Raw genomic sequence first — 288,358 nt, forward strand, 5'->3', positions numbered from 1 at the left:
GTTGGCGATATACAGTACAACGATCCGCGATCACCCAAAAAAATCCACTTCATGGATGTTAGGGTGAAAGAAGCCTATGCCCACCTATGCATTCTATGGCATAGGCAGCTCCCGGCAGGATCCACCGGGAGAATCTAGACACAGCTGTGCGACATGAGACTAATTAATTTGAGCGACAGAGAGAGAGGAGTGTGTGTGTGTATATGTGTGCGTCAATTTAACAAAGGTGCAGACAATCAGAAATCAGCAGAGAGTGATCGACGTTTGAGCTACTCTACTAGTTTCCGAGGCTAGGGTGAAAGTGGTTAACAAAGAGTTTTTAATTATTTTTTAAGGATATTGCTAATTAAAATAGGACCACAATGGAGCCTTTTAGCCTCAATGTTTGACTGTACCTCGTGCAGTTTTACATTTCTGTCGAATAAAGTATTTAATCGATCAATCACAATTAATCTGGCCACAATAATGGCGTCATGAAGTCAGACCTTGTGCGGTGAGGTGGTGCAGGTTGTCATTCCCCACCCAGAACTCTGAACGGCTGTCCCCGAAACCAGACCTATAGTCAGCCCAAGACCTGGACGGGAAGACATAAGAACGGAAGAGATAAAGAGAGAAAGAGGGAGGGAGAGAGAGAGAGAGAGAGAGAGAGAGAGAGAGACATTTATACAATTAGATTTTCTGTAGTAATGTTGTTTTCTGTAACTGAGGATACGTCCCAGGTGCATCCATGCAATGTTTTTTCTAATTTCTCATTTCTCGTACAATTTCTCATTTCTCGCACAATTTCTCATCTCTCGCACAATTTAAATAAAATATTTCGTATTATTTTTTTCTTATTTTTTTTCTTATTTTTTTAAATATTTCTTTTTATTTCTTTTCTTATTTCTTTTCCTATTTTTTTTTTTTTCTTAATTCTTTTTTCTTATTTCTTATTATGTCTCATTTCTTATTATTTCTCATTTCTCATTATTTCTCATTTCTCATTTATTATTTCTCATTTATTTCTAATTTCTCAATTCTTATTCTTATTTCTTATTATTTTTCATATTATTTTTCCTATTTTTTCCTATTTTTTTCTTTTTTTCCCCTATTTTTTTCTTATTCTTTCTCGCGATTGCGCGACTAAAACTCGCGCTCTCGCTTGCGCGACAAAAACTCGCGCTCTCTCGATTATGTGACAATCGATATTTTTCTAATTTTTTTCCTTATTTTTTTCATATATTGACACTTTTGGTTGTTGAAAAACAGCTTCTAACCATTATTTGACACTTTTGGCTGTCGAGAAACAGCTCCTAAAACATTATTTGACACTTTTGGTTGTTGAAAAAAAGCTTCTAACCATTATTTGACACTTTTGGTTGTTGAGAAACAGCTCCTAAAACATTATTTGACACTTTTGGCTGTTGAAAAACAGCTTCTAACCATTATTTGACACTTTTGGTTGTTGAGAAACAGCTCCTAAAACATTATTTGACACTTTTGGCTGTTGAAAAACAGCTTCTAAACATTATTTGACACTTTTGGTTGTTGAAAAACAGCTTCTAACCATTATTTGACACTTTGGTTGTTGAGAAACAGCTCCTAAAACATTATTTTACACTTTTGGTTGTTGAGAAACAGCTCCTAAAACATTATTTGACAATTTTGGTTGTTGAAAAACAGCTTCTAACCATTATTTGACACTTTGGTTGTTGAGAAACAGCTCCTAAAACATTATTTTACACTTTTGGTTGTTGAGAAACAGCTCCTAAAACATTATTTTACACTTTTGGTTGTTGAGAAACAGCTCCTAAAACATTTTTGACACTTTTGGTTGTTGAAAAACAGCTTCTAACCATTATTTGACACTTTGGTTGTTGAGAAACAGCTCCTAAAATATTATTTTACACTTTTGGTTACTGAGAAACAGCTCCTAAAACATTATTTGACACTTTTGGCTGTTGAAAAACAGCTTCTAACCATTATTTGACACTTTTGGTTGTTGAGAAACAGCTCCTAAAACATTATTTGACACTTTTGGCTGTTGAAAAACAGCTTCTAAACATTATTTGACACTTTTGGTTGTTGAAAAACAGCTTCTAACCATTATTTGACACTTTGGTTGTTGAGAAACAGCTCCTAAAACATTATTTTACACTTTTGGTTGTTGAGAAACAGCTCCTAAAACATTATTTGACACTTTTGGTTGTTGAAAAACAGCTTCTAACCATTATTTGACACTTTGGTTGTTGAGAAACAGCTCATAAAACATTATTTTACACTTTTGGTTGTTGAGAAACAGCTCCTAAAACATTTTTGACACTTTTGGTTGTTGAAAAACAGCTTCTAACCATTATTTGACACTTTGGTTGTTGAGAAACAGCTCCTAAAATATTATTTTACACTTTTGGTTACTGAGAAACAGCTCCTAAAACATTCTTTGACACTTTTGGCTGTTGAAAAACAGCTTCTAACCATTATTTGACACTTTTGGTTGTTGAGAAACAGCTCCTAAAACATTATTTGACACTTTTGGCTGTTGAAAAACAGCTTCTAAACATTATTTGACACTTTTGGTTGTTGAAAAACAGCTTCTAACCATTATTTGACACTTTGGTTGTTGAGAAACAGCTCCTAAAACATTATTTTACACTTTTGGTTGTTGAGAAACAGCTCCTAAAACATTATTTGACACTTTTGGTTGTTGAAAAACAGCTTCTAACCATTATTTGACACTTTGGTTGTTGAGAAACAGCTCATAAAACATTATTTTACACTTTTGGTTGTTGAGAAACAGCTCCTAAAACATTATTTGACACTTTTGGTTGTTGAAAAACCGCTTCTAACCATTATTTGACACTTTGGTTGTTGAGAAACAGCTCCTAAAACATTATTTGACACTTTTGGTTGTTGAAAAACAGCTTCTAAACATTATTTGACACTTTTGGTTGTTGAAAAACAGCTTCTAACCATTATTTGACACTTTGGTTGTTGAGAAACAGCTCCTAAAACATTATTTTACACTTTTGGTTGTTGAGAAACAGCTCCTAAAACATTATTTGACACTTTTGGTTGTTGAAAAACAGCTTCTAACCATTATTTGACACTTTGGTTGTTGAGAAACAGCTCATAAAACATTATTTTACACTTTTGGTTGTTGAGAAACAGCTCCTAAAACATTATTTGACACTTTTGGTTGTTGAAAAACCGCTTCTAACCATTATTTGACACTTTGGTTGTTGAGAAACAGCTCCTAAAACATTATTTGACACTTTTGGTTGTTGAAAAACAGCTTCTAACCATTATTTGACACTTTGGTTGTTGAGAAACAGCTCCTAAAACATTATTTTACACTTTGGGAGGCAAATTATTTTGGGAGGCAAATTATTTTGGCAAATTATTTTGGGAGGCAAATTATTTTGGCAAATTATTTTGGGAGGCAAATTATTTTGGCAAATGATTTTGGGAGGCAAATTATTTTGGGAGGCAAATTATTTTGGGAGGCAAATTATTTTGGGAGGCAAATTATTTTGGGAGTCAAATTATTTTGGCAAATTATTTTGGGAGGCAAATTATTTTTGCAAATTATTTTGGGAGGCAAATAATTTTGGCAAATAGTTTTGGGAGGCAAATTATTTTGGGAGGCAAATTATTTTGGGAGGCAATTTATTTTGGGAGGCAATTTATTTTGGGAGGTAATTTATTTTGGCAAATTATTTTGGGAGGCAAATTATTTTGGGAGGCAAATTATTTTGGCAAATTATTTTTGGAGGCAAATTATTTTGGCAAATTATTTTGGGAGGCAAATTATTTTGGGAGGCAAATTATTTTGGCAGGCAAATTATTTTGGGAGGCAAATTATTTTGGCAAATTATTTTGGGAGGCAAATTATTTTGGCAAATTATTTTGGGAGGCAAATTATTTTGGCAAATTATTTTGGGAGGCAAATTATTTTGGGAGTCAAATTATTTTGGGAGTCAAATTATTTTGGGAGTCAAATTATTTTGGGAGGCAAATTATTTTGGGAGGCAAATAATTTTGGCAAATAATTTTGGGAGGCAAATTATTTTGGGAGGCAAATTATTTTGGCAAATTATTTTGGGAGGCAAATTATTTTGGCAAATTATTTTGGGAGGCAAATTATTTTGGCAAATTATTTTGGGAGGCAAATTATTTTGGCAAATTATTTTGGGAGGCAAATTATTTTGGCAAATTATTTTGGCAAATTATTTTGGGAGGCAAATTATTTTTGCAAATTATTTTGGGAGGCAAATTATTTTTGCAAATTATTTTGGGAGGCAAATTATTTTGTGAGGCAAATTATTTTGGGAGGCAAATTATTTTGGGAGGCAAATTATTTTGGGAGGCAAATTATTTTGGGAGGCAAATTATTTTGGGAGGCAAATTATTTTGGCAAATTATTTTGGGAGGCAAATTATTTTGGGAGGCAAATTATTTTGGCAAATTATTTTGGGAGGCAAATTATTTTGGGAGGCAAATTATTTTGGGAGGAAAATTATTTTGGCAAATTATTTTGGGAGGCAAATTATCTTGGGAGGCAAATTATTTTGGCAAATTATTTTGGGAGGCAAATTATTTTGGGTGGCAAATTATTTTGGCAAATTATTTTGGGAGGCAAATTATTTTGGGAGGCAAATTATTTTGGGAGGCAAATTATTTTGGCAGGCAAATTATTTTGGGAGGCAAATTATTTTGGGAGGCAAATTATTTTGGGAGGCAAATTATTTTGGCAAATTATTTTGGGAGGCAAATTATTTTGGCAAATTATTTTGGGAGTAAAAATATTTTGGGAGGCAAATTATTTTGGGAGTCAAATTATTTTGGGAGGCAAATTATTTTGGGAGGCAAATTATTTTGGGAGGCAAATTATTTTGGGAGGCAAATTATTTTGGCAGGCAAATTATTTTGGGAGGCAAATTATTTTGGTAAATTATTTTGGGAGGCAAATTATTTTGGAAAATTATTTTGGGAGGCAAATTATTTTGGCAAATTATTTTGGGAGGCAAATTATTTTGGCAAATTATTTTGGGATTATTATTAATTTGCCAAAATAATTTGCCAAAATAATTTGCCTCCCAAAATAATTTGCCAAAAAAATTTGCCAAAATAATTTGCCTCCCAAAATAATTTGCTAAAATAATTTGCCTCCCAAAATAATTTGCCAAAATAATTTGCCTCCCAAAATAATTTGCCAAAGAAACAGCTCCTAAAACATTATTTGACACTTTTGGTTGTTGAAAAACAGCTTCTAACCATTATTTGACACTTTGGTTGTTGAGAAACAGCTCCTAAAACATTATTTTACACTTTTGGTTGTTGAGAAACAGCTCCTAAAACATTATTTGACACTTTTGGTTGTTGAAAAACAGCTTCTAACCATTATTTGACACTTTGGTTGTTGAGAAACAGCTATTAGAGGCAAATTATTTTGGGAGGCAAATTATTTTGGCAAATTATTTTGGGAGGCAAATTATTTTGGCAAATTATTTTGGGAGGCAAATTATTTTGGCAAATGATTTTGGGAGGCAAATTATTTTTGCAAATTATTTTGGGAGGCAAATTATTTTGGCAAATTATTTTGGGAGGCAAATTATTTTGGGAGTCAAATTATTTTGGGAGTCAAATTATTTTGGCAAATTATTTTGGGAGGCAAATTATTTTTGCAAATTATTTTGGGAGGCAAATAATTTTGGCAAATAATTTTGGGAGGCAAATAATTTTGGGAGGCAAATTATTTTGGGAGGCAAATTATTTTGGCAAATTATTTTGGGAGGCAAATTATTTTGGCAAATTATTTTGGCAAATTATTTTGGGAGGCAAATTATTTTGGCAAATTATTTTGGGAGGCAAATTATTTTGGCAAATTATTTTGGGAGGCAAATTATTTTGGCAAATTATTTTGGGAGGCAAATTATTTTTGCAAATTATTTTGGGAGGCAAATTATTTTGTGAGGCAAATTATTTTGTGAGGCAAATTATTTTGGGAGGCAAATTATTTTGGGAGGCAAATTATTTTGGCAAATTATTTTGGGAGGCAAATTATTTTGGGAGGCAAATTATTTTGGCAAATTATTTTGGGAGGCAAATTATTTTGGGAGGAAAATTATTTTGGCAAATTATTTTGGGAGGCAAATTATCTTGGGAGGCAAATTATTTTGGCAAATTATTTTGGGAGGCAAATTATTTTGGGTGGCAAATTATTTTGGCAAATTATTTTGGGAGGCAAATTATTTTGGGAGGCAAATTATTTTGGGAGGCAAATTATTTTGGCAGGCAAATTATTTTGGGAGGCAAATTATTTTGGGAGGCAAATTATTTTGGGAGGCAAATTATTTTGGGAGTAAAAATATTTTGGGAGGCAAATTATTTTGGGAGGCAAATTATTTTGGGAGGCAAATTATTTTGGCAAATTATTTTGGGAGGCAAATTATTTTGGCAAATTATTTTGGGAGGCAAATTATTTTGGCAAATTATTTTGGGAGGCAAATTATTTTGGGAGTCAAATTATTTTGGGAGTCAAATTATTTTGGCAAATTATTTTGGGAGGCAAATTATTTTTGCAAATTATTTTGGGAGGCAAATAATTTTGGCAAATAATTTTGGGAGGCAAATAATTTTGGGAGGCAAATTATTTTGGGAGGCAAATTATTTTGGGAGGCAAATTATTTTGGCAAATTATTTTGGCAAATTATTTTGGGAGGCAAATTATTTTGGCAAATTATTTTGGGAGGCAAATTATTTTGGCAAATTATTTTGGGAGGCAAATTATTTTGGCAAATTATTTTGGGAGGCAAATTATTTTTGCAAATTATTTTGGGAGGCAAATTATTTTGTGAGGCAAATTATTTTGTGAGGCAAATTATTTTGGGAGGCAAATTATTTTGGGAGGCAAATTATTTTGGCAAATTATTTTGGGAGGCAAATTATTTTGGGAGGCAAATTATTTTGGCAAATTATTTTGGGAGGCAAATTATTTTGGGAGGAAAATTATTTTGGCAAATTATTTTGGGAGGCAAATTATCTTGGGAGGCAAATTATTTTGGCAAATTATTTTGGGAGGCAAATTATTTTGGGTGGCAAATTATTTTGGCAAATTATTTTGGGAGGCAAATTATTTTGGGAGGCAAATTATTTTGGGAGGCAAATTATTTTGGCAGGCAAATTATTTTGGGAGGCAAATTATTTTGGGAGGCAAATTATTTTGGGAGGCAAATTATTTTGGGAGGCAAATTATTTTGGCAAATTATTTTGGGAGTAAAAATATTTTGGGAGGCAAATTATTTTGGGAGTCAAATTATTTTGGGAGGCAAATTATTTTGGGAGGCAAATTATTTTGGGAGGCAAATTATTTTGGGAGGCAAATTATTTTGGCAGGCAAATTATTTTGGGAGGCAAATTATTTTGGTAAATTATTTTGGGAGGCAAATTATTTTGGAAAATTATTTTGGGAGGCAAATTATTTTGGCAAATTATTTTGGGATTATTATTTATTTGCCAAAATAATTTGCCAAAATAATTTGCCTCCCAAAATAATTTGCCAAAAAAATTTGCCAAAATAATTTGCCTCCCAAAAAAATTTGCTAAAATAATTTGCCTCCCAAAATAATTTGCCAAAATAATTTGCCTCCCAAAATAATTTGCCTCCCAAAATAATTTGCCAAAGAAACAGCTCCTAAAACATTATTTGACACTTTTGGTTGTTGAAAAACAGCTTCTAACCATTATTTGACACTTTGGTTGTTGAGAAACAGCTCCTAAAACATTATTTTACACTTTTGGTTGTTGAGAAACAGCTCCTAAAACATTATTTGACACTTTTGGTTGTTGAAAAACAGCTTCTAACCATTATTTTACACTTTGGTTGTTGAGAAACAGCTATTAGAGGCAAATTATTTTGGCAGGCAAATTATTTTGGGAGGCAAATTATTTTGGGAGGCAAATTATTTTGGCAAATTATTTTGGGAGGCAAATTATTTTGGCAAATTATTTTGGGAGGCAAATTATTTTGGCAAATTATTTTGGGAGGCAAATTATTTTGGGAGTCAAATTATTTTGGGAGTCAAATTATTTTGGGAGTCAAATTATTTTGGCAAATTATTTTGGGAGGCAAATTATTTTTGCAAATTATTTTGGGAGGCAAATAATTTTGGCAAATAATTTTGGGAGGCAAATAATTTTGGGAGGCAAATTATTTTGGGAGGCAAATTATTTTGGCAAATTATTTTGGGAAGCAAATTATTTTGGCAAATTATTTTGGGAGGCAAATTATTTTGGCAAATTATTTTGGCAAATTATTTTGGGAGGCAAATTATTTTGGCAAATTATTTTGGGAGGCAAATTATTTTGGGAGGCAAATTATTTTGGCAAATTATTTTGGGAGGCAAATTATTTTTGGAGGCAAATTATTTTTGCAAATTATTTTGGGAGGCAAATTATTTTGTGAGGCAAATTATTTTGGGAGGCAAATTATTTTGGGAGGCAAATTATTTTGGGAGGCAAATTATTTTGGGAGGCAAATTATTTTGGCAAATTATTTTGGGAGGCAAATTATTTTGGGAGGCAAATTATTTTGGCAAATTATTTTGGGAGGCAAATTATTTTGGGAGGAAAATTATTTTGGCAAATTATTTTGGGAGGCAAATTATCTTGGGAGGCAAATTATTTTGGCAAATTATTTTGGGAGGCAAATTATTTTGGGTGGCAAATTATTTTGGCAAATTATTTTGGGAGGCAAATTATTTTGGGAGGCAAATTATTTTGGGAGGCAAATTATTTTGGCAGGCAAATTATTTTGGGAGGCAAATTATTTTGGGAGGCAAATTATTTTGGGAGGCAAATTATTTTGGGAGGCAAATTATTTTGGCAAATTATTTTGGGAGGCAAATTATTTTGGCAAATTATTTTGGGAGTAAAAATATTTTGGGAGGCAAATTATTTTGGGAGTCAAATTATTTTGGCAAATTATTTTGGGAGGCAAATTATTTTGGGAGGCAAATTATTTTGGCAGGCAAATTATTTTGGGAGGCAAATTATTTTGGTAAATTATTTTGGGAGGCAAATTATTTTGGAAAATTATTTTGGCAAATTATTTTGGGAGGCAAATTATTTTGGCAAATTATTTTGGGAGGCAAATTATTTTGGCAAATTATTTTGGGAGGCAAATTATTTTGGCAAATTATTTTGGGAGGCAAATTATTTTTGCAAATTATTTTGGGAGGCAAATTATTTTGTGAGGCAAATTATTTTGTGAGGCAAATTATTTTGGGAGGCAAATTATTTTGGGAGGCAAATTATTTTGGCAAATTATTTTGGGAGGCAAATTATTTTGGGAGGCAAATTATTTTGGCAAATTATTTTGGGAGGCAAATTATTTTGGGAGGAAAATTATTTTGGCAAATTATTTTGGGAGGCAAATTATCTTGGGAGGCAAATTATTTTGGCAAATTATTTTGGGAGGCAAATTATTTTGGGTGGCAAATTATTTTGGCAAATTATTTTGGGAGGCAAATTATTTTGGGAGGCAAATTATTTTGGGAGGCAAATTATTTTGGCAGGCAAATTATTTTGGGAGGCAAATTATTTTGGGAGGCAAATTATTTTGGGAGGCAAATTATTTTGGGAGGCAAATTATTTTGGGAGTAAAAATATTTTGGGAGGCAAATTATTTTGGGAGGCAAATTATTTTGGGAGGCAAATTATTTTGGCAAATTATTTTGGGAGGCAAATTATTTTGGCAAATTATTTTGGGAGGCAAATTATTTTGGCAAATTATTTTGGGAGGCAAATTATTTTGGGAGTCAAATTATTTTGGGAGTCAAATTATTTTGGCAAATTATTTTGGGAGGCAAATTATTTTTGCAAATTATTTTGGGAGGCAAATAATTTTGGCAAATAATTTTGGGAGGCAAATAATTTTGGGAGGCAAATTATTTTGGGAGGCAAATTATTTTGGGAGGCAAATTATTTTGGCAAATTATTTTGGCAAATTATTTTGGGAGGCAAATTATTTTGGGAGGCAAATTATTTTGGCAAATTATTTTGGGAGGCAAATTATTTTGGCAAATTATTTTGGGAGGCAAATTATTTTTGCAAATTATTTTGGGAGGCAAATTATTTTGTGAGGCAAATTATTTTGTGAGGCAAATTATTTTGGGAGGCAAATTATTTTGGGAGGCAAATTATTTTGGCAAATTATTTTGGGAGGCAAATTATTTTGGCAAATTATTTTGGGAGGCAAATTATTTTGGGAGGAAAATTATTTTGGCAAATTATTTTGGGAGGCAAATTATCTTGGGAGGCAAATTATTTTGGCAAATTATTTTGGGAGGCAAATTATTTTGGGTGGCAAATTATTTTGGCAAATTATTTTGGGAGGCAAATTATTTTGGGAGGCAAATTATTTTGGGAGGCAAATTATTTTGGCAGGCAAATTATTTTGGGAGGCAAATTATTTTGGGAGGCAAATTATTTTGGGAGGCAAATTATTTTGGGAGGCAAATTATTTTGGCAAATTATTTTGGGAGTAAAAATATTTTGGGAGGCAAATTATTTTGGGAGTCAAATTATTTTGGGAGGCAAATTATTTTGGGAGGCAAATTATTTTGGGAGGCAAATTATTTTGGCAGGCAAATTATTTTGGGAGGCAAATTATTTTGGTAAATTATTTTGGGAGGCAAATTATTTTGGAAAATTATTTTGGGAGGCAAATTATTTTGGCAAATTATTTTGGCAAATTATTTTGGGATTATTATTTATTTGCCAAAATAATTTGCCAAAATAATTTGCCTCCCAAAATAATTTGCCAAAAAAATTTGCCAAAATAATTTGCCTCCCAAAAAAATTTGCTAAAATAATTTGCCTCCCAAAATAATTTGCCAAAATAATTTGCCTCCCAAAATAATTTGCCTCCCAAAATAATTTGCCAAAGAAACAGCTCCTAAAACATTATTTGACACTTTTGGTTGTTGAAAAACAGCTTCTAACCATTATTTGACACTTTGGTTGTTGAGAAACAGCTCCTAAAACATTATTTTACACTTTTGGTTGTTGAGAAACAGCTCCTAAAACATTATTTGACACTTTTGGTTGTTGAAAAACAGCTTCTAACCATTATTTTACACTTTGGTTGTTGAGAAACAGCTATTAGAGGCAAATTATTTTGGCAGGCAAATTATTTTGGGAGGCAAATTATTTTGGCAAATTATTTTGGGAGGCAAATTATTTTGGCAAATTATTTTGGGAGGCAAATTATTTTGGCAAATTATTTTGGGAGGCAAATTATTTTGGGAGTCAAATTATTTTGGGAGTCAAATTATTTTGGGAGTCAAATTATTTTGGCAAATTATTTTGGGAGGCAAATTATTTTTGCAAATTATTTTGGGAGGCAAATAATTTTGGCAAATAATTTTGGGAGGCAAATAATTTTGGGAGGCAAATTATTTTGGCAAATTATTTTGGGAAGCAAATTATTTTGGGAGGCAAATTATTTTGGCAAATTATTTTGGCAAATTATTTTGGGAGGCAAATTATTTTGGCAAATTATTTTGGGAGGCAAATTATTTTGGGAGGCAAATTATTTTGGCAAATTATTTTGGGAGGCAAATTATTTTTGGAGGCAAATTATTTTTGCAAATTATTTTGGGAGGCAAATTATTTTGTGAGGCAAATTATTTTGGGAGGCAAATTATTTTGGGAGGCAAATTATTTTGGGAGGCAAATTATTTTGGGAGGCAAATTATTTTGGCAAATTATTTTGGGAGGCAAATTATTTTGGGAGGCAAATTATTTTGGCAAATTATTTTGGGAGGCAAATTATTTTGGGAGGAAAATTATTTTGGCAAATTATTTTGGGAGGCAAATTATCTTGGGAGGCAAATTATTTTGGCAAATTATTTTGGGAGGCAAATTATTTTGGGTGGCAAATTATTTTGGCAAATTATTTTGGGAGGCAAATTATTTTGGGAGGCAAATTATTTTGGGAGGCAAATTATTTTGGCAGGCAAATTATTTTGGGAGGCAAATTATTTTGGGAGGCAAATTATTTTGGGAGGCAAATTATTTTGGGAGGCAAATTATTTTGGGAGGCAAATTATTTTGGCAAATTATTTTGGGAGGCAAATTATTTTGGGAGGCAAATTATTTTGGCAAATTATTTTGGGAGGCAAATTATTTTGGGAGGAAAATTATTTTGGCAAATTATTTTGGGAGGCAAATTATCTTGGGAGGCAAATTATTTTGGCAAATTATTTTGGGAGGCAAATTATTTTGGGTGGCAAATTATTTTGGCAAATTATTTTGGGAGGCAAATTATTTTGGGAGGCAAATTATTTTGGGAGGCAAATTATTTTGGCAGGCAAATTATTTTGGGAGGCAAATTATTTTGGGAGGCAAATTATTTTGGGAGGCAAATTATTTTGGGAGGCAAATTATTTTGGCAAATTATTTTGGCAAATTATTTTGGGAGTAAAAATATTTTGGGAGGCAAATTATTTTGGGAGTCAAATTATTTTGGCAAATTATTTTGGGAGGCAAATTATTTTGGGAGGCAAATTATTTTGGCAGGCAAATTATTTTGGGAGGCAAATTATTTTGGTAAATTATTTTGGGAGGCAAATTATTTTGGAAAATTATTTTGGGAGGCAAATTATTTTGGCAAATTATTTTGGGAGGCAAATTATTTTGGCAAATTATTTTGGGATTATTATTAATTTGCCAAAATAATTTGCCAAAATAATTTGCCTCCCAAAATAATTTGCCAAAAAAATTTGCCAAAATAATTTGCCTCCCAAAATAATTTGCTAAAATAATTTGCCTCCCAAAATAATTTGCCAAAATAATTTGCCTCCCAAAATAATTTGCCTCCCAAAATAATTTGCCAAAGAAACAGCTCCTAAAACATTATTTGACACTTTTGGTTGTTGAAAAACAGCTTCTAACCATTATTTGACACTTTGGTTGTTGAGAAACAGCTCCTAAAACATTATTTTACACTTTTGGTTGTTGAGAAACAGCTCCTAAAACATTATTTGACACTTTTGGTTGTTGAAAAACAGCTTCTAACCATTATTTGACACATTGGTTGTTGAGAAACAGCTCCTAAAACATTATTTTACACTTTTGGTTGTTGAGAAACAGCTCCTAAAACATTATTTGACACTTTTGGTTGTAGAAAAACAGCTTCTAACCATTATTTGACACTTTGGTTGTTGAGAAACAGCTCCTAAAACATTATTTTACACTTTTGGTTGTTGAGAAACAGCTCCTAAAACATTATTTGACACTTTTGGTTGTTGAAAAACAGCTTCTAACCATTATTTGACACTTTGGTTGTTGAGAAACAGCTCCTAAAACATTATTTTACACTTTTGGTTGTTGAGAAACAGCTCCTAAAACATTATTTGACACTTTTGGTTGTTGAAAAACAGCTTCTAACCATTATTTGACACTTTGGTTGTTGAGAAACAGCTCCTAAAACATTATTTTACACTTTTGGTTGTTGAGAAACAGCTCCTAAAACATTATTTGACACTTTTGGTTGTTGAAAAACAGCTTCTAACCATTATTTGACACTTTGGTTGTTGAGAAACAGCTCCTAAAACATTATTTTACACTTTTGGTTGTTGAAAAACAGCTTCTAACCATTATTTGACACTTTGGTTGTTGAGAAACAGCTCCTAAAACATTATTTTACACTTTTGGTTGTTGAGAAACAGCTCCTAAAACATTATTTGACACTTTTGGTTGTTGAAAAACAGCTTCTAACCATTATTTGACACTTTGGTTGTTGAGAAACAGCTCCTAAAACATTATTTTACACTTTTGGTTGTTGAGAAACAGCTCCTAAAACATTATTTGACACTTTTGGTTGTTGAAAAACAGCTTCTAACCATTATTTGACACTTTGGTTGTTGAGAAACAGCTCCTAAAACATTATTTTACACTTTTGGTTGTTGAAAAACAGCTTCTAACCATTATTTGACACTTTGGTTGTTGAGAAACAGCTCATAAAACATTATTTTACACTTTTGGTTGTTGAGAAACAGCTCCTAAAACATTTTTGACACTTTTGGTTGTTGAAAAACAGCTTCTAACCATTATTTGACACTTTGGTTGTTGAGAAACAGCTCCTAAAATATTATTTTACACTTTTGGTTACTGAGAAACAGCTCCTAAAACATTATTTGACACTTTTGGCTGTTGAAAAACAGCTTCTAACCATTATTTGACACTTTTGGTTGTTGAGAAACAGCTCCTAAAACATTATTTGACACTTTTGGCTGTTGAAAAACAGCTTCTAAACATTATTTGACACTTTTGGTTGTTGAAAAACAGCTTCTAACCATTATTTGACACTTTGGTTGTTGAGAAACAGCTCCTAAAACATTATTTTACACTTTTGGTTGTTGAGAAACAGCTCCTAAAACATTATTTGACACTTTTGGTTGTTGAAAAACAGCTTCTAACCATTATTTGACACTTTGGTTGTTGAGAAACAGCTCATAAAACATTATTTTACACTTTTGGTTGTTGAGAAACAGCTCCTAAAACATTATTTGACACTTTTGGTTGTTGAAAAACAGCTTCTAACCATTATTTGACACTTTGGTTGTTGAGAAACAGCTCCTAAAACATTATTTGACACTTTTGGTTGTTGAAAAACAGCTTCTAACCATTATTTGACACTTTGGTTGTTGAGAAACAGCTCCTAAAACATTATTTTACACTTTGGGAGGCAAATTATTTTGGGAGGCAAATTATTTTGGGAGGCAAATTATTTTGGCAAATTATTTTGGGAGGCAAATTATTTTGGCAAATTATTTTGGGAGGCAAATTATTTTGGCAAATTATTTTGGGAGGCAAATTATTTTGGGTGGCAAATTATTTTGGGAGGCAAATTATTTTGGGAGGCAAATTATTTTGGGAGGCAAATTATTTTGGGAGGCAAATTATTTTGGGAGGCAAATTATTTTGGGAGGCAAATTATTTTGGCAAATTATTTTTGCAAATTATTTTGGGAGGCAAATAATTTTGGCAAATAATTTTGGGAGGCAAATTATTTTGGGAGGCAAATTATTTTGGGAGGCAATTTATTTTGGCAAATTATTTTGGGAGGCAAATTATTTTGGCAAATTATTTTGGGAGGCAAATTATTTTGGCAAATTATTTTTGGAGGCAAATTATTTTGGCAAATTATTTTGGGAGGCAAATTATTTTGGGAGGCAAATTATTTTGGCAAATTATTTTGGGAGGCAAATTATTTTGGCAGGCAAATTATTTTGGCAAATTATTTTGGGAGGCAAATTATTTTGGAAAATTATTTTGGGAGTCAAATTATTTTGGGAGGCAAATTATTTTGGGAGTCAAATTATTTTGGCAAATTATTTTGGGAGGCAAATTATTTTTGCAAATAATTTTGGGAGGCAAATAATTTTTGCAAATTATTTTGGGAGGCAAATTATTTTGGGAGGCAAATTATTTTGGAGTCAAATTATTTTGGGAGTCAAATTATTTTGGGAGGCAAATTATTTTGGGAGGCAAATTATTTTGGGAGGCAAATTATTTTGGCAGGCAAATTATTTTGGGAGGCAAATTATTTTGGCAGGCAAATTATTTTGGGAGGCAAATTATTTTGGCAAATTATTTTGGGAGGCAAATTATTTTGGGAGGCAAATTATTTTGGCAAATTATTTTGGGAGTCAAATTATTTTGGGAGGCAAATTATTTTGGGAGTCAAATTATTTTGGGAGGCAAATTATTTTGGGAGGCAAATTATTTTGGCAGGCAAATTATTTTGGGAGGCAAATTATTTTGGTAAATTATTTTGGGAGGCAAATTATTTTGGAAAATTATTTTGGGAGGCAAATTATTTTGGCAAATTATTTTGGGAGGCAAATTATTTTGGCAAATTATTTTGGGAGGCAAATTATTTTGGCAAATTTTTTTGGGATTATTATTAATTTGCCAAAATAATTTGCCTCCCAAAATAATTTGCCAAAAAAATTTGCCAAAATAATTTGCCTCCCAAAATAATTTGCTAAAATAAATTGCCTCCCAAAATAATTTGCCAAAATAATTTGCCTCCCAAAATAATTTGCCAAAGAAACAGCTCCTAAAACATTATTTGACACTTTTGGTTGTTGAAAAACAGCTTCTAACCATTATTTGACACTTTGGTTGTTGAGAAACAGCTCCTAAAACATTATTTTACACTTTTGGTTGTTGAGAAACAGCTCCTAAAACATTATTTGACACTTTTGGTTGTTGAAAAACAGCTTCTAACCATTATTTGACACTTTGGTTGTTGAGAAACAGCTCCTAAAACATTATTTTACACTTTTGGTTGTTGAGAAACAGCTCCTAAAACATTATTTGACACTTTTGGTTGTAGAAAAACAGCTTCTAACCATTATTTGACACTTTGGTTGTTGAGAAACAGCTCCTAAAACATTATTTTACACTTTTGGTTGTTGAGAAACAGCTCCTAAAACATTATTTGACACTTTTGGTTGTTGAAAAACAGCTTCTAACCATTATTTGACACTTTGGTTGTTGAGAAACAGCTCCTAAAACATTATTTTACACTTTTGGTTGTTGAGAAACAGCTCCTAAAACATTATTTGACACTTTTGGTTGTTGAAAAACAGCTTCTAACCATTATTTGACACTTTGGTTGTTGAGAAACAGCTCCTAAAACATTATTTTACACTTTTGGTTGTTGAGAAACAGCTCCTAAAACATTATTTGACACTTTTGGTTGTTGAAAAACAGCTTCTAACCATTATTTGACACTTTGGTTGTTGAGAAACAGCTCCTAAAACATTATTTTACACTTTTGGTTGTAGAAAAACAGCTTCTAACCATTATTTGACACTTTGGTTGTTGAGAAACAGCTCCTAAAACATTATTTTACACTTTTGGTTGTTGAGAAACAGCTCCTAAAACATTATTTGACACTTTTGGTTGTTGAAAAACAGCTTCTAACCATTATTTGACACTTTGGTTGTTGAGAAACAGCTCCTAAAACATTATTTTACACTTTTGGTTGTTGAGAAACAGCTCCTAAAACATTATTTGACACTTTTGGTTGTTGAAAAACAGCTTCTAACCATTATTTGACACTTTGGTTGTTGAGAAACAGCTCCTAAAACATTATTTTACACTTTTGGTTGTTGAGAAACAGCACCTAAAACATTATTTGACACTTTTGGTTGTTGAAAAACAGCTAATAACCATTATTTGACACTTTGGTTGTTGAGAAACAGCTCATAAAACATTATTTTACACTTTTGGTTGTTGAGAAACAGCTCCTAAAACATTATTTGACACGTTTGGTTGTTGAAAAACAGCTTCTAACCATTATTTGACACTTTGGTTGTTGAGAAACAGCTCCTAAAACATTATTTTACACTTTTGGTTGTTGAGAAACAGCTCCTAAAACATTATTTGACACTTTTGGTTGTTGAAAAACAGCTTCTAACCATTATTTGACACTTTGGTTGTTGAGAAACAGCTCATAAAACATTATTTTACACTTTTGGTTGTTGAGAAACAGCTCCTAAAACATTATTTGACACGTTTGGTTGTTGAAAAACAGCTTCTAACCATTATTTGACACTTTGGTTGTTGAGAAACAGCTCCTAAAACATTATTTTACACTTTTGGTTGTTGAGAAACAGCTCCTAAAACATTATTTGACACTTTTGGTTGTTGAAAAACAGCTTCTAACCATTATTTGACACTTTGGTTGTTGAGAAACAGCTCCTAAAACATTATTTGACACTTTTGGTTGTTGAGAAACAGCTCCTAAAACATTATTTGACACTTTTGGTTGTTGAAAAACAGCTTCTAACCATTATTTGACACTTTGGTTGTTGAGAAACAGCTCCTAAAACATTATTTTACACTTTTGGTTATTGAGAAACAGCTCCTAAAACATTATTTGACACTTTTGGTTGTTGAAAAACAGCTTCTAACCATTATTTGACACTTTGGTTGTTGAGAAACAGCTCATAAAACATTATTTTACACTTTTGGTTGTTGAGAAACAGCTCCTAAAACATTATTTGACACTTTTGGTTGTTGAAAAACAGCTTCTAACCATTATTTGACACTTTGGTTGTTGAGAAACAGCTCATAAAACATTATTTTACACTTTTGGTTGTTGAGAAACAGCTTCTTACCATTATTTGACACTTTGGTTGTTGAGAAACAGCTCATAAAACATTATTTTACACTTTTGGTTGTTGAGAAACAGCTCCTAAAACATTATTTGACACTTTTGGTTGTTGAAAAACAGCTTCTAACCATTATTTGACACTTTGGTTGTTGAGAAACAGCTCCTAAAACATTATTTTACACTTTTGGTTGTTGAGAAACAGCTCCTAAAACATTATTTGACACTTTTGGTTGTTGAAAAACAGCTTCTAACCATTATTTGACACTTTGGTTGTTGAGAAACAGCTCCTAAAACATTATTTTACACTTTTGGTTGTTGAGAAACAGCTCCTAAAACATTATTTGACACTTTTGGTTGTTGAAAAACAGCTTCTAACCATTATTTGACACTTTGGTTGTTGAGAAACAGCTCATAAAACATTATTTTACACTTTTGGTTGTTGAGAAACAGCTCCTAAAACATTTTTGACACTTTTGGTTGTTGAAAAACAGCTTCTAACCATTATTTGACACTTTGGTTGTTGAGAAACAGCTCCTAAAATATTATTTTACACTTTTGGTTACTGAGAAACAGCTCCTAAAACATTATTTGACACTTTTGGCTGTTGAAAAACAGCTTCTAACCATTATTTGACACTTTTGGTTGTTGAGAAACAGCTCCTAAAACATTATTTTACACTTTTGGTTGTTGAGAAACAGCACCTAAAACATTATTTGACACTTTTGGTTGTTGAAAAACAGCTAATAACCATTATTTGACACTTTGGTTGTTGAGAAACAGCTCATAAAACATTATTTTACACTTTTGGTTGTTGAGAAACAGCTCCTAAAACATTATTTGACACGTTTGGTTGTTGAAAAACAGCTTCTAACCATTATTTGACACTTTGGTTGTTGAGAAACAGCTCCTAAAACATTATTTTACACTTTTGGTTGTTGAGAAACAGCTCCTAAAACATTATTTGACACTTTTGGTTGTTGAAAAACAGCTTCTAACCATTATTTGACACTTTGGTTGTTGAGAAACAGCTCCTAAAACATTATTTTACACTTTGGGAGGCAAATTATTTTGGGAGGCAAATTATTTTGGCAAATTATTTTGGCAAATTATTTTGGGAGGCAAATTATTTTGGGAGGCAAATTATTTTGGCAAATTATTTTGGCAAATTATTTTGGGAGGCAAATTATTTTGACAAATTATTTTGGGAGGCAAATTATTTTGGGAGGCAAATTATTTTGGGAGGCAAATTATTTTGGGAGGCAAATTATTTTGGGAGGCAAATTATTTTGGGAGTCAAATTATTTTGGCAAATTATTTTGGGAGGCAAATTATTTTTGCAAATTATTTTGGGAGGCAAATAATTTTGGCAAATAGTTTTGGGAGGCAAATTATTTTGGGAGGCAAATTATTTTGGGAGGCAATTTATTTTGGGAGGTAATTTATTTTGGCAAATTATTTTGGGAGGCAAATTATTTTGGGAGGCAAATTATTTTGGCAAATTATTTTTGGAGGCAAATTATTTTGGGAGGCAAATTATTTTGGGAGGCAAATTATTTTGGGAGGCAAATTATTTTGGGAGGCAAATTATTTTGGCAGGCAAATTATTTTGGCAAATTATTTTGGGAGGCAAATTATTTTGGCAAATTATTTTGGGAGGCAAATTATTTTGGGAGTCAAATTATTTTGGGAGTCAAATTATTTTGGGAGTCAAATTATTTTGGCAAATTATTTTGGGAGGCAAATTATTTTTGCAAATTATTTTGGGAGGCAAATAATTTTGGCAAATAATTTTGGGAGTCAAATTATTTTGGGAGGCAAATTATTTTGGGAGGCAAATTATTTTGGCAGGCAAATTATTTTGGGAGGCAAATTATTTTGGTAAATTATTTTGGGAGGCAAATTATTTTGGAAAATTATTTTGGGAGGCAAATTATTTTGGCAAATTATTTTGGGAGGCAAATTATTTTGGCAAATTATTTTGGGAGGCAAATTATTTTGGCAAATTTTTTTGGGATTATTATTAATTTGCCAAAATAATTTGCCTCCCAAAATAATTTGCCAAAAAAAATTGCCAAAAAAATTTGCCTCCCAAAATAATTTGCTAAAATAAATTGCCTCCCAAAATAATTTGCCAAAATAATTTGCCTCCCAAAATAATTTGCCAAAGAAACAGCTCCTAAAACATTATTTGACACTTTTGGTTGTTGAAAAACAGCTTCTAACCATTATTTGACACTTTGGTTGTTGAGAAACAGCTCCTAAAACATTATTTTACACTTTTGGTTGTTGAGAAACAGCTCCTAAAACATTATTTGACACTTTTGGTTGTTGAAAAACAGCTTCTAACCATTATTTGACACTTTGGTTGTTGAGAAACAGCTCCTAAAACATTATTTTACACTTTTGGTTGTTGAGAAACAGCTCCTAAAACATTATTTGACACTTTTGGTTGTAGAAAAACAGCTTCTAACCATTATTTGACACTTTGGTTGTTGAGAAACAGCTCCTAAAACATTATTTTACACTTTTGGTTGTTGAGAAACAGCTCCTAAAACATTATTTGACACTTTTGGTTGTTGAAAAACAGCTTCTAACCATTATTTGACACTTTGGTTGTTGAGAAACAGCTCCTAAAACATTATTTTACACTTTTGGTTGTTGAGAAACAGCTCCTAAAACATTATTTGACACTTTTGGTTGTTGAAAAACAGCTTCTAACCATTATTTGACACTTTGGTTGTTGAGAAACAGCTCCTAAAACATTATTTTACACTTTTGGTTGTTGAGAAACAGCACCTAAAACATTATTTGACACTTTTGGTTGTTGAAAAACAGCTAATAACCATTATTTGACACTTTGGTTGTTGAGAAACAGCTCATAAAACATTATTTTACACTTTTGGTTGTTGAGAAACAGCTCCTAAAACATTATTTGACACGTTTGGTTGTTGAAAAACAGCTTCTAACCATTATTTGACACTTTGGTTGTTGAGAAAAAGCTCCTAAAACATTATTTTACACTTTTGGTTGTTGAGAAACAGCTCCTAAAACATTATTTGACACTTTTGGTTGTAGAAAAACAGCTTCTAACCATTATTTGACACTTTGGTTGTTGAGAAACAGCTCATAAAACATTATTTTACACTTTTGGTTGTTGAGAAACAGCTCCTAAAACATTATTTGACACTTTTGGTTGTTGAAAAACAGCTTCTAACCATTATTTGACACTTTGGTTGTTGAGAAACAGCTCCTAAAACATTATTTGACACTTTTGGTTGTTGAAAAACAGCTTCTAACCATTATTTGACACTTTGGTTGTTGAGAAACAGCTCCTAAAACATTATTTTACACTTTGGGAGGCAAATTATTTTGGGAGGCAAATTATTTTGGCAAATTATTTTGGGAGGCAAATTATTTTGGCAAATTATTTTGGGAGGCAAATTATTTTGGCAAATTATTTTGGGAGGCAAATTATTTTGACAAATTATTTTGGGAGGCAAATTATTTTGGGAGGCAAATTATTTTGGGAGGCAAATTATTTTGAAAGGCAAATTATTTTGGGAGTCAAATTATTTTGGGAGGCAAATTATTTTTGCAAATTATTTTGGGAGGCAAATAATTTTGGCAAATAGTTTTGGGAGGCAAATTATTTTGGCAAATTATTTTGGGAGGCAAATTATTTTGGGAGGCAATTTATTTTGGGAGGCAATTTATTTTGGGAGGTAATTTATTTTGGCAAATTATTTTGGGAGGCAAATTATTTTGGGAGGCAAATTATTTTGGCAAATTATTTTTGGAGGCAAATTATTTTGGGAGGCAAATTATTTTGGGAGGCAAATTATTTTGGCAGGCAAATTATTTTGGGAGGCAAATTATTTTGGGAGGCAAATTATTTTGGGAGGCAAATTATTTTGGGAGGCAAATTATTTTGGGAGGCAAATTATTTTGGGAGGCAAATTATTTTGGGAGTCAAATTATTTTGGGAGTCAAATTATTTTGGCAAATTATTTTGGGAGGCAAATTATTTTTGCAAATTATTTTGGGAGGCAAATAATTTTGGCAAATAATTTTGGGAGGCAAATTATTTTGGGAGGCAAATTATTTTGGCAAATTATTTTGGGAGGCAAATTATTTTTGCAAATTATTTTGGGAGGCAAATTATTTTGGGAGGCAAATTATTTTGGGAGGCAAATTATTTTGGGAGGCAAATTATTTTGTGAGGCAAATTATTTTGTGAGGCAAATTATTTTGGGAGGCAAATTATTTTGGGAGGCAAATTATTTTGGCAAATTATTTTGGGAGGCAAATTATTTTGGGAGGCAAATTATTTTGGCAAATTATTTTGGGAGGCAAATTATTTTGGGAGGAAAATTATTTTGGCAAATTATTTTGGGAGGCAAATTATCTTGGGAGGCAAATTATTTTGGCAAATTATTTTGGGAGGCAAATTATTTTGGGTGGCAAATTATTTTGGGAGGCAAATTATTTTGGGAGGCAAATTATTTTGGGAGGCAAATTATTTTGGCAGGCAAATTATTTTGGGAGGCAAATTATTTTGTGAGGCAAATTATTTTGGGAGGCAAATTATTTTGGCAAATTATTTTGGGAGGCAAATTATTTTGGCAAATTATTTTGGGAGTAAAAATATTTTGGGAGGCAAATTATTTTGGGAGTCAAATTATTTTGGGAGGCAAATTATTTTGGGAGGCAAATTATTTTGGGAGGCAAATTATTTTGGCAGGCAAATTATTTTGGGAGGCAAATTATTTTGGTAAATTATTTTGGGAGGCAAATTATTTTGGAAAATTATTTTGGGAGGCAAATTATTTTGGCAAATTATTTTGGGAGGAAAATTATTTTGGCAAATTATTTTGGGAGGCAAATTATTTTGGCAAATTATTTTGGGATTATTATTAATTTGCCAAAATAATTTGCCTCCCAAAATAATTTGCCAAAAAAATTTGCCAAAATAATTTGCCTCCCAAAATAATTTGCCTCCCAAAATAATTTGCCTCCCAAAATAATTTGCCAAAGAAACAGCTCCTAAAACATTATTTGACACTTTTGGTTGTTGAAAAACAGCTCCTAAAACATTATTTTACACTTTTGGTTGTTGAAAAACAGCTCCTAAAACATTATTTTACACTTTTGGTTGTTGAGAAACAGCTCCTAAAACATTATTTGACACTTTTGGTTGTTGAAAAACAGCTTCTAACCATTATTTGACACTTTGGTTGTTGAGAAACAGCTCCTAAAACATTATTTTACACTTTTGGTTGTTGAGAAACAGCTCCTAAAACATTATTTGACACTTTTGGTTGTAGAAAAACAGCTTCTAACCATTATTTGACACTTTGGTTGTTGAGAAACAGCTCCTAAAACATTATTTTACACTTTTGGTTGTTGAGAAACAGCTCCTAAAACATTATTTGACACTTTTGGTTGTTGAAAAACAGCTTCTAACCATTATTTGACACTTTGGTTGTTGAGAAACAGCTCCTAAAACATTATTTTACACTTTTGGTTGTTGAGAAACAGCTCCTAAAACATTATTTGACACTTTTGGTTGTTGAAAAACAGCTTCTAACCATTATTTGACACTTTGGTTGTTGAGAAACAGCTCCTAAAACATTATTTTACACTTTTGGTTGTTGAGAAACAGCTCCTAAAACATTATTTGACACTTTTGGTTGTTGAAAAACAGCTTCTAACCATTATTTGACACTTTGGTTGTTGAGAAACAGCTCCTAAAACATTATTTTACACTTTTGGTTGTTGAAAAACAGCTTCTAACCATTATTTGACACTTTGGTTGTTGAGAAACAGCTCCTAAAACATTATTTTACACTTTTGGTTGTTGAGAAACAGCTCCTAAAACATTATTTGACACTTTTGGTTGTTGAAAAACAGCTTCTAACCATTATTTGACACTTTGGTTGTTGAGAAACAGCTCCTAAAACATTATTTTACACTTTTGGTTGTTGAGAAACAGCTCCTAAAACATTATTTGACACTTTTGGTTGTAGAAAAACAGCTTCTAACCATTATTTGACACTTTGGTTGTTGAGAAACAGCTCCTAAAACATTATTTTACACTTTTGGTTGTTGAGAAACAGCTCCTAAAACATTATTTGACACTTTTGGTTGTTGAAAAACAGCTTCTAACCATTATTTGACACTTTGGTTGTTGAGAAACAGCTCCTAAAACATTATTTTACACTTTTGGTTGTTGAGAAACAGCTCCTAAAACATTATTTGACACTTTTGGTTGTTGAAAAACAGCTTCTAACCATTATTTGACACTTTGGTTGTTGAGAAACAGCTCCTAAAACATTATTTTACACTTTTGGTTGTTGAGAAACAGCTCCTAAAACATTATTTGACACTTTTGGTTGTTGAAAAACAGCTTCTAACCATTATTTGACACTTTGGTTGTTGAGAAACAGCTCCTAAAACATTATTTTACACTTTTGGTTGTTGAAAAACAGCTTCTAGCCATTATTTGACACTTTGGTTGTTGAGAAACAGCTCATAAAACATTATTTTACACTTTTGGTTTTTGAGAAACAGCTCCTAAAACATTTTTGACACTTTTGGTTGTTGAAAAACAGCTTCTAACCATTATTTGACACTTTGGTTGTTGAGAAACAGCTCCTAAAATATTATTTTACACTTTTGGTTACTGAGAAACAGCTCCTAAAACATTATTTGACACTTTTGGCTGTTGAAAAACAGCTTCTAACCATTATTTGACACTTTTGGTTGTTGAGAAACAGCTCCTAAAACATTATTTGACACTTTTGGCTGTTGAAAAACAGCTTCTAAACATTATTTGACACTTTTGGTTGTTGAAAAACAGCTTCTAACCATTATTTGACACTTTGGTTGTTGAGAAACAGCTCCTAAAACATTATTTTACACTTTTGGTTGTTGAGAAACAGCTCCTAAAACATTATTTGACACTTTTGGTTGTTGAAAAACAGCTTCTAACCATTATTTGACACTTTGGTTGTTGAGAAACAGCTCATAAAACATTATTTTACACTTTTGGTTGTTGAGAAACAGCTCCTAAAACATTATTTGACACTTTTGGTTGTTGAAAAACAGCTTCTAACCATTATTTGACACTTTGGTTGTTGAGAAACAGCTCCTAAAACATTATTTGACACTTTTGGTTGTTGAAAAACAGCTTCTAACCATTATTTGACACTTTGGTTGTTGAGAAACAGCTCCTAAAACATTATTTTACACTTTGGGAGGCAAATTATTTTGGGAGGCAAATTATTTTGGGAGGCAAATTATTTTGGCAAATTATTTTGGGAGGCAAATTATTTTGGCAAATTATTTTGGGAGGCAAATTATTTTGGCAAATTATTTTGGGAGGCAAATTATTTTGGCAAATTATTTTGGGAGGCAAATTATTTTGGGAGGCAAATTATTTTGGGAGGCAAATTATTTTGGGAGGCAAATTATTTTGGCAAATTATTTTGGGAGGCAAATTATTTTGGGAGGCAAATTATTTTGGGAGTCAAATTATTTTGGCAAATTATTTTGGGAGGCAAATTATTTTGGGAGGCAAATTATTTTTGCAAATTATTTTGGGAGGCAAATAATTTTGGCAAATAATTTTGGAAGGCAAATTATTTTGGCAAATTATTTTGGGAGGCAAATTATTTTGGCAAATTATTTTGGGAGGCAAATTATTTTTGCAAATTATTTTGGGAGGCAAATTATTTTGGGAGGCAAATTATTTTCTGAGGCAAATTATTTTGTGAGGCAAATTATTTTGTGAGGCAAATTATTTTGGGAGGCAAATTTTTTTGGGAGGCAAATTATTTTGGCAAATTATTTTGGGAGGCAAATTATTTTGGGAGGCAAATTATTTTGGGAGGCAAATTATTTTGGGAGGCAAATTATCTTGGGAGGCAAATTATTTTGGCAAATTATCTTGGGAGGCAAATTATTTTGGCAAATTATTTTGGGAGGCAAATTATTTTGGGTGGCAAATTATTTTGGGAGGCAAATTATTTTGGGAGGCAAATTATTTTGGGAGGCAAATTATTTTGGGAGGCAAATTATTTTGGCAGGCAAATTATTTTGGGAGGCAAATTATTTTGGCAGGCAAATTATTTTGGGAGGCAAATTATTTTGGCAAATTATTTTGGGAGGCAAATTATTTTGGGAGGCAAATTATTTTGGCAAATTATTTTGGGAGGCAAATTATTTTGGAGTCAAATTATTTTGGGAGTCAAATTATTTTGGGAGGCAAATTATTTTGGGAGGCAAATTATTTTGGCAGGCAAATTATTTTGGCAGGCAAATTATTTTGGCAGGCAAATTATTTTGGGAGGCAAATTATTTTGGCAAATTATTTTGGGAGGCAAATTATTTTGGCAAATTATTTTGGGAGTCAAATTATTTTGGGAGGCAAATTATTTTGGGAGTCAAATTATTTTGGGAGGCAAATTATTTTGGGAGGCAAATTATTTTGGCAGGCAAATTATTTTGGGAGGCAAATTATTTTGGTAAATTATTTTGGGAGGCAAATTATTTTGGAAAATTATTTTGGGAGGCAAATTATTTTGGCAAATTATTTTGGGAGGCAAATTATTTTGGCAAATTATTTTGGGAGGCAAATTATTTTGGCAAATTATTTTGGGATTATTATTAATTTGCCAAAATAATTTGCCTCCCAAAATAATTTGCCAAAAAAATTTGCCAAAATAATTTGCCTCCCAAAATAATTTGCTAAAATAATTTGCCTCCCAAAATAATTTGCCAAAATAATTTGCCTCCCAAAATAATTTGCCTCCCAAAATAATTTGCCAAAGAAACAGCTCCTAAAACATTATTTGACACTTTTGGTTGTTGAAAAACAGCTTCTAACCATTATTTGACACTTTGGTTGTTGAGAAACAGCTCCTAAAACATTATTTTACACTTTTGGTTGTTGAGAAACAGCTCCTAAAACATTATTTGACACTTTTGGTTGTTGAAAAACAGCTTCTAACCATTATTTGACACTTTGGTTGTTGAGAAACAGCTCCTAAAACATTATTTTACACTTTTGGTTGTTGAAAAACAGCTTCTAACCATTATTTGACACTTTGGTTGTTGAGAAACAGCTCCTAAAACATTATTTTACACTTTTGGTTATTGAGAAACAGCTCCTAAAACATTATTTGACACTTTTGGTTGTTGAAAAACAGCTTCTAACCATTATTTGACACTTTGGTTGTTGAGAAACAGCTCCTAAAACATTATTTTACACTTTTGGTTGTTGAGAAACAGCTCCTAAAACATTATTTGACACTTTTGGTTGTTGAAAAACAGCTTCTAACCATTATTTGACACTTTGGTTGTTGAGAAACAGCTCCTAAAACATTATTTGACACTTTTGGTTGTTGAGAAACAGCTCCTAAAACATTATTTGACACTTTTGGTTGTTGAAAAACAGCTTCTAACCATTATTTGACACTTTGGTTGTTGAGAAACAGCTCCTAAAACATTATTTTACACTTTTGGTTATTGAGAAACAGCTCCTAAAACATTATTTGACACTTTTGGTTGTTGAAAAACAGCTTCTAACCATTATTTGACACTTTGGTTGTTGAGAAACAGCTCATAAAACATTATTTTACACTTTTGGTTGTTGAGAAACAGCTCCTAAAACATTATTTGACACTTTTGGTTGTTGAAAAACAGCTTCTAACCATTATTTGACACTTTGGTTGTTGAGAAACAGCTCATAAAACATTATTTTACACTTTTGGTTGTTGAGAAACAGCTTCTTACCATTATTTGACACTTTGGTTGTTGAGAAACAGCTCATAAAACATTATTTTACACTTTTGGTTGTTGAGAAACAGCTTCTTACCATTATTTGACACTTTGGTTGTTGAGAAACAGCTCATAAAACATTATTTTACACTTTTGGTTGTTGAGAAACAGCTCCTAAAACATTATTTTACACTTTTGGTTGTTGAGAAACAGCTCCTAAAACATTATTTGACACTTTTGGTTGTTGAAAAACAGCTTCTAACCATTATTTGACACTTTGGTTGTTGAGAAACAGCTCCTAAAACATTATTTTACACTTTTGGTTGTTGAGAAACAGCTCCTAAAACATTATTTTACACTTTTGGTTGTTGAAAAACAGCTTCTAGCCATTATTTGACACTTTGGTTGTTGAGAAACAGCTCATAAAACATTATTTTACACTTTTGGTTTTTGAGAAACAGCTCCTAAAACATTTTTGACACTTTTGGTTGTTGAAAAACAGCTTCTAACCATTATTTGACACTTTGGTTGTTGAGAAACAGCTCCTAAAATATTATTTTACACTTTTGGTTACTGAGAAACAGCTCCTAAAACATTATTTGACACTTTTGGCTGTTGAAAAACAGCTTCTAACCATTATTTGACACTTTTGGTTGTTGAGAAACAGCTCCTAAAACATTATTTGACACTTTTGGCTGTTGAAAAACAGCTTCTAAACATTATTTGACACTTTTGGTTGTTGAAAAACAGCTTCTAACCATTATTTGACACTTTGGTTGTTGAGAAACAGCTCCTAAAACATTATTTTACACTTTTGGTTGTTGAGAAACAGCTCCTAAAACATTATTTGACACTTTTGGTTGTTGAAAAACAGCTTCTAACCATTATTTGACACTTTGGTTGTTGAGAAACAGCTCATAAAACATTATTTTACACTTTTGGTTGTTGAGAAACAGCTCCTAAAACATTATTTGACACTTTTGGTTGTTGAAAAACAGCTTCTAACCATTATTTGACACTTTGGTTGTTGAGAAACAGCTCCTAAAACATTATTTGACACTTTTGGTTGTTGAAAAACAGCTTCTAACCATTATTTGACACTTTGGTTGTTGAGAAACAGCTCCTAAAACATTATTTTACACTTTGGGAGGCAAATTATTTTGGGAGGCAAATTATTTTGGCAAATTATTTTGGGAGGCAAATTATTTTGGCAAATTATTTTGGGAGGCAAATTATTTTGGCAGGCAAATTATTTTGGCAAATTATTTTGGGAGGCAAATTATTTTGGGAGGCAAATTATTTTGGGAGGCAAATTATTTTGGGAGGCAAATTATTTTGGCAAATTATTTTGGGAGGCAAATTATTTTGGGAGTCAAATTATTTTGGCAAATTATTTTGGGAGGCAAATTATTTTGGGAGGCAAATTATTTTTGCAAATTATTTTGGGAGGCAAATAATTTTGGCAAATAATTTTGGAAGGCAAATTATTTTGGCAAATTATTTTGGGAGGCAAATTATTTTGGCAAATTATTTTGGGAGGCAAATTATTTTTGCAAATTATTTTGGGAGGCAAATTATTTTGGGAGGCAAATTATTTTCTGAGGCAAATTATTTTGTGAGGCAAATTATTTTGTGAGGCAAATTATTTTGGGAGGCAAATTTTTTTGGGAGGCAAATTATTTTGGCAAATTATTTTGGGAGGCAAATTATTTTGGGAGGCAAATTATTTTGGGAGGCAAATTATTTTGGGAGGCAAATTATTTTGGGAGGCAAATTATCTTGGGAGGCAAATTATTTTGGCAAATTATCTTGGGAGGCAAATTATTTTGGCAAATTATTTTGGGAGGCAAATTATTTTGGGTGGCAAATTATTTTGGGAGGCAAATTATTTTGGGAGGCAAATTATTTTGGGAGGCAAATTATTTTGGGAGGCAAATTATTTTGGCAGGCAAATTATTTTGGGAGGCAAATTATTTTGGCAGGCAAATTATTTTGGGAGGCAAATTATTTTGGCAAATTATTTTGGGAGGCAAATTATTTTGGGAGGCAAATTATTTTGGCAAATTATTTTGGGAGGCAAATTATTTTGGAGTCAAATTATTTTGGGAGTCAAATTATTTTGGGAGGCAAATTATTTTGGCAGGCAAATTATTTTGGGAGGCAAATTATTTTGGCAAATTATTTTGGGAGGCAAATTATTTTGGCAAATTATTTTGGGAGTCAAATTATTTTGGGAGGCAAATTATTTTGGGAGTCAAATTATTTTGGGAGGCAAATTATTTTGGGAGGCAAATTATTTTGGCAGGCAAATTATTTTGGGAGGCAAATTATTTTGGTAAATTATTTTGGGAGGCAAATTATTTTGGAAAATTATTTTGGGAGGCAAATTATTTTGGCAAATTATTTTGGGAGGCAAATTATTTTGGCAAATTATTTTGGGAGGCAAATTATTTTGGCAAATTATTTTGGGATTATTATTAATTTGCCAAAATAATTTGCCTCCCAAAATAATTTGCCAAAAAAATTTGCCAAAATAATTTGCCTCCCAAAATAATTTGCTAAAATAATTTGCCTCCCAAAATAATTTGCCAAAATAATTTGCCTCCCAAAATAATTTGCCTCCCAAAATAATTTGCCAAAGAAACAGCTCCTAAAACATTATTTGACACTTTTGGTTGTTGAAAAACAGCTTCTAACCATTATTTGACACTTTGGTTGTTGAGAAACAGCTCCTAAAACATTATTTTACACTTTTGGTTGTTGAGAAACAGCTCCTAAAACATTATTTGACACTTTTGGTTGTTGAAAAACAGCTTCTAACCATTATTTGACACTTTGGTTGTTGAGAAACAGCTCCTAAAACATTATTTTACACTTTTGGTTGTTGAGAAACAGCTCCTAAAACATTATTTGACACTTTTGGTTGTAGAAAAACAGCTTCTAACCATTATTTGACACTTTGGTTGTTGAGAAACAGCTCCTAAAACATTATTTTACACTTTTGGTTGTTGAGAAACAGCTCCTAAAACATTATTTGACACTTTTGGTTGTTGAAAAACAGCTTCTAACCATTATTTGACACTTTGGTTGTTGAGAAACAGCTCCTAAAACATTATTTTACACTTTTGGTTGTTGAGAAACAGCTCCTAAAACATTATTTTACACTTTTGGTTGTTGAAAAACAGCTTCTAACCATTATTTGACACTTTGGTTGTTGAGAAACAGCTCCTAAAACATTATTTTACACTTTTGGTTGTTGAGAAACAGCACCTAAAACATTATTTGACACTTTTGGTTGTTGAAAAACAGCTAATAACCATTATTTGACACTTTGGTTGTTGAGAAACAGCTCATAAAACATTATTTTACACTTTTGGTTGTTGAGAAACAGCTCCTAAAACATTATTTGACACGTTTGGTTGTTGAAAAACAGCTTCTAACCATTATTTGACACTTTGGTTGTTGAGAAACAGCTCCTAAAACATTATTTTACACTTTTGGTTGTTGAGAAACAGCTCCTAAAACATTATTTGACACTTTTGGTTGTTGAAAAACAGCTTCTAACCATTATTTGACACTTTGGTTGTTGAGAAACAGCTCATAAAACATTATTTTACACTTTTGGTTGTTGAGAAACAGCTCCTAAAACATTATTTGACACGTTTGGTTGTTGAAAAACAGCTTCTAACCATTATTTGACACTTTGGTTGTTGAGAAACAGCTCCTAAAACATTATTTTACACTTTTGGTTGTTGAGAAACAGCTCCTAAAACATTATTTGACACTTTTGGTTGTTGAAAAACAGCTTCTAACCATTATTTGACACTTTGGTTGTTGAGAAACAGCTCCTAAAACATTATTTGACACTTTTGGTTGTTGAGAAACAGCTCCTAAAACATTATTTGACACTTTTGGTTGTTGAAAAACAGCTTCTAACCATTATTTGACACTTTGGTTGTTGAGAAACAGCTCCTAAAATATTATTTTACACTTTTGGTTACTGAGAAACAGCTCCTAAAACATTATTTGACACTTTTGGCTGTTGAAAAACAGCTTCTAACCATTATTTGACACTTTTGGTTGTTGAGAAACAGCTCCTAAAACATTATTTGACACTTTTGGCTGTTGAAAAACAGCTTCTAAACATTATTTGACACTTTTGGTTGTTGAAAAACAGCTTCTAACCATTATTTGACACTTTGGTTGTTGAGAAACAGCTCCTAAAACATTATTTTACACTTTTGGTTGTTGAGAAACAGCTCCTAAAACATTATTTGACACTTTTGGTTGTTGAAAAACAGCTTCTAACCATTATTTGACACTTTGGTTGTTGAGAAACAGCTCATAAAACATTATTTTACACTTTTGGTTGTTGAGAAACAGCTCCTAAAACATTATTTGACACTTTTGGTTGTTGAAAAACAGCTTCTAACCATTATTTGACACTTTGGTTGTTGAGAAACAGCTCCTAAAACATTATTTGACACTTTTGGTTGTTGAAAAACAGCTTCTAACCATTATTTGACACTTTGGTTGTTGAGAAACAGCTCCTAAAACATTATTTTACACTTTGGGAGGCAAATTATTTTGGGAGGCAAATTATTTTGGCAAATTATTTTGGGAGGCAAATTATTTTGGCAAATTATTTTGGGAGGCAAATTATTTTGGCAAATTATTTTGGGAGGCAAATTATTTTGGGAGGCAAATTATTTTGGGAGGCAAATTATTTTGGGAGTCAAATTATTTTGGCAATTTATTTTGGGAGGCAAATTATTTTTGCAAATTATTTTGGGAGGCAAATAATTTTGGCAAATAGTATTGGGAGGCAAATTATTTTGGCAAATTATTTTGGGAGGCAAATTATTTTGGGAGGCAATTTATTTTGGGAGGCAATTTATTTTGGGAGGTAATTTATTTTGGCAAATTATTTTGGGAGGCAAATTATTTTGGGAGGCAAATTATTTTGGCAAATTATTTTGGGAGGCAAATTATTTTGGCAAATTATTTTGGGAGGCAAATTATTTTGGCAGGCAAATTATTTTGGGAGGCAAATTATTTTGGCAAATTATTTTGGGAGGCAAATTATTTTGGGAGGCAAATTATTTTGGCAAATTATTTTGGGAGGCAAATTATTTTGGGAGGCAAATTATTTTGGGAGTCAAATTATTTTGGGAGTCAAATTATTTTGGGAGTCAAATTATTTTGGCAAATTATTTTGGGAGGCAAATTATTTTTGCAAATTATTTTGGGAGGCAAATAATTTTGGCAAATAATTTTGGGAGGCAAATTATTTTGGGAGGCAAATTATTTTGGGAGGCAAATTATTTTGGCAAATTATTTTGGGAGTCAAATTATTTTGGGAGGCAAATTATTTTGGCAGGCAAATTATTTTGGCAGGCAAATTATTTTGGGAGGCAAATTATTTTGGCAAATTATTTTGGGAGGCAAATTATTTTGGGAGTCAAATTATTTTGGGAGGCAAATTATTTTGGGAGTCAAATTATTTTGGGAGGCAAATTATTTTGGCAGGCAAATTATTTTGGGAGGCAAATTATTTTGGTAAATTATTTTGGGAGGCAAATTATTTTGGAAAATTATTTTGGGAGGCAAATTATTTTGGCAAATTATTTTGGGAGGCAAATTATTTTGGGAGGCAAATTATTTTGGCAAATTATTTTGGGATTATTATTAATTTGCCAAAATAATTTGCCTCCCAAAATAATTTGCCAAAAAAATTTGCCAAAATAATTTGCCTCCCAAAATAATTTGCTAAAATAATTTGCCTCCCAAAATAATTTGCCAAAATAATTTGCCTCCCAAAATAATTTGCCTCCCAAAATAATTTGCCAAAGAAACAGCTCCTAAAACATTATTTGACACTTTTGGTTGTTGAAAAACAGCTTCTAACCATTATTTGACACTTTGGTTGTTGAGAAACAGCTCCTAAAACATTATTTTACACTTTTGGTTGTTGAGAAACAGCTCCTAAAACATTATTTGACACTTTTGGTTGTTGAAAAACAGCTTCTAACCATTATTTGACACTTTTGGTTGTTGAAAAACAGCTTCTAACCATTATTTGACACTTTGGTTGTTGAGAAACAGCTCCTAAAACATTATTTTACACTTTTGGTTGTTGAGAAACAGCTCCTAAAACATTATTTGACACTTTTGGTTGTTGAAAAACAGCTTCTAACCATTATTTGACACTTTGGTTGTTGAGAAACAGCTCATAAAACATTATTTTACACTTTTGGTTGTTGAGAAACAGCTCCTAAAACATTATTTGACACTTTTGGTTGTTGAAAAACAGCTTCTAACCATTATTTGACACTTTGGTTGTTGAGAAACAGCTCCTAAAACATTATTTGACACTTTTGGTTGTTGAAAAACAGCTTCTAACCATTATTTGACACTTTGGTTGTTGAGAAACAGCTCCTAAAACATTATTTTACACTTTGGGAGGCAAATTATTTTGGGAGGCAAATTATTTTGGCAAATTATTTTGGGAGGCAAATTATTTTGGCAAATTATTTTGGGAGGCAAATTATTTTGGCAAATTATTTTGGGAGGCAAATTATTTTGGGAGGCAAATTATTTTGGGAGGCAAATTATTTTGGGAGGCAAATTATTTTGGGAGGCAAATTATTTTGGGAGTCAAATTATTTTGGCAATTTATTTTGGGAGGCAAATTATTTTGGGAGGCAAATAATTTTGGCAAATAGTTTTGGGAGGCAAATTATTTTGGCAAATTATTTTGGGAGGCAAATTATTTTGGGAGGCAATTTATTTTGGGAGGCAATTTATTTTGGGAGGTAATTTATTTTGGCAAATTATTTTGGGAGGCAAATTATTTTGGGAGGCAAATTATTTTGGCAAATTATTTTGGGAGGCAAATTATTTTGGCAAATTATTTTGGGAGGCAAATTATTTTGGCAGGCAAATTATTTTGGGAGGCAAATTATTTTGGCAAATTATTTTGGGAGGCAAATTATTTTGGGAGGCAAATTATTTTGGCAAATTATTTTGGGAGGCAAATTATTTTGGGAGGCAAATTATTTTGGGAGTCAAATTATTTTGGGAGTCAAATTATTTTGGGAGTCAAATTATTTTGGCAAATTATTTTGGGAGGCAAATTATTTTTGCAAATTATTTTGGGAGGCAAATAATTTTGGCAAATAATTTTGGGAGGCAAATTATTTTGGGAGGCAAATTATTTTGGGAGGCAAATTATTTTGGCAAATTATTTTGGGAGTCAAATTATTTTGGGAGGCAAATTATTTTGGCAGGCAAATTATTTTGGCAGGCAAATTATTTTGGGAGGCAAATTATTTTGGCAAATTATTTTGGGAGGCAAATTATTTTGGCAAATTATTTTGGGAGTCAAATTATTTTGGGAGGCAAATTATTTTGGGAGTCAAATTATTTTGGGAGGCAAATTATTTTGGCAGGCAAATTATTTTGGGAGGCAAATTATTTTGGTAAATTATTTTGGGAGGCAAATTATTTTGGAAAATTATTTTGGGAGGCAAATTATTTTGGCAAATTATTTTGGGAGGCAAATTATTTTGGGAGGCAAATTATTTTGGCAAATTATTTTGGGATTATTATTAATTTGCCAAAATAATTTGCCTCCCAAAATAATTTGCCAAAAAAATTTGCCAAAATAATTTGCCTCCCAAAATAATTTGCTAAAATAATTTGCCTCCCAAAATAATTTGCCAAAATAATTTGCCTCCCAAAATAATTTGCCTCCCAAAATAATTTGCCAAAGAAACAGCTCCTAAAACATTATTTGACACTTTTGGTTGTTGAAAAACAGCTTCTAACCATTATTTGACACTTTGGTTGTTGAGAAACAGCTCCTAAAACATTATTTTACACTTTTGGTTGTTGAGAAACAGCTCCTAAAACATTATTTGACACTTTTGGTTGTTGAAAAACAGCTTCTAACCATTATTTGACACTTTGGTTGTTGAGAAACAGCTCCTAAAACATTATTTTACACTTTTGGTTGTTGAGAAACAGCTCCTAAAACATTATTTGACACTTTTGGTTGTAGAAAAACAGCTTCTAACCATTATTTGACACTTTGGTTGTTGAGAAACAGCTCCTAAAACATTATTTTACACTTTTGGTTGTTGAGAAACAGCTCCTAAAACATTATTTGACACTTTTGGTTGTTGAAAAACAGCTTCTAACCATTATTTGACACTTTGGTTGTTGAGAAACAGCTCCTAAAACATTATTTTACACTTTTGGTTGTTGAGAAACAGCTCCTAAAACATTATTTTACACTTTTGGTTGTTGAAAAACAGCTTCTAACCATTATTTGACACTTTGGTTGTTGAGAAACAGCTCCTAAAACATTATTTTACACTTTTGGTTGTTGAGAAACAGCACCTAAAACATTATTTGACACTTTTGGTTGTTGAAAAACAGCTAATAACCATTATTTGACACTTTGGTTGTTGAGAAACAGCTCCTAAAACATTATTTTACACTTTTGGTTGTTGAGAAACAGCTCCTAAAACATTATTTGACACTTTTGGTTGTTGAAAAACAGCTTCTAACCATTATTTGACACTTTGGTTGTTGAGAAACAGCTCCTAAAACATTATTTTACACTTTTGGTTGTTGAGAAACAGCTCCTAAAACATTATTTGACACTTTTGGTTGTTGAAAAACAGCTTCTAACCATTATTTGACACTTTGGTTGTTGAGAAACAGCTCCTAAAACATTATTTGACACTTTTGGTTGTTGAGAAACAGCTCCTAAAACATTATTTGACACTTTTGGTTGTTGAAAAACAGCTTCTAACCATTATTTGACACTTTGGTTGTTGAGAAACAGCTCCTAAAACATTATTTTACACTTTTGGTTATTGAGAAACAGCTCCTAAAACATTATTTGACACTTTTGGTTGTTGAAAAACAGCTTCTAACCATTATTTGACACTTTGGTTGTTGAGAAACAGCTCATAAAACATTATTTTACACTTTTGGTTGTTGAGAAACAGCTCCTAAAACATTATTTGACACGTTTGGTTGTTGAAAAACAGCTTCTAACCATTATTTGACACTTTGGTTGTTGAGAAACAGCTCCTAAAACATTATTTTACACTTTTGGTTGTTGAGAAACAGCTCCTAAAACATTATTTGACACTTTTGGTTGTTGACAAACAGCTTCTAACCATTATTTGACACTTTGGTTGTTGAGAAACAGCTCCTAAAACATTATTTGACACTTTTGGTTGTTGAGAAACAGCTCCTAAAACATTATTTGACACTTTTGGTTGTTGAAAAACAGCTTCTAACCATTATTTGACACTTTGGTTGTTGAGAAACAGCTCCTAAAACATTATTTTACACTTTTGGTTATTGAGAAACAGCTCCTAAAACATTATTTGACACTTTTGGTTGTTGAAAAACAGCTTCTAACCATTATTTGACACTTTGGTTGTTGAGAAACAGCTCATAAAACATTATTTTACACTTTTGGTTGTTGAGAAACAGCTCCTAAAACATTATTTGACACTTTTGGTTGTTGAAAAACAGCTTCTAACCATTATTTGACACTTTGGTTGTTGAGAAACAGCTCATAAAACATTATTTTACACTTTTGGTTGTTGAGAAACAGCTTCTTACCATTATTTGACACTTTGGTTGTTGAGAAACAGCTCATAAAACATTATTTTACACTTTTGGTTGTTGAGAAACAGCTTCTTACCATTATTTGACACTTTGGTTGTTGAGAAACAGCTCATAAAACATTATTTTACACTTTTGGTTGTTGAGAAACAGCTCCTAAAACATTATTTTACACTTTTGGTTGTTGAGAAACAGCTCCTAAAACATTATTTGACACTTTTGGTTGTTGAAAAACAGCTTCTAACCATTATTTGACACTTTGGTTGTTGAGAAACAGCTCCTAAAACATTATTTTACACTTTTGGTTGTTGAGAAACAGCTCCTAAAACATTATTTGACACTTTTGGTTGTTGAAAAACAGCTTCTAACCATTATTTGACACTTTGGTTGTTGAGAAACAGCTCATAAAACATTATTTTACACTTTTGGTTGTTGAGAAACAGCTCCTAAAACATTTTTGACACTTTTGGTTGTTGAAAAACAGCTTCTAACCATTATTTGACACTTTGGTTGTTGAGAAACAGCTCCTAAAATATTATTTTACACTTTTGGTTACTGAGAAACAGCTCCTAAAACATTATTTGACACTTTTGGCTGTTGAAAAACAGCTTCTAACCATTATTTGACACTTTTGGTTGTTGAGAAACAGCTCCTAAAACATTATTTGACACTTTTGGCTGTTGAAAAACAGCTTCTAAACATTATTTGACACTTTTGGTTGTTGAAAAACAGCTTCTAACCATTATTTGACACTTTGGTTGTTGAGAAACAGCTCCTAAAACATTATTTTACACTTTTGGTTGTTGAGAAACAGCTCCTAAAACATTATTTGACACTTTTGGTTGTTGAAAAACAGCTTCTAACCATTATTTGACACTTTGGTTGTTGAGAAACAGCTCATAAAACATTATTTTACACTTTTGGTTGTTGAGAAACAGCTCCTAAAACATTATTTGACACTTTTGGTTGTTGAAAAACAGCTTCTAACCATTATTTGACACTTTGGTTGTTGAGAAACAGCTCATAAAACATTATTTTACACTTTTGGTTGTTGAGAAACAGCTCCTAAAACATTATTTGACACGTTTGGTTGTTGAAAAACAGCTTCTAACCATTATTTGACACTTTGGTTGTTGAGAAACAGCTCATAAAACATTATTTTACACTTTTGGTTGTTGAGAAACAGCTCCTAAAACATTATTTGACACGTTTGGTTGTTGAAAAACAGCTTCTAACCATTATTTGACACTTTGGTTGTTGAGAAACAGCTCCTAAAACATTATTTTACACTTTTGGTTGTTGAGAAACAGCTCCTAAAACATTATTTGACACTTTTGGTTGTTGAAAAACAGCTTCTAACCATTATTTGACACTTTGGTTGTTGAGAAACAGCTCCTAAAACATTATTTGACACTTTTGGTTGTTGAGAAACAGCTCCTAAAACATTATTTGACACTTTTGGTTGTTGAAAAACAGCTTCTAACCATTATTTGACACTTTGGTTGTTGAGAAACAGCTCCTAAAATATTATTTTACACTTTTGGTTACTGAGAAACAGCTCCTAAAACATTATTTGACACTTTTGGCTGTTGAAAAACAGCTTCTAACCATTATTTGACACTTTTGGTTGTTGAGAAACAGCTCCTAAAACATTATTTGACACTTTTGGCTGTTGAAAAACAGCTTCTAAACATTATTTGACACTTTTGGTTGTTGAAAAACAGCTTCTAACCATTATTTGACACTTTGGTTGTTGAGAAACAGCTCCTAAAACATTATTTTACACTTTTGGTTGTTGAGAAACAGCTCCTAAAACATTATTTGACACTTTTGGTTGTTGAAAAACAGCTTCTAACCATTATTTGACACTTTGGTTGTTGAGAAACAGCTCATAAAACATTATTTTACACTTTTGGTTGTTGAGAAACAGCTCCTAAAACATTATTTGACACTTTTGGTTGTTGAAAAACAGCTTCTAACCATTATTTGACACTTTGGTTGTTGAGAAACAGCTCCTAAAACATTATTTGACACTTTTGGTTGTTGAAAAACAGCTTCTAACCATTATTTGACACTTTGGTTGTTGAGAAACAGCTCCTAAAACATTATTTTACACTTTGGGAGGCAAATTATTTTGGGAGGCAAATTATTTTGGCAAATTATTTTGGGAGGCAAATTATTTTGGCAAATTATTTTGGGAGGCAAATTATTTTGGCAAATTATTTTGGGAGGCAAATTATTTTGGGAGGCAAATTATTTTGGGAGGCAAATTATTTTGGGAGTCAAATTATTTTGGCAATTTATTTTGGGAGGCAAATTATTTTTGCAAATTATTTTGGGAGGCAAATAATTTTGGCAAATAGTATTGGGAGGCAAATTATTTTGGCAAATTATTTTGGGAGGCAAATTATTTTGGGAGGCAATTTATTTTGGGAGGCAATTTATTTTGGGAGGTAATTTATTTTGGCAAATTATTTTGGGAGGCAAATTATTTTGGGAGGCAAATTATTTTGGCAAATTATTTTGGGAGGCAAATTATTTTGGCAAATTATTTTGGGAGGCAAATTATTTTGGCAGGCAAATTATTTTGGGAGGCAAATTATTTTGGCAAATTATTTTGGGAGGCAAATTATTTTGGGAGGCAAATTATTTTGGCAAATTATTTTGGGAGGCAAATTATTTTGGGAGGCAAATTATTTTGGGAGTCAAATTATTTTGGGAGTCAAATTATTTTGGGAGTCAAATTATTTTGGCAAATTATTTTGGGAGGCAAATTATTTTTGCAAATTATTTTGGGAGGCAAATAATTTTGGCAAATAATTTTGGGAGGCAAATTATTTTGGGAGGCAAATTATTTTGGGAGGCAAATTATTTTGGCAAATTATTTTGGGAGTCAAATTATTTTGGGAGGCAAATTATTTTGGCAGGCAAATTATTTTGGCAGGCAAATTATTTTGGGAGGCAAATTATTTTGGCAAATTATTTTGGGAGGCAAATTATTTTGGGAGTCAAATTATTTTGGGAGGCAAATTATTTTGGGAGTCAAATTATTTTGGGAGGCAAATTATTTTGGCAGGCAAATTATTTTGGGAGGCAAATTATTTTGGTAAATTATTTTGGGAGGCAAATTATTTTGGAAAATTATTTTGGGAGGCAAATTATTTTGGCAAATTATTTTGGGAGGCAAATTATTTTGGGAGGCAAATTATTTTGGCAAATTATTTTGGGATTATTATTAATTTGCCAAAATAATTTGCCTCCCAAAATAATTTGCCAAAAAAATTTGCCAAAATAATTTGCCTCCCAAAATAATTTGCTAAAATAATTTGCCTCCCAAAATAATTTGCCAAAATAATTTGCCTCCCAAAATAATTTGCCTCCCAAAATAATTTGCCAAAGAAACAGCTCCTAAAACATTATTTGACACTTTTGGTTGTTGAAAAACAGCTTCTAACCATTATTTGACACTTTGGTTGTTGAGAAACAGCTCCTAAAACATTATTTTACACTTTTGGTTGTTGAGAAACAGCTCCTAAAACATTATTTGACACTTTTGGTTGTTGAAAAACAGCTTCTAACCATTATTTGACACTTTTGGTTGTTGAAAAACAGCTTCTAACCATTATTTGACACTTTGGTTGTTGAGAAACAGCTCCTAAAACATTATTTTACACTTTTGGTTGTTGAGAAACAGCTCCTAAAACATTATTTGACACTTTTGGTTGTTGAAAAACAGCTTCTAACCATTATTTGACACTTTGGTTGTTGAGAAACAGCTCATAAAACATTATTTTACACTTTTGGTTGTTGAGAAACAGCTCCTAAAACATTATTTGACACTTTTGGTTGTTGAAAAACAGCTTCTAACCATTATTTGACACTTTGGTTGTTGAGAAACAGCTCCTAAAACATTATTTGACACTTTTGGTTGTTGAAAAACAGCTTCTAACCATTATTTGACACTTTGGTTGTTGAGAAACAGCTCCTAAAACATTATTTTACACTTTGGGAGGCAAATTATTTTGGGAGGCAAATTATTTTGGCAAATTATTTTGGGAGGCAAATTATTTTGGCAAATTATTTTGGGAGGCAAATTATTTTGGCAAATTATTTTGGGAGGCAAATTATTTTGGGAGGCAAATTATTTTGGGAGGCAAATTATTTTGGGAGGCAAATTATTTTGGGAGGCAAATTATTTTGGGAGTCAAATTATTTTGGCAATTTATTTTGGGAGGCAAATTATTTTGGGAGGCAAATAATTTTGGCAAATAGTTTTGGGAGGCAAATTATTTTGGCAAATTATTTTGGGAGGCAAATTATTTTGGGAGGCAATTTATTTTGGGAGGCAATTTATTTTGGGAGGTAATTTATTTTGGCAAATTATTTTGGGAGGCAAATTATTTTGGGAGGCAAATTATTTTGGCAAATTATTTTGGGAGGCAAATTATTTTGGCAAATTATTTTGGGAGGCAAATTATTTTGGCAGGCAAATTATTTTGGGAGGCAAATTATTTTGGCAAATTATTTTGGGAGGCAAATTATTTTGGGAGGCAAATTATTTTGGCAAATTATTTTGGGAGGCAAATTATTTTGGGAGGCAAATTATTTTGGGAGTCAAATTATTTTGGGAGTCAAATTATTTTGGGAGTCAAATTATTTTGGCAAATTATTTTGGGAGGCAAATTATTTTTGCAAATTATTTTGGGAGGCAAATAATTTTGGCAAATAATTTTGGGAGGCAAATTATTTTGGGAGGCAAATTATTTTGGGAGGCAAATTATTTTGGCAAATTATTTTGGGAGTCAAATTATTTTGGGAGGCAAATTATTTTGGCAGGCAAATTATTTTGGCAGGCAAATTATTTTGGGAGGCAAATTATTTTGGCAAATTATTTTGGGAGGCAAATTATTTTGGCAAATTATTTTGGGAGTCAAATTATTTTGGGAGGCAAATTATTTTGGGAGTCAAATTATTTTGGGAGGCAAATTATTTTGGCAGGCAAATTATTTTGGGAGGCAAATTATTTTGGTAAATTATTTTGGGAGGCAAATTATTTTGGAAAATTATTTTGGGAGGCAAATTATTTTGGCAAATTATTTTGGGAGGCAAATTATTTTGGGAGGCAAATTATTTTGGCAAATTATTTTGGGATTATTATTAATTTGCCAAAATAATTTGCCTCCCAAAATAATTTGCCAAAAAAATTTGCCAAAATAATTTGCCTCCCAAAATAATTTGCTAAAATAATTTGCCTCCCAAAATAATTTGCCAAAATAATTTGCCTCCCAAAATAATTTGCCTCCCAAAATAATTTGCCAAAGAAACAGCTCCTAAAACATTATTTGACACTTTTGGTTGTTGAAAAACAGCTTCTAACCATTATTTGACACTTTGGTTGTTGAGAAACAGCTCCTAAAACATTATTTTACACTTTTGGTTGTTGAGAAACAGCTCCTAAAACATTATTTGACACTTTTGGTTGTTGAAAAACAGCTTCTAACCATTATTTGACACTTTGGTTGTTGAGAAACAGCTCCTAAAACATTATTTTACACTTTTGGTTGTTGAGAAACAGCTCCTAAAACATTATTTGACACTTTTGGTTGTAGAAAAACAGCTTCTAACCATTATTTGACACTTTGGTTGTTGAGAAACAGCTCCTAAAACATTATTTTACACTTTTGGTTGTTGAGAAACAGCTCCTAAAACATTATTTGACACTTTTGGTTGTTGAAAAACAGCTTCTAACCATTATTTGACACTTTGGTTGTTGAGAAACAGCTCCTAAAACATTATTTTACACTTTTGGTTGTTGAGAAACAGCTCCTAAAACATTATTTTACACTTTTGGTTGTTGAAAAACAGCTTCTAACCATTATTTGACACTTTGGTTGTTGAGAAACAGCTCCTAAAACATTATTTTACACTTTTGGTTGTTGAGAAACAGCACCTAAAACATTATTTGACACTTTTGGTTGTTGAAAAACAGCTAATAACCATTATTTGACACTTTGGTTGTTGAGAAACAGCTCCTAAAACATTATTTTACACTTTTGGTTGTTGAGAAACAGCTCCTAAAACATTATTTGACACTTTTGGTTGTTGAAAAACAGCTTCTAACCATTATTTGACACTTTGGTTGTTGAGAAACAGCTCCTAAAACATTATTTTACACTTTTGGTTGTTGAGAAACAGCTCCTAAAACATTATTTGACACTTTTGGTTGTTGAAAAACAGCTTCTAACCATTATTTGACACTTTGGTTGTTGAGAAACAGCTCCTAAAACATTATTTGACACTTTTGGTTGTTGAGAAACAGCTCCTAAAACATTATTTGACACTTTTGGTTGTTGAAAAACAGCTTCTAACCATTATTTGACACTTTGGTTGTTGAGAAACAGCTCCTAAAACATTATTTTACACTTTTGGTTATTGAGAAACAGCTCCTAAAACATTATTTGACACTTTTGGTTGTTGAAAAACAGCTTCTAACCATTATTTGACACTTTGGTTGTTGAGAAACAGCTCATAAAACATTATTTTACACTTTTGGTTGTTGAGAAACAGCTCCTAAAACATTATTTGACACGTTTGGTTGTTGAAAAACAGCTTCTAACCATTATTTGACACTTTGGTTGTTGAGAAACAGCTCCTAAAACATTATTTTACACTTTTGGTTGTTGAGAAACAGCTCCTAAAACATTATTTGACACTTTTGGTTGTTGACAAACAGCTTCTAACCATTATTTGACACTTTGGTTGTTGAGAAACAGCTCCTAAAACATTATTTGACACTTTTGGTTGTTGAGAAACAGCTCCTAAAACATTATTTGACACTTTTGGTTGTTGAAAAACAGCTTCTAACCATTATTTGACACTTTGGTTGTTGAGAAACAGCTCCTAAAACATTATTTTACACTTTTGGTTATTGAGAAACAGCTCCTAAAACATTATTTGACACTTTTGGTTGTTGAAAAACAGCTTCTAACCATTATTTGACACTTTGGTTGTTGAGAAACAGCTCATAAAACATTATTTTACACTTTTGGTTGTTGAGAAACAGCTCCTAAAACATTATTTGACACTTTTGGTTGTTGAAAAACAGCTTCTAACCATTATTTGACACTTTGGTTGTTGAGAAACAGCTCATAAAACATTATTTTACACTTTTGGTTGTTGAGAAACAGCTTCTTACCATTATTTGACACTTTGGTTGTTGAGAAACAGCTCATAAAACATTATTTTACACTTTTGGTTGTTGAGAAACAGCTTCTTACCATTATTTGACACTTTGGTTGTTGAGAAACAGCTCATAAAACATTATTTTACACTTTTGGTTGTTGAGAAACAGCTCCTAAAACATTATTTTACACTTTTGGTTGTTGAGAAACAGCTCCTAAAACATTATTTGACACTTTTGGTTGTTGAAAAACAGCTTCTAACCATTATTTGACACTTTGGTTGTTGAGAAACAGCTCCTAAAACATTATTTTACACTTTTGGTTGTTGAGAAACAGCTCCTAAAACATTATTTGACACTTTTGGTTGTTGAAAAACAGCTTCTAACCATTATTTGACACTTTGGTTGTTGAGAAACAGCTCATAAAACATTATTTTACACTTTTGGTTGTTGAGAAACAGCTCCTAAAACATTTTTGACACTTTTGGTTGTTGAAAAACAGCTTCTAACCATTATTTGACACTTTGGTTGTTGAGAAACAGCTCCTAAAATATTATTTTACACTTTTGGTTACTGAGAAACAGCTCCTAAAACATTATTTGACACTTTTGGCTGTTGAAAAACAGCTTCTAACCATTATTTGACACTTTTGGTTGTTGAGAAACAGCTCCTAAAACATTATTTGACACTTTTGGCTGTTGAAAAACAGCTTCTAAACATTATTTGACACTTTTGGTTGTTGAAAAACAGCTTCTAACCATTATTTGACACTTTGGTTGTTGAGAAACAGCTCCTAAAACATTATTTTACACTTTTGGTTGTTGAGAAACAGCTCCTAAAACATTATTTGACACTTTTGGTTGTTGAAAAACAGCTTCTAACCATTATTTGACACTTTGGTTGTTGAGAAACAGCTCATAAAACATTATTTTACACTTTTGGTTGTTGAGAAACAGCTCCTAAAACATTATTTGACACTTTTGGTTGTTGAAAAACAGCTTCTAACCATTATTTGACACTTTGGTTGTTGAGAAACAGCTCCTAAAACATTATTTGACACTTTTGGTTGTTGAAAAACAGCTTCTAACCATTATTTGACACTTTGGTTGTTGAGAAACAGCTCCTAAAACATTATTTTACACTTTGGGAGGCAAATTATTTTGGGAGGCAAATTATTTTGGCAAATTATTTTGGGAGGCAAATTATTTTGGCAAATTATTTTGGGAGGCAAATTATTTTGGCAAATTATTTTGGGAGGCAAATTATTTTGACAAATTATTTTGGGAGGCAAATTATTTTGGGAGGCAAATTATTTTGGGAGGCAAATTATTTTGGGAGGCAAATTATTTTGGGAGTCAAATTATTTTGGCAATTTATTTTGGGAGGCAAATTATTTTTGCAAATTATTTTGGGAGGCAAATAATTTTGGCAAATAGTTTTGGGAGGCAAATTATTTTGGCAAATTATTTTGGGAGGCAAATTATTTTGGGAGGCAATTTATTTTGGGAGGCAATTTATTTTGGGAGGTAATTTATTTTGGCAAATTATTTTGGGAGGCAAATTATTTTGGGAGGCAAATTATTTTGGCAAATTATTTATGGAGGCAAATTATTTTGGCAAATTATTTTGGGAGGCAAATTATTTTGGCAGGCAAATTATTTTGGGAGGCAAATTATTTTGGCAAATTATTTTGGGAGGCAAATTATTTTGGCAAATTATTTTGGGAGGCAAATTATTTTGGCAAATTATTTTGGGAGGCAAATTATTTTGGGAGGCAAATTATTTTGGGAGTCAAATTATTTTGGGAGTCAAATTATTTTGGGAGTCAAATTATTTTGGCAAATTATTTTGGGAGGCAAATTATTTTTGCAAATTATTTTGGGAGGCAAATAATTTTGGGAGGCAAATTATTTTGGGAGGCAAATTATTTTGGCAAATTATTTTGGGAGGCAAATTATTTTGGCAAATTATTTTGGGAGGCAAATTATTTTGGCAAATTATTTTGGGAGGCAAATTATTTTGGCAAATTATTTTGGGAGGCAAATTATTTTGGCAAATTATTTTGGGAGGCAAATTATTTTGGCAAATTATTTTGGGAGGCAAATTATTTTTGCAAATTATTTTGGGAGGCAAATTATTTTGGGAGGCAAATTATTTTGGGAGGCAAATTATTTTGTGAGGCAAATTATTTTGGGAGGCAAATTAAGGCAAATTATTTTGGGAGGCAAATTATTTTGGCAAATTATTTTGGGAGGCAAATTATTTTGGGAGGCAAATTATTTTGGGAGGAAAATTATTTTGGCAAATTATTTTGGGAGGCAAATTATCTTGGGAGGCAAATTATTTTGGCAAATTATTTTGGGAGGCAAATTATTTTGGGTGGCAAATTATTTTGGCAAATTATTTTGGGAGGCAAATTATTTTGGGAGGCAAATTATTTTGGGAGGCAAATTATTTTGGCAGGCAAATTATTTTGGGAGGCAAATTATTTTGGCAGGCAAATTATTTTGGGAGGCAAATTATTTTGGCAAATTATTTTGGGAGGCAAATTATTTTGGCAAATTATTTTGGGAGTAAAAATATTTTGGGAGGCAAATTATTTTGGGAGTCAAATTATTTTGGGAGGCAAATTATTTTGGGAGGCAAATTATTTTGGGAGGCAAATTATTTTGGCAGGCAAATTATTTTGGGAGGCAAATTATTTTGGTAAATTATTTTGGGAGGCAAATTATTTTGGAAAATTATTTTGGGAGGCAAATTATTTTGGCAAATTATTTTGGGAGGAAAATTATTTTGGCAAATTATTTTGGGAGGCAAATTATTTTGGCAAATTATTTTGGGAGGCAAATTATTTTGGGAGGCAAATTATTTTGGGAGGCAAATTATTTTGGCAAATTATTTTGGGAGGCAAATTATTTTGGGAGGCAAATTATTTTGGGAGTCAAATTATTTTGGCAAATTATTTTGGGAGGCAAATTATTTTTGCAAATTATTTTGGCAGGCAAATTATTTTGGGAGGCAAATTATTTTGGCAAATTATTTTGGGAGGCAAATTATTTTGGCAAATTATTTTGGGAGTAAAAATATTTTGGGAGGCAAATTATTTTGGGAGTCAAATTATTTTGGGAGGCAAATTATTTTGGGAGGCAAATTATTTTGGGAGGCAAATTATTTTGGCAGGCAAATTATTTTGGGAGGCAAATTATTTTGGTAAATTATTTTGGGAGGCAAATTATTTTGGAAAATTATTTTGGGAGGCAAATTATTTTGGCAAATTATTTTGGGAGGAAAATTATTTTGGCAAATTATTTTGGGAGGCAAATTATTTTGGCAAATTATTTTGGGAGGCAAATTATTTTGGGAGGCAAATTATTTTGGGAGGCAAATTATTTTGGCAAATTATTTTGGGAGGCAAATTATTTTGGGAGGCAAATTATTTTGGGAGTCAAATTATTTTGGCAAATTATTTTGGGAGGCAAATTATTTTTGCAAATTATTTTGGGAGGCAAATAATTTTGGCAAATAATTTTGGGAGGCAAATTATTTTGGCAAATTATTTTGGGAGGCAAATTATTTTGGCAAATTATTTTGGGAGGCAAATTATTTTGGCAAATTATTTTTGGAGGCAAATTATTTTGGCAAATTATTTTGGGAGGCAAATTATTTTGGGAGGCAAATTATTTTGGCAAATTATTTTGGGAGGCAAATTATTTTGGCAGGCAAATTATTTTGGGAGGCAAATTATTTTGGAAAATTATTTTGGGAGTCAAATTATTTTGGGAGGCAAATTATTTTGGGAGGCAAATTATTTTGGGAGTCAAATTATTTTGGCAAATTATTTTGGGAGGCAAATTATTTTTGCAAATTATTTTGGGAGGCAAATAATTTTGGCAAATAATTTTGGAAGGCAAATTATTTTGGCAAATTATTTTGGGAGGCAAATTATTTTGGCAAATTATTTTGGGAGGCAAATTATTTTTGCAAATTATTTTGGGAGGCAAATTATTTTGGGAGGCAAATTATTTTGTGAGGCAAATTATTTTGTGAGGCAAATTATTTTGGGAGGCAAATTATTTTGGGAGGCAAATTATTTTGGGAGGCAAATTATTTTGGCAAATTATTTTGGGAGGCAAATTATTTTGGGAGGCAAATTATTTTGGGAGGAAAATTATTTTGGGAGGCAAATTATCTTGGGAGGCAAATTATTTTGGGAGGCAAATTATCTTGGGAGGCAAATTATTTTGGCAAATTATTTTGGGAGGCAAATTATTTTGGGTGGCAAATTATTTTGGGAGGCAAATTATTTTGGGAGGCAAATTATTTTGGGAGGCAAATTATTTTGGGAGGCAAATTATTTTGGCAGGCAAATTATTTTGGCAGGCAAATTATTTTGGGAGGCAAATTATTTTGGCAAATTATTTTGGGAGGCAAATTATTTTGGGAGGCAAATTATTTTGGCAAATTATTTTGGGAGGCAAATTATTTTGGAGTCAAATTATTTTGGGAGTCAAATTATTTTGGGAGGCAAATTATTTTGGGAGGCAAATTATTTTGGGAGGCAAATTATTTTGGCAGGCAAATTATTTTGGGAGGCAAATTATTTTGGCAAATTATTTTGGGAGGCAAATTATTTTGGGAGGCAAATTATTTTGGCAAATTATTTTGGGAGTCAAATTATTTTGGGAGGCAAATTATTTTGGGAGTCAAATTATTTTGGGAGGCAAATTATTTTGGGAGGCAAATTATTTTGGCAGGCAAATTATTTTGGGAGGCAAATTATTTTGGTAAATTATTTTGGGAGGCAAATTATTTTGGAAAATTATTTTGGGAGGCAAATTATTTTGGCAAATTATTTTGGGAGGCAAATTATTTTGGGAGGCAAATTATTTTGGCAAATTATTTTGGGATTATTATTAATTTGCCAAAATAATTTGCCTCCCAAAATAATTTGCCAAAAAAATTTGCCAAAATAATTTGCCTCCCAAAATAATTTGCCAAAATAATTTGCCTCCCAAAATAATTTGCCTCCCAAAATAATTTGCCAAAGAAACAGCTCCTAAAACATTATTTGACACTTTTGGTTGTTGAAAAACAGCTTCTAACCATTATTTGACACTTTGGTTGTTGAGAAACAGCTCCTAAAACATTATTTTACACTTTTGGTTGTTGAGAAACAGCTCCTAAAACATTATTTGACACTTTTGGTTGTTGAAAAACAGCTTCTAACCATTATTTGACACTTTGGTTGTTGAGAAACAGCTCCTAAAACATTATTTTACACTTTTGGTTGTTGAGAAACAGCTCCTAAAACATTATTTGACACTTTTGGTTGTAGAAAAACAGCTTCTAACCATTATTTGACACTTTGGTTGTTGAGAAACAGCTCCTAAAACATTATTTTACACTTTTGGTTGTTGAGAAACAGCTCCTAAAACATTATTTGACACTTTTGGTTGTTGAAAAACAGCTTCTAACCATTATTTGACACTTTGGTTGTTGAGAAACAGCTCCTAAAACATTATTTTACACTTTTGGTTGTTGAGAAACAGCTCCTAAAACATTATTTTACACTTTTGGTTGTTGAAAAACAGCTTCTAACCATTATTTGACACTTTGGTTGTTGAGAAACAGCTCCTAAAACATTATTTTACACTTTTGGTTGTTGAGAAACAGCACCTAAAACATTATTTGACACTTTTGGTTGTTGAAAAACAGCTAATAACCATTATTTGACACTTTGGTTGTTGAGAAACAGCTCATAAAACATTATTTTACACTTTTGGTTGTTGAGAAACAGCTCCTAAAACATTATTTGACACGTTTGGTTGTTGAAAAACAGCTTCTAACCATTATTTGACACTTTGGTTGTTGAGAAACAGCTCCTAAAACATTATTTTACACTTTTGGTTGTTGAGAAACAGCTCCTAAAACATTATTTGACACTTTTGGTTGTTGAAAAACAGCTTCTAACCATTATTTGACACTTTGGTTGTTGAGAAACAGCTCATAAAACATTATTTTACACTTTTGGTTGTTGAGAAACAGCTCCTAAAACATTATTTGACACGTTTGGTTGTTGAAAAACAGCTTCTAACCATTATTTGACACTTTGGTTGTTGAGAAACAGCTCCTAAAACATTATTTTACACTTTTGGTTGTTGAGAAACAGCTCCTAAAACATTATTTGACACTTTTGGTTGTTGAAAAACAGCTTCTAACCATTATTTGACACTTTGGTTGTTGAGAAACAGCTCCTAAAACATTATTTGACACTTTTGGTTGTTGAGAAACAGCTCCTAAAACATTATTTGACACTTTTGGTTGTTGAAAAACAGCTTCTAACCATTATTTGACACTTTGGTTGTTGAGAAACAGCTCCTAAAACATTATTTTACACTTTTGGTTATTGAGAAACAGCTCCTAAAACATTATTTGACACTTTTGGTTGTTGAAAAACAGCTTCTAACCATTATTTGACACTTTGGTTGTTGAGAAACAGCTCATAAAACATTATTTTACACTTTTGGTTGTTGAGAAACAGCTCCTAAAACATTATTTGACACGTTTGGTTGTTGAAAAACAGCTTCTAACCATTATTTGACACTTTGGTTGTTGAGAAACAGCTCCTAAAACATTATTTTACACTTTTGGTTGTTGAGAAACAGCTCCTAAAACATTATTTGACACTTTTGGTTGTTGAAAAACAGCTTCTAACCATTATTTGACACTTTGGTTGTTGAGAAACAGCTCCTAAAACATTATTTGACACTTTTGGTTGTTGAGAAACAGCTCCTAAAACATTATTTGACACTTTTGGTTGTTGAAAAACAGCTTCTAACCATTATTTGACACTTTGGTTGTTGAGAAACAGCTCCTAAAACATTATTTTACACTTTTGGTTATTGAGAAACAGCTCCTAAAACATTATTTGACACTTTTGGTTGTTGAAAAACAGCTTCTAACCATTATTTGACACTTTGGTTGTTGAGAAACAGCTCATAAAACATTATTTTACACTTTTGGTTGTTGAGAAACAGCTCCTAAAACAATATTTGACACTTTTGGTTGTTGAAAAACAGCTTCTAACCATTATTTGACACTTTGGTTGTTGAGAAACAGCTCATAAAACATTATTTTACACTTTTGGTTGTTGAGAAACAGCTTCTTACCATTATTTGACACTTTGGTTGTTGAGAAACAGCTCATAAAACATTATTTTACACTTTTGGTTGTTGAGAAACAGCTCCTAAAACATTATTTGACACTTTTGGTTGTTGAAAAACAGCTTCTAACCATTATTTGACACTTTGGTTGTTGAGAAACAGCTCCTAAAACATTATTTTACACTTTTGGTTGTTGAGAAACAGCTCCTAAAACATTATTTGACACTTTCGGTTGTTGAAAAACAGCTTCTAACCATTATTTGACACTTTGGTTGTTGAGAAACAGCTCCTAAAACATTATTTTACACTTTTGGTTGTTGAGAAACAGCTCCTAAAACATTATTTGACACTTTTGGTTGTTGAAAAACAGCTTCTAACCATTATTTGACACTTTGGTTGTTGAGAAACAGCTCATTAAACATTATTTTACACTTTTGGTTGTTGAGAAACAGCTCCTAAAACATTTTTGACACTTTTGGTTGTTGAAAAACAGCTTCTAACCATTATTTGACACTTTGGTTGTTGAGAAACAGCTCCTAAAATATTATTTTACACTTTTGGTTACTGAGAAACAGCTCCTAAAACATTATTTGACACTTTTGGCTGTTGAAAAACAGCTTCTAACCATTATTTGACACTTTTGGTTGTTGAGAAACAGCTCCTAAAACATTATTTGACACTTTTGGCTGTTGAAAAACAGCTTCTAAACATTATTTGACACTTTTGGTTGTTGAAAAACAGCTTCTAACCATTATTTGACACTTTGGTTGTTGAGAAACAGCTCCTAAAACATTATTTTACACTTTTGGTTGTTGAGAAACAGCTCCTAAAACATTATTTGACACTTTTGGTTGTTGAAAAACAGCTTCTAACCATTATTTGACACTTTGGTTGTTGAGAAACAGCTCATAAAACATTATTTAACACTTTTGGTTGTTGAGAAACAGCTCCTAAAACATTATTTGACACTTTTGGTTGTTGAAAAACAGCTTCTAACCATTATTTGACACTTTGGTTGTTGAGAAACAGCTCCTAAAACATTATTTGACACTTTTGGTTGTTGAAAAACAGCTTCTAACCATTATTTGACACTTTGGTTGTTGAGAAACAGCTCCTAAAACATTATTTTACACTTTGGGAGGCAAATTATTTTGGGAGGCAAATTATTTTGGCAAATTATTTTGGGAGGCAAATTATTTTGGCAAATTATTTTGGGAGGCAAATTATTTTGGCAAATTATTTTGGCAAATTATTTTGACAAATTATTTTGGGAGGCAAATTATTTTGGGAGGCAAATTATTTTGGGAGGCAAATTATTTTGGGAGGCAAATTATTTTGGGAGTCAAATTATTTTGGCAATTTATTTTGGGAGGCAAATTATTTTTGCAAATTATTTTGGGAGGCAAATAATTTTGGCAAATAGTTTTGGGAGGCAAATTATTTTGGCAAATTATTTTGGGAGGCAAATTATTTTGGGAGGCAATTTATTTTGGGAGGCAATTTATTTTGGGAGGTAATTTATTTTGGCAAATTATTTTGGGAGGCAAATTATTTTGGGAGGCAAATTATTTTGGGAGGCAAATTATTTTGGCAAATTATTTTTGGAGGCAAATTATTTTGGGAGGCAAATTATTTTGGGAGGCAAATTATTTTGGGAGGCAAATTATTTTGGCAGGCAAATTATTTTGGGAGGCAAATTATTTTGGCAAATTATTTTGGGAGGCAAATTATTTTGGGAGGCAAATTATTTTGGCAAATTATTTTGGGAGGCAAATTATCTTGGGAGGCAAATTATTTTGGCAAATTATTTTGGGAGGCAAATTATTTTGGGTGGCAAATTATTTTGGGAGGCAAATTATTTTGGGAGGCAAATTATTTTGGGAGGCAAATTATTTTGGCAGGCAAATTATTTTGGGAGGCAAATTATTTTGGCAGGCAAATTATTTTGGGAGGCAAATTATTTTGGCAAATTATTTTGGGAGGCAAATTATTTTGGGAGGCAAATTATTTTGGCAAATTATTTTGGGAGGCAAATTATTTTGGGAGGCAAATTATTTTGGGAGGCAAATTATTTTGGCAGGCAAATTATTTTGGCAGGCAAATTATTTTGGCAGGCAAATTATTTTGGGAGGCAAATTATTTTGGCAAATTATTTTGGGAGGCAAATTATTTTGGGAGGCAAATTATTTTGGCAAATTATTTTGGGAGTCAAATTATTTTGGGAGGCAAATTATTTTGGGAGTCAAATTATTTTGGGAGGCAAATTATTTTGGGAGGCAAATAATTTTGGCAGGCAAATTATTTTGGGAGGCAAATTATTTTGGTAAATTATTTTGGGAGGCAAATTATTTTGGAAAATTATTTTGGGAGGCAAATTATTTTGGCAAATTATTTTGGGAGGCAAATTATTTTGGCAAATTATTTTGGGATTATTATTAATTTGCCAAAATAATTTGCCTCCCAAAATAATTTGCCAAAAAAAATTGCCAAAATAATTTGCCTCCCAAAATAATTTGCTAAAATAATTTGCCTCCCAAAATAATTTGCCAAAATAATTTGCCTCCCAAAATAATTTGCCTCCCAAAATAATTTGCCAAAGAAACAGCTCCTAAAACATTATTTGACACTTTTGGTTGTTGAAAAACAGCTTCTAACCATTATTTGACACTTTGGTTGTTGAGAAACAGCTCCTAAAACATTATTTTACACTTTTGGTTGTTGAGAAACAGCTCCTAAAACATTATTTGACACTTTTGGTTGTTGAAAAACAGCTTCTAACCATTATTTGACACTTTGGTTGTTGAGAAACAGCTCCTAAAACATTATTTTACACTTTTGGTTGTTGAGAAACAGCTCCTAAAACATTATTTGACACTTTTGGTTGTAGAAAAACAGCTTCTAACCATTATTTGACACTTTGGTTGTTGAGAAACAGCTCCTAAAACATTATTTGACACTTTTGGTTGTTGAGAAACAGCTCCTAAAACATTATTTGACACTTTTGGTTGTTGAAAAACAGCTTCTAACCATTATTTGACACTTTGGTTGTTGAGAAACAGCTCCTAAAACATTATTTTACACTTTTGGTTGTTGAGAAACAGCTCCTAAAACATTATTTTACACTTTTGGTTGTTGAAAAACAGCTTCTAACCATTATTTGACACTTTGGTTGTTGAGAAACAGCTCCTAAAACATTATTTTACACTTTTGGTTGTTGAGAAACAGCACCTAAAACATTATTTGACACTTTTGGTTGTTGAAAAACAGCTAATAACCATTATTTGACACTTTGGTTGTTGAGAAACAGCTCATAAAACATTATTTTACACTTTTGGTTGTTGAGAAACAGCTCCTAAAACATTATTTGACACGTTTGGTTGTTGAAAAACAGCTTCTAACCATTATTTGACACTTTGGTTGTTGAGAAACAGCTCCTAAAACATTATTTTACACTTTTGGTTGTTGAGAAACAGCTCCTAAAACATTATTTGACACTTTTGGTTGTTGAAAAACAGCTTCTAACCATTATTTGACACTTTGGTTGTTGAGAAACAGCTCATAAAACATTATTTTACACTTTTGGTTGTTGAGAAACAGCTCCTAAAACATTATTTGACACGTTTGGTTGTTGAAAAACAGCTTCTAACCATTATTTGACACTTTGGTTGTTGAGAAACAGCTCCTAAAACATTATTTTACACTTTTGGTTGTTGAGAAACAGCTCCTAAAACATTATTTGACACTTTTGGTTGTTGAAAAACAGCTTCTAACCATTATTTGACACTTTGGTTGTTGAGAAACAGCTCCTAAAACATTATTTGACACTTTTGGTTGTTGAGAAACAGCTCCTAAAACATTATTTGACACTTTTGGTTGTTGAAAAACAGCTTCTAACCATTATTTGACACTTTGGTTGTTGAGAAACAGCTCCTAAAACATTATTTTACACTTTTGGTTATTGAGAAACAGCTCCTAAAACATTATTTGACACTTTTGGTTGTTGAAAAACAGCTTCTAACCATTATTTGACACTTTGGTTGTTGAGAAACAGCTCATAAAACATTATTTTACACTTTTGGTTGTTGAGAAACAGCTCCTAAAACATTATTTGACACGTTTGGTTGTTGAAAAACAGCTTCTAACCATTATTTGACACTTTGGTTGTTGAGAAACAGCTCCTAAAACATTATTTTACACTTTTGGTTGTTGAGAAACAGCTCCTAAAACATTATTTGACACTTTTGGTTGTTGAAAAACAGCTTCTAACCATTATTTGACACTTTGGTTGTTGAGAAACAGCTCCTAAAACATTATTTTACACTTTTGGTTATTGAGAAACAGCTCCTAAAACATTATTTGACACTTTTGGTTGTTGAAAAACAGCTTCTAACCATTATTTGACACTTTGGTTGTTGAGAAACAGCTCATAAAACATTATTTTACACTTTTGGTTGTTGAGAAACAGCTCCTAAAACATTATTTGACACTTTTGGTTGTTGAAAAACAGCTTCTAACCATTATTTGACACTTTGGTTGTTGAGAAACAGCTCCTAAAACATTATTTTACACTTTTGGTTGTTGAGAAACAGCTCCTAAAACATTATTTGACACTTTTGGTTGTTGAAAAACAGCTTCTAACCATTATTTGACACTTTGGTTGTTGAGAAACAGCTCCTAAAACATTATTTTACACTTTTGGTTGTTGAGAAACAGCTCCTAAAACATTATTTGACACTTTTGGTTGTTGAAAAACAGCTTCTAACCATTATTTGACACTTTGGTTGTTGAGAAACAGCTCATAAAACATTATTTTACACTTTTGGTTGTTGAGAAACAGCTCCTAAAACATTTTTGACACTTTTGGTTGTTGAAAAACAGCTTCTAACCATTATTTGACACTTTGGTTGTTGAGAAACAGCTCCTAAAATATTATTTTACACTTTTGGTTACTGAGAAACAGCTCCTAAAACATTATTTGACACTTTTGGCTGTTGAAAAACAGCTTCTAACCATTATTTGACACTTTTGGTTGTTGAGAAACAGCTCCTAAAACATTATTTGACACTTTTGGCTGTTGAAAAACAGCTTCTAAACATTATTTGACACTTTTGGTTGTTGAAAAACAGCTTCTAACCATTATTTGACACTTTGGTTGTTGAGAAACAGCTCCTAAAACATTATTTTACACTTTTGGTTGTTGAGAAACAGCTCCTAAAACATTATTTGACACTTTTGGTTGTTGAAAAACAGCTTCTAACCATTATTTGACACTTTGGTTGTTGAGAAACAGCTCATAAAACATTATTTTACACTTTTGGTTGTTGAGAAACAGCTCCTAAAACATTATTTGACACTTTTGGTTGTTGAAAAACAGCTTCTAACCATTATTTGACACTTTGGTTGTTGAGAAACAGCTCATAAAACATTATTTTACACTTTTGGTTGTTGAGAAACAGCTCCTAAAACATTTTTGACACTTTTGGTTGTTGAAAAACAGCTTCTAACCATTATTTGACACTTTGGTTGTTGAGAAACAGCTCCTAAAATATTATTTTACACTTTTGGTTACTGAGAAACAGCTCCTAAAACATTATTTGACACTTTTGGCTGTTGAAAAACAGCTTCTAACCATTATTTGACACTTTTGGTTGTTGAGAAACAGCTCCTAAAACATTATTTGACACTTTTGGCTGTTGAAAAACAGCTTCTAAACATTATTTGACACTTTTGGTTGTTGAAAAACAGCTTCTAACCATTATTTGACACTTTGGTTGTTGAGAAACAGCTCCTAAAACATTATTTTACACTTTTGGTTGTTGAGAAACAGCTCCTAAAACATTATTTGACACTTTTGGTTGTTGAAAAAAAGCTTCTAACCATTATTTGACACTTTGGTTGTTGAGAAACAGCTCATAAAACATTATTTTACACTTTTGGTTGTTGAGAAACAGCTCCTAAAACATTATTTGACACGTTTGGTTGTTGAAAAACAGCTTCTAACCATTATTTGACACTTTGGTTGTTGAGAAACAGCTCCTAAAACATTATTTTACACTTTTGGTTGTTGAGAAACAGCTCCTAAAACATTATTTGACACTTTTGGTTGTTGAAAAACAGCTTCTAACCATTATTTGACACTTTGGTTGTTGAGAAACAGCTCCTAAAACATTATTTGACACTTTTGGTTGTTGAGAAACAGCTCCTAAAACATTATTTGACACTTTTGGTTGTTGAAAAACAGCTTCTAACCATTATTTGACACTTTGGTTGTTGAGAAACAGCTCCTAAAACATTATTTGACACTTTTGGTTGTTGAAAAACAGCTTCTAACCATTATTTGACACTTTGGTTGTTGAGAAACAGCTCATAAAACATTATTTTACACTTTTGGTTGTTGAGAAACAGCTCCTAAAACATTATTTGACACGTTTGGTTGTTGAAAAACAGCTTCTAACCATTATTTGACACTTTGGTTGTTGAGAAACAGCTCCTAAAACATTATTTTACACTTTTGGTTGTTGAGAAACAGCTCCTAAAACATTATTTGACACTTTTGGTTGTTGAAAAACAGCTTCTAACCATTATTTGACACTTTGGTTGTTGAGAAACAGCTCCTAAAACATTATTTGACACTTTTGGTTGTTGAGAAACAGCTCCTAAAACATTATTTGACACTTTTGGTTGTTGAAAAACAGCTTCTAACCATTATTTGACACTTTGGTTGTTGAGAAACAGCTCCTAAAACATTATTTTACACTTTTGGTTATTGAGAAACAGCTCCTAAAACATTATTTGACACTTTTGGTTGTTGAAAAACAGCTTCTAACCATTATTTGACACTTTGGTTGTTGAGAAACAGCTCATAAAACATTATTTTACACTTTTGGTTGTTGAGAAACAGCTCCTAAAACATTATTTTACACTTTTGGTTGTTGAAAAACAGCTTCTAACCATTATTTGACACTTTGGTTGTTGAGAAACAGCTCCTAAAACATTATTTTACACTTTTGGTTGTTGAGAAACAGCACCTAAAACATTATTTGACACTTTTGGTTGTTGAAAAACAGCTAATAACCATTATTTGACACTTTGGTTGTTGAGAAACAGCTCATAAAACATTATTTTACACTTTTGGTTGTTGAGAAACAGCTCCTAAAACATTATTTGACACGTTTGGTTGTTGAAAAACAGCTTCTAACCATTATTTGACACTTTGGTTGTTGAGAAACAGCTCCTAAAACATTATTTTACACTTTTGGTTGTTGAGAAACAGCTCCTAAAACATTATTTGACACTTTTGGTTGTTGAAAAACAGCTTCTAACCATTATTTGACACTTTGGTTGTTGAGAAACAGCTCATAAAACATTATTTTACACTTTTGGTTGTTGAGAAACAGCTCCTAAAACATTATTTGACACGTTTGGTTGTTGAAAAACAGCTTCTAACCATTATTTGACACTTTGGTTGTTGAGAAACAGCTCCTAAAACATTATTTTACACTTTTGGTTGTTGAGAAACAGCTCCTAAAACATTATTTGACACTTTTGGTTGTTGAAAAACAGCTTCTAACCATTATTTGACACTTTGGTTGTTGAGAAACAGCTCCTAAAACATTATTTGACACTTTTGGTTGTTGAGAAACAGCTCCTAAAACATTTTTGACACTTTTGGTTGTTGAAAAACAGCTTCTAACCATTATTTGACACTTTGGTTGTTGAGAAACAGCTCCTAAAATATTATTTTACACTTTTGGTTACTGAGAAACAGCTCCTAAAACATTATTTGACACTTTTGGCTGTTGAAAAACAGCTTCTAACCATTATTTGACACTTTTGGTTGTTGAGAAACAGCTCCTAAAACATTATTTGACACTTTTGGCTGTTGAAAAACAGCTTCTAAACATTATTTGACACTTTTGGTTGTTGAAAAACAGCTTCTAACCATTATTTGACACTTTGGTTGTTGAGAAACAGCTCCTAAAACATTATTTTACACTTTTGGTTGTTGAGAAACAGCTCCTAAAACATTATTTGACACTTTTGGTTGTTGAAAAACAGCTTCTAACCATTATTTGACACTTTGGTTGTTGAGAAACAGCTCATAAAACATTATTTTACACTTTTGGTTGTTGAGAAACAGCTCCTAAAACATTATTTGACACTTTTGGTTGTTGAAAAACAGCTTCTAACCATTATTTGACACTTTGGTTGTTGAGAAACAGCTCCTAAAACATTATTTGACACTTTTGGTTGTTGAAAAACAGCTTCTAACCATTATTTGACACTTTGGTTGTTGAGAAACAGCTCCTAAAACATTATTTTACACTTTGGGAGGCAAATTATTTTGGGAGGCAAATTATTTTGGCAAATTATTTTGGGAGGCAAATTATTTTGGCAAATTATTTTGGGAGGCAAATTATTTTGGCAAATTATTTTGGGAGGCAAATTATTTTGACAAATTATTTTGGGAGGCAAATTATTTTGGGAGGCAAATTATTTTGGGAGGCAAATTATTTTGGGAGGCAAATTATTTTGGGAGTCAAATTATTTTGGCAATTTATTTTGGGAGGCAAATTATTTTTGCAAATTATTTTGGGAGGCAAATAATTTTGGCAAATAGTTTTGGGAGGCAAATTATTTTGGCAAATTATTTTGGGAGGCAAATTATTTTGGGAGGCAATTTATTTTGGGAGGTAATTTATTTTGGCAAATTATTTTGGGAGGCAAATTATTTTGGGAGGCAAATTATTTTGGCAAATTATTTATGGAGGCAAATTATTTTGGCAAATTATTTTGGGAGGCAAATTATTTTGGCAGGCAAATTATTTTGGGAGGCAAATTATTTTGGCAAATTATTTTGGGAGGCAAATTATTTTGGCAAATTATTTTGGGAGGCAAATTATTTTGGCAAATTATTTTGGGAGGCAAATTATTTTGGGAGGCAAATTATTTTGGGAGTCAAATTATTTTGGGAGTCAAATTATTTTGGGAGTCAAATTATTTTGGCAAATTATTTTGGGAGGCAAATTATTTTTGCAAATTATTTTGGGAGGCAAATAATTTTGGGAGGCAAATTATTTTGGGAGGCAAATTATTTTGGCAAATTATTTTGGGAGGCAAATTATTTTGGCAAATTATTTTGGGAGGCAAATTATTTTGGCAAATTATTTTGGGAGGCAAATTATTTTGGCAAATTATTTTGGGAGGCAAATTATTTTGGCAAATTATTTTGGGAGGCAAATTATTTTGGCAAATTATTTTGGGAGGCAAATTATTTTTGCAAATTATTTTGGGAGGCAAATTATTTTGGGAGGCAAATTATTTTGGGAGGCAAATTATTTTGGGAGGCAAATTATTTTGTGAGGCAAATTATTTTGGGAGGCAAATTAAGGCAAATTATTTTGGGAGGCAAATTATTTTGGCAAATTATTTTGGGAGGCAAATTATTTTGGGAGGCAAATTATTTTGGGAGGCAAATTATTTTGGGAGGAAAATTATTTTGGCAAATTATTTTGGGAGGCAAATTATCTTGGGAGGCAAATTATTTTGGCAAATTATTTTGGGAGGCAAATTATTTTGGGTGGCAAATTATTTTGGCAAATTATTTTGGGAGGCAAATTATTTTGGGAGGCAAATTATTTTGGGAGGCAAATTATTTTGGCAGGCAAATTATTTTGGGAGGCAAATTATTTTGGCAGGCAAATTATTTTGGGAGGCAAATTATTTTGGCAAATTATTTTGGGAGGCAAATTATTTTGGCAAATTATTTTGGGAGTAAAAATATTTTGGGAGGCAAATTATTTTGGGAGTCAAATTATTTTGGGAGGCAAATTATTTTGGGAGGCAAATTATTTTGGGAGGCAAATTATTTTGGCAGGCAAATTATTTTGGGAGGCAAATTATTTTGGTAAATTATTTTGGGAGGCAAATTATTTTGGAAAAATATTTTGGGAGGCAAATTATTTTGGCAAATTATTTTGGGAGGAAAATTATTTTGGCAAATTATTTTGGGAGGCAAATTATTTTGGCAAATTATTTTGGGAGGCAAATTATTTTGGGAGGCAAATTATTTTGGCAAATTATTTTGGGAGGCAAATTATTTTGGGAGGCAAATTATTTTGGGAGTCAAATTATTTTGGCAAATTATTTTGGGAGGCAAATTATTTTTGCAAATTATTTTGGCAGGCAAATTATTTTGGGAGGCAAATTATTTTGGCAAATTATTTTGGGAGGCAAATTATTTTGGCAAATTATTTTGGGAGTAAAAATATTTTGGGAGTCAAATTATTTTGGGAGTCAAATTATTTTGGGAGGCAAATTATTTTGGGAGGCAAATTATTTTGGGAGGCAAATTATTTTGGCAGGCAAATTATTTTGGGAGGCAAATTATTTTGGTAAATTATTTTGGGAGGCAAATTATTTTGGAAAATTATTTTGGGAGGCAAATTATTTTGGCAAATTATTTTGGGAGGAAAATTATTTTGGCAAATTATTTTGGGAGGCAAATTATTTTGGCAAATTATTTTGGGAGGCAAATTATTTTGGGAGGCAAATTATTTTGGGAGGCAAATTATTTTGGCAAATTATTTTGGGAGGCAAATTATTTTGGGAGGCAAATTATTTTGGGAGTCAAATTATTTTGGCAAATTATTTTGGGAGGCAAATTATTTTTGCAAATTATTTTGGGAGGCAAATAATTTTGGCAAATAATTTTGGGAGGCAAATTATTTTGGCAAATTATTTTGGGAGGCAAATTATTTTGGCAAATTATTTTGGGAGGCAAATTATTTTGGCAAATTATTTTGGCAAATTATTTTTGGAGGCAAATTATTTTGGCAAATTATTTTGGGAGGCAAATTATTTTGGGAGGCAAATTATTTTGGCAAATTATTTTGGGAGGCAAATTATTTTGGCAGGCAAATTATTTTGGCAGGCAAATTATTTTGGCAGGCAAATTATTTTGGGAGGCAAATTATTTTGGCAAATTATTTTGGGAGGCAAATTATTTTGGGAGGCAAATTATTTTGGCAAATTATTTTGGGAGTCAAATTATTTTGGGAGGCAAATTATTTTGGGAGTCAAATTATTTTGGGAGGCAAATTATTTTGGGAGGCAAATAATTTTGGCAGGCAAATTATTTTGGGAGGCAAATTATTTTGGTAAATTATTTTGGGAGGCAAATTATTTTGGAAAATTATTTTGGGAGGCAAATTATTTTGGCAAATTATTTTGGGAGGCAAATTATTTTGGCAAATTATTTTGGGATTATTATTAATTTGCCAAAATAATTTGCCTCCCAAAATAATTTGCCAAAAAAAATTGCCAAAATAATTTGCCTCCCAAAATAATTTGCTAAAATAATTTGCCTCCCAAAATAATTTGCCAAAATAATTTGCCTCCCAAAATAATTTGCCTCCCAAAATAATTTGCCAAAGAAACAGCTCTTAAAACATTATTTGACACTTTTGGTTGTTGAAAAACAGCTTCTAACCATTATTTGACACTTTGGTTGTTGAGAAACAGCTCCTAAAACATTATTTTACACTTTTGGTTGTTGAGAAACAGCTCCTAAAACATTATTTGACACTTTTGGTTGTTGAAAAACAACTTCTAACCATTATTTGACACTTTGGTTGTTGAGAAACAGCTCCTAAAACATTATTTTACACTTTTGGTTGTTGAGAAACAGCTCCTAAAACATTATTTGACACTTTTGGTTGTAGAAAAACAGCTTCTAACCATTATTTGACACTTTGGTTGTTGAGAAACAGCTCCTAAAACATTATTTTACACTTTTGGTTGTTGAGAAACAGCTCCTAAAACATTATTTGACACTTTTGGTTGTTGAAAAACAGCTTCTAACCATTATTTGACACTTTGGTTGTTGAGAAACAGCTCCTAAAACATTATTTTACACTTTTGGTTGTTGAGAAACAGCTCCTAAAACATTATTTTACACTTTTGGTTGTTGAAAAACAGCTTCTAACCATTATTTGACACTTTGGTTGTTGAGAAACAGCTCCTAAAACATTATTTTACACTTTTGGTTGTTGAGAAACAGCACCTAAAACATTATTTGACACTTTTGGTTGTTGAAAAACAGCTAATAACCATTATTTGACACTTTGGTTGTTGAGAAACAGCTCATAAAACATTATTTTACACTTTTGGTTGTTGAGAAACAGCTCCTAAAACATTATTTGACACGTTTGGTTGTTGAAAAACAGCTTCTAACCATTATTTGACACTTTGGTTGTTGAGAAACAGCTCCTAAAACATTATTTGACACTTTTGGTTGTTGAGAAACAGCTCCTAAAACATTATTTGACACTTTTGGTTGTTGAAAAACAGCTTCTAACCATTATTTGACACTTTGGTTGTTGAGAAACAGCTCATAAAACATTATTTTACACTTTTGGTTGTTGAGAAACAGCTCCTAAAACATTATTTGACACGTTTGGTTGTTGAAAAACAGCTTCTAACCATTATTTGACACTTTGGTTGTTGAGAAACAGCTCCTAAAACATTATTTTACACTTTTGGTTGTTGAGAAACAGCTCCTAAAACATTATTTGACACTTTTGGTTGTTGAAAAACAGCTTCTAACCATTATTTGACACTTTGGTTGTTGAGAAACAGCTCCTAAAACATTATTTGACACTTTTGGTTGTTGAGAAACAGCTCCTAAAACATTATTTGACACTTTTGGTTGTTGAAAAACAGCTTCTAACCATTATTTGACACTTTGGTTGTTGAGAAACAGCTCCTAAAACATTATTTTACACTTTTGGTTATTGAGAAACAGCTCCTAAAACATTATTTGACACTTTTGGTTGTTGAAAAACAGCTTCTAACCATTATTTGACACTTTGGTTGTTGAGAAACAGCTCATAAAACATTATTTTACACTTTTGGTTGTTGAGAAACAGCTCCTAAAACATTATTTGACACGTTTGGTTGTTGAGAAACAGCTCCTAAAACATTATTTTACACTTTTGGTTGTTGAGAAACAGCTCCTAAAACATTATTTGACACTTTTGGTTGTTGAAAAACAGCTTCTAACCATTATTTGACACTTTGGTTGTTGAGAAACAGCTCCTAAAACATTATTTTACACTTTTGGTTATTGAGAAACAGCTCCTAAAACATTATTTGACACTTTTGGTTGTTGAAAAACAGCTTCTAACCATTATTTGACACTTTGGTTGTTGAGAAACAGCTCATAAAACATTATTTTACACTTTTGGTTGTTGAGAAACAGCTCCTAAAACATTATTTGACACTTTTGGTTGTTGAAAAACAGCTTCTAACCATTATTTGACACTTTGGTTGTTGAGAAACAGCTCATAAAACATTATTTTACACTTTTGGTTGTTGAGAAACAGCTTCTTACCATTATTTGACACTTTGGTTGTTGAGAAACAGCTCATAAAACATTATTTTACACTTTTGGTTGTTGAGAAACAGCTCCTAAAACATTATTTGACACTTTTGGTTGTTGAAAAACAGCTTCTAACCATTATTTGACACTTTGGTTGTTGAGAAACAGCTCCTAAAACATTATTTTACACTTTTGGTTGTTGAGAAACAGCTCCTAAAACATTATTTGACACTTTTGGTTGTTGAAAAACAGCTTCTAACCATTATTTGACACTTTGGTTGTTGAGAAACAGCTCCTAAAACATTATTTTACACTTTTGGTTGTTGAGAAACAGCTCCTAAAACATTATTTGACACTTTTGGTTGTTGAAAAACAGCTTCTAACCATTATTTGACACTTTGGTTGTTGAGAAACAGCTCATAAAACATTATTTTACACTTTTGGTTGTTGAGAAACAGCTCCTAAAACATTTTTGACACTTTTGGTTGTTGAAAAACAGCTTCTAACCATTATTTGACACTTTGGTTGTTGAGAAACAGCTCCTAAAATATTATTTTACACTTTTGGTTACTGAGAAACAGCTCCTAAAACATTATTTGACACTTTTGGCTGTTGAAAAACAGCTTCTAACCATTATTTGACACTTTTGGTTGTTGAGAAACAGCTCCTAAAACATTATTTGACACTTTTGGCTGTTGAAAAACAGCTTCTAAACATTATTTGACACTTTTGGTTGTTGAAAAACAGCTTCTAACCATTATTTGACACTTTGGTTGTTGAGAAACAGCTCCTAAAACATTATTTTACACTTTTGGTTGTTGAGAAACAGCTCCTAAAACATTATTTGACACTTTTGGTTGTTGAAAAACAGCTTCTAACCATTATTTGACACTTTGGTTGTTGAGAAACAGCTCATAAAACATTATTTTACACTTTTGGTTGTTGAGAAACAGCTCCTAAAACATTATTTGACACTTTTGGTTGTTGAAAAACAGCTTCTAACCATTATTTGACACTTTGGTTGTTGAGAAACAGCTCATAAAACATTATTTTACACTTTTGGTTGTTGAGAAACAGCTCCTAAAACATTTTTGACACTTTTGGTTGTTGAAAAACAGCTTCTAACCATTATTTGACACTTTGGTTGTTGAGAAACAGCTCCTAAAATATTATTTTACACTTTTGGTTACTGAGAAACAGCTCCTAAAACATTATTTGACACTTTTGGCTGTTGAAAAACAGCTTCTAACCATTATTTGACACTTTTGGTTGTTGAGAAACAGCTCCTAAAACATTATTTGACACTTTTGGCTGTTGAAAAACAGCTTCTAAACATTATTTGACACTTTTGGTTGTTGAAAAACAGCTTCTAACCATTATTTGACACTTTGGTTGTTGAGAAACAGCTCCTAAAACATTATTTTACACTTTTGGTTGTTGAGAAACAGCTCCTAAAACATTATTTGACACTTTTGGTTGTTGAAAAACAGCTTCTAACCATTATTTGACACTTTGGTTGTTGAGAAACAGCTCATAAAACATTATTTTACACTTTTGGTTGTTGAGAAACAGCTCCTAAAACATTATTTGACACGTTTGGTTGTTGAAAAACAGCTTCTAACCATTATTTGACACTTTGGTTGTTGAGAAACAGCTCCTAAAACATTATTTTACACTTTTGGTTGTTGAGAAACAGCTCCTAAAACATTATTTGACACTTTTGGTTGTTGAAAAACAGCTTCTAACCATTATTTGACACTTTGGTTGTTGAGAAACAGCTCCTAAAACATTATTTGACACTTTTGGTTGTTGAGAAACAGCTCCTAAAACATTATTTGACACTTTTGGTTGTTGAAAAACAGCTTCTAACCATTATTTGACACTTTGGTTGTTGAGAAACAGCTCCTAAAACATTATTTGACACTTTTGGTTGTTGAAAAACAGCTTCTAACCATTATTTGACACTTTGGTTGTTGAGAAACAGCTCATAAAACATTATTTTACACTTTTGGTTGTTGAGAAACAGCTCCTAAAACATTATTTGACACGTTTGGTTGTTGAAAAACAGCTTCTAACCATTATTTGACACTTTGGTTGTTGAGAAACAGCTCATAAAATATTATTTTACACTTTTGGTTACTGAGAAACAGCTCCTAAAACATTATTTGACACTTTTGGCTGTTGAAAAACAGCTTCTAACCATTATTTGACACTTTTGGTTGTTGAGAAACAGCTCCTAAAACATTATTTGACACTTTTGGCTGTTGAAAAACAGCTTCTAAACATTATTTGACACTTTTGGTTGTTGAAAAACAGCTTCTAACCATTATTTGACACTTTGGTTGTTGAGAAACAGCTCCTAAAACATTATTTTACACTTTTGGTTGTTGAGAAACAGCTCCTAAAACATTATTTGACACTTTTGGTTGTTGAAAAACAGCTTCTAACCATTATTTGACACTTTGGTTGTTGAGAAACAGCTCATAAAACATTATTTTACACTTTTGGTTGTTGAGAAACAGCTCCTAAAACATTATTTGACACTTTTGGTTGTTGAAAAACAGCTTCTAACCATTATTTGACACTTTGGTTGTTGAGAAACAGCTCCTAAAACATTATTTGACACTTTTGGTTGTTGAAAAACAGCTTCTAACCATTATTTGACACTTTGGTTGTTGAGAAACAGCTCCTAAAACATTATTTTACACTTTGGGAGGCAAATTATTTTGGGAGGCAAATTATTTTGGCAAATTATTTTGGGAGGCAAATTATTTTGGCAAATTATTTTGGGAGGCAAATTATTTTGGCAAATTATTTTGGGAGGCAAATTATTTTGACAAATTATTTTGGGAGGCAAATTATTTTGGGAGGCAAATTATTTTGGGAGGCAAATTATTTTGGGAGGCAAATTATTTTGGGAGTCAAATTATTTTGGCAATTTATTTTGGGAGGCAAATTATTTTTGCAAATTATTTTGGGAGGCAAATAATTTTGGCAAATAGTTTTGGGAGGCAAATTATTTTGGCAAATTATTTTGGGAGGCAAATTATTTTGGGAGGCAATTTATTTTGGGAGGCAATTTATTTTGGGAGGTAATTTATTTTGGCAAATTATTTTGGGAGGCAAATTATTTTGGGAGGCAAATTATTTTGGCAAATTATTTATGGAGGCAAATTATTTTGGCAAATTATTTTGGGAGGCAAATTATTTTGGCAGGCAAATTATTTTGGGAGGCAAATTATTTTGGCAAATTATTTTGGGAGGCAAATTATTTTGGCAAATTATTTTGGGAGGCAAATTATTTTGGCAAATTATTTTGGGAGGCAAATTATTTTGGGAGGCAAATTATTTTGGGAGTCAAATTATTTTGGGAGTCAAATTATTTTGGGAGTCAAATTATTTTGGCAAATTATTTTGGGAGGCAAATTATTTTTGCAAATTATTTTGGGAGGCAAATAATTTTGGGAGGCAAATTATTTTGGGAGGCAAATTATTTTGGCAAATTATTTTGGGAGGCAAATTATTTTGGCAAATTATTTTGGGAGGCAAATTATTTTGGCAAATTATTTTGGGAGGCAAATTATTTTGGCAAATTATTTTGGGAGGCAAATTATTTTGGCAAATTATTTTGGGAGGCAAATTATTTTGGCAAATTATTTTGGGAGGCAAATTATTTTTGCAAATTATTTTGGGAGGCAAATTATTTTGGGAGGCAAATTATTTTGGGAGGCAAATTATTTTGGGAGGCAAATTATTTTGTGAGGCAAATTATTTTGGGAGGCAAATTAAGGCAAATTATTTTGGGAGGCAAATTATTTTGGCAAATTATTTTGGGAGGCAAATTATTTTGGGAGGCAAATTATTTTGGGAGGAAAATTATTTTGGCAAATTATTTTGGGAGGCAAATTATCTTGGGAGGCAAATTATTTTGGCAAATTATTTTGGGAGGCAAATTATTTTGGGTGGCAAATTATTTTGGCAAATTATTTTGGGAGGCAAATTATTTTGGGAGGCAAATTATTTTGGGAGGCAAATTATTTTGGCAGGCAAATTATTTTGGGAGGCAAATTATTTTGGCAGGCAAATTATTTTGGGAGGCAAATTATTTTGGCAAATTATTTTGGGAGGCAAATTATTTTGGCAAATTATTTTGGGAGTAAAAATATTTTGGGAGGCAAATTATTTTGGGAGTCAAATTATTTTGGGAGGCAAATTATTTTGGGAGGCAAATTATTTTTGGAGGCAAATTATTTTGGCAAATTATTTTGGGAGGCAAATTATCTTGGGAGGCAAATTATTTTGGCAAATTATTTTGGGAGGCAAATTATTTTGGGTGGCAAATTATTTTGGGAGGCAAATTATTTTGGGAGGCAAATTATTTTGGGAGGCAAATTATTTTGGCAGGCAAATTATTTTGGGAGGCAAATTATTTTGGCAGGCAAATTATTTTGGGAGGCAAATTATTTTGGCAAATTATTTTGGGAGGCAAATTATTTTGGGAGGCAAATTATTTTGGCAAATTATTTTGGGAGGCAAATTATTTTGGGAGGCAAATTATTTTGGGAGGCAAATTATTTTGGGAGGCAAATTATTTTGGCAGGCAAATTATTTTGGCAGGCAAATTATTTTGGCAGGCAAATTATTTTGGGAGGCAAATTATTTTGGCAAATTATTTTGGGAGGCAAATTATTTTGGGAGGCAAATTATTTTGGCAAATTATTTTGGGAGTCAAATTATTTTGGGAGGCAAATTATTTTGGGAGTCAAATTATTTTGGGAGGCAAATTATTTTGGGAGGCAAATAATTTTGGCAGGCAAATTATTTTGGGAGGCAAATTATTTTGGTAAATTATTTTGGGAGGCAAATTATTTTGGAAAATTATTTTGGGAGGCAAATTATTTTGGCAAATTATTTTGGGAGGCAAATTATTTTGGCAAATTATTTTGGGATTATTATTAATTTGCCAAAATAATTTGCCTCCCAAAATAATTTGCCAAAAAAATTTGCCAAAATAATTTGCCTCCCAAAATAATTTGCTAAAATAATTTGCCTCCCAAAATAATTTGCCAAAATAATTTGCCTCCCAAAATAATTTGCCTCCCAAAATAATTTGCCAAAGAAACAGCTCCTAAAACATTATTTGACACTTTTGGTTGTTGAAAAACAGCTTCTAACCATTATTTGACACTTTGGTTGTTGAGAAACAGCTCCTAAAACATTATTTTACACTTTTGGTTGTTGAGAAACAGCTCCTAAAACATTATTTGACACTTTTGGTTGTTGAAAAACAGCTTCTAACCATTATTTGACACTTTGGTTGTTGAGAAACAGCTCCTAAAACATTATTTTACACTTTTGGTTGTTGAGAAACAGCTCCTAAAACATTATTTGACACTTTTGGTTGTAGAAAAACAGCTTCTAACCATTATTTGACACTTTGGTTGTTGAGAAACAGCTCCTAAAACATTATTTTACACTTTTGGTTGTTGAGAAACAGCTCCTAAAACATTATTTGACACTTTTGGTTGTCGAAAAACAGCTTCTAACCATTATTTGACACTTTGGTTGTTGAGAAACAGCTCCTAAAACATTATTTTACACTTTTGGTTGTTGAGAAACAGCTCCTAAAACATTATTTTACACTTTTGGTTGTTGAAAAACAGCTTCTAACCATTATTTGACACTTTGGTTGTTGAGAAACAGCTCCTAAAACATTATTTTACACTTTTGGTTGTTGAGAAACAGCACCTAAAACATTATTTGACACTTTTGGTTGTTGAAAAACAGCTAATAACCATTATTTGACACTTTGGTTGTTGAGAAACAGCTCATAAAACATTATTTTACACTTTTGGTTGTTGAGAAACAGCTCCTAAAACATTATTTGACACGTTTGGTTGTTGAAAAACAGCTTCTAACCATTATTTGACACTTTGGTTGTTGAGAAACAGCTCCTAAAACATTATTTTACACTTTTGGTTGTTGAGAAACAGCTCCTAAAACATTATTTGACACTTTTGGTTGTTGAAAAACAGCTTCTAACCATTATTTGACACTTTGGTTGTTGAGAAACAGCTCATAAAACATTATTTTACACTTTTGGTTGTTGAGAAACAGCTCCTAAAACATTATTTGACACGTTTGGTTGTTGAAAAACAGCTTCTAACCATTATTTGACACTTTGGTTGTTGAGAAACAGCTCCTAAAACATTATTTTACACTTTTGGTTGTTGAGAAACAGCTCCTAAAACATTATTTGACACTTTTGGTTGTTGAAAAACAGCTTCTAACCATTATTTGACACTTTGGTTGTTGAGAAACAGCTCCTAAAACATTATTTGACACTTTTGGTTGTTGAGAAACAGCTCCTAAAACATTATTTGACACTTTTGGTTGTTGAAAAACAGCTTCTAACCATTATTTGACACTTTGGTTGTTGAGAAACAGCTCCTAAAACATTATTTTACACTTTTGGTTATTGAGAAACAGCTCCTAAAACATTATTTGACACTTTTGGTTGTTGAAAAACAGCTTCTAACCATTATTTGACACTTTGGTTGTTGAGAAACAGCTCATAAAACATTATTTTACACTTTTGGTTGTTGAGAAACAGCTCCTAAAACATTATTTGACACGTTTGGTTGTTGAAAAACAGCTTCTAACCATTATTTGACACTTTGGTTGTTGAGAAACAGCTCCTAAAACATTATTTTACACTTTTGGTTGTTGAGAAACAGCTCCTAAAACATTATTTGACACTTTTGGTTGTTGAAAAACAGCTTCTAACCATTATTTGACACTTTGGTTGTTGAGAAACAGCTCCTAAAACATTATTTTACACTTTTGGTTATTGAGAAACAGCTCCTAAAACATTATTTGACACTTTTGGTTGTTGAAAAACAGCTTCTAACCATTATTTGACACTTTGGTTGTTGAGAAACAGCTCATAAAACATTATTTTACACTTTTGGTTGTTGAGAAACAGCTCCTAAAACATTATTTGACACTTTTGGTTGTTGAAAAACAGCTTCTAACCATTATTTGACACTTTGGTTGTTGAGAAACAGCTCATAAAACATTATTTTACACTTTTGGTTGTTGAGAAACAGCTTCTTACCATTATTTGACACTTTGGTTGTTGAGAAACAGCTCATAAAACATTATTTTACACTTTTGGTTGTTGAGAAACAGCTCCTAAAACATTATTTGACACTTTTGGTTGTTGAAAAACAGCTTCTAACCATTATTTGACACTTTGGTTGTTGAGAAACAGCTCCTAAAACATTATTTTACACTTTTGGTTGTTGAGAAACAGCTCCTAAAACATTATTTGACACTTTTGGTTGTTGAAAAACAGCTTCTAACCATTATTTGACACTTTGGTTGTTGAGAAACAGCTCCTAAAACATTATTTTACACTTTTGGTTGTTGAGAAACAGCTCCTAAAACATTATTTGACACTTTTGGTTGTTGAAAAACAGCTTCTAACCATTATTTGACACTTTGGTTGTTGAGAAACAGCTCATAAAACATTATTTTACACTTTTGGTTGTTGAGAAACAGCTCCTAAAACATTTTTGACACTTTTGGTTGTTGAAAAACAGCTTCTAACCATTATTTGACACTTTGGTTGTTGAGAAACAGCTCCTAAAATATTATTTTACACTTTTGGTTACTGAGAAACAGCTCCTAAAACATTATTTGACACTTTTGGCTGTTGAAAAACAGCTTCTAACCATTATTTGACACTTTTGGTTGTTGAGAAACAGCTCCTAAAACATTATTTGACACTTTTGGCTGTTGAAAAACAGCTTCTAAACATTATTTGACACTTTTGGTTGTTGAAAAACAGCTTCTAACCATTATTTGACACTTTGGTTGTTGAGAAACAGCTCCTAAAACATTATTTTACACTTTTGGTTGTTGAGAAACAGCTCCTAAAACATTATTTGACACTTTTGGTTGTTGAAAAACAGCTTCTAACCATTATTTGACACTTTGGTTGTTGAGAAACAGCTCATAAAACATTATTTTACACTTTTGGTTGTTGAGAAACAGCTCCTAAAACATTATTTGACACTTTTGGTTGTTGAAAAACAGCTTCTAACCATTATTTGACACTTTGGTTGTTGAGAAACAGCTCATAAAACATTATTTTACACTTTTGGTTGTTGAGAAACAGCTCCTAAAACATTTTTGACACTTTTGGTTGTTGAAAAACAGCTTCTAACCATTATTTGACACTTTGGTTGTTGAGAAACAGCTCCTAAAATATTATTTTACACTTTTGGTTACTGAGAAACAGCTCCTAAAACATTATTTGACACTTTTGGCTGTTGAAAAACAGCTTCTAACCATTATTTGACACTTTTGGTTGTTGAGAAACAGCTCCTAAAACATTATTTGACACTTTTGGCTGTTGAAAAACAGCTTCTAAACATTATTTGACACTTTTGGTTGTTGAAAAACAGCTTCTAACCATTATTTGACACTTTGGTTGTTGAGAAACAGCTCCTAAAACATTATTTTACACTTTTGGTTGTTGAGAAACAGCTCCTAAAACATTATTTGACACTTTTGGTTGTTGAAAAACAGCTTCTAACCATTATTTGACACTTTGGTTGTTGAGAAACAGCTCATAAAACATTATTTTACACTTTTGGTTGTTGAGAAACAGCTCCTAAAACATTATTTGACACTTTTGGTTGTTGAAAAACAGCTTCTAACCATTATTTGACACTTTGGTTGTTGAGAAACAGCTCCTAAAACATTATTTGACACTTTTGGTTGTTGAAAAACAGCTTCTAACCATTATTTGACACTTTGGTTGTTGAGAAACAGCTCCTAAAACATTATTTTACACTTTGGGAGGCAAATTATTTTGGCAAATTATTTTGGGAGGCAAATTATTTTGGCAAATTATTTTGGGAGGCAAATTATTTTGACAAATTATTTTGGGAGGCAAATTATTTTGGGAGGCAAATTATTTTGGGAGGCAAATTATTTTGGGAGTCAAATTATTTTGGCAATTTATTTTGGGAGGCAAATTATTTTTGCAAATTATTTTGGGAGGCAAATAATTTTGGCAAATAGTTTTGGGAGGCAAATTATTTTGGCAAATTATTTTGGGAGGCAAATTATTTTGGGAGGCAATTTATTTTGGGAGGCAATTTATTTTGGGAGGTAATTTATTTTGGCAAATTATTTTGGGAGGCAAATTATTTTGGGAGGCAAATTATTTTGGGAGGCAAATTATTTTGGGAGGCAAATTATTTTGGGAGGCAAATTATTTTGGCAGGCAAATTATTTTGGGAGGCAAATTATTTTGGCAGGCAAATTATTTTGGGAGGCAAATTATTTTGGCAAATTATTTTGGGAGGCAAATTATTTTGGCAAATTATTTTGGGAGGCAAATTATTTTGGGAGGCAAATTATTTTGGGAGTCAAATTATTTTGGGAGTCAAATTATTTTGGGAGTCAAATTATTTTGGGAGTCAAATTATTTTGGGAGTCAAATTATTTTGGCAAATTATTTTGGGAGGCAAATTATTTTTGCAAATTATTTTGGGAGGCAAATAATTTTGGCAAATAATTTTGGGAGGCAAATTATTTTGGGAGGCAAATTATTTTGGGAGGCAAATTATTTTGGCAAATTATTTTGGGAGGCAAATTATTTTGGCAAATTATTTTGGAAGGCAAATTATTTTGGCAAATTATTTTGGCAAATTATTTTGGGAGGCAAATTATTTTTGCAAATTATTTTTGGAGGCAAATTATTTTGGGAGGCAAATTATTTTGGGAGGCAAATTATTTTGTGAGGCAAATTATTTTGGGAGGCAAATTATTTTGGGAGGCAAATTATTTTGGCAAATTATTTTGGGAGGCAAATTATTTTGGCAAATTATTTTGGGAGGAAAATTATTTTGGCAAATTATTTTGGGAGGCAAATTATCTTGGGAGGCAAATTATTTTGGCAAATTATTTTGGGAGGCAAATTATTTTGGGTGGCAAATTATTTTGGCAAATTATTTTGGGAGGCAAATTATTTTGGGAGGCAAATTATTTTGGGAGGCAAATTATTTTGGCAGGCAAATTATTTTGGGAGGCAAATTATTTTGGGAGGCAAATTATTTTGGCAAATTATTTTGGGAGGCAAATTATTTTGGGAGTAAAAATATTTTGGGAGGCAAATTATTTTGGGAGTCAAATTATTTTGGGAGGCAAATTATTTTGGGAGGCAAATTATTTTGGCAGGCAAATTATTTTGGGAGGCAAATTATTTTGGTAAATTATTTTGGGAGGCAAATTATTTTGGAAAATTATTTTGGGAGGCAAATTATTTTGGCAAATTATTTTGGGAGGAAAATTATTTTGGCAAATTATTTTGGGAGGCAAATTATTTTGGCAAATTATTTTGGGATTATTATTAATTTGCCAAAATAATTTGCCTCCCAAAATAATTTGCCAAAAAAATTTGCCAAAATAATTTGCCTCCCAAAATAATTTGCCAAAATAATTTGCCTCCCAAAATAATTTGCCTCCCAAAATAATTTGCCAAAGAAACAGCTCCTAAAACATTATTTGACACTTTTGGTTGTTGAAAAACAGCTTCTAACCATTATTTGACACTTTGGTTGTTGAGAAACAGCTCCTAAAACATTATTTTACACTTTTGGTTGTTGAGAAACAGCTCCTAAAACATTATTTGACACTTTTGGTTGTTGAAAAACAGCTTCTAACCATTATTTGACACTTTGGTTGTTGAGAAACAGCTCCTAAAACATTATTTTACACTTTTGGTTGTTGAGAAACAGCTCCTAAAACATTATTTGACACTTTTGGTTGTAGAAAAACAGCTTCTAACCATTATTTGACACTTTGGTTGTTGAGAAACAGCTCCTAAAACATTATTTTACACTTTTGGTTGTTGAGAAACAGCTCCTAAAACATTATTTGACACTTTTGGTTGTTGAAAAACAGCTTCTAACCATTATTTGACACTTTGGTTGTTGAGAAACAGCTCCTAAAACATTATTTTACACTTTTGGTTGTTGAGAAACAGCTCCTAAAACATTATTTGACACTTTTGGTTGTTGAAAAACAGCTTCTAACCATTATTTGACACTTTGGTTGTTGAGAAACAGCTCCTAAAACATTATTTTACACTTTTGGTTGTTGAGAAACAGCTCCTAAAACATTATTTGACACTTTTGGTTGTTGAAAAACAGCTTCTAACCATTATTTGACACTTTGGTTGTTGAGAAACAGCTCCTAAAACATTATTTTACACTTTTGGTTGTTGAGAAACAGCTCCTAAAACATTATTTGACACTTTTGGTTGTTGAAAAACAGCTTCTAACCATTATTTGACACTTTGGTTGTTGAGAAACAGCTCCTAAAACATTATTTTACACTTTTGGTTGTTGAGAAACAGCTCCTAAAACATTATTTGACACTTTTGGTTGTTGAAAAACAGCTTCTAACCATTATTTGACACTTTGGTTGTTGAGAAACAGCTCCTAAAACATTATTTTACACTTTTGGTTGTTGAGAAACAGCTCCTAAAACATTATTTGACACTTTTGGTTGTTGAAAAACAGCTTCTAACCATTATTTGACACTTTGGTTGTTGAGAAACAGCTCCTAAAACATTATTTTACACTTTTGGTTGTTGAAAAACAGCTTCTAACCATTATTTGACACTTTGGTTGTTGAGAAACAGCTCATAAAACATTATTTTACACTTTTGGTTGTTGAGAAACAGCTCCTAAAACATTTTTGACACTTTTGGTTGTTGAAAAACAACTTCTAACCATTATTTGACACTTTGGTTGTTGAGAAACAGCTCCTAAAATATTATTTTACACTTTTGGTTACTGAGAAACAGCTCCTAAAACATTATTTGACACTTTTGGCTGTTGAAAAACAGCTTCTAAACATTATTTGACACTTTTGGTTGTTGAGAAACAGCTCCTAAAACATTATTTGACACTTTTGGCTGTTGAAAAACAGCTTCTAAACATTATTTGACACTTTTGGTTGTTGAAAAACAGCTTCTAACCATTATTTGACACTTTGGTTGTTGAGAAACAGCTCCTAAAACATTATTTTACACTTTTGGTTGTTGAGAAACAGCTCCTAAAACATTATTTGACACTTTTGGTTGTTGAAAAACAGCTTCTAACCATTATTTGACACTTTGGTTGTTGAGAAACAGCTCATAAAACATTATTTTACACTTTTGGTTGTTGAGAAACAGCTCCTAAAACATTATTTGACACTTTTGGTTGTTGAAAAACAGCTTCTAACCATTATTTGACACTTTGGTTGTTGAGAAACAGCTCCTAAAACATTATTTGACACTTTTGGTTGTTGAAAAACAGCTTCTTAACCATTATTTGACACTTTGGTTGTTGAGAAACAGCTCCTAAAACATTATTTTACACTTTGGGAGGCAAATTATTTTGGCAAATTATTTTGGGAGGCAAATTATTTTGGCAAATTATTTTGGGAGGCAAATTATTTTGGGTGGCAAATTATTTTGGGAGGCAAATTATTTTGGGTGGCAAATTATTTTGGGAGGCAAATTATTTTGGGTGGCAAATTATTTTGGGAGGCAAATTATTTTGGGAGGCAAATTATTTTGGGAGGCAAATTATTTTGGGAGGCAAATTATTTTGGGAGGCAAATTATTTTGGCAAATTATTTTGGGAGGCAAATTATTTTGGGAGGCAAATTATTTTGGGAGTCAAATTATTTTGGCAAATTATTTTGGGAGGCAAATAATTTTTGCAAATTATTTTGGGAGGCAAATAATTTTGGCAAATTATTTTGGGAGGCAAATTATTTTGGCAAATTATTTTGGCAAATTATTTTGGGAGGCAAATTATTTTGGCAAATTATTTTGGGAGGCAAATTATTTTGGCAAATTATTTTTGGAGGCAAATTATTTTGGCAAATTATTTTGGGAGGCAAATTATTTTGGGAGGCAAATTATTTTGGCAAATTATTTTGGGAGGCAAATTATTTTGGCAGGCAAATTATTTTGGCAAATTATTTTGGGAGGCAAATTATTTTGGAAAATTATTTTGGGAGTCAAATTATTTTGGGAGGCAAATTATTTTGGGAGGCAAATTATTTTGGGAGTCAAATTATTTTGGCAAATTATTTTGGGAGGCAAATTATTTTTGCAAATTATTTTGGGAGGCAAATAATTTTGGAAGGCAAATTATTTTGGGAGGCAAATTATTTTGGGAGTCAAATTATTTTTGCAAATTATTTTGGGAGGCAAATTATTTTGGGAGGCAAATTATTTTGTGAGGCAAATTATTTTGTGAGGCAAATTATTTTGGGAGGCAAATTATTTTGGGAGGCAAATTATTTTGGGAGGCAAATTATTTTGGCAAATTATTTTGGGAGGCAAATTATTTTGGCAAATTATTTTGGGAGGCAAATTATTTTGGGAGGAAAATTATTTTGGCAAATTATTTTGGGAGGCAAATTATCTTGGGAGGCAAATTATTTTGGCAAATTATTTTGGGAGGCAAATTATTTTGGGTGGCAAATTATTTTGGGAGGCAAATTATTTTGGGAGGCAAATTATTTTGGGAGGCAAATTATTTTGGCAGGCAAATTATTTTGGGAGGCAAATTATTTTGGCAGGCAAATTATTTTGGGAGGCAAATTATTTTGGCAAATTATTTTGGGAGGCAAATTATTTTGGGAGGCAAATTATTTTGGCAAATTATTTTGGGAGGCAAATTATTTTGGGAGTCAAATTATTTTGGGAGTCAAATTATTTTGGGAGGCAAATTATTTTGGCAGGCAAATTATTTTGGCAGGCAAATTATTTTGGGAGGCAAATTATTTTGGCAAATTATTTTGGGAGGCAAATTATTTTGGGAGGCAAATTATTTTGGCAAATTATTTTGGGAGTCAAATTATTTTGGAAGGCAAATTATTTTGGGAGTCAAATTATTTTGGGAGGCAAATTATTTTGGGAGGCAAATTATTTTGGCAGGCAAATTATTTTGGGAGGCAAATTATTTTGGGAGGCAAATTATTTTGGAAAATTATTTTGGGAGGCAAATTATTTTGGCAAATTATTTTGGGAGGCAAATTATTTTGGCAAATTATTTTGGGAGGCAAATTATTTTGGCAAATTATTTTGGGATTATTATTAATTTGCCAAAATAATTTGCCTCCCAAAATAATTTGCCAAAAAAATTTGCCAAAATAATTTGCCTCCCAAAATAATTTGCTAAAATAATTTGCCTCCCAAAATAATTTGCCTCCCAAAATAATTTGCCTCCCAAAATAATTTGCCAAAGAAACAGCTCCTAAAACATTATTTGACACTTTTGGTTGTTGAAAAACAGCTTCTAACCATTATTTGACACTTTGGTTGTTGAGAAACAGCTCCTAAAACATTATTTTACACTTTTGGTTGTTGAGAAACAGCTCCTAAAACATTATTTGACACTTTTGGTTGTTGAAAAACAGCTTCTAACCATTATTTGACACTTTGGTTGTTGAGAAACAGCTCCTAAAACATTATTTTACACTTTTGGTTGTTGAGAAACAGCTCCTAAAACATTATTTGACACTTTTGGTTGTAGAAAAACAGCTTCTAACCATTATTTGACACTTTGGTTGTTGAGAAACAGCTCCTAAAACATTATTTTACACTTTTGGTTGTTGAGAAACAGCTCCTAAAACATTATTTGACACTTTTGGTTGTTGAAAAACAGCTTCTAACCATTATTTGACACTTTGGTTGTTGAGAAACAGCTCCTAAAACATTATTTTACACTTTTGGTTGTTGAGAAACAGCTCCTAAAACATTATTTTACACTTTTGGTTGTTGAAAAACAGCTTCTAACCATTATTTGACACTTTGGTTGTTGAGAAACAGCTCCTAAAACATTATTTTACACTTTTGGTTGTTGAGAAACAGCACCTAAAACATTATTTGACACTTTTGGTTGTTGAAAAACAGCTAATAACCATTATTTGACACTTTGGTTGTTGAGAAACAGCTCATAAAACATTATTTTACACTTTTGGTTGTTGAGAAACAGCTCCTAAAACATTATTTGACACGTTTGGTTGTTGAAAAACAGCTTCTAACCATTATTTGACACTTTGGTTGTTGAGAAACAGCTCCTAAAACATTATTTTACACTTTTTGTTGTTGAGAAACAGCTCCTAAAACATTATTTGACACTTTTGGTTGTTGAAAAACAGCTTCTAAAACATTATTTGACACTTTGGTTGTTGAGAAACAGCTCATAAAACATTATTTTACACTTTTGGTTGTTGAGAAACAGCTCCTAAAACATTATTTGACACGTTTGGTTGTTGAAAAACAGCTTCTAACCATTATTTGACACTTTGGTTGTTGAGAAACAGCTCCTAAAACATTATTTTACACTTTTGGTTGTTGAGAAACAGCTCCTAAAACATTATTTGACACTTTTGGTTGTTGAAAAACAGCTTCTAACCATTATTTGACACTTTGGTTGTTGAGAAACAGCTCCTAAAACATTATTTGACACTTTTGGTTGTTGAGAAACAGCTCCTAAAACATTATTTGACACTTTTGGTTGTTGAAAAACAGCTTCTAACCATTATTTGACACTTTGGTTGTTGAGAAACAGCTCCTAAAACATTATTTTACACTTTTGGTTATTGAGAAACAGCTCCTAAAACATTATTTGACACTTTTGGTTGTTGAAAAACAGCTTCTAACCATTATTTGACACTTTGGTTGTTGAGAAACAGCTCATAAAACATTATTTTACACTTTTGGTTGTTGAGAAACAGCTCCTAAAACATTATTTGACACGTTTGGTTGTTGAAAAACAGCTTCTAACCATTATTTGACACTTTGGTTGTTGAGAAACAGCTCCTAAAACATTATTTTACACTTTTGGTTGTTGAGAAACAGCTCCTAAAACATTATTTGACACTTTTGGTTGTTGAAAAACAGCTTCTAACCATTATTTGACACTTTGGTTGTTGAGAAACAGCTCCTAAAACATTATTTTACACTTTTGGTTATTGAGAAACAGCTCCTAAAACATTATTTGACACTTTTGGTTGTTGAAAAACAGCTTCTAACCATTATTTGACACTTTGGTTGTTGAGAAACAGCTCATAAAACATTATTTTACACTTTTGGTTGTTGAGAAACAGCTCCTAAAACATTATTTGACACTTTTGGTTGTTGAAAAACAGCTTCTAACCATTATTTGACACTTTGGTTGTTGAGAAACAGCTCATAAAACATTATTTTACACTTTTGGTTGTTGAGAAACAGCTTCTTACCATTATTTGACACTTTGGTTGTTGAGAAACAGCTCATAAAACATTATTTTACACTTTTGGTTGTTGAGAAACAGCTCCTAAAACATTATTTGACACTTTTGGTTGTTGAAAAACAGCTTCTAACCATTATTTGACACTTTGGTTGTTGAGAAACAGCTCCTAAAACATTATTTTACACTTTTGGTTGTTGAGAAACAGCTCCTAAAACATTATTTGACACTTTTGGTTGTTGAAAAACAGCTTCTAACCATTATTTGACACTTTGGTTGTTGAGAAACAGCTCCTAAAACATTATTTTACACTTTTGGTTGTTGAGAAACAGCTCCTAAAACATTATTTGACACTTTTGGTTGTTGAAAAACAGCTTCTAACCATTATTTGACACTTTGGTTGTTGAGAAACAGCTCATAAAACATTATTTTACACTTTTGGTTGTTGAGAAACAGCTCCTAAAACATTTTTGACACTTTTGGTTGTTGAAAAACAGCTTCTAACCATTATTTGACACTTTGGTTGTTGAGAAACAGCTCCTAAAATATTATTTTACACTTTTGGTTACTGAGAAACAGCTCCTAAAACATTATTTGACACTTTTGGCTGTTGAAAAACAGCTTCTAACCATTATTTGACACTTTTGGTTGTTGAGAAACAGCTCCTAAAACATTATTTGACACTTTTGGCTGTTGAAAAACAGCTTCTAAACATTATTTGACACTTTTGGTTGTTGAAAAACAGCTTCTAACCATTATTTGACACTTTGGTTGTTGAGAAACAGCTCCTAAAACATTATTTTACACTTTTGGTTGTTGAGAAACAGCTCCTAAAACATTATTTGACACTTTTGGTTGTTGAAAAACAGCTTCTAACCATTATTTGACACTTTGGTTGTTGAGAAACAGCTCATAAAACATTATTTTACACTTTTGGTTGTTGAGAAACAGCTCCTAAAACATTATTTGACACTTTTGGTTGTTGAAAAACAGCTTCTAACCATTATTTGACACTTTGGTTGTTGAGAAACAGCTCCTAAAACATTATTTGACACTTTTGGTTGTTGAAAAACAGCTTCTAACCATTATTTGACACTTTGGTTGTTGAGAAACAGCTCCTAAAACATTATTTTACACTTTGGGAGGCAAATTATTTTGGGAGGCAAATTATTTTGGCAAATTATTTTGGGAGGCAAATTATTTTGGCAAATTATTTTGGGAGGCAAATTATTTTGGCAAATTATTTTGGCAAATTATTTTGGGAGGCAAATTATTTTGACAAATTATTTTGGGAGGCAAATTATTTTGGGAGGCAAATTATTTTGGGAGGCAAATTATTTTGGCAGTCAAATTATTTTGGCAAATTATTTTGGGAGGCAAATTATTTTTGCAAATTATTTTGGGAGGCAAATAATTTTGGCAAATAGTTTTGGGAGGCAAATTATTTTGGCAAATTATTTTGGGAGGCAAATTATTTTGGGAGGCAATTTATTTTGGGAGGCAATTTATTTTGGGAGGCAAATTATTTTGGCAAATTATTTTTGGAGGCAAATTATTTTGGGAGGCAAATTATTTTGGGAGGCAAATTATTTTGGGAGGCAAATTATTTTGGGAGGCAAATTATTTTGGGAGGCAAATTATTTTGGCAGGCAAATTATTTTGGGAGGCAAATTATTTTGGCAAATTATTTTGGGAGGCAAATTATTTTGGCAAATTATTTTGGGAGGCAAATTATTTTGGCAAATTATTTTGGGAGGCAAATTATTTTGGGAGGCAAATTATTTTGGGAGTCAAATTATTTTGGGAGTCAAATTATTTTGGCAAATGATTTTGGGAGGCAAATTATTTTTGCAAATTATTTTGGGAGGCAAATAATTTTGGCAAATAATTTTGGGAGGCAAATTATTTTGGGAGGCAAATTATTTTGGGAGGCAAATTATTTTGGGAGGCAAATTATTTTGGCAAATTATTTTGGGAGGCAAATTATTTTGGCAAATTATTTTGGGAGTCAAATTATTTTGGCAAATTATTTTGGGAGGCAAATTATTTTTGCAAATTATTTTGGGAGGCAAATAATTTTGGCAAATAATTTTGGGAGGCAAATTATTTTGGGAGGCAAATTATTTTGGCAAATTATTTTGGGAGGCAAATTATTTTGGCAAATTATTTTGGGAGGCAAATTATTTTGGCAAATTATTTTGGGAGGCAAATTATTTTGGCAAATTATTTTGGGAGGCAAATTATTTTGGGAGGCAAATTATTTTGGGAGGCAAATTATTTTGTGAGGCAAATTATTTTGGGAGGCAAATTATTTTGGGAGGCAAATTATTTTGGGAGGCAAATTATTTTGGGAGGCAAATTATTTTGGGAGGCAAATTATTTTGGCAAATTATTTTGGGAGGCAAATTATTTTGGGAGGAAAATTATTTTGGCAAATTATTTTGGGAGGCAAATTATCTTGGGAGGCAAATTATTTTGGGAGGCAAATTATTTTGGGTGGCAAATTATTTTGGCAAATTATTTTTGGAGGCAAATTATTTTGGGAGGCAAATTATTTTGGGAGGCAAATTATTTTGGGAGGCAAATTATTTTGGCAAATTATTTTTGGAGGCAAATTATTTTGGGAGGCAAATTATTTTGGCAAATTATTTTGGGAGGCAAATTATTTTGGGAGGCAAATTATTTTGGGAGGCAAATTATTTTGGCAAATTATTTTTGGAGGCAAATTATTTTGGGAGGCAAATTATTTTGGGAGGCAAATTATTTTGGGAGGCAAATTATTTTGGGAGGCAAATTATTTTGGCAGGCAAATTATTTTGGGAGGCAAATTATTTTGGCAAATTATTTTGGGAGGCAAATTATTTTGGCAAATTATTTTGGGAGGCAAATTATTTTGGCAAATTATTTTGGGAGGCAAATTATTTTGGGAGGCAAATTATTTTGGGAGTCAAATTATTTTGGGAGTCAAATTATTTTGGCAAATTATTTTGGGAGGCAAATTATTTTTGCAAATTATTTTGGGAGGCAAATAATTTTGGCAAATTATTTTGGGAGGCAAATTATTTTGGGAGGCAAATTATTTTGGGAGGCAAATTATTTTGGGAGGCAAATTATTTTGGGAGGCAAATTATTTTGGCAGGCAAATTATTTTGGGAGGCAAATTATTTTGGCAAATTATTTTGGGAGGCAAATTATTTTGGCAAATTATTTTGGGAGGCAAATTATTTTGGCAAATTATTTTGGCAAATTATTTTGGGAGGCAAATTATTTTGGCAAATTATTTTGGGAGGCAAATTATTTTGGGAGGCAAATTATTTTGGGAGGCAAATTATTTTGGGAGGCAAATTATTTTGGGAGGCAAATTATTTTGTGAGGCAAATTATTTTGGGAGGCAAATTATTTTGGGAGGCAAATTATTTTGGCAAATTATTTTGGGAGGCAAATTATTTTGGGAGGAAAATTATTTTGGCAAATTATTTTGGGAGGCAAATTATCTTGGGAGGCAAATTATTTTGGGAGGCAAATTATTTTGGTTGGCAAATTATTTTGGCAAATTATTTTGGGAGGCAAATTATTTTGGGAGGCAAATTATTTTGGGAGGCAAATTATTTTGGGAGGCAAATTATTTTGGCAGGCAAATTATTTTGGGAGGCAAATTATTTTGGGAGGCAAATTATTTTGGGAGGCAAATTATTTTGGCAAATTATTTTGGGAGGCAAATTATTTTGGCAAATTATTTTGGGAGTAAAAATATTTTGGGAGGCAAATTATTTTGGGAGGCAAATTATTTTGGGAGTCAAATTATTTTGGCAAATTATTTTGGGAGGCAAATTATTTTGGGAGGCAAATTATTTTGGGAGGCAAATTATTTTGGCAGGCAAATTATTTTGGGAGGCAAATTATTTTGGTAAATTATTTTGGGAGGCAAATTATTTTGGAAAATTATTTTGGGAGGCAAATTATTTTGGCAAATTATTTTGGGAGGAAAATTATTTTGGCAAATTATTTTGGGAGGCAAATTATTTTGGCAAATTATTTTGGGATTATTATTAATTTGCCAAAATAATTTGCCTCCCAAAATAATTTGCCAAAATAATTTGCCTCCCAAAATAATTTGCCTCCCAAAATAATTTGCCAAAGAAACAGCTCCTAAAACATTATTTGACACTTTTGGTTGTTGAAAAACAGCTTCTAACCATTATTTGACACTTTGGTTGTTGAGAAACAGCTCCTAAAACATTATTTTACACTTTTGGTTGTTGAGAAACAGCTCCTAAAACATTATTTGACACTTTTGGTTGTTGAAAAACAGCTTCTAACCATTATTTGACACTTTGGTTGTTGAGAAACAGCTCCTAAAACATTATTTTACACTTTTGGTTGTTGAGAAACAGCTCCTAAAACATTATTTGACAATTTTGGTTGTAGAAAAACAGCTTCTAACCATTATTTGACACTTTGGTTGTTGAGAAACAGCTCCTAAAACATTATTTTACACTTTTGGTTGTTGAGAAACAGCTCCTAAAACATTATTTGACACTTTTGGTTGTTGAAAAACAGCTTCTAACCATTATTTGACACTTTGGTTGTTGAGAAACAGCTCCTAAAACATTATTTTACACTTTTGGTTGTTGAGAAACAGCTCCTAAAACATTATTTGACACTTTTGGTTGTTGAAAAACAGCTTCTAACCATTATTTGACACTTTGGTTGTTGAGAAACAGCTCCTAAAACATTATTTTACACTTTTGGTTGTTGAGAAACAGCTCCTAAAACATTATTTGACACTTTTGGTTGTTGAAAAACAGCTTCTAACCATTATTTGACACTTTGGTTGTTGAGAAACAGCTCCTAAAACATTATTTTACACTTTTGGTTGTTGAAAAACAGCTTCTAACCATTATTTGACACTTTGGTTGTTGAGAAACAGCTCCTAAAACATTATTTTACACTTTTGGTTGTTGAGAAACAGCTCCTAAAACATTATTTGACACTTTTGGTTGTTGAAAAACAGCTTCTAACCATTATTTGACACTTTGGTTGTTGAGAAACAGCTCCTAAAACATTATTTTACACTTTTGGTTGTTGAGAAACAGCTCCTAAAACATTATTTGACACTTTTGGTTGTAGAAAAACAGCTTCTAACCATTATTTGACACTTTGGTTGTTGAGAAACAGCTCCTAAAACATTATTTTACACTTTTGGTTGTTGAGAAACAGCTCCTAAAACATTATTTGACACTTTTGGTTGTTGAGAAACAGCTCATAAAACATTATTTTACACTTTTGGTTGTTGAGAAACAGCTCCTAAAACATTATTTGACACGTTTGGTTGTTGAAAAACAGCTTCTAACCATTATTTGACACTTTGGTTGTTGAGAAACAGCTCCTAAAACATTATTTTACACTTTTGGTTGTTGAGAAACAGCTCCTAAAACATTATTTGACACTTTTGGTTGTTGAAAAACAGCTTCTAACCATTATTTGACACTTTGGTTGTTGAGAAACAGCTCATAAAACATTATTTTACACTTTTGGTTGTTGAGAAACAGCTCCTAAAACATTATTTGACACTTTTGGTTGTTGAAAAACAGCTTCTAACCATTATTTGACACTTTGGTTGTTGAGAAACAGCTCCTAAAACATTATTTTACACTTTTGGTTGTTGAAAAACAGCTTCTAACCATTATTTGACACTTTGGTTGTTGAGAAACAGCTCATAAAACATTATTTTACACTTTTGGTTGTTGAGAAACAGCTCCTAAAACATTATTTGACACTTTTGGTTGTTGAAAAACAGCTTCTAACCATTATTTGACACTTTGGTTGTTGAGAAACAGCTCATAAAACATTATTTTACACTTTTGGTTGTTGAGAAACAGCTCCTAAAACATTATTTGACACTTTTGGTTGTTGAAAAACAGCTTCTAACCATTATTTGACACTTTGGTTGTTGAGAAACAGCTCCTAAAACATTATTTGACACTTTTGGTTGTTGAAAAACAGCTTCTAACCATTATTTGACACTTTGGTTGTTGAGAAACAGCTCCTAAAACATTATTTTACACTTTGGGAGGCAAATTATTTTGGGAGGCAAATTATTTTGGCAAATTATTTTGGGAGGCAAATTATTTTGGCAAATTATTTTGGGAGGCAAATTATTTTGGCAAATTATTTTGGCAAATTATTTTGGGAGGCAAATTATTTTGACAAATTATTTTGGGAGGCAAATTATTTTGGGAGGAAAATTATTTTGGGAGGCAAATTATTTTGGCAGTCAAATTATTTTGGCAAATTATTTTGGGAGGCAAATTATTTTTGCAAATTATTTTGGGAGGCAAATAATTTTGGCAAATAGTTTTGGGAGGCAAATTATTTTGGCAAATTATTTTGGGAGGCAAATTATTTTGGGAGGCAATTTATTTTGGGAGGCAATTTATTTTGGGAGGCAAATTATTTTGGCAAATTATTTTTGGAGGCAAATTATTTTGGGAGGCAAATTATTTTGGGAGGCAAATTATTTTGGGAGGCAAATTATTTTGGGAGGCAAATTATTTTGGCAGGCAAATTATTTTGGGAGGCAAATTATTTTGGCAAATTATTTTGGGAGGCAAATTATTTTGGCAAATTATTTTGGGAGGCAAATTATTTTGGCAAATTATTTTGGGAGGCAAATTATTTTGGGAGGCAAATTATTTTGGGAGTCAAATTATTTTGGGAGTCAAATTATTTTGGCAAATGATTTTGGGAGGCAAATTATTTTTGCAAATTATTTTGGGAGGCAAATAATTTTGGCAAATAATTTTGGGAGGCAAATTATTTTGGGAGGCAAATTATTTTGGGAGGCAAATAATTTTGGCAAATTATTTTGGCAAATTATTTTGGGAGGCAAATTATTTTGGCAAATTATTTTGGGAGTCAAATTATTTTGGCAAATTATTTTGGGAGGCAAATTATTTTTGCAAATTATTTTGGGAGGCAAATAATTTTGGCAAATAATTTTGGGAGGCAAATTATTTTGGGAGGCAAATTATTTTGGCAAATTATTTTGGGAGGCAAATTATTTTGGCAAATTATTTTGGGAGGCAAATTATTTTGGCAAATTATTTTGGGAGGCAAATTATTTTGGCAAATTATTTTGGGAGGCAAATTATTTTGGCAAATTATTTTGGCAAATTATTTTGGCAAATTATTTTGGGAGGCAAATTATTTTGGCAAATTATTTTGGGAGGCAAATTATTTTTGCAAATTATTTTGGGAGGCAAATTATTTTGGGAGGCAAATTATTTTGGGAGGCAAATTATTTTGGGAGGCAAATTATTTTGTGAGGCAAATTATTTTGGGAGGCAAATTATTTTGGGAGGCAAATTATTTTGGGAGGCAAATTATTTTGGGAGGCAAATTATTTTGGGAGGCAAATTATTTTGGGAGGCAAATTATTTTGGCAAATTATTTTGGGAGGCAAATTATTTTGGGAGGAAAATTATTTTGGCAAATTATTTTGGGAGGCAAATTATCTTGGGAGGCAAATTATTTTGGGAGGCAAATTATTTTGGGTGGCAAATTATTTTGGCAAATTATTTTTGGAGGCAAATTATTTTGGGAGGCAAATTATTTTGGGAGGCAAATTATTTTGGGAGGCAAATTATTTTGGGAGGCAAATTATTTTGGCAAATTATTTTTGGAGGCAAATTATTTTGGGAGGCAAATTATTTTGGCAAATTATTTTGGGAGGCAAATTATTTTGGGAGGCAAATTATTTTGGGAGGCAAATTATTTTGGCAAATTATTTTTGGAGGCAAATTATTTTGGGAGGCAAATTATTTTGGGAGGCAAATTATTTTGGGAGGCAAATTATTTTGGGAGGCAAATTATTTTGGCAGGCAAATTATTTTGGGAGGCAAATTATTTTGGCAAATTATTTTGGGAGGCAAATTATTTTGGCAAATTATTTTGGGAGGCAAATTATTTTGGCAAATTATTTTGGGAGGCAAATTATTTTGGCAAATTATTTTGGGAGGCAAATTATTTTGGGAGGCAAATTATTTTGGGAGTCAAATTATTTTGGGAGTCAAATTATTTTGGCAAATTATTTTGGGAGGCAAATTATTTTTGCAAATTATTTTGGGAGGCAAATAATTTTGGCAAATTATTTTGGGAGGCAAATTATTTTGGGAGGCAAATTATTTTGGGAGGCAAATTATTTTGGCAAATTATTTTGGGAGGCAAATTATTTTGGCAAATTATTTTGGGAGTCAAATTATTTTGGCAAATTATTTTGGGAGGCAAATTATTTTGGCAAATTATTTTGGGAGGCAAATTATTTTGGCAAATTATTTTGGCAAATTATTTTGGGAGGCAAATTATTTTGGGAGGCAAATTATTTTGGGAGGCAAATTATTTTGGGAGGCAAATTATTTTGGGAGGCAAATTATTTTGTGAGGCAAATTATTTTGGGAGGCAAATTATTTTGGGAGGCAAATTATTTTGGGAGGCAAATTATTTTGGGAGGCAAATTATTTTGGCAAATTATTTTGGGAGGCAAATTATTTTGGGAGGAAAATTATTTTGGCAAATTATTTTGGGAGGCAAATTATCTTGGGAGGCAAATTATTTTGGGAGGCAAATTATTTTGGTTGGCAAATTATTTTGGCAAATTATTTTGGGAGGCAAATTATTTTGGGAGGCAAATTATTTTGGGAGGCAAATTATTTTGGGAGGCAAATTATTTTGGCAGGCAAATTATTTTGGGAGGCAAATTATTTTGGGAGGCAAATTATTTTGGCAAATTATTTTGGGAGGCAAATTATTTTGGCAAATTATTTTGGGAGTAAAAATATTTTGGGAGGCAAATTATTTTGGGAGGCAAATTATTTTGGGAGTCAAATTATTTTGGCAAATTATTTTGGGAGGCAAATTATTTTGGGAGGCAAATTATTTTGGCAGGCAAATTATTTTGGCAAATTATTTTGGGAGGCAAATTATTTTGGGAGGAAAATTATTTTGGCAAATTATTTTGGGAGGCAAATTATCTTGGGAGGCAAATTATTTTGGTTGGCAAATTATTTTGGCAAATTATTTTGGGAGGCAAATTATTTTGGGAGGCAAATTATTTTGGGAGGCAAATTATTTTGGGAGGCAAATTATTTTGGCAGGCAAATTATTTTGGGAGGCAAATTATTTTGGGAGGCAAATTATTTTGGCAAATTATTTTGGGAGGCAAATTATTTTGGCAAATTATTTTGGGAGTAAAAATATTTTGGGAGGCAAATTATTTTGGGAGGCAAATTATTTTGGGAGTCAAATTATTTTGGCAAATTATTTTGGGAGGCAAATTATTTTGGGAGGCAAATTATTTTGGGAGGCAAATTATTTTGGCAGGCAAATTATTTTGGGAGGCAAATTATTTTGGTAAATTATTTTGGGAGGCAAATTATTTTGGAAAATTATTTTGGGAGGCAAATTATTTTGGCAAATTATTTTGGGAGGAAAATTATTTTGGCAAATTATTTTGGGAGGCAAATTATTTTGGCAAATTATTTTGGGATTATTATTAATTTGCCAAAATAATTTGCCTCCCAAAATAATTTGCCAAAATAATTTGCCTCCCAAAATAATTTGCCTCCCAAAATAATTTGCCAAAGAAACAGCTCCTAAAACATTATTTGACACTTTTGGTTGTTGAAAAACAGCTTCTAACCATTATTTGACACTTTGGTTGTTGAGAAACAGCTCCTAAAACATTATTTTACACTTTTGGTTGTTGAGAAACAGCTCCTAAAACATTATTTGACACTTTTGGTTGTTGAAAAACAGCTTCTAACCATTATTTGACACTTTGGTTGTTGAGAAACAGCTCCTAAAACATTATTTTACACTTTTGGTTGTTGAGAAACAGCTCCTAAAACATTATTTGACAATTTTGGTTGTAGAAAAACAGCTTCTAACCATTATTTGACACTTTGGTTGTTGAGAAACAGCTCCTAAAACATTATTTTACACTTTTGGTTGTTGAGAAACAGCTCCTAAAACATTATTTGACACTTTTGGTTGTTGAAAAACAGCTTCTAACCATTATTTGACACTTTGGTTGTTGAGAAACAGCTCCTAAAACATTATTTTACACTTTTGGTTGTTGAGAAACAGCTCCTAAAACATTATTTGACACTTTTGGTTGTTGAAAAACAGCTTCTAACCATTATTTGACACTTTGGTTGTTGAGAAACAGCTCCTAAAACATTATTTTACACTTTTGGTTGTTGAGAAACAGCTCCTAAAACATTATTTGACACTTTTGGTTGTTGAAAAACAGCTTCTAACCATTATTTGACACTTTGGTTGTTGAGAAACAGCTCCTAAAACATTATTTTACACTTTTGGTTGTTGAAAAACAGCTTCTAACCATTATTTGACACTTTGGTTGTTGAGAAACAGCTCCTAAAACATTATTTTACACTTTTGGTTGTTGAGAAACAGCTCCTAAAACATTATTTGACACTTTTGGTTGTTGAAAAACAGCTTCTAACCATTATTTGACACTTTGGTTGTTGAGAAACAGCTCCTAAAACATTATTTTACACTTTTGGTTGTTGAGAAACAGCTCCTAAAACATTATTTGACACTTTTGGTTGTAGAAAAACAGCTTCTAACCATTATTTGACACTTTGGTTGTTGAGAAACAGCTCCTAAAACATTATTTTACACTTTTGGTTGTTGAGAAACAGCTCCTAAAACATTATTTGACACTTTTGGTTGTTGAGAAACAGCTCATAAAACATTATTTTACACTTTTGGTTGTTGAGAAACAGCTCCTAAAACATTATTTGACACGTTTGGTTGTTGAAAAACAGCTTCTAACCATTATTTGACACTTTGGTTGTTGAGAAACAGCTCCTAAAACATTATTTTACACTTTTGGTTGTTGAGAAACAGCTCCTAAAACATTATTTGACACTTTTGGTTGTTGAAAAACAGCTTCTAACCATTATTTGACACTTTGGTTGTTGAGAAACAGCTCATAAAACATTATTTTACACTTTTGGTTGTTGAGAAACAGCTCCTAAAACATTATTTGACACTTTTGGTTGTTGAAAAACAGCTTCTAACCATTATTTGACACTTTGGTTGTTGAGAAACAGCTCCTAAAACATTATTTTACACTTTTGGTTGTTGAAAAACAGCTTCTAACCATTATTTGACACTTTGGTTGTTGAGAAACAGCTCATAAAACATTATTTTACACTTTTGGTTGTTGAGAAACAGCTCCTAAAACATTATTTGACACTTTTGGTTGTTGAAAAACAGCTTCTAACCATTATTTGACACTTTGGTTGTTGAGAAACAGCTCCTAAAACATTATTTTACACTTTTGGTTGTTGAGAAACAGCTCCTAAAACATTATTTGACACTTTTGGTTGTAGAAAAACAGCTTCTAACCATTATTTGACACTTTGGTTGTTGAGAAACAGCTCCTAAAACATTATTTTACACTTTTGGTTGTTGAGAAACAGCTCCTAAAACATTATTTGACACTTTTGGTTGTTGAAAAACAGCTTCTAACCATTATTTGACACTTTGGTTGTTGAGAAACAGCTCCTAAAACATTATTTTACACTTTTGGTTGTTGAGAAACAGCTCCTAAAACATTATTTGACACTTTTGGTTTTTGAAAAACAGCTTCTAACCATTATTTGACACTTTGGTTGTTGAGAAACAGCTCCTAAAACATTATTTTACACTTTTGGTTGTTGAGAAACAGCTCCTAAAACATTATTTGACACTTTTGGTTGTTGAAAAACAGCTTCTAACCATTATTTGACACTTTGGTTGTTGAGAAACAGCTCCTAAAACATTATTTTACACTTTTGGTTGTTGAAAAACAGCTTCTAACCATTATTTGACACTTTGGTTGTTGAGAAACAGCTCCTAAAACATTATTTTACACTTTTGGTTGTTGAGAAACAGCTCCTAAAACATTATTTGACACTTTTGGTTGTTGAAAAACAGCTTCTAACCATTATTTGACACTTTGGTTGTTGAGAAACAGCTCCTAAAACATTATTTTACACTTTTGGTTGTTGAGAAACAGCTCCTAAAACATTATTTGACACTTTTGGTTGTGGAAAAACAGCTTCTAACCATTATTTGACACTTTGGTTGTTGAGAAACAGCTCCTAAAACATTATTTTACACTTTTGGTTGTTGAGAAACAGCTCCTAAAACATTATTTGACACTTTTGGTTGTTGAAAAACAGCTTCTAACCATTATTTGACACTTTGGTTGTTGAGAAACAGCTCCTAAAACATTATTTTACACTTTTGGTTGTTGAGAAACAGCTCCTAAAACATTATTTGACACTTTTGGTTGTTGAAAAACAGCTTCTAACCATTATTTGACACTTTGGTTGTTGAGAAACAGCTCCTAAAACATTATTTTACACTTTTGGTTGTTGAGAAACAGCTCCTAAAACATTATTTGACACTTTTGGTTGTTGAAAAACAGCTTCTAACCATTATTTGACACTTTGGTTGTTGAGAAACAGCTCCTAAAACATTATTTTACACTTTTGGTTGTTGAAAAACAGCTTCTAACCATTATTTGACACTTTGGTTGTTGAGAAACAGCTCATAAAACATTATTTTACACTTTTGGTTGTTGAGAAACAGCTCCTAAAACATTATTTGACACTTTTGGTTGTTGAAAAACAGCTTCTAACCATTATTTGACACTTTGGTTGTTGAGAAACAGCTCCTAAAACATTATTTTACACTTTTGGTTGTTGAGGAACAGCTCCTAAAACATTATTTGACACTTTTGGTTGTTGAAAAACAGCTTCTAACCATTATTTGACACTTTGGTTGTTGAGAAACAGCTCCTAAAACATTATTTTACACTTTTGGTTGTTGAGAAACAGCTCCTAAAACATTATTTGACACTTTTGGTTGTTGAAAAACAGCTTCTAACCATTATTTGACACTTTGGTTGTTGAGAAACAGCTCCTAAAACATTATTTTACACTTTTGGTTGTTGAAAAACAGCTTCTAACCATTATTTGACACTTTGGTTGTTGAGAAACAGCTCCTAAAACATTATTTTACACTTTTGGTTGTTGAGAAACAGCTCCTAAAACATTATTTGACACTTTTGGTTGTTGAAAAACAGCTTCTAACCATTATTTGACACTTTGGTTGTTGAGAAACAGCTCCTAAAACATTATTTTACACTTTTGGTTGTTGAGAAACAGCTCCTAAAACATTATTTGACACTTTTGGTTGTAGAAAAACAGCTTCTAACCATTATTTGACACTTTGGTTGTTGAGAAACAGCTCCTAAAACATTATTTTACACTTTTGGTTGTTGAGAAACAGCTCCTAAAACATTATTTGACACTTTTGGTTGTTGAAAAACAGCTTCTAACCATTATTTGACACTTTGGTTGTTGAGAAACAGCTCCTAAAACATTATTTTACACTTTTGGTTGTTGAGAAACAGCTCCTAAAACATTATTTGACACTTTTGGTTGTTGAAAAACAGCTTCTAACCATTATTTGACACTTTGGTTGTTGAGAAACAGCTCCTAAAACATTATTTTACACTTTTGGTTGTTGAGAAACAGCTCCTAAAACATTATTTGACACTTTTGGTTGTTGAAAAACAGCTTCTAACCATTATTTGACACTTTGGTTGTTGAGAAACAGCTCCTAAAACATTATTTTACACTTTTGGTTGTTGAAAAACAGCTTCTAACCATTATTTGACACTTTGGTTGTTGAGAAACAGCTCATAAAACATTATTTTACACTTTTGGTTGTTGAGAAACAGCTCCTAAAACATTTTTGACACTTTTGGTTGTTGAAAAACAGCTTCTAACCATTATTTGACACTTTGGTTGTTGAGAAACAGCTCCTAAAATATTATTTTACACTTTTGGTTACTGAGAAACAGCTCCTAAAACATTATTTGACACTTTTGGCTGTTGAAAAACAGCTTCTAACCATTATTTGACACTTTTGGTTGTTGAGAAACAGCTCCTAAAACATTATTTTACACTTTTGGTTGTTGAGAAACAGCTCCTAAAACATTATTTGACACTTTTGGTTGTTGAAAAACAGCTTCTAACCATTATTTGACACTTTGGTTGTTGAGAAACAGCTCATAAAACATTATTTTACACTTTTGGTTGTTGAGAAACAGCTCCTAAAACATTATTTGACACTTTTGGTTGTTGAAAAACAGCTTCTAACCATTATTTGACACTTTGGTTGTTGAGAAACAGCTCCTAAAACATTATTTGACACTTTTGGTTGTTGAGAAACAGCTCCTAAAACATTTTTGACACTTTTGGTTGTTGAAAAACAGCTTCTAACCATTATTTGACACTTTGGTTGTTGAGAAACAGCTCCTAAAATATTATTTTACACTTTTGGTTACTGAGAAACAGCTCCTAAAACATTATTTGACACTTTTGGCTGTTGAAAAACAGCTTCTAACCATTATTTGACACTTTTGGTTGTTGAGAAACAGCTCCTAAAACATTATTTTACACTTTTGGTTGTTGAGAAACAGCTCCTAAAACATTATTTGACACTTTTGGTTGTTGAAAAACAGCTTCTAACCATTATTTGACACTTTGGTTGTTGAGAAACAGCTCATAAAACATTATTTTACACTTTTGGTTGTTGAGAAACAGCTCCTAAAACATTATTTGACACTTTTGGTTGTTGAAAAACAGCTTCTAACCATTATTTGACACTTTGGTTGTTGAGAAACAGCTCCTAAAACATTATTTGACACTTTTGGTTGTTGAAAAACAGCTTCTAACCATTATTTGACACTTTGGTTGTTGAGAAACAGCTCCTAAAACATTATTTTACACTTTGGGAGGCAAATTATTTTGGGAGGCAAATTATTTTGGGAGGCAAATTATTTTGGCAAATTATTTTGGGAGGCAAATTATTTTGGCAAATTATTTTGGGAGGCAAATTATTTTGGCAAATTATTTTGGGAGGCAAATTATTTTGGGTGGCAAATTATTTTGGGAGGCAAATTATTTTGGGAGGCAAATTATTTTGGCAAATTATTTTGGGAGGCAAATTATTTTGGGAGGCAAATTATTTTGGGAGGCAAATTATTTTGGGAGGCAAATTATTTTGGCAAATTATTTTGGGAGGCAAATTATTTTGGGAGGCAAATTATTTTGGGAGTCAAATTATTTTGGCAAATTATTTTGGGAGGCAAATTATTTTTGCAAATTATTTTGGGAGGCAAATAATTTTGGCAAATAATTTTGGGAGGCAAATTATTTTGGCAAATTATTTTGGGAGGCAAATTATTTTGGGAGGCAATTTATTTTGGCAAATTATTTTGGGAGGCAAATTATTTTGGCAAATTATTTTGGGAGGCAAATTATTTTGGCAAATTATTTTTGGAGGCAAATTATTTTGGCAAATTAATAATAATCCCAAAATAATTTGCCAAAATAATTTGCCTCCCAAAATAATTTGCCAAAATAATTTGCCTCCCAAAATAATTTGCCAAAATAATTTGCCTCCCAAAATAATTTGCCAAAATAATTTGCCAAAATAATTTGCCAAAATAATTTGCCTCCCAAAATAATTTGCCAAAATAATTTGCCAAAATAATTTGCCAAAATAATTTGCCAAAATAATTTGCCTCCCAAAATAATTTGCCTCCCAAAATAATTTGCCAAAATAATTTGCCTCCCAAAATAATTTGCCTCCCAAAATAATTTGCCAAAGAAACAGCTCCTAAAACATTATTTGACACTTTTGGTTGTTGAGAAACAGCTCCTAAAACATTATTTGACACTTTTGGTTGTTGAAAAACAGCTTCTAACCATTATTTGACACTTTGGTTGTTGAGAAACAGCTCCTAAAACATTATTTGACACTTTTGGTTGTTGAAAAACAGCTTCTAACCATTATTTGACACTTTGGTTGTTGAGAAACAGCTCCTAAAACATTATTTTACACTTTTGGTTGTTGAAAAACAGCTTCTAACTATTATTTGACACTTTGGTTGTTGAGAAACAGCTCCTAAAACATTATTTTACACTTTTGGTTGTTGAGAAACAGCTCCTAAAACATTATTTGACACTTTTGGTTGTTGAAAAACAGCTTCTAACCATTATTTGACACTTTGGTTGTTGAGAAACAGCTCCTAAAACATTATTTTACACTTTTGGTTGTTGAGAAACAGCTCCTAAAACATTATTTGACACTTTTGGTTGTAGAAAAACAGCTTCTAACCATTATTTGACACTTTGGTTGTTGAGAAACAGCTCCTAAAACATTATTTTACACTTTTGGTTGTTGAGAAACAGCTCCTAAAACATTATTTGACACTTTTGGTTGTTGAAAAACAGCTTCTAACCATTATTTGACACTTTGGTTGTTGAGAAACAGCTCCTAAAACATTATTTTACACTTTTGGTTGTTGAGAAACAGCTCCTAAAACATTATTTGACACTTTTGGTTGTTGAAAAACAGCTTCTAACCATTATTTGACACTTTGGTTGTTGAGAAACAGCTCCTAAAACATTATTTTACACTTTTGGTTGTTGAGAAACAGCTCCTAAAACATTATTTGACACTTTTGGTTGTTGAAAAACAGCTTCTAACCATTATTTGACACTTTGGTTGTTGAGAAACAGCTCCTAAAACATTATTTTACACTTTTGGTTGTTGAAAAACAGCTTCTAACCATTATTTGACACTTTGGTTGTTGAGAAACAGCTCATAAAACATTATTTTACACTTTTGGTTGTTGAGAAACAGCTCCTAAAACATTTTTGACACTTTTGGTTGTTGAAAAACAGCTTCTAACCATTATTTGACACTTTGGTTGTTGAGAAACAGCTCCTAAAATATTATTTTACACTTTTGGTTACTGAGAAACAGCTCCTAAAACATTATTTGACACTTTTGGCTGTTGAAAAACAGCTTCTAACCATTATTTGACACTTTTGGTTGTTGAGAAACAGCTCCTAAAACATTATTTGACACTTTTGGCTGTTGAAAAACAGCTTCTAAACATTATTTGACACTTTTGGTTGTTGAAAAACAGCTTCTAACCATTATTTGACACTTTGGTTGTTGAGAAACAGCTCCTAAAACATTATTTTACACTTTTGGTTGTTGAGAAACAGCTCCTAAAACATTATTTGACACTTTTGGTTGTTGAAAAACAGCTTCTAACCATTATTTGACACTTTGGTTGTTGAGAAACAGCTCATAAAACATTATTTTACACTTTTGGTTGTTGAGAAACAGCTCCTAAAACATTATTTGACACTTTTGGTTGTTGAAAAACAGCTTCTAACCATTATTTGACACTTTGGTTGTTGAGAAACAGCTCCTAAAACATTATTTGACACTTTTGGTTGTTGAAAAACAGCTTCTAACCATTATTTGACACTTTGGTTGTTGAGAAACAGCTCCTAAAACATTATTTTACACTTTGGGAGGCAAATTATTTTGGGAGGCAAATTATTTTGGGAGGCAAATTATTTTGGGAGGCAAATTATTTTGGCAAATTATTTTGGGAGGCAAATTATTTTGGGAGGCAAATTATTTTGGCAAATTATTTTGGGAGGCAAATTATTTTGGCAAATTATTTTGGGAGGCAAATTATTTTGGGTGGCAAATTATTTTGGGAGGCAAATTATTTTGGGAGGCAAATTATTTTGGCAAATTATTTTGGGAGGCAAATTATTTTGGGAGGCAAATTATTTTGGGAGGCAAATTATTTTGGGAGTCAAATTATTTTGGCAAATTATTTTGGGAGGCAAATTATTTTTGCAAATTATTTTGGGAGGCAAATAATTTTGGCAAATTATTTTGGGAGGCAAATTATTTTGGGAGGCAAATTATTTTGGGAGGCAATTTATTTTGGCAAATTATTTTGGGAGGCAAATTATTTTGGCAAATTATTTTGGGAGGCAAATTATTTTGGCAAATTATTTTTGGAGGCAAATTATTTTGGGAGGCAAATTATTTTGGGAGGCAAATTATTTTGGCAAATTATTTTGGGAGGCAAATTATTTTGGCAGGCAAATTATTTTGGCAAATTATTTTGGGAGGCAAATTATTTTGGAAAATTATTTTGGGAGTCAAATTATTTTGGGAGGCAAATTATTTTGGGAGTCAAATTATTTTGGCAAATTATTTTGGGAGGCAAATTATTTTTGCAAATTATTTTGGGAGGCAAATAATTTTGGCAAATAATTTTGGAAGGCAAATTATTTTGGCAAATTATTTTGGGAGGCAAATTATTTTGGCAAATTATTTTGGGAGGCAAATTATTTTTGCAAATTATTTTGGGAGGCAAATTATTTTGGGAGGCAAATTATTTTGTGAGGCAAATTATTTTGTGAGGCAAATTATTTTGGGAGGCAAATTATTTTGGGAGGCAAATTATTTTGGCAAATTATTTTGGGAGGCAAATTATTTTGGGAGGCAAATTATTTTGGGAGGAAAATTATTTTGGCAAATTATTTTGGGAGGCAAATTATCTTGGGAGGCAAATTATTTTGGCAAATTATTTTGGGAGGCAAATTATTTTGGGTGGCAAATTATTTTGGGAGGCAAATTATTTTGGGAGGCAAATTATTTTGGGAGGCAAATTATTTTGGGAGGAAAATTATTTTGGCAAATTATTTTGGGAGGCAAATTATCTTGGGAGGCAAATTATTTTGGCAAATTATTTTGGGAGGCAAATTATTTTGGGTGGCAAATTATTTTGGGAGGCAAATTATTTTGGGAGGCAAATTATTTTGGGAGGCAAATTATTTTGGGAGTCAAATTATTTTGGGAGGCAAATTATTTTGGGAGGCAAATTATTTTGGGAGGCAAATTATTTTGGCAGGCAAATTATTTTGGCAGGCAAATTATTTTGGCAGGCAAATTATTTTGGGAGGCAAATTATTTTGGCAAATTATTTTGGGAGGCAAATTATTTTGGGAGGCAAATTATTTTGGGAGGCAAATTATTTTGGCAAATTATTTTGGGAGGCAAATTATTTTGGCAAATTATTTTGGGAGTCAAATTATTTTGGGAGGCAAATTATTTTGGGAGTCAAATTATTTTGGCAAATTATTTTGGGAGGCAAATTATTTTGGGAGGCAAATAATTTTGGCAAATAATTTTGGAAGGCAAATTATTTTGGCAAATTATTTTGGGAGGCAAATTATTTTGGCAAATTATTTTGGGAGGCAAATTATTTTTGCAAATTATTTTGGGAGGCAAATTATTTTGGGAGGCAAATTATTTTGTGAGGCAAATTATTTTGTGAGGCAAATTATTTTGTGAGGCAAATTATTTTGGGAGGCAAATTATTTTGGCAAATTATTTTGGGAGGCAAATTATTTTGGGAGGCAAATTATTTTGGGAGGAAAATTATTTTGGCAAATTATTTTGGGAGGCAAATTATCTTGGGAGGCAAATTATTTTGGCAAATTATTTTGGGAGGCAAATTATTTTGGGTGGCAAATTATTTTGGGAGGCAAATTATTTTGGGAGGCAAATTATTTTGGGAGGCAAATTATTTTGGCAGGCAAATTATTTTGGGAGGCAAATTATTTTGGCAGGCAAATTATTTTGGGAGGCAAATTATTTTGGCAAATTATTTTGGGAGGCAAATTATTTTGGGAGGCAAATTATTTTGGGAGGCAAATTATTTTGGAGTCAAATTATTTTGGGAGTCAAATTATTTTGGGAGTCAAATTATTTTGGGAGGCAAATTATTTTGGGAGGCAAATTATTTTGGCAGGCAAATTATTTTGGCAGGCAAATTATTTTGGCAGGCAAATTATTTTGGGAGGCAAATTATTTTGGGAGGCAAATTATTTTGGCAAATTATTTTGGGAGTCAAATTATTTTGAGAGGCAAATTATTTTGGGAGTCAAATTATTTTGGGAGGCAAATTATTTTGGGAGGCAAATTATTTTGGCAGGCAAATTATTTTGGGAGGCAAATTATTTTGGTAAATTATTTTGGGAGGCAAATTATTTTGGCAAATTATTTTGGGAGGCAAATTATTTTGGCAAATTATTTTGGGAGGCAAATTATTTTGGCAAATTATTTTGGGAGGCAAATTATTTTGGCAAATTATTTTGGATTATTATTAATTTGCCAAAATAATTTGCCTCCCAAAATAATTTGCCAAAAAAATTTGCCAAAATAATTTGCCTCCCAAAATAATTTGCTAAAATAATTTGCCTCCCAAAATAATTTGCCAAAATAATTTGCCTCCCAAAATAATTTGCCTCCCAAAATAATTTGCCAAAGAAACAGCTCCTAAAACATTATTTGACACTTTTGGTTGTTGAAAAACAGCTTCTAACCATTATTTGACACTTTGGTTGTTGAGAAACAGCTCCTAAAACATTATTTTACACTTTTGGTTGTTGAGAAACAGCTCCTGAAACATTATTTGACACTTTTGGTTGTTGAAAAACAGCTTCTAACCATTATTTGACACTTTGGTTGTTGAGAAACAGCTCCTAAAACATTATTTTACACTTTTGGTTGTTGAGAAACAGCTCCTAAAACATTATTTGACACTTTTGGTTGTAGAAAAACAGCTTCTAACCATTATTTGACACTTTGGTTGTTGAGAAACAGCTCCTAAAACATTATTTTACACTTTTGGTTGTTGAGAAACAGCTCCTAAAACATTATTTGACACTTTTGGTTGTTGAAAAACAGCTTCTAACCATTATTTGACACTTTGGTTGTTGAGAAACAGCTCCTAAAACATTATTTTACACTTTTGGTTGTTGAGAAACAGCTCCTAAAACATTATTTGACACTTTTGGTTGTTGAAAAACAGCTTCTAACCATTATTTGACACTTTGGTTGTTGAGAAACAGCTCCTAAAACATTATTTTACACTTTTGGTTGTTGAGAAACAGCACCTAAAACATTATTTGACACTTTTGGTTGTTGAAAAACAGCTAATAACCATTATTTGACACTTTGGTTGTTGAGAAACAGCTCCTAAAACATTATTTTACACTTTTGGTTATTGAGAAACAGCTCCTAAAACATTATTTGACACTTTTGGTTGTTGAAAAACAGCTTCTAACCATTATTTGACACTTTGGTTGTTGAGAAACAGCTCATAAAACATTATTTTACACTTTTGGTTGTTGAGAAACAGCTCCTAAAACATTATTTGACACTTTTGGTTGTTGAAAAACAGCTTCTAACCATTATTTGACACTTTGGTTGTTGAGAAACAGCTCACAAAACATTATTTTACACTTTTGGTTGTTGAGAAACAGCTTCTTACCATTATTTGACACTTTGGTTGTTGAGAAACAGCTCATAAAACATTATTTTACACTTTTGGTTGTTGAGAAACAGCTCCTAAAACATTATTTGACACTTTTGGTTGTTGAAAAACAGCTTCTAACCATTATTTGACACTTTGGTTGTTGAGAAACAGCTCATAAAACATTATTTTACACTTTTGGTTGTTGAGAAACAGCTCCTAAAACATTTTTGACACTTTTGGTTGTTGAAAAACAGCTTCTAACCATTATTTGACACTTTGGTTGTTGAGAAACAGCTCCTAAAATATTATTTTACACTTTTGGTTACTGAGAAACAGCTCCTAAAACATTATTTGACACTTTTGGCTGTTGAAAAACAGCTTCTAACCATTATTTGACACTTTTGGTTGTTGAGAAACAGCTCCTAAAACATTATTTGACACTTTTGGCTGTTGAAAAACAGCTTCTAAACATTATTTGACACTTTTGGTTGTTGAAAAACAGCTTCTAACCATTATTTGACACTTTGGTTGTTGAGAAACAGCTCCTAAAACATTATTTTACACTTTTGGTTGTTGAGAAACAGCTCCTAAAACATTATTTGACACTTTTGGTTGTTGAAAAACAGCTTCTAACCATTATTTGACACTTTGGTTGTTGAGAAACAGCTCATAAAACATTATTTTACACTTTTGGTTGTTGAGAAACAGCTCCTAAAACATTATTTGACACTTTTGGCTGTTGAAAAACAGCTTCTAACCATTATTTGACACTTTTGGTTGTTGAGAAACAGCTCCTAAAACATTATTTGACACTTTTGGCTGTTGAAAAACAGCTTCTAAACATTATTTGACACTTTTGGTTGTTGAAAAACAGCTTCTAACCATTATTTGACACTTTGGTTGTTGAGAAACAGCTCCTAAAACATTATTTTACACTTTTGGTTGTTGAGAAACAGCTCCTAAAACATTATTTGACACTTTTGGTTGTTGAAAAACAGCTTCTAACCATTATTTGACACTTTGGTTGTTGAGAAACAGCTCATAAAACATTATTTTACACTTTTGGTTGTTGAGAAACAGCTCCTAAAACATTATTTGACACTTTTGGTTGTTGAAAAACAGCTTCTAACCATTATTTGACACTTTGGTTGTTGAGAAACAGCTCCTAAAACATTATTTGACACTTTTGGTTGTTGAAAAACAGCTTCTAACCATTATTTGACACTTTGGATGTTGAGAAACAGCTCCTAAAACATTATTTTACACTTTGGGAGGCAAATTATTTTGGCAAATTATTTTGGGAGGCAAATTATTTTGGCAAATTATTTTGGGAGGCAAATTATTTTGGCAAATTATTTTTGGAGGCAAATTATTTTGGGAGGCAAATTATTTTGGGAGGCAAATTATTTTGGCAGGCAAATTATTTTGGGAGGCAAATTATTTTGGCAAATTATTTTGGCAAATTATTTTGGGAGGCAAATTATTTTGGCAAATTATTTTGGGAGGCAAATTATTTTGGGAGGCAAATTATTTTGGCAAATTATTTTGGGAGGCAAATTATTTTGGGAGGCAAATTATTTTGGGAGTCAAATTATTTTGGCAAATTATTTTGGGAGGCAAATTATTTTTGCAAATTATTTTGGGAGGCAAATTATTTTTGCAAATTATTTTGGGAGGTAAATAATTTTGGCAAATTATTTTGGGAGGCAAATTATTTTGGCAAATTATTTTGGGAGGCAAATTATTTTGGGAGGCAATTTATTTTGGCAAATTATTTTGGGAGGCAAATTATTTTGGCAAATTATTTTGGGAGGCAAATTATTTTGGCAAATTATTTTTGGAGGCAAATTATTTTGGCAAATTATTTTGGGAGGCAAATTATTTTGGAAAATTATTTTGGGAGTCAAATTATTTTGGGAGGCAAATTATTTTGGGAGTCAAATTATTTTGGCAAATTATTTTGGGAGGCAAATTATTTTTGCAAATTATTTTGGGAGGCAAATAATTTTGGGAGGCAATTTATTTTGGCAAATTATTTTGGGAGGCAAATTATTTTGGCAAATTATTTTGGGAGGCAAATTATTTTGGCAAATTATTTTTGGAGGCAAATTATTTTGGCAAATTATTTTGGGAGGCAAATTATTTTGGAAAATTATTTTGGGAGTCAAATTATTTTGGGAGGCAAATTATTTTGGGAGTCAAATTATTTTGGCAAATTATTTTGGGAGGCAAATTATTTTGGCAAATTATTTTGGGAGGCAAATTATTTTGGGAGGCAATTTATTTTGGCAAATTATTTTGGGAGGCAAATTATTTTGGCAAATTATTTTGGGAGGCAAATTATTTTGGCAAATTATTTTTGGAGGCAAATTATTTTGGCAAATTATTTTGGGAGGCAAATTATTTTGGAAAATTATTTTGGGAGTCAAATTATTTTGGGAGGCAAATTATTTTGGGAGTCAAATTATTTTGGCAAATTATTTTGGGAGGCAAATTATTTTTGCAAATTATTTTGGGAGGCAAATAATTTTGGCAAATAATTTTGGAAGGCAAATTATTTTGGCAAATTATTTTGGGAGGCAAATTATTTTGGCAAATTATTTTGGGAGGCAAATTATTTTTGCAAATTATTTTGGGAGGCAAATTATTTTGGGAGGCAAATTATTTTGTGAGGCAAATTATTTTGGGAGGCAAATTATTTTGGGAGGCAAATTATTTTGGCAAATTATTTTGGGAGGCAAATTATTTTGGGAGGCAAATTATTTTGGGAGGAAAATTATTTTGGCAAATTATTTTGGGAGGCAAATTATCTTGGGAGGCAAATTATTTTGGCAAATTATTTTGGGTGGCAAATTATTTTGGGAGGCAAATTATTTTGGGAGGCAAATTATTTTGGGAGGCAAATTATTTTGGCAGGCAAATTATTTTGGGAGGCAAATTATTTTGGCAGGCAAATTATTTTGGGAGGCAAATTATTTTGGCAAATTATTTTGGGAGGCAAATTATTTTGTGAGGCAAATTATTTTGGGAGGCAAATTATTTTGGGAGGCAAATTATTTTGGGAGGCAAATTATTTTGGCAAATTATTTTGGGAGGCAAATTATTTTGGGTGGCAAATTATTTTGGGAGGCAAATTATTTTGGGAGGCAAATTATTTTGGCAAATTATTTTGGGAGGCAAATTATTTTGGGAGGCAAATTATTTTGGGAGGCAAATTTTTTTGGGAGGCAAATTATTTTGTGAGGCAAATTATTTTGGGTGGCAAATTATTTTGGGAGGCAAATTATTTTGGGAGGCAAATTATTTTGGGAGGCAAATTATTTTGGCAGGCAAATTATTTTGGGAGGCAAATTATTTTGGCAGGCAAATTATTTTGGGAGGCAAATTATTTTGGGAGGCAAATTATTTTGGGAGGCAAATTATTTTGGCAAATTATTTTGGGAGTCAAATTATTTTGGGAGTCAAATTATTTTGGGAGGCAAATTATTTTGGGAGGCAAATTATTTTGGGAGGCAAATTATTTTGTGAGGCAAATTATTTTGGGAGGCAAATTATTTTGTGAGGCAAATTATTTTGGGTGGCAAATTATTTTGGGAGGCAAATTATTTTGGGAGGCAAATTTTTTTGGGAGGCAAATTATTTTGGGAGGCAAATTATTTTGGCAGGCAAATTATTTTGGGAGGCAAATTATTTTGGCAGGCAAATTATTTTGGGAGGCAAATTATTTTGGCAAATTATTTTGGGAGGCAAATTATTTTGGGAGGCAAATTATTTTGGGAGTCAAATTATTTTGGGAGGCAAATTATTTTGGGAGTCAAATTATTTTGGGAGTCAAATTATTTTGGGAGGCAAATTATTTTGGGAGGCAAATTATTTTGGGAGGCAAATTATTTTGGGAGGCAAATTATCTTGGGAGGCAAATTATTTTGGCAAATTATTTTGGGAGGCAAATTATTTTGGGTGGCAAATTATTTTGGGAGGCAAATTATTTTGGGAGGCAAATTATTTTGGGAGGCAAATTATTTTGGCAGGCAAATTATTTTGGGAGGCAAATTATTTTGGCAGGCAAATTATTTTGGGAGGCAAATTATTTTGGCAAATTATTTTGGGAGGCAAATTATTTTGGGAGGCAAATTATTTTGGCAAATTATTTTGGGAGTCAAATTATTTTGGGAGGCAAATTATTTTGGGAGTCAAATTATTTTGGCAAATTATTTTGGGAGGCAAATTATTTTGGGAGGCAAATTATTTTGGGAGGCAAATTATTTTGGGAGGCAAATTATTTTGGAAGGCAAATTATTTTGGGAGGCAAATTATCTTGGGAGGCAAATTATTTTGGGAGGCAAATTATTTTGGCAAATTATTTTGGGAGGCAAATTATTTTGGCAAATTATTTTGGGAAGCAAATTATTTTGGGAGGCAAATTATTTTGGGAGGCAAATTATTTTGGGAGGCAAATTATTTTGGGAGGCAAATTATTTTGGCAAATTATTTTGGGAAGCAAATTATTTTGGGAGGCAAATTATTTTGGGAGGCAAATTATTTTGGGAGGCAAATTATTTTGGCAAATTATTTTGGGAGGCAAATTATTTTGGCAAATTATTTTGGGAGGCAAATTATTTTGGCAAATTATTTTGGGAGGCAAATTATTTTGGCAAATTATTTTGGGAGGCAAATTATTTTTGCAAATTATTTTGGGAGGCAAATTATTTTGGGAGGCAAATTATTTTGTGAGGCAAATTATTTTGTGAGGCAAATTATTTTGTGAGGCAAATTATTTTGGGAGGCAAATTATTTTGGGAGGCAAATTATTTTGGCAAATTATTTTGGGAGGCAAATTATTTTGGGAGGCAAATTATTTTGGCAAATTATTTTGGGAGGCAAATTATTTTGGGAGGAAAATTATTTTGGCAAATTATTTTGGGAGGCAAATTATCTTGGGAGGCAAATTATTTTGGCAAATTATTTTGGGAGGCAAATAATTTTGGGTGGCAAATTATTTTGGGAGGCAAATTATCTTGGGAGGCAAATTATTTTGGGAGGCAAATTATTTTGGGAGGCAAATTATTTTGGCAGGCAAATTATTTTGGGAGGCAAATTATTTTGGCAGGCAAATTATTTTGGGAGGCAAATTATTTTGGCAAATTATTTTGGGAGGCAAATTATTTTGGCAAATTATTTTGGGAGGCAAATTATTTTGGCAAATTATTTTGGGAGTAAAAATATTTTGGGAGGCAAATTATTTTGGGAGTCAAATTATTTTGGCAAATTATTTTGGGAGGCAAATTATTTTGGCAAATTATTTTGGGATTATTATTAATTTGCCAAAATAATTTGCCTCCCAAAATAATTTGCCAAAAAAATTTGCCAAAATAATTTGCCTCCCAAAATAATTTGCCTCCCAAAATAATTTGCTAAAATAATTTGCCTCCCAAAATAATTTGCCAAAATAATTTGCCTCCCAAAATAATTTGCATCCCAAAATAATTTGCCAAAGAAACAGCTCCTAAAACATTATTTGACACTTTTGGTTGTTGAAAAACAGCTTCTAACCATTATTTGACACTTTGGTTGTTGAGAAACAGCTCCTAAAACATTATTTTACACTTTTGGTTGTTGAGAAACAGCTCCTAAAACATTATTTGACACTTTTGGTTGTTGAAAAACAGCTTCTAACCATTATTTGACACTTTGGTTGTTGAGAAACAGCTCCTAAAACATTATTTGACACTTTTGGTTGTTGAAAAACAGCTTCTAACCATTATTTGACACTTTGGTTGTTGAGAAACAGCTCCTAAAACATTATTTTACACTTTGGGAGGCAAATTATTTTGGGAGGCAAATTATTTTGGGAGGCAAATTATTTTGGCAAATTATTTTGGGAGGCAAATTATTTTGGCAAATTATTTTGGGAAGCAAATTATTTTGGGAGGCAAATTATTTTGGGAGGCAAATTATTTTGGGAGGCAAATTATTTTGGCAAATTATTTTGGGAAGCAAATTATTTTGGGAGGCAAATTATTTTGGGAGGCAAATTATTTTGGGAGGCAAATTATTTTGGGAGGCAAATTATTTTGGCAAATTATTTTGGGAGGCAAATTATTTTGGCAAATTATTTTGGGAGGCAAATTATTTTGGCAAATTATTTTGGGAGGCAAATTATTTTGGCAAATTATTTTGGGAGGCAAATTATTTTTGCAAATTATTTTGGGAGGCAAATTATTTTGGGAGGCAAATTATTTTGGGAGGCAAATTATTTTGTGAGGCAAATTATTTTGTGAGGCAAATTATTTTGTGAGGCAAATTATTTTGGGAGGCAAATTATTTTGGGAGGCAAATTATTTTGGCAAATTATTTTGGGAGGCAAATTATTTTGGGAGGCAAATTATTTTGGGAGGCAAATTATTTTGGCAAATTATTTTGGGAGGCAAATTATCTTGGGAGGCAAATTATTTTGGGAGGCAAATTATTTTGGGAGGCAAATTATTTTGGCAGGCAAATTATTTTGGCAAATTATTTTGGGAGGCAAATTATTTTGGGAGGAAAATTATTTTGGCAAATTATTTTGGGAGGCAAATTATCTTGTGAGGCAAATTATTTTGTGAGGCAAATTATTTTGTGAGGCAAATTATTTTGGGAGGCAAATTATTTTGGGAGGCAAATTATTTTGGCAAATTATTTTGGGAGGCAAATTATTTTGGGAGGCAAATTATTTTGGCAAATTATTTTGGGAGGCAAATTATTTTGGGAGGAAAATTATTTTGGCAAATTATTTTGGGAGGCAAATTATCTTGGGAGGCAAATTATTTTGGCAAATTATTTTGGGAGGCAAATAATTTTGGGTGGCAAATTATTTTGGGAGGCAAATTATCTTGGGAGGCAAATTATTTTGGGAGGCAAATTATTTTGGGAGGCAAATTATTTTGGCAGGCAAATTATTTTGGGAGGCAAATTATTTTGGCAGGCAAATTATTTTGGGAGGCAAATTATTTTGGCAAATTATTTTGGGAGGCAAATTATTTTGGCAAATTATTTTGGGAGGCAAATTATTTTGGCAAATTATTTTGGGAGTAAAAATATTTTGGGAGGCAAATTATTTTGGGAGTCAAATTATTTTGGCAAATTATTTTGGGAGGCAAATTATTTTGGCAAATTATTTTGGGATTATTATTAATTTGCCAAAATAATTTGCCTCCCAAAATAATTTGCCAAAAAAATTTGCCAAAATAATTTGCCTCCCAAAATAATTTGCCTCCCAAAATAATTTGCTAAAATAATTTGCCTCCCAAAATAATTTGCCAAAATAATTTGCCTCCCAAAATAATTTGCATCCCAAAATAATTTGCCAAAGAAACAGCTCCTAAAACATTATTTGACACTTTTGGTTGTTGAAAAACAGCTTCTAACCATTATTTGACACTTTGGTTGTTGAGAAACAGCTCCTAAAACATTATTTTACACTTTTGGTTGTTGAGAAACAGCTCCTAAAACATTATTTGACACTTTTGGTTGTTGAAAAACAGCTTCTAACCATTATTTGACACTTTGGTTGTTGAGAAACAGCTCCTAAAACATTATTTGACACTTTTGGTTGTTGAAAAACAGCTTCTAACCATTATTTGACACTTTGGTTGTTGAGAAACAGCTCCTAAAACATTATTTTACACTTTGGGAGGCAAATTATTTTGGGAGGCAAATTATTTTGGGAGGCAAATTATTTTGGCAAATTATTTTGGGAGGCAAATTATTTTGGCAAATTATTTTGGGAAGCAAATTATTTTGGGAGGCAAATTATTTTGGGAGGCAAATTATTTTGGGAGGCAAATTATTTTGGCAAATTATTTTGGGAAGCAAATTATTTTGGGAGGCAAATTATTTTGGGAGGCAAATTATTTTGGGAGGCAAATTATTTTGGGAGGCAAATTATTTTGGCAAATTATTTTGGGAGGCAAATTATTTTGGCAAATTATTTTGGGAGGCAAATTATTTTGGCAAATTATTTTGGGAGGCAAATTATTTTGGCAAATTATTTTGGGAGGCAAATTATTTTTGCAAATTATTTTGGGAGGCAAATTATTTTGGGAGGCAAATTATTTTGGGAGGCAAATTATTTTGTGAGGCAAATTATTTTGTGAGGCAAATTATTTTGTGAGGCAAATTATTTTGGGAGGCAAATTATTTTGGGAGGCAAATTATTTTGGGAGGCAAATTATTTTGGGAGGCAAATTATTTTGGGAGGCAAATTATTTTGGCAAATTATTTTGGGAGGCAAATTATCTTGGGAGGCAAATTATTTTGGGAGGCAAATTATTTTGGGAGGCAAATTATTTTGGCAGGCAAATTATTTTGGGAGGCAAATTATTTTGGCAGGCAAATTATTTTGGGAGGCAAATTATTTTGGCAAATTATTTTGGGAGGCAAATTATTTTGGCAAATTATTTTGGGAGGCAAATTATTTTGGCAAATTATTTTGGGAGTAAAAATATTTTGGGAGGCAAATTATTTTGGGAGTCAAATTATTTTGGCAAATTATTTTGGGAGGCAAATTATTTTGGCAAATTATTTTGGGATTATTATTAATTTGCCAAAATAATTTGCCTCCCAAAATAATTTGCCAAAAAAATTTGCCAAAATAATTTGCCTCCCAAAATAATTTGCCTCCCAAAATAATTTGCTAAAATAATTTGCCTCCCAAAATAATTTGCCAAAATAATTTGCCTCCCAAAATAATTTGCCTCCCAAAATAATTTGCCAAAGAAACAGCTCCTAAAACATTATTTGACACTTTTGGTTGTTGAAAAACAGCTTCTAACCATTATTTGACACTTTGGTTGTTGAGAAACAGCTCCTAAAACATTATTTTACACTTTTGGTTGTTGAGAAACAGCTCCTAAAACATTATTTGACACTTTTGGTTGTTGAAAAACAGCTTCTAAAAAACAGCTTATTTTGGAAAAAAACAGCTTATTTTGGAAGGCAAATTATTTTGGGAGGCAAATTATTTTGGGAGGCAAATTATTTTGGGAGGCAAATTATTTTGGGAGGCAAATTATTTTGGAAGGCAAATTATTTTGGGAGGCAAATTATCTTGGGAGGCAAATTATTTTGGGAGGCAAATTATTTTGGCAAATTATTTTGGGAGGCAAATTATTTTGGCAAATTATTTTGGGAAGCAAATTATTTTGGGAGGCAAATTATTTTGGGAGGCAAATTATTTTGGGAGGCAAATTATTTTGGGAGGCAAATTATTTTGGCAAATTATTTTGGGAAGCAAATTATTTTGGGAGGCAAATTATTTTGGGAGGCAAATTATTTTGGGAGGCAAATTATTTTGGCAAATTATTTTGGGAGGCAAATTATTTTGGCAAATTATTTTGGGAGGCAAATTATTTTGGCAAATTATTTTGGGAGGCAAATTATTTTGGCAAATTATTTTGGGAGGCAAATTATTTTTGCAAATTATTTTGTGAGGCAAATTATTTTGTGAGGCAAATTATTTTGTGAGGCAAATTATTTTGGGAGGCAAATTATTTTGGGAGGCAAATTATTTTGGCAAATTATTTTGGGAGGCAAATTATTTTGGGAGGCAAATTATTTTGGCAAATTATTTTGGGAGGCAAATTATTTTGGGAGGAAAATTATTTTGGCAAATTATTTTGGGAGGCAAATTATCTTGGGAGGCAAATTATTTTGGCAAATTATTTTGGGAGGCAAATTATTTTGGGTGGCAAATTATTTTGGGAGGCAAATTATCTTGGGAGGCAAATTATTTTGGGAGGCAAATTATTTTGGGAGGCAAATTATTTTGGCAGGCAAATTATTTTGGGAGGCAAATTATTTTGGCAGGCAAATTATTTTGGGAGGCAAATTATTTTGGCAAATTATTTTGGGAGGCAAATTATTTTGGCAAATTATTTTGGGAGGCAAATTATTTTGGCAAATTATTTTGGGAGTAAAAATATTTTGGGAGGCAAATTATTTTGGGAGTCAAATTATTTTGGCAAATTATTTTGGGAGGCAAATTATTTTGGCAAATTATTTTGGGATTATTATTAATTTGCCAAAATAATTTGCCTCCCAAAAAAATTTGCCAAAAAAATTTGCCAAAATAATTTGCCTCCCAAAATAATTTGCCTCCCAAAATAATTTGCTAAAATAATTTGCCTCCCAAAATAATTTGCCAAAATAATTTGCCTCCCAAAATAATTTGCCTCCCAAAATAATTTGCCAAAGAAACAGCTCCTAAAACATTATTTGACACTTTTGGTTGTTGAAAAACAGCTTCTAACCATTATTTGACACTTTGGTTGTTGAGAAACAGCTCCTAAAACATTATTTTACACTTTTGGTTGTTGAGAAACAGCTCCTAAAACATTATTTGACACTTTTGGTTGTTGAAAAACAGCTTCTAACCATTATTTGACACTTTGGTTGTTGAGAAACAGCTCCTAAAACATTATTTGACACTTTTGGTTGTTGAAAAACAGCTTCTAACCATTATTTGACACTTTGGTTGTTGAGAAACAGCTCCTAAAACATTATTTTACACTTTGGGAGGCAAATTATTTTGGGAGGCAAATTATTTTGGGAGGCAAATTATTTTGGCAAATTATTTTGGGAAGCAAATTATTTTGGGAGGCAAATTATTTTGGGAGGCAAATTATTTTGGGAGGCAAATTATTTTGGCAAATTATTTTGGGAGGCAAATTATTTTGGCAAATTATTTTGGGAGGCAAATTATTTTGGCAAATTATTTTGGGAGGCAAATTATTTTGGCAAATTATTTTGGGAGGCAAATTATTTTTGCAAATTATTTTGGGAGGCAAATTATTTTGGGAGGCAAATTATTTTGTGAGGCAAATTATTTTGTGAGGCAAATTATTTTGTGAGGCAAATTATTTTGGGAGGCAAATTATTTTGGGAGGCAAATTATTTTGGCAAATTATTTTGGGAGGCAAATTATTTTGGGAGGCAAATTATTTTGGCAAATTATTTTGGGAGGCAAATTATTTTGGGAGGAAAATTATTTTGGCAAATTATTTTGGGAGGCAAATTATCTTGGGAGGCAAATTATTTTGGCAAATTATTTTGGGAGGCAAATTATTTTGGGTGGCAAATTATTTTGGGAGGCAAATTATCTTGGGAGGCAAATTATTTTGGGAGGCAAATTATTTTGGGAGGCAAATTATTTTGGCAGGCAAATTATTTTGGCAGGCAAATTATTTTGGGAGGCAAATTATTTTGGCAAATTATTTTGGGAGGCAAATTATTTTGGCAAATTATTTTGGGAGGCAAATTATTTTGGCAAATTATTTTGGGAGTAAAAATATTTTGGGAGGCAAATTATTTTGGGAGTCAAATTATTTTGGCAAATTATTTTGGGAGGCAAATTATTTTGGCAAATTATTTTGGGATTATTATTAATTTGCCAAAATAATTTGCCTCCCAAAATAATTTGCCAAAATAATTTGCCTCCCAAAATAATTTGCCTCCCAAAATAATTTGCTAAAATAATTTGCCTCCCAAAATAATTTGCCAAAATAATTTGCCAAAATAATTTGCCTCCCAAAATAATTTGCCTCCCAAAATAATTTGCCAAAGAAACAGCTCCTAAAACATTATTTGACACTTTTGGTTGTTGAAAAACAGCTTCTAACCATTATTTGACACTTTGGTTGTTGAGAAACAGCTCCTAAAACATTATTTTACACTTTTGGTTGTTGAGAAACAGCTCCTAAAACATTATTTGACACTTTTGGTTGTTGAAAAACAGCTTCTAACCATTATTTGACACTTTGGTTGTTGAGAAACAGCTCCTAAAACATTATTTGACACTTTTGGTTGTTGAAAAACAGCTTCTAACCATTATTTGACACTTTGGTTGTTGAGAAACAGCTCCTAAAACATTATTTTACACTTTGGGAGGCAAATTATTTTGGGAGGCAAATTATTTTGGGAGGCAAATTATTTTGGGAGGCAAATTATTTTGGGAGGCAAATTATTTTGGGAGGCAAATTATTTTGGGAGGCAAATTATCTTGGGAGGCAAATTATTTTGGCAAATTATTTTGGGAGGCAAATTATTTTGGGTGGCAAATTATTTTGGGAGGCAAATTATTTTGGGAGGCAAATTATTTTGGGAGGCAAATTATTTTGGCAGGCAAATTATTTTGGGAGGCAAATTATTTTAGCAGGCAAATTATTTTGGGAGGCAAATTATTTTGGCAAATTATTTTGGGAGGCAAATTATTTTGGGAGGCAAATTATTTTGGCAAATTATTTTGGGAGTCAAATTATTTTGGGAGGCAAATTATTTTGGGAGTCAAATTATTTTGGCAAATTATTTTGGGAGGCAAATTATTTTGGGAGGCAAATTTTTTTGGGAGGCAAATTATTTTGGCAGGCAAATTATTTTGGGAGGCAAATTATTTTGGTTAATTATTTTGGGAGGCAAATTATTTTGGAAAATTATTTTGGGAGGCAAATTATTTTGGCAAATTATTTTGGGAGGCAAATTATTTTGGCAAATTATTTTGGGAGGCAAATTATTTTGGGAGGCAAATTATTTTGGGAGGCAAATTATTTTGGGAGGCAAATTATTTTGGAAGGCAAATTATTTTGGGAGGCAAATTATTTTGGGAGGCAAATTATTTTGGGAGGCAAATTATTTTGGGAGGCAAATTATTTTGGAAGGCAAATTATTTTGGGAGGCAAATTATTTTGGGAGGCAAATTATTTTGGGAGGCAAATTATTTTGGGAGGCAAATTATTTTGGGAAGCAAATTATTTTGGGAGGCAAATTATTTTGGGAGGCAAATTATTTTGGGAGGCAAATTATTTTGGGAGGCAAATTATTTTGGCAAATTATTTTGGGAAGCAAATTATTTTGGGAGGCAAATTATTTTGGGAGGCAAATTATTTTGGGAGGCAAATTATTTTGGCAAATTATTTTGGGAGGCAAATTATTTTGGCAAATTATTTTGGGAGGCAAATTATTTTGGGAGGCAAATTATTTTGGCAAATTATTTTGGGAGGCAAATTATTTTGGCAAATTATTTTGGGAGGCAAATTATTTTTGCAAATTATTTTGGGAGGCAAATTATTTTGGGAGGCAAATTATTTTGGGAGGCAAATTATTTTGTGAGGCAAATTATTTTGTGAGGCAAATTATTTTGGGAGGCAAATTATTTTGGGAGGCAAATTATTTTGGGAGGCAAATTATTGTGGCAAATTATTTTGGGAGGCAAATTATTTTGGCAAATTATTTTGGGAGGCAAATTATTTTGGGAGGAAAATTATTTTGGCAAATTATTTTGGGAGGCAAATTATCTTGGGAGGCAAATTATTTTGGCAAATTATTTTGGGAGGCAAATTATTTTGGGTGGCAAATTATTTTGGCAAATTATTTTGGGAGGCAAATTATTTTGGCAGGCAAATTATTTTGGGAGGCAAATTATTTTGGCAGGCAAATTATTTTGGGAGGCAAATTATTTTGGCAAATTATTTTGGGAGGCAAATTATTTTGGCAAATTATTTTGGGAGGCAAATTATTTTGGCAAATTATTTTGGGAGTAAAAATATTTTGGGAGGCAAATTATTTTGGGAGTCAAATTATTTTGGCAAGTTATTTTGGGAGGCAAATTATTTTGGCAAATTATTTTGGGATTATTATTAATTTGCCAAAATAATTTGCCTCCCAAAATAATTTGCCAAAAAAATTTGCCAAAATAATTTGCCTCCCAAAATAATTTGCCTCCCAAAATAATTTGCTAAAATAATTTGCCTCCCAAAATAATTTGCCAAAATAATTTGCCTCCCAAAATAATTTGCCTCCCAAAATAATTTGCCAAAGAAACAGCTCCTAAAACATTATTTGACACTTTTGGTTGTTGAAAAACAGCTTCTAACCATTATTTGACACTTTGGTTGTTGAGAAACAGCTCCTAAAACATTATTTTACACTTTTGGTTGTTGAGAAACAGCTCCTAAAACATTATTTGACACTTTTGGTTGTTGAAAAACAGCTTCTAACCATTATTTGACACTTTGGTTGTTGAGAAACAGCTCCTAAAACATTATTTTACACTTTTGGTTGTTGAGAAACAGCTCCTAAAACATTATTTGACAATTATGGTTGTAGAAAAACAGCTTCTAACCATTATTTGACACTTTGGTTGTTGAGAAACAGCTCCTAAAACATTATTTTACACTTTTGGTTGTTGAGAAACAGCTCCTAAAACATTATTTGACACTTTTGGTTGTTGAAAAACAGCTTCTAACCATTATTTGACACTTTGGTTGTTGAGAAACAGCTCCTAAAACATTATTTTACACTTTTGGTTGTTGAGAAACAGCTCCTAAAACATTATTTGACACTTTTGGTTGTTGAAAAACAGCTTCTAACCATTATTTGACACTTTGGTTGTTGAGAAACAGCTCCTAAAACATTATTTTACACTTTTGGTTGTTGAGAAACAGCTCCTAAAACATTATTTGACACTTTTGGTTGTTGAAAAACAGCTTCTAACCATTATTTGACACTTTGGTTGTTGAGAAACAGCTCCTAAAACATTATTTTACACTTTTGGTTGTTGAAAAACAGCTTCTAACCATTATTTGACACTTTGGTTGTTGAGAAACAGCTCCTAAAACATTATTTTACACTTTTGGTTGTTGAGAAACAGCTCCTAAAACATTATTTGACACTTTTGGTTGTTGAAAAACAGCTTCTAACCATTATTTGACACTTTGGTTGTTGAGAAACAGCTCCTAAAACATTATTTTACACTTTTGGTTGTTGAGAAACAGCTCCTAAAACATTATTTGACACTTTTGGTTGTAGAAAAACAGCTTCTAACCATTATTTGACACTTTGGTTGTTGAGAAACAGCTCCTAAAACATTATTTTACACTTTTGGTTGTTGAGAAACAGCTCCTAAAACATTATTTGACACTTTTGGTTGTTGAAAAACAGCTTCTAACCATTATTTGACACTTTGGTTGTTGAGAAACAGCTCCTAAAACATTATTTTACACTTTTGGTTGTTGAGAAACAGCTCCTAAAAAATTATTTGACACTTTTGGTTGTTGAAAAACAGCTTCTAACCATTATTTGACACTTTGGTTGTTGAGAAACAGCTCCTAAAACATTATTTTACACTTTTGGTTGTTGAGAAACAGCTCCTAAAACATTATTTGACACTTTTGGTTGTTGAAAAACAGCTTCTAACCATTATTTGACACTTTGGTTGTTGAGAAACAGCTCCTAAAACATTATTTTTACACTTTTGGTTGTTGAAAAACAGCTTCTAACCATTATTTGACACTTTGGTTGTTGAGAAACAGCTCATAAAACATTATTTTACACTTTTGGTTGTTGAGAAACAGCTCCTAAAACATTTTTGACACTTTTGGTTGTTGAAAAACAGCTTCTAACCATTATTTGACACTTTGGTTGTTGAGAAACAGCTCCTAAAATATTATTTTACACTTTTGGTTACTGAGAAACAGCTCCTAAAACATTATTTGACACTTTTGGCTGTTGAAAAACAGCTTCTAACCATTATTTGACACTTTTGGTTGTTGAGAAACAGCTCCTAAAACATTATTTGACACTTTTGGCTGTTGAAAAACAGCTTCTAAACATTATTTGACACTTTTGGTTGTTGAAAAACAGCTTCTAACCATTATTTGACACTTTGGTTGTTGAGAAACAGCTCCTAAAACATTATTTTACACTTTTGGTTGTTGAGAAACAGCTCCTAAAACATTATTTGACACTTTTGGTTGTTGAAAAACAGCTTCTAACCATTATTTGACACTTTGGTTGTTGAGAAACAGCTCATAAAACATTATTTTACACTTTTGGTTGTTGAGAAACAGCTCCTAAAACATTATTTGACACTTTTGGTTGTTGAAAAACAGCTTCTAACCATTATTTGACACTTTGGTTGTTGAGAAACAGCTCCTAAAACATTATTTGACACTTTTGGTTGTTGAAAAACAGCTTCTAACCATTATTTGACACTTTGGTTGTTGAGAAACAGCTCCTAAAACATTATTTTACACTTTGGGAGGCAAATTATTTTGGGAGGCAAATTATTTTGGGAGGCAAATTATTTTGGCAAATTATTTTGGGAGGCAAATTATTTTGGCAAATTATTTTGGCAAATTATTTTGGCAAATTATTTTGGCAAATTATTTTGGCAAATTATTTTGGCAAATTATTTTGGGAGGCAAATTATTTTGGCAAATTATTTTGGGAGGCAAATTATTTTGGCAAATTATTTTGGGAGGCAAATTATTTTGGCAAATTATTTTGGGAGGCAAATTATTTTGGGTGGCAAATTATTTTGGGAGGCAAATTATTTTGGGAGGCAAATTATTTTGGCAAATTATTTTGGGAGGCAAATTATTTTGGGAGGCAAATTATTTTGGGAGGCAAATTATTTTGGGAGTCAAATTATTTTGGGAGGCAAATTATTTTTGCAAATTATTTTGGGAGGCAAATAATTTTGGCAAATAATTTTGGGAGGCAAATTATTTTGGCAAATTATTTTGGGAGGCAAATTATTTTGGGAGGCAATTTATTTTGTCAAATTATTTTGGGAGGCAAATTATTTTGGCAAATTATTTTGGGAGGCAAATTATTTTGGCAAATTATTTTTGGAGGCAAATTATTTTGGGAGGCAAATTATTTTGGGAGGCAAATTATTTTGGGAGGCAAATTATTTTGGCAAATTATTTTGGGAGGCAAATTATTTTGGGAGGCAAATTATTTTGGCAGGCAAATTATTTTGGGAGGCAAATTATTTTGGCAAATTATTTTGGGAGGCAAATTATTTTGGCAAATTATTTTGGCAAATTATTTTGGGAGGCAAATTATTTTGGAAAATTATTTTGGGATTCAAATTATTTTGGGAGGCAAATTATTTTGGCAAATTATTTTGGCAAATTATTTTGGGAGGCAAATTATTTTTGCAAATTATTTTGGGAGGCAAATAATTTTGGCAAATAATTTTGGAAGGCAAATTATTTTGGCAAATTATTTTGGGAGGCAAATTATTTTGGGAGGCAAATTATTTTGGGAGGCAAATTATTTTGGGAGGCAAATTATTTTGGCAAATTATTTTGGGAGGCAAATTATTTTTGCAAATTATTTTGGGAGGCAAATAATTTTGGGAGGCAAATTATTTTGGGAGGCAAATTATTTTGGGAGGCAATTTATTTTGGCAAATTATTTTGGGAGGCAAATTATTTTGGCAAATTATTTTGGGAGGCAAATTATTTTGGCAAATTATTTTTGGAGGCAAATTATTTTGGCAAATTATTTTGGGAGGCAAATTATTTTGGGAGGCAAATTATTTTGGCAAATTATTTTGGGAGGCAAATTATTTTGGCAGGCAAATTATTTTGGGAGGCAAATTATTTTGGGAGGCAAATTATTTTGGCAAATTATTTTGGGAGGCAAATTATTTTGGAAAATTATTTTGGGAGTCAAATTATTTTGGGAGGCAAATTATTTTGTGAGGCAAATTATTTTGGGAGGCAAATTATTTTGGCAAATTATTTTGGGAGGCAAATTATTTTGGCAAATTATTTTGGGAGGCAAATTATTTTGGCAAATTATTTTGGCAAATTATTTTGGGAGGCAAATTATTTTGGGAGGCAAATTATTTTGGGAGGCAAATTATTTTGGGAGGCAAATTATTTTGGCAAATTATTTTGGGAGGCAAATTATTTTGGGAGGCAAATTATTTTGGGAGTCAAATTATTTTGGCAAATTATTTTGGGAGGCAAATTATTTTTGCAAATTATTTTGGGAGGCAAATAATTTTGGGAGGCAAATTATTTTGGGAGGCAAATTATTTTGGGAGGCAATTTATTTTGGCAAATTATTTTGGGAGGCAAATTATTTTGGCAAATTATTTTGGGAGGCAAATTATTTTGGCAAATTATTTTTGGAGGCAAATTATTTTTGGAGGCAAATTATTTTGGCAAATTATTTTGGGAGGCAAATTATTTTGGGAGGCAAATTATTTTGGCAAATTATTTTGGGAGGCAAATTATTTTGGCAGGCAAATTATTTTGGGAGGCAAATTATTTTGGCAAATTATTTTGGGAGGCAAATTATTTTGGGAGGCAAATTATTTTGGCAAATTATTTTGGGAGGCAAATAATTTTGGGAGGCAAATTATTTTGGGAGGCAAATTATTTTGGGAGGCAATTTATTTTGGCAAATTATTTTGGGAGGCAAATTATTTTGGCAAATTATTTTGGGAGGCAAATTATTTTGGCAAATTATTTTTGGAGGCAAATTATTTTTGGAGGCAAATTATTTTGGCATATTATTTTGGGAGGCAAATTATTTTGGGAGGCAAATTATTTTGGCAAATTATTTTGGGAGGCAAATTATTTTGGCAGGCAAATTATTTTGGGAGGCAAATTATTTTGGCAGGCAAATTATTTTGGGAGGCAAATTATTTTGGGAGGCAAATTATTTTGGCAAATTATTTTGGGAGGCAAATTATTTTGGAAAATTATTTTGGGAGTCAAATTATTTTGGGAGGCAAATTATTTTGTGAGGCAAATTATTTTGTGAGGCAAATTATTTTGGGAGGCAAATTATTTTGGCAAATTATTTTGGGAGGCAAATTATTTTGGCAAATTATTTTGGCAAATTATTTTGGGAGGCAAATTATTTTGGCAAATTATTTTGGGAGGCAAATTATTTTGGGAGGAGGCAAATTATTTTGGGAGGCAAATTATTTTGGCAAATTATTTTGGGAGGCAAATAATTTTGGGAGGCAAATTATTTTGGGAGTCAAATTATTTTGGCAAATTATTTTGGGAGGCAAATTATTTTTGCAAATTATTTTGGGAGGCAAATAATTTTGGGAGGCAAATTATTTTGGGAGGCAAATTATTTTGGGAGGCAATTTATTTTGGCAAATTATTTTGGGAGGCAAATTATTTTGGCAAATTATTTTGGGAGGCAAATTATTTTTGGAGGCAAATTATTTTTGGAGGCAAATTATTTTGGCAAATTATTTTGGGAGGCAAATTATTTTGGGAGGCAAATTATTTTGGCAAATTATTTTGGGAGGCAAATTATTTTGGCAGGCAAATTATTTTGGGAGGCAAATTATTTTGGCAAATTATTTTGGGAGGCAAATTATTTTGGCAAATTATTTTGGGAGGCAAATTATTTTGGAAATTTATTTTGGGAGGCAAATTATTTTGGGAGGCAAATTATTTTGGGAGTCAAATTATTTTGGCAAATTATTTTGGGAGGCAAATTATTTTTGCAAATTATTTTGGGAGGCAAATAATTTTGGCAAATAATTTTGGAAGGCAAATTATTTTGGCAAATTATTTTGGGAGGCAAATTATTTTTGCAAATTATTTTGGGAGGCAAATTATTTTGGGAGGCAAATTATTTTGTGAGGCAAATTATTTTGGGAGGCAAATTATTTTGTGAGGCAAATTATTTTGGGTGGCAAATTATTTTGGGAGGGAAATTATTTTGGGAGGCAAATTATTTTGGGAGGCAAATTATTTTGGCAGGCAAATTATTTTGGGAGGCAAATTATTTTGGCAGGCAAATTATTTTGGGAGGCAAATTATTTTGGGAGGCAAATTATTTTGGCAAATTATTTTGGCAAATTATTTTGGGAGTCAAATTATTTTGGGAGGCAAATTATTTTGGGAGTCAAATTATTTTGGGAGGCAAATTATTTTGGGAGGCAAATTATTTTGGGAGGCAAATTATTTTGGGAGGCAAATTATTTTGGGAGGCAAATTATCTTGGGAGGCAAATTATTTTGGCAAATTATTTTGGGAGGCAAATTATTTTTGGAGGCAAATTATTTTTGGAGGCAAATTATTTTGGCAAATTATTTTGGGAGGCAAATTATTTTGGGAGGCAAATTATTTTGGCAAATTATTTTGGGAGGCAAATTATTTTGGCAGGCAAATTATTTTGGGAGGCAAATTATTTTGGCAAATTATTTTGGGAGGCAAATTATTTTGGCAAATTATTTTGGGAGGCAAATTATTTTGGGAGTCAAATTATTTTGGGAGGCAAATTATTTTGTGAGGCAAATTATTTTGTGAGGCAAATTATTTTGGGAGGCAAATTATTTTGGCAAATTATTTTGGGAGGCAAATTATTTTGGCAAATTATTTTGGCAAATTATTTTGGGAGGCAAATTATTTTGGCAAATTATTTTGGGAGGCAAATTATTTTGGGAGGCAAATTATTTTGGGAGGCAAATTATTTTGGGAGGCAAATTATTTTGGGAGGCAAATTATTTTGGGAGTCAAATTATTTTGGCAAATTATTTTGGGAGGCAAATTATTTTTGCAAATTATTTTGGGAGGCAAATAATTTTGGGAGGCAAATTATTTTGGGAGGCAAATTATTTTGGGAGGCAATTTATTTTGGCAAATTATTTTGGGAGGCAAATTATTTTGGCAAATTATTTTGGGAGGCAAATTATTTTGGCAAATTATTTTTGGAGGCAAATTATTTTTGGAGGCAAATTATTTTGGCAAATTATTTTGGGAGGCAAATTATTTTGGGAGGCAAATTATTTTGGCAAATTATTTTGGGAGGCAAATTATTTTGGCAGGCAAATTATTTTGGGAGGCAAATTATTTTGGCAAATTATTTTGGGAGGCAAATTATTTTGGAAAATTATTTTGGGAGTCAAATTATTTTGGGAGGCAAATTATTTTGGGAGTCAAATTATTTTGGCAAATTATTTTGGGAGGCAAATTATTTTTGCAAATTATTTTGGGAGGCAAATAATTTTGGCAAATAATTTTGGAAGGCAAATTATTTTGGCAAATTATTTTGGGAGGCAAATTATTTTGGGAGGCAAATTATTTTTGCAAATTATTTTGGGAGGCAAATTATTTTGGGAGGCAAATTATTTTGGGAGGCAAATTATTTTGGGAGGCAAATTATTTTGGGAGGCAAATTATTTTGGCAGGCAAATTATTTTGGGAGGCAAATTATTTTGGCAGGCAAATTATTTTGGGAGGCAAATTATTTTGGGAGGCAAATTATTTTGGGAGGCAAATTATTTTGGCAAATTATTTTGGGAGTCAAATTATTTTGGGAGGCAAATTATTTTGGGAGTCAAATTATTTTGGGAGGCAAATTATTTTGGGAGGCAAATTATTTTGGGAGGCAAATTATTTTGGGAGGCAAATTATTTTGGGAGGCAAATTATCTTGGGAGGCAAATTATTTTGGCAAATTATTTTGGGAGGCAAATTATTTTGGGTGGCAAATTATTTTGGGAGGCAAATTATTTTGGGAGGCAAATTATTTTGGCAGGCAAATTATTTTGGGAGGCAAATTATTTTGGCAGGCAAATTATTTTGGGAGGCAAATTATTTTGGCAAATTATTTTGGGAGTCAAATTATTTTGGGAGTCAAATTATTTTGGGAGGCAAATTATTTTGGCAAATTATTTTGGGAGTCAAATTATTTTGGGAGGCAAATTATTTTGGGAGTCAAATTATTTTGGCAAATTATTTTGGGAGGCAAATTATTTTGGGAGGCAAATTATTTTGGCAGGCAAATTATTTTGGGAGGCAAATTATTTTGGTAAATTATTTTGGGAGGCAAATTATTTTGGAAAATTATTTTGGGAGGCAAATTATTTTGGGAGGCAAATTATTTTGGGAGGCAAATTATTTTGGGAGGCAAATTATTTTGGGAGGCAAATTATTTTGGGAGGCAAATTATTTTGGGAGGCAAATTATTTTGGCAAATTATTTTTGGAGGCAAATTATTTTTGGAGGCAAATTATTTTGGCAAATTATTTTGGGAGGCAAATTATTTTGGGAGGCAAATTATTTTGGCAAATTATTTTGGGAGGCAAATTATTTTGGCAGGCAAATTATTTTGGGAGGCAAATTATTTTGGCAAATTATTTTGGGAGGCAAATTATTTTGGCAAATTATTTTGGGAGGCAAATTATTTTGGAAAATTATTTTGGGAGTCAAATTATTTTGGGAGGCAAATTATTTTGTGAGGCAAATTATTTTGTGAGGCAAATTATTTTGGGAGGCAAATTATTTTGGGAGGCAAATTATTTTGGGAGGCAAATTATTTTGGCAAATTATTTTGGGAGGCAAATTATTTTGGGAGGCAAATTATTTTGGGAGGCAAATTATTTTGGGAGGCAAATTATTTTGGGAGGCAAATTATTTTGGCAAATTATTTTGGGAGGCAAATTATTTTGGGAGGCAAATTATTTTGGGAGTCAAATTATTTTGGCAAATTATTTTGGGAGGCAAATTATTTTGGGAGGCAAATAATTTTGGGAGGCAAATTATTTTGGGAGGCAATTTATTTTGGCAAATTATTTTGGGAGGCAAATTATTTTGGCAAATTATTTTGGGAGGCAAATTATTTTGGCAAATTATTTTTGGAGGCAAATTATTTTTGGAGGCAAATTATTTTGGCAAATTATTTTGGGAGGCAAATTATTTTGGGAGGCAAATTATTTTGGCAAATTATTTTGGGAGGCAAATTATTTTGGCAGGCAAATTATTTTGGGAGGCAAATTATTTTGGGAGGCAAATTATTTTGGCAAATTATTTTGGGAGGCAAATTATTTTGGAAAATTATTTTGGGAGTCAAATTATTTTGGGAGGCAAATTATTTTGGGAGTCAAATTATTTTGGCAAATTATTTTGGGAGGCAAATTATTTTTGCAAATTATTTTGGGAGGCAAATAATTTTGGCAAATAATTTTGGAAGGCAAATTATTTTGGCAAATTATTTTGGGAGGCAAATTATTTTGGGAGGCAAATTATTTTTGCAAATTATTTTGGGAGGCAAATTATTTTGGGAGGCAAATTATTTTGTGAGGCAAATTATTTTGGGAGGCAAATTATTTTGTGAGGCAAATTATTTTGGGTGGCAAATTATTTTGGGAGGCAAATTATTTTGGGAGGCAAATTATTTTGGGAGGCAAATTATTTTGGCAGGCAAATTATTTTGGGAGGCAAATTATTTTGGCAGGCAAATTATTTTGGGAGGCAAATTATTTTGGGAGGCAAATTATTTTGGGAGGCAAATTATTTTGGCAAATTATTTTGGGAGGCAAATTATTTTTGCAAATTATTTTGGGAGGCAAATAATTTTGGGAGGCAAATTATTTTGGGAGGCAAATTATTTTGGGAGGCAATTTATTTTGGCAAATTATTTTGGGAGGCAAATTATTTTGGCAAATTATTTTGGGAGGCAAATTATTTTGGCAAATTATTTTTGGAGGCAAATTATTTTTGGAGGCAAATTATTTTGGGAGGCAAATTATTTTGGGAGGCAAATTATTTTGGGAGGCAAATTATTTTGGCAAATTATTTTGGGAGGCAAATTATTTTGGCAGGCAAATTATTTTGGGAGGCAAATTATTTTGGCAAATTATTTTGGGAGGCAAATTATTTTGGCAAATTATTTTGGGAGGCAAATTATTTTGGAAAATTATTTTGGGAGTCAAATTATTTTGGGAGGCAAATTATTTTGGGAGTCAAATTATTTTGGCAAATTATTTTGGGAGGCAAATTATTTTTGCAAATTATTTTGGGAGGCAAATAATTTTGGCAAATAATTTTGGAAGGCAAATTATTTTGGCAAATTATTTTGGGAGGCAAATTATTTTGGGAGGCAAATTATTTTTGCAAATTATTTTGGGAGGCAAATTATTTTGGGAGGCAAATTATTTTGGGAGGCAAATTATTTTGGGAGGCAAATTATTTTGGCAGGCAAATTATTTTGGGAGGCAAATTATTTTGGCAGGCAAATTATTTTGGGAGGCAAATTATTTTGGGAGGCAAATTATTTTGGGAGGCAAATTATTTTGGCAAATTATTTTGGGAGTCAAATTATTTTGGGAGGCAAATTATTTTGGGAGTCAAATTATTTTGGGAGGCAAATTATTTTGGGAGGCAAATTATTTTGGGAGGCAAATTATTTTGGGAGGCAAATTATTTTGGGAGGCAAATTATCTTGGGAGGCAAATTATTTTGGCAAATTATTTTGGGAGGCAAATTATTTTGGGTGGCAAATTATTTTGGGAGGCAAATTATTTTGGGAGGCAAATTATTTTGGGAGGCAAATTATTTTGGCAGGCAAATTATTTTGGGAGGCAAATTATTTTGGCAGGCAAATTATTTTGGGAGGCAAATTATTTTGGCAAATTATTTTGGGAGTCAAATTATTTTGGGAGTCAAATTATTTTGGGAGGCAAATTATTTTGGCAAATTATTTTGGGAGTCAAATTATTTTGGGAGGCAAATTATTTTGGGAGTCAAATTATTTTGGCAAATTATTTTGGGAGGCAAATTATTTTGGGAGGCAAATTATTTTGGGAGGCAAATTATTTTGGCAGGCAAATTATTTTGGGAGGCAAATTATTTTGGTAAATTATTTTGGGAGGCAAATTATTTTGGAAAATTATTTTGGGAGGCAAATTATTTTGGGAGGCAAATTATTTTGGGAGGCAAATTATTTTGGGAGGCAAATTATTTTGGGAGGCAAATTATTTTGGCAAATTATTTTTGGAGGCAAATTATTTTTGGAGGCAAATTATTTTGGCAAATTATTTTGGGAGGCAAATTATTTTGGGAGGCAAATTATTTTGGCAAATTATTTTGGGAGGCAAATTATTTTGGCAGGCAAATTATTTTGGGAGGCAAATTATTTTGGCAAATTATTTTGGGAGGCAAATTATTTTGGCAAATTATTTTGGGAGGCAAATTATTTTGGAAAATTATTTTGGGAGTCAAATTATTTTGGGAGGCAAATTATTTTGTGAGGCAAATTATTTTGTGAGGCAAATTATTTTGGGAGGCAAATTATTTTGGCAAATTATTTTGGGAGGCAAATTATTTTGGGAGGCAAATTATTTTGGCAAATTATTTTGGGAGGCAAATTATTTTGGGAGGCAAATTATTTTGGGAGGCAAATTATTTTGGGAGGCAAATTATTTTGGGAGGCAAATTATTTTGGGAGGCAAATTATTTTGGGAGTCAAATTATTTTGGCAAATTATTTTGGGAGGCAAATTATTTTTGCAAATTATTTTGGGAGGCAAATAATTTTGGGAGGCAAATTATTTTGGGAGGCAATTTATTTTGGCAAATTATTTTGGGAGGCAAATTATTTTGGCAAATTATTTTGGGAGGCAAATTATTTTGGCAAATTATTTTTGGAGGCAAATTATTTTTGGAGGCAAATTATTTTGGCAAATTATTTTGGGAGGCAAATTATTTTGGGAGGCAAATTATTTTGGCAAATTATTTTGGGAGGCAAATTATTTTGGCAGGCAAATTATTTTGGGAGGCAAATTATTTTGGCAAATTATTTTGGGAGGGAAATTATTTTGGCAAATTATTTTGGGAGGCAAATTATTTTGGCAAATTATTTTGGGAGGCAAATTATTTTGGCAAATTATTTTGGGAGGCAAATTATTTTGTGAGGCAAATTATTTTGGCAAATTATTTTGGGAGGCAAATTATTTTGGCAAATTATTTCAGGAGGCAAATTATTTTGGGAGGCAAATTATTTTGGGAGGCAAATTATTTTGGCAAATTATTTTGGGAGGCAAATTATTTTGGCAGGCAAATTATTTTGGGAGGCAAATTATTTTGGCAAATTATTTTGGGAGGCAAATTATTTTGGCAAATTATTTTGGGAGGCAAATTATTTTGGAAAATTATTTTGGGAGTCAAATTATTTTGGGAGGCAAATTATTTTGTGAGGCAAATTATTTTGTGAGGCAAATTATTTTGGGAGGCAAATTATTTTGGCAAATTATTTTGGGAGGCAAATTATTTTGGGAGGCAAATTATTTTGGCAAATTATTTTGGGAGGCAAATTATTTTGGGAGGCAAATTATTTTGGGAGGCAAATTATTTTGGGAGGCAAATTATTTTGGGAGGCAAATTATTTTGGGAGGCAAATTATTTTGGGAGTCAAATTATTTTGGCAAATTATTTTGGGAGGCAAATTATTTTTGCAAATTATTTTGGGAGGCAAATAATTTTGGGAGGCAAATTATTTTGGGAGGCAATTTATTTTGGCAAATTATTTTGGGAGGCAAATTATTTTGGCAAATTATTTTGGGAGGCAAATTATTTTGGCAAATTATTTTTGGAGGCAAATTATTTTTGGAGGCAAATTATTTTGGCAAATTATTTTGGGAGGCAAATTATTTTGGGAGGCAAATTATTTTGGCAAATTATTTTGGGAGGCAAATTATTTTGGCAGGCAAATTATTTTGGGAGGCAAATTATTTTGGCAAATTATTTTGGGAGGGAAATTATTTTGGCAAATTATTTTGGGAGGCAAATTATTTTGGAAAATTATTTTGGGAGTCAAATTATTTTGGGAGGCAAATTATTTTGGGAGTCAAATTATTTTGGCAAATTATTTTGGGAGGCAAATTATTTTTGCAAATTATTTTGGGAGGCAAATAATTTTGGCAAATAATTTTGGAAGGCAAATTATTTTGGCAAATTATTTTGGGAGGCAAATTATTTTGGGAGGCAAATTATTTTTGCAAATTATTTTGGGAGGCAAATTATTTTGGGAGGCAAATTATTTTGTGAGGCAAATTATTTTGGGAGGCAAATTATTTTGTGAGGCAAATTATTTTGGGTGGCAAATTATTTTGGGAGGCAAATTATTTTGGGAGGCAAATTATTTTGGGAGGCAAATTATTTTGGCAGGCAAATTATTTTGGGAGGCAAATTATTTTGGCAGGCAAATTATTTTGGGAGGCAAATTATTTTGGGAGGCAAATTATTTTGGGAGGCAAATTATTTTGGCAAATTATTTTGGGAGTCAAATTATTTTGGGAGGCAAATTATTTTGGGAGTCAAATTATTTTGGGAGGCAAATTATTTTGGGAGGCAAATTATTTTGGGAGGCAAATTATTTTGGGAGGCAAATTATTTTGGGAGGCAAATTATCTTGGGAGGCAAATTATTTTGGCAAATTATTTTGGGAGGCAAATTATTTTGGGTGGCAAATTATTTTGGGAGGCAAATTATTTTGGGAGGCAAATTATTTTGGGAGGCAAATTATTTTGGCAAATTATTTTGGGAGTCAAATTATTTTGGGAGTCAAATTATTTTGGGAGGCAAATTATTTTGGCAAATTATTTTGGGAGTCAAATTATTTTAGGAGGCAAATTATTTTGGGAGTCAAATTATTTTGGCAAATTATTTTGGGAGGGAAATTATTTTGGCAAATTATTTTGGGAGGCAAATTATTTTGGAAAATTATTTTGGGAGTCAAATTATTTTGGGAGGCAAATTATTTTGGGAGTCAAATTATTTTGGCAAATTATTTTGGGAGGCAAATTATTTTTGCAAATTATTTTGGGAGGCAAATAATTTTGGCAAATAATTTTGGAAGGCAAATTATTTTGGCAAATTATTTTGGGAGGCAAATTATTTTGGGAGGCAAATTATTTTTGCAAATTATTTTGGGAGGCAAATTATTTTGGGAGGCAAATTATTTTGTGAGGCAAATTATTTTGGGAGGCAAATTATTTTGTGAGGCAAATTATTTTGGGTGGCAAATTATTTTGGGAGGCAAATTATTTTGGGAGGCAAATTATTTTGGGAGGCAAATTATTTTGGCAGGCAAATTATTTTGGGAGGCAAATTATTTTGGCAGGCAAATTATTTTGGGAGGCAAATTATTTTGGGAGGCAAATTATTTTGGCAAATTATTTTGGGAGTCAAATTATTTTGGGAGGCAAATTATTTTGGGAGTCAAATTATTTTGGGAGGCAAATTATTTTGGGAGGCAAATTATTTTGGGAGGCAAATTATTTTGGGAGGCAAATTATTTTGGGAGGCAAATTATCTTGGGAGGCAAATTATTTTGGCAAATTATTTTGGGAGGCAAATTATTTTGGGTGGCAAATTATTTTGGGAGGCAAATTATTTTGGGAGGCAAATTATTTTGGCAGGCAAATTATTTTGGGAGGCAAATTATTTTGGCAGGCAAATTATTTTGGGAGGCAAATTATTTTGGGAGTCAAATTATTTTGGGAGTCAAATTATTTTGGGAGTCAAATTATTTTGGGAGGCAAATTATTTTGGCAAATTATTTTGGGAGTCAAATTATTTTAGGAGGCAAATTATTTTGGGAGTCAAATTATTTTGGCAAATTATTTTGGGAGGCAAATTATTTTGGGAGGCAAATTATTTTGGGAGGCAAATTATTTTGGCAGGCAAATTATTTTGGGAGGCAAATTATTTTGGCAAATTATTTTGGAAAATTATTTTGGGAGGCAAATTATTTTGGCAAATTATTTTGGGAGGCAAATTATTTTGGGAGGCAAATTATTTTGGGAGGCAAATTATTTTGGGAGGCAAATTATTTTGGGAGGCAAATTATTTTGGGAGGCAAATTATTTTGGGAGGCAAATTATTTTGGGAGGCAAATTATTTTGGCAAATTATTTTGGCAAATTATTTTGGCAAATTATTTTGGGAAGCAAATTATTTTGGGAGGCAAATTATTTTGGGAGGCAAATTATTTTGGGAGGCAAATTATTTTGGGAGGCAAATTATTTTGGGAGGCAAATTATTTTGGCAAATTATTTTGGCAAATTATTTTGGGAGGCAAATTATTTTGGCAAATTATTTTGGGAGGCAAATTATTTTGGGAGGCAAATTATTTTGGGAGTCAAATTATTTTGGCAAATTATTTTGGGAGGCAAATAATTTTTGCAAATTATTTTGGGAGGCAAATAATTTTGGCAAATATTTTTGGGAGGCAAATTATTTTGGCAAATTATTTTGGGAGGCAAATTATTTTGGGAGGCAATTTATTTTGGCAAATTATTTTGGGAGGCAAATTATTTTGGGAGGCAAATTATTTTGGCAAATTATTTTTGGAGGCAAATTATTTTGGGAGGCAAATTATTTTGGGAGGCAAATTATTTTGGCAAATTATTTTGGGAGGCAAATTATTTTGGCAAATTATTTTGGGATTAATTTGCCAAAAAAAATTGCCAAAATAATTTGCCTCCCAAAATAATTTGCCAAAATAATTTGCCTCCCAAAATAATTTGCCTCCCAAAATAATTTGCCAAAATAATTTGCCTCCCAAAATAATTTGCCTCCCAAAATAATTTGCCAAAATAATTTGCCAAAATAATTTTTCCTCCCAAAATTATTCTAACCATTATTTGACACTTTGGTTGTTGAGAAACAGCTCCTAAAACATTATTTTACACTTTTGGTTGTTGAGAAACCGCTCCTAAAACATTATTTGACACTTTTGGTTGTTGAAAAACAGCTTCTAACCATTATTTGACACTTTGGTTGTTGAGAAACAGCTCCTAAAACATTATTTTACACTTTTGGTTGTTGAAAAACAGCTTCTAACCATTATTTGACACTTTGGTTGTTGAGAAACAGCTCCTAAAACATTATTTTACACTTTTGGTTGTTGAGAAACAGCTCCTAAAACATTATTTGACACTTTTGGTTGTTGAAAAACAGCTTCTAACCATTATTTGACACTTTTGGTTGTTGAAAAACAGCTAACCAAACCATTATTTGACACTTTGGTTGTTGAGAAACAGCTCCTAAAACATTATTTTACACTTCTGGTTGTTGAGAAACAGCTCATAAAACATTATTTGACACTTTTGGTTGTTGAAAAACAGCTTCTAACCATTATTTGACACTTTGGTTGTTGAGAAACAGCTCATAAAACATTATTTTACACATTTGGTTGTTGAGAAACAGCTCCTAAAACATTATTTGACACTTTTGGTTGTTGAAAAACAGCTTCTAACCATTATTTGACACTTTGGTTGTTGAGAAACAGCTCCTAAAACATTATTTTACACTTTTGGTTGTTGAAAAACAGCTTCTAACCATTATTTGACACTTTGGTTGTTGAGAAACAGCTCCTAAAACATTATTTTACACTTTTGGTTGTTGAGAAACAGCTCCTAAAACATTATTTGACACTTTTGGTTGTTGAAAAACAGCTTCTAACCATTATTTGACACTTTGGTTGTTGAGAAACAGCTCCTAAAACATTATTTTACACTTTTGGTTGTTGAGAAACAGCTCCTAAAACATTATTTGACACTTTTGGTTGTTGAAAAACAGCTTCTAACCATTATTTGACACTTTGGTTGTTGAGAAACAACTCCTAAAACATTATTTTACACTTTTGGTTGTTGAGAAACAGCTCCTAAAACATTATTTGACACTTTTGGTTGTTGAAAAACAGCTTCTAAACATTATTTGACACTTTGGTTGTTGAGAAACAGCTCCTAAAACATTATTTTACACTTTTGGTTGTTGAGAAACAGCTCCTAAAACATTATTTGACACTTTTGGTTGTTGAAAAACAGCTTCTAACCATTATTTGACACTTTGTTTGTTGAGAAACAGCTCCTAAAACATTATTTTTCACTTTTGGTTGTTAAAAAACAGCTTCTAACCATTATTTGACACTTTGGTTGTTGAGAAACAGCTCCTAAAACATTATTTGACACTTTTGGTTGTTGAGAAACAGCTCCTAAAACATTATTTGACACTTTTGGTTGTTGAAAAACAGCTTCTAACCATTATTTGACACTTTGGTTGTTGAGAAACAGCTCCTAAAACATTATTTGACACTTTTGGTTGTTGAAAAACAGCTTCTAACCATTATTTGACACTTTGGTTGTTGAGAAAGAGCTCCTAAAACATTATTTTACACTTCTGGTTGTTGAGAAACAGCTCCTAAAACATTATTTGACACTTTTGGTTGTTGAAAAACAGCTTCTAACCATTATTTGACACTTTGGTTGTTGAGAAACAGCTCATAAAACATTATTTTACACTTTTGGTTGTTGAGAAACAGCTCCTAAAACATTATTTGACACTTTTGGTTGTTGAAAAACAGCTTCTAACCATTATTTGACACTTTGGTTGTTGAGAAACAGCTCCTAAAACATTATTTTACACTTTTGGTTGTTGAAAAACAGCTTCTAACCATTATTTGACACTTTGGTTGTTGAGAAACAGCTCCTAAAACATTATTTTACACTTTTGGTTGTTGAGAAACAGCTCCTAAAACATTATTTGACACTTTTGGTTGTTGAAAAACAGCTTCTAACCATTATTTGACACTTTGGTTGTTGAGAAACAGCTCCTAAAACATTATTTTACACTTTGGGAGGCAAATTATTTTGGGAGGCAAATTATTTTGGGAGGCAAATTATTTTTGGAGGCAAATTATTTTTGCAAATTATTTTGGGAGGCAAATTATTTTGGCAAATTATTTTGGGAGGCAAATTATTTTGGGAGGCAAATTATTTTGGGAGGCAAATTATTTTGGCAAATTATTTTGGCAAATTATTTTGGCAAATTATTTTGGGTGGCAAATTATTTTGGGAGGCAAATTATTTTGGGAAGCAAATTATTTTGGCAAATTATTTTGGGAGGCAAATTATTTTGGGAGGCAAATTATTTTGGCAAATTATTTTGGGAGGCAAATTATTTTGGGAGGCAAATTATTTTGGCAAATTATTTTGGGAGGCAAATTATTTTGGGAGGCAAATAATTTTGGCAAATAATTTTGGGAGGCAAATTATTTTGGCAAATTATTTTGGGAGGCAAATTATTTTGGGAGGCAATTTATTTTGGGAGGCAATTTATTTTGGCAAATTATTTTGGGAGGCAAATTATTTTGGCAAATTATTTTGGGAGGCAAATTATTTTGGCAAATTATTTTTGGAGGCAAATTATTTTGGCAAATTATTTTGGGAGGCAAATTATTTTGGGAGGCAAATTATTTTGGGAGGCAAATTATTTTGGGAGGCAAATTATTTTGGCAGGCAAATTATTTTGGGAGGCAAATTATTTTGGCAAATTATTTTGGGAGGCAAATTATTTTGGGAGGCAAATTATTTTGGGAAACAGCTTCTAACCATTATTTGACACTTTGGTTGTTGAGAAACAGCTCCTAAAACATTATTTTACACTTTTGGTTGTTGAGAAACAGCTCCTAAAACATTATTTGACACTTTTGGTTGTTGAAAAACAGCTTCTAACCATTATTTGACACTTTGGTTGTTGAGAAACAACTCCTAAAACATTATTTTACACTTTTGGTTGTTGAGAAACAGCTCCTAAAACATTATTTGACACTTTTGGTTGTTGAAAAACAGCTTCTAACCATTATTTGACACTTTGGTTGTTGAGAAACAGCTCCTAAAACATTATTTGACACTTTTGGTTGTTGAAAAACAGCTTCTAACCATTATTTGACACTTTGGTTGTTGAGAAACAGCTCCTAAAACATTATTTTACACTTTTGGTTGTTGAGAAACAGCTCCTAAAACATTATTTGACACTTTTGGTTGTTGAAAAACAGCTTCTAACCATTATTTGACACTTTGGTTGTTGAGAAACAGCTCCTAAAACATTATTTTACACTTTTGGTTGTTGAGAAACAGCTCCTAAAACATTATTTGACACTTTTGGTTGTTGAAAAACAGCTTCTAACCATTATTTGACACTTTGGTTGTTGAGAAACAGCTCCTAAAACATTATTTTACACTTTTGGTTGTTGAGAAACAGCTCCTAAAACATTATTTGACACGTTTGGTTGTTGAAAAACAGCTTCTAACCATTATTTGACACTTTGGTTGTTGAGAAACAGCTCCTAAAACATTATTTTACACTTTTGGTTGTTGAGAAACAGCTCCTAAAACATTATTTGACACTTTTGGTTGTTGAAAAACAGCTTCTAACCATTATTTGACACTTTGGTTGTTGAGAAACAGCTCATAAAACATTATTTTACACTTTTGGTTGTTGAGAAACAGCTCCTAAAACATTATTTGACACGTTTGGTTGTTGAAAAACAGCTTCTAACCATTATTTGACACTTTGGTTGTTGAGAAACAGCTCCTAAAACATTATTTTACACTTTTGGTTGTTGAGAAACAGCTCCTAAAACATTATTTGACACTTTGGTTGTTGAGAAACAGCTCCTAAAACATTATTTGACATATTGACTTATTATATCTCATTTCTGATTATTTCTTGCACTATCGAGGAAGCGCGAGTTTTTGAAAAAAAGAAAGGGAATTTCTTTTTTTTAAATAAAACATTTCTCAATTCTTATTATTTCTCATTACTGATTATTATTTCTGACTAAAATGTGAATAAAACTAAATGAAAACGTTTCAAGAGTCTAACTACTTTTACTTAAGTAAAACAATGTAGTACTTCTTCCACCACTGCTTAACTACACACACCTGTTGAAGCTCTCGGTGCCGTCGACGCGTCTCTGTACCAAGGTCCAGCCACCGCCGTCACTCATGTCACAGTAGACGGAGACTGGAGCAGCGCTGCCCCCTTGTGGCGTGACAGTGTACACCCCACTGGACCTGGAGCCAGACTGGAACACCTGCGAGCAATCTGACGGGCGCGCGCACGCACGCACGCACGCACGCACGCACGCACACACACACCATAATTATCACATTGTATGCCATTTTAAATCATAACCCTATTAAAGGTATATTCAGTGATTTTACTCAAAAAACCTTAGGTTTCGTTTTTGGCTGTGGGACCTAAGCCTTCGTCCAATCAGGATAGAGTTCAAAACGAAACCTAAGGTTTTTTGACCCCCAGGGGTTAACTGGGGACAGGGAGGAACTCCTTATGTGGTCAGCACACTCTATAGTAGAGAGGATTATCACAACAAAACAAAAAAATAAGTGATATTTGAATTAAGTGAAATCACTGAATATACCTTTAAAGCATGGGTGTCAAAGTCAAGGCCCGCGGGCCAAATGTGGCCCGCCATGTCATTTAATAGCCAAAATATAGGCTTATAAGTAAGGCTGCATGATATATCGAACATGTACCTTCATCAGAGTGGAGAATATAAGTATAAATCAAGTTGAGCAAAGCCACTCTTCTCTGCCCCTCTCTCTAACAGACACAGTTAACGATTGCTTGTTAAGTGCCTGCCAGACAGACAGACAATCAGATGAAATGAAGGCAGGTGTAGAGTAGAGTGTAGACTAGTGAACTGAACATGTTCTCTTTATATCAAGTACTTCATACCAGCCCCTTATGAAACTACTTCTCCCCAAATCCAAATGGATTTCATTTTCCATCCTGAATGGCAGTAACTAGCATACAATGAGAACTGAGAAGATCTCCACAAAGGTTTACTCATCAAAACTGATTATATAACTGTAACCATCAAAGCATGCACTCAACATATAATGGTTATGTGACCATGGCATGTGCATAATATAAAATCTTATACGTTTTATCTGATATTGATTAATATGGGGGGTGGGTTCAATTAATCGATTATTAATCGGCAGGGCTGTCGACTATTCAATTTGGCTGATGGTCACTTTGTGGCATCCCTACAAGTTACAACAAGTGAGTAAGTGACTATCTCTCTTCGATACTGGTGTGTGGCGTCTCTTGCGTGATATGAAGAAGTGGATCGGTGCCGTGCACATTATAGGCACAAAGTTGTGTGTGTGTGTGTGTGTGTGTGTGTGTGTGTGTGTGTGTGTGTGTGTGTGTGTGTGTGTGTGTGTGTGTGTGAGTGAATGTGTGAAGACCCATCTTCTCTTTCTGTCATAGTGACATTGTCCTGCATCAGATCATGTCCAAATCAGGTTTTCCAATCTCCAGTAGCCTCTTCAGTTTTTTGAAGATTTTTTGAGTGGTGCAACCACTCCCTTACGGAGCTATGTGTGTGGCTGGCTGGGTCTGAGCACTATGTGTGTGGCCTGCTGGCTGGCTGGGTCTGAGCACTATGTGTGTGGCTTTCTGGCTGGCTGGGTCTGAGCACTATGTGTGTGGCTGGCTGGCTCTGAGCACTATGTATGTGGCTTGCTGGCTGGCTGGGTCTGAGCACTATGTGTGTGGCTGGCTGGCTGGTTCTGAGCACTATGTGTGTGGCTTGCTGGCTGGCTGACTGGCTGGGTCTGAGCACTATGTACGTGGCTTGCTGGCTGGGTCTGAGCAGTGAGCACTATGTGTGTGGCTGGCTGGGTCTGAGCACTATGTGTGTGGCTTGCTGGCTGGCTGGCTGGCTGGGTCTGAGCATACATAGATAGATAGATAGATAGATAGATAGATAGATAGATAGATAGATAGATAGATAGATAGATAGATAGATAGATAGATAGATATTATAGCAGTGACTGACTGAAGGGCCTCCCACACCGTCTGCGAACACCGCGCGTCAAAACAGCCGCCTCCATTATTTTCAATGAACCTATGAACGGAGCCGGTGTGTGTTGGGCTTGAGACATCGAGCGTGCGTCCGCAACTGGTTGTGGCCCCCATCAAGTGACCTTTTGACCAATGCGGCCCTCGCCCCAAGTTGAGTTCGACACCCCTGCTTTAAAGGGTTAGTTCCGATGTTTGGACTTACATCAATAATACTTACAATAAATGTATAGGCCTATTTATTATTACAGTGATTGCAAATGAAGGTATGCATTGATTGCCCGAGTCCCGTGGTGGGAGTTCTGCTCTGGTTATGCTGAATATTAGGGTAGGTAGTTCTGGTCATTAAGGTGGTGGGGGTCACTGGGGACCACGCATTAAAACTAAATGAATCCACAAAACTAGCATCATTTGTATTGTTGCAGAGCTACCAACCTGCACACATTTTGTGTACCAACCACGCAATTCTAGGTGTCTATACGCCTAGAATTGCGTGGTTGGTACACAAAATGTGTGCAGGTTGGTAGCTCTGTTGTTGACCTATATATTTCTAGTAGAAATTGACCTACAGTATTTCTAGTAGGAATAGGTCCCATATATATATAGAGCACCTTTCGTTCAACTTTGACCTCTCTGTCACATGGAAATGTGTTTTTGTGTCCAGTATCACTATGCCAGAGCAGCACCAAACGATATAGTTCCCTGTGTTCCATGTGGGGTCAACGTTGAACAAAGGTTGATCTATATCAGGGGTGGGCCCTGCAGGGCCACAGTACTTCCACACACTCCAGAGGGCCACATTGCATATTACTGTCGTATTAAAAAATAGCCGATCTACAAGGTCAAAACGCATCGCACTGTGACGTGTTTTGAACTTGTAGATCAGCAATTGTTTTGCTATTTGCTATTTGAATTGAAATCCTGGATTATTACTTTTTTGGCTTTTTTTAATTAGAATCCTGAAGAGTTACAGTTATTTTAACTTTATGGACTATAAATAAAAATACATTGGACATAAAGAAAGACAATAACACTTTAATACTACTAATTAGATGAAATCAATAATATATCAGTATTCTGATATTAACCTGAGGGCCATTGTGGGCGGGAATCCATTTTGGTGTTAGCATTATGTTATGCTTTAGCCATTGAAAAATAGCAGATCTACAAGCTCATAGCGCGCCACCGAGTGGTGTGCTACGAGCTTGTAGATCTGCTATTTTTGAAAAATCGAAGAGCGACTGACATGAGATTTTTTTTAGAATCTGATCTCAGGTCAGAATGAAAACTGTCAGGATGTAGAAGACATTTTTAGAATCTGATCTCAGGTCAGAATGGGTTAAGTGAAGGTGGGGGCCACATCATGTGGCAGATCAGCTATTTTCAAATGGCCAAAATGTATAGGGTTGAAGGCCACACAGTTTTTCTAATCAAAAATCGCTAAAGTAACTAGTAACTAAAGTTTTCAAATAATTGAAGTGAAGTAAAAAGTAAAAATTTCGGCTCCGAGATGTAGTGGAGTAGACGTAAAAGTACTGAAAATACTCAAGTAAAGTACAAATACCTCAAAGGTAAATACCTCAACGGTACTTACGCAAGTAAAAGTACTTAGTTACTTACTTCCCACCACTGCACATCCGCTATGTTTAGCATCTTTATGACGGTTGTCAAAATATTTTGCTTATGGAAAGAGACAAAAAAAAAGGCTTCGTAGGGTGTTTTTCTTTTTTTGGGGGGGGGGGTTGGTGAACTAATCCTATCAAAATAAAAGTGGATGACGTCCAGTGGCCAGTCCAGTCAAACCGACGCAGTCGCGGATCAATGAGAAATGTAGTTTTTGAGAGGCACTATAGCCCCTCCTATATTCAGCAATTAGTGCAGATTTTCGTGCTACACAAACATTAAATTCCCATTGAGAAAATGAATGGAGAATTTGACGTCATAATGTCGGAGCAAATGGACATCTTATACGTCATGGATGATAAGAGCCCCTCACTCCACAGAGGGGAATGATTATTTTTGCTATCGTTTGGGTTTCGGAGGGAGAGACGTCACATCACTGTGCTGTGCTGGGGGTGTGTGTGGCCTGACCTCTGTGCTGGGTGTGGTCATCAGGGGGCAGCGGCTCCTGGTTGGCTGCAGTCTTGTGGGTGTGGTCATCATCAGGCGGTGGCGGCGGCGGCGGCGGCTCCTGGTTGGCTGAGGTCTTGTGGAGGCGGGGCTGGTTGAGCAGCTGCAGTCGGTGGAGCAGGATCTCCTGCTTCAGCACTCTGCTCTTCAGGAGCTTCTCCTGCTCTCTGAGACGAGACACCTCCTCACTGCAGCGCTCTGACACGGCCTGCACATAGTCATACATGTTCAGACAGCTCTGACACGGCCTGCACATAGTCATACATGTTCAGACAGCTCTGACACGGCCTGCACATAGTCATACATGTTCAGACAGCTCCTCCTCACTGCAGCGCTTTGACACGGCCTGTACATAGTCATACATGTTCAGACAGCTCTGACACGGCCTGTACAGAGTCATACATGTTCAGACAGCTCTGACACGGCCTGCACAGAGTCATACATGTTCAGACAGCTCTGACACAGCCTGCACAGTCATACATGTTCAGACAGCTCTGACACGGCCTGCACAGAGTCATACATGTTCAGACAGCTCTGACACGGCCTGCACAGAGTCATACATGTTCAGACAGCTCTGACACAGCCTGCACAGTCATACATGTTCAGACAGCTCTGACACGGCCTTCACATAGTCATACACGTTAATTCACATTAACATGGTGAATCACATCTTGATGACATCAAGATGTGATTCACCATGTTAATGATTTTTTTCAGACCTCCAGTTCTAGGAAACACAGATCGAGGTGACTGTTTGTATTATTATTATTATTATTATATTTTTCTTATTTCCACACAACAGCTCTAAAGTATATTAATGACATAGTTGAAAATGAGTTAATAAAGTTCATAAAGTTAACTAAATTTAAGTATAACTAAATGCATTTTAAATTACTTTTCAAAATTCCAATTCAAAAATAGCAAAAATAATATCAGGATTTTCAATTCAAACGTAGCACAAATAGCAGATCTACAAGCTCAAAACGTGTTGCAGTGCGACACATCTGCTATTATTTTTGCTATGACAGTATGTGCAATGTGGCCCTCTGGAGTGAGTGTGGAATAGTGACCCTCTCCTTCTTCAAAGTCGGCTCTTTTGGATGACGCCCCCTTGTGGACTGCTGACGATTGTAGCAATCAAAATAAATCAAATCAAATCAGAGGTTCTACCAAAGGAATTGTCACACTTTGCCTAGTGCGAAGGTAGTATGAGCCAAAATTGCCACTGAACCAGCTCTCAAAAATACTCCCAAACGCTCAAAATGGCAAAATACCAAAAAATAGTATTTACATTCACTGGCCTGGCTGGCTCTATAGAGAGCATAGATTTTCCCATCAGGACACGCCCCCCTCATCTAGACTGAGTGGCAAAACATTGAGCAGCATGGAGTGTTGGAGTTTGGAAGCGCACGTTGGAAATCACCCAACCGTCCTGCGTACCACCTGTTTCTAAATGTCACATTATTGAAAACAAGCACTTCCAAACTCTGACAAATGCAGGGCATTTCTTGACAGAAAGTAGCTCATAACGTCTCTATGGTGGATTTTTATGAATCAAAAACTTTGCAGATAGAAAGAGGATAATTCAAGCTTTTCGTACAGCTGCAATGTTGGTGAGTGTAACATTGTTTAATGCAATCAGACAGGACTTTTCTGTGTGGATGAATGGGCTGTCAAGGCCAGAAAGTAGTCTGTGGGCGTTCCCGCATGCTACTGGGAGTTTGGAATACATGTATTATTTTACAAATGTCTGCCCTTAGTAGACTATATAGTGCTATATTCCTATATAATGAATGCTTTGGTCATGTAAACATTGAGGAATAGGAATAGGCCTACTTGTATTCAGGTTCCATGTAAACAGTTGGTCCAGAGACATCACAGTTCATTCATAACACATTTTATAGAGAGTCAAAATAATACATGTATGTAACCTGGCAAATAGGGCACAGGACACAGACATATATTGGGGTTCTTTATTTCCCAAGAAGTTGGTGTATCTTATTTGTGTAAAGAATTCCACAGTTTGGCAAATATGGCATGCAAGCCTGTAACATAAAATAAATCTAAACTAAATATGGTAGTGGCTCTATCTAGATAAAAACAAAGAGGAAAGATACCACAATGAAAATAGATATTCCATTTCAATGAAACAAAAATAAACTGACATTAATGGTGAGTTCAACCTAAAACTCACCACAAACAGTGTGAGGAACGGCCAACTCACACACTGAGCAAACACTGCAGGTCTCCCAAGCTTCACCCCTTTCCACTGAGAAACACATTACATTCACAAAGTCTTAAATGACGTTAAACTCACCAACATTGCAGCTGCAGTCCAAGCTTGAATTATCCTCTTTCAATCTGCAGAGCTTGTTTTTCATAAAAATCCCCCGTAGACATGTTATGAGTTACTTTCTGTCCAAAATATTCCAAGGCTGCGTCCGAAATCATTCCCTATGCCCCATATAGTGCACTACTTTGAGGTTCCGCCATTTTGTTATAGTGTCCGAATATGTAGTGAGCATTTTTGCACCCTAACGTAGTGGACTGAAGTATCCCACAATGCACCGGGAATTGTAGGGAGCATCCGATGGTCACTACAAAAACACAGCGAAGCAAATCTGCCCCATAATGCATTGCGCAAGCTCGCTCTTGAGCGCACATGCACGCGTTTGCGCACGTGCGCTGCTTCTGCATGCATGCGCTCATTGCGCTCCAACTCAGAAGAGGCAGAAGTTGAACCAGCGAAAGAAATCAACACAAATGTACTTTTTAAACTTTCGTTTTCCCCTCTTTTCTTCCCTGGCGGATCTCGAAGCTACAGATCTCGAGACAAATGATCTGTGCATTTATTTGAAATTGTTTTATTTTATTTATAATAAATCTACTCGTTTGCAATAGTATTACTAATCTGATTCATTGTATCACCCAGGCCCAGCGCATGACGTTAGGAGAGCAATCAGTTGCTTGCTGTAGAATATATTTGTGAGATTCTTTATCACAAACGTAGGCTAAATACATGCATGTGAGACACATATTAATTGTGTCCGAACATATGTTTTATTAATATTCATTCATTCCTGCCATGAATATGCTATCTAACATTATTTCATTGAATTGCGATAAATGCATTAAAACTTCATTGTGTAGGCAGTCATTTATTGGACTGCTGTTTCTGTTAACACCAAACATCCGTATTGTGAGCAGAGCTTAGATCGGCTACTTTTGGTAATTCTTTACCAAAAGTACCCAAGTAAAAGTATACAAGCTCACAACACGGACGTTGCGCGTTGCTTAGATCGGCTATTTTTGCCGTATCCCCCCCGCCCCAGGATTAGCGGGGGTTCATGTAGTTAAGATTAAATCATGCTGCTGATATTTTCATATATTGTCAAGGTTGTGCACTGTTTTCCCATAACAATGGGCCTATGATTATTATCAATAAATTAATATTAGACTATATCCATTATCCTAAATAACCTTTTTATCATAGATATATAGGCCTAAATGCCTGCAAACATATTTTCATTAACCTATTTTTTCTTTATTCATTCATGAATTTAAAAATAACTTTACAAACTGTCCTTGCAGGGAGGTGACAGCCAGACTTATTTGATACAGTCTGTTCCTAGCGGAAATTCAGCAGCAGCGTTTTGATTGGTTTCTTGTAGTCAGTTGATTCTTCATATCCAAATGAGTGAAACGGCCGGGATGATTTGTTTATTTTTCAAACAGTTCTTTATGAGGCGATCTGAAAAAACCTAATGGGGATTTCATGCAAATAAAAAGTACATGAACCCGCGGAACTACAGCGCCCTCTATCGATATTGACGTCAGAGTCGGTGCTCCCCATACAGGGAGTATTGTCCGAAATCATCACTATAGAGTCCACTAGAATCTGGATCCCCGTATGGGGGATAGGGAGTAGGGAACAACCCTAGCAATTCGGACGCAGGGGCTGCGTCCGAATTGCTAGGGTTGTTCCCTACTCCCTATCCCCCATACGGGGATCCAGACTCTAGTGGACTCTATAGTGATGATTTCGGACAATACTCCCTGTATGGGGAGCACCGACTCTGACGTCAATATCGATAGAGGGCGCTGTAGTTCCGCGGGTTCATGTACTTTTTATTTGCATGAAATCCCCATTAGGTTTTTTCAGATCGCCTCATAAAGAACTGTTTGAAAAATAAACAAATCACCCCGGCCGTTTCACTCATTTGGATATGAAGAATCAACTGACAACAAGAAACCAATCAAAACGCTGCTGCTGAATTTCCGCTAGGAACAGACTGTATCAAATAAGTGACTGCAGGCTGTCACCTCCCTGCAAGGACAGCTTGTAAAGTTATTTTTAAATTCATGAATGAATAAAGAAAAAATAGGTTAATGAAAATATGTTTGCAGGCATTTAGGCCTATATATCTATGATAAAACAACCATAACAATGGGCCTATGATTATTATCAATAAATTAATATTAGGCTATATCCATTATCCAGCAACATGAAAACAGTGCACAACCTTGACAATAATATGAAAATATCAGCAGCATGATTGAATCTTAACCACATGAACCCCCACTAATCCTGGAGCGGGGGGGATACGGCAAAAATAGCCGATCTATAAGCAACGCGCGACGTCCGTGTTGTGAGCTTATATACTTTTACTTGGGTACTTTTGGTAAAGAATTACCAAAAGTAGCCGATCTACAAGCTCTGCTCACAATACGGACGTTTGGTGTTAACAGAAACAGCAGTCCAATAAATGACTGCCTACACAATGAAGTTTTAATGCATTTATCGCAATTCAATGAAATAATGTTAGATAGCATATTTTTTTTATATTTTCATGGCAGGAATTAATGAATATTAATAAAACATATGTTCGGACACAATTAATATGTGTCTCACATGCATGTATCCTACGTTTGTGATAAAGAATCTCACAAATATATTCTACAGCAAGCAACTGATTCCTCTCCTAACGTCATGCGCTGGGCCTGGGTGATACAATGAATCAGATTAGTAATACTATTGCAAATGAGTAGATTTATTATAAATAAAATAAAACAATTTCAAATAAATGCACAGATCATTTGTCTCGAGATCTGTAGCTTCGAGATCCGCCAGGGAAGAAAAGAGGGAAAACGAAAGTTTAAAAAGTACATTTGTGTTGATTTCTTTCGCTGGTACAACTTGTGCATCTTCTGAGTTGGAGCGCAATGAGCGCATGCATGCAGAAGCAGCGCACGTGCGCAAACGCGTGCATGTGCGCTCAAGAGCGAGCTTGCGCAATGCATTATGGGGCAGATTTGCTTCGCTGTGTTTTTGTAGTGACCATCGGATGCTCCCTACAATTCCCGGTGCATTGTGGGATACTTCAGTCCACTACGTTAGGGTGCAAAAATGCTCACTACATATTCGGACACTATAACAAAATGGCGGAACCTCAAAGTAGTGCACTATATGGGGCATAGGGAATGATTTCGGACGCAGCCTGGGGCTGCGTCCGAATTGCTAGGGTTGTTCCCTACTCCCTATCCCCCATACGGGGATCCAGACTCTAGTGGACTCTATAGTGATGATTTCGGACAATACTCCCTGTATGGGGAGCACCGACTCTGACGTCAATATCGATAGAGGGCGCTGTAGTTCCGCGGGTTCATGTACTTTTTATTTGCATGAAATCCCCATTAGGTTTTTTCAGATCGCCTCATAAAGAACTGTTTGAAAAATAAACAAATCATCCCGGCCGTTTCACTCATTTGGATATGAAGAATCAACTGACAACAAGAAACCAATCAAAACGCTGCTGCTGAATTTCCGCTAGGAACAGACTGTATCAAATAAGTGACTGCAGGCTGTCACCTCCCTGCAAGGACAGCTTGTAAAGTTATTTTTAAATTCATGAATGAATAAAGAAAAAATAGGTTAATGAAAATATGTTTGCAGGCATTTAGGCCTATATATCTATGATAAAAAGGTTATTTTAAAATCATAGGCCCATAACAATGGGCCTATGATTATTATCAATAAATTAATATTAGGCTATATCCATTATCCAGCAATATGAAAACAGTGCACAACCTTGACAATAATATGAAAATATCAGCAGCATGATTGAATCTTAACCACATGAACCCCCGCTAATCCTGGGGCGGGGGGGAAACGGCAAAAATAGCCGATCTATAAGTAACGCGCGACGTCCGTGTTGTGAGCTTGTATACTTTTACTTGGGTACTTTTGGTAAAGAATTACCAAAAGTAGCCGATCTACAAGCTCTGCTCACAATACGGACGTTTGGTGTTAACAGAAACAGCAGTCCAATAAATGACTGCCTACACAATGAAGTTTTAATGCATTTATCGCAATTCAATGAAATAATGTTAGATAGCATTTTTTTTTTTATATTTTCATGGCAGGAATTAATGAATATTAATAAAACATATGTTCGGACACAATTAATATGTGTCTCACATGCATGTCTCCTACGTTTCTGATAAAGAATCTCACAAATATATTCTACAGCAATTGAACAATGTGGACCCTGTTGTAAACAAGTGTAAGGCTTAATTGGGTCGTCCACTCACAGTTAACAGTCTTTGTATTGAGTTTGTGCTTGAAATGTACTGTAATTCTGCAAACTGTTAATAAAGATTTCAATCAATCAATCAATCAAGCAACTGATTCCTCTCCTAACGTCTTGCGCTGGGCCTGGGTGATACAATGAATCAGATTAGTAATACTATTGCAAATGAGTAGATTTATTATAAATAAAATAAAACAATTTCAAATAAATGCACAGATCATTTGTCTCGAGATCTGTAGCTTCGAGATCCGCCAGGGAAGAAAAGAGAGGGGAAAACGAAAGTTTAAAAAGTACATTTGTGTTGATTTCTTTCGCTGGTACAACTTCTGCATCTTCTGAGTTGGAGCTCAATGAGCGCATGCATGCAGAAGCAGCGCACGTGCGCAAACGCGTGCATGTGCGCTCAAGAGCGAGCTTGCGCAATGCATTATGGGGCAGATTTGCTTCGCTGTGTTTTTGTAGTGACCATCGGATGCTCCCTACAATTCCCGGTGCATTGTGGGATACTTCAGTCCACTACGTTAGGGTGCAAAAATGCTCACTACATATTCGGACACTATAACAAAATGGCGGAACCTCAAAGTAGTGCACTATATGGGGCATAGGGAATGATTTCGGACGCAGCCCCAGAGTTCATATTCCGAGCCGCCATTTTGTAATTCTGCGACAGGCCGTAAAACAAGACCTGCGTGTGCCTGCCTGTGCACACCTGGTGCACACGCAGTGTCGCCATCTGCTGTTTGCAAATAGAATAGGCCTGCTAAAAAGAAAAGAAAACTAACGGAGCTGACTGTATCAACAACCATCATGTGACATAATAATAATTCATAACACCTGTGGTTGCGCTGATGTCAGACTATAATTGACGTCATGCATTGTAAAAAAAAAAATCTAGAGTTGCAAATTGCAGCTACTTTCACAGTGCCGTATCCAGGGAATAATCAGCAGGGGGGCATTCATATTTCCAAGGGGGGCACTTGATTTTTCAAGTTCACATCCATATATAGCAATTAAGCTCTCACATTGGCCTATACAATAAAACAACACAAAAGGCTTGGAGAAGGGCTACAAGTATACAGTGTTGGGGAAGTTACTTTGAAAGCGTAGCTTGTAAAGCTACAAGTAGCTCACCATGGCAGTAGCTTGATCAAGCTACATAGCTACCCCTGGAGAAATGTAGCTTGTAAAGCTACAGCTACATGGAAAAAGTAGCTCAGCTACTTTTTATTTTTCAGTGTTAAATTGAGAATGTACATGCGGTGCATATGAAACAAAATATAATAACCTACAAAAAAGTCACATGCCACGATGCCAGCTGAAATATGCCTCTCAACGGTTTTGTTTAAAAAAATAAAAAATAATAAAAAAGACTTAGAGACTTACACAAATAAAAGAGGATCTGTTGAGGATACTGTGTGTTATACATGGCATTTGATCGTCAATGTTAACACATCTTAACTGTAAAAAAAAGAGACCCTTGTATAATGAGATAACTACACCTACATTATAACTAAACAACTGTTACATGATGACATTTGATCGTCAACATTTGAAGACCCCTGTTCTAGACAGATTTTCCCCCATTAAAGAAAGGATAAAACAATTAGAGGCAGCTGTTGGCTTGTCAGGAGCTGACATGCCCTCAAAGCAATCAGAAAAAGGAACAGTCCTTGATTTTTCAAAGGGGGTTCTAGTACAAGAATTAACACAGCAACCAATGGTCAAAATGAATATATTTATTTCATGTTATTGCCCAAAATTGTAGCTTGTAACTTGAGTAGCTAAGCTACCAAAAATGACCCAAAAAGTAGCTGAGCTACTTGACGAGGTACACCAATATGAATGTAGCTAAGCTACCACAAGCTACAGCAAAATGTAGCTAAGCTACGTAGCTCAGCTACATGTAGCTTAATACTCCCCAACACTGCAAGTATAGGTTCCAATTATACACCAAAACAAATAATATAGCCTAATTATTGTAGCCAACAGAACAAACAAACAAACATAGCCTATATACTGTCATGTGGAAACACGATCGCATCGCACCAACAACACAATGAACACAATGAGCATCTCCACGGCGGGAGGAAAGTAGAAAAAAAGACTATAGCCTATGCACCAACCATTAATCACCAACAAATAGTTGAGCATTTAGGCTTATAGTGTCTTTTATATGTGGCCATCTCCACGGTAGGGGAATATGAGTAAAAGTTTATGCACCAACCAAAAACAACAAGTCTATATAGTGTATTTATGTCGGGAGGCAAAGGGGGGGGGGGATCTGCGCGTCTGCAGATTGCACGTTTGCCATTATGAAGGGCGCGTTCGGAAATACCACACCGGAGCACACTCTCCTATTAGTTTGCATTGCACAGTGGGCTCAGTGCGCTATTTCCGAACGCGCCCGAAGGCTACTTGGGTATTTGTCCCGTTTTACCTGATTCAGTGACGGTGTGCCAGAACCAAGAACCTCTGGTGGAGAAGCATGCGGTGGTGGTGGAGGTCCGAAAGTTGAGCTGCTGCTGTGGAAGTTGCGACAGCAGCCCTCTGCCTCACTGGAATAATGCTATCCGACACTCGCGAACCCCATCCGACGACCGAATTTCGTTGTGCATTTAGTAGTGCTCGGTGCTCGACTCCCCGCAATGGCCCGCAATATTAACAACAACAGGCGACATGGTGTTGGTTTCAGTATCGTCATCAGTCTGCCTTTCTGAAGGTGCTGGTGGGTTTATAGAGTTTGGTGTTTTGGCTTTGAGCCAGTTCCTAATATCCATGATTCAATTTTACCGGTTTGGGTTTGTTTTCACTGTGACTGAAGCATGGACTGAAGTCACACAGGTAATGACGTAGCTTTTGGTGCGCTGCATCAAAACGAATCCGACTAGGTGCACCGACTATAGGTGCCAGTGTACTTGTTATTATTGCATTTTTATTACTATGAATTAATTAGAAAATGTAAATTTATTATAAACACAAAGAACATGAAAATAACACATTATATATATTTTAAACCTGTAAAACATTAAAAATAATGGTGGGGTAGGGTTCTGGACTGGGGGGGCACAAAGTCTATCTGGGGGGGCAGTGCCCCCTAGTGCCCCCCCGTAGAAACGGCACTGTACTTTCACCTCTTATTTATAATCTGCAACCAGCATCAACAACATGTATTCTTAATCATCTGGAAATACACTCATACTAGCCTACTGTATACTGCATCAAGAATGTGTTTACATGTGTTTCTGAAAATATACAATGAAAGTATTGCAGTTTTACCATCAAGATCTTCTCAAAGAAACCCCACAAATAGCCTACAGGTTGCTTCTTATTATTCAAGACGTTTTTCAGTGTATTTGTTTGTCTCTAAATGTTTTGATGAATTGAACAAAGTGGACCCTGTTGTAAACAAGTGTAGCCTAAGGCTTAATTGGGTCGTCCACTCACAGTTAACATGCATTCTTTGTATTAAGTTTGTGCTTGAAATGTACTGTAATTCTGCAAACTGTTAAATATTTCAATCAATAAAAAAAAAACCTTAACCCCCAGAACATGGCACTCCTAAAGTGACGGTGCCACCTGGTGGATTTACATAGAACCACAGGCATATATGCCACTGGGCTACACACAATATAAATTATCCCCAAAATATAATTAAAGATAAGTGTCTCTATATACAAAATCAAGTTGGTGTGTTGTTACCCACACTGTACACATTATTATTATTATTATTATTATTATTTTAGGCTACAATATAGTGTCAAACAAATACCACTCCAAGATGAAGAGATAACACAGGAAATCCATTGTAGTCTCATAAATACAGTCAGCGGACCAACTGCCACGGGAATATAATGTTGATTATGGAAACGGTTATTCCTCAATTAAATGTTTCCGTTTTTTGTTGTTTTTGCTGCTACAAACGTAACTATATTCTGTAGCCTACTTGAGATCTATAAGACATAAAATGTATGCCTATACTTATTTAACAGTAGGCTAGTAGTATAGACAGAAGATGTGAGTTTTTCAAAGATTAGACACTTATACATCCTGTCCACACCACATCTCTTCATAGATAGTGGTTTGGTGAGCTTGTAGATCGGCCGTTTTCCAAAACGTTTGACAAGTTAGTAAGTAATGTTGCTACATTGAACACAAGACCTTCACTTGTTAGTTGGGTTGTTCACAGCAGTTCCGTGATGGCGGAGAGCAAAGGTCAGAAGACTTAGGCTTTTTGGAGTCAGTGTAAATATCATGTTGACCTTTTACAATTCAATTCAATTCAATTCAATTTTATTATAGTGTCAAATCACAACAAGTTGTCTCAAGACACTTTACAACCAACAAAGATCCACCCAGAACAAGCAATATTGCGACAATGGTAACGAAAAACTCTCCTTTAGGAAGGAACGTCAGGCAGAACCCGACTCTAGGGTGGGCGGCCATCTGCCTCGACCTTGTCGGGGGGGGGGGGGGGGGTAGAGGGAGAGAGAGAGAGATAGATAGACAGAGAGAGAAGACAGAGAATAGGCAGGTGGGCTCCGTGGAGGGGTCTGGTCCACATCTGGTCCAGGTCGAGCTCTGTGAGGCCGGGTCCAGGTCACACTTCTGGTGGGCTCCATGAAGAGGCCTGATCCACGGTCACACTCGGCAGTCAGTTAAAAACGGCCATATAGCCACTTGCCCAAATGTGCGGACCTCATCACATCTGTGATGACGGCTATGGCTGTTTTTAGCCCAAGCAGTGTTTTTTTGGTGCAAAACTAATGCTGGATTCGGGGCTCTCATGAATTTTCCCCGGCATTTTTGCGAGGTACATGCAGAGCTCTATTAGTTTAATAAACTGTCCTAGTTGACAAATCCATTGAGAAACGGACGCTTTGCTCTGCGCGGTCACGGAACTGCCAGAGTGGTTCTATGCATGCATTGTGGTATTATTGCTTTACTTGTACAAAAGACAAACTAAACAATCTGAGTTCTTCGATGTCACTGATGTACTTACAGCCAGGGTGAGAGAGGCAGCTGTGATGAGAACCAGCGCAAGGAGGAGAAGCTGAACACATCCCATGATCCTCTCTGCAGAAAAACTCCTAAAACTCCTTTACTTATAAACAAATATACTTCTTCTTCTAGCAGTTAAAAAGATAAGCTGATCCGTTTGAATTTGAACCCACGGCTGAATCTCTGGGATTTTATGGTCTATGAGCATTACATGCACGCATAAAACTGCAGGCGTGTGAGAGGAGGAGGGAGGAGGAGATGGGAAAATATGAAGAAAAATACTGATGGAATACCAGATTAGCTGCAGTCATAAAATCCCAAATATGCAGGGTGCTGATTCAGAACAGACACACACGCACGTGTGCACATGCACACCCGCGTGCACACACACACACACACACACACACACACACACACACACACACACACACACACAGGATTTGGTGGAAAAACAATTTACTGTGATTTGCAATAGAATAGTGGAACAGACCTCCATTACCTTATTAAGCTATAGTAAAACACTCTATAGTCTTCGAATATAAATGTATAAATGTATAGCCTCAGCCAGGAGTCTGAGGTCAGCCAAAGTGCAGCATAGCTGGATAGTTTAGCAGTTTTTGTTCACTGCATACTTGCTGGAATTGCACTTAATTTTGTCTCCCTGTATGTTCTGCCGTGCTCTGCCTGCCTGCCTGCCTGCCTGCCTGCCTGCCTGCCTGCCTGCCTGCCTGCCTGCCTGCTAACTATGGTCAGCTTTATCAACGTCTTATCATCACATGAAAGGATCTAATTAAAAGCAGTTTATACAGTAAACAAAAAATGCTGAATAGGCCCTCTCTGCCATTAGTTCAATTGCATCTCTAAAAAGGTCACCTTCTACAAGTTTTTTAGGTTTTGTATTATAGCAATCTGGGAACACATTTTGTGTGGGGATGAAATTATTAGTTTTTGCCTCCAATTCTGTGTTTATTCCTACTAACAACAACAACTACATGTTTAGGGCACTGTGGTGCTGTATGCTGTTAGCAGAATCTGTGTCGAGACTGAGATGACAGTTATGGGACTACATGAGGCCACTGAAACAACCAAAAACAGGAATATTTACTACTTACATTGACAGCATTACATATTGTCAGTTTGTCACTATCGGGAGGAAACCATCTAACGCTTTTTAATTATTTTTATTACATTTAAATAAATCAATGCTCTACTGTAAAGCCTGTGTCTGTTGCCTGTTGGTTAAAAATATATTGAATAAAAAGTGCTTTGGACAAAAACTCTTAACTCCATTGGACCCTCAAAGTGTCTGTTAAAGCAGCTAACTCCAACCTCTCCCCCCCTCTCATGCAAGTAATTGGCAATATCACAATACCAACCTTGATGAGACAGTATTAGATTGTTTTAAAAATATAAGATTTTCTTAATTTCCTGGAAAATAAAATATATTTTTAATTTCCTGAATAATGAACATTTTGGAGTTGGGTGGTTTCTCCCTGACACCAGAGATATATACATTTCACAAACATTGTTTTGCAGTTGAAAAGCAGATGATACTATACATACATACCAGTACATACATACTCACACATTTTATTTAAGTAAAAGTATCAATACTAGAAATACTAAAAGCCTGGAATTAAAAATGTACATGAGTAAAAGTTACTTTTAATACACAAGTGGTTTTCAACCCTTTTCATATCAAGGCCCATTATTTAAACATGATGTTACAATTTAGCTTTTGAAAAATAGCAGATCTACAAGCTCATAGCGCGCCACCGAGTGGCGCGCTACGAGCTTGTAGGTCTGCAATTTTGAAAAATCATTAAGATGTGGCGCAAATCATTGAATATTTATTTCAGAGCGAACATTTTGAACCAAAATATTTGCTTCTGCAGGGGAGGTCCCTGGAACTACACATTTTGAGATGGGGGTCCGTGGCCCAATAGAGATAACTCTGCAGGGGGTCCTTGACATGAAAAAGGTTGAGCAACAACTGACATAGAAACATGGGATTTTTCAGAAAAACATGTTAGAATTTAGATTTAGAAGCCTTTTTTTTCATCGACCTGAGTCCAAAATGGGTTATTCAGCATTTGAGCCACAGACCATAATATTTGCACCATTTGGTGACATTTAGCCTCTCCGACCCAAAACCTATAAATGTTATTGTTGTCGTTGGATAAGATACACAATTCCATGCTGTGTCCATTCATATACGTATTACATTCTCTAATATTGTGTATATACCACAGACGAAAAACTGTCCTATAAGTCCAAATTCCATCCTGACCCCTCCACGAAAAGGCCTCGTTGTCCTGAACCCTTATCTATAATTTATACATTATGGATCAATAGTGTGGACAGTTTTTCGTCTGTGGCATTCAATTGTGTGTAGACTACTTGCAAATTATAGTAATGCAGATGATTAAATCAATACGTTTTAACTCTTAAGAGTGTAAAATGACGGGGTCCATCTTTAGCTCTCAAGAGTTAAAGATCTAATAATAAGGGTCCATTTGGTTACCAACTCTCCCATCATTTAGCTATGTGGGCACCACCTGGAACTCCCTGAAGGACCCCTGGGGACCCCTGTGGGCCCCTGGACCACTGGGGGTCCCTGGGCCACTGGGGGTCCCTGGGCCACTGGTTTGAGGTCGTTGTAATACTGTGCAGTGTCGTTAGTTGCATTTGCGGGCGAACCGAAGGCAAGGCTTTCCCCTTTTTTAACACACTGATCACTGAACCTGTGGGCAAGTACACACACACACACACACACACACACACACACACACACAACCAGTAAGACGCCTGAGGGCAAGAAACGACCTCGCCCTTTAGTGCACTGCATGTCCATATATGGAGCGTGTCTTCAGTGTACTGGGTTTGATGAGGTCAGTCAGATCATCATATGGAATGTCAGAACAGGTCAGCTCCATATATGGAGATCTATAAGGGTGGCAGCGGGGGGGGGGGGGGGGGGGGGCAGTGTCTTGAGTGTACACTACAGGGTTTGATGAGGAGGGCCCAGGTATACTGTAGTGCCTGGCCTTAACCCATTGTGTAGGGGAACGGAACCCCTTTTTGGTGTTCCAAGCATTATGTTTTACTTTTTTATTGAAAAATAGCAGACCTACAAGCTCATATGAGCTTGTAGGTCTGCTAGTTTTCAAAAATCGTGAAAATGTGGCCCAAATGTTTGAATATATATTATATATTCTTTCAGAGCGAACATTTTTAACTAAAATCTTTGCTTCTGGGGGGGGGGGGGGGGGGGGAGGGTCACTGGAACAACATCTTTTCAGATGAGGGTCGGCGGCCAGTTACAGATAATTCTAGGGGTCCTTGACATGAAATAGTTTGAGAACCTGCACTGACAGAGACATAGATCTTTCAAGAAAACGGTCAGGATTTAGACCACATTTTGTAGAATCGTCCTCTGTCCAAAAATGGGTTAAATGCACAGGTATCAGTCAAACTCAAAAGGGAGACATCGAAGAGGAAGGATCAACATATGGAAATGTCAGAACCGGTTCTGACATATTATCCATTATGTACTCATATTGATGACATCAGGGATCTTAATGGACTTAATTGCGACAGCAGGTCACATTTACTATGACATCATGAGGGATCTCCATCCCTGATGATGTCACGAGACCTGGGCACCATATATGGGGGCTTTGCCCATGTATGTAGATTTTGAGTGACACACATGACTGACTGATGGGAAATGCGCTCGTGATTCCATAGTTAACCCTTTAGACCCGAGGACGATTCTACAAATGCCTTCTAAATGTTTCTGTTTCTATGTCAGTCGTTTCTATGTCAATCATTTTCACGTCAAGGACCCCCAAAAATATGTAATTGGCCACCGACCCCCTTCTGGAAATATGTTTTTCCAGGGACCCCCCATGCAGAAGCAAAGATTTGAGTTAAAAACGTTCGCTCTGAAAGAACGTTAATTCAAAGATTCCCACCACATTTTCACGATCTTTCAAAAATAGCCCATTCTGACCTGAGATCAGATTCATACGAGGTTTCCACGGGACACACACTGGTCTGATTAACCCATTCTGACCTGAGATCAGATTCTAAAAATGTCAGTCGTTCTTCGAATTTTTCAAAAATAGCAGACCTACAAGCTCGTATCGCGCCACTCGGTGGCGCGATATGAGCTTGTAGATCTGCTATTTTTCAATAGCTAAAGCATAACATGATGCCAACACCAAAATGGGTGCCCGGTCAGAATGGGATAGCAGACGTGCAAGCTCATGAGCTTGCAGATCTGCTATCTATTTTTCAATAGATAAAGCATAACATAATGCTTAAAACACCAAAAGGGGTTCCCGCCCCCAAAATGGAATAATAGCCAATAATGTCAAAAGTGCGTCTTTCCCGGGACTTCTGTAGGTTACGCATTCTTCCGTTCAACGCGTCGCACGGAATCTGGGGGGAAATTGTGCCTTCCACTTTGACAACGTCGGTGGTCACGCTCCCAGAGCCTTTTTGTCATGTCCATATATATTATATTATTATATTATATTATATTATATTCACCTTCAGGTCCAAGTCAGACTTCTTCTGGTCGCCTTGGATGTCTCTTCTCCTGGCTCCGGCTGTGTTAGCGCCCCCTACATGTGCGCACGCACGCACACACACACAGGCACACAAACACACACACACACACACAGGCACACACACACACACACACACACACACACACACACACACACACACACACACACACACACACACACACACACACACACACAATAGCGACGTTCCCTTTAATTGCTGCTGACGTCAGTCAGTGCAGCGTGAAGCCCGCGAATCTTCCCGCCTCTCCTCTTGAAGAAGACAAGGAAGAGGAAGAGTGGCGACTCCGTGTTTAAGGTTTAATAACTCTAATAAGTTTGACTGAAGGTAGAGACTCAGTGTTTATTGTTTAATAACTCTATACGTTTGAAGGTAAAGAGACAGAAGGTAGGTGTCATTATAGAAATACAATGAATAAAACATACAACATGCCATGGAAACTATCAATGCACGTCAAATAGTTCTCTATCCAGCTTAATTGGTAACATTAATGAAGTGAATATTTGTGAGTTTATTTGTTAGATGCTGCTACCTCCAGCTTAGCCTTATAGCTAAACTTTTAGGCTATAGTCACACATTGTTTTATGTTGACACTATTATGTATTGCTGCCTGCTATAGTTGAACCAAACTTTGTTTTGTCTCTATAGGTGACAGAGAAGACGACTGGAACAGCAAAAATGGCGACTGGGGGTTCTGTGGAGGAAAAGCCTACGGTGAGACAACAATTAAGTTCCAGTGGCTGTAAATCATGTATTCTGTTGGTCATTTTAACATTAGTCTGTTTGGTGGTTGACAAATATGAGCAGGTTGATTCTATTGTTTAGCCTATTATACTCTGACCCATGTGCTTTTATAAAGAAGCTGTACAGCTACATTCCATGTATGACATTAAAGTGTACTATAGTTTGCAGCTACCATAACTGATCCCCCCCCCCCCCCCCCCCCCCCCCCCCCCCCCCCCCCCCCTATTTCCATCATTTCAGGACATCCTGGACTTTGAGGACCTGAGGCCTCATTTCAGTAAAACACAGTGGGAGCAGCTGAAGCCAATCGAGAAAATAATATACACGAATATGAAGAGCAACCACCTATTTAAGCTCTCTCTAGGTAATGTAATATGTAACATGGTAACATAGTAATGTCATATAAAATGAGACAGCATTTGAACGCCATACATTTATTCATTTGTTTTGTTGTAGGACTATAGTAGTTATATCAGACATACATCAAATATAAGCCATTTAGTCTCAAGGCTGTATGTTTAGAATCCATACATGAGGGAGTTAGTCTTACGGCTGTATGTAATATTGTAGGCCTACTGTGATAGTAGATCAATGTGTATAATAGTCGATAAAATAAAATAGAAATCAGTTTATTTCACGATATTAGTTCACTAATAAGTTCACTGACTTGATGTCACAAGAATGGGAGATTGAACTCTATTTTATTGCAGACTAGTGAAGAGCATTTAATTAACTTGTATGATAGAATACACATCAGTTATTACCAGCATTGAAGAAACTAGATGATATTGACCAGTTACACACTGTAGCATATCACATCATCACGATGTTTATAGAAGTAGATTCATATCACATCATCACAATGTTTATAGAAGTAGATTCCTGAATTAATTTGTTTGTCTGTCAAGTGCATCAGTCATGCTGTTGGTTCCATCATGTGTCATGACTGCTCCCTACTGGTGAAAACATGCATTTATTTAACTTCCCTATATTTGCTATAACAAGCAGGAGTCCAATATTTAACTATGTGAATATAGTCTAACAATAGTAAATGCAGATGTGTAATTTAAACATCAGACAATCACTGTAGGGATACAGTCCCAGGAATATATTGATCTGTATCTTCCTCTGTCATCACTATATATCCTTCCATTCCTTCTATGTGTCTCCCTACCTTTCTGTTCTCCTCCTCCATCAGGTCTGAAGTCTGACCCTCCAGACTTCATGAGGAGACGCAACAAGACCAGGCAGGTAGAACCCTCCTCACCTCAGCTGAGTGAAGAAGAGGAGGAGGAGAAAAAGGACGAAGATGAGGAGTGGACTCCTGGTCCGCCGGGTAATCCTACACTGTTACCATAGTAGTACTGCTGTACTTAATATAGTGTTACTGAAGTTGTACTCAACTAGAGCTAGTCTTATTCACTAGTATAGTGTATATGGAAAAAATTACTAGTACTAATGTTTTTTTAAAGATTAGTTTTTTGGCTTTTTGCCTCTATTGATAGTTATTAGTGAAGACAGACAGGAAAGTGGGAGGGAGAGAAGTAAAGAGACATGCAGCAATGGTCGTCATCACGAACACGCGACGCGCTGTCAGGCCAGAGCCTATGTGTGGCATGCGCCTGGACCACTTGGCCAGTGGGCGCCCCCTTTACTAGTACTATTACTACTACTACTACTACTAGTAGTAATGTGTCAGTATAGTGTGAGACCTTTGACGGGAATCCTGTTTCTGGTTTGAGAAAAAATTGTCAAGATTCAGTTCATCCCAAGCAGGCAGGCTCTATTGGCTCAGTAGTGAAAATGTCAGCACTTGCACAGGAGACCAGGTTTCAAATCCAGGGTAAAAGAGGAAAGTTACATAGTGCAGCTTCATTTTCATTTTCATTGGTTCAATATTTGCAAAACCCACAGACATAGCAGATCTACAAGCTCACTACGTGTCATGTTTGTGTTGTGAGCTTGTAGATTGGCAATTTTTGCTACTTTAGTGTGACCCTCTTGTACAGTGAAGTAGGGCATGAATTTACAACAACAAAAAAACATAAAAAGTTTAAACATGGAGATAATAAACTCATGGGGTTTGGTTTAACCATGCAACAAAATTAGTCATAGAAAGTGTTGAGTGTCTGAACACAATAATCATAACCACAGATATGGAGTATATGGAGCCAATAGTTTGTTCTTTCCTGGGCTTACTGTAATACAAGCCTGAATCTTCCAATGATGATCTGAAACCACTAGTGACACATCAAGCTATGCCTCCTTTTTTATTTAATAAAAAATGTTGTATTACAAATGTGTGTGTGTGTGTGTGTGTGTGTGTGTGTGTGTGTGTGTGTGTGTGTGTGTGTGTGTGTGTGTGTGTGTGTGTGTGTGTGTGTGTGCGTGTGCGTGTGCGTGCGTGTGTTATATTTCAGGACGTCAGAAAGCAGTAGCTGTGCCACCCAGTGACAGAGAGCTCAGGAATCTTCCGAGAATTAATTACACAGAAGAAGAAGAGCCAGAAGATGAAGAATACTTCTGTAACTATTTACAATTTACAATTAAGCCATTTGGGGTGCATACTTAGTTTAGTCATTGGTTAGACATGCGTTAAGGTTAGGTTTAGGTGTGCTGCCCCGTGGGAGGTTAGGTTTAGGGTGAGGGTTTGAGATTGTAGTTGTAGGACTAATGACTGGTCTAACCAATGACTAGTCTAAACCAAAATCTGTCTAAAGTAAGTACTGCACCCAGGCATTTATCAGATGCTCTTAGTATACAGAGTGACTTACAATAAGAAAGGTAATCACATACACATGCAGAGAGACATAGGGCCTCAGTAAACTAGGATCACAGGTAAACCAATAACCTACCATCAGTCTAGTCTATCAGTATGGGCATATTAGGTCCAGCACTCAGGTCCACTGACCAGAGGCAGCCTTTGAACGCATTTGTCGAATTTTAAGTCGGTGGAGTGAATTGTGTGGATTACAGACGACGTATATACTTACATACGTGACGTCGTTGCAGTCAGTGCATTTATTGTAAGATATCTATCTATCTATCTATCTATCTATCTATCTAAATTAAAATGTACATAGTTATCTCTGTCTTCTCTATTTGCTTTTACATCAGACTTTGTTCCTCTCTCCCTTTAGCTTTCTCTCATTCTGTATTTTCTCTGTATTTGTGTCTATCATCTGTCTGTCTGTCTGTCTGTCTGTCTGTCTGTCTGTCTGTCTGTCTGTCTGTCTGTCTGTCTGTCTGTCTGCCTGCCTGTCTGTCTGTCCAGTCTGTGATCGGTGTAAGGAGTTCTTTCTAGTGTACTGTGAGGAACATGGACCTCCTGTGTTCTGGTATGGTCTGATAGGTGTACCTGTAGGAACACCTAACAGAGCCAAGCTGACACTGCCTGATGGATTACAGGTAAAGCTACAATACATCCATACCTGTACATGTTATATACACTTACACATATAACGTTATATGTCATCAAATTATATTTGAATTGGTTCCTCGTGTCTGACTGTCCCATTGTGTCTGACTGTCCCATTGTGTGTGTGTGTGTGTGTGTGTGTGTGTGTGTGTGTGTGTGTGTGTGTGTGTGTGTGTGTGTGTGTGTGTGTGTGTGTGTGTGTGTGTGTGTGTGTGTGTGTGTGCGTGCGTGCGTGTGTGTGTTCAGGTTAAACGGTCACGCATTCCAAAAGCAGGTCAAGGGGTGTTTTACTATGGAGAGGATCCGCTTCCTTTCGGGACTCACTTTGGTCCGTATGAAGGAGTGAGGACAGACAAAGAGGAAGCTGAGAAGAGTGGATACTCCTGGGTGGTGAGTGTGTGCATGTGTGTGCGTGCTGTTTGACATTCAGATACAAAACTACAAAACAAAACTCAATGGGATATGGTAAATGGACCAAATGCTAAATCGACTGCATTTATACAGCATTTTTATCCAAAGTACTTTACAATGTACTTCACATTCACCCACACATTCACACACCGATGGCAGAGGAAACCATGCAAGGCACCAAGCTGCTCATCAGGAGCAGTTAGAGGTTCAGTGTGTTGCTCAAGGACACTTGGACACCAACTCTGCTGCTGCTCTACCTCCTGAGCCACTGCTGTCGTTATATGAACTAATCTAGTCACATCTATAATGAAGGACTCTCTGCTTAGTGTATGTTGTTTATGGTAGATCAAATATAGTTTTATGGCACAGCCTACAGATAATATCCTCATGTCACTAGTAGTATAGAGGTTCATAATTAAGTGACATATCATAGATATCAGTATATACCTAAACATACTGTAGATAAATAATGTATTTATTTTTCTTTAGGTTCGCAAGAAGAAAAACCGCTACGTTTACATTGATGCTAAAGACGAGACTAAGTCCAACTGGATGCGGTGAGACATCATTCTATGGTTATAAACTCAAGTAAAACACTTTCTCCTTCACAGGAAGGTATTCACCTTGTACTGTATACTGTACATCTACACAATATATACTGTGCTGTAGTTTTATATATAGTTCACTAGTAGGAATAAACACGCCATTGGGGAGGTTTAAGGAATTTATTGACAGTGAATAAATGGAGGGATGAAGGAGGGATGAATGAATGCGGATGTGTAGGTTCCGGGGGGTCGCCGACCCTGGAGTCTTTGGGGAGGAGGTCGAATGGCACTCGTCGTGTGGCGTTCGTCGTAAGGCGTTCGTCTTACGGTGCGCATGGACAATATCCCCCCGCAGGAACCTGATAAGGATGGGAGAGAGTTTTGTTTTAATCGTTTGATCCGCTTTTGGTGAGGTGGATGTAGTATCTCCTTTGGGGGGAGCGGGGAGAGGAGCTGCTATGGAGGTGAAGGGGTGGGGGTGGGTTGCGAGAAGCCTGTAGGAAGGCGGCTAGTGTGCGACGCAGCGAGGCGGGCGAAGCAAGGAGGATTCTGGGTGGTATTGGGCAGATATAAAAGGGGGACAGGTAGATTGACGTGGAGGGAGGAGAGTGGCGTGAAGGGCAGGGCCAATGCGCGTTTCTCCTCCTCCTGAACATCAGTTGTTCCAACTCCATTTCACTAGTAGGAATAAACACGCCATTGGGGAGGTTTAAGGAATTTATTGACAGTGAATAAATGGAGGGATGAAGGAGGGATGAATGAATGCGGATGTGTAGGTTCCGGGGGGTCGCCGACCCTGGAGTCTTTGGGGAGGAGGTCGAATGGCACTCGTCGTGTGGCGTTCGTCGTAAGGCGTTCGTCTTACGGTGCGCATGGACAATATCCCCAAAAGGAGCAACGGGCCGCGGCTACTTATTAGGGGAAGCCAGGGAGGTTCGTACGGGTGGAACTGGTAGGCTTGGGTGGCCCATCTGCCAAGCAGGTGGGTGGCGAGGTCTTGGGGGCCTCGGCTGGCAGCAGTGGATGCGGCGCCGATGTGGAGGGAGTGCTGTGGAAGTTGTAACTAGAGGAGGCGGAGCGTGGCGAGGTCTAGGGAAGGGAGAATTGTAGGGGCGGAGGAGCGAGGCCGTGGCTAGTGAAAGTGACTGGAGGAGGTTGGAGAGCGTGGCGAGGTCTAGGGAAGAGAGAGTTGTAGGGGCGGAGGAGCAAGGTGGCCGTGGCTAGTGAAAGTGACTAGAGGAGGTTGGAGAGCATGGCGAGGTCTAGGGAAGGGAGAGTTGTAGGGGCGGAGGAACGAGGTGGCTAGTGAAAGTGACTAGAGGAGGTTGGAGAGCGTGGTGAAGTCTAGGGAAGGGAGAGTTGTAGGGGCGGAGGAACGAGGTGGCTAGTGAAAGTGACTAGAGGAGGTTGGAGAGCGTGGTGAAGTCTAGGGAAGGGAGAGTTGTAGGGGTGGAGGAGCGAGGTGGCTAGTGAAAGTGACTAGAGGAGGTTGGAGAGCGTGGTGAGGTCTAGGGAAGGGAGATTTGTAGGGGTGGAGGAGCGAGGTGGCCGTGGCTAGTGATGGTGAAAGTGACTAGGGGAGGCGCTAACGAGCAAGAAATGGAGTAGGTTGTGTGTTTGACGAGCTCCGCCAAAATCTATTAAAAAAGTTATTTCTGAACACAACTCAACCTTAAAAAATATCGTAAAGTATCGCCAAACCTGTTATCTTCAAGATACATTAGTTGTATCCCGGCCTGCCTGCTTTATGGAATATAATCTACGGAAGTTTAGTTTCGCCACGGCCACCAAATCAACACCCGCACCGAAGCCTGCAGCCGCGGTCTCGAGTGCCTCTACTACCCAGGAGGAAAGCCACTCCTCCCGGACTCCTGACGCAATGTCCGACCCAGCAGACATGAAAGCTGAAATCCTCTCTTCACTGAAAAATGACATCGCCGCCTTGATCAGGTCTGAATTAACTGCTGTGATGGCTAAGGAATTTGACAGTGTCAGGTCCGAGTTAAACTCACTTAAGACAGAAGTGGCAAAGAATACAGCAACAATATGCTCTGATGTGGAGAAGATGAAAACTACTGTGGCGGATATGGAAAGAGGCCTGTCGGCGTGCTCGGACGATATGACTGTGGCGCAGACGAAAATAAGTAAACTAGAGTCAGAAGTGGCAAGTTTACAGGAGAAATCATTGGATTTAGAGGGAAGAATGAGACGAGACAACTTAAGAATTGCAAACGTAGCTGAAACGGCAGGTTCAAGCTCACCAACAGCAGTTTCCAAGCTATTAAAAGAGGTTTTGGGATTGGACCGGGACATTGTGATTGACAGGTCGCACAGAGGTTTGCAAACAAGAGGAGTGGGGGGTAACCCTCGCGTTATCGTGGCAAAATTGCACTACCATCAAGACCGTGTTGATGTCATGAGACGTGCCAGAGAAGCAGGCCCCCTCCACTACAACGGAAGCAACATTTACAAGTCCAACTGGATGCGGTGAGACATCATTCTATGGTTATAAACTCAAGTAAAACACTTTCTCCTTCACAGGAAGGTATTCACCTTGTACTGTATATACTGTACATCTACACAATATATACTGTGCTGTAGTTTTATATATAGTTCACTAGTAGGAATAAACACGCCATTGGGGAGGTTTAAGGAATTTATTGACAGTGAATAAATGGAGGGATGAAGGAGGGATGAATGAATGCGGATGTGTAGGTTCCGGGGGGTCGCCGACCCTGGAGTCTTTGGGGAGGAGGTCGAATGGCACTCGTCGTGTGGCGTTCGTCGTAAGGCGTTCGTCTTACGGTGCGCATGGACAATATCCCCCCGCAGGAACCTGATAAGGATGGGAGAGAGTTTTGTTTTAATCGTTTGATCCGCTTTTGGTGAGGTGGATGTAGTATCTCCTTTGGGGGGAGCGGGGAGAGGAGCTGCTATGGAGGTGAAGGGGTGGGGGTGGGTTGCGAGAAGCCTGTAGGAAGGCGGCTAGTGTGCGACGCAGCGAGGCGGGCGAAGCAAGGAGGATTCTGGGTGGTATTGGGCAGATATAAAAGGGGGACAGGTAGATTGACGTGGAGGGAGGAGAGTGGCGTGAAGGGCAGGGCCAATGCGCGTTTCTCCTCCTCCTGAACATCAGTTGTTCCAACTCCATTTCACTAGTAGGAATAAACACGCCATTGGGGAGGTTTAAGGAATTTATTGACAGTGAATAAATGGAGGGATGAAGGAGGGATGAATGAATGCGGATGTGTAGGTTCCGGGGGGTCGCCGACCCTGGAGTCTTTGGGGAGGAGGTCGAATGGCACTCGTCGTGTGGCGTTCGTCGTAAGGCGTTCGTCTTACGGTGCGCATGGACAATATCCCCAAAAGGAGCAACGGGCCGCGGCTACTTATTAGGGGAAGCCAGGGAGGTTCGTACGGGTGGAACTGGTAGGCTTGGGTGGCCCATCTGCCAAGCAGGTGGGTGGCGAGGTCTTGGGGGCCTCGGCTGGCAGCAGTGGATGCGGCGCCGATGTGGAGGGAGTGCTGTGGAAGTTGTAACTAGAGGAGGCGGAGCGTGGCGAGGTCTAGGGAAGGGAGAATTGTAGGGGCGGAGGAGCGAGGCCGTGGCTAGTGAAAGTGACTGGAGGAGGTTGGAGAGCGTGGCGAGGTCTAGGGAAGAGAGAGTTGTAGGGGCGGAGGAGCAAGGTGGCCGTGGCTAGTGAAAGTGACTAGAGGAGGTTGGAGAGCATGGCGAGGTCTAGGGAAGGGAGAGTTGTAGGGGCGGAGGAACGAGGTGGCTAGTGAAAGTGACTAGAGGAGGTTGGAGAGCGTGGTGAAGTCTAGGGAAGGGAGAGTTGTAGGGGCGGAGGAACGAGGTGGCTAGTGAAAGTGACTAGAGGAGGTTGGAGAGCGTGGTGAAGTCTAGGGAAGGGAGAGTTGTAGGGGTGGAGGAGCGAGGTGGCTAGTGAAAGTGACTAGAGGAGGTTGGAGAGCGTGGTGAGGTCTAGGGAAGGGAGATTTGTAGGGGTGGAGGAGCGAGGTGGCCGTGGCTAGTGATGGTGAAAGTGACTAGGGGGGGCGCTAACGAGCAAGAAATGGAGTAGGTTGTGTGTTTGACGAGCTCCGCCAAAATCTATTAAAAAAGTTATTTCTGAACACAACTCAACCTTAAAAAATATCGTAAAGTATCGCCAAACCTGTTATCTTCAAGATACATTAGTTGTATCCCGGCCTGCCTGCTTTATGGAATATAATCTACGGAAGTTTAGTTTCGCCACGGCCACCAAATCAACACCCGCACCGAAGCCTGCAGCCGCGGTCTCGAGTGCCTCTACTACCCAGGAGGAAAGCCACTCCTCCCGGACTCCTGACGCAATGTCCGACCCAGCAGACATGAAAGCTGAAATCCTCTCTTCACTGAAAAATGACATCGCCGCCTTGATCAGGTCTGAATTAACTGCTGTGATGGCTAAGGAATTTGACAGTGTCAGGTCCGAGTTAAACTCACTTAAGACAGAAGTGGCAAAGAATACAGCAACAATATGCTCTGATGTGGAGAAGATGAAAACTACTGTGGCGGATATGGAAAGAGGCCTGTCGGCGTGCTCGGACGATATGACTGTGGCGCAGACGAAAATAAGTAAACTAGAGTCAGAAGTGGCAAGTTTACAGGAGAAATCATTGGATTTAGAGGGAAGAATGAGACGAGACAACTTAAGAATTGCAAACGTAGCTGAAACGGCAGGTTCAAGCTCACCAACAGCAGTTTCCAAGCTATTAAAAGAGGTTTTGGGATTGGACCGGGACATTGTGATTGACAGGTCGCACAGAGGTTTGCAAACAAGAGGAGTGGGGGGTAACCCTCGCGTTATCGTGGCAAAATTGCACTACCATCAAGACCGTGTTGATGTCATGAGACGTGCCAGAGAAGCAGGCCCCCTCCACTACAACGGAAGCAACATTTACATAAACGAAGATTTCCCCCAGGCTGTGGCCAAGGCTAGGCTGAAGTATAGAGAAGTGAAACGTTTCATCCGTGACCGTGGGATCAAGGAGTATGGTCTCATCTACCCATCGCGCTTCTTCATAAAGCATAATGGAACTGAGAGGCAGTTTCAGAATGCCGACGAAGCCATGACATACGCGAAGCACATCTTTCGGCAAGCGGCACCATCATCGCAAGTCAGCAAAGACGCCCCTGCGCCTTCCGTTCCATAATGACAGTGACAGACGCACTGATGCCGTGACTCTTGATTGTCTAGACTGTAACACAAATGACTCGAACCCTCTCACTCAGAAATGACTCCTGCCTGCCTGGTAATCTCCCTCGGGTGAGTAAATAATGTGCATTGTCAGTGTGACTGCACACATCGTTCTAAATATGGCCCATGATCCCATCTAATTCTATTTTGATTGGCAACACAAAGAAGCTGATATAATGGACAACTTTATTTTATTTTATTATGTATGCCGAGTTTGCCAACTATTTTTCACGTCCACATTTATACTTCTGCTGTTGGCTGACTAATCTGGAACTATATTTATGACTACTGTTGCTCTTTTCTTTTCATAATTGTGTATTTGAACTTCATATCATGATAAATACTACCAGTGCAGTGCATTTTATTTTATTTTTTTCCCTTTACAATTAACAATTCTTTCTGTGTGTGAGAGGCTGTGTCGTTGCCCCTTGCGTTTGTTCTCATTGTATTATTTTATTAGTTAGACCTGCTTGGCTTCTACGGACACTGTTTATGCTTACAGACACTGTCTGCTGCCTAATGTTCGTGTCCACTCTTTTCTGTTCCTTGTGAGCCGTGTATTGTATATATCATTTTTTTTTTCTATCGCTGTGTTGTAGCTTATATGACAGGATGGTTATATTTCAGATATCTAACATGCTGTTTGTTGAACAGCACAACAAACTCGGATATATTCCCTATTTTTTGTTATTATTATTATTATTATCATTATTTTTCAGAAGGAAATTTGGTTTAAGGTTGGTGCGTGCGTGCGTGCGTGCGTACGTGCGTGCGTGCGTGAGAGTTTGATGTTTCCCACTCTAGTGGAGACCCTGGTCAAGTCACAAGTTTGTGTGGGTGTGTGTGGGTGTGTGTGCGTGCGGGTGTGGGTGTGGGTGTGGGTGTGGGTGTGTGTGTGTGTGTGTGTGTGTGTGTGTGTGTCTGTGGGTGTGTGTGTGTGTGTGTGCACATTTACTTTTAGATCATCAAAACCTCCCACATACTGTATGCTTTATGTTCGGTATACACACTTATACAGTATATATATTCAATCAAAGATTTGTTATTGATACGAGTATGGGTGTCTTTAAGCTAACCGAATGTTTCACATCTATACTCTTTCTGTTCTTTAAAAGAAAATCAATAATAGGGATATATTTGGCGTTGAATATTTGAGTTAGGCTATGTATAATGTGTAATAATGTGTTCATTATTATATTTTTATTTCCAATTTGGATTTTGGCGGAGCCCCGTCTGTTAGGTTCAGGGCTCTTCGTTAACTACACTCTTAAAGTGTGGTTTCTCCGTTTTTGCTTTGCGGTTTCCCAGCGTTTTGAGCACTCACTATGTGCTTTTCCTTCTCTAGCTTAGAGGAGGAACGTGCGATCTCTTTCGGGTTAGTTGATCAGCACAGGGGTTTAGGTTCCTTCCTTTTTCTTTTTTTCCCCCTTCCCCATTTGTTTTTTGTTAAATATGGTTTTCATTATTATAATGTGTGCCTTTTCACTTTTGAACGATTATGCTTGAGGGTTACGTCGTATCTGGACCTGCTGGACCTGTTGTACCTGATATTTTCTTTCAATATTTTCACTAATTTATCATGATGTGTCCCAATGTCGGTAACTTAGGCTCAATTCGATTTATTAGTTGGAATATTAAGGGGATCCACCATCCAATTAAACGTACTCGTGTATTTACGCATTTGAAATCTATGGGTGCAGAAATCATGTTTTTACAAGAGACCCATCTCCGTACAAGTGATGCATCTAAACTTGAAAGAGGTTGGATCGGACAGATTTTTTGTTCTAAATTTGATGATAGATCTAGAGGTGCAGCCATACTGATTAAGAAGGGGGTCCCTTTTGTCCCCACTTCAGTGATTTCTGACAACAATGGCAGATACGTAATAGTTTCTGGAAGTCTTTTTGGCTCACAGGTGGTGTTGGCTAATGTTTACGGACCTAATTGGGACAATCCACAGTTTTTCTCTCGTTTTATAGCAAAGCTACCAGATCTCCACACACATTATCTGATCCAAGCTGGGGACTGGAACCTTGTTCAACATCCAGACTTAGATAGATCCAGACCTAGGCCCGGCAGTACAATTTCCAAATCCGGTAAGGTTGTTTTATCATTTATGGACTCCTATAAACTTTCAGATCCTTGGAGGAGGGCTAATCCAACAGCTAAACAATACTCATTTTTTTCCCCCGTTCACCACTCGTTCAGCAGAATCGACTTCTTTCTCCTCGATAGTGGCTCTCTCCCATTTGTTACAAATTGCCAATATCACAGTATAGTAATATCTGATCATAGCCCAGTCCAACTGGATATGTGTTTCCCCAACAGTGTAGCGCCTCAGCGAACCTGGCGTCTAAACCCTCTATTACTAACCAGTGATAAATTCATAAAATTAATGAATGGCCATATTGATACTTATCTAACTACTAATTCTACCCCAGGAATGTCTTCTACTGTTATTTGGGAATCCCTTAAAGCCTACCTAAGAGGACAAATTATTTCTTATTCAGCTTTTGATAAGAAGATACGTACCCAACGTATTACAGAACTGTCCACTCTAATAGCTGAATTAGACAAAAAATACTCTGTTGACCCTGATCCTGAATTATATAAAGAACGTCTACTGCTGCAAGTGGAATTTGATAACTTATCGATAAAACATACTGAACAGCTTCTATTTAAATCTAGGCAAATGTTTTACGAGCATGGTGATAAATCGGGTAAACTCCTAGCCCACCAAATTAAGCAGGCAGCGGCGGGCAGAGCTATTCCAGAGATACGTGTAGCACCGGGTGAGACCTCCACAAATCCTAAAATCATTAATGATCAGTTCAGACAGTTTTATAGTAATCTTTATACATCAGAGTCCAATGTTGATACTTCAGAAATTAATGCTTTTCTTGACGAAATTAACATTCCAGTAATTGGCCCAGCAGCCCAGGCTAGTACTGGGGCTGCCATATCATTGGAGGAAATCGCTCAAGCTATTACTTCTATGCACAGCGGCAAGGCAGCGGGGCCTGATGGTTTTCCTATAGAATTTTACAAAGCCTTCTCCGCAAAATTGACCCCCATCCTAGGTTCAGTATACAAAGAAGCATTTATAGCCAAGAAGTTGCCGGAGACAATGACACAAGCAACTATTGCAGTTTTACTTAAAAAGGGTAGAGATCCTCTAGACTGTGGTGCATATCGGCCTATAAGTATTCTTTGTTGTGATTATAAAATCCTCACCAAGATCCTCTCCCATCGGCTCGATGCAGTAATTCCCAAGGTTATCGCACCATGTCAAACGGGTTTTGTGCCTGGTAGACAGTCTTTTTATAATATGCGTCGACTGTTCAACATACTCTACTCCTCTCAGTCGACCCAGTGGCCGGAGGCGGTACTGTCGCTCGATGCGGAGAAGGCTTTTGACCGAATTGAGTGGAGGTACCTACTAACGGTCTTAGAGAGGTTTGGATTTGGCCCATCATTTATCAAGTGGATCACACTTCTTTATACAGCTCCTAAAGCTGCAGTACTGACAAATTCTATATGCTCAGATTACTTTCAGCTCCAGCGTTCGGTCCGCCAAGGTTGTAGTCTTTCACCATATTTATTCGATATCGCTATTGAACCCTTAGCTATAGCTCTTAGAGAAGATGACAGAATAGCTGGCATTGAGAGGGGGGGCTCCGTACACAAGGCCTCGCTTTACGCGGACGACCTGCTCATATATATTTCAAATCCACTCGAATCCATCCCTCCGCTCATAGACATACTCAATCACTTTGGCAGGCTTTCAGGCTATAAATTGAATTTTTCTAAAAGTCTTTTTTTCCCAATTAACCACCTGGCCTTAGATCTTGACTATACCAACCTCCCATTCAAGCTGGAACTTCATTCCTTTACCTACTTTGGAATCTCCGTTACTCGTTCCTATAAGGATCTGTATGAACACAACTTTAAAAAGCTTCTAGACCGCACAAAATTGGATCTCGTGAGATGGGCTTCGTTGCCCGTTTCGTTAGCAGGCAGAGTTAACACAATTAAAATGACTGTCTTGCCCCGTTTTTTGTATCTATTCCAAATGATTCCTTTGTTCTTAACTAAAACCTTCTTCCGGGACCTTAATAGTTGTATTTCTACTTTTATTTGGAATAAAGCCCGTCCGCGTGCCAAAAAAGCTCTTTTGGAATTACCAAGACCATCAGGAGGCCTGGGATTGCCTAATTTTATGTTTTATTACTGGTCGGCAAATATTAAAAAGGTGAGTTATTGGGTTGCGGTCCATGAATACAAACATGGTCCAATTTGGGCCAGTATGGAAACTCTAACTGATCCCGGGATCTCTCTAGTGGCCATGTTGTGCTCCTCACTGCCAAATGGTAATTCCATACGCTCTAGCAATCCAGTAATAAATAGCTCTCTCAGAATCTGGCGCCAATTCAGAAAACACTTTGATTTTAATAATACGTGTGGCCATATGCCCGTGACCAACAATCATCTTTTTCCTCCCTCGCGAGAGGACTCAGCTTTTAAAACATGGCACGTCAATGGCTTGATTTTCTTTAGCGACTTATTCATAGATGGCACATTTGCATCCTTTAAAAACCTCCAAGATGACCATGAGCTACCAAATTCTCACTTTTTCAGATACCTCCAAGTTCGAAGTTTTGCTAAGGAACACTTTCCATTTCCAGCTATGCCAGATAAGAGTATAGTAGACACCATACTAGACTGGGACCCATACACCAAAGGTAGCATATCTAATATATATAAGGCTTTACAGGAGATTGGCCCTCCTCTCTTGGATAAAACAAAATCAGCCTGGGAACAGGACCTGAATTTAGAGCTGGAGGAAGAGTTGTGGGAACTCTCTTTGAGGCGTATTCATACAACCTCTTTATGTCTTAGACATTGCCTAATTCAATTCAAAATAGTACATCGTTTGCATTTCTCGAGAGAAAAACTATCTAAAATTTATCCTGACATTGACTCTACTTGTATAAGATGTCATCTGGAGCCAGCCTCTGTTGGACATATGTTCTGGGGATGCACTTCCTTGAACCCATTTTGGAATAGTATTTTTGATGCTTTCTCAACCATCTGTCATATGCCAATTGCGCCCAACCCGATAACTGCTATATTTGGAGTTCCCAACGACGATGCACCAATTACTTCTTCCCAAGCCAATTTCATAGCTTTTGCTTCACTCATAGCGAGGAGACTTATTCTCCGCAATTGGAAATCTGATAAACCTCCAACATTTACAAGTTGGGTCAAGGATGTTCTATCCTTTATTCCATTGGAGAATCTCAGATACAACAGGTTCAAATCTCGCCAGAAATTTGTAAAGGCTTGGTCCCCTTTCCTTGAATTCACCCTTTCACTGTCCTCCGACTCACTGTCCTTTGATGATGTGTCCTAAGTGTTTTTCCTACATGTAATTTGGTTCACTGTGTAGCCCCTTAATCTAGTAAAAGGCAAAAAAAATATTTTATTGTATTTACTTAATTTATTATTTATATCCTTTAATACCTGTTTATTTTATTATGATGTTTTTTTTTTTTTTTGTTTTTTTTTGTGTGTGTTGTTGTTGTCTTGCTTTGTGATGGAACCGGGGAGGGTGGGGTATATGTGGGGTTGTTTGTCTACAAAAATTGAAAATCTTATAAATAAAGTTATAAAAAAAAGAAAGTGACTAGGGGAGGTTGGAGATCGTGGCGAGGTCTAGGGAAGGGAGAGTTGTCAGGGCGGAGGAGCGATGTGGCCGTGGCTGGTGAGGGCCGAGAGCGTGGCGAGGTCTGAGGAAGGGAGGACGGTCCGAGCCGACTGCCTAGGAGGGTGGAGGGCCGCTGCGGAGAGGTGTCGAGGGGAAGTTCCGGGGGAGAATGGTGACCTGGGTATACACATCACGGACGAAGTCGCATGGTCTTAACGCTTAACACTAAATCATTTTCATTGTAATTATACTCTGTATCTGTACACGTGACGAATGAACCTGAACCTGGGCCTGAACCTAAACCTGAACCTGAAATTGAGGGTCTGGGGCAGGATACGGGTCTGAGAGAGGAACCCGTGTCTGCGCGTAGTTTGTATTCTAGGTCCCCAAAAAAACAAAAACGAGCAAGGTCTAGAACTGGGGGCGGGAGTGGGTCGGGAGGAAGGTGGATCGAGCGTGGGGGAAGTGGTCTAGCTGGATCTCCTGGGGCAGGCACTCTCTGGGCGGCCCTGGTCTGGCCGTGGAGAGAGGAAGGGGGGGACGGGGAGGGAGGACAGGAGAGAGAGGAGTGAGGCGGCGGGCAGCGGATCGTCTGTAAATGACAAATGACAATTGCAAATATGGACTAATGACAAGGCACATTTGTTCTAGCACGGTGACCAAAACATTTGACATGGAATATTGCAAATATGGACTGATAACGAGGCACATTTGTCCTAGCACGTGACCAAAACATTTGACAGGGAATATTACAAATATGGACTATTAGGAAAGGGATACCACGGTGGCGAGGTAGCTGGGGGGGATGGGGGGAGAGAGAGAAATGGGGTTGCTGTGGAGAGAGAGAAGTTGGGAGGACGGGGGGGGGGGGGGGGGGGTAGGAGGAGTCGGAAAGGACGCTGGGAGGAGTCAGCGTGGGGTGGTAGGTGGCCGGGAGGGGCGGGTAGGCGGGTGAGGCCTGTGGGAAGGCAGAAAAAGCCAGCGGGATGGTGGGCGGAGCCTGGGGAGGGTGGGCCGGGAGGGGAGGGTAGGCGGGTGAGGCCTGTGGGAAGGCAGAAAAAGCCAGCGGGATGGTGGGCGGAGCCTGGGGAGGGTGGGCCGGGAGGGGAGGGTAGGCGGGTGAGGCCTGTGGGAAGGCGAGAGAGGCCGGAGGGAAGGTGGGCAGAGCCTGGGGAGGGGGGGCCGGGAGGGGAGGGTAGGCGGGTGAGGCCTGTGGGAAGGCGAGAGAGGCCGGAGGGAAGGTGGGCAGAGCCTGGGGAGGGGGGGCCGGGAGGGGAGGGTAGGCGGGTGAGGCCTGTGGGAAGGCGAGAGAGGCCGGAGGGATGGTGGGCAGATCCTGGAGAGGGGGGGCCGGGAGGGGAGGGTAGGCGGGTGAGGCCTGTGGGAAGGCGGAGAGGCCCGAGGGAGGGTGGGCGGAGCCTCGGCAGGAGAAGCCATGAGGAAGGTGGGCGGAACCTCGGCGGAGGCGGGCAGAGAGTGGGGGGGATAGGAGAGAGGGAGGGAGGGGATAGGAGAGAGAGGGGGGGGAGGAGGGGATAGGAGAGAGGGAGGGGACGGGGGAGTGGCAGCCGTCGGACTAGCTGTGGAAGGTGAGAAGGAGGGGGGACAGGGGCCTGAGTGAGAGGCTGAGAGAGTGACTGGCTGACCGACTGGCTGAAATACCATTTACGATTTGTGATTTAGGCATTTAGCAGACGCTCTTGAGCCAGAGTGACTTACATGTGAGCGGGAACAAAGCATGTCGTACGTCGCAAACGTAAGAGTAGTTATCGTGAATCAGGTATAAACTAAGAACGTAACGGTGGAGTATCTAGTCGACTATGCATACTATACTATAATTTTATACGATATACAAGTGTACTAAGAAGTGCTAGGCTACGTAAAGTGCATGGCATGGGAGCATGGCGGGGGCGTGGGTCATGGCTGGCTAACTGGCTGCGTGAATGGCTGAAGGAATGGCTGGGGTCTGAGAGGCGCTGGGAGCGTGGCTGGCTGAAGAACGGCTGGGGCCTGAGAGAGGCGCTGGGAGAGTGGCTGGCTGAAAGAATGGCTGGGGCCTGAGAGAGGCGCTGGGAGCGTGGCTGGCTGAATGGCTGGAGGAGTGGCTGGGGCCTGAGAGAGGCGCTGGGAGAGTGGCTGGCTGAATGGCTGGAGGAGTGGCTGGGGCCTGAGAGAGGCGCTGGGAGAGTGGCTGGCTGAATGGCTGGAGGAGTGGCTGGGGCCTGAGAGAGGCGCTGGGAGAGTGGCTGGCTGAATGGCTGGAGGAGTGGCTGGGGCCTGAGAGAGGCGCTGGGAGCGTGACTGGCTGAAAAAGGCAGAAGAATGCCTGGGGATGGGAGGCTGGGAGCTTGGCTGGCTGGCCGACTGGCTAAAAACGAGTTACGATTTGGGCAATTAGCAGACGCTCTTGATCCGGGGCGACTTACGTTTAAGTGGGAACAAAAGCACGGAGTATCTATGTCAACTTAGCGTACTATGCTATATTATACGATATACGTGTTTACTATGAAGTGCTAGGACTACGTAAATGCAATTCTATTCAATAGTCTATAGTCAATTCAATTTTATTATAGTGTCAAATCACAACAAGTTGTCTCCCAGAGCAAGCAATATTGCGGGGGGGGGGGGGGGGGTAGAGGGAGAGAGAGAGAGATAGACAGAGAGAGAGAAAGACAGAGAATGGGCAGGTGACTGAAAGGCTGAGTGAATGGCAAGCAATTGTTACATCCATACGGTATGATACGCACGACATAAGGAAGCTTGGCTGCAGGGAAACACTGTGAAAGTGCGAGCCGTTAACATGAAAGAAGGCTGCGTGGAAGCCTGAGACCGCAGGGAGAAGCACTATAGTGAGTGCAGTCCGTTAGCTGGCCTTCGGCGACCCCGTGTGGTTTCAGCAGGAACTGCTTCTGGTTGGGCTGTCACGGAGTGATGACGTGACAGGCTGCGCGTAGTATGAGATTCGGGCATGAATGGAAAGCCGAAAGCCCTGAGCTACGCTGTGGCTTAATGAAAGGACGGACGGTTGAATGAAACTTAGCTTTGTGAGTTGTAGTGTTGGGGAGGCGGATGGATCGTTCTGTTTGGCTCGAACGGCGTGGCTCTTGAACTGTGGGTGGCGTCATCTGATCGGCGAGGGTCCCGTGTCGTGACGGTGTGCCGGTTCTGAAGTTGGGGAGGCCATCTGTCTGTGTAGCCCGCAGCAAACATGTTGATGAGCCTTGGTGGCGTTGGAAGTACGCGAACGAGGTAGAATGCTGGTTCCGTGGACGAACGGTGAGTGAGGAAATGGTGTTGATAAAATTTGCGAGAGAAGCCTGTAGGAAGGCGGCTAGTGTGCGACGCAGCGAGGCGGGCGAAGCAAGGAGGATTCTGGGTGGTATTGGGCAGATATAAAAGGGGGACAGGTAGATTGACGTGGAGGGAGGAGAGTGGCGTGAAGGGCAGGGCCAATGCGCGTTTCTCCTCCTCCTGAACATCAGTTGTTCCAACTCCATATAATGTACATCTACACAATATATACTGTATACTGTTTTATCTATAGATCTATAACTTCCTATAGATAAAAAATATACATACAGTACAGTATATTTACAGTATTACAGCTTACTTTGCCCCAGTTTGATCTAGAAGTATAATTTGTTTTTGTGAAAGAAGGTGGTTGGAGTGGATATATGTGGACACTGGACAGAGAAATGCAGCTTTTTATCACTAAATGTTCAGTTTTGGAAGAAAACAGTAACACCTTCATCACCCAAAGTTGATTATTTATACATTTAAATCTCAGCATCATAATAGTCACATCCATGATTTCTCAGAGAATCTTAAATAAAGGTTGAATATAACTGTGTGTGTGTGTGTGTGTGTGTGTGTGTGTGTGTGTGTGTGTGTGTGTGTGTGTGTGTGTGTGTGTGTGTGTGTGTTTGTGTGTGTGTGTGTGTGTGTGTGTGTGTGCATGTGACAGGTATGTGAACTGTGCTCGTAACGAGGGAGAACAGAACCTGATAGCGTTCCAGTATCGTCAAGGGATTGCGTACCGTTGTTGTCGTCCTGTGATGAATGGAGAAGAACTGCTGGTCTGGTACGGAGATGATTATGGAAAGGAGCTGGGAATCATCTTTGATAAGATGTGGGACAAGAAGAGCACTGAGAAAGGTAACTACATCAGAGCTCTTCAACGTTTATCAGGCCAAGGACCCCTTAGCTGATCCAGAGAGAGATGAAGCAGGGACCCCCCACTACATATTGGATTCAGACATTTAACCACTTAAACCCTCAATACTTTGTAAACTAGCCGTATTTCCCTGTACAGGAAATCTTTGTCAAAAATTGGCGATCTACAAGTTCACTCTTAATCTCTGCTTGTAGATCTGCTATTTTCGACTAATGTTCCCCCCCAGGATAGGGATGCAAGGGTTCAAGTGGTTACACAAAGATTTGGCGGCCCCCCTGCAGTACCAGAGGTACTGTCTTGAACAGGCGGGACCGCCTGTTAGAATTTGTACCATTTTTAGAATTTGTACCATTTGTACCACTTTTGACCACCCTCCCCCCTTACATTATGCAAGTAAGTGTTGAATGTATCTGTGATCTCTGTATGTTTTAGGATGTGATGACTTATAACTTATGATGACTTATAGTGATCATTCTACTGACCCCCCCCCCCCCCCCCACTCTCTCTCTCTCTCTCTCTCTCTCTCTCTCTCTCTCTCTCTCAGGACCAAGTCCCCAGTCTTCCCACCAGACTCAGATCTTCTGCTGCTCAGAGTGTCCGTATGCCTTCACCTCTCAGCTCTTCCTCCACAAGCACATGAAGAGGAGCCACAACAATGTCTACTTCCAGATGCTGAGGAGCGGACAGATCCCCCCAGCAGCAGCAGCCAGTCAGCCAATCATCAGCAGCTCTGTGAGTGACCAGAGGAGTGGACAGATCCCCCCAGCAGCAGCAGCCAGTCAGCCAATCAGCAGCAGCTCTGTGAGTGACCAGAGGAGTGGACAGATCCCCCCAGCAGCAGCAGCCAGTCAGCCAATCAGCAGCAGCTCTGTGAGTGACCAGAGGAGTGGACAGATCCCCCCAGCAGCAGCAGCAGCCAGTCAGCCAATCATCAGCAGCTCTGTGAGTGACCAGAGGAGCGGACAGATCCCCCCAGCAGCAGCAGCCAGTCAGCAGAGTACCAGCAGCTCTGTGAGCCACCAGAAACAAGGAGACACTGGACACAAACCTTTCTCCTGTAAGCTGTGTGACAAGAGTTTCAAAGGGTCAGGTAATCTGAAGAGACACGAGCACATTCACACTGGAGATAAACCTTTCCACTGCAGTCAGTGTGGTCAGAGTTTCACTCATTCAGATAGTCTGAAGACACACGAGCGCATCCACACTGGAGAGAAGCCATTCCACTGTAAGCATTGTGGTCAGAGTTTCAGTACGTCAGGTAATCTGCAGACACACGAGCGCATCCACACAGGAGAGAAACCATTCCACTGTAAGCAGTGTGGTCAGAGTTTCAGTACGTCAGGTAATCTGCAGACACACGAGCGCATCCACACAGGAGAGAAACCATTCCACTGTAAGCATTGTGGTCAGAGTTTCAGGACGTCAGGTAATCTGCAGACACACGAGCGCATCCACACAGGAGAGAAACCATTCCACTGTAAGCAGTGTGGTCAGAGTTTCAGTCGGTCAAGTAGTCTGAAGAGTCACCTGCGTCGCCACACTTAAAGCGTTCCACTGTAACAGTGTGAAGAGAGTCAGTGAGTTAGTTCACCTGAGTATGGGTTTTCTCTTGCTATTTCTATGCTATAGTAGTGAGACTGTTTTAAGTTATGACTCTGACTTTATATATTAAACTGGTGAAATAACAGTGTGATGTTTTTTTTTTTACCATCATTTCAGTCAGTGAGTCAGTCACCTGAAGCACTAGTGAGTGTTATAGTGCTTTTCATTATTTAGTACAGCTGTTCCAGCAGCACAGCTGTGTCACACTTTATAACGTTGTTGGTTCCTTACATTTAACACATTGAAATAAATGTCTCTTGCTTTTTTTTTTTTTCTTGCTTTTTTTGTTTGTGACTTTATTTATTAAATTGTCATAACACAGTGTGATGTTTTTTTCTTTTTTGGAGGCCATCCTTTTTATTAACCTTTTAGTTTGTTTTAATATTTTATCCAGAAATGATAACATAGAGTAGTATAGTATGGCTTTTTTTCCTCATCTTAACATATTTATGACTATGATTTAATGTGGACACATTAAATCCTCATTTGCTGTTCTGTTGTATATGAATCAGTTATTGAATATGTAATTAAATGTATAAGTTATCTTAGTTTTGATTGAAAATGTTGCTATGCTGAATCAACTGTTACTTGTGTGACTGATTTTGAATGACTGTTGTTACCATGTGTCGTTTTGACCTGGTGTTCATTAATCTGTTTATCCACTGTTTAAAATCTTCATTGAGATACAGATTAAATCCATGTTGCACTAATGTTGTGAACCCTGTATGTCATTTACCCTTTTAGTTGTATTTGTCTTGTTTCACAGATTCAAAGATGGCAAACACAATTTAGTCTACAGGTTGTTACTTAATGCAATGTTTAATGAGTACATTTTCCTGAAAAAGAAAGAAAAAAATGTTCTTTGTTGCTTAGAGACCACTTTTTCTGGGTTAGAGTAGAGGTTACTTGACTTACTTACTGTTTAGACACAATGAGAGGGGGGGGAGAACTCTAGAGAGATATTTTTGTATTGTATTGTATGAACTTGTGATTAGCAAACAGCCAAAGGTACGAAACATAAATGTGTTTGGTGTGCTGTGCTGACACCAACACCACCAGCCAGCCAAATATTTACCATCCACACCATCAAATATGAATACAAGGTTTTATGAAAAGTTACAGCCTTGCTTTCAAATAATTGCAGACTTTGCAGTGCATGGCCGTAAAAGTACATTTTCCAATGAGATGTAGTGGTGTAGAAGTAAAAGTAGCCTACCGGTACTCCAGTATTAAAGTAAAAGAAAATACCTAAAAGTGTACCTAAGTACAGTACTTGAGTAAATGTACTTATTTACTTTCTACCATTTGTGCATGCATGCATTGATGCATGAATCTAATCATCTATCTAATGTGTTTTAGGTTAATTGGAAAAGACAACAGCAGGTGGCAGTGTGGTGCCAATAAAGGTGTTTTCAAGCATTAGAAGTTAAACTGTATGGGATGGAGAGATCTGTCCTGGTTATTCTGCCTCACATTCTCTCATCTGCTACAGACATGTCCATCCATGTCACCATCTGTTTACATCATGGAGACCCTTAGATCTCCATATATGGTTATCAGTCCAACCACTGTTGCCGTGACGCGACTCAGACTTGCAAATGAACCAAGTTGGTACAACACATGTATCTCCATATATGGAGCTGACTATCATCACCTGGATCTCCATATATGAAGATCACACCACTGGTTTGACATACTAGATCTGAATATAAAGCCGGCCAGCAACTCTACATCTGACCTCGCTGACATCAGATTAATAGTTTTACTCCACCTTCTCAACTGTGTCGTATTTAGAAGCTCTGTTCTTTCAAGGGCAAGAAGCGACCTCGCGGGCGAGGTATTTGTTATAGGGGTGTTGTGAAAATGCACGCCCCCCCCCCTGCTGATTTGTGCTTTGAGCCGGCACTGTGAATAGTATTATAGTGATGCATTCTCAAACTATTTCATTTCAAGTATACCCGTTACTCTGAGAGTTACAGGCCTGTAAGTGTATTAATTTGAACTGGCCGCCTCAGCCGTGACTATTCTTCCAGTTAGTCAAACAGTACAATAGAAAAGATTACATTGCAATGAAAGGATTTGACAAATTACAATATGTGACTGTCACGGGGCAACCCGTGCCCTATATACAAAGACACATGAAACTGTTTCCTATAACATGCAAGGACTATTGTTTTAAACTTTATTTTAATGGTAATCACTGATTGGTTAGTTGTCTCTCCTGCACTGCTGGTGGCATCTCCCTTGATGAGGAAGGGGCCAAGTGCTATGCAGGAGAGGGGTGTTTCTCCTTATTCTTTGAGTAATTGTCATTGAGTGGTCATTCTGTTTTATACTGGTTTAATTGTAACACATTATTTAGAATGTTTAGGTTATTTAGGTTTATTCAAGGTGGTTGGAAGTATTTATTTATTAGTGAAGTATTTGAGAAGAAATGTGCTAATTGAGTCTGTGCCCAGTGGTAGGACCCACTCCTATTTAAAGGAGGCTGCAGGGACAGGCTAGTTAGTTGGATGTGGGCATTGACACAAATAACATCCCTGAGGGAGAGCTACAGGGCCTTGTGTGATCAAGGTGCAGCCTGAAGAGAGCTCTCATCCTGTTTGGGTTTTGTTAAGGAGTGTTGCCCAAGTATTTATTTATCTTTTTGTCCTTTCTTTATTTTGTTGCCTGTAATATAGTTTGCTATTGAGAATTATTGCACTGAACAATTGTATGGACTTTTGGTGGAGGAGTTTGGGGAAAATAAAAGCCCTTAACTACCATTCCTGACTGTTCTTTGAGCCTTGGCCGTTCGGGCAACTTCACAGTGACACACAAAATGGCAATAGAAATAGCTGATCCACAAGCTCACATGAGAGCTTATATAAGTGAGCCCTTTTTGGTCTCCACCTTCCTTCTAAAATCATGCCTCTTGGACACATGCACAGATAATTGAAACTGCAGTGCACGATCACATTACCTCAAGTTTGTAGCTGTCTCAAACTAGAAAGATATTGACCTTTGGTATAGGGTTAACTACTTGGTAACCATAACGGTTAGTAGTAGTACAACGCTCGTCCCCAGTGGTTCTTGTATTCATTTTACTGAGGTTAAGTTTAGGAATAAGGCTAGGTTTAGGCATAGTTAATCAATCAATCAATCACACACACACACACACATTGACACAGTGATTTCAACAGAAAGTTGAAGGTTTGTCAACTTTATATTTGAGGGGCGTTAGCCCTCCTGTACAGCTTTTGTCCTCACACACTCAGGTCAAATGTCCGCTAAATCTTGTCCCCACACGTTTGCCATTGATTCCACCAAATATGACGTAAATTAAACATCAAAACATTCAACGCCATTGACAAAATTGATGTCATACGTAGACGAGCAAATCAGCTAACCCAATCACAGGCAACTGATTGGCCAGTATGAGATGATGCATGATGATGTATGATGATAAGAGCGCCCCTCACTTCACACGGGTGTGATTTAAAAAAAAGAATCTGAATAATGTTCAGAAAATGACATGAAATGTACAGCACAACATCTGCAGACTCAGGTCTTCAGGCAGCCCTGATGAGATTGAGTGGAGAAAAAAAAGCTGCAAATCAACATCACAACAAAAACTGGTTAACTTTTTTTTTTTTTAATCGAACAGATACAATGTGAACATGATGGTTTAATACAGCTAACTCAGTGGTTCTCAAACTTTTTCATGTCAAGGACCCCCAAATTGACACTATATTAGCCCCACGGACCCCCATTTGAAGAGATATGCCAGGGACCCCCATGAGAGAATATTTATTTAATTTTACGGCTATAGCAGTGATTCTCAACCCGTTTAATTTCAAGGACCCCCAGTTGGACATGCATTATTAGTCTACGGACCCCCGTTTAATGGCATTTCTATATCTGGGACCCCTAATTTATATTGTAAAATCAATGTTAATTTAACTCTGTGTACAAACGTCCATTTGGTTCCATTTGTACACTCTCAGAGTTACAGACCCATAACGGTCCATTGGTTCCATACTATCATTTAGCTGGGGACCCTTTGGAGCTCCCTCAAGGACCCCTGGGGGTCCCCAGACGACCCCACTTTGGGGAACCACTGAGCTAACTGATATACATTGTGAACACATGATGGTTTCAGCACGGGACTCTTTCACACATCCAGTAGGCGATATGGGTAGAACACGGTGCATCGTTCCATCCTCTGTTAGGATCATCAGACTGAGAGCCGTCATAATACTCAACACAGTCTTCTTCTGCATTAGGGTAGGTGCTGTCTTCAGGCTCACCAGGCATCCAGTACCTGGAGAAGTATGTAGGAACATAGAATTAGTACAATACTTGGATGGTTTTTACACTCTAAATCTTTCGGGTTTTTTTAATCATGAGTAGGCTACAAATTGACTGGATAGTGAAGTAGACAGAATAATGTCTTAGAGTTTAGGAGGCACATGTTTAATTAAAATAGATGAATCACTAGTGGTGGAAAAAAGTACTGAAAAGTAGAAGTATAAATACTGCAATGTAGATATACTCCGTTACAAGCAGAAATCCCGTATTCAAATTGTACTCAAGTAAAAGTACAAAAGTATCCAGAGACTAGGTTAAGACTGTCCTGGAACTGGTCCAAACCGCTCTGTAGCTGATCTGTATGGAAACAACATCAAATGGGAGATCCACTAATTAAAACAATGTGTTTCTGTGTGTTTGTACCATGGAAATTATTTGATTGGCTGAGCAGGGAATGTGAGAGTGTGATTTTTGAGGGGCGCTAGCCCCTACTATACAGGTTTAATGTTTGTCTTGTCATGCATGATGTTATGATATCGCGATGATGTAAGATGATAAGGGTCGGTAAAGCGCCCCTCATTTCACACAGGTGTGATTATATTCTCAGTAGCCTACCTGCTTTGTGTTTGTGCAGTTCCGCCACTAGCTCTGCAATCTTGGTTTCACTCGAAGACAGTCTGGAAGCCAGATCTGAAAATAGAATCACAGAGAACGTAAGTGGTGCATACTTTGTTTTCTACTGTTCTCCTTCTTGCTTCACTGTCAGAGGCACTATAGTCCACTGAACACTCCACTCTGCTTTTCTCTTCCCAGGAATTGAAAGCTAACTCACTGGCCAGTCTCTAGATGACACAATGACACAATGAATAAAGCCTTATAGTCTTATTCACCTGCTCTTCGTTCTTACACTCGACCATTCCAGTCCTAGTGATCCTCACTGAATGTACTTTCACAATCAGTCTACCCACAAACTTTCCAACCTCCCGTGGATTTCTGAAGATGCCATCTTTTGGTTTGTCATCCCATCTGCTGACCCACTCACTGACCCACTCACTTCTGGTGACTGATATTATCCTTCTCGTGAATGTTAGATTCATTGAAGAGTAAAACACACACCTCTGCTTCTGGGGACTGATATTGTCCATCATGAATGCTAGACTCATTTAGAACACATTGTCCCTGCTTCCAAAAAAATATACAAGACAAATTAAAATGTTAATTGCAAGCCCAAAAGAAATGCGTTGTAAAAATGAGGTAAACATCCTGACCTGCATATTGTCCTTCCAGCTGTCTCTTAAACTGTTGGAAGTCCCAGCGGATGTCGTCGGCCCCGGCCAGGCAGAACAACAGAAGAAACAAAGCTGTCTTCATGGTGAAGTCCACACTGTGAGATCAACATGCACAACTCCCTGGATGTATTGGAGGTTCAGACCCTAAACATTGATTGGTTCATATAGGCAGGGGGGAGTGACTGTCTCTTTGGCCCTATGGCATTATACCCACAGACTGGTTGTTACAGGGTTTCAACAACTTGGAATGCCCAAAAAGGAGGCAAAAAGGCTGGTGAAGTATTGTGGTGTCTCCGCTATAATTGGCAGCCGCCACATATGGCAGAGACTCTGCTGCTATACTTACCCATAGATACGTAGATACTGAGCGACATTCCTGTTGTACCATGAAAACACGTGCCACGATTTTGTAAAAGTAAACTTATTGCACCTATATTATATGTGTGTCCGAAAAAGAAGGCACTGGAGCAGCTCAGACGATTTAGGCCCATGGTTTATTATAACAGGGTGCAAATAAAAAGTGACAACATTTCGATGTGTAAGTTGCATCTTCGTCAGGTCATAGCCCGAGGGGGCAACACAGTAAGGCTTAAGTACACACATGGTACAGGGGGCAGGCCCTTAGTTAACCAATGTCACACAGCCAGCAATCATTAGTTCATACATGTTTTTCACGTGGAACCTAAAAGTGAGGAATTATCCAGATGAAAGTTAAATACACAGATGTAGGAAGTACAAAAATAGAACATTTTTGGTTTAAGAGACAACTGTCAAGTTCATATTTGAAGTACATAATTTATTAGATATATATTATTTTTTTCACTAGTTGGAATGAACATACCATTGTGGAAGGTTTAAAGATTTTATTGAATGAATGATGAGGAGGAGAGTGGGGGGAGCGGGGCGTGGGTTCCGGGGGGGTCGCCGACCCTGGAGTCTTTGGGGAGGGGGTCGTGTGGTGGTCAGCCCGCGGCAGACGCGAGGACGCGTGGAAGGGAGGAGGTGAGGAGAGGCCTGTGGTGGTGATGGGGATGGAAAAGTATAGAGGATGCTGGGTTGTATTGGGCGGGTATAAGTAGGCTCATGAACTAACGCTGTGCTTCATTAATCATAGTACATCCTATAATAGGACTTGGATCAGTTGACTTTACCAGTTCGCATATCTCCACCACTGCTTTCAGCCTGTCATAATAAACAAACAAAATGTATCTATCTAACCATCGTCCAACGACGTCAGACGGTCGCTCAGTGTGAGTGACGTCATCATCCTCTTCACACTGAAAACACAATGTCGTCAGCACAACCACGTAATAATGGCAGAGTTTTCTTTTAAACTAAATGTCATTCAGTAACTCTTTAATATTAATAACTGCTAAATAGCCAGTAACTCTATGAATTGTTTTTGCTCTATACAGATATAGTGTTGTGTAGAATGGCACAGCAAGGAGTTCAAGTGGACCAGGAAAGGTTGTGCCGTTCTGTGTGTCAGGATCCTCTGAACGGTCCAGGGAGTGGTCCCCGTGGACACGGCTACCGCAGGAGGTGCGTTGATCAACACTGGACCCAGGAGGACCAGAGAGGGACATTTGGATGTCCTCAGTGCACAACACACACCTTCAAGAAGAACATAGAACTCCTCCCAGCTGAGGAGGCTGAGAGCCTGAAGAACAACACACAAGTCCCAGATGTTCCTCTTCCCGATCGCGGCTACACCGGTCCTGGAGATGTGGCCTGTGACTTGTATGCCGGTCCTGGAGATGTGGCCTGTGACTCGTGCACCGGGAGGAGTCTGAAAGCAGCGAAGACCTGTCTTCAGTGTCTGGTCTCTTACTGCGACGCTCACCTCCAGCCTCACTATCACTCTTCCGCCTTCAAGAAACACAAGCTGGTCGACGTCTGCGCCTCCCAGCTCCGGGAGAACGTCTTCTGCTCTCGTCATGATGAGGTGAAGAAGGTTTTCTGTCGCACCGACCTGCAGTGCATCTGCTATCTGTGCTCCATGGACGAACACAAGGGTCACGACACCGTGTCGGCCGCGACGGAGCGTGCAGAGAGGCAGGAAGAGCTGGGCGCAAGTCGGCAGAACCTCCAGCACAGAATCCAGGAGAGAGAGGAGGACGCGAAGGCGCTTCAGCGGGAGGTAGAGTCCATTAACCGCTGTGCCGACAGAGCAGTGGAGGACAGCGACACCATCTTCGACGAGCTCGTCTCCTCCATCGAGAGGCGGCGGTCCGAGGTGAGGCGTCTGATCCGAGAGCAGCAGGAGCGCGAAGTGATTTGCACCGAAGAGCAGCGAAGGCGCGCGGAGCGGGAGGTCACCGAGCTGCGCTCGAGACATGGCGAGCTGGAGCTGCTCTCGCTCACGGAGGATCACGTAGATTTCCTTCACGGTTTCAGCTCCCTCCCGACAATCGGTGAGGTTACACACCCAGTAGCCAGCAGGCACAGCCCTCCTCTACTGAGCCTATTCGGTGAGGTTACACACCCAGAAAACCATAGCCACAGCCCTCCTCTGAGCATGTTCAACATGTCAAACTTCAAGCTCGAGGAGTCTACACAAGCAGCCAGCAGCCAGAGCCCTCCTCTGAGTCTGTTCGACGTGTCAAACTCAAGGGTCAAACCAGAGGACATCCTTCAGGAGTTGGGGACACGCGTCTCTGAGACGGTGAACAGAGTGCACGCGTTCTTGTCGACAGCACCTCCGCCGTATCCTCATCCAGAGCCCAAGACCAGAGCCGAGTTCTTACAGTATTCGCGTCCGATCGCCCTGGATCCGAACACGGTGGAAGCACACCTGTGTCTATCCAGAGGCAACAGGAAGGTGACGAGGATGATGAACAAGCAGTCATATCCTCATCACCCGGAGAGGTTCACCAAATGCCGTCAGGTCCTGAGCGGAGAGGCTCTGAGCGGACGCTGCTACTGGGAGGTGAGGTGGACCGGCTACAACGTTTACATAGCGGTCTCATACAAAGACATCAGCAGGACGGGCCTGTTTAACGAGAGCGGCTTCGGCTACAACGACAAGTCCTGGTCTCTGCAGTGCTACGACGAGGAGTACGTGTTCAGACACGCGAACGTCGGGACCGTGATCCCGGGTCCCGTATGCTCCAGGGTGGGCATGTACCTGGACCACAGCGCGGGCGTTCTGTCCTTCTACGGCGTGTCCGACACCATGACTCTACTCCACAGGGTCCGCACCACGTTCACCCACGACCTCCACACCGGGTTCTACGTTTCGTCGTTCATCGGGGCGACCGCTGAACTGTGTGACCTCAGGTAAATGGTGCATTCATATAGCGCTTTTATCCAAATCGCTTTCAAATAGATTGCGAATTACATTCTCACCCATTCATTCACCTTTACATAGATGGTGCATTACAGTCACCCATTCACATTCATACAGCTTTACATAGATGGTGCATTACATTCATCCATTCACACAGCTTTACATAGATGGTGCATTACATTCACCCATGCATACACCTTTACATAGATGGTGCATTACATTCACCCATGCATATACACACATTCACACACCTTTACATACAGTAGAGTGTGCATTAAGTAAGCCTTGCCGAGCCATGAGGCCCATAGGGCATCTCCTGTTTCTGTAGCGTGAGACAGCTTGATGTACAAGTACACCCCCTGGACATGATGCTAGTATGTAGTATGCACTGGGTCCCGTCTTTGGTATGGCCCGGCCGGGGATCGAACTCCCAGTCTCAGGGCGGACACTCTAACCACAAGGCCACTGGGCTGGTAAGATTGTTCATTACATTTACGCATTCACACACCGATGGCGGAGGAAAGTAGGAAACCAACCTGCACACCGGGAACAAGGACATTTTGACACTAACTCTGGGGGAGCCCGGGATCGAACTTGGAACCTTGCGGTTCTTCATCTGACCGTTCTACCGGCCACTCTACCGCTGATCCACTGCCGCCCCAGGTAAACCACACGTTGGATTTGTCCCATCACAACGATTACAGAATATTTCTTTGTAACAAACTTTTTGTTGTCAACATTCTCAGCCTCCAAAACATAAAAATGTTACGTCGTAAACTATTTATTTCAATATATATTTTATGATTAATTTGTTAATAGTCAGTTTGGAATTGGGGCTTTCTGAGTTTTTTTGAACATTTTGTTTTGTTCTCTTGTGATATTGTTTATGGTGGGTTTGATATTTGAAATTATATTCAATGATTTGATTTTATGTAAAAAAATATTTGAACAGCATTACACTCTTAATGCTGAGTGACTTACAGTAAGCAAGCTAAATACATAACATCTAGGATTTTCTAGTAAACCAAGAAATGATTGTCAGTCTAACAGTAGAATACCCTCCCCCCCCGAAAAAGAATCAATAACCTGTACTTTGAATCTATAAATGCTATAGCTGTCTACATAACATAGCCTACTATCTACTGTAAATAGGTCTGCAAGGTCGTCAAGGCCACGGCAAGTGCTATGAGCTGAGGTGGAGTCTGACAAATTAATTCAAATAGGCTACCTGTTGGAATTAAATGATTAAGTGTAATACAATTTAACATTAAATGATAAATAGTTGGATAAATGTTTGTCTGGCAATGTGTGTTGTGTACTTGTGTTTGCATTATTTTTTATGTACCTTGTCCTGCTGTCTTAATTACAATATATTTTGTCACTGTGGAAACAAACCCTTTGTGAAGTGAAGGGCGCTCTTATCATCATACATCCCTGTGTGACCCTAGTTAGGAGGGTTCGGGGGGATGATAGCAAACCATTCCAAGGAACCTGGTAGGTCCGGTCGGTTAGGTAGGAGAACCACTTTAGTGCCGTCCCGCCGATGTCTAGATCAGTAGTTAGGGTGTCTAGGAGCAGTTGGTGGTTCACTACACTTGAAGTGCCATTTCTGTATATTATGCATGTTTATGCACTGTTTTCACGTTCATTACATTATGTGAAGCACTTTACGCTGTATTTTCTGTATGAAAGTGAAATATATAATAATAACTAGAACTGCACTCTGTCGAGTGCCTACTTGCTTGTTGCACACTAGTAGGCTACTACTTTTTTTTAACGACAGGCAGGCAGAAAATAAGTTTCGACCTCAACAGTTAAAGTTTGGAGCATCTTAAAGTGAGTTGCGAGCCCCTGCTTTCTTTTTATCGTGGGTATGTATTACATACCCAGCCGATGGGTGTTCTTGGTCCCTGATTGGCCGATGGAGTACACAGACATACATACCCAGCCGATCACAGTACTGTACTTGCGCAAGTAATGACAACCCAAAGTTAACGAAAGCCACTTGTTTTAATTGCATTATATACAACCTGCTGATATAAAAGTCATTGAGATTGTCCTTTCATCAGTAGAAAAACAAAACAGACATAGGCATTATTGGATTACACAATAGTGAGCGTGTTTTGGGGGAGTCATTCAGTGACTCTGAACCCTCTTGAAGGAACCCGCAAAAAAATGTCTGTGTGAACTTTCCATTCTGAGGACAGGTCTGGGTCCTCAGAATGGATCTGGGTCCCATAGACAGTACACACCAAAGAGGTGGTAGATATACTACCAACTAAGTACATTGGTCCATGTGATGTGACTGACTCACTCCACAGCAGTGGTTCCCACACATTTTCAGCCCATGATGACCCAAAAGAGAAATTAGATGTTTGCCTGCGACCCAAACTAATACAAATAGCAGATCTACAAGTTCACAATGCGACGCTTCGCGCCACGCTGTGAGCTTGTAGATCGGCTATTTTCCCTAGCCTACTTCTGAAACATTTGTTTTCTAATATATGAAATTTAAGATTGAACTTACTTTGGCAAAAAATATATATAATAGAATTAGTTTTTAATCATATTAAAGATGGATAGGTGATTTTCTTTTTTTCATGCGTTTATGAGGTGACAGTACTTTAACAGTGATATAGTGACATCACAATATCAACCCCTCCCCCTTTATCGTACAACAGCTGTGGGTGCAGCTTTAGTTCAGGTGGATCACCACCCATCAGGCAAATCAGGCATACTTAATGAACTGGTGGGTATGTCCACATAAAAAACATTTTAACAAATACTCCCTCCTTACATAATAATAGCTGATGATCATATTTTTAGGTTAGAAACGCCATCTTTAATTTAAAACAAAATGTAGAAAAAAAAGAAGAAAAGGACCCACAAGATTGTGTCCTAAACTCTTGAGTCTGTCTTGGGGGGGGGCACTGTGCTCTACAGCGCCCCATCTGCCACCTTCCGGAACAGGGCGCGCCTCTGCTGTGCGGTCATGTTCTCACAGCTGTCCAGCAGGTTGGCGATGACAAGCGTCCTCTGGACACTGGACGTCTTAACCCACACCCGGCCGTTCAGCCCCACGACCAGCTCAAAGGGAAACAGCTGCTCCAGGTCCTTAACGATGTCCTTCTGAGGGGACAGCAGTCTGCGAGGGGACAAACAGAAACAGTTCCTTAAAAATCTATGTTTCTATATTAGCGGTTCTCAAACTATTTCATGTCAAGGACCCCAAAATGTATATGCAATTAATTAAATAACATGTATAACAACGTGTAATTACCTGCGGACCAGTCCCAGGGACACCTTAAACATCAGGCCTCCGGCTCCAAACACGCCCATCCCGTTGGAGCGACCGCTGCTGTCCATACACACCAGCTCTGGCTCCATGTCCTTGTTGGCGATGAGGAGCTGACAGTACACCAGGTCTCCTACCTGAGAGATACGAGATACCATTACTTTATACAACGCAGTACTTAAAATCGATACAGATAAGTAAAACAATACAATGTCAAACGATACATGTTGCTGTTTACATATCAATATAGGTGTTTACATATCGATATACTTCGATTGTTGAAATTAAACTCGATATTTCGATGCAGTTACTGTATTTGTATGCATGTTACACCCCTACAGACGGACAGACAGGTTACCTGCACGTTGGGGCGGTTCCTCTTGGTCGCTCCCTCAAACGACAGGTAAGACAGGGAGGCCTGCTCGGACCCGCCCACATCTACCTTGAAGACGTCTCCTGATTTGGCCGTTACGATGCCAATCACACACTCTCCTTTGGCGGGAACGTACTGACAGGAGGAGGCAGGGAAATTAATTAAAATAAATTAAACCATTTCTACAAATGTCTTCTTAATACTAGCCTGTAGAGCAGTGGTTTTCAACCAGTGGTCCTTGAGGGGGTTCCAGGTGGTCCCCAGCTAAATGATGGAGTTATTATTATTATTAGATCTTTAACTCTTGAGTGTAAAATGAAACCAAATGGACCAAGAGTAAAATTATTGTTAAACATCTGCATTATGTAATTGACAAGAAATCTACACAATTAGAAAATATAGAATAATTGTTTTGTTTTTGATCAATGACTGTTATCTCTCCCATGGTACCACTACCTACATCAATACTACAGCATGGAATTGTGGACAAAATCCAATCCGACAAAACATTTGTTTTGGTTCCGAGAGGCAAATCTCATCAAACGGTGGTCCGTGATTCAAATACAAATACCACATAATTAATGGATGAAAAGGGTTGAAAACCACTGCTATAAAGCTCAGCAACTGGTTCCAAAAATCTAGTGTTGCAAATTGCGGCTATTTGGTATTATCAATATCAGCTCTTTCATCATTTAACTCCCACCACCTGGAACCCCCTCAATGACCACTGGTGGTCCCCGGACCACTGGTTGAAAAACACTGATTCCTCACAAAAATAGCAGTTATTGAACAAATTCTCTATATCAATGATTACCATCACAATAGAGCTATTTAACACTGTTACTGAGCAAGAGCTATTTTAACAAAGGAATAACATAATAATTGTGCTAATATAAACTCACCCGTCTCTGCTGGGACTCCACCCAGTAGACGTTGGGTGCCTTGTGTCTGAGCAGCCCACTCTTGCTCACCAACACCCGGCCGCCGTCCCGGCGCAGCCCCGGGCCACACACCACCTTCTCCCCGCCGCTCCTGGAGGAAGACTCCGTGGTCAGACTGAGGATATTGGTCTCCTCCTCCATGGAGAACATGTCTCCTGGGAGCACCACCTCTCCCACTTTACCCTGGAAGGCACAATGCACCATGCTGGCTGGGCTGGCTGGCTGGCTGGCGGCGCGCTTGTGTCACTGTTCGCCAATGCTCTGGTGTTCACTGTTCGCTAGCAGCGGCAGGGCTATCGGTAGCATGGGGGGACGACTATTAGTGTGACACACGGAAACGCTATGTCACGATAATAGTCGTCCCTCCCATGGTCTATTTGTTCCTAGCCTATGCCGTGTAAATTAAAAGGATATAGGCCATTAGGCCTACAGTTGGAGCCTGAGTACAGTATTTAAACAGAGCTATGTCACATTGTCACACTGTTTCCCAAATTGTGGGTTGGGAGTGGCCATTCGTGGGTAAATTCTTATGGGTAAAAATCCTGGCCTAAAAATATATTTTCTTGTTCCTTTGCATGTCCCAAAGGTCTGTCAAGTTCTACATAATTATAACAAAACAAATGGTTACATTACATGCCTCATTTCGTCACAAAGCACTGTGATGTGGGGGCGAGATTCTCAGAAAATACAGATTCATGTGAAAGATAACACATGAAAGAATAAAAAAAACAAATAAATAAAATATAAAAACAAGAGAAATGTGCACAAATGAACAGTTTATAAGATGACACACACATATCTTCTATATGAAGAGATAAGCTGCTGGGGAAATACAGTTTGTACGACAGATGGTTTCAATCATTTGCAAACTGTTCTATGACATGAATGGTATGATTAGGCTAGAAGCCCATAGATGTTGCATTCAGAATCATAACAGATGTGTGAAGGCAATTGCAGGCAAACCGTATTGTTCCCTTTTCCCCTCAAGTATTGTAGCCAACCTCTTTGTATTTCATATTACTTCATTGTTCAACTGTATGAGGTTCAGAAGGCCCACTGTTTCCCCCCTTTATTTGGTACGGCCCATGTCAGTATATGATGGCCCTTTCTTCACCCCATTTCGAATGGTACATCCTACCTAAACAGGGCCAATTGATATGATCAGTTTCACCTGCTACCCCAGACTAGAGCAAGCTCATTCAGTGAAATTTTTGTTTGTAGCTTCTATTCAGTATCCAGATCTCTGTGTGTGTGCCACTGCTATCTCCGTTCAACATGGATCGGTTCAACCTTGCCAAAATTGATGGATATGAAGATATGGTGCTGATCACGGAGCATGGATACCTGGGCAAGGATCGCTTCTTTGATCCACACAACAACGTGTCCTTCAAGTTTGACCGCCTGAGGAAGGAGGCCAGTGACCCTCAGCCCCATGAGGGAGAGCCAGCCCTCGGGCCATGGCGAGATGCTTGTGATGCTGCACTGAGGGCCTACGTCAAGAGGCTCTACCCTAGTGGAGTCTGCACTGTTTATGGGAAAACGATTGATGGCCAGCAGACCATTATTGCGTGTATTGAGGGTCATCAGTTTCAACCTAAAAACTTCTGGAAAGGTTGCCGTCAGTCTGAATGGAAGTTTAGCATTTCCCAGTCTTCTACAGGGCAAGTGAGTGGAGTCCTGAAGATTCAGGTACATTACTATGAGGATGGAAATGTCCAGCTTGTCAGCCATAAAGATGTTCAGGCATCACTGACCATATCTAACGAGAATCGAACGGCAAAGGAGTTTGTGAAAATTATTGAGGATGCAGAGAATGAATACCAGACGGCCATCGATGAGAACTATAAAACCATGTCCGACATCACATTCAAAACCTTACGTAGACAGTTGCCAGTCACGTGCACCAAAATTGACTGGAACAACATCCTCAGCACTGGCAGCTACAAGATCGGCAAGGAGATGCGAATGCTTGGTGACAGAGCTAGGCTGACAGTGCCTAAGGCTTTGAACTGTTACATAGATTTTAACCAAGAGCAAGGAAGAAACAAACAGACAAGATGACATGATTATACAGTAAAGTAATGTCTCTAATTTTTTGTTTTGGTTTTTAACAGGTTTTTAAACTGCTTCCATGATGAGCACCAAGGCATATGAAAGGAATGTTGTGACTTTATGCACTTTCTTTTGGACACTGTTGCATTTGCGCACTGCATGTGTTTATCTGATTTCTTTTAATTTCTTTTTTTTAATTTGATTTCTGTTACAGGTATCTGGTCTTGTTTCAGTGTAAATTTGTGTAAAGTTTGTCTTGTCATATCAATAAACATTGTTTGTTTTTTAAAAAGGGACTTTGAATGGTGCAACTATAGCTCAATTGCAAAGTTATTTTGAACAACCAAGGCCTTTGGTGACATTGTGAAAGTTTGGGTAATTGTATGCAGCGCAACATCCAGTCTGAATTTTTGCTTTCGGAATCGTATCTTAGATACAAAAGCAAACGTCCAAAACGTTTTTGTTTTTTAATTCTAAATGAAAATCACTTTTTACAACATTTACAGAACACCTAAGCAGCTCTCCCATTTCAACTGAAGCAAAGTCAAACTACTATAATGAGAAATGTGTGTGCTTACTTAGTTGATGGTATAGAATGGTGAGGTTGGTTGGGGGGGTTGAGGGTGTGGGAATGCTGTGTAGCTGTACGGGGGTCGAGTGACATGGAAGACGACCGCAGGATTATTTGAAAACAGGAGGTCACTGTGAATGCTGAGTTGCTGACTGTGCCGATTAAAATGATATGGCACCAGCTCTGACTAGTAGTAATGGATGGATTTTGATTTACCTTTTGCAAATGTTGCAAAAGGACATTTGTACATTAATTTGCACACCATAGGCGTACTTGTAATTCAAATATGAATCATGTACACAGACAGACCATGACTGTCAAATATAGGTTTGGTTACTTTGGCTCTAAAACAGATTTTTACATTTATTGAAGGAATATGCCCTTTACGAGGGGGTCCAATAAAAGCATGAACAGGCATATAGATACGTACAAAGTATATTACAGATACATTCATATACAGATAGTTTGCTCACCTTGTCAATCACCCCACCACACACCAAACACCATCAGCTGAGCTGTCATTCTTGTGTGAAGTGAAGGGCTCCTCACTTTAAAAACAAGCATCACACTCTAAACAAAGTACATCAGTACATGCAAGTACAGTCAATTTAGAAGTCAATCATGTACTGTCACTGTGGCATAATTGTGTGGAAGCCATATCATACCAGCTGGGCACAGAAGGAACCCTTTCACAGCAGACTATTATGAAAGGTTATAGGTAAACACAACTGAGAATAATACTATTAATTGTCATTTAGGTGTCACTATCCATGATCTTGGGCACCCCCTGTTTGTTTGTTTGTTTATTTTAACTTTAACTTTAACTTTAACTTACAAAATATAAAAGAAGTGGCATTCTCCAAGAACATGTAAGATTACATCAACATTGAAAATGCAGATCTATTACAAATAAAAACAAGGTGCGGTCCGGTTTCCGGCGAGCTGCCCCGTGTGTGTGTGTGTGTGTGTGTGTGTGTGTGTGTGTGTGTGTGTTAGGCTGCACAACAGTGAGACTTGTGGTGCTCGGACACAGCCAGCCAGCCAGGGACAGACAAGAAAACAGTAGAACAAATCACAAAGATCAGACCCGTCTGAAGTGAGTGGTACTGTACTGTACTGTACTGTACTGTACTGTACTGTACTGTACTGTACTGTACTGTACTGTACTGTACTGTACTGTACTGTACAAGCCCTCCTCCCTGGCCTGTGTGTGTCTGTGTGCTACTATAACGCTATTTTCGTGCTCGGACACAGCCAGGGACACAGGGACAGACCCAGGGACACAAGATAGTTTAAATTGACAGGGAAGTATGTGGTGTTTAAGAGAAGAGATTATAGACCTTTCTTGAATTGATGATATGACAACTCCCTTAGATGTAGGCCTACAGGCAGAGAATTCCATTATGTTAGACCCTCTGAAGCCTATATTAAACTGAGTTTGAGACGTACGGGCCTTAGATAGATGTCTGAGGTGATTTGAGCTACGTGTTGAGTAATGATGGACCTGAGAAGATTATGTTATATATAGGCTTATAGCCTATATGGTCACATATATAACCCCCTATAAAATAAATTGCTCAATGATGACAGCCGGTCAGCAGGTTGATTCATGAATACTGTAGACAATATTTTAGGCCAATAAATTATACAATTTTTCCCAATCCAGGCCCCGGCTGCCGGACTACTAGCCTACACTACAAAAAGGCAGACGCATTACAAACAATTAACAATCAATTATTTCATTCCAAGTAAAGGCTGTAAAGCCTCAGTGCACTGTCATGACAATCTGATTCAATGAACCCAAATCCAATGTATTTCACAGCTGCCATTTTGACAGGTAAACATAGCTGAGGATGATAGCCTTAATTGTGGGTGTGTTTCATTTATGTGTCAGAGTGTGCCAGCATGGACAGCTCCTGTATTGGCAATTGCTGGTACACACACTCATAGAAACACATGAAACACACCTACAATCAATGTTAATTCACTTCAGCTGTGTTTACCTGTTAAAATGGCTGCTGGGTCCATGTTTGAATTCATACTTGGCTGTACCTGTGTGACTGGTAGTTTGAAGGACTGAATCCCAGTTTCCTTTTGGCATCACTTCTTCTGAGAACAGAAACTTTGTAGTAGGCTAAACTGCTATATTTAGTCCAGAAAACAGCTATGAACACATTCATGGAGGGGATCGCAAAAGGGGTCGCGGCAGCAGCGGAGAAAACCACGAAGGGAGTGACCAATGCAGCTGAGAAGACCAAAGATGGCATTCTCTTTGTTGGTGGGTACTATTGAAATCAATAACACATTAAATATTCTACCTTTAATCACTCCCTATTCTGGGGGGTTAATCGCCAGAAAAAGGCCATCTACAAGCTCACGTTGCACTGAGTTTGTAGATCGGGAATTTGTGTAAAGTGTAGAAAGAGCAGACAAACTAGAGCCAATGGTAAATTGAGGGTTTAAAAACGCATGGCATGAAACCTCAAGCTGGTTTTATGATTTTACAGTTCAGGTATGGCAGATTAAAGGGACACCTCACCCTTTTTGCCAAAAGAACATATGTAATTTACAAATTTAGAAGATTTAGAACACTTTCCTGGGGTCTTTATGTGGTTTTAGCAGTGAGCCCAGTGTCTCTGATGTCATGGACAGACACTGGGCTCACTTCCTTCCTGGACTACAATTCCCATAATGCTTTGGTGCACTGCTCCTCCTTGTGAATAGGGGGAGGGCTGTCTTACTTCCTGGACTACATTTCTCAGTATGTCAGCCCTCCCCATCCACAAGGAGCAGCAGTGCACCAAAGCATTATGGGAATTGTAGTCCAGGAAGGGAGCCCAGTTTCCATGACAGACACGACTACATATTATCACAGACCCCCAGGAAAGTGTTCTAAATCTTCTAAACGTTTAAATGGTAGGACCCAAACAAATTAATAGTTAGATTTTCACAGTTGTGTCCACTGACTCCAGAGCCAAGGGACACAATGCCTATTCATCTTGAAGTAGTTAAAACAAATTGAAATGATGACTATTAGCTTTTACCACGATTACCAATTGTCGTAATTTACCACAATGCATTTCAATCTATGTAGATTTTCACACTCCAAATTACTTTCTTTTTTTTTTTTTAAACTGTGCTTCATGTGCACATTTCGACAGGCGGCAAAACCAAGGATGGAGTCACAACGGTTGCAGAAGGTGTGTCCCAAGTGGGCGGAGCAGTGATTAACGGCGTCGCTGCTGTTGCCCAGAAGACTGTGGAGGGGGCTGGCAATATTGTTGCTGCCACAGGATTGGTCAAAGAGCCGACAAAACCAGAGGAGGCTGCAGCAGTCCAGGATGCTGCAGCAGTCCAGAATACTGGCGAGTCGCCAGTAAAGGATGCCACACCTGTCCAGACGCCAGTAGAAGCCACTACGCCAGTCCAGATTAATGCAGTCACTTCATCAGTGACGGCCGCTGCACCAGTCCAGAAAACGGTAGAGTCACCAGCGACTTATGCTGCAGCAGTCAAGTCACCAGTGAAGGACGCAGTCCCTTCACCAGTGAAAGACGCTGCGGCAGTCCAGAAAGCAGTCAAGTCACCAGTGAAGTCTTCAGTAGAAGAGGCTGCACCAGTCCAGGATTCAGTGACATCACCAGTGAAGGATTCAGCACCAGTCCCAACTGCAGTGAAGTCCTCAGAAGAGGCTGCGCCAGTGAAGTCCTCAGAAGAGGCTGCGCCAGTGAAGTCCTCAGAAGAGGCTGCACCAGTCGGGGATGCAGTTGCAGTAGAGGCTGCTACAGCAGTAGTCTAGAGCTTGGAGGATGCTACAGCATTGCAGAATGTAGTGGTCGCCATGACAACACTGCATGCTACTCTACTACTAGTCTACACAATATTTTTGTATATTGTCACTGTTTTTGTGGTGCACTATAAGTGCTATGGTATTACGTATTTTTAATACCTCGAGATGTTTAATAAAATGAATGAAGAAAAATGACATTGAGTCTCCTCATTTGCCATTTCCTTGATCAAGTGTTCTGCTATGAATTCCCAAAATGTGTGTTATTTACGAAGTTCAGAGGTGCTATGCACACAGACCTTGGTGCCAGAGACTTGCTACAAGAGCTTGAAAAATGCCTGCATTCCACGGTGTTTTTACATGTATAAAACTGATATTTCACCAAGGACAACGGGTTTAATAACACTGAGCAAATTGGCTGTGCTCTTAACGACTATCTACTGTGCTTTAAATATAAAACTCTCAAATGTTGAGCCTGATCTTTTATGACTAACTTGACTGTTAAACTTCAAGATTTTAATCTTGCATGCTGGGGGTTCCTGGCACAATTTCCAGATGGGTCTGTGGTTGAATGTTGGACTCCTTGACATGGTTTTGAGAAGCACTGTAGATTATCCATACTCTCAAGACTTTGTGTTTTGCTGCCTGAGCTATTAAGACCAACTATACAAATTACAAACTTGGGCAGAGTATACATTTCTGTATGCCTTCATACTTGACCTGCATCAAATAAACTGATCTCATGCATAATGTACTATACTTGTACAGTCTAGTTTGCCCAATTATCAAAGCTTTAGAAATAAAACTAGCCCATAATGGAAGTTTGGTAAACTAATCAACATTTGTCACTTGTTTATTTGAGATGCATATCAAGTATGAAGAATACACGTTTTATAATTGGATGAAATGTTCTAGAAGACTGACCTGGAGCAACATCCTTAATCATTGTAAACCATTCCCCCGTACACATTGCAAACTGTTTAAACTAAGTTATCAAATCAATGCCATTCAAGAGACGGGTAGGGAAAATGCCACTAAATGTATGCAGAAAACAGCAGTGTAAATGATTATGATTGAACTTGAAAGGACATGGAGATAGTCACCCAACCAAACGAGTGTTACAACAGAGGGTATGGAAAAACGAGTTTCGACTGGACAGGACAGGAGAGCAGCAAGAGACCTGAGTGTTCTGCACACCGTGCTTGAATAAAATACTACACGTTAAGGAAAGGAATTAGAGAATGTCGATCTAGTGCAGGAGTTTTAGCACACAGAAAGTATAAATCTAGTAACAGACTAGACAAATTATACGTGACGTTTTGGTGGTTCATTCAAAAGCAGTAAAACAAGGCACATCTGGATTCCAGCACACATATTGGCATTAATATGGGAAATGAAAGAACAAATAGAATAGAATGGCAAAACAATAAATAAAAAAAGAAAACACGTGCAGCAAAATCAGATGGAAAGTGCTTTTTTTGGAGGGAGGTAAAGAAAGAAGTAGGAAACAGAAGAGAGATCACAATTAATGACCCGATTGAGAGTAGAGAGCATAACCCAAGGCTGAGCACGATCAGGAATTAGAGAGGTGATATATACCGTCTTTGAAATATAATGTCACAGATATGGAGCATGTTCTGAAGAAAGGAGGGAATGGATATGATTTTTTATGATTCAAAATTGTATTGCTTTTTTCCATTAATTTCACAAACATTTAAGACAAACGAAACCAAACTGGACAAGAAAATAATAATTACGTTACACAACAAAATGGGAATGGATATGATTGAGGGAATGGAGAGAGCTGGGTTAGCAGAATTAGGAATGAAGGGAATATTTGAATGTAGATGAAGTGCACAGGCAGGGAAAGAAAGAACGTTTTAGAAAATCTGATACATTTTCTAAAAAGAACCAAACTGTTGGGAAGAATAATAAAATGATTGGTGGTGGGAAGATGTAGGACGTATAAAGAACCCTGGACTTAAGACAGAAAAAACTGAAACCATGTCACTTGTTAACACTGTGGGAAAAAAAAAAAATATATTATTGTACAAAAGTATTACTTCATAGTCATACTGTACTTGTTTTCAAAATGCCAAACTTCAATGTAATATTATATGACTGCATAAATTGTACCATGAATAATTTCAATAAAGTATATTTAAAAAGTGGAAGATGTAGGAGTTAAATAACTACAGCAGATGGCAGTAATGCAACACAATGGATGCAAGCTGCCTTTAAAACCCACAGAAGAAGTGGAATTCCAGACAGCCACTCATAATAACTAGGGAAAGATGGACGCCAGTGTTGTCTGCAGTCCGCAGGCTGCTGAGCCTTACGCTGATAATAACACTATTATTACTACTGCCCCTAACGCGGCCTCGTTACGAGACGCTTGCAAAGTAATAAACACTAACATAGATAGTGCCCAGAATGAAGGTGAGTTTACTTAGAATGCGAGAAAAAGAAGAAAAAAAATAACGAGACGTCTACTGTCAAACCTAGCGATGCTAACGTTAGATTTCTAGCTAACTGGCTAGCAGTGCTAGCTCCTTAGCTAAACATGCTAACGTTAGCTAGCTAGCTGTCTTGTGTAATTGTGGGGGTTCGTGGAAAACTCTTATTTCTCCAACTTCAACCAAATCTACTTCTGACCTACTTAACATTTGTCATTTTGACGTGTTGAAAAATATATACATTTTGTCGTTTTTCACAGTTTGAAGGCCGGTTTTCTTTGGCCCAGACCAAGCTGCTAATTTTTAGCCTGCAGGCTACACTGTAAAATCCTGAGTTTTAATTGACAACTTCGAGGACGCTTTCGGCCCCATGTTTGCACTCCCAGGGTGAAATGAACACTCAGGATTTTACTTTGTAGTCTCAGTCAACTCAGTCCCAATGTCAGGTTGTTTGGCAGGCAGCTGAGCTGGCCCCTTTTCTCAGAATACCTAGAATGTAGGTATAGTTTTCCAACATGAAAAATAACATAAAGGTGTGTTTTTAAATGTATCATCTGGCATCATCAGGATTTCATCAAATTTTGCCAATGAAGAAATTGTATTACTGAGTGCATCTTTTTTTTTTTTTTTTGCATCTTCCTTTTTAATTCAGTGTGCCATCACACCCCAAAGTCAGTGATGGGGCAGGCTTCATTTGGTGCACTTATTTTAACAGTGCCACAATATTCCAAAAGTGGTTTAATCTTGTGGTCAATCATATTCATGGAATTTGCTTCATCCTAAAATGTATCTTATTATTTTCTAGAGAATGAAATCAGGGATTTGCCAGCTAGTTGAAGTACAGATATTAAGTAATGTTTTACAGAGTATAAAGCACTGGAACAGTTTGACTTATAGTTTACAACCAGTCGAGTGTCAAAAGTACTCAAGTGCTTCTGTGCTGTACTAACATATCAAAACTAAATGTTTGCCATTCACACAAACCACAAGATAACTTCAGTTATCATGTTAGTTTCTACTGTGTGTGGTAAGTACATTATTTACTTACAGGAAGGTTATGTGAGGATGTTTTCTCTCTCTCTCTGTGTGTGTGTGTGTGCGTGTGTGTGTGTGTGTGTGTGTGTGTGTGTGTATCTAATTGTAATTGCACATGGTTAAAACAGCCTTTACTTCCATGGTACATGGTCGGGACAGTAGAAGCCTAATATTTACTGATGTATGTTTAATTTCAAGTAGTTTTCCTGTCAATTCTGTTCATTTGTCCCTGTATCGTAAAAAACAAAATGATGGGAGTCAAAGTCCCTATTTCCTATTATAACGATGAAGCAAATATTATTAATATGATTGCGTAGTTGATCTAATGAAGCTAGGTGCCGCAATTTAAAACATTGTACAATTGTTAGACTGAAATTGTTATATTGCTTTACCATGCAAGGGGAGGGGGCAGTTCTGTTAACTTGATCACTCCATTTAGCTTTCTCTATAGTTAACAGGGAATGTGTGCTTTTAGCCCATTTCGAACTGCAGCCTGCCTGAATCTACAAACACCTAAATCCTGACTTTTTTTTCTTCTTTTTAACGTTATTAACAACAAAAATGGTTGCGATCTAATGTGACACAGAGATGTTCCCGGCTTGAAAGGTATAACAACGTATAGGCGTTCCACTCATTCTCAAACCTTTTCCATGTCATGGACCCACAAAATAATTCGGGCACAGACCTCCATCAGAAAATAATTATTATATTGTTTATTTTTCTCATTGGGGGGCCCCCCATTCAAGATTTGGGTTGTTAAAATGCTTTGAAAATATTCCAAACTTTTCACATTTTGTTAAGATGTTTTGAAAATAGCTGATGTACGTACATACATAGGATTAAAGTAGTTAAACTCATTTGATGCTAATTTGTATTAACAAATTTCGCTTTGAGAACCACTGGTGTACAGAACTGTTACAGTTGAGAAAAGACTTGTGATATTTGATTTTTTTTTTTATTGATTTAGAATTAATCAATTTTCTTCTTGACAGGAATACATTTACATGATCTAATAAATTATTCATCATAGATTCAATTACAGTATCCCGCCTTTGGGGTTATGAAATAATTGTTTGCATAGCCTAATAATTCAATGCAGGACGAGAAGACTGTATTAGACGGAAAACGTTCCTTTAATTGAGGAATTTAACAGTCCTATATTTTGTTGATAAAATGTAAATGGTTTGTTCTGTTCGGTACAAAGTGTAGATAAGGGTACACAGATTATTGGAAAACAATCATTGTGTGAACAATTTTTCAAGACTATTCAGACCTACACATTTGATAAAATCCCCCCCAAACACACACACACACACACACACACACACACAATCATATACACTGCTAATATACATGTACTGTATAGATTTAAGCTATTCATACGTTATTGATGAAAATGTTTGAACACAAAGTGGTCAAAGGAATTCCTATTATGTTAAGTTAGTAGTTGAAATACACCTTGTGCTATGTGACCATGAACTGTTGCACAGTAGAATCCTTAATTAATTTATCCATTCTGTAACTCCAAGCAGTGTACGAATGGAGCCAAATGGATCCTTACAGGTCCATTTGCTTCCATTCTTGTACACTCCTATCGTTTATCGACACTCAGGATTTTACTGTGTATTCACTGTGATACTGTTTTGTATGTTGACAGTTTCTAGTGCCGCCACAGGAGACGGTGAGCTGCTGAAGGGTCTCCTCACCGATGATTACTGCCATGTGTGCGAGGCCATTCTGCTGTTTGAATCTCAGAGGCTCGCCCACTATGAGGTGGGACACTGTGAGCTAGCCTAGGACTGGGTGATATGGCTTCAAATCAATATCACCATTATTTCAAACCAACGTCTATTTTCACTATTCTTGCATGTCACATTTGCACTGTATTATACAGGGCTTAAGTGGCTAGTAATCAGACTTAATGGTTTTAGTCAATTCAAAGGAGCTTTATTGTCATGAGAAAACACATGGGGAAAGTATAAATACAGTTGGAGGGTGTTGTGTACAGCATTGAGCAAACAGCTATGTCACATTGCGTCATTATATACATGTTATACAGGGTATAGCGTTTTATTAGTCAATTATCTATTTTTTGATATATAAGACATTTTTGACCGAATTATCTAAAAAAAATCAGCTTGAAGAATCAATGAAGCCTACGATTAAGGTAGCTAATTGATTCAATAACCTCTGTTTCTATATATGCATGTATAATTGTCCAGCCATACTATGAGCATTTGTTAGAAATCCATTGCAGATGTTTTGTCCTTGTGAGGATAGAACCTGTAACGTACGTACTGTAACAATCCTTGTCTCCTGTTGCCTGTGTAGGGTAAAAAACATGCCCAGAAAGTCAGGCTGTACCTGCATTCCAAGAGAGCTGAGAAGATGAATAAAGACTCTGTTGGCTTTCAGGTTTGTTAGATTGTTCAACCATATGTTGTCTTTCACTCGTTAAACCAATTCTAATCTGTGCCTTTAATTGTTTTCAACAGAGGACACTGGCTACAGACAAGGATCGTTTCTGTGAGCTGTGCAACATGGTGTTCAGTTCCCACGTGGTGGCTCGCTCACACTACGATGGCAAGGTCCATGCCAAAAATATGCGCAAACAAGGTCTCCAACCCCAAGGCAAGTGCAGGTTGAAATCATTTCTACTTTAATTGACATATCATACTAGGTCGATGCCTATTGGGAACGATATAGGACAACCACACATATTCCACGCATTTATTCTAATTGTCTCCACCAGGCTGAAGGCATGGGGGGAGAGTATGTTTTGCACTCCGTCCGTGTGTGTGTCCGTCCGTCCGTTATCAGCTAATCTCCGGCACCGTTGGCCCGATCCATGCCAAACTTTGCACACACACTCCCTGGATGCCGACGAACCTCTGCCCCAAATATTCCTCAACGGCCTGTTATAGCGCCACCATGAGGCAGATTTAGGCAAAACACATTTCTGTACATTACTCGTACACATTTTATCCATACATCACACAATTATCTCCATAGTCATGTGAACACGGAGTGGCACCATTTCCCATCTTCCATCCTGATTGGCTAAGATTGGCTTCCAAAGCTCACACGATTGGACCGTTTTGAAAAAATGCCACAAATCACAAACACAGTGTGCAATTTCCGTGAAATTATACACGCACATTTCCACTAGGCCGAGGACGACATGCCACAATTTCTTTCCCCAAATCAGCCTCACGGTGGCGCTATAACAGGCCAATTCCTGTTTTTAGCTATAACTGCATCGATCTGTATACAACTTATGTATGCGCACTCCCTAGAGGCCATGGAAAAACATTGTCCCTGCATCCCTCCACATCTGCCGGTTATAGCGCCACCATGAGGCCGATTTCTGCAAAACACATTTTTGGAACAAAATGCCTCAAATCATCAAATTGCCATCCAAGGCGTAAGAAGAAATGTCACCCTTTTCACATTGGCCTATTATTGCGCCACCAGGAGGCCACGACCTGACCTGGTGGAGACCTGTTCCCCGAGGGGCACTTCTTCTAGTTTGACTTTGTTCTGTTTAATACCGTACCAGCACATCACCTAACCCCATGTATTGTGTAGTTCACACACACACACAGTGGGGATGATGGGTGCTGTCACCATGTATTGGATGTGGCAGGGCTCAGCTTAACGTCCCCCTTCCCCCATTGCATTTATAGACGGCTCATTTCTAAAGAACCTGCAGGAGATGGCCGCTCTGTCGTCTCTGACCCAGGTTGTGGACCAAAGGTTTGCCAGAGATGCAGCAGAGTCCCCGGACCCTGCGGCCACCACCACCACCACGTCCAGCTCAGAAGTGGATCTCAAGGACCCCAACAAGTACTGCGCCATGTGTGCGGCCTCGTTCAACAACCCCCAGATGGCCATGCAGCACTACAACGGACGCAAACACCAAAGGAATAAAGCCAGGCAGGATCTGCTCAAAGAGCTGGGAGAAGACGCCGAGCAAGGTGTCCAAACGGATATGATTTAGTTTTAAGTCAGTGGTTCTCAAATCGGGGTTCTGGGACCCCCAGGGGGTCCTTGAGCGTGTTCCACGGGGTCACCAGGGGGTTCTGGGACCCCAGATGTCATTGAGCGTGTTCCAGGGGGTCACCAGCCAAATTGGTTAATATAGCAACAAAAAACATTTTTACAAATTTAACCCTATATAAATTGGGTTTTAAATCTGGAACAAGTTTGAGTTTCAAAGTAAAAGTAATGTACTGTATATAGGTGAATGAAAAGTAAACCACGTGAAAGTGCTTGAGGAGTTTGTTTTATGTTTTCTTAAGCCCTCTGTTTCTGTCCCGTGTCTAGGCAACTCCCTGATGTGTCAGATATGCAGCGTTCAGTTCTGCTCGGTGGAAATGTTCCAGGCCCACATGCAGGGAAACAAGCACCAGACCAAGTAAGAACCTTCAGAACCACTCATTGATAAGGAGCAATTCTCAGTAATGCCAGTCCCGTGTTACTTACTGTAGTGTACTCAGTCAGTAGAGACAGCAGAATAAGGTGTTGCAGAGAAGATATTTCGTGGCCGCAACCCACATACTGTACAGCTCATCCATAAGAATGTTCCTAAAAGGGAAATAAACAGGCTTTCCAATGGTATAAAAAGTATTGCCAAGAAGCATTGTTACAGAAGTGGCGCCAGATTGAAAGTGCTTAACTGTTGATGCTTTATGTCCACCAGGGAGAAGAAGGTCAGCGAGCTGCACAAGTCCCAACCCAAAGTCTACCACTCGTATGAGGACGAGCTGGCCAATTACATCCGGGTCCAAAAGGCCCGCGGACTCATACCCAAGACCAGCCTCCCTCTAGGCGACAACAGGCAAAACGAGGGAGAGGAAGGAGGGGAGGACGAAGGTGATTGTCTGCAACCCACCAATCTGAGGCCACTTCTCCCTCCTTCTTGCATCCTCCCTCCTCTTCCTCTCCACCCAGCCGTGCCGTACTACCCGGGGGCGGTCTGGTGCCCTCAGTATCCAGGCCCAGAGACTAAATATAGTTATCGCGGGGAGTCCTTCCCCACCGATGCCCAGGTCACGGGTCACTGGTCACCCAGGTCAGAGGTCACAGGTCACTGGTCAACCAGCGTCGCCAGGCCCAGGCGGAGGAGGCGCAGGGAACGCTCAAGCTCTTCGTCTTCCTACACTAGCTCCTCTTCCTCGTCGTCTTCCTCCTCCTACAGCAGCAGCAGCACGAGCGACAGCGAGCACAGACGTCACCGGAAGAGGAAGAGGAAGATGATGATGCTGAGGAAGAGGAGGGGAGCGCGAGGAGAGGAAGGTTCGGCTGAGGAGGAGAGAAGGAGGAGACGACGAGCGAAGAGGGCGAGAGGAGACTCGGAGGAGAGGAGAGGCCGGGGGGAGGAGAAGGCACAGTCCGAAGGTGAAGAGAGGAGGAGGCGGAAGAGAGAAAGGCAGAAAAATCCCAGCAAGAGCAGGAGGCCAGAGGAGGAGCGGTTGCGGGGGGAGGAGGGGGGCGAGGAGGAACGAGTGGACATTAAGGCTGAATCGGTGGAAATGGCGGACGAGCCGGTGGAGGACAGAGACGGGAGCGACAGGCTTTTGGCATCGACCGCTGAGAGCGCCGTCCATCACAGCGAGAGAGAGCAGGCCAAGACCATCAAGCCCAAACACAGGAAAGAGAAAAAGAAGGGGAAAGTGGACACCAGGACAGAGGAGGAGAAGCTATGGGACGAATCCATCCTTGGCCTGTGAACTCCAGTTGCATACCTGCTTTAAAGCATGTTCAGGGTCATGTTAACTACTACTACTCAGGCTTATGTGATTGTGAACACCCCAGACAGTTGTTAAGTTGCTTGATTCAGTGTTTAGATATTTGATACTAATTTATATCAGACATACTATATAAACCCATAGCAGCTTCAACCACGAATTTGAACCACGATAGATTCTTCAAAAGCACCTGGTGATCCGAGGCCATTGTCTGCATCCAGGTGACTGATATTGGTCTTATGCGTGAGGGGAGGCAGTGTTTTTTTTTAATGTATTTATAATATGTTTGGGAAACAATTTAATAATAATGAATGAAATATCCTCTCACATAAGTCACCAGAACCAAAGACGGGTGTTTTTGAAGAATCTATCATGGTTAAAATGGAGTTTGAAGTTACATTGGGTTTGTACAGGAAGGAATACAATATCTAAATACTGAATCAAGCAACTTAAAACTGTGTGGGGTGCTCACAAAATCCGGAGTAGAATAAGTAAAATGACCCCAAACATGTTTAAAGGGGAATTTCCCCTAAGGGTTGTTTAGGCGTAAAGTCTTAAACACAAAGTTAACGCAATGCATGACATTTCAGAAGGAAGAAAACAGTAACATTTAAAGCTATATTAAGTTATACACTAGTTGTTAATAAGAACTATATGCACCGATAACATAGGAAAGACATCATATTCAGCAGGCATGCTAGCTGGCTAGCCATGTTTTGTTCTTTTTTGTTATAGTGAACTGAGTTTCAGCTCATGTTGAGGTTGAAGGGTCTTACAATGTGCTGCATCTTCCCACATGAGTATACACACACTGTAAATGGCTGGTATAATTATCCAACACACAATATTAGATTTTCTCATGACTGAGGCAGTCACTTCTTGTCTCCCAAGTAATATAAAGACATTTTCAGTCATGCCACTGTGTTCCTGTGATTTCATGGCTTGTGATCCCTATAATACCCTGTGGGTGGTGCTGTTGAACTTCAACTTCAACTTCAAAAACCAAGAACAACCCTGAGGATTTTGTGCACTTACACAGCTCAGATACATATGATTTATAGATGAGGCTCTTGGGCACTATCGGGGTGTACTAGTGCAATGTTAATATTTCATGCAAGTGTTGAAAAGCCTGTTTTATACAGGTAATATTTTACCTTAATCATGCATACTTTTATATGACAACACCAGAGTGAGATGCTATACACAGTTTTATTCACATGCAAGTGTGAATGTGTTTGCAAATGTTTGTGGTTAGCCAGGTGCAAGTGTTAAAAATGAGGACACACATCACACTTAAAATTTCATTTTCAGATGCATGTAATGCATAGCAATAAAGTGAATAGCGATAGCTGGAAGTGGAACCGTAAACCGTTTTTTTATTTTCTATTTATAAGAATTTGGGTCATTTCTTGTTTTTTTAGAAATGAACCTTCTAAACTATGGAATGTATGATTCATATGGTGTGTGGTGTCGTCTTCCACTGAGATCCTTCATACCAGACTTGTTCATAATCAGTGTCCATGCTATGGCCTGTTGAGACAGGAGTACCACGTTGTAATAAATGTCTGTAAAAAGAGAAAATATATTAAGTCTTTTAACTGTCCCACTGACTGGAGTGAAATTTGGAGTCGGGTTTGTATGAATACAAAAAAATACACTGACATGTAAAACTATATAACGGATGGAATACACAGTCAACATTGTAAAGCTCATAATGAAACAACGTGGCAGATTGCATACATAGAATGGCTGGCTTACTCATTTCGCCTCGTGAAAAGCAACTAATTACTTTTACAAGTTTTAGGTATTTTATATTTTACTTTACATATCAGACGCCAAATTGTACCTTTTACCTTTTAAGTATAATTTGAGATACAGATTTATAATATTAATACAGGTCATTCATTAACTGAGATTGCTCAGTTAATTTAATTCAGTTTTATTTTAGTAACATTTTGAAACCTTTGAACTAGTTGTTTCTACCTTATGGTATTAAAACTTTTAACTAGTTGTTTCTACCTTATGGTATAAAAACATTTAACTAGTTGTTTCTACCTTGTGGTAGTAAAACTTTTAACTTGTTGTTTCTACCTTGTGGTAGTGCTTATTGCTTAAAAAGATACATTTGTCATTGCAGGTTAAAAAACCCTAAACATCTTCCTCCTGTAGCCAACAGTATTGAGTGACCTCTGACCTGAAAGACAGACCCTTGGATACCAGTGGGTGAGTTAAGGACCGGTATATTATACTTTATTCTACTCTACAAGTGCTTTTACTTATGTACTGTACTTAAGTACAATTTTGAGGTATTTGTACTTTACTTGAGTATTTCCAATTTCCAGTACTTCTACTCCACATCTCAGAGCCACAATTTGTACTTTCACTCCTCAATGGCCATATACTGTATACACACAAGAGAGTAGACATGTACTTTTAAATAAAGAGTACTGTACACCATTCATTTTATAGACAAATGCTAGTTATTTGGGTATTGTGGAACATATAGTATTTATTACATCAAAGCCACAATGCTGACAGAACTCAAACATTCCCCCTACAGCACTGGGAGGGAGTCAGAATTAAGTGCTGGACAAGAGGTGGCAGATTAAAAAAAGAAGACACACAGGCGTACAATTATCATACAATATTGGTAAAACATATAGGCAAGAGTCCTGCATCATGATTGTCATCATGGTGACTCACTAATTCTGCTGTAGCATCTGCTGGTTTCTCTATTGCATCCTGGACTGGTGCAGCATCTACTGGCGACTCTACTATACTGCATTATCTTCTACTGGCGATTCTGCTCCAGTCAGGACTGCCGTTGTATCCTCATCTTGTTTTGTCGTTTCTTTCTTGGCCAATCCCGGTCTTCTGGGCCACAGCATTCGCAACTGTTGTGACTTGAACCTTTGTTTTGGTACCTGCCGATAGATGCAAGTGAAACACAATTAAACACAGCCCAAGAAAATGTAAAACAAAAACACTAAACCAAATTAACACAGAGTGTCAGAATGCATATTGATTGTGGCAATAATAGCTCAATATGATAAATTCAACCCACATTCTATCATTTCATCAATACGTTTAAAGGAGTAGAATGCAATAAAATAATGCAAATTCAAGCCTTCATGCAATGTGTAATTGATAGAAAATAAGTTTTTTTGAACTACTGCTTTAAAGACTGGTAGAATCATTCACAGATCGATTGATTTTCTAATACCCACCAACATAGATAGCCCCATCTTTGGTCTTCTCAGCTGCACCAGTCACTCCCTGCTTGGTTTTATTTCCTGCTTATTAGAATGCAATAAAAAGAAAATCCATTAATTCAAGCCTTCATGGAATGTGTAATTGATAGAAAATAAGTCATTTTTTTTGATGAACTACTGCTTTAAAGACTGGTAGAATCATTCACAGATTGATTGATTTTCTAATACCCACCAACATAGATAGCCCCATCTTTGGTCTTCTCAGCTGCACCAGTCACTCCCTGTTTGGTTTTATTTCCTGCTTATTAGAATGCAATAAAAAGAAAAACCATTAATTCAAGCCTTCATGGAATGTGTAATTGATAGAAAACAAGTCATTCTTTTGGATGAACTACTGCTTTAAAGACTGGTAGAATCATTCACAGATTGATTGATTTTCTAATACCCACCAACATAGATAGCCCCATCTTTGGTCTTCTCAGCTGCACCAGTCACTCCCTGCTTGGTTTTATTTCCTGCTGCAACAACCCCATCCTTTGCTTTAGACATCCCCTTCCTTATTGCGTCCATTATTGCGTCCGTTTTCTGAACTCCCAAATTATACACAACAATCAACTTTTACTGCAACCAGAGGACTAGGGGTCATGCGCAATTATAAGGGGATTCAGCCCTTCAAACTACATACATACAGCCGAGACTGAGTTTTAGTATGAACCCCTTTCAGCAGCCATTTTGACAGGTAAGCACAGCTGAAGGTAATAATGTTAATTGTAGGTGTGTTTGTTTCTGTGTGCAAGCATGTAGTTGCCAGTACAGGGGGTGCCCAAGATCATGGCACAAAGTGACACCTAAAATGAAACATACCCACAATTAATATTATTATTATTACTATTTTTTAAATATATTCAGACGATTTTGCAACCCATTTTTTCACCCAGTGTCAATTATCTAATGTAATCCTGGGCGCAGCGGCGCTGCACCTCCTCTGCCAACCTGGGGGGACAGCTGACTGACTTCATGCTTCCTTATATGCATGAGGAGTCCAAGCTGCTTCTTTTCACCTGACAGGGGGAATTTCCTTTCTGTGTGCAAACTCCACACAGAAAGGCACTTTCACCTCGGGTATGGACACTGATGACACGTAGGAGAGAGCGCCCACAGCGTCCCCAGCGGGAATCGAACCCAGGACCTTCTAGCTGTGAGTTGATAGCACTACCGACTGTGCCACCGTGCCCCCACAATTAATATTATTATTCTCAGTTGTGTTTACTGGTTGTGGTTATGTTGCCTAGTCTGGAACTCTGGAATCAAGACAGAGTTGAGTCTTTACTGTCTTGTCTTGGACCGAAAGAATATCATTCTACATACCTGATGTTTTTATATAGGCTATATTATTGTCACTGACGCCATCTCCTTCTGTATATTCATTGTACCCAGCTGGTATGATGGGCTTTCACACAATTATGCCACAGTGACAGTACATGATTGACTTCTAAATTGACATACTGATGTACTTTGTTTAGAGTCTGATGTTTGTTTTTAAAGTGAGGAGCCCTTCACTTCACACAAGCACGACAGCTCAGCTGATGGTGTTTGGTGGTTGGTGGGGTGATTGAGAAGGTGAGCAAACTATCTGTGTATGAATGCATCTGTAATACTTTGTACGATTTGCCTGTTCATGTTTTTATTGGACCCCCTCGAAAAGGGGCTATCCCTTCATTAAATGTAAAATCTGTTTTAGCGCAAAGTAACCAAACCTATATTTGACAGTCATGGTCTGTCTGTGTACATGATTCATATTTGAATTACAAGTATGGTCATGGTGTGCAAATTACTAGTCGGAGAGCTGGTGCCATATGATTTTAATCGGCACAGTCAGCATTCACAGTTCCGAAACACTTTCAACACTTGGCTGCTGACTTGCTCTGGCCGCTTGAAACTTGACTCAGACTTATCTCAGATTATTTGAGACCTAAACTTGACTCGCACACCACATATTTTGACCAAGTTCACATATTTCTGAAAATGTTCAGTACAGTAGCCTACCATACCATACCCATGTTACCCCAACACCATTAAGGCCTTAAGGAATTATATTAAGCATTTATGAATTGTCTTCACTTGCTTTACTCCCGGCCAAATCAACAAAGATGAAACATAGATAACAAAATAAATACTTTATTACAGGATAATATTTTTTAGTTTTACGACAGCGAATAGCACAGAATGCTGGAGAATAGAACAGATTTATTTCACACCATTGAATCCAAATAAGATTAGAGCAAAGACCAAAATTAGTTTGATATGCAAGGGGAAAATAAAACAGTTGTGGAGAGCTGATCAACTCATTTGGATCAGGTAGAAAAGCACGGTAGAGAAGTTATCACTTTTTCTTCTGGTACTCCCGGGCCAGGGCGTCCAACTGTGAAGAGAATTACATTAGAGCCTATATCACTTATAACAATTAGATGTAGTTCTGTTGACCTATTATTGCTATTATTTCACTTATGCAAGGTAGAGCTGGGCGCATTAACACAATTCGATATGCTATCTTTGAACAAATATCTCAATATTGTCAATCATTGTGATGATAAGATATTATATATTATTGTCACCATTCTTTTAAAAAATGTCATCCTTTAAAAAAATAAAATAGCTAAAATATCTACAAGTTCACCCGACATCATGAGTGTCACAGTCACAGACTTTTGTCATTCGTTGTACAGTCTAGGTCTTGTATTTCTATATATTGTTCCCTGGTCTAGTTTTCATGGTTCTATGTTTGTTTGCTCCAGCTGTGTCTCATTTTGTAATCAACCCTCATGTGTATATCAGTCTTGTTCCCCAGTCAGTCCTTGTTGAGTCATTGTATCCTGTCACCTGTTTCAGTCTGTTGTTCATGTTCACCTGTCTTCTGTATTAAAACCATAGACACCAATTCATGGTTTTGAACACTACATGCCTGGCTGTCCTGCGTTTGGGTCCTTACCTCACCTACACGTGACAATGAGCTTGTAGATCGGCTATTTTTGACAATTTGTTTTTACAAGTTAATTGTCTTAAGTATAAAATGGCTCAAGTCAGTAAAAACAGGAAGAGAATATATAACTTATATAACTTTGATATATTGGCCCAACTCGAAAACAGAGTGGGATTAACCAGTGCTCTCATCATGCATGTTCACTTACAAACATGTTTCTCAGAATGTTCCTCCGCTGGGGTCTGATGTAGCTGCATTCACCTGCCTCACACAACTTAATCTCCTCTGAAATCTGAGAAAACCAGACAAAAAGAGCATACAAGAAGAGGACAGGTTAGGTGAAGAGAAGGCTTGTGCTAAATTGCAGAGAATCTAGGTGGGTCATACAGTGGATCTCAACCTTTTTATATGCATTCAACATTTTGTCTCTGGCAACCTGCCCCAAGAAGAGCTTTATCGTTGTTTCTTTTAAATCATGTTTTTTTTTGTGGACAATATATGAAAATATTTCAACAATGAAATGATGATGGTTTTGCTAAATATTTGCGATCCTCTCGAATAATTGTGTTCAGACGACTACAGGTATGTGATGATATCTACCTCTGAAGGGGCTAATGAGTCCAGGTCCCTCTTGCCTCCCGGGTACCAACCGTGGGACCAGTGCTGGCTATGGGACAGCTGGGCGCCCAGACACAGCAGCACACCCAGCAGCAACACAAGCCCAGATACACATGTCATATTCTCACCTATAGAGGGAAAGAGCAGACCGCTGTTAGTTAATTCCACGGGGGAAATTCAGTTCCAACTGATGGTACGTTGCTCAGCTGCTCATGGTGATATAAGGAGGATGGGGGGTGATAGTAGTAGAAAGTCTAGTGTAGAAGTAGAAGTGTAGTCCTTGTATTGGAAACAGCGGTTGACCGGTTTCTTTCTTGCTATGTTCAACTGACAGCAATAGAGTCCATGACTAGATCCCAGCTGTGTAGCCAACAATGGTTCAAATCAATGATTCCCAGCCTGTACGTGGGCCGTGAGGATATTGCAAGTAGGCTGTGTGTGTGTGTGTGTGTGTGTGTGTGTGTGTGTGTGTGTGTGTGTGTGTGTGTGTGTGTGTGTGTGTGTGTGTGTGTGTGTGTGTGTGTTGAACAGCATATTCAATGGAAGAGGATACATTGCTTTTATCATTACTGTGAGGCAGAAACCTTCTATCCCCATGATTCACATTTTTTTGCTTTTTGTTTTTTCGTAGCCTTATACTTCACATACACATACCATCTCCATCTTTAGATGGTACAGTATGTGTTAATGTTGCTGGGGAGGGTCACCCTGGAGGGTCACCCTGGAGGGTCACCCTGGACCTCCTGGAGGGTCACCCTGGAGGGTCACCCGAGCCCACTTTGAGAACCACTGCACTATTTTCTGCTGTTCTAGGCATGTCATCACAATAGGCAAACATTTGGCAAAACTAACTAACTAATAGAATGCATTGAAAACAATAACAATGAGAATGTAGCAGCTTACCTTAGTTAGTGTAGTTAGATAGTGTAGCACCTTACCTTACTTAGTGTAGTTAGTTAGTGTAGCACCTTACCTTAGTTAGTGTAGTTAGTTAGTGTAGCACCTTACCTTAGTTAGTGTACCGTAGTTAGTTAGTGTAGCACCTTACCTTAGTTAGTGTAGTTAGTTAGTGTAGCACCTTACCTTAGTTAGTGTAGTTAGTTAGTGTAGCACCTTACCTTAGTTAGTGTAGTTAGTTAGTGTAGCACCTTACCTTAGTTAGTGTACCGTAGTTAGTTAGTGTAGCACCTTACCTTAGTTAGTGTAGTTAGTTAGTGTAGCACCTTATCTTAGTTAGTGTAGTTAGTTAGTGTAGCACCTTACCTTAGTTAGTGTAGTTAGTTAGTGTAGCACCTTACCTTAGTTAGTGTAGTAAGTTAGTTAGTTAGTGTAGCACCTTACCTTAGTTAGTGTAGTAAGTTAGTTAGTTAGTGTAGCACCTTACCTTAGTTAGTGTAGTTAGTTAGTGTAGTTAGTTAGTGTAGCATCTTACCTTAGTTCCAGCTATTGCTCGTGGTTTTGTCACTGCAAGCGTCCGCTGATTTCACTTTACTTCACTGCTTGATGTTCCTCGATGAGATCGCTTTCACTTGTCCTTCTGCAGTCAACAAGTATACTCACACCTTCTCTTATAGTGCTGCTATAATCTAGTGATCCTCACAAACTCCCTCGATGTATGTTCCCATCTGAACCAAAGTGCTTCCCTCACAACCTGCGTCACGAATACGTCCACCCTGGCCACCCGCCCACCGCTGACCTCTTGGCTCCCTTTCATTCCCAGTGGTCAGGTGAGTGGTCTTTGGGGGACAAACGGATGAGTAAAGATCCACTAAATTCCAATTATCATCTGCAAACAGAGTCGACCCCATTGGGAAACCTCACACATCCGTCTCGGAATCCTCCTCCTCCTCCACCCTCAAACCTGTCCTGTGTATCAGTGGCTGCAGCCTCAGCCTGATGGCCTCAAAACTCTAATATCTCCCTGGAGTCATAGGGATATCCCTTTGGCTTAATGGTTAAGATGTTGACTTTCCACGTGGGAGACCTGGGTTCAATTCCCGGGTGTTACACTCCTGCACCACCACACACTAACCCACCGCTGGATTCTGGCCAACTATATCTATCTTCACATAGCAGTAGTTTATTAAGCTACTGAGCTACTACTAAGTTACAGCGTTTTGGTCTCACGACCTTCATCGGGTATCGCGACCTTCATCTAGAGATACCTGATTAAGGTTGTGAGACAGAAAAGTTGTAGCTCAGTAGCTTAAAAAACTACTGCTATAAGTAAAGACAGTGTGCGGGATCTCTCATTATTCACACTGGTTGCCTGCTCCGACGCACCTGTCCCCTTTTCTACGAAATATTAGGCCTAAATTGACATAACGAAAAATGTTTATACTATAAATCTAAATAAAAACTAAAATACGAAATATTAAATATGACACAAATGGTGCCCAGAGTACCAGCGAGTGAGAGCATCAGATCAAACCATATCCTGTTCTGACCATCGCACCACAGACCCATCTCGGGTTTAACCTCTTGGGTCAGGGCGGCCGCAGGAGCAAACACACGGCTTCCTGCGCTGGCCACACATACCTCTAACACCTCTCAAAGAGGCATTTCCTGGTGACTGAACTGAATCGATTATAATATTGACAAGTTCCTTTTTTCCGGTCCTTTTTTAGATGCAGGTCGAGTACCTTGTCCAGGGAGAGTTGGACAGGGTGACCCTGGCTGCTGTTGACTTAGTCGAACTGCAGTGACACATGGACGTCAGGTGATGAGAGAGGGGATTGGTTCAAGCAAGACGCCACCATGACGCAGTTAGACATGCGTCACTGACGAGACATCCGGTGATTCCTGATCCCTGACCCTGAGACACCTGTGGACGTGATGTGATGGTGACAGTGGCACCAGGGAACTTCCATCCAAATGTGCTGCAATTTCACGTTGATGTTCCACCTGCACAGTTAAGTGAGTGTCCATTAATTAGTTCTGAGTTAAATTAACGCTTGTGATTTTGCTGTGCAAATTGTATCCCCCATAAACTGTCTTCACAGAGGAGTTATAAGAGGCACAAATCAAGATATTTAACAACTAGATACTACTGATAGTGACTGTATAGCCCAAAGCTTGTGTGTTTATGAAGCAGCCTTGGGACAGAACACAGAATGATGTGTGTTTATGTAGCGGCCGTGGGACAGAACACAGAATGATGTGTGTTTATGTAGCGGCCTTGGGACAGAACACAGAATGATGTGTGTTTATGTAGCGGCCTTGGGACAGAACACAGAATGATGTGTGTTTATGTAGCGGCCTTGGGACAGAACACAGAATGATGTGTGTTTATGTAGCGGCCTTGGGACAGAACACAGAATGATGTGTGTTTATGTAGCGGCCTTGGGACAGAACACAGAATGATGTGTGTTTATGTAGCGGCCTTGGGACAGAACACAGAATGATGTGACCAAAACGAAACAAAAAATACCCCTAAGAGACCACTTCACCCATTTTCAACCTATGTTCATAGAATTGGTCCTCGCTCATTATAATATGGCATCATGTCTGTATAGGCTACTCACACTGTGTCTTAGAGGAGGTCTAAGGGACAGTTCATAACCCTGCCTATACCAATGACATAGATGGGTTGCAAATGGTTGTCTTGCTGGCCATCTTTCCATTCACACAAACATTGTGACATGATGAACATACGTGTACAAAAGGAATTCCCCTTCCAGCATGAATATTTGATAGAGGGTAAAGGTTAATCACTATTGGAGACTTAATTTTGCAGATGGACACTTGACAAGAGTGCTCGATCTATATTACACACGAGACATAGACAATTCTGCACAATTAGTCTTAATTAGGGAGAAATGCCTTAGGGCAGGGCAGTGATTTCTTGAGCGGGGGTTCCAAACAGATTTGAAATTAAAAAGGTTTGTGAACCACGGCCTTATAGGGTACAATTTGGCTGCAGGCTAAAATGCAGGGTGTTTTGTGCAGTCTGTCTACAAAGCAGTTCACTCATACGCACAGGCACAGAGCCGTCTGCCTGGTGACTGGTGCCCCTTAATCACAAAAAGAGTTGTCTTTAGATCGATATCTTTGCCCATGCTCCGGTTCACTGTTGTTTTTTTCTTTTTAACTATTCATATAACTGTTTTTAAAGTAGCCTACCAAAAGCAAAATCAGTCTGCTACAGCTACCCCGGGCCAACATTGAAATCGCTTGTGATTAATGTGATTAAGACAACAGCTGGACAATTGAGCCACCAGCAAGTAGCCTATTGGTATTTGGTACAGGATATGATTCATATCTCAACATGGCCAGTAACACAGATAAGACAGACATGTCAACACGGTGTGGACTGAGGCCTACGTTTATTTATTGATGAGGTGCACTAGCCCCTCCAACTGGCTCCCCTCCAGTTCTGAAAGCCGTCTGGCTTTCAGAATTACGTCATGTGGCAGCCAAGTCTATGGATTTTAATGCTTGTTTAGAGTATTTTTAAAGTGACATCATGTCAAGTCTGTTTGTTTTGGCACCTTTGCCTGGTAATGTTTGATTAGAGCACTTTAAACAAAACATTGCCAGGGACCTTTCATTCATTCATTCATTCATTCATTCATTCATTCACAACCTTCCATGTTTATGTGCCTTCGGCCATATACGCCTGGCCAGAGAGCACGAGATAACATTGTAACCGTTCGAGTGTCATATCAGGAAAGAGCACATTAACAACTCTACAGATTCATGTGTTGCCGAGGAATCGAGGCATGTGGGTCTGTTTGCCCAAAAGTGAAATTACTGGCAGGTCGTAAATGTCACAGTATGCAGGATATTACTCGAGAGTTAAGAATTTATGAGTGACCTCGCATTGAGCAGATGATGTTTTCTTTTTTGCATGTCCCCTCTACAATCATGCACGCACGCACTCTCACACACACACACACACACACACACACACACACACACACACACACACACAGAATCCCACAATTATTTATACCGGTATTTCTATTTATGTAGCAGAGATTAGATTAGACATTGTTTGACCGTGGATTTGGAAAACCAGGGAGTTTTAAGGCTCACCTAGTTTCCAAATCCAAATTTACTGTGCCATATAACTTACTTACCGTACAATACAGTGTATGCACCATTCTGTCTACTACTTAACAAAATCAAACCAAGTAGATAGCATTATCTACCCACGAAAACCACTGAACGTCCAGATACAGCTGAAATACAGTGACACACAGTACAGTGTGATAGTAGTGTGTCCGAGAAAGCCCCCGTCAGAGAAGGGCAGCCGCAGAGTGGACAGCTTACTATAGTCATAAACACATACACAAGCTGGACTCCAGAGGAATATCTGTGTCTCTATAGTGGCGCAGGAGAGGACTTGAAGGAGCGGATGTCCAGCGAGGCCAGTAAAAGCCAGCCATCAGGGTTTGGCTTGGTATAAAGGCAGTCAGGGGGCCCCTTGTTACTCACACCACCTCTTCCTTCAACGCACTTCCCTAAGCAACTGACCAATTGGCTTGACACAGCACGTGAGTATATTTTTCTTTCTTTCTTTCTGTTTTTCTGTCTTTCTTTTTCACCCTATGTACTGCTACGTTTCCCATGTAATGACATTCTTTATTCTGTTTATACCTTTGTGTACCGTTGCAACATTTTATATGCATGTAGCCTATTTTTATTGAGCAAGCAATTCCTTATCACTCTTTTTCTTTCTAGGACAGTATGTATTGCATCTCTCTCTCTCTCTCTCTCTCTCTCTCTCTCTCTCTCTCTCTCTCTCTCTCTCTCTCTCTCTCTCTCTGTGTGTGTGTGTGTGTGTGTGTGTGTGTGTGTGTGTGTCTTTCTCTCCCTCTCTCTCTCCCTATCTTCAATCACTGCCTTTCTATCTCTCTCTCCCTCCTTCAGTCCAGAGCCTGCATTGCATAATGATATGGAATGTCAGGCTCAGTAGTGTGTGAGTGACACTGTATCTTGTGTCAAATGTTGTAATGTACATATGCTGGCCGACCTATTTTGAGTGATATCTCCTGCCCTCTTCCCTTCATAACAGCAACAAACATCCATTACTTTAGCCTCTATTCTAGTCTACAGTATGTAATGCCCCTCACCCCTACTTGTATGGGGAAAACTATTCAACCATGGTGTCCCTATTTTTGCATCATTATAGACGCAAAATGTCTATTATTTTCAAAATATTTACATTTATTTTTCCTTTTTTTTTTCAATATATATTTCTTACTGTTCAACAAACATGTCCAAAAATACCATTGTACATCAAATATATACAGGGCATATTTTGGGTTCAAATGCGCAACAAAAGAATGAAGAATGTGTGTGTGTGTGTGTGTGTGTGTGTGTGTGTGTGTGTGTGTGTGTGTGTGTGTGTGTGTGTGTGTGCATGTCTGTGTTCATCCTCAGGACCCAGCAGAATGAAGATGCACAGTGTAGCAGCGGTTTGTGTAGGTGTGGTGTGCCTTGTGGCCATGTTGGCTGACAGCACAGAGGGACATATCACCTTCTTCAGCCCCAACGAGATGCTCAAGATGAAGGTAAGAAGAACACTGCATTGGTCATGAATCCTGACCAATTCTCAATCCTTTAATTGGTTCCAAGGAGCCCCAAAACTATATGTATTTGGCCACGGAGCCCCCGGACCCCCCCCCCCCCCCCCCCATCAGAAAATGTGGGGACCAAAACACTTTCAAGACTTTTCAAAAATGTTTAAAAAAAAATAGCAGATGTATACTCTTTGTATATCTGCTATTTTTGAGAACCACTGTTCTAAATCCTAAGAGTTTTCAGGAAAAAAACATACCGGTATGTTGCTTTATATATAACTCCTAGTGTAGCCACATTAACATTCTCCGAGTTAAATGGATGCTCTTAGTAGTGTACAGAACCAAATCATTATTTATCCCTATATGCTGGATTGAACATTCAGTTAAAATGGGCAAAATGGACAAGCCTGTATAGATGGGCTATTTTCAGCAAAGACATTATTTTGGTGTTGTGGTAACAAAAAAGGAGCGGACCTAAGCCATGGTTGATGGTGTGTGTGTTTGTGTGTGTGTGTGTGTGTGTGTGTGTGTGTGTGTGTGTGTGTGTGTGTGTGTGTGTGTGTGTGTGTGTGTGTGTGTGTGTGTGTGTGTGTGTGTGTGTGTGTGTTTGCATGCGTGTGTGTGTGTGTTTGTGTGTGTGTGTGTGTGTGTGTGTGTGTGTGTGTGTGTGTGTGTGTGTGTGTGTGTGTGTGACAGGAGCGTGACGGTAAAAAGTTAATGGAGCCGCGGTCAGAGGACGGTCAGTTTGAAGACGTCACCATCCAACAACTTCCTGAGGCAGACATTGGTGGGAATCCTCCTGTAAGAGACACACACACCCGCACGCACATCTGCACGCACACCCGCACGCACACCCGCACGCACACCCGCACGCACACCCGCACACAGGAGAGAACCCAGGCGGGAGGTGACTCATGTCTGTGGTGTGACATTACAACATGCACATGCATACATTATGTCTGTGGTTGTCTAACAAAACGCCTGCATTCTCTGAGGCTAGTGGTTCTCTAGATCTGGTCCATAGCTCTAATATGCCTCTCGTCTTTAGCGTAAATAAAAAGAACGTTTTTGCTACTCACCAATACAAAGACGGGTTGTGTCATTAGAAAGCCTACTTTCCGGGCTGGGCCGTGGCTCAGCGGTCCAGGCACCTTGGCTGGTAATCCAGTCTGGCAGTGTGTTGTGGGTTCGACTCCCGATCCCAACGGCCTTCACTGCATGTCACCTCCCCAAAAGCCACAAAAAAAAAATATATATATAAAAATAAAAGCCTACTTTCCTTAGTGGAAGCAGCTCTGAGCCCCCCACCACACTATAAACGGTACTTTTTGGCCAAAAAGGGATTTGTTTTCCACCAAAAAAAATAATACTTTTTGTTACTCCACTCTACCGATATTGCCAAGAGAAAACCCTCACAGAGAATATTTTTCCTCCAGTGAAAAAAAAATCATTTTCTGGCCAAAAAAGTACCTTTTATTTTAACCCACCTTTGTATTGGTGAGTAGCAAAAACGTTATTTTAATTTACGCTAAAGACGACAGGCTTGTCTGCATTTATGCAAGCCCCGGAAGTCATCGGTAACATATCTCTAAATGCAACAGCATTAGAGCTATGGACCAGAGCTAGTGGTCCTCAAACTTTCTCATGTCAAGGACCCCAAGATGATATGTAATCCATCCATCCATCTGAAAATATTTGTTCCAGGGACCCCGAGAAGCAAAGATTTGAGTAAAACAAAATGTTTGCTTTAAAATAACAATAATTGTGTGTGTGTGTGTGTGTGTGTGTGTGTGTGTGTGTGTGTGTGTGTGTGTGTGTGTGTGTGTGTGTGTGTGTGTGTGTGCGTGCGTGCGTGCGTGCGTGCGTGCGTGCGTGCGTGCGTGCGTGCAGGATAAAACGGTCGAGGTTTCTGTTCGCCTGTCAGCACAACAGTTGCAAAACGTGGCCCCCGTACTGGAAGAGATCATCCATGGAATAGTGGAATAGACCCAAAAAGGTAGGCCTACAAGTGTGTGAATACACAGTAAATCCTATGTGTTCATGTATAGGCTCTTGAGACAGACTAGAGGGCGCTGTGTTTCCTTTGTTTTGCCAATGGGTTCCCAGATTGGTTAATGTAAAGCAGTGCATGGTTCCCAGACTTTTCAGGGCGAGACCCAAAAGATTGATTGGACGTTTGCCCAAACTAGCAGTTCAAAAGCACACAACGCGTGCTTGTATATTTTTTTAAATGTAGGAAAAGAGAAATGGGATTTTTACTCGAGCCGTGACACATACAAATTGGTCTCCTGTGGCAAGTGCGGGAATCCCCATTGGTGATGTCATTGGTAGGCAGGTTTCCTCCATATTCCACCAATGAGATACAGAGTGAGTAGACAGACACTGTGCCATATCTCCCATCTTATATATAATGAGCATTATGAGCACCAATTACATAATTATGAAAATATAAGGTCAAACATCAATGAAGAGCTCCTTGAGAGTGTAGCCTGGTCTTTACTTGAGTATTTCCAATTTCCAATATTTTTACTTCTACTCCAGTGTATTTAAAGACAGTAAAAGTGTTACAGTGCAACTCCTGAGTTGAACTTAACACTCATGATCATGCAATGCCATTGTTATCTTTATCAAAGGGTGTCATGTCACGTACCAAGTGACCACTATACGATAGCACTTTGATATCCTGGAACTCTGCCTATCTTTATAGCTCTCTTTCTGTCTCTGACTCTCCCAGAGCATGGGCTCCAAAAGAGCAATACTTTTGTTTAAGAAAAAAGTTTTTTTTCACGCTGTGAATCAGCTTTTAGTTTTAGAGGTTATATATTTTTTATATATATATTCTTTTAGAGTTATGGTATAGTCTGTTCTTTGTTGTTATGTTTGTCTGTGCAAGACCAATTAAGGACCAAAACGGAAATAAGTCTTTGTGGTTTTACCCTTGATGTGTTATTTCAGTGAAATGGTGGTCTATGGTCTGTGGTCTATGTTTTTGTGTGGCTTTGTTGTTGTGTTCTTTTTCACTGTGTGATCATGTTGTTGTTGTGTTTTAGATTTACAGTGTAGCTATTAACTTTCTGCACAGCACTTTGTAAACCTTGAGCTGAGAAAAGTGGATTGGATTGGAAATGTGTTTCATGCACTTTTAACTTTTAACATGATATCCAAATAAATCAAATCAAAACGCCCCCTCCTCTCCTCTCTCCCCCGATCCCTCTGCAGCCAACTAGTGAAGCAGAATCCAACTAGAGACGAAAGCCGCCTGAATTCTCCTATCAGCACTGAATAAATGCACAAAGATTTTATTATATTTTCATGAATGAATCAATAAAGGGAAGAGACCGTGTAACTCTTTGACTTCTTCTTCTATGTATACTCTCATAAGACATTTAAGCCTAGATGCACATGCACTTAATACCATTAACTCACCACAAGGTGTCAGCATCCTTTAGAGAGAGAACATTGATGTCCTGGATACACACATATTTAATGAATACTTTAATTAGCAAGTTTGTGAAACAGTACAGCAGGCACGGTGGCACAGATTAAACTTCATGAAACTACTCTTGAAAACAATTTCATTAAATGGATGTGCCCAAACATATCATAACATAACAACAACATAACATGAATTGAATATGAAGGACCCAATTGGAAACGATTAAGCCATAGGGTTTTTGGGGTTTTAAATCCTCTTAGCAGACCGTGTATTGAACTGTACTTTCCTGTGCTTTTTACCTGCAAACTGTTAATAAAGTAATCAATCAATCAATCAAACTCCAGGCGCATGCCACATATAGGCTCTGGCCTGACAGTGTGTCGCGTGTTCGAGTCCCGTTCATGACGACCTTTGCTGCATGTCTGTCCCCTTCTCTCTCTCACTCTTTCCTATCCGTCTTCACTCTAACTATCAATAAAGGCACAAAAGCCAAAAAGAATCTTTAAAAAAAGGGGGAAAAAATCTTTTGATGCTATAAACTTTGCTGGGGACCCCCCTAGAGCCCCTCCAAGGGCCCTTGGGGGTCACCAGACACCACATTGAGACGTACTGTCCTAAGGCACCACACACAATGAATGTGTGTGGTGGCTTAGGACAGTACGTCTCAATATTAATAATATTATTGTAGAGAGTTTTATACCCATGACAATGTGGCTGTGAGATGCTTAAATTAATTCTCAAACTGGATTCCAAAGCCACTGAAATTGAGGGAGCTCATTGAAAGGTTTAAAAAAAAACAATAGCGACAAACCCCATGTGGTAGTGAAACTATTGAGAATTGAAAGGACAGAGAACTCATCATCTCCAAGGCCAGAGAGTTCACCTCTTCGCCGTATAATCCTCACGTATTCCAAATACGGTCCATTTAAAAAGAAAAAAAGAAAGAAAAACTGAAAAACCACTTGTAATGTTAGAAGTATAGGCAGACATTAAACACGCAGGTCGGCGGTAAAGTGGCCTAGTTGTCTGTATAGAAAGCATGGATCAGATTATAGTTTTCACAAAGATAAGGGGAGTGCTCATGTCATGTGAGACAAGCTCAGTGTAGTCAAAACAACAACTACCAGACCATGTGTCGTGTCTTGACTCTATGATAATCACATCATCAGAATATAATCATAAGGCCATGTGGGTATAAGTAACATTATACATTAAGACCTTGTCCTTACACAACGTAGCACACACGAATACAAGAAAGTCAGGCCATACCTAACGGAACAGAAAATGGAAACTATTCCACAAAAGCCTTGTTTATAGTGCCATGTAGTCTGACAGCTAGTGGACGTGTCCTCCGTAAACATATTCGCATCACTAGTTTCATTTTGACAAAAGCCCATTCTCTCATCTTGTGCCTGGAATGAATCATTTTATCCATAAACATTTCCCATCCCATCATCAATGCAGTTTCGTTTTGAGACACCTCATTTTCTAACTGTTCTTAATGGGCATCAGGGGCTCAGGAGGAGGCATTTTATGTATTAATGTATGCTGTAATAAAGAATGTTGTAGGCTAATGTATTCATTTTTATTTCATTGCCCCTAAGCCTTAGGGCTGATCCTAGAATCACTCCTGGAGTTGACTGAACATTTCTACTTTAACAAAGAGAGTAAAAGAGAGTGGATTTCATTACTCAAAGCAAGTTCACTCGAGCCAGAAGAAGAAGAAGAAGAAATACAAATTCCTAATCATATTAACCACTTTAACCCCAGTTTATATTCTGGGGAGAACATTGCCAACGAATGATTAGATCAACAAACCAAAATGTTATTGGCCCTTATACATTGGATTTTCAAAAATAGCTGATCTATTCACATGTTGCGAAGCGACACATTCTGAGCTTGTAGATCTGCTATTTTTGAGATCCGAGTACTTCTTAAGTAAAGAGACCCAGTCAATGTATAGTTTTCACCTGAGGCTCCTACTGGCTTAGTATAAGATTCCTTTCACGGTCTCTAAATCCTAGCTCTGGAATCACACTGACATGGAGACTGAGAACAACATCCAGACAGTCATGACCTGGAATAGCCTACACAGCAACTCCAGTAATGAGTATTTCTGTTTTGCGTTTTAAAACCAGGTACTATACACTGATCGCATAATATAATACTACATGGAGGACATAATATTACATGTAAATAATAATAATAATAAAAAATAGAATAAAACACTAAACAGTGATCTTGAATCCATATGTTAAGTAGAATGAATCAGCCCTTGAGCAAATGTTATAACAATGATTTAATTACACACAGATTAATAATACATGCAGTTCACAAAGAAATAAAAAAAATAAAAGTATTTACAAACAAGTGCTGAGCTCTTTCTCTCTATTTTTATTTTACATACGGGTATTCTTTTAATCAAAATTCTGGAAAATATTTCTTTGTCGAGTTAGGTAAAACTCTTACGGTCTTCATGTAGACTGTTTTTCTTTGTGAGGCCGGACCGGCCGTACTTTGGGGATCTCTCAAGAGAGAGTGTTTGTCTGTCTATAAGGGCCTAGCATAATACACTGTCCAAGGGCTTGGCTGAAAGTCTCTGATTTAGGTGCTAGAAATCCTTCAGAACTAAACACTTCCCTCGTCTTTCCAGAAGAATCTTATGCCAAACAAACAATTTCACAATTACACACCACTCAGCTTCAGCCTCTTTTCAATCACAAACTACTACATCTCAATTGAGGATCACTTATGCAGCTAGGTTCCAAGATATGGAATTCATTTACGACTCACCGTGCTAACCTATATCTCATTAAAACATAATCTGTGAAACATTTCTTTTTCATATAATAGGCCGTGCAATTATACTGTGGTGCAATATGACCCATGTATGCAATTGTTTCCCTTTCTTTCAGGGGTCAGCAAGACAGCAAATGTACGTTTGGCGTCGGGCCAAGTTTTGCAGAGTATGCATTCATGTGCTTATCTCAAAACAATATTTAATTTAGAGAATTCCTTTCAGTTATTTCTAACTGTTTATGTTTTGCATAGTACTGTATATTTGTATGTCATAATGTTTCGATGAATTAAGTATGAAGGACCCCGACGGAAACAAACCATAGGCTGTATTGTGTTTAAATCCTCTTAGCTTGTATTGAACTCTACTTTCCTGTGCTTTTTTTCTGCTAAATGTTACTAAAGTATTCAATCAATCAATCAATCAATCAAAGCCGCTTGAGTGTTTTTTTGCAAGTAAATATGAGCTAAATATAAATATACGGTCCATAAAAAAACATGATATGTATAATCAACCATATGTAATACAATAATTATACATTAAAAGCCTTTTGTTATACGCCATTCAACACACAGATGTGTTCTCAAGGCTCTGTGGAGCAGAGTAGACCACACTGTCAGAGCTTCATGGAGGTCAGTCTCTCGCAGACCTCAAAGGCCTTCACCGCCAGGGCGGAGTCTCTGGCCAAAGGGGAGGGCAGCACCAGGGCACAGTCGCTGTCAAAGTACTTTCCTGTGATCCCGTCGGTCTCCTCTGCCACGGCACAGTAGAGGGGGCTGAACGCACCCTCCTCTGCGGACTGAAGAGTAGGAGGTTCAGAGGGACGATGCATGGGGACAGAAAACACAAACAACAGACATTAAGGATTTTGGATTATGCATGCATATATTGTATGTTTTATAGGAATTGTTTTTCATTTACCCGGAAACACATGCATGCACACACGCACATTTCAGTATACTTTTAACCACTACTCCCCCTACTACACTACTACGCCCAGAAAAAGGGCTTACCAAACTATTTCGAACAGTCAGGACAAATTTGGGGGTGTAGCAGTTTCCCAAAGTTATCAGAAGCTTCATTCGAATCTTAAAGGAGCATTCAGTGATTTGGAAAACCCCCCGGTCTGCCCCGGTAACAAGATGCGCAACAGACCAACAGCACACACACCAAGGATTGGCAGAAGGCCCCTCTCTATCCTGATTGGATGAATGCTGGGCCATGATAACGAAACCTACGGTTTCCCCCCCCCCCATGGGGTTAACTGGGGACAGGGAGGAACTCCTTATATGGTCGGGGTACGGTCCCATATATGATCAGCACACTCTATAGTAGGGAGGATTATCACAACAAAACAAAAAAATAAGTGATATTTGATTTAAGTGAAATCACTGAATATACCTTTAACTCTTAACATAAGAACATAAAAGACACTAAAAAGCGAGCACACTGCATGCAAATGCAACACTGTTCAAACTCCAGTGAACGGAATGGCGCATATTCCTAACATATTTTGGAATTAATCTTGTAGAAAACCCCAGTACTCTAGCTGAGAGTGGGGTGGAGTAGTGGCAGGCTGCCTTGTTGGTGGTGTGGGTGGGGCCAACAATCGGCACACCTGGGGGATATATATAGGCCTAACTAGGCAGCAGACAAACATTTTGTCCCTCACTGAGAGGTGCTTGCAGCACCACAACTCCAACAAGAAAAAACATTTCTATCTACGTTTATATTACTCCTAAACATTTTGCCAAACATCACACACACTTCTATCCTCCTGGTGGAAACCTGTGCCCAGAAGGGCACTTTTTCTAGTTCATCCTCATTCCACCAATGTCACTGAATAAACCACTATCAAACTGCCTGATCTGTGAACCTCACATGCTCTTATAGGCATGCAGGTGTAGGAGTGCACATACTGTACAATAGCCAGCCTCCTTTTACCAGTCAGAATATCTTTCACCCACTAAATGAAAAATGAAATGATGATGTTTATGCGTCGCCGCCAGTGAACTGTTACTGGTCCATTTAGACCAGCAGCAAACAAACGTGTTCTGGTTAGAATACACTGGCATGACTACAGCAGGTTCTGGCCAATTTCACTCACGCAGACAAAGATCAGCATGATCTAACGCACTGATCGACTACATTCATCACCAAAGAACAACACACTGCAATCAAACACATACTGGTCCAGCTGCTGAAGTCCTGGTTCACATAAATCACCCTGTGGGCAGTGTGGTTTAGATTTGACCTGCAGCTGTGCCTCATTGCATTCTTGGACATTGAACAAGGGATGCCGTTTAGGCATGACGTCTTCCATCTGTTGACAGTCACATAATGCTTTTTAGGCTTCCAAACCACTTGGAAACCTGCCGTCCCAATTTTGTGCATGATGTCATTATACTTTTGTAAAGAAAAAAACTTTTCAAAACCTTTCCAAAATGTCGAAATATGTCTAAATATTCATTGTACGCTGAATTATATAGTTATGTTTCAGCACCTGGATGATGACCAAACATTAACAATTCAGTATATTCATGTGCAGACAGGCACACACCAACACATGATTAGGGAAATCTTGTGTTGGTCAACCAAGCTGTGCTACTCATGTGCTACTCACTAGCTTGTGGAAATGAATTATTTCTTCAGTGAGAGGACAAATTGCAACTAGATGTCTTTAGTAGATTATTTAGTAGATTCATGACAATAATATACCGGTTATGGAAATGGAGTAATAGACTGAAATGAGAGTTGGCATTTCCTCGGAAGGCTGGCACCCAGTGTTGGACTGTTGGTGAAAACTAAGGGGTATGAAACATTAATCCCCAAGGATACAAATGTAATCAGACGACCCTGGTGCAGTATTTTGGCTAAGCAGTTCTCCTTTCCAAGTAAACACTAATGCAGATGGCTCCTCCTTATCTTCCTCGTTTACGTTCCCTGCTAGGGCAACCCATTCAGACGGAATTGGAGCCTGCACATGGGAATCGATGGGCACTGATGGGGCGCTTGTTTGTTTTGTGTGTGTTTATTTGGGCCATTTTCAAAAAGCTATGCCTAAACCTAACCTTAAGTTCCTTAACCCTAAACCTAGCCTCACAAAAATTCTGTGCATTCTTTTTCAACACTCACTCACCTTGAAAAAGAAGAATCCGATCAAACTGAAGAGGCATCGCACTGCAACTCTATAGTGTCTCATGACTTCTGTCATAACAACACCAGGGTGAACCGAGTTGGCGGTCACACCTATATCTCGCCCACAAAGACACAGACAGATAGAGACTGGGGTTTAGGTTTGGGATCTGGATCCTCGAGGAACATGAGGAACCCGGATCCAACGTTGAGGAACCGGAATCTGTTCCATCACATTTGAAGCCGTTTCTGGAGCTGAGGATATAGTTTCAGAACCATACCAACTCTGACAGTGATATAAACATATCACATATCACGGTAGGTACCCTCACAAAAACATGCAGTAATCCTGGTCTCTAAACTGCCTCCCCCTGGCCAGCCAGGGCGCCTGATGGAGGGGAAAGGAATTGGTTGGAATAACGTGTTCCTTTCACACGCTACGTCCAACCAGGGAAACTCCCCCCTGTCAGGTGTAAAGGAGCAACTTGGACACTCAAGCATGAAGGAAGCATGAGTTAAGTCCGTTGCTCTCCCCAGGTTGGCGGAGGGTGTGTAGAGCCCAGGATCACAGTAGATGGTTGACACAGGGGTGAAAAATGGGTTACAAAATCGTGGGATAGAAAATATATTTAGGAAAAAAACAAAACATATCACTGTCAGAGTTGGTATGGTTTTCAAACTATATCATTTCAAGGACCATATCATAACTCTGAGAGTGTACACATTTGTACACTCTCAGAGTTACAGACAGTTGAAATGGTTAAAGGGAACCATAATCTGACAGTTAAGAGGGAATTGTTAAGGAACCGGAATCGTTAAAATCCTAAAGGATCAGAACTCTAATTAGGGTATAAGCCACAAGAACATCTCAAAGTTCCTTCCTAAAGTGCCAGAATTGCATTACTTTCATGTGCTGTGGTGTGTAGCTACATTTATTTATAATTACTCTCATCTATGTTTGAACGTTATGTAATTTAATAATTTATGCAGTGACTCTTTTAACACTGTGATTTCATTCTGAAATGTACAGTATTTGTTTTTGTGTCTTGCATACAAACTTGTGTAATGAAAGCAGACATGAGCTCGATATTGTATACAGCCTTGCTGACACCATTTTTGACAAGGCTTTTGGCAAGTTCTCCCCTCACAGTTTTCTTAATAACACTTAAAGACTGGATCTGAGTTGGCTCTGTACTTGGACCGTTTACACTAAATAACTTTTCCAAAAATAGCCAATCTGCAAGCTCACGACACGTCAGCTAATTTCGGCTAATGTTCCCCCTAGGTTAAATGTTCATTCATTTTTGGAACAAAAGTACTCTAAAGCCCTAAATGTTGCTTGAGGAGCACAGACCGAGCACCAGATGGGCTTGTCCGTCTGCATTGCATGCACTTTACTGTGGCGTTTCTGCAAGACTTCTTTTATGGACTCAACAGAGGCCTCGCACGGAATGTTTTTATAGTTCTATTTGTTCCTGCATGGGCTGCCTGTAACTATTGGTACCGTCTTTCAAAAGAAAATGCTAATTTTCTGTGCAGTGTACTGTAGGCTAATAAAAATAATAGGTAAAAATAAACTATTTAAAAACATTGAATTACCATGGCACTTCAGCAATAAAACAACACATATTTATATAAACACAAAAGCAATTGTTGTTTTTCAAATAGTGGTTCTTCCAACATGGAGGATTAATGAGCATTCTTAGCATTCCATGAAAGATTTTAAATTAAAAGTTAATAATATTTGTGGAGTAAACCGTAGGATACAATAGTCCTTGCCACAAAGGTATCATTCCAATTTCAACCGTACCTGTCCCCTGTAGCCTGCGCGCAAACTCATTGGTGCAGATGACATTGTGTAGCTTGGTGTCGTTATAGATGGAGTCCATTCTTGTGCCGGTGATGTTTTCACCGTGGAAATGAGAGAAGTCCACTTGGCCCTTCTGGTGGTTGACAGAGGACACGGTGACGATGCGAGCGGGGGCCGAGCGCTTCATCAGCTCTGGAGGGATGACCAGGGTGTATATATATATTGTTTTACTTAAGTAAAAAGTTTCAATACTGCAATGTAGAAATATACTCCGTTACAAGTAAAAGTCTGGGTAATCAAAATGTACTTGAGTAAAAGTATAAATAATCAATATAGGCCTACCAAAAGTACTACTCAATTCACAAGGTTTTATATGTATAAAATAAATATATGGCTCAGGAATGTGACAAAAACTGGGGTGTGTAATTGATCATAGAACACATGTCCTTTTTGGGGTGAACTACTCCTTTAACACGTGGATCTTACCCAGCAGCAGGTTGGTGAGAAGAAAGGGACCCAAATGATTTGTAGCAAAAGAAACTTCCAGCCCTTCTTTGGTTATCTCACTGGGTAAGCCTGATTGTAGAAGAGAGTAGACACAGAATATGAAAAAATACTGCAAAGAAATATTATGATAATTATTATTATCAGGTTATGCAAATCAATTTCAATTCAAAGGAGCTTTATTTGCATGAGAAAACGTTTACAATGTACATTGCCAAAGCAAGTGTCAAAAGATAATAAAAACTATTGAAAATGAGGGAAGTATATGTTCTTAGCTTACGTATGATTCTACTATTTTTTGTTGTTATGTATATGATGTATTGCCATGTTCTTTGTTCTTGCTTAATGTAAATTGCTCTGGATTAAGAGCGTCTGCTAAATGCCTCCCCCATCCATCCTTCCTCTTCGATGTCTCCCTTTTGACTGATACCTGTCCATTTAAACTCTAGACGGCCCTGCCCCAAAGTTATTTGTGCAGCCACACCCGGCAGCCGGCGATAACTAGAGTTCTCAACAGACCCGAAAATTAAGGCCCTAGCTGGACCCTCATCAAACCCTGTACACTCAAGACACTGCCTTAGAGTATATATTAATAGAGACGGCACCCGGAGGAAACCCTGAGGAGAAATGGACATACCGAATTTGGTATTGCAGTTTGGACCCAAATCGTGAACGTGCTGGTCCATTGACTATCATTTAGCACGTTTATGATGACACGCGAACGCTGTTTTAAACGTGAATGCACGTGAACACGTGTAATGATAGTCAACGGCCAGCGCGTTCACAATTTGGGTCTCTATTAATATATACTCTAAGCCTTAGAGTCTAAGGACACTGCCCCCACTGCCACCCTTAGATCTCCATATATGGAGCTGACCTGTTCAGACATTCCATATGTTGATCTGACCTCATCAAACCCTGCACACTCAAGACACGCTCCATGTATGGCCAGTACACAGTATATTATACAATATACTAGGGCATGGGTTTTCAACAGGAGGTCTGTGGACCACTGGTGGTCCGTTAAGGTATTGTATGTGGTCCCTGACCATGCATTTAGTAATGTAGGAAAGTGAAGATTTGTATTTTAATTTATTGTATTGACCACAAGTTGAGAAACAATGCAGTAAATGCTGATGACGTGTCGATGTTGTCAGTTACTGAGTCGGACATAAAGAATTTCCACAGAAAAGGAAGTTAGAATCTCAAGGGAAACTGTGCCGGTTTGCCTGGTTGAGTCACCATTATAAGGAAATGTGCCCATAATTAATCGCATGTGTCTGCTCGCTCATACATACAGTAAGTTACAATGAACAGCAACATGAGTTTAATATGAAAGGTTAATTTCCCCCCACACTACACCCATATCCCCCCTCCCAACACAAAGTGGTCCCCAGGTAGATTCTCAGTCAGGGTGGTGGTCCCTGGTTCATAATCAGTTGAAAACCCCTGTACTAGGGTATAAAGCTTTATGCTTTATTTGTTTCCTTTTGCAGTCCCTTTGGGACAAATAGCAGCATTTTTTCTCTAAACTATATAAATAGTAGTAAATTATTGCATAACAGCCTCAGATTAAAATTGTGTTTAAATTGTGTTTACATGTGCAGTATACCTCGAGGGAACATAGAAAGATCAAGAAATGCATATTGTGGTGTCTTGTTGGTCGAATACCGCCCAAGGCAGAGAGCTACATGGAGACTGGGGAAGGTTCTCGATGACAGGTACATCCCTAATCACCTGATAGGACAACTCAGTGCACCTGCGCTCATCAGCACACCTGAGCGCATCAGTATAAAAGGGAGAACTCTGCCTCACCAACAGATCCACTCTCCAGAGACGAGGCTGTGGGCAGGCATGTTGAGCGGGAAAATAGTTGTGATTAAATAAACATACCATGAGTCGTGACACACTGGTGGCAAAACCAGTTATTTCAATGGGAACTAAATACACGCAACCTTTCCTGCACCAACAACTATTATTCTACATCTCAGTTCCTGACAGAGAGTTGACCTTGAAGTTTGACCTTTTTGAACTCCAAGTTAATTAACTCTTCAGTCCCACCAATAATAAATAAATACTCAACAATGAGTATTATAACAACTATCTGTCTATCAACAGAGTATATGATGCACTTTGTCATTGTCTTAATCTAAACCTGGAGAAATGCATTCTCATCTGAATTTATATTCAGATGAATGATACAGTCTGACGTAACGTGATCTGCTGATGAGGCATTCCTTGCCTTATCTTAAGTTTCTATGTCTGTGCATGAAAGAAGAATCCACATTCTTCTTTATGGAGTAATTTTACTCAAAGAAGATCCTCCTTGTACACTGAAAAGCACAGATGTTCAGTAATCATATTATCAGCTGTTCAGTGTTCATATTTAGATATTTATAAATATACTATATTGTTTTCCGTTAAAGTATTGGACAGAAGTTCTCTTAGCTTTGTCCAAAACCAAGGAAGGACCACAATGCAAATAAGTCGCTGACTTTATGACATATTATCCTTGACATTGCTGTGAGACGCATGTACCATGTGTACCATTTATTTTAATCATAACATCAAATAAATCGAATCAAAAACTGTTGAAGCCACCACACCCACTTTCACTGAAGCATTGTGAGTGGTATCAGCTGTTACTTTAGTTATTTTAGTTTTTAGTTTTTAGAATCAAAACGTAATCAAACCCTTGTGTCGACCTGCTGATCATTTCCAGGGCAGGTTAATAGTCCTCTCGACTTTCCATTATCCCTGTCAGTAGATTGCATGAGACTTACATGCTTAGCAGACTGCGTCATTTGTTAATCATTTGATTATTGATTTAGCATTTCCAGATGTGGCAGTGTACCTTTATGCACATACAGAACACTTGGCTGCGGCACCATTACTTGCTAATTAACTGAAATATGTCTGTGTATATAAAAAACGTTTTAAAGTGGGCAGCTTCCCCTCTGGTTAATGGGGCTTTTGTTAAATAACAAAAGCCCTGAGTACCCAGCATTTCTTACAAAGAAAAATGTCAGGTTCCTGTTGATTTTACTATTTGAAGATCTGGATGCGGATACTGGATTCCGTGATGTTGTTTTTGTGTGTGTTTGTGTGCTAAGCTTGGCAACCCTAATTGGTTATGTGTCGAAACATAAAATAAAAACATGAGCTGCTCATCATATACTGCTTGCATCTTAGCCACCATGTGCTAATGATTAGTAACGTCACACTGAATGATGTAGGACTCTCTCTCTCACACGCACGCACGGACGCGCACACACAGACGGACACACAAACAGACACACGCACGCACACACACAGTAATCAGCAATGGGAGCTATCAGAGGACTTGATAAGCCATGTTGTGCAGAGCCAAAAAAGGCAATCTGTATATTATGTCATGTATGTCACAGAATAAGTCAGTTTCTGAGGCAGACATGCAGGCAGTGCCATTTCACGTCGCTATGATGAGTAGGCCCCTCACTCTCCCTATTACCACAACCACAACAGAGCTATCGGATTCCTATAATTTAATAAAAAGATATTCAGTCATCTTTCTCTCTCTCTCTGGCTGTGCATGTGCTCAACTGGGAACTTTGTTTTACATACCAGTGCAGTGGCAGTGTCCAAGTCTTAAATGTCAATCAATAGCGCCAGCTCATCTGCTTTCAATAGGCTATAAATGCCCAGCCTGGCTAATAAGCCAGATTCAAACCATACTGTCGTGTGGTATTTGAGTCTGGAGATGCTGTGTATGGATCTTGTTTCCCGGGGGGCGGGTTCAAACATTTTCTCTTTGACGCAATTGGTCAGAGCTACTGTCAGTCAAAGGTCTCAAGCATTGAACGTACCAAAGCACTGTACCAAAGCCCGCCCATATTGCATACCGTGTCCCGATTGGCCACACCAGTTCTCTGGTGTAGGAAATGGGCGTACAATTGAGCCTCTCCAGACCGTAAAAGGCAATTCGGTCTGGCTTATTAGAATGCCCAGCCCGACCTCCCGATGCACCATCATCATGTTTCTCAAATGTGTTTTTAATTTAAATTTGGAGAAAGATCTTTCAGCACTTATGTTGGACATGGTCACATGCAGGTATTGAGAAACGTTTTGATTGCTATGGTATTATGGACAAACTGGAAGAAAGGAGTGGTCATTTCTGATTAATGAGAGTACCAGATCTATCCATATTCAGTTTCCTCGCCAGGCAGGCCACACTGGAACACTTTTTTTTTTTTATTATTATATTTTTTAACCCATTTTTCACCCCTGTGTCAATCATCTACTGTGATCCTGGGCTCTACACACCCTCCGCCAACCTGGGGAGTGCAACGGACTTAACTCATGCTTCCTTCATGCTTGAGTGTCCAAGTTGCTCCTTTACACCTGACAGGGGGGAGTTTCCCTGGTTGGACGTAGCGTGTGGAAGGAACACGTTATTCCAACCAGTTCCTTTCCCCTCCATCAGGCGCCCCGGCTGGCCAGGGGGAGGCAGTTTAGAGACCAGGATTACTGCATGTTTTTGTGAGGGTACCTACCCTAGGGGACACAGGGAGAACATGCAAACTCCACACAGAAAGGCCCTTTCGCCAACCCCGCCTTCGGGGAACACTTTTGTTAATGACGGACCTTCCTTCATGTGGATTTGTTCCTGTGGTCTACTGTCCTACAGTATATGGACAAAATGTGTTTCACCCACTTCACCCACTTCTTCCTGTAAACCTGTTAAGTTTCTGAATGACAGCACTGACTGCAGTATTAATGGTATTAATGCCGGGTACGTACAGTCGCTGCACCACAGCCAGGAGCATACATTACAGTAGGGGTGGGACACTTTGAAGATGGAGTGGGACTATATTTCCACACTCACTCCAGAGGGCCACATTGCATATACTGTCGTAGTAAAAATAGCAGATCTACAAGCTGAAAAGTAACATTTTTATTTTATTTCAAATGCATTTAGTTTGCTTATGTTAACTTTATGAACTTAAATGCAAATGCATTGGACATAAAAAAGACAACAACATTTTAATACTATACTCAAGCTATACTATAATAGATTGAAGTAATTAAAGCGGGTCATGTTTGCCTGTTTGGAATTGTAACAGTTGGAACAATACTAAATCAGTATTCAGATTTAAGTGATGGAGGGGGCCGCATGTGTATGCATTACAGTCCTATCATCGGACTGTATTTTAAACAAAGTTGGGAGTATTCTAGCTATATTATTATGCCAGCATCTTCCATCCATGGTCGATTCTCACCTGATACTCCAGCATTGTTCACCAGAATGTGGAGAGCCTTCTCCTCCTCATTGACCTTCTCAGCAAAGGCCCTGACAGAGTCCAGAGAGGACGTGTCCACCAGACGCAGGTGGACGTTAGCGTTCCCCGTCCGCTGTTGGATCTCTTCCCGTGCTGCGCTCCCGCGTGGCTCACTGCGACACGCCAAGATAACACGGGCGCCGCGACGTGCAAAGTCCAGGGCAATGAACTTCCCAATCCCTGCAGGCCAGGGTCAGAGGAAAAGAAAATCAATTGGAACGGTTGCATTCCAAGATTTTACTTACTCTCTATATAGGGAAGTGAAAGAAGGGAGATCATTTGCATTTTAGTTCAGTTATTATTACTCAGCAACCTGACACGGCCATGTCATGCACATTGTTAATGTTATCCGGTGCTGTATGTTGTGTGTATACACAATATTGGTGCATTGTGTACTGTACACAGTCTACAATAGATGGCTAAATCAACTGACAATATTAATCACAATAGACACAGGGTCCAGAATCGGCCTCCATCGCCACCTGACGACCCACAAGGACCAATAAGGAGGACAGTCATACTCGGATACGAGTGACCGCCGATGATGATGATGATGATGATGGTGTGTGTGTGTGTGTGTGTGTGTGTGTGTGTGTGTGTGTGTGTGTGTGTGTGCGTGCGTGCCTGCCTGCCTGCCTGCCTGCGTGCGTGCGTGCGTGCGTGCCTGCGTGAATGTGCGTTTGTTTCGTTCAAGTACATTACTTTCTTCACGTAAACAAACATTTCCTAGCATGGCTACAGAGTTTCCTACAATTTGTGTGGGACTTTGCACTTTTGCAGTGATCAACCCTTAGTGGTTCTAAAAAGTGGGGACCAGGGAACCCACATATAGGAGTCATTGTGGGAGTCCCATGGGGCATGAGGGCTCCCCCCCAGGCCCCTGTATGGGGTACTGGGGGATCCTGCCATAAAATATTTTTTAGGGGCTCGGCCAAATCATGTGTGGGTCCTTGACATGAAACAGTTTGAGAACCACTGCATTACATCATGCTTGACAACACAAGGGAAGTGACACACACATGTTCACAGTTTTCCAGATGTTCTTCCATTGGACCCAGACAGACAGAGCATCATAAGCCGCTGACAAGTTGCACTGTGTAGCCTGGGTGAAATCAATGCGACAGGGCGGCGTTGTTTTGAATAAAAGAGTGCTCCTTTTAACGTATACTTAATTCTGAAGCCACAATAGGCTATAATTGTTAGGCCTATGTTTATAAATAGCGGATATGCTTTCGATATTCTCCGTGCGTCGTCGACCTACAGTATATGGTCATGACGCATGCGTTTTGTTGGATACAATCATTAACCATTGCCCCGGACACCTGTTAATTTTTATGTAATGGTCAATAATAAATAAATAAATGTACAGCTTCTATGACAACTAGGTTGGAAGGACGTATCTGCATGAGGAGGCTGAAGTTATAACATCATAACAAATGCAGCACATGCATGTTTATGGCTAAAGCAAACAACTTTTGTGCAACACGTACATTTAATTGGTATGCTACCAGATTAAATTTGGCTATTAAGTTTCAAGGCTCAATATTTCAGCAAATTGCCTATTGTTAAAACAAGGTTTATTCTATATCTGTATCGACATTAGGAAAATCATGTAATGAGAGTGAACAAGTTATTCATTCAGCAGGTTCCACATTTGTGCACTCAGATTTACAGAACAATACGGATTTTGGTTCAATTTGAACCTTTGTAGGCTAAACTATAGCATGCAGGATCTCCATATGATATAGCTAAATATAATAGAAATACCTGTATTGGCTCCAGTAACTATGGCAGTCTTCCCATTCAGCCTGGTCGCGCAGCAGCGAGGGTTCCACGGATTTCTCCGTTGGGACCTTAGAATGAATCCCAATAAGAGCGTGGAAACTGCCCATAATGGGTGGCAGAATATGTCCGTCCAAGTCCAAGACATTGAAACTGTATAGCCTACTCCTTCAGAGATTTTAGAAGAAGCAGCAGCAATGAACCATGCAACGGCGTGCGCGTGACTGCGCGTGCATGCGTCTCCCCTCGATAGTATTATGGCCAAACCGCCCACAGTTCAAAGGCTACCGGTCCGGTATAGTTAAACCTGCATTGTTCTTTGAATTCTGCCTCCGGTTTGATGGTGAGGAGGTAATAATAATAGGCTACATATTATTGACACATCATTATTTCCATTAACAGGAAAGGGATCGTATAGTTTTTACTCTTGTATGTAAAAGAAAGAAAGAAAGAAAGAAAGAAAGAAAGAAAGAAAGGCTTAAAAAGGGGAAAGAAAAAAATATGGCTCCCCAAATGTGTAGCCTATATTTCAGCTGAGGAAGTTTTGAGAATGTGTGAGAGGCCAGCCATGCAGGCAAAGGACATCTAACCGAATTATAACAATTCAACCTATATATTAACAGTTGTTTTTTAAATTGTGCATTCACGTGAACTTTGTGTGTGACTGTGAATGATGTTCTTCTGAAAAGGTTTGTTTCCTTATAGATGGTTTTATTTTGATGCAATATCGATCATGACAGCCATCTGTCGGTGCTGCCTGCTGCTGATATCTGCACTTGTCTTACACTTATCATTATAAGACCGCTGACTGACTCACGTTCTGCCCCATTGTTGACCTCAGATAGCCTACAGTGAGTACAGTGACAGTCTGAGGACTTTTCAAATAAAAAAGAAAATAAACCCCCAAATTACCGTTAATTCCATAATTCGTAAATAAAACTTGTCTTTCATGTTTAAACAAGGTCTATATAAGCTGTGCTATATAATAAAATATAGAAATATAGCCATTAGTCAAACAGCATGCATTTAACCCAGGGCCAGGGGGCTCCCTGGTGATTAGGTGGTCAATTGCAGCCAGGCCATTGTAATGCGAAATATTCAAAAACGGCCAATGTAATAAACGTATGAACCACTAGAGGGAAGCCACGCTCTCTCATTGGTTCCAAGAGATATGGAAACTGAAGTTCTTCTTGACACTGAGATGATGATGTGTTCAAACCTTAGAGTATATACGCTAAGGTTAGAGTATATACTCAAACCTTAGAGTATATACTCTAAGGTTCAAACTCAAATCTTAGAGTATATACTCTAAGGTTCAAACTCAAATCTTAGAGTATACACTCTAAGGTTCAAACTCAAAGATGACGGATTTAAAGCTGGATCTCTTTGAGACCTTGAGAGACAGTGGCATAAAACTGTGTTTCTCTCAATTTATCAATAAATAAAACAAATTAAAATCAGGAAACAATTATTCTAGCTTGTGTTTTTCCACACAACATAGGCCTAATGGTCAGTTTGCAAAATGGTCTTAATGCAAACACGCACGCACGCACGGCACGCACGCGCGCGCACACACACACACACACACACACACACACACACACACACACACACACACACACTGACACACACGCACACGCACTCGCACACACACACACACACACACACACACACACACACACACACCTGTGAGGATGTTGCAGGCTGGATTGACAGTCCTTGGGCAAACCGGCCAACCAATGGTGCAAATTCATTAGTCAGTCAGTCAGCCAGTCAGTCAGTCAGTCAGTCAGTCAGTCAGCCAGCCAGCCAGTCAGTCAGCCAGCCAGCCAGCCAGCCAGCCAGCTTTTTTCTGTTTCCTATGTAATAATTTCCATAAATAAATGAAACATCTAATCAAATCAAACTTTATTTATTAAGCACATTTAAAAACGACTGACATCGACCAAATGCAATCAAATAGCCTACAATCAGTACTACAATCTGATACAATCAAACACAGTAAGACAAACAAACAAGAAGACAGGAGGTGATCAAACCAACAGTTAAAAATTAAGCTTAGCTGTGATTAAAAGCAGCTTGTATAGATCAGCTATATTCACTAGTTTGTGTCCTGGACTCCCGGGGGAGATCAAATTTCTCTTTTGGATCTTGACTGAGCTGTTTGGAACCACTGGTCTACCGTCAACAGGAACAAAACCCCTGAGGCAATGACTCAGACACATCCTTGACCTGGTTGTCACTTGTCACCATGCCATAAACTGGAGAGTAGTGCCAAGCCATAATACCTTTCCTACAGGAAGCAGTCATGACCTTGTGGCTGTTAAACTAAGCATTAGTAGCCTATTAAAAATATAATTCTAACACGCAAATGCATTCACAATTTCACAAACCAACATGTCCTAAAACATTGGTGCAAAGGCTTTCTAACAAAACGTGTAGGATTTGTTTTTTCTAATAACAAGGCAGTATGATTCTTCAGCCTTCTGTTAGCTGTTCACCCTGTTCACCCTGTTAGCTGAGTCCGAGACATTGAACTATTGGACGCCCTGTGTGTGTGACTTTGTGTCACAGCGAGGAGGGGGCTGAGGCCTTAACTTTTGAACACACTTCATGGGGTACTCACTACAGATAGGAAGAGAGAGAGAGGGTCAGAGAGGGAGAGAGAGGAAGGAAGGAAGCTTGAAAGCAGAGGGGATCAGCAAAAAGTGACGCGTTTTTGTGGAATATAGCTAAATCTGCAGTTAACTGAAGGGACTAGTACTGTAACTAACTTGTACTTGAAAACAAAGCAAAAACTGAAAATCAACCCAAATAAATAAGGGTGCAGCTGCAGAAGAGGAAACAATGAAAGAGCGGCCAGCAGCACTTCCGGGCCCTCAGAAGAAGGGCCGCAAATCTTTATTGCAGGCTTGGATCAAGAATGAGGTTTTTCGAGTGGGAATGGCGGAGACCCTGTGCACATATGTCATGATGGTAAGAGAGAACAATGCCAAATCCTGAGTGTTCATTTCACCTCCAGAGAGAGTGAACTAAGTGAACCACATGTACCCTTTATGGGTTGTGGTTTGATTTGTTCACTCTCTCTGGCTCAGGACTTTACTGTGAAGAATTTACCAAGCAGGCTGGCTGTGTACAGTGTACAAGCTTGTAGATGGGCTATTTCTGTTCTATTTATACTTAGCCAACCATGATCCAGTTTACTATAAGTCTAGAGGTCTAGAGGTTTTGAGTCTAGTGGTTCATGTTGTAAGTTTGGTGACATACAGAGTTATCTATGGCTTTTCCTGAATCACGCACACATATAGTCTTTGAACACCATGTGTTGATTAGGAATGTCAAAATCCATGACCAGCCTGGTGATAACCATGTCCAGGAAAACACTGGCTTAATTGTCTCAACAGCATGGCATTGCCACATGTTGAGGTCACGTGTTAGCCACCTGTCATATCAAAGCCTAAACTTAGACCGCTGCATGACACACACACACACGCATGCGCGCACTGTTCCCATTTTCCAGACTTATACTTGTGACAGAGTATTTTTACATTTCAGTATTGATACTTTTACTTAAGTAAAAAAATGTGTAACACAACCTTTTCCACCACTGCCCACTGTGCATAGACATAGTTACACTTGGAGTCACGTGCAGGCACTGGACTTTACTCCTGCAGTTTTTAAGGAGATTTAACTTTGGGGGATTAAAGCTACTATACTGCAGTGTGTAGATTAGAATGGATGAGAATGAGGCCAATAACTTAATTATAGGAGAATTCCGCATGCTAAAAGGCTTTCTTACCTTTATTTGTAGTTGTTACGTCCCCACCAAAGAGGTCCAGGTGTTATTTTGTGCAAAAGTGCATTATTGGCTATTTCCCTTAATATAAGCCCTCAATGAGCGTTGGGTTTTTGTGCTAATTCGCTTATTTCCATCGAAATAAGTAGTAAAGTGTGCCACTTGGGATACTATTTACATTATGAAGAGAGGATATATACAAAGAAGTATAGTATGGAAGGCCGTTATTTTAATATCCCTGAATGAAAATTCAGACTAGTAGTAGGCATTTATACTTTTGAAGCTATCCCACATCAAAGCACGTCTGGATCTCCCAGTCTTTTCAGCTTTCCCCAATACACACTGATGGTGTTTGCCATAGACATATAAAGGTAGACGCCTCTTCCGGCTCTGGGGCGCGTGGCAAAATTTAAGGCACAATTTTCCCGACATTCCTTGCGAAGCATAGTGGAAGCATCGCGTGCGTAATGGAAGTCCCGGAAAAGACGCACTGTGATTGGCCAGTAGTGACAGCAAGAGACTTGGGCAGCGACGCAGCGTGCCTTCAGCACTTCCCTATGGCCCTTTTGCTTGACTTCCTGCCTTCAATGGACACGTAGGGGAGGGTGCCATGACATTATTCAGACATCCTGTTGATCCGACTGGCCCCATTATATCTAACCCTATCCCTAACCATTTACCCTGATATATAACCTCACACTAACCTAATGGTCAGATGGGACGTCGGAATTATCCTCGGTTGTGTGTAGTGTACCCCGTCCCCAGGGCAATGATTGGATTGGCTGAGCACGGAATTCAGATGATTTGATAGCTGAGAAATGTATATAAAAATGAGGGCAGAAACTTGAGGACGACACAAGTGATTAGCCAGATTGGATTTGAGGATAAAAAGTGAGGACAGAAAAGTCAATTGTGAATGATTGGCTGGAATGTGATAACATAATATGATGATAAGAGCGCTCTCACTTCACATGGGTGTGGGTTTTTTATTCTGTCTTTAATACTCTTCTCTCCTTGCCCCCCTCCACCGTAAACTTTTGATGTGACAGTGACACTAAGGGTCCTTTCAAACAGGCAGATTTAACACGCCTAGTAATTCATTCGGTTTTTTTCTGTACGAGCGGAGAAGTCGAGGGTTGACAACGCAAGCGTATTTATGTGAAATTGCCGCGGACACTCGTTTCGTGCACACGTCCGCGACTGACCAGACCTGGATTCTGTTTAGCTTTTTGTGTTGTTACACCTGCATTGTCGCTCCCCTCTTGAGCAGACCTGTCGTTGATCCAGACAACTGCCCTTCTGAAAGGACACTAATGAATGATTGTGATGTCCTCGTCCAGGTGTTTGGCTTGGGCTCTGTGGCCCAGGTAGTCACAGGGCAGGGAGCGTTTGGCCAGTACATCAGCATCAACCTGGGCTTCGGTCTGGGCGTGGCCATGGGAGTTCACGTCGGAGGGAAGGTCTCAGGTAGGTTAATAGGGATGAAGTGAGCTGACCACAACGTTAAAAACGCAATTTAGATAGCATGTTATTTAAACAGATAGGCTACCTGGTATCCAACCCATTAAGACCAGAGGCTGATTCTACAAAATGCCTTTAAAGATTTTTCAAAATGGTCCAAAAATAAATAGCAATGTACATACTTGCAGTGTGAGCCTGTAGATCTGCTATTTTTTTTTAAATATCCAAGGCTAAAATCTAAAATGACACAGATGCTTCCCTGGTTTTAATGGGTTAAATGTACAGATTGTTATTTTGATTGCCCATTGTTCAGAGTAGACCGACGGTAGGTTCTTTACCTGGGATCTTTACCTAAGAAATCTTACAATGACACGTCCAAATGGCGACGGCAGTTGTAAGTGGTTAAAGTTACTGAATTGTGCGATTCCGACATAATTCCTTCACTCTTCCGTTGTACCAGGGGCACATATGAATGCGGCAGTGTCGTTTACCATGTGCGTGTTTGGCCGTCTGGCGTGGAGGATGCTGCCGCTGTACGTTTTCACCCAGTTTCTGGGCTCATTCCTGGCTGCCGGGACGGTTTACTTGATTTACTACGGTAAGGACACACACGTCACACACACTGATGGAAACTATATTTGCGTGATTACATCAGAATAAATGATCAGAATCAATCACATTTTTGTGTCAATTGAATATTTCCATTTATTGCCAAATGACACAACAGAAAGACTATAAAAGAGAGATAGATACCAGAACAGAGATGGATAATTATGAAATAGAAACATTATTAAGTCAAAGCACACTAGCACAGGGTAGTCCTTACTTCAGTTAATGAAAACTGCAGTGTGCCCACACAACATTTTATGCATGTCAGGCTATCAGCAGACTAATTAAACACTATACTTTGTAAACTAATTGGCTCCATGATTTTTACCCTCTTTTACCCTCATTTTATACTTTCAAAGAAATGTGAAAATAGCGGAAATAACTGCTTACAGCTTACATCTGCTATTTTTAGAAAATATTTTAAAATATATAAACATTTTTCAACAAGGAAAGTAGGAAACAATTATGATGATTATTTGACATAATTACTATTATCTCAAATCTCAATGATACTTAGTAACATTGTTTAAAAAGGTGCTATACAAATAAAGTTTATTATTATTATTATTACAAGCTCACAATGCCTCGCATTTGTAAATCAGCTATTTTTTGGCCAATGTTTTACCAATTTTATAGTATAGTTTGTTGATTACTTTTGATGCAGAAATGGTAATTGAATTTTTCTCTTTTTTGTGTTTGAATAAAAAAAGATCTTTACACTTTACTCACTGTCATCTAAGCACTCCCACCAGAGTTACATACCTCTGTTATGTATTACTAAGTATTTTCTTGTACTATAGGGGGCTGGGGACCTCTTTAATGCAAAGGGCTTGATGGGGGGACCTTCAGAGTTTATATCCTCCTCCTCGACAGCAGTGTCGTACTTGGCTTGGCACTGTGCCTGCCACTTTTTCAACGTACGGTCCAACATTTCTCCACTCTCAGTAGCGCATTGTAGCACCCGGACTCGCATATGCGTGGCGACAGACCGGGTCTGTCGGTCCACCAGGGACACCCCGACGCTGGAGAACCGTCGCCACAGTGGCTGCTTATTGGGCTGGTTCTTCTTCTTTATCAAGTCCTTCTTAGTTCCAAACAGAGCACGCATTGACTGCAACCTTCCCTTGCTGTTTAGTAAACTCACCCCACACAGCCGGCAGGTGTACTGTACGTCAACTACAACTTGTACACTAGTGTAGCTGCCTGTATCTGTCACGCTGTCACACATGCTAGCGGTAAAGTGTTTGTTTACATTCTCGAGTCTCGAACTAGCGAGCAGTTTTGTTTATCAACAAGTGAGAAACAAACACATGGAGCGGCGCTGGCTGATGACGTCAATTCCACAGCAATGTCGCGCCTTCAACGCGTCACTAGACTTCTATGGAAAAATCAAAAAGGCTAGTGGTTTGTTTTGCTTGCCTGCTTATTTGGGCTTGCTTCCTAATGTTCCTTCCTAATGTTTTATGTCAGGAACCTCCAATATGCATTTTAATTTGGGCACGGCCGCACGGAACCCCCATCTGAAAATATTTTGTGCCAGATATTAAGAACAGAATCCTAGAGCTCATACAAGATTTGTGTTGTTTTGTTACAATGTTTCAAAAACAACGTTTTTTTCTATCTTTTTTGTTTTTATTTAAATTTAGTTTATATTAAAAGTATAACTAATCATTACATTTAACATTACATCCAACATTTCTTTGTTGGTTGATCGAAAAGACATAGGCCGAAGCTCAAAGATGCCATTTAAAAAAATGTATTGCAAAGTGAAGCTGTGAGCTTGTAGATTTGCTATTTTGAAAACATTCACATATTATCAAATGGCCGATGTTCATAGGCAGCTAAATACTTTCAATAGAAAATATTAATATTAATTAAAATATTAATATTTCAATCGATCTCCAGCTGTGCCCTTTAGGGGTCGCCACTAGTGAACCATCTGCCTCCATCTCTCCCTGTTCTCTCACACCCGTGACACCAACTAACTTTATGTCCTCCTTCACTATTCCATAAATCACCTCTTTGGTCTTTCTCTAGTACTCTAGGCCTCCTGCCTGGCAGTTCCAAACTCAGAATTCATACCAATACAGGCTATACTCTCTAAGTCTCTATCCCTCCTGTCCTTTGTCCAAAACCATGTCATAGATAAATAGGCCTATTTAAAATGTTGAATAGATGATGAATATTTGTGTAGTGTGTGAATCATCTAATCATCAATCATCTAGAATCATTTTTGAAAACATCCCAAACGAATCCTACTAATTGTTAGAGTTGTGTGTAATGTTTATTAGATTCACTGGTTGAACATTTATTCTTGGAGGGGAGGGGATCGAGGCCCCAAAACCATTTCAGCACGGTGTACAAGACCAACGGTACTCAAATTTGGGGTCCAGGGACCCCCAGGGGACCAGGGGTCCTTGAGGGAATTCCAGCATCACAATCATTTTAACCATTTCATTCACTTATATGCTGGCTATTAAATAATAGCAGACCTATTTAGTTCACAGGTAGAGTGGCACAAAGTGACACAAGCTGACGTGGTACTCTTATCATTGTACATCATCATGACGTAAAATAGACACTGACGTAACATTGTCCATCCATTGTCAATGGGAATTTAATGTTTGTGTAGGACAAAGTTTGTGAACTTACATTGACTAAAAGCTCAAAACATATTTGAACAAAAAAAAACTAACAAAAAACCCCAGCAAATCTTCTCTTCTGGGCGTTCCTGGCCCAAAACCTTTTCAGATGGGGGTCTGTGGCCAAATCAATTTGGTCGTCCTTGACACGAAAAGGTTTGAGAACCACTGCTGTAACAAAATAATAAATGCTGAGAATGACTACCTTACTATGTGATTACAGATGCCATACATGACTTCAGCGGAGGGAACCTGACAGTGACCGGTTCCACAGCCACGGCTGGGATCTTTGCCACCTACCCTGCACCATACCTCCCTGTACATGCTGGATTCATCGACCAGGTGAGCACCATACCTCCCTGTACATGCTGGATTCATCCACCAGGTGAGCATGCATATGCTTAAAACTAGCCCAAGGACCCCCTAGCTGAGAGAGAGAGATGAAGCAGGGACACATTGCTAAAGTTCTATTCTTGTGGGTGGCTGTGGCTCAGGAGGTACAGCAGGTCGTCCAATGATCCCTGGGTCGGCAGTTCGAATCCCGGCTCCTCCTGTCCACATGTCGAAGTGTCCTTGGGCAAGACACTGAACCCTACATTGCCTCCAATGAGTCGGTCGGTGTGAGCTTGCCACCATTGGTGTGTGAATGTGGGAAGTGAGGACGCTGGCATCGACTGTTCGCCGCTTCACCTCCCAATGTATGAATGAATGAACCATTGTAACGCGCTTTGAGCACTTGGAAAAGCGCTATAAAAATGCAATTCATTATTCTTGGCTAAAGTTTGGCCACTGTAGTAACTCTGACTCTGAGGATCCCCTAGGGATCCCGGACCCCCTGTTGAAAACCCCTACACGGCTTACTTTAAAAATTTGCGGAAATAGCAACAACAAGCTACAAGCTACAAGCTCACAACAACTCATCGCATCGCAAGGCATTGTGAGCTTGTAGATCATGCTATTTCTGTTATTAATCTGAAAATGTATGAATACTTTTCAACATCCAAGCAATGATGACGATTATGCCAAAAGAAAAGAAAAAAATGATCATAATAACAGTGGCAGACAGCATGCCAGGCCTAAAACAAAATGCATGTGTGTGTGTGATGTAAAATGGTGTGATTATCTCTGTGTTTGACGCATGTGTCTGTGATAGATGATGGTGTGATTATGTATGTGTTGATGCGTGTGTGTGTGTGATTATCTCTGTGTTGACGTGTGTGTGCCACTGCCAGGTGTTTGGCACGGCCTTGCTGCTGCTGTGTCTGATGGCTCTGTCGGACCGGAGAAACCAGCCCGCGGCGGCGGGCAGCGAGCCCCTGGCCGTGGGCCTCCTGGTGCTGCTCATTGGCATCTCGCTGGGCAGCAACAGCGGCTACGCCATCAACCCCACCAGAGACTTGGCGCCCAGAGTCTTCACCGCCATGGCGGGCTGGGGAACAGACGTCTTCAGGTAATATATATCTCTCTAGCGGGACAGTGCACTTATATACTTGCGTGTCATGGACCCCAGGGTCCCCAAACTGATGTTTGGCTGTGGACCCCCATCAGAAAACAGACCCCATACAAGCTTGCAGGAATGTGCTGCGAGCTTGTAGAACTACATGGATAAAGTGGTTAAAATGATTTTGATGCTATATGTCAATTGCTGGGAACCTCCTGGAACCCCTCCAAGGACCCCTGGGGTCCCCAAACCACACTTTGAGAACCAATGGTTTACACACACACACACACACACACACACACACACACACACACACACACACACACACACACACACACACACACACACACAACTAGCCTACTGTCTACATTTTAGGACAGTCATTTTTATAAAAGCAATGTTTTACCACTTTTTGCCGTTTTTAACCCAAGTCTGACTTAAATTGAGTGACTGTTTCATGCACTCAAAATAGCTGATCTACAAGGTCAGAAAGCACTGCGGTGCAGATCTGCCATTCCGGGTGTGCATTGCACAAGTCAAGCCTAAATATATAATGTTTACTGTATAACATGTTTACTGTATTCTTGGCCTAAAAATGGTCCTCAGTCCTCACAATCTATTTCTGAAATTCTACTATACTTTGTGTGTGTTAGTAGTGGGTAGTGTAGTAATACTGTACAAGCATGCACGTCGCACACACACTTAAATACAATTAGCTTTTTCAAAAAGTTTGAAAGAGCAATTTGCTTTTGTGAGATACTCAATCTATTTTCTCTCCACACTCACACACAGGGCTGGAAAAGCATGGTGGTGGGTCCCTGTGGTAGCCCCCCTTGTGGGAGGAGTCATGGGGGCAGGGGTCTACAAGACCTGCGTGGAGTTGCACCATCCCTCGCTTTGTGACCAAGGGCAGGAGGAGGAGGAGGAGCTTACGGACGAGTCGCAGCCTCTGGAAAAGCAGAAGAGCATCTGTATTGATGTGTGTGTGTGAGGCCCTAGCAGTGAGACGTGTGTGTGTGTGTGTGAGGCCCTAGCAGTGAGACATGTGTGTGTGTGTGTGTGTGAGAGGCCCTAGCAGTGAGACGTGTGTGTGTGTGTGTGTGTGTGTGTGTGTGTGTGTGTGTGTGTGTGTGTGTGTGTGTGTGTGTGTGTGTGCGTACTAATGTATGTGTTGTTTGCATTTTAGCCGATAACATTCCACGATGGGGGAAAATTAACATTGATTTCGTTTTTCATGGAGCAAGAATTCAGGAAAGTTAAGCCAGTTTAATTATCTGAAAGAGAATGAAACCCCATGAGAACCAAAAATAAAAACCTCCAGGGAGGCTAAATAAGTGCAGGGGCTTTTCGATCTCGAACAACTTCCTGACATCAGCGATAAGATCCGCAATAAGACTGTACTGACTACAAATACACAGCTAAATCAATTTCCCCCTTTTTTGTTTAGCTTTTTACCCGTTTGTCCTCCCAAATTTAGTCATTGACAATTAATCCCTCCCCACACACATTTCTGTGTTGTCACTGCTGTTGTATCCTAACTGGATCACCTGCCAGTGAGGAGGAGCCCCCCACCGGGAGAACGCTCAGAACGTGAAGCCTTACGTCCCACTCCTCCCACCCAACACTCCCTGCAGGTGCCATCCCAGCCTGTAGGCACATGAAAATTATCACCGTCCCCTGCACTCCCCGCCCGGCCCAGCCCGGCTTCCCTCCCCTGAACACAGGCCAATTGTGTTTGTTCGTGTCTAGACAATCAACAAAGCCAGATGCACCACCGGTGGAAATCGAACCACCAGACTATGCCGTGGTGAGCAGGCACGTTACCACTGCGACACCAGACCGCAAATTACGCTGGATTTTACTGTGAAGAAACCCACAATAATAAGACCTTGGACCCGGCTGTTGACATAGATAATGATGTCAACACCAGGGTCATTCTTCAACACACAGATAGGGGCTATGCAATAGAAACGCTGATTGCACAAGAAGGATCAGAAGGAAAACACACAAGTCATTCTCTTACGTTCACATTCTTTATGGAATTCCAGCTGACATGAGCTTGAAGAAGAGCAGAAAAGAGAGGGACGCATCGCCACATTTCTGTTTTCATAAATGAATGCCCTACTTTGTCGTACAATAGTGCAAAAGCAGCGAAAATAGCAGCAGCATCTACAAGCTTACAATCATTTCTACAAAGATTTATTTTTTAAACAACACAAATGCACATACATTACCTAACCCTAATCTAAATAAACAGAAACATAATTTATGTAAGTAGTGTTAACAGTTGGAGATGGCCCAGCGATGTTCAACACAGCCAAAGAAACAAAAATAAACATAACAGTCCAGCTCAAAACGTCAAAATAATGTATGCCTGCCTCTTGCATGTTTACGTCGTACAGTACCTACCAAAGTCCGGGTACAACGGTCTATATTTTGGTCACGGTTCCTCCCAAAATGTGCTTTTGGCACACTTCGTTAAAAGCTTTTAAGTGGATATACATAAACCTTTCCAACTGTTACTTGAATTACCATAATTTGTATGCCCTTCTGGCAGCAAGCCATTGGATATATTATAATGACAGTTAGATAGTTTCAGGGAAGGCCTACTTGTTTTATTTTATGGTTCATGTTAGCAGATCAGATTTTCTTTTTTTTACTTGCGCTGGGCACAGTTTCAAACAGCATGCAGACTCATCCTGAGGGTTCATTTAACTAGAGTTAAGTGAAACCGCAGGACTCAGGAGTGTTGTTGTTGTTGTTGCGCAATACCTAATCCATCTAATACAGTTCCCAAAGGGGGTTCCAGATGAACCCTTACAGACCTGTAACTCTGAGTGTTTGGGTTGACTTGGTTCGATTAGTACACTCTCAGTTATGGGAGTCCTTGAAATGTAAAAAGTTTGAGAATTACTGATCTAATCCAAACTCACTGAGACATACTGCTGACTCATAATGTCTCTGTTGGATGTTGCGAGTACTTAGCAATCGGGTGTCCTTCCCTTCTCATCGCCTAATCCCGCTGTGTCTCCCTGAGCTCCCCTGGCCTTTGGCACCCCCCGCTGTGCTGCCCTGGGATGACTGCTTCTTCTTGGGAGCAGGTGGCTTGGCTTTACCCCTGAAGGCCTTGGTGGGGTCCAGCTTGTTGACTGAGGAATCTCCTCCGCCGGGTTCAGTGAGGCCCAGCTCACTGCTGAATGTCAGGGGCTGATATAGGGATGCCCACTGCTGCGGAGGAGGAGGGGGGGAAATCTGATTTATAATTCAGTTTAGTGGGATGCTATTATAGTTTAGCCTGCATTTACAGCATTATCTTCATAGGATTTATCCTCACCAATGCACATTATAAAACTGCTCCATTTTGCATACTCTCAGAGGAGGGCAGTGGACACTGGACAGTTTAGAAATCTGCCTACCAGTGATGTCACTGGTAGGTCAGCTTGGGTCATCGTCAACAAGATTTCAAGCTGCAATTTCTTCATTTATTTTTAGCTTGGAAATTCTCCCATGGATAATGTCATTGGTTGGCACGGAAAATGTGCTGACTTATGACCATTAGTGATGACCAATTATATGAAGACAGGGTTGAATACTACTGGTGAAGTGGTTGTTTATGAGTTCACACACTACAGCGACATATCATTTTGGATGGGACTAAATGAATGATGCCCCTGCACCACTTTCAGTCAACTTGTGAACTGCACTATTATCAATGAGAAGAGACCAAGAAACAAACGCTGTGCCAAATGAAATGTATAGTGTTTTTACCTCATTATCTTTTTGTAGGAAGAGGACCGTTGTCCTCTCATGTAGTGAAAAACTGTTACAGCCAACATTACATATTTCTAGCAAATAAAGTTCTAAGAAGCAGATAGGGACTACTGTAGAGAGGGTTACAGGATGCCAAGGGGCAGACAGAGAAGAGAGCCATGGGAGATAGCTGCTGAGCCAACAACAATCTGAATGTTTGAGGGGTGCTAGCCCCTCCTACTGTATGTCCAGCTTTGAGTGTCTGTGTGAACACAAACATTGTCCTAACACAAACATTAAATGCCATTGGCAATGAATGCACAGTTTTGAGTGTTTGTCTAAACACAAACATTGCTTAAACACAAATTGCTTAAGCACACGAAGGTGAGGACGCAAGTTGTGATTGGCCGGAATGAGATGTACGATGATAAGAGCGGCGAGTGCCCCTCACTTCACACAGGTGTGATATCTTTTTTTAAACAAAATGTTCACCCCCAGAATGTGGACATTAGGATTCATGTGGTTAAACCATGGTTCTCAAAGTGGGGTCCGGAGACCCCCAAGGGTCTTCGGGGAGTTGATCTGCTGTTTTTGGCCATTTACAAATAGCAGATCTACAAGCTCACAACGCGACATGTGCTGCGCAGTGAGCTTGTGCATCTACTATTTTTTTTTACATTTTTTTAAAATCTTGAAAGTGTTTGATTTTGACACTTCTGTGGGTCCCTGGCACAAAACATTTTCAGATGGGAGTCCGCTGCTAAATACACATCAATTTGGGGTTCCTTGGCACAAAATAATTTGAGAACCAGTGGGTTAAAGTTTAGGTGTTGTAATTATTGTTATTACTTTAGCTATTGAAAAAAAGCAGATCTACAAGCTCATAGCATGGCACTGAGTGCCGCGCTACGAGCTTGTAGATCTGCTATTTTTGAAAAATCTTGAAAATGTGGCGCAAATCTTTGAATGTATATTCTTTCAAAGCCAACGTTTTTTTTTTTTTAATACTGTTTTTATTAGGCATTTTTGTTCGACAATTTCAGATTAGATAATGATAAGTAATTCAGTTAAATAAAAATGAAAAAAATAACAGGCAATGTAAATGTTCCACATACAGTATAACAAAAAAACATAAGTGTGATAAACATGAAAAAAACAAAAAACAGTTAAACAATGACAAGTGTGAACAGACAAACAAAACAGACAACAGGACAGACATTCTTGCTCTCAAACTTCCAACATGTTGTGAATTAAGTAAGTTAGACATTCTTTTTTAAATAATAAAAAATAAAATAAAGAAAAAACATTCAGTTCCTTTTCTTTCAGTTCCTTTTCTTTCTTTCCAATTTTCTATTGTGCTATTGTGTAGGAGGGGTTAGCGTGCACCTATTAAAATAGTCAATGAAGGGTTGCCATGTCTGGTAGAACCTATCTTCACTCCCTCTCAATTCAAACTTAATCTTTTCCAATTGTAAGTAATGCATAACATCTTTCATCAGTGAAGTGTGAGTTGGAACCTGTGCTTGTTTCCAATTCAACAGTATCAGTCTGCGAGCCAGTAGAGTCACATATTTTACCATGTTATATTGGAAAGTAGACAGTTTGACCCCGGGCCCTGTGACTCCCATAATTGCTGTCAGTGGATCCGGGTCAAAAGGTCTTTCAAAGCCAACGTTTTTAACTCAACTCTTTGCATCCGAGGGGTTCCTGGAACAACATATTTTCAGATGGGGGTCGGTGGCCAATTACATATGATTTTTGGAGGTCCTTGACATGAAAAAGGTTGAGCACCACTGATATAGAAACATAGACCTATTTCAGAAAACTGTCAGGATTTAGAAGACATTTGTAGAATCGTCTCAGGTCTAAATGGGTTAACAGTGAAACCACATGTCAGCCAGGGGTGTGTGTGTGTGTGTGTGTGTGTGTGTGCGTACCTTGGCCTGGGGGCTGGGTCCGTACGGCGTGTAGGCGTACTGCCACTCAGGAAGGCCCAGGTGTGTTATCATCAGTCTGTAGTAGGAGGTGAACGTTGGGGTCAGATGATGCCAGTACAACGAGCGGTCCAGGAACCACACCTCACTCTGCTGGGCCACCACCCCTGTAAAAATAATAAATACACTATTATACATAGCACTGGTTCCCAAACTTTTTAATTTTAACTTCTTTAATGTCAAGTTTGGGTTAGAAACGTGACCAACAACATGTCGGACAATGGCTGACAACAAAGGTCAATAGTCAATACTGCTATTCTGGTACTGGTACCACGCACATTTAGAACAAACATGGGATAATTATTGTTCTACTACTGCCCTGACACCACACCCCATTAAATGTTGTGTATCACTGGTTTCTTTCAACACTGGCCTGAAAAAAAACATCTATCAGGAGACCACAAGGGGATGTAATTTTCCCATCTTTTGTTTGTTTGTATTTGTTGATGACATGTATGGTAGTTTTTGTACTGTAAACTGTTGCCAATGCTATGTTGATGAATTGAATACATAGGAACACAATGGAAACAACTTAGTCCCCAGGACTTTTTTGTTATCCCTTTAGCCTTAATGTTACTTACTGTACTACATGTAGATTACATTCATATGTATATACATAATGATGGACACCTAGATCTTTTGTAGTTTTCAGCATACATTAGTAGACAAAGAATGGGCGTAACAGAACACCTTGGGTGCAGTTTCTGTAGACCAGGCAGACCTTTCCGTTCCCACCACAGGTATCCAGCTCAAAGATCCGGCTTCGGGAGTCAAAATGTGGCGAACTTGGACCACATGCCACTGGGGAGGGACAGACACAACAAATCTTTACTTTCACTAAAGTTCATGGTAAGCTGGTCTCAAAAACATAAAGGAAAACTGGTAGAAAAAGACACGCAGTCTACAAAAAAGAAAGGAGAAAAAAAAGGAACAAAAAATATATATTTTCTTCGTCTCTAAGACTGAGTAAGATCTATCTGATTAAAGTTTTTATAGTTTTCATGTATTACATGGTGACCTTCGCCTTGGAAGGGGATAAAGGACTTTTACCAGCATCTGTGCCACTCTCCTCCCAGTCCAGATCAGCCAGTGTGGGCGCGTTGGGGAGAGAGAAATGTGACGTCGGCTGAACGAGTTGACGCAACCGAGCCACGCTGTTAATCACCATGCACCCTACTGGTACACACTCACCTGGGGGAGAGAGAGGGGGAGAGAAAGCGTGAGGGAGAGAGAGAGAGGGAGAGTGTGTGTGTGTGTGACAGAGCTAACTACGGTATCTTTAAACACATTTATTTGACTTGTGCAAAATTGTGAAAAATGTGGTGCTATTTGCCCCAAAGGCTTTATACTAAGAGAAAGAAAAACATTTAAATATTACTTTTTGTTTCAAGTGTACCCCAGGTCATCATTTCATATGTGAATATTACTTTTTCTGACAGCAAATGCGCAATTCTTATGGTTTCGTAAGATAGTTTTCCTGAGTTGCAATGCAACACAGCTCTGTTTGGAAATTAATGCATTTCTTTACTACCTTTTAATTGTACATACATTATTTTGTTTTGACTGCTTTGTTTCACTTTGGCAACGTAATAAAGCCCCTTTTAATTGAATTTAGAGAGCTATTACGCACAATAACATAATGGAGTTGCAAATAATGAGGTCACCTACTGTCTAGTTTAACACTCCAAGTGAGAGTGAATCCATCCGTGGTCAGATAGAAATCTCTCATGTCCTCTGGTAGAATGCAGTTGTTTTTCTATTGTAGAAAAGGGGTTAATAGTGACTATAACAATGACATGATCAGCATACTGTATATCTCATATAGTTCTCCCAACCGTCCACTTTTCATGTCAAGGACATTATTTATTCGGCTGCAGAATAAGAAATAGTTTGTGGCAGGGAAGGCACAAAGATTTGTGCTGTTAAAAATGTTATATTTTTTGCAGTAAGTAAGTATGAAATAGGGCTAAAATAGTTTAACTGATTTTGATAGGCCTATATTCATTAATGGGTTTTGCTGGGGACCCCCTGGAGCCTCCTCAAGGTCCCCTGGGGGTCCACTCGATCCCCGGACCCCACTTTGAGAACCATGGATGTCCGAACAGGGCTGTTCTTGCTCACCTGTTCCCATGACAGCAGAGATCTTTTCTCAGCAGGCTCTCTCTCTACAAAACGCAGGTCCATAACTCCAGGCATGCTCTCTGCAAAGTTCAATCAGTTCAAATTTATATAAATAATAAACTAAAACAAGAACAGACAATTTAACATTGAGGTGTCTGTCCACAATATTTAGATGCCAGCCAGTGCCATCACTATAGCTAGCATGTTAATAATGATGAGTGGTGAAAAACAAAACGTTTTAATAATTACGCACCGAGGATTCGAGCGATGCCGAGTGTCAGCCTGTCGGCGACACATTTAAACGTTGTTCCTTCTTTATTCTCCTCCATCTGGACCACAGGAGATCACAACATCTAGTAAGAAATGCGTTCATTCATCCTCTGACTAGCAACAACATACAACACTGACAGTGACAGCTACTAGCGACACAAAACTAGGCATCATGGGAAACGTAGTCTTTGCCGACGCACTAGTGTGGGTTTGACTCACAACCCCCGTCAGCCAATAGAATGACGTCTAGTCCTGCAGCACAGCCAATCGTCTCCTCGGATATGAACTAATGGGCGGGACTCTGGTTCCTTCGCAACGCTTGGCTCCTGCTGGGAGTGGCGGTTCTGTTTGTTTTGTTTTGTTTGTTGTTTCAACATGGCGGCGGCGGCGGCAGCCACACAAAGTGAAGAATCGGGGATTTGTTGGATTAATGACGGTATTCTTTTATGTGTTATTGAATTACTTGCAGAAAACACAGCGTGTTTTAAGAGACCAGTCATAGTGTTGTGTAATTGTGTTGTACAACTAGATGTCGTCATGTATGTATAGTTCAACTACATACATGACAACAGACAACTACAGTAGTTGTCATGTGTCCCTATATGACAGAGGTATAGGAGGACGTGTGTGTGTGTGTGTGTGTGTGTGTGTGTGTGACTGTGTGTGTGTGTGTGTGTGTGTGTGTGTGCGTGCGTGTGCGAGCGAGACTGTGTGTGAGAGTGAGTGAGTGAATAAAGTTGTCTCCACGTCCCCAGCAGCGAGGGGACAAGGACAACAGCCTTTAAAAGTCACTGTATTGTTCTGGCAGACTAAATTGTCTTTAATATGTAGATTAAACATTTCAATGGATTTAATATTAGTAACTCACTCATACAACGGCACGGAGAAAGAGTGGGCACCTAAAAGTCATGGGCAGATTGGGCACCTCAATTTTAATTAGTCAATCACCCTCTCTATATTTATTTAGATAATGGTTTGTTTGTCTATACATCATTTGAACATGCTACATCATTGTCAGACCTAAATTCCACCTTCAACTTCTTGTTAATGCCCCAAATTACAGGTCAATCCTGGTGGACATTAACTGAGTAAATGTACTTGAGTACATTTCCAAGACCAATTTATTTTACTTTTACTTGTGTAAATTTCTAGGAAGGCTGTAGAGTACTGAGTACTTTTAGGTTGGCTGTGTTTTGAGGGTCGATACCCCAGCCGAGTCTATGGACTTAATATTTGTCTTATTCAAGGGCAACCAAAGAGAAAAACAAACAAACAGGCCCCCCGAAAATCAGCATGCCCCCTGTGACGTCATGTGGCAGCCACACTGGGCGCCCCTCACTTCACATGGGTGTGATTTTTGAACAAACCTGAACATGGAATTAATTGACAGAAAGTCATATAACATGTCTAGTCTGGTGGATTTTTATAAAACGAAAACTTTGCAGATAGAGGATAATTCAAGCTTTCCGTACAGCGCTACAATAGTGGTGAGTTTAATGTCATTTAATACAATCAGATAGGACTTTTGGGCTGTTAATGGTGTGGTGCCATGTCATATCCGACGGCTCATTATTGGTATTTCAATGCTAGATTAAGACATTTAGAGTTGCTTGCAAGTAGGTGTGACACACTGACAAGATTTTTCTGCAGACTGCTAACATAACAATTATTGGCAAAATAATACTGTGTAATAGAGACAAGTAAAGGGAAAACATAACATACAGCAGCAATGGAGAGAGTATACAGAATATTGCTGCCGTCGAGCATCAACCTCAAAACTAGAGGTGCTCCGAATCCTCAGATCTATTGGCCCTGATCAGTGATCGGCCGATATTCACTTCAAATGACTATCAGTGATCTGCAATTTACCTGATCTGGCGAAACCGATCTTTTATACCATTTTAGTGGTATAAAAGTCAATCATACATACAGTAGTATAATATCGTTTTGCATCTTTGTAACAGGCCTAAACATTCTCCCCTTCCTCGCCGCACACAGGAACAGTGTGTGTTCATAATAGGGCTGTCCCCGACTAAGGATTTGTATAGTCGACTGATAGATGAATAAATTTGCTGTTAGTCGACTAATAGTCGACTGAGCACCCCCACCCCCAAAAAAAAAAAAAAAAAAAAAAAAGTTTTTTTTTTTTTTTTTTTTTTTTGCCCCAAAATATTGTATATAAAAATACAATATTTACAAAAATATTGTATTATTCCACTAGGTCTGTGGGGGACATAAACACATTTGAACATTCTGACTGTTCAAATCTCCAATGTGCATGTGGAGTGTGTCTGCCTGTGTGGCAATGTGCCACTGCCTGTGACTTGAATCGCACAGTGCGCTGGCCTGATATTATTCACAGCTCAACTAATTATCATCATAATTAACCATCACAACATCAATAACAAATACTTTTTTTTATTTATTTTTTTAACATCGACTGAGAGGCTTGTCATTAGCCAGATTGAGCACAGCAGGTGAGATTGAGATTCTGGAGTCTATCAGGCCAGCGCACTGTGCGATTCAAGTCACAGGCAGTCAGTGGCACATTGCCACACAGGCAGACACACTCCACATGCACATTGGAGATTTGAACAGTCAGAATGTTCAAATGTGTTTATGTCCCCCACAGACCTAGTGGAATAATACAATATTTTTGTATATTTTTGTAAATATTGTATTTTTTTTTTTTTTTTTTGATGAACATCGACTAAGAGGTGGTCAGTCGACTGAGACCCGTCGACTGAGACCCGTTCCGATCGATTAGTCGACTATTCGACTAATCGAGGTCAGCCCTAGTTCATAATAGAAGTATGAATCGGCCCTTAGGGTAACCAGTAAGAAGCGCAAACGCGGGAAGCGAACGCAGCTGAGACCCTGCAGATCATGTCTGTCTGTGTGTCTGTCCCGCTGTTACTGTATATGTGGACCTGGCCCCTTTTGTGCCCATATATGGAGCTGAGTGATGTGTTTGTGATTGATGCAACACACTCCATATTTGGATGTACACTCCATATTTGGACGTATAGCGGGACAGACAGACACACAGACACACAGACAGACATGATCTGCTACAGTAGGTCTCATAGTAAGTGCTCACTGCATTCGCAATCACTGCGTTCGCAATCAGAGGATCCTTCCCAGGGTTAGGGTAATCAGACGCTACTTTTGAATGTGAATCCTGAAAAGTAACTGACGTTTATGAGGTTTTCCACCCGACAGCAACGGCATGAATAATTAAGCAACCAGTCTGTAAATAATATTTGTCTCAAATCATAGGGTGGTCCCTGGACCAGGGGGTCCCCAGCAAAATATCAAATACTTAATCGTATTTATACTTTGGCTCTTCATGAGCTTATTTATATCTGCTATTTAAAAAATAAAAACGTGAACGTTTGTGCAAATCTTTGAATATACCTATAGATTTTTAAAGTGAATATTTTTAACTCAGATCTTGGCTTCTGGAGATCCTTGGCACACAATATTTTTGCATCTGCAGCCAAGTATCCTTTTGGGGGTCCTTCAAGACATCAAAAAGTTTGAGAAGCACTGAGATAATCGATAATTTAAACAAACAGGCATGAGGTGTTTGTTCAGCCCTGACTGTGATATCGCCTGAGGGAACAAAATGGAAGTAACTCTTGCCGTCTCTTCTTCACTGTGACCTTGATGTGACACCGCAGGTGCTTTGCCTGTCCTCGCTGACAGAAGTAAATGTGGGTGGCATTTCGATATTTCTGGTAGCTCAGGGAAATCATGGGTTTCTCAAAGGGATATTGTGAACTGAGTTGAACTAAATCTCACATAATGTGATTAGACAGCTGACAAGTTCATCACCCCGTCGGGCTGAGAGGTTCAATCTTTTTTCATTCTGTTTCTTTTCCTGTCCACACAGCCTCGGACGGAGAGCAGCCCGTGGTGTTTGTCCCTGGTAAATGTCAAGACGTTCTTTAAGGGCTCTCAGTCTGACACTTTTCCATTTTCTTACGCAGTAAAAAAAACCTTGAGTAAAATTAACTTGAGGATTTCACTGTCAGTAAATATCACCCCTTTTTCATTTCCTACATTAAAATATATTTCATTTCCAAGCTAAAAATATATATAAAAGTATTTCATGAATTAAAAAAAGAAATACAGTTAAATTTCCATAAATACATTTAAAAAAGTTTAAGAAATCGTGAAAATAGCAGATCTACAAGCTCACAACGTAGCGCGAAGCAACGCAGCGTTTGTGAACAAACTGGAAGAATAACAATAAAAGTTCTCGTAGCCTGCAGCTTTTATTGAGAAAAATCCGTTTGAGGGAAGAGGAAGTTCCGTTTGATTGTTCCTGCCTCTCGACTGCAAAACATTCCGCGTCCCGACCGGATCATATACCTGAAATTAAATGGTGCCCAGGCTAGTCCCGGACTCCCGGGTCTTGAGCTAAACATTTGGGAACCACTGTGGGACAGTGGCACCTGGGTCTATAGTCTGCACCACTCATCTGAAGATCATTCTTTTCTCTGTTCTTCCTCAGGAGGAGGAGAGCACAGAGGGGTAAAGTTCCAGACCCGTATGAAAAAAAGCGGGAACAACAGACATGGCGCTAATGGCAGGGCTGAAGTCCCGACAAAGGCCCATGGTGGCCACAATAAACAGCTCCAGATGCAAAGTGGGCCCTCTGGTACCGAGGGCAACGCCTGGAGCCAACTGACCACTGCTGTAGACATGGAGGAACGCATCCTATCCTCAGCCTCCAGCAACTGTAACCTCACATCACAGGTGATTTTGACAGCACTTTCCTCTTTTCTTTCTTTTACATTTTACTACATATACTACATTACATGCATACATATTAGGGAGGTCCTCGATGCACGTCCCACTGGGAGGAGACCCCCCCGGGGCAGACCAATGTGCAGTTGGAGGGATTACATCGACTCACTGGCCTTGTATTGGAACGCCTCGAGATCCCCCAGGAGGAAGTTACTAATGTTGCTCTGGAGAGGGAATTCTGGAGCTCTCTGGTGGAGCTGTTGCCCCCGTGACCTGACTACGGATAAGCGGTTGAAGATGGATGGATGGATATACTACATTACCCATTAAGATCTGAGGCCAATTCTAAAATCAAATAATATATATATTATATCGTTGCTGTCGGGCAGAATCTATTTTTTGTAACACTACTTGATTTATACTACAGTGTCTCAAAAAACCATCAAAAGTAACAGATCCAGATCCACAAGCTTGAAACATGGTGCGAAGCGGCGTGATTTGAGCTTGTCGATCTACTCTTGCTATTGAAACCTGATAACAGTTTTGGACATACAGTATGACAGATGATATAACTATGGTACATTAAAATGTTTGATTATTTTAATGATAAACGCATGGCCATTCTGATAACACTGACTGCAGCCCGCAGAAATATATAAACCGACATGTCTGCATTGGTCTTATATTATATGATTGGTTCTTCTAATTACCTTCCTCTTTATTATTTGTTGTTGACTTCTCCTTTTAGGGAATATCTGATCTCACCAAAGCTAAAAGCCAGGCCTCTCTGAAGGACCTCTGTCCTGAAGATAAGCGACGTATTGCTAACCTTATCCAAGAACTAGCCAGGTAAGAGACTTGATGACTTGTATTATAGCGTATATTTACACATAGGGCTGTCACTGTCATAATTATAAAATGTTACTTGACGATTTATTTGTCACACAACACAAATTATTGAGATATTAACGATTAAATTGTGTTTCTGTCGCTGAACACTGGAACATATCATGAATAATAATTTCTCATTGGCTCAGTTGCCCTGAAGATATGACAAATAACTTAAATATACGAAGAAATGACTGACCTATTTTACAACTTTACACTTAAAAGAAAACACTTTTTGAAAATGTTTGAAATATATTTTTTAACATAAAAAAATAATCTTGAATCTTTTTAACATTGTTGGCCTAACAAAAACGTTTCAGTCCATGTATCTCTCCATCTTTCGGACAGAGTGAGTGAAGAGAAGGACGAGTCGGTCCAGCGACTGAGGAGCGAGCAGGAGACGTTTGAACGCAAGATCCAGCACCTGGAGGAGCAGAACCTGCTGATCGTGGAGGAGAGAGAGGGTATCCTTTCCACTACCATTAATAATAACCCGTTTAAGGCCTATTCATAGTCTGGACTTTCGGTGGTGAGGTGACCACCGCTCCGGTGGTGAGGTGACCACCGCTCTGGTGGTGAGGTGACCACCAGAGCTGTAATAACGTGGAGCGGTGGTGAGTAAAAACAGAGAGAAGGGCTGGAGCGGTGGCGGTGGTTTGCTCTTCACCGCGGCTCAGTGACATCATATTGTAGTTCGGTGGTCACCTCACCACCGAAAATATTAGACTATGAATTTTTTAGACTCCTAAATCTCCTAAAGCTGACATGCCAAGGTTCTTTGAATATATTGCATGTGCAGTTATTTAAATCAGAAAATATTCTGGAAATTACAAAAAAAGACTGTCAAAGAGTTAAATAAATGGTGCATTTAAATAACGCCTTTATCCAAGGTGCTATATAAATGCACAGGAGCAATTAGCCCTTCACCAAACCCCACCCCAAAAAGCGATTGTCCAATGCCAATCCAAATAGTTTAGCAAAGGTTGCTATGCAGGTCAAGCTTTCTTCGCTACTAACGTGCCTATTGGACAAGGATGGGTTGGGGAGGGTCCAATTAGGGGTTCAGAGTCTTGCTCGAGGACACTTCGACACTAGCTCTGGGGGAGCCCGAGTTCGAACTCGGAACCTTGCGGTTTCCATCCGCCGCATCCGGTCACTCTACCCCTGAGCCACTGCCGCCCCCTGAATTCATTGACTCCTGTCTATGCACCCGTCTCTGAGCCCATCAGGTGTGCATAAGACTTTGCCAATTAAGCACTCCCAAAATTATATGTATTTATTTGGTCACAGACCCAACCAGAATTAGTTTTGCCAGCCACCAGAAGAGAAGATTTTAGTTAAAAAAAATCCCACCCGTGTGAAATGAGGGGCGCTCTGGTCATCGTACATCAATTTATATTTGACATTGCTAATTTGCTACATAAGGTACATAAGGTGGTCCCTTATTGGCCATGCGCTCCCGCCAACATGTGATTGGTTAGCCGATTTGCTTGTTTACATATATGACATAAATTTTCCCTTCAATGTCAATGGGGTTTAATGTTTTGATGTTTCATTTACGTCATATTTAGCGGAATTCTGAGGTAATTTCTCCGTTCATTGTCAATGGAAATATTGAGAAATGTGGGGACAAGATTATTATTTTTTAATCTTGTGTGGTGACAAGATTTAGCAGACATTTTACCTGATTTCCCCTTTCATTGTCAATGGCAAATCTTGAGACGTGTGGGCACTGTGGGGACAAAAGCTCTTTATTGAAGGGGCTAGCGGCCCTTAAAAATTCCACATTAATCAACACTTGACTGACGGGAAACGCAGGTTTCATAGTAATTAATCTAAAATGACACGGATGCTTTCCCGGTTTTAACGGGGTTAAACGAACTTAACGCAGACTGGCATCTCTGATCTCCCCAGGGGTTTCATAATAATCCTTAAAGCCAATATTGCCTGATAACATAACATATCATAAATTATGCATTTAATTATGTATGCATAATTTATGTTATCGGTCCACTGTGCACACTTTTGAAAGCATTTATTACCTCCTCATACGATGTTTGCCGTTGCACAATGTTTGCATCCAAATTGCGTTTTCAGAAGCTCGGCGTGCGATGCGGCGCTGCCCCGCCCCCCTGTTTGATTTGCAGGTGCTTATTATTGGCCCAGGAACCTGTGTTTCTACATACAGTGGCTTATCAACCTGTGGGCCGTGGCCCACTACTGGGGCCGTGATCATTGGCTTGAGATTTTATTGATAATATAACAATGAAAAAATTATAATAATAAAAATAAACTATGATATATTTCAAAATTAGTTTAGCATTTTAACAACTTTAACCATATTTTACATTTGTACTTTTCAAAAATATCAGATCTACAAGCTCATAGCTTTGAGCTTGATGCGAAAACGTTTGAGAACCACTGCATTCAAATATACATCTTCTAAAATAAGAGCACGAACAGCTTTCCAAATGTGAACCATTTTCATAGGATTCTCTGGGCTGTTTTGCATTATAGACACTAGGGGGCAGTGTTGATTAAGGTGACATATTGTGTATTATTCCAGGCCTAATAGTGTGAAATGACAGGAACCTGGAACGATTCATTTGAAATGTTTGTTGAAGGCTCCAGACATCCTCTCCTGGTGCTTTTTTAGCTCGGATTTGGTTTTCTGAGATAAATGAAAATGTATTATCAAAACAGGAAAATAGCAGGGTTTTTTTTTTGCCAGGTTTACTTGTAACCCAGTCTGGATGATTCACAGTAAGACTGTGTTCAAGGTTTGGGTATTGTCTATTGTAGATGCTCGTTCTTAACACCACTAGATCAGCTTTTATACACCGTTGGTTCTTTAGAACATTTTGGGGTCCTTGAGGGAGTTCCAGGGGGTCCCCACCTAAATGATAGTTCGGAACCAAATGTACCCTTACGGGTCTGTAACTCAGAGAGTGTACAAATTAACATTGATTTTACGATATTAATTGGGGTCCCAGAGATAGAAATACCATTAAATGGGGGGTCCGTAGCCTAATGCATGTCAAACTGAGGGTCCTTGAAATTAAACGGGTTGAGAATCCCTGCTAGAGCCGTAAAAGTCTTCTCTTATGGGGGTCCCTGGCATATCTTTTCCAATGGGGGTCCGCGGGCTAAGTAGTGTCAACTTGGGGGTCCTTGACATGAAAAAGTTTGGGAACCGCTGCTTTAGAATGATTAGAATAAGATTTGCCCTTTTTGCTCCTTTCAGTTTCCATTGTGCTAATTTCCTGCACCTTGCTACCCAACCAAGCTTCCCTCTTAACAATTCCACTCAGGTCAAACCAGAGCGTGGCCAGCAGTCAATTTAGTTTGGAAAAAACACTGCAAAAATATGAAGAGTAATTGACCTGGCTGCTAAATTGCGTGATTGGCAACGGTGGTGGGGGGAAAATTAGGACGGCACAACTCAATTAAAAGCCCTTTGGCTCCAAGTCTTGGCATTTACACCAAACTCCATTTAAAAAGGCATTTGAGGGGGAAAAAAGGCATTTGGATCAAAACACCCCGTGGGACATGAACGTCTTTTTTTAAAGTGCGTGCAAGAGTCACGACGAAGGCTCTTCGAAGGAGGAAGGTTCCGGCACTTCTCCTCGGAAAGGTTAAGGAGACACCAAAGGCAAACAAAACCCAAGGAGAATCTTGTCAGGTCTAATTCCATTACCGCTCGGCTTATCTTATCTAGCCACGGTCCAGGGTTATCAGCGCTATAAAGAATGTAGGCCTGTGCTATTAGCCCCCTGGGAGGAGCAGGGACGAGTTCCCCTGAGATCTCCTTTGCGTGTTTGGCTGACATTTGGAACTGACCAACACATACTGTAGGATGAAATGCTGGACGATGTGAAATGAAGTGGTACGCTTATTGTGCCGCTAGTCCGGGCATGGGCTGCTGCCAAATCTTTGAGTGACATATTTTTTTGATGCATTAAAACACTTGAATCCTATAGCATTCCTCTTCTGGAGAAACATTTGCGGAAAAAAAGCTTGTAGATCAGCTTTTTTTTGGGTGTAGAGGGGGAAAAAAGAGTAGTATTGAATAAGTGTTGAAGGTTTAAGTGGTTGAATTCCTGAAAATACACATTAACATGAATCCAGCAATTGAAAAGAAACGTTAATTTACACACAACACTGATGACTGCACTGTCACACAACTCTATAGTATAAAGCTACCTATGAAATCTTAAGCATAATTTTATACAATATGTAGCAGCGGGCGTCCCTGCTTCATCTCTCTCTCGCTCTCAGCTAAGGGTCCTTGGCCTGAAAAAGCATTGAATATTAAATGATACCCCTGCAGTGATGCAAATAGCCTGCCTCCTGCATCCTTAAGCCCAATTCCCAAACCACACCAAAGGGTCACGTTGGAACAAAACGGGTTTTAAGGTAAACCACGTACACCAATGTGGTTGACCTTAAAAAACGTTTTGACCCGACCCGACCCTTTGGTGCAGTGTTGTTTTTGTCGACGACTAAAACTAAACTAAAAATGTTCGTTGACTACCTTTTTTCACTGACAACTAAATGAAAACTAATCTATGATGACTAAAACTGAGACTAAATATACTGACTATTTCGTCAACAAATAAAAGCTAGACTAAAATGTTAGGAAGTCATTTTACACTTGGTTGCATGCTTAAAATCCGATCTACAATTTTCCGTGCCAAGGACCCCCAGATTGATATTGATATTTGACCACGGACAAATCCAAAATAGATCTGCTATTTTCAGCAAGTGAAAAAATCTGTCATTACGACGGCATCAAGGCCCGCCAAAATAAAATTTCTTGACTAAATCAACTGCAGATTTAGTCGACTAAAATCTTATGATATTTAGTCGACTAAATATATGAGTAGGACTCATATAACGTCCCCGCGACCCATCTAAAAGACCACCCCTGGGCCCCATTACATTGGAAGCGTATTTACATCACTGGCCCTGCGTCCTGCGCCAGCGTATGTTGACTTGGACAGGAATCACGGCGGTGTGGCTTACTCTGCGTGCTATAATGCCAGTTTCCAGAACTTCCTAGCAGCAGAGAAGTGTCAGAGCTAATGCCATTGATTTAGGTTGAAATGAGGCTGAGGGACACCTCAGGCCATGGAGCCAAGGAAATTCTAGCCCTGTTAGGCTGTGTCATTGATAGATGTCTCAAGCTGGACTCGAGGCATGGAAAGGACCAGATCCTAAATCCCCCTCCCCGTCCACTCAGTTTATAGATTGATAGCTTCAAGTGTGTGACCGTGATGCTAATAAGGGATTTCTCCTGCCAATTAAGGGGAACATCTCTTGTTCACGTTTTATTCAAATGTTTGTGGCTTGATATTAATTTGTTGAGTACGTCAGTTGAAAGTCGCAGTTCACTCTTTAGCTATTGGCCATTTTGGCTTGAGGAACATGTTGGATTACATGACAACAATTTCACAAAATATAGTAATCAAAATTGTGATGCTGTTACTAGCCATGATGCTGTTACTAGGCATGTCATGCTGTTACTAGGCATGTCATGCTGTTACTAGCCATGATGCTGTTACTAGGCATGTCATGCTGTTACTAGGCATGTCATGCTGTTACTAGGCATGTCATGCTGTTACTAGGCATGTCATGCTGTTACTAGGCATGATGCTGTTACTAGGCATGTCATGCTGTTACTAGGCATGTCATGCTGTTACTAGGCATGTCATGCTGTTACTAGGCATGATGCTGTTACTAGGCACGTCATGCTGTTACTAGGCATGTCATGCTCTTACTAGGCATGTCATGCTGTTACTAGGCATGTCATGCTGTTACTAGGCATGTCATGCTGTTACTAGGCACGTCATGCTGTTACTAGGCATGTCATGCTCTTACTAGGCATGTCATGCTGTTACTAGGCATGTTATGCTGTTACTAGCCATGATGCTGTTACTAGGCATGTCATGCTGTTACTAGGCATGCCATGCTGTTACTAGCCATGATGCTGTTACTAGGCATGTCATGCTGTTACTAGGCATGCCATGCTGTTACTAGGCATGTCATGCTGTTACTAGGCATGTCATGCTGTTACTAGGCATGCCATGCTGTTACTAGGCATGTCATGCTGTTACTAGGCATGTCATGCTGTTACTAGGCATGTTATGCTGTTACTAGGCATGTTATGCTGTTACTAGGCATGTTATGCTGTTACTAGGCATGTCATGCTGTTACTAGGCATGTCATGCTGTTACTAGGCATGCCATGCTGTTACTAGGCATGTCATGCTGTTACTAGGCATGTCATGCTGTTACTAGGCATGCCATGCTGTTACTAGGCATGTTATGCTGTTACTAGGCATGTTATGCTGTTACTAGGCATGTCATTCTGTTACTAGGCATGCCATGCTGTTACTAGGCATGTCATGCTGTTACTAGGCATGTCATGCTGTTACTAGGCATGTCATGCTGTTACTAGCCATGATGCTGTTACTAGGCATGTCATGCTGTTACTAGGCATGTCATGCTGTTACTAGGCATGTCATGCTGTTACTAGGCATGTCATGCTGTTACTAGGCATGTCATGCTGTTACTAGGCATGTCATGCTGTTACTAGCCATGATGCTGTTACTAGGCATGTCATGCTGTTACTAGGCATGTCATGCTGTTACTAGCCATGATGCTGTTACTAGGCATGTCATGCTGTTACTAGCCATGATGCTGTTACTAGGCATGTCATGCTGTTACTAGGCATGTCATGCTGTTACTAGGCATGTCATGCTGTTACTAGGCATGTCATGCTGTTACTAGGCATGTCATGCTGTTACTAGGCATGTCATGCTCTTACTAGGCATGTCATGCTGTTACTAGGCATGTCCGGATCACGTTTTTTGAATTTTGAGTATCTGCCGATACCGATCTTCTATTTTCCCGATCCGATATTTATATTTTTCAAAGCCATATCACAATAGTACAATATCCAAAATCACAGCCAATATCCAGTCTAATATGATATGGATATAATATTGATACTAGGGATGGCCTGATCACGTTTTCTTTCCTCCGGATCCGATTCCGATCATTTGAAAATTACGCAATCGGCCCCAATTTCCGATCACGCGATCGGAGCGGGACAACCCTAGCTGTTACCATTGTATTCTAGGGATGACTATTTTGGATTTGTCCGTGGTCAAATATATATCAATCTGGGGGTCCTTGGCACGGAAAAGTTCAAGAACTATTGCCATAGACAACAGGAGAGGGTCTGTGTAAAGTTTCAGTAAAAATAAGCGTAACATGCCATAGGCCTAATAAAGACCACACCGGGCACAGTGTCATACAATCGTTTTCTGCATATTTATATTTTATAGTTACTAATATGCGTATTGTGTGCAGTGCACGTGCACTTGTCTTCTCAGAGTTCACGAGTATTGATGTTATGTAAACTGTCTTCTTTCATCAGTTCCCCATCGCTTCCTTTTCTCGTAACACACACACACACACACACACACACACACACACACACACACACACACACACACACACACACACACACACAGCCTGTCTCATACACACACTTACAACATCAGTCTCCGCCCTCGACTTTCTCACGATTCAGCTCGGGCCTCAATCTATTTGGCACAGTGTGCTAAAGCAGGCTTTAAAATATCCTCCCTCCCACCTGCGCAAATTTGTTCCACCTTGAGCCAGTTTTCATTACTTCATTTGGGTCTTGGGTCTGACAGGGGAGTGAATCATTTTGACAACCCCCCCCATCCCCCCCCCCCCCCATCTGAAACCTCTTCCTATACCATCCCCTGGATTCTTTGTATTTTCAGAGCAGGGTCGGAGGAGCTATAGTCGTCGACGGCGCCTTTCGCCACTTCGATTGTAAGACCATGGGGCCCGGCCCGGCGCCGAATGCTCTTCCGCCTTCCGATTGGCTGACGTCCAAGGCTGAGGAGCCGGTTGTCATTTAGTGGAGGGACGGGCAGAGCAGCTTGAATGTTATCTGTGTTACGCCACTCTGTCCACATTACCTTACAGTCCCAGCAGCCAGTCACTGTGCAGGGGCTGTGTCAGTCTGTCCGTCAGCGGATTAAAGTTAACACGCCTTTACCTTCCTTCACAGCAGGGTGGGCTACTGCAGTGCTGTTGGAAGCATAGGTGGGGTTGTTGTTGGTATTAAACCTTGTATCTCAGTTTTTATGAGAATGTTCCTATTTTATACTTCACGAGGCCGGTGCCCCGTTTGGTTGCCGGTCCATTCGGGAACGATGCAGATAGGGAATGCATGCCCCACGATGTTATGCATTACTTCTTTTACCAGTTGAAATACCTTTTTAAACAGAATAGAATTTCCCCTACAGGATTATACATAGGTATCCAAACAGTTAAAAAAAAAAACATTTACTGAAAAGTAACGGTTTTGGACATACACGTTTTCTGCCTGACAGCACTGATAGTGTATGTATGTGGGTTTGTGTGGTTATGGCGACGTCAGTAATCTACAGTATCTGCCCGCTGGAAGAATAGACCTGTGTCTGAGTCATGGCTGACCATGTGAATTTAGTTCCACGAACCAAGAAACAACAGAAACTTATACACAGTATCACCGCTGTCGCGCAGAAACCTCCTATCTCCATATTCTAACTTTTTGTGTTTTTTTCGTAAATTAATATCTATACCTGATCATACTACAGCGTCACACAAAAGTATCAAAGCTTGTCGACCTGCTGCTTTAACATTTCTTTAAATTTTAAATCCTGTAAAGCAGTGTTTCCCAAACTTTGTAATGTCAAGGACCCCCACATGAACACTTATTTGCCCCCATTTGAAAAGATATGACAGGGACCCTCATAAGAGAAGAATGTTATGTTTCCAGCAGTGATTTTCAACCATTTTCATTTCAAGGACTTTGTTTGACATGCGTTAGGATACGGACAGACCTCAATTTAATGAGATTTGTAAATCCAAATCCAAATTACTTTTGGACAATACACTGTATGAGTTTTCCAGCGGACAGAGACGGCATTCAGCTTGATCCCGATCCCGTGGAAAGACCTATTGGTGCTGCATAAATAAATAGACCTCCCAGAGCAGGTTTACATGATGGCGATGTCCTTGTGATATCCTTCTGCCTCCGTTTATAGAAACTCTTGCCACAGACATTATCAGCGCAGCAAAGTAGACAAGTCCTGCATGCATAGACGGAGGGTTCAATCAAAGTGTCCACCCTCCCACCACCCCCGCACTGTGTTTATGAAAAGCTGCCTGCCAGTGTTGCCAGGTCTATGAAGACAAGCTAAAAGAAGCAACTAGTAGGCCACATAGTAGCATTTCAAACCTACATATGGCGGCTCTTAGAAAATAGCTGATCTATAAGCTCACAACGCGTCACATGATTCACATCGTGACACGTTTAAATAATAATTTTAATTGCATTGAATTGAGAGGGAGAGAGAGGACAGTTGTTTAGAGTTAACTAGAGAAAGTAGGAAGGCTAAAAGTTTAAACACCAAAGTACCAAAACAATGTAATTCATTATTAAACAATTCCTGAAATGGTAGGCCTACTTATCATTGGTATTCACATACTCACCTTTTTATCATCATCTAGCTGACCATTTAATTGCACAAAATAATTTGATCACTTTGGAAATTAACTATAACATCTTGACGTTTGACATACTACACATGAAGACAGCATGTTAGCATAACATTCTTCGCCGTGGCGACTTGGCTAACTGGCGAGTTCTCCGGTATCCCAAATAAGCAACTACACTTTAGAAACAAGCACCCCCCACTGCAATAACTACCAATATTTGGAAGTGACTTTACAGAAGAAAATCAAGCCCTGAGTCGCTTATAATAAGCAGACATGGCGAACAGTGCCTGCTTGACTGCATTGCAATTTGGGCCTCGGCTTGGAAGTCACCCCTTTTCACCCGGTTCTTCCAGTGGCTATGTCTCATTTACACAGACTGATTGAAGTCTTCAGACTCCAAAGTGTTTTCTTAAGCGAGCGTTCCAGGCCCACAATGCAACTCTGCTTTGAACTCTTGATTTCCATTTTAACCCATTCAATCCGGGAAAGCATGTGTTATTTTCTTAATTTATATTTTAAATATATATATATATTTAGTGACGATTTTTTGCTGTGTTTTTCTCAGAATTGAAGCTCACAGGATCATACTGAATGTGAAGGGGGGTACTATAGGGGGACGCCTACTGTGTGTCGTAGGCTCAATATGTCAGTTTGCCACCTCCCCCTTCACATTCAATAGATCCTGTGATCGTTTGTGGCCAGATGTAATTTCATGGGGTCTAGTAGGACTATAGTAAATAATAAAAAATACATACATACATTGCTATAACATTTTGTAAAAATAAATACATATTTAGCGACATGTTCGAAAAATATAAAAAAAAGCTAAAACGAAAGCAAATGAAAAAAGAAATACACTCATCTTTTACTTTCTCTAGGCCCCATTCACACTGGCAGCCAAACCTATAGCCTGAATCAGATCTGTGCCACATCAAGATTGAAATCTGATTGGTTTAAATGAGTCCAACAGGTCACATGACTCATTTAAACGAATCAGATTCCAATCTGGATGTGGCTCAGATCTGATTCAGGCTGGATTTGGCTGCCAGTGTAAATGGGGTCTAATAACAACCTAAAACATGAACCTTAGTTGGTTGAAAAAACTAAAGTTGTCCTTTTAAACGTCGGTGGGGAACGAGTTAACACAAATCTTCTCTTCTGGGCCGTCCCTGGCACAAAACATTTACAGATTTTGGGTTTTGCGGCCAAATATAATATCATCATTTTGGGGGTCTTGCTTGGCACGAAAAAGATTGAGAACTACTGATTTAGAAGGCATCTTCTCGAATCGGCCTCAGGTCTTAATGGGTTAAGACTGTGCCTCTTTTTTTTTTTTGTGATGTTGAAACTCATCAGGCGGAGAGAGCAGGGCCATCGTCATAAAAAGATACGGCCTGGAGGAACATACTTTACAGTTGGCTATCTGTGGGAGTGAGCGTACCACAGACTTTATTGTTGTTGGGCGTGTTTTCTGTTTGCAGGCTATTTTCGTGCAGGTGTGGGAATTTGTATTCCTATACTGTGTGTGTGTGTGTGTGTGTGTCTGTTGTTTGAGGAAGGTCTGTGTTGTTTGATTGTGTGTGGGCGGGTGTGAGTAATTTTAATTTTCATGCTTATTACCAGTGGATGTGTTGGTTCTGCTGCAGCATTGTGTGTGTGTGTGTGTGTGTGTGTGCGCGTGTGCGCATGCTTTTATTACTATACTTTTGAGTGTCCACCAAACATTGGCGTTAGGCTTGCAATTAGATATAAGCTAGTATTAGAATTAGACAAGTTTAGGTTTAGGATTACAGTTTTCCCTATTTTATGCTTAGTTGTGCGCCAATGTCGCACTCCGAAAAAGATCTTCAAGTACTTTCAGCTATTTCTTCTAATACCGTCCTATTTTTTTTTATGTCCTCGCAAGACTATATACTATAGTGTATATATATAGTCGGGTGGAAACCTCATATGTCCTAAACTTTTCCTTTCCTCGCAAAAAAGTAGCAGATGTGCTCGCGACGCGTTTCGCACTTACCGAGCTGCTACTTTTGATGCTTTTGTATGTGACGCTTTAGTGAAGTCTAGTGTGTTCAAGTAGAGCGTTAATTCATGAAAAACCCCCCACAAAAAGTTTAAAAAATATGAAGATAAGAGGTTTCTCGCCAACGACGGCAACGATGTGTGTGTGTGTGTGTGTGTGTGTGTGTGTGTGTGTGTGTGTGTGCGTGTCTGTGCTTGTGTGTGGTGCGGCCACCATCATTAGTGGGCTCCTGAGGCGCAGCGGCAGTTCCGCTCCAGATTAGTGGTGTCCCGTCTGCCAGCTCGGTGTCTGGCAGACAGCCTGGCACGGTGCGGCACTGCCCAGCTCAGCTCAACGTAGCTCGGCCCGACCCAGATGGCCACAGCTCTGTGCCACAACAACAACTTTGATATTGTTGGCTGGCTGCTCTCTCTCTCTCTCTCTCTCTCTCTCTCTCTCTCTCGCCCCCTCTCCCTTCCTGTTTTTGCAACTTTGCTGTTCTCTCTTTTGTTACCGGTCAAATGTCCAATTGAGACCGCGGGAGGTGGAAACAAAACTGTAATTGAATTTTAATTGCTAACCTGGATTTCATGACCACCATTTTGTATCAAATGTTGGGTGGTGATGATGTTAGAGAGCCTTTTTTCTTTTACTCAGAGACTTCATAGTTAAACTTTTTTGTGTTTTTACTTTCTTCATAAATGTACGCCCTACTTGACTATACTACAGTGTCACACAAGTTCTACAAGCTTGCACATCTGCTTTTTTAATTTTAGTCCTTAAAAGTAACAGTTTTGGGCAGTAAATTAGGATCAGATCAAATCAATCAAAATATGGTACTTTCAAAACAGAAATGTCAATCTTCAATACTTGGTTGGGAATCCCTTTGCCTTCATCACTGCCTCGATACGCTGTGGCATTGAGGCAATCAGCGTGTGGCATCGCTCGGGAGTTACGGAATCACAGGTTTCCTTGATGCTTGCTATCAGCTCTTCTTTGTTTCTGGGTCTGGTGCCCCTCATTTTCCTCTTAACAATACCCCATAGATTCTCAATGTGGTTTAGGTTCCGGCGAGTTGGCTGTCCAGTATGGGCAGGGGGCAGGGCCCAGGGGCAGGGCCCAGGGGCAGGGGCCCATACAGATCCTCAGCAGAAGGATACTGCAAAAAAAAAAAAGTCCATTGCGGTCCCAGAATAAATAATTGAAGCATAGGTAGAAGTGTCTAACTGACAACACATGGGTTATTCAGTTCTATTGTAGTCGTAATAACACTCAAGATAGACAGTCAAGACCAAATGCGTAAACAGAACATTACATTTTAAAAGACCCAATACCAGCCTTACAAGCAGGGGCCCCCCTCCCTTGCTCTATTCTACCCCGCCCATCAGGGCCAATTCTTCAAGTTTTAAAACTGGGGCGACTGGCTCAGGAGGTAGAGCAGGTCGTCCTCCCAACGAGCCATGGGTCGGCGGTTCGAATCCCGGCACAATCTATTCTATGTAAAGCGCCTTGGATAAAGGCGCTATATAAGATGCACCATTTTAAAAGACTTGGCATATTTAATGTAATTGCATTTTATTTTATTGGAATATGCTTCTACCTAACCATAGTTGTTTTTAGGTGTTGGTAGTTCAGGATGGTTTGATGTGATCTTTAACCCTGGGCGTGCCGCAGGCCTCCAGCAGCAGTACAGGGAGTGCCAGGAGCTGCTGGTGCTCTATCAACAGTACCTGTCTCAGCAGCAGCAGAAGCTCAACCAGTCCATCGCCCAGCTCAGTCAACCCCCAGCCCACGGCAAGGTGCGTGTGCTTGTGCATGTGTGTGCGTGCGTGACGTGTGTGTGTGGCTGTGCGTGTGCGTAATGCCGTGGTTCTCAAAGTGTGTGTGTGTGTGTGGGGGGGGGGGGGGGGGGGGTTCTAGCCAGGGGGAACCCAGTAAACTATTTAGCATATCACAATCATTTTAACCACTTTATCCTTAAAAAAAATCTTTATTGATTTTGCAACAATAAAATAATAATTTACCACTTTATCCAATTATACGGTTTTTGTTATTCAAAAGTAACAGATCTACAAGCTCACAGCGTGGCACTTTGTGCCGCGCTGCCAGCTTGCACATCTGCTATTTTTGAATGTTGAATAATTTCCCTTTTTTTTCTTCTTTTTTTTTTTTACATAAATCTTCTCTTCTGTGGCGTTCCCTGGCACGGAACATTTTCAGATGTGGGCTGCGCGGCCAAATACATGTCAATGTGCATGGGTGTCCTTGGCACGGATGAGTCTGAGAACCACTGATGTGATGTAGTATGTGCATACACAAACACGCACACACACACACACACACACACACACACACACACACACACACACACACACACACACAGGCTGACTGTCCCTGGCTTCCCATGTATTTGCACACATCACGCGGGGGGGGCCAGGGAGCGCTAATGTGCATGTAAGCCTACTCCCTAGCGAGCCGTCTTCAAACAGCATCCCCGTTCACCATCCATCACGGCACGCTCGCTCCCCCACTGACACGCACTCCTCGCTGCTCACACATTATAGTCAGCGGCAGGCAAGAAACGCTGTATGTCCGTATTTCAACTTTTTATGTTTACTGATTTTTTTTCGTCGTACGATAATGCAGTGCTTCTCCAACTTTTTTTGTGCTGCTATTTTCAGGCTAATATTCCCCTGAGAGTAGGCATGCTTGCTTGATTGATTGATTGATTGATTGAAGTATTTATTAACAGAATTACAGTACATTTCAAGCACAACTCGATACAAAAACGGTTAACTGTGGACGACAACATAAAGCATTACACTTGTTTACAATAGGGTCCACCCTTTTCAATTCATCAGAACATGCAGAGACATACACATATACACTACCATATAACCAAAAACAGGAGAAGCAGGTAAAAATTGCAGCCGTCCGTAGATGCCCTTTGAGTGTGGTTTTGAAGGAGTCGACGGATCGCATGTCTTAATGACTGTTGGATGTGTTGGTACGGCGTTCCACATTTTGGTGGCATAGGAGCGAAATTAATTTAGTCCCTTGTCCGTGCCGAATCTGGGTTGCACATGGTTTGTTGCCGGTTGCTAGTGGTGGATAATGTAAAAATCACACCTGTGTGAACTGAGCGGTGCAACTATGCAGCTATTGTTATAGGCATTGTACTGAACTTAGTGCAAACCCCAGGTCACACAGCGCTAGCCACCCAACAGTGCCACCCCAGGTCACAGAGTGCTAGTGCAGCTGTCCGTGCTGAAACAGAAACATACATACACGGACACACAAACACACACACACACACACACACACACACACACACACACACACACACACGTCACACACACACACACACACACACACACACACACACACACACACATAGCTGCGTATTGGAGTTGCTAGGCACCGCTCAAAAACCTGAAAAGAGAATATTTCCTATCACACAAAGATTTGGCGCCCCCCCCCCCCCCCCCCCCCCCCCCCGTAATGTAGTACCTATGAGGACCCCTATTGGGACTCCGAACCCCCTGTTGAAGACCCCTGATCTAGAGGCAGAGATCCCCCCCCCTTCCCCCTCCGACTCCTTCTCTGGAAGGACGGATGAGTTGGTCATCTTGATTGTCCTACGGTGGCTCTGAGTAATGTTGTGTTTGCCTGGTCTCCGACCCTGGGCGTATTCGTCACAGTCTCTTCCCCCCCGAGGTGTACCGCGCCGTTCGGTCGGTGGGCTTTTCCTTCCCGTTTCTCTGTTTATCTCCTCCTAAACGTCCCTGACCTTGGCTTCACCTGCTTGCCTCTGTTCCGTTTGAAAAATCTCCATCTTAATGCCTTTGGCCACCGTCCAGCCTTTGCCAGACCTTAGCAGCGGCGAAGGGATGTTTAGCCTTTATGCAGCTGTGATTGCAGTAAGGGGGGGGGGAGGGGGTTAAGCCCACGTCTGGCCACCTGTCTATCTGTACCCTAATACATCAGTGATTCTCAACCCCCCACTTTTATATAAGAAACCCCTATTATGTAGGATATGTGTCTCTAGGACTAGGGATGTCCAATATTGTTTTTTTTTTGACGATTTTCCGCTAATGTCCTACCCTGGAATCCAGACAGAGGCTCTCGTTCAGCGTTTTTTTTTGTGCAGTGCTGTAGGCACGCTGCGTCGCTGCCACTTAAGTGACTACTGGCCAATCACAGCGCGTCTTTTCCGTTTACATTTCCAAAGCAAGTGCTGCTGGGAAAGAGTGAGTCTGGCCTCTTATTGGCCTACCAAACGTCACCCTTCTGTTACGTACCCGAAAGCTTGGCAAGCTTACACTTTCCTTCCGCTATGCTTTGCAAGGAATGTCGGGAAAGCTTGCCTCCATGTTGCCTTCCCTCGAGATACATACGCCCCAGAGCCGGAAGAGGCGCCTGCCTGTATCTGTCTGTGTTTCCAACAACAGGCAAGTCAGGAAGTGACTGGAATTTCACATTGGAAGCCTCTGTCCCGCCCCGCCCACAGATTTATTCAGCTATAGTGTAGATTCTTCACAAACATTAAAAGCAATTGACAATGAATAGAGATTTTACATCATATTTGTCTGAGCAAATCGGCTATTTTTGTCCTACACAAAGCATAGGTGAGTTCCAGTTCCAGTTTGTAGATGTGCTATCTTTGAAGAATCTTGAAAATGTGTGGAAAACTTTGAATATATATTCTTTCACTGCACACATTTTTACTCAAATCTTTGTTTCTGGGCGTCCCTGGAACAAAATATTTTTAGATGGGCTCTGCGGCCAAATACGTATCATTCTGGGGATCCTTGACCTGAAAACATTTGAGAACCATTACATGGAACCATAATACAGTTTTAAGACATTTTGTAGAATGGGCCTCAGATCTTAATGGCTTCCTTATTTATTCTCTGTCCAGATGCAGAGTAGCGAGGAGGAGGGCCCGAGCAGACCGTCCACAAGCAGAACCCTGGACGGCTCTTACCTCGGCATCGCCGCCACTCAAACGGGAAGGCCACGACAAGCCGGCGGAAGAGGATCAGGGGTGGCGAACACCCTCGGCGGCCATCATCATCATCATCATCACCACGCCTCCCTGTCGACCGAGACGCCCCACGTCGACTCCTCCTCCTCCTTTTCTCCCAGCGAGAGCCAGGGGTCGGTCACCCCACGGCGCCACAGGGGGGGTCGGAGAGGGGCGCGGAGCGAGCAACCCTTCTCGCCACCGTGTCACTGTGGACCCAAACACTGCTGCTGTGGACGCCGCACAGCAGACACGCCACACAAAGGTCAACGCGACCGCCACCGCTGCGACCCTGAACTACAGTGTGACAGGTACACTACACGTGACATTTCATATAGCGCTTTAAATCCTGACCTAGGTTTTCTGAAAAACGTGAAATCATGAATCATAAGGTTTTCTTTTAAATAATAATAATCATTATTTAGCGTTTCTGTCCATCCGATGTGTCCACACATCCTAGGGAATCCCATCGAGGGATGCATTGGACGTGTGTACACGTCCTAGCGCATCCTCAATGATATCAGGCGAGGGGAGAATATACTGAATTTCTTCCATGACTTTCCATTATGAAATTAAACTTAAATATTTAAAAATAAATAAAATCTAAATCTTTTATACGGCGAGAGAGGTGAATAAAATAATGTATATCTATATAATGTATAGTCTTTGTGATATAATTTGCCATAATTTTATAGTGGTGCTGAGCCGATAAAGAAAACCTCTCATCTGAGACATCAAAGGAAGGGGGGGGGGAATGATGCACGAGGAAAGATCAAAGGAATTAAGATCAAATAAGCTAAAGCTCTTACAAGCAAACATAGTAAAGGTTTAAAAGGAGCATACCAGCATCAATACACCACGTCTACGTCTATTCACAGCCCTCGGCTGTACAGTATATCGTACATAAACATAGAACACATTAATGGCTTTATTTTTAGTCACCTACACATCACACATGAGTGTTTCAGGAAGGAGATCAGCCCCTTTTAGACCTTTATTATGCCAATAAAACAGCTCCCCCCCTCCCTCCCTCCTTTCCTCTTAGACTTTACTTTCCCTGTGTGGACCTGCCATGTGTATTTCTTCTTACTGTACCTGCAAAGTTATGTCTAAACATAACTGTTTATGTCTAAACATAGCACACCTGCCGCTATGTGCTGGTATTATTTTTTGACTACTTTCTCCCTGCTCTCCGTCTCCCTGCACCCTCTTCCTTTTTATTCTCATTTAAACAAACTCATTTTAATTGAGCTTTTCCTAAATCAAGGAATGATTACATAGTAATAATGTGTCCGGTGAAACAGGCACTGTCAACGTTGTCCCCCTTTTTTTTAAGATTAGTTTTTTGGGCTTTTTATGCCTTTATTGATGGGGAACAGTAGTCAGAAAGGAAAGGGGGAGAGATTATTATTGTTATTGTTATTATGATTTTAGTGAAGTGTTCTCTGTCGCAACCTCGCGGCCGTTGCGGTGCAGGCGCCGGCGGCGTTCCACGTGCTGTCTCCCTTGTCCTCCTTTTTGTCTTTGTTTCCCCCCCATATTATTATTTTAGTAACGTGTATGTTTCTGTGTGGCAACCTCGCGGCCGTTGTTTGCGTTCGTTTCCGATGTTCTGTGCGTTGGTTCAATGACTGTGTTTTGTGGTGGCTTACCTGCTGTCCAGCTCCTAACATTAGCAGCTGCTGTCGCTTCGAGGCTGCAGTCGTGCAGCTTGCTCGCTGCGGTGCGGAGGTCAGGCCTTTGGCGGTGCGCGTGGCACATTGGCTTAGGCAGTGTGTGTGGCAGCCAATCAGGCTATAGCTGTCAGTATGACTAGGTGTCGATCTTGTCGGCTACATTTCATGAGCTTTGGGGGTCCCCAAATTATTAAAAGAATAATAATGAAAAAAAAGATTGCAACTGAATGGCTGGAAAATGGAAATGAAGAGTTTACATAGTACACATAGTACATGCATAAACTTTCCTTGATGATTTTATCTGGTTTCAGTATTCATTTATGATATTTTTTTTCTATTTTTGAAGTCCGCTTGTATTGGGGGGGGGGCATAGCCAAAGCATTTCCGGGGGTCCCCAGAGAACCCCTGAACTAGGTGATGTGACAATACAGTTGATTGTGATGAAAAACGTCCACCCTACTTACACCCACACACACCCACACACACACACAGGCTGTCCGGTGGTGGCGAGGGTGCGGTGGGGGTGGTCCCGGGGGACGCCGGCGCTCTGACTACGCCCCTGCTGGGCCACCAGGGCTGGGAGGAGAAGAGGCACCAGCTGCTGCTGCAGAAGATGGCGCTGGAGGTGGAGAGGGAGAGGCTGCACCTCCGCCTGGCCCAGCAGGAGGCCCGGCTCATCGACCAGAACCAGACGCTCCGAGAGTCACGCCTCGACTACCACAGGTAATGTTAACCAACCAGACGCTCCGAGAGTCACGCCTCGACTACCACAGGTAATGTTAACCAACCAGACGCTCCGAGAGTCACGCCTCGACTACCACAGGTAATGTTAACCAGCAATGTTAGCCACTGCCTGCTTGCCACTGTGCTACACACTGCAGTCACTGCAACGTAGCGACGTAGCAGTACATTTTCCCACCTCGTTTTGAGATGCGGAGATGATGGCAGCAGTGTGCAACGGCCCCAACTTGTAGAAATATGGTGATATTTTGGCTCTAAAGTGAATGAGGTCCGTACAATGTTCAGGTGGTGACTGAACATTTACAAAAAAAGTGAGTGTACAGCGTGTGATGAGGTCAGATCAACATATGGAATGTCAGAACAGGTCAGCTCCATATAATGGAGATCTAAGGGTGGCAGCAGTGGCAGTGTCTTGAGTGTACAGGGTTTGATGAGGGGACAGGTAGGGCTGGGCCTTAATTATCGGGCATGTTGAGAACTCTAGTTTTCACCGGCTGCACAAATAACTTTCTAGAGTTTAAATGGACAGCTATCAGTCAAAAGGGAGACATCGAAGAGGAAGGATAGATGAGGAAAGAACAGGTTCTAACATATATCCATATACTAATATTGATGACATTAGGGTTCTCCATATATGGGCTTAATTGTGAACAGGTACAGGTCAACCCTGATGATGTCATAGTGATGTCACGATACCTGGGCACAATATATGGGGGCTTTCCCCATGTATGGGGATTTTCCTATATCATCACTGATGATCTCATAGTGATGTCACGAGACCTGGCCACAATATATGACGTGACGTGACAAAAACGCAAGGTTTACTTTCATAGTTAACTGCGACTTCTGTCGCACAAAAATCACTGGTTAATTAATTCCTGTTGTCCCTGAAATACATTCTGAGTGCTAAACAGTTGCTCCACAGTTAGCCTTGGATCAAGACCATCATAGATGCATTTTGTCGTGTCTAGATACGAAAGGAAAGTCAGACTAGATAAAACACATGTGTGATGGTCTTGATCCAAGGCTACTCCACAGTAATAAATGCATAGGCTACATACATGCGCGCCAGAAATAGCATATACCTACAAATTGGCGATGCGTTGTGAGCTTTGTAGGTATAGTATGCCATTATGGACTGGGCTTTTTATTCTCTGTTTGTCTCTGTCTCTCTGTCAGGTTTCAACAAGCCACTCAAGGTGAGATTGGCAGCTCAACCAACAGAACTGCCGTGTCACAGCCAGAGGATCCGTCTGGATGCCATGTTCTTTCCAGGTCAATGCACGCACGCACGCACACACGCACGCACGCACGCACGCACGCACACTCTAATACTAAGCTACAGCCACGCGTTACGAGTCACTACAATGTGATTAGGATGTACGGTATCTTAAAATATATATATTATACAGTACTGTGTGTGTGTGTACTGCAGGCAGGGTGAGGAAGCACAGCCTGACTTGTGTCCAGCTCCAGCCCAGCCTCCAGCACATGCCGCTGTTTGCAGTCATGGTAAGTCGTAGCGTCACACACCCTCAGTCGGTTGTTAGAGGTTTTTTCTGAGGTCATTTTATGTTGAAGTTTCTGTCTAAAACGTTGTCTCAACCAATCAGAAGCTAGCAACTCACTCTTTGCAGCGGTGTGTGGCAGAGATCTAAGGTTTGTAGCCTGCCACTCAGGCTGCCCAAGGGAGAGGAGAGCGAGATGGCCAGTGTGAAGCATGTTTTGGCCCCGTTGGCTTTAGGTTAGAAATAAGCATTGCTTATTTCTAACCTAAAGCCAACGGGGCCAGTGCTCAGAGGGGGTCTTGAGCCGCGAGGCCCATCAACAGTTTACTAGGCCGATTCTTATTTCTAACCTAAAGCCAATGGGGCCAGTGCTCAGAGGGGGTCTTGAGCCTCGAGGCCCAACAACAGTTAAATTTAGGTTAATGCTCAAATACATGGGCCGCTCAGTGTTTACAGGACCAGGCCCCTCCTATATGATTGTAACTCTACCCTTTTACTATCGTTCCTCTGGGGCGCCCTATAGAAAGCTACTAATTGGGCCAGGATTATGTTCGTTTCACTGCTGATGCCCGATAGTGTGAATTATCAATCCATCCATCGCAATCCAATCCAATCCAATCCAACCCGTCCCAGTGTATTCTTGCACTATTTTGTCTCTGTCGGGTGGAAACCATGTTATGTCCAAAACTGTTACTTTTCAGGATTCAAATTAAAAAAGAGCAAAAATAGCAAATCCCTACGAGCTCCGAGCTTGTGGATCTGCTACTTTTGAGTGACACTGTAGTGTAGTATGATCGAGTAGTAGGGGGATTCATTTACGAAAAAAACAAACAAAAATATGGAGATAAGAGGTTTCAGCACGATTTATTCATCGTAATTAGTTGACAATTAATTGTCTGAATGCTGAGGTTTTTAATCATTAAAAGTAAAACAAAGGAAATGGATAAAGTTACTGACATTAACAGAGAAGCATACAACAATAATGACTTCATAAAGTGTTTTTCACGGCTTCATGTTGGCTGGGTGAGAAAATGGAGAGTTTACTGGCAAACTTTTCCTTCTTTTTTTCCCCCCCAGTACACACGTTTTGACAATTAATGAGCTCTTCTTCTGGCAATTATATATTCTTTTGTCTCCTATTAAGTTTTCCAAGGAACACCAAAGCATGTTTGTAAAATATAACATTTTGAATGTATCACCCCTAACTCCCCACAGAGGACTTGCATCGCTCCAAAGCGGACATGGCCACTTCTCCTGTCGTGCCCACTGCCAATTTTGTGAAGACCACCTCGGTGTCTGCGATGCCCAGGACCCCTGAATCTAGGTAACGCATCAACACAGAACATCACAGAAATGATTCTAAACATTCAAAGTGCAGATCTGCTGTAGTATATAGCAGTATATCGCATTGCAGTGGTTTTCAAATCTCTTCCACCTCTGCAAAACACCCACCCAGCACTCGGGGCCAGACCGGTCTGCAGAATACACATGCTAATGTGAATTCACGTGGACGGGATGGTTTAACCAGGCTAGGGAAAATGTGTGGATTCTAGTGTTTCCAAACAATACAATATGCTAGATTAACTAACTCAGGGGAATGAAGTGTTGCGGGCCTGTTTCTGAAAACACTGGGCTGCCAGAGGAGTGTGGCGGGCCTGTTTCTGAAAACACTGGGCTGCTAGAGGAGTGTGGTGGGCCTGTTTCTGTGAAAACACTGGGCTGCTAGAGGAGTGTGGTGGGCCTGTTTCTGTGAAAACACTGGGCTGCCAGAGGAGTGTGGTGGGCCTGTTTCTGTGAAAACACTGGGCTGCCAGAGGAGTGTGGTGGGCCTGTTTCTGTGAAAAAACTGGGCTGCTAGAGGAGTGTGGCGGGCCTGTTTCTGAAAACACTGGGCTGCTAGAGGAGTGTGGTGGGCCTGTTTCTGAAAACACTGGGCTGCCAGAGGAGTGTGGCGGGCCTGTTTCTGTGAAAACACTGGGCTGCCAGAGGAGTGTGGCGGGCCTGTTTCTGTGAAAACACTGGGCTGCCAGAGGAGTGTGGTGGGCCTGTTTCTGTGAAAACACTGGGCTGCCAGAGGAGTGTGGCGGGCCTGTTTCTTCCGTGGACAACAATGAAAAAGCAGCACATTAGCAGCACTGCATGTGCCCCAGTAGTCTTTGTCCAGCGAGAGCCACAAAACCTAAATGGATTTCCTTCAGGGTTTAACTAGCGCTGCTGCACAACATGATTGAGCAGGGCTTGAAGTGAAGGTGTTTTCATCACTGAGCTTATGTGAGAGACAGAAGGTATTAGAACATTTTCTTTTTTTCTTTTACCAGCTGCTGTGTAAGCACAGCTGATTGCACCACTCAGTTCACATGGGTGTGATTTTATATACCACCATAAAGTAACAGTAACAGTTTTGGACACGATTAATATATTAGGCTCTGATGCAGCCTAACGGCAAGTCCTGCGTTTGATTCCAGGGCCTGACGGACCTTTGCTGCATGTCACTCCCTATATCCTGTCAATATACAATATACTTATACTTGAACTATCAATAAAAGCAGAAAAGCCCCCAAAAACAAAGGTATATCCCTAATTTATCTATTTTACACAATTTACAATTTAGGCATTTAGCAGACGCTCTTAATCCAGAGCGATTTACAGTTAGCAAGAACAAAAAACATGGTAATGTAAAAAACATTTAAAAAAGTCATCATGAGAGAGAGAGATTTTATAAAGGTTTTTCACAATGTTTTAAAGTTTTTGCCTATAATGATATTCCCAGAACAGGGACACCAGGTTGAGTTCTTCCTCACCGGCCGAGGTCCCTGAGTTCACCAAGCAATTATTATACAATTACACAACATACAAGATAGAAGACTCCAGGCTTAAGTGGGAGACTTTTTTTCCTCCTTCCCTTCTTGATCTCATTTTTTTTGGAAGGTTAAATGAAGTTTTGGTCCTGGCGGTCTGGCCAACTTTGTGAGCGGTGAGAGGCTAAATGAAGCTAGCTAGCGCCGCGGCCAGCCTGTCAGGAGACACGCTGCGTTCCATTAGTCGGCCTAGCAGGATCCCACCAGCAGGTGTAATGGAGCAGGCTTCTGGATGCACACACTGCCCTCCCCTCCCTCTCTCTCTCTCTCTCTCTCTCTCTCTTTATAACTCCATCTTTCTTTCTCTCTCTCTCTCTCTCCTCTCAATCTCTCTCTGTCTTTCTCTCTCTTTCTAACTCCATCTTTCTCTCTCTCTCTCTCTCTCCCCTCTCAATATCTCTCTCTCTCTCTCTCTCTCTCTCTCTCTCTCTCTCTCTCTCTCTCTCTCTCTCTGTGTGTCTCTCTGTTTATTTCTCTGTCTGTCTGTCTCTCTCTCTCTCTCTCTCTCTCTCTCTCTCTCTCTCTCTCTGAGAGAGTAGTACAATTATCAATACTTATTACTGTACTCTAATACATATCAGAGACACTGTTACGTTACACTAGGCTGCCCTAAGTGTAACGGTTAGAGCATATTCATGAGATTAGGGTTGCCCTAAGTGTAACGGTTAAAGCATATTCATGCGGAACCCTACAGGCCTATTCATGGTCCTGTTTTCGGTGAAGGACGTGACCACCAAAACGGTATTTAGTAAAAACACAGAGATGTGTTGTGTGAGCGGTGACCACCTCGGATATTTGAAAATAGCTGATCTACAAGGCAAGCTCGCAATGCGTTGTGAGCAACTGAGTCGTCTATATATTTTGAAAACTTGTGAAATGGCACATTCTGCATACTACCTTTCTTGTAACGTTGTGGTATTGATACTTTTACTCATACTCATACTCATACTTTTACTCATAGAGAGAGAGAGAGAGAGAGACCGGTAGAAGTGTGTTTGAGGGGCGAGAGAGCATTGGATAAGGTGTGAGAGATGGAACAAGAGTACAGTTAAATGAGGTTGAGATGGATAGAGCTGGAAGCAGCCAGATAGAGAGAGAAAGAGAGAGAGGGGGAGATGGGAGAGAGAGAGAGGGGGGGAGGGCGGAAATGGGAGAGGGGGAGAGAGAGAGAGAGGGAGGGAGGGGGATCAAGGCCTGGGCGGGAATGAATCATTGAGTGCAAAGCGTCAGATTCTCTCCAACTAAAAGGGAAGGAAATTCATTACCGTCCCCCTCCTCACTTGATGTGGAAAGGTAATTAATGGGACAGCATGTTGTCTTCCTTCTCGTGTGTGTGTGGAGAAAATTCTAAGTCGATTTTGCCAAAAAAGGAAGGAAGAGGTAAAATACGACCCAGAGTGTTGTGAAAGGGAAGAGCTCCACGGGCCACCTTTTTTTTAAATGCAGATTTATTTCTCCTCCAAAGTATATATCTCGTCTCTCGTCGTCGGGTGGAAAGCTGGTATGTCCAGAACCGTTACTTTTTCAGCATCCACATTCAAAAGTAGCAGATATTCAAGCTCCAAACGCGTCGCTTGCGGGATCTGCTACTTTTTATGCTTTCGTGTGTCGCTATAG

At 37.7% G+C, this 288,358-nt stretch overlaps 11 protein-coding genes and 1 long non-coding RNA gene across 16 annotated transcripts in view; 6 read left to right on the forward strand and 6 right to left on the reverse strand.

Moving 5' to 3' along the window:
• Window positions 1–455: 455 nt before the first annotated feature.
• On the reverse strand, window positions 456–152,117 carry LOC308325299 (fibrinogen-like protein 1). 2 transcript variants are annotated; one of them, XM_080777786.1, is made up of 4 exons: window positions 151,931–152,117; window positions 140,303–140,549; window positions 136,261–136,423; window positions 456–574 (listed from the first exon to the last, which is right to left on the reverse strand). In XM_080777786.1, exons 1-4 carry the CDS (start codon window positions 151,994–151,996, stop codon window positions 472–474), a joined length of 579 nt encoding a protein of 192 aa, XP_080633912.1. In that variant the 5' UTR covers window positions 151,997–152,117; the 3' UTR covers window positions 456–471. The 2 variants fall into 2 exon arrangements, with proteins under 2 accessions (XP_080633912.1, XP_080633913.1); XM_080777787.1 differs by lacking the exon at window positions 151,931–152,117 and adding an exon at window positions 142,659–142,730.
• A 29,919-nt stretch (window positions 152,118–182,036) lies between these two features.
• Window positions 182,037–184,059, reverse strand: LOC308325277 (uncharacterized protein). Of its 2 annotated transcripts, none has more exons than XM_080777757.1 (3): window positions 183,928–184,059; window positions 183,275–183,349; window positions 182,037–182,672 (listed from the first exon to the last, which is right to left on the reverse strand). In XM_080777757.1, exons 1-3 carry the CDS (start codon window positions 184,028–184,030, stop codon window positions 182,308–182,310), a joined length of 543 nt encoding a protein of 180 aa, XP_080633883.1. In that variant the 5' UTR covers window positions 184,031–184,059; the 3' UTR covers window positions 182,037–182,307. The 2 variants fall into 2 exon arrangements, 1 of the variants encoding a protein (XP_080633883.1); XR_013965020.1 differs by lacking the exon at window positions 182,037–182,672 and adding an exon at window positions 182,968–183,011.
• A 1,321-nt stretch (window positions 184,060–185,380) lies between these two features.
• On the forward strand, window positions 185,381–187,231 carry LOC308333105 (tripartite motif-containing protein 16-like; the record flags this gene model as incomplete). The annotated part of the gene is made up of 1 exon (XM_080789300.1): window positions 185,381–187,231. The coding sequence occupies one exon, from the start codon at window positions 185,381–185,383 to the stop codon at window positions 187,229–187,231; it is 1,851 nt and encodes a 616-aa protein (XP_080645426.1).
• Window positions 187,232–189,228: 1,997 nt separating this feature from the next.
• Window positions 189,229–192,144, reverse strand: LOC308324547 (exosome complex component RRP40-like). Its single transcript, XM_080776632.1, has 4 exons — window positions 191,808–192,144; window positions 190,891–191,040; window positions 190,518–190,669; window positions 189,229–190,382 (listed from the first exon to the last, which is right to left on the reverse strand). The coding sequence occupies exons 1-4, from the start codon at window positions 192,048–192,050 to the stop codon at window positions 190,175–190,177; spliced, it is 753 nt and encodes a 250-aa protein (XP_080632758.1). The 5' UTR covers window positions 192,051–192,144; the 3' UTR covers window positions 189,229–190,174.
• Window positions 192,145–192,944: 800 nt separating this feature from the next.
• Window positions 192,945–193,907, forward strand: LOC308333116 (F-actin-capping protein subunit alpha-1-like; the record flags this gene model as incomplete). The annotated part of the gene is made up of 2 exons (XM_080789311.1): window positions 192,945–192,973; window positions 193,079–193,907. The coding sequence occupies 2 exons, from the start codon at window positions 192,945–192,947 to the stop codon at window positions 193,905–193,907; spliced, it is 858 nt and encodes a 285-aa protein (XP_080645437.1).
• A 6,643-nt stretch (window positions 193,908–200,550) lies between these two features.
• zmat1 (zinc finger matrin-type 1) lies at window positions 200,551–209,100 on the forward strand (the record flags this gene model as incomplete). The annotated part of the gene is made up of 7 exons (XM_080789322.1): window positions 200,551–200,695; window positions 203,405–203,520; window positions 204,079–204,162; window positions 204,243–204,378; window positions 205,434–205,724; window positions 206,074–206,164; window positions 206,450–209,100. 7 exons carry the CDS (start codon window positions 200,551–200,553, stop codon window positions 207,477–207,479), a joined length of 1,893 nt encoding a protein of 630 aa, XP_080645448.1. The 3' UTR covers window positions 207,480–209,100.
• Window positions 209,101–213,092: 3,992 nt separating this feature from the next.
• On the reverse strand, window positions 213,093–214,427 carry gnrh2 (gonadotropin-releasing hormone 2; the record flags this gene model as incomplete). Its single annotated transcript, XM_080781588.1, has 3 exons — window positions 213,093–213,131; window positions 213,898–213,981; window positions 214,290–214,427. The coding sequence occupies 3 exons, from the start codon at window positions 214,425–214,427 to the stop codon at window positions 213,093–213,095; spliced, it is 261 nt and encodes an 86-aa protein (XP_080637714.1).
• Window positions 214,428–219,522: 5,095 nt separating this feature from the next.
• LOC308336487 lies at window positions 219,523–224,180 on the forward strand. Its single transcript, XR_013966158.1, has 5 exons — window positions 219,523–219,805; window positions 220,695–220,825; window positions 221,531–221,635; window positions 222,725–222,830; window positions 224,054–224,180. It is a non-coding gene; the product is annotated as an uncharacterized lncRNA (long non-coding RNA).
• Window positions 224,181–227,292: 3,112 nt separating this feature from the next.
• LOC308324385 (retinol dehydrogenase 12) lies at window positions 227,293–239,829 on the reverse strand. 2 transcript variants are annotated; one of them, XM_080776429.1, is made up of 6 exons: window positions 239,602–239,829; window positions 237,775–238,014; window positions 232,499–232,588; window positions 232,013–232,204; window positions 230,207–230,316; window positions 227,293–227,866 (listed from the first exon to the last, which is right to left on the reverse strand). In XM_080776429.1, the coding sequence occupies exons 1-6, from the start codon at window positions 239,762–239,764 to the stop codon at window positions 227,684–227,686; spliced, it is 978 nt and encodes a 325-aa protein (XP_080632555.1). In that variant the 5' UTR covers window positions 239,765–239,829; the 3' UTR covers window positions 227,293–227,683. The 2 variants fall into 2 exon arrangements, with proteins under 2 accessions (XP_080632555.1, XP_080632554.1); XM_080776428.1 differs by lacking the exon at window positions 227,293–227,866 and adding an exon at window positions 228,436–229,390.
• A 2,461-nt stretch (window positions 239,830–242,290) lies between these two features.
• On the forward strand, window positions 242,291–250,653 carry aqp7 (aquaporin 7). Its single transcript, XM_080781912.1, has 6 exons — window positions 242,291–242,592; window positions 244,753–244,879; window positions 245,334–245,471; window positions 248,348–248,466; window positions 249,357–249,574; window positions 250,358–250,653. The coding sequence occupies exons 1-6, from the start codon at window positions 242,464–242,466 to the stop codon at window positions 250,554–250,556; spliced, it is 930 nt and encodes a 309-aa protein (XP_080638038.1). The 5' UTR covers window positions 242,291–242,463; the 3' UTR covers window positions 250,557–250,653.
• Window positions 250,654–250,712: 59 nt separating this feature from the next.
• Window positions 250,713–257,832, reverse strand: tpgs2 (tubulin polyglutamylase complex subunit 2). 2 transcript variants are annotated; one of them, XM_080773892.1, is made up of 7 exons: window positions 257,684–257,832; window positions 257,431–257,510; window positions 256,978–257,065; window positions 256,360–256,500; window positions 256,000–256,110; window positions 255,253–255,416; window positions 250,713–252,790 (listed from the first exon to the last, which is right to left on the reverse strand). In XM_080773892.1, exons 1-7 carry the CDS (start codon window positions 257,757–257,759, stop codon window positions 252,572–252,574), a joined length of 879 nt encoding a protein of 292 aa, XP_080630018.1. In that variant the 5' UTR covers window positions 257,760–257,832; the 3' UTR covers window positions 250,713–252,571. The 2 variants fall into 2 exon arrangements, with proteins under 2 accessions (XP_080630018.1, XP_080630017.1); XM_080773891.1 differs by having other exon boundaries at window positions 250,713–252,793.
• A 220-nt stretch (window positions 257,833–258,052) lies between these two features.
• The window catches only part of kiaa1328 (KIAA1328 ortholog), a 44,637-nt gene continuing 14,331 nt past the window's right edge, over window positions 258,053–288,358 (forward strand). The window contains exons 1-10 of the mRNA XM_080791554.1: window positions 258,053–258,136; window positions 262,220–262,464; window positions 263,204–263,304; window positions 263,692–263,807; window positions 276,607–276,731; window positions 279,854–280,269; window positions 282,127–282,357; window positions 283,555–283,650; window positions 283,811–283,887; window positions 285,099–285,207. Coding sequence (XP_080647680.1) covers window positions 258,076–258,136; window positions 262,220–262,464; window positions 263,204–263,304; window positions 263,692–263,807; window positions 276,607–276,731; window positions 279,854–280,269; window positions 282,127–282,357; window positions 283,555–283,650; window positions 283,811–283,887; window positions 285,099–285,207 — 1,577 coding nt within the window. The 5' untranslated portion in view covers window positions 258,053–258,075. The remainder of the gene's footprint in view (window positions 258,137–262,219; window positions 262,465–263,203; window positions 263,305–263,691; window positions 263,808–276,606; window positions 276,732–279,853; window positions 280,270–282,126; window positions 282,358–283,554; window positions 283,651–283,810; window positions 283,888–285,098; window positions 285,208–288,358) is intronic.

This window comes from Protomyctophum bolini (genome assembly GCF_963924005.1).
Source record: "Protomyctophum bolini genome assembly, chromosome: 2".
NCBI classification, from domain to species: Eukaryota; Metazoa; Chordata; class Actinopteri; order Myctophiformes; family Myctophidae; genus Protomyctophum; species Protomyctophum bolini.

What these genes read in the sequence shown, in the direction of transcription:
- LOC308324385 (XM_080776428.1), bottom strand. Translation starts at nt 239,764, where the DNA reads ATGTCTTGGACTTGGACGGACATATTCTGCCACCCATTATGGGCAGTT. An exon ending in AGTTACTGGAGCCAATACAG is followed by an intron (nt 238,015 to 239,601) that starts GTATTTCTATTA and finishes CCTGGCCTGCAG; the next exon opens with GGATTGGGAAGTTCATTGCC. An exon ending in GAACAATGCTGGAGTATCAG is followed by an intron (nt 232,589 to 237,774) that starts GTGAGAATCGAC and finishes TTCTACAATCAG; the next exon opens with GCTTACCCAGTGAGATAACC.
- LOC308325299 (XM_080777786.1), bottom strand. Translation starts at nt 151,996, where the DNA reads ATGGGATGTGTTCAGCTTCTCCTCCTTGCGCTGGTTCTCATCACAGCT. An exon ending in TGACCACACCCAGCACAGAG is followed by an intron (nt 136,424 to 140,302) that starts GTCAGGCCACAC and finishes CGCGCCCGTCAG; the next exon opens with ATTGCTCGCAGGTGTTCCAG. An exon ending in GGCACCGAGAGCTTCAACAG is followed by an intron (nt 575 to 136,260) that starts GTGTGTGTAGTT and finishes CTTCCCGTCCAG; the next exon opens with GTCTTGGGCTGACTATAGGT.
- aqp7 (XM_080781912.1), top strand. Translation starts at nt 242,464, where the DNA reads ATGAAAGAGCGGCCAGCAGCACTTCCGGGCCCTCAGAAGAAGGGCCGC. An exon ending in TGTGCACATATGTCATGATG is followed by an intron (nt 242,593 to 244,752) that starts GTAAGAGAGAAC and finishes GTCCTCGTCCAG; the next exon opens with GTGTTTGGCTTGGGCTCTGT. An exon ending in CGTCGGAGGGAAGGTCTCAG is followed by an intron (nt 244,880 to 245,333) that starts GTAGGTTAATAG and finishes CCGTTGTACCAG; the next exon opens with GGGCACATATGAATGCGGCA.
- LOC308324547 (XM_080776632.1), bottom strand. Translation starts at nt 192,050, where the DNA reads ATGGTGCATTGTGCCTTCCAGGGTAAAGTGGGAGAGGTGGTGCTCCCA. An exon ending in GGAACCGCCCCAACGTGCAG is followed by an intron (nt 190,670 to 190,890) that starts GTAACCTGTCTG and finishes CGTATCTCTCAG; the next exon opens with GTAGGAGACCTGGTGTACTG. An exon ending in TCCCTGGGACTGGTCCGCAG is followed by an intron (nt 190,383 to 190,517) that starts GTAATTACACGT and finishes GTCCCCTCGCAG; the next exon opens with ACTGCTGTCCCCTCAGAAGG.
- LOC308325277 (XM_080777757.1), bottom strand. Translation starts at nt 184,030, where the DNA reads ATGAAGACAGCTTTGTTTCTTCTGTTGTTCTGCCTGGCCGGGGCCGAC. An exon ending in GCTGGAAGGACAATATGCAG is followed by an intron (nt 183,350 to 183,927) that starts GTCAGGATGTTT and finishes TTCTATTTTCAG; the next exon opens with ATCTGGCTTCCAGACTGTCT. An exon ending in ACTGCACAAACACAAAGCAG is followed by an intron (nt 182,673 to 183,274) that starts GTAGGCTACTGA and finishes ATACTTCTCCAG; the next exon opens with GTACTGGATGCCTGGTGAGC.
- tpgs2 (XM_080773891.1), bottom strand. Translation starts at nt 257,759, where the DNA reads ATGGAGGAGAATAAAGAAGGAACAACGTTTAAATGTGTCGCCGACAGG. An exon ending in CGGCATCGCTCGAATCCTCG is followed by an intron (nt 257,511 to 257,683) that starts GTGCGTAATTAT and finishes TGAACTTTGCAG; the next exon opens with AGAGCATGCCTGGAGTTATG. An exon ending in GACCCAGCCCCCAGGCCAAG is followed by an intron (nt 252,794 to 255,252) that starts GTACGCACACAC and finishes CCTCCTCCGCAG; the next exon opens with CAGTGGGCATCCCTATATCA.